General features: G+C 42.0%; 4 protein-coding genes and 5 non-coding genes across 9 annotated transcripts; 3 read left to right on the top strand and 6 right to left on the bottom strand.

The window, feature by feature from the left end:
- Positions 1 to 27,832: 27,832 nt before the first annotated feature.
- LOC133956031 (U4 spliceosomal RNA) lies at positions 27,833 to 27,973 on the bottom strand. The gene has a single exon (XR_009921068.1). It is a non-coding gene; the product is annotated as a U4 spliceosomal RNA (small nuclear RNA).
- A 476-nt stretch (positions 27,974 to 28,449) lies between these two features.
- Positions 28,450 to 28,590, bottom strand: LOC133955877 (U4 spliceosomal RNA). The gene has a single exon (XR_009920925.1). It is a non-coding gene; the product is annotated as a U4 spliceosomal RNA (small nuclear RNA).
- A 650-nt stretch (positions 28,591 to 29,240) lies between these two features.
- On the bottom strand, positions 29,241 to 29,381 carry LOC133955978 (U4 spliceosomal RNA). Its single transcript, XR_009921020.1, has one exon. It is a non-coding gene; the product is annotated as a U4 spliceosomal RNA (small nuclear RNA).
- A 476-nt stretch (positions 29,382 to 29,857) lies between these two features.
- Positions 29,858 to 29,998, bottom strand: LOC133955889 (U4 spliceosomal RNA). The gene has a single exon (XR_009920937.1). It is a non-coding gene; the product is annotated as a U4 spliceosomal RNA (small nuclear RNA).
- A 479-nt stretch (positions 29,999 to 30,477) lies between these two features.
- LOC133956053 (U4 spliceosomal RNA) lies at positions 30,478 to 30,618 on the bottom strand. Its single transcript, XR_009921090.1, has one exon. It is a non-coding gene; the product is annotated as a U4 spliceosomal RNA (small nuclear RNA).
- Positions 30,619 to 40,048: 9,430 nt separating this feature from the next.
- plxnb2b (plexin b2b) lies at positions 40,049 to 167,157 on the top strand. The gene is made up of 37 exons (XM_062390111.1): positions 40,049 to 40,549; positions 66,651 to 66,837; positions 122,155 to 123,278; positions 123,672 to 123,860; positions 123,962 to 124,087; positions 126,525 to 126,625; positions 127,981 to 128,107; positions 128,604 to 128,763; positions 129,601 to 129,712; positions 130,843 to 130,954; positions 131,300 to 131,401; positions 132,107 to 132,202; positions 132,781 to 132,868; positions 133,805 to 133,986; positions 134,951 to 135,099; positions 137,768 to 137,879; positions 139,300 to 139,436; positions 139,882 to 140,064; positions 141,638 to 141,731; positions 143,905 to 144,102; positions 146,083 to 146,262; positions 148,606 to 148,742; positions 149,907 to 150,007; positions 150,280 to 150,509; positions 152,445 to 152,626; positions 154,562 to 154,628; positions 155,541 to 155,687; positions 156,745 to 156,901; positions 157,625 to 157,725; positions 158,705 to 158,789; positions 159,211 to 159,362; positions 159,590 to 159,750; positions 162,052 to 162,199; positions 162,336 to 162,400; positions 162,601 to 162,676; positions 163,415 to 163,489; positions 164,008 to 167,157. The coding sequence occupies exons 3-37, from the start codon at positions 122,157 to 122,159 to the stop codon at positions 164,110 to 164,112; spliced, it is 5,559 nt and encodes a 1,852-aa protein (XP_062246095.1). The 5' UTR covers positions 40,049 to 40,549; positions 66,651 to 66,837; positions 122,155 to 122,156; the 3' UTR covers positions 164,113 to 167,157.
- A 4,131-nt stretch (positions 167,158 to 171,288) lies between these two features.
- Positions 171,289 to 200,362, top strand: tubgcp6 (tubulin gamma complex component 6). The gene is made up of 25 exons (XM_062389666.1): positions 171,289 to 171,571; positions 172,040 to 172,845; positions 173,011 to 173,174; positions 173,597 to 173,804; positions 174,754 to 174,912; positions 175,738 to 175,859; positions 176,003 to 176,066; positions 176,168 to 176,277; positions 176,465 to 176,556; positions 179,232 to 179,371; positions 182,945 to 183,094; positions 184,726 to 184,807; positions 185,364 to 185,452; positions 186,009 to 186,124; positions 187,246 to 187,384; positions 187,478 to 187,570; positions 187,685 to 189,989; positions 190,671 to 190,832; positions 192,149 to 192,317; positions 193,302 to 193,443; positions 195,253 to 195,447; positions 195,949 to 196,081; positions 197,350 to 197,563; positions 198,874 to 199,067; positions 199,779 to 200,362. Exons 2-25 carry the CDS (start codon positions 172,060 to 172,062, stop codon positions 199,868 to 199,870), a joined length of 6,120 nt encoding a protein of 2,039 aa, XP_062245650.1. The 5' UTR covers positions 171,289 to 171,571; positions 172,040 to 172,059; the 3' UTR covers positions 199,871 to 200,362.
- A 1,041-nt stretch (positions 200,363 to 201,403) lies between these two features.
- Positions 201,404 to 226,986, bottom strand: appl2 (adaptor protein, phosphotyrosine interaction, PH domain and leucine zipper containing 2). The gene is made up of 21 exons (XM_062389665.1): positions 226,828 to 226,986; positions 224,913 to 225,011; positions 213,267 to 213,326; positions 212,116 to 212,187; positions 211,116 to 211,203; positions 210,788 to 210,829; positions 210,631 to 210,689; positions 209,827 to 209,973; positions 209,237 to 209,319; positions 208,895 to 209,047; positions 207,422 to 207,610; positions 207,274 to 207,316; positions 206,949 to 207,005; positions 206,077 to 206,171; positions 204,794 to 204,949; positions 204,548 to 204,600; positions 204,207 to 204,381; positions 203,359 to 203,395; positions 203,059 to 203,214; positions 202,927 to 202,974; positions 201,404 to 202,445 (listed from the first exon to the last, which is right to left on the bottom strand). Exons 1-21 carry the CDS (start codon positions 226,882 to 226,884, stop codon positions 202,314 to 202,316), a joined length of 2,001 nt encoding a protein of 666 aa, XP_062245649.1. The 5' UTR covers positions 226,885 to 226,986; the 3' UTR covers positions 201,404 to 202,313.
- Positions 226,987 to 229,613: 2,627 nt separating this feature from the next.
- LOC133955628 (overexpressed in colon carcinoma 1 protein homolog) lies at positions 229,614 to 241,299 on the top strand. The gene is made up of 5 exons (XM_062390556.1): positions 229,614 to 229,921; positions 233,696 to 233,720; positions 235,289 to 235,324; positions 236,114 to 236,193; positions 237,311 to 241,299. Exons 1-5 carry the CDS (start codon positions 229,879 to 229,881, stop codon positions 237,313 to 237,315), a joined length of 189 nt encoding a protein of 62 aa, XP_062246540.1. The 5' UTR covers positions 229,614 to 229,878; the 3' UTR covers positions 237,316 to 241,299.
- Positions 241,300 to 274,222: the final 32,923 nt, after the last annotated feature.

Genomic DNA, 274,222 nt, shown 5'->3' with positions numbered 1-274,222 from the left:
TATTGCCTCTTCTGCGTGGGGGACGAATAAACAAAGAGTCAGGAAGGATGGCAGTGTAAATGAGAAACTCTGAATATCAAGCTTTTCCACAAATTTGGAACCTACTACAAATTATTATCACTGACCTAAACAGAAGCAAAACAAAACCCTATTAACAGAACTGATTATTTTTAAATTAATGGATTCTAGTTAATCAAAGTTAAAAATATCTTGCTAGCAGAAAAGATAAATATCTAAATCACAGAGACACTCTCCTCAAGTTTCAGAGAAACCTAACACCAACAGGATCCCTCAAATCAGACAGCGTTGTCATCTCATACCTTCCGTCGAAGTCTGCCTTCTCTTGAGGAGGGGTGGAGGGTTGTGGTGAGGGGCTGGACTGCAGCGCTGAGAAGCATTTGAGGCCTGCAGAGATGAAACGTTAAAAGATAGAAAAGTGAAAAATAACGATTGTGGGTGATCAGAATCAAGGTCCAGTCATTAAGAGGAAGATGCTTCACCTGACTCCGTGTACAGGATATGCTGTAAGTTACTGTTCTATATCAGGGTTTCATCAAGTTAAATTTAAAACCTTTTTAAGAACATAATGAAGGAAGTTCTGGTAAAATGTAAAAGATATGAAAGACTATCAGACTCCCAGATTTCTAACAAGCTTCATATCTTAGATGAATCAGTGACAACTACAGCTAAACAGAGCGGAGCAGCCGAAACATTGTGAAGTGAGTGACACCCTTTCAGGTTTGAAAGTCATGTGGTGTGACCTCACCTGAGTCACCGGCCTTGGCTCCTCCACCACTGCCCTTCACCAATGTGACCTGAGCCCAGGGGCCCTGCTGGATCTTCTCGTCCATTTGAGGCTGCACTTTTCTCAGCTCCTCCTTCTCTTTAATCTTTGCCTCCCTGTGGACAATGGTGATCGGACCCTGTTCGGGTCCTCTGGACACCCAGTTGTTCTGAAAAAAAAAAAAAAATGTACAGATCCACATAATCACTCCTTAACAACAGCAGTGTAGATATTCATTGAACAGAATATGAACAGAATATGTAGTATTACATTACTGGTCATCAGACAGATCGGGTGAAGTAAATCTCTGTGGTAAAAATCCATCTTACTTTGAAGAATTTGAATGCTGGACTCTTTACAATTGTGCAAATGAAAGAAAAATCGCAAAGACCAACTCACCAATCTCAGGTCTATGATATCCTGCAACATGACCCGTATCCGAGTCGCCAACTTCCCCTCTCGGACGATTTTTTTAATCTGTTTAAAATACTGATCCATCCAAGGCTGTTGAGACAGAGAGGGAGAGAGATGGTTAATTTGAGACATGAAGCTCATGTTCAGCCTGTCTCCATTCAATCTACCAGACAGCAGGTTGCAGATATTATTATTCTACAGAGTTGACCAATTGTCCAGTTTATCACTTGGAACAGTCCCGACCACCTGAGATTAACTTTTCTCTTTTATGTCTTGGAAACTGTGTGAATTGTAAATCAGAATCAGCTCTTAAATCACATATTGGACACTTTCAGAAGAAAACATCTTGGTGGGATGAAAGCAGAGACATGAACTGATCTTCGGCTGCACTAATGTCAAAAACACTGCTATCGACATGTCCACATCACATCTTCATCCCTGCAAACAACACATTTCTCTTAATATTTAGTTTTAGAAAGGGAAACCAGACGCATATTATCCTCTAGATTATATTCGAAGCTTTCAATCTGTAGCCCTTCAGACCTTTTCTAAGACCGTAATAAAAGAAATTTAAGATTTATGTCAAATGTACTACTTCCAGCTCACCTTGGCCTCCTCTAAGTAAAGGACCTTGGCCATGGTGGTGAGCAGGCTGCACAGACACTCTGTAGACTCTTCGTCTTGGTGGTTCAGCAGCCTGACCACGCAGTCATGCATGATGGCCGCGGTTTGCATCTTGAGCTTGAAGATTTTGTCGATGAACTTTATGTTTCCAACGAAATGCCGCCGGATAATGTCCTCGGCCTTCTGCAGATTAATCAAAAGTCGGTGACGATCCGTGTAATGGGACCAAGGAATCAAACCTATGGACAGAGTTGAAACCAAAACAAAAAGACGTTTCGGGAATGATCCGGCGTCACACTTAAGTCAGGTAAATCAGGCTTGAAACAATCATTGAAACATTTAGTGTAACCAATGACACTGACACGATATGCAGATCTAGTTGCTTTCAGACATGTACATGAGAACTGAAACGTCCAGTAAGGTAAGAGAGGAAAGATGACAACTAAAGGTTAAGAACTTCAAAGCACATTATAGGACCGGAGCATCACTCATTTTGATTAAAGGCATTAAATCTGCCTTGAAACCATTGCGCAACATCCTGGAAAACCTGCAGTCCACTGGATGGCCACTAGTGGTTGGCTCCATGTTAAAAAGCCTGAATTAATATTCAAGGTGAAAATCTCCCACAGGGCTGTTGATAACAGGCCACATCATGTCTCTCCACTTTTCTGTGAAAACATAATTATACAATGAATAATAATAATAATAAATACACCTATGCATTGATTTTTGTGAAGAACGGTCAATGTGAACACGTTCCGGGGTCTCGGGGGGCACCATGGAGACATTTTTTGACGCCCATTGAAAATTCCTCCAGAATACGTACATTTTCACCACAGAAGTAATGCTACTTTAAACAGCTGCTCTTAAAATGCAGATGTGACTTTAAATACTCACGTTTGAGTTGATCACAGTAAATCTGTTTCTGCAGAATAATAATCTGTGTAACGTAGTCAATTCGAAGGGTTTGGCGAGTGAAACCACTTTACATACCATCAGATATCTTATGTGGTGGAGCTTATCCTCCAAACACACTCAACTCTAAGGCTTTCCCCCGCTGGGTTGACCGGATCATGTTGGTTCATGTCGGGTCAATAACTTGTTACGGTCCCGTTAGCATCGCCTGCAGGCTAGCGGAGCTAAACTAACAAGCCATGTACAGGTACCTGCTCATCACTACTAACACATAAATACAATACTAAACTGGACTTACCACAGAAACGGGAGCGCAGACGTCTTTAGCTTCTCTGTCAGGAGAACAAACCGAAGATCAAACTGTATTATTCGTCCGATATGTGAGTGAAACCTGTCCAAAGACTCAGGTCGTGTTAGTCTGTTAGCCTGTTAGCTCAGGTGGAGCCGAGCAGGCAACAGGCTCGGAGCTGGAGTCGCGATTGGCATTATTCGAGTCGAGTTGATAGGCAGATTCCGTGGGGCACATCTGAAAGTGCCCCCCCCCCACCCAATGTTAACTTCAGCCTGTGTGGTTCACGATCATTGGTGTTTCCATGGCAACAGTCTTAAGCTTGGGCCGTTGCCCCCAGAGCAGAGACGGACGGCAAGGGAGACACTGTATCCAACTAGTGCTAATTCAGCTGACCTCTGGGAAATAGGTTGTACTTACTTGGTGCCAAAATATGGATAAATGCAAGTACAATTCAAGTTACTGAAGGATTTATTAAAGGATTCTTCTATAAAGCTGTTGATAAAAATAGAAAGACCTTCTGTGCAGGCACGCAAACGATTAAAGAATAAGGAAGGAGCTGCATATATTGTGTAAGCTACAGACAGAAAAAAACAAGTTTCTCACAATGAGAAATGCTGTTTGCCTTCAAATAATGAAATGCTTGCAAGAAATGATAGCAAAAGGATATTTTAATACTTGTATATATTTTCCCATACATAGCTGAAAATATAAGGAAACTAGAGATCAACATCAGATTTCATTTTTTGTTTCCCTAAACAAATTCCTGTATTGATCAGTTTATTGGTATACGTATGTAATGTCCACACTGTATTTACAAGGGCTATCACCAATACCACCCGTCCTCGGGGGCTTGACTCTCCAGCAGCTCCTTCGAACTGGTTCCCCTGGTCAACCGATGAGGCTGAGAAAAAGCAGGCGCATTGTGCAGCAGATTGTAGAGGCGATTCCTGCGATTCCTGTTCTTATTGCCTCTTCTGCGTGGGGGACGAATAAACAAAGAGTCAGGAAGGATGGCAGTGTAAATGAGAAACCCTGAATATGAAGCTTTTCCACCAATTTGGAACCTACTACAAATTAATATCACTGACCTAAACAGAAGCAAAACAAAACCCTATTAACAGAACTGATTATTTTTAAATTAATGGATTCTAGTTAATCAAAGTTAAAAATATCTTGCTAGCAGAAAAGATAAATATCTAAATCACAGAGACACTCTCCTCAAGTTTCAGAGAAACCTAACACCAACAGGATCCCTCAAATCAGACAGCGTTGTCATCTCATACCTTCCGTCGAAGTCTGCCTTCTCTTGAGGAGGGGTGGAGGGTTGTGGTGAGGGGCTGGACTGCAGCGCTGAGAAGCAGTTGAGGCCTGCAGAGATGAAACGTTAAAAGATAGAAAAGTGAAAAATAACGATTGTGGGTGATCAGAATCAAGGTCCAGTCATTAAGAGGAAGATGCTTCACATGACTCCGTGTACAGGATATGCTGTAAGTAACTGTTTTATATCAGGGTTTCTTCAAGTTAAATTTAAAACCTTTTTAAGAACATAATGAAGGAAGTTCTGGTAAAATGTAAAAGATATGAAAGACTATCAGACTCCCAGATTTCTAACAAGCTTCATATCTTAGATGAATCAGTGACAACTACAGCTAAACAGAGCGGAGCAGCCGAAACATTGTGAAATGAGTGACAGCCTTTCAGGTTTGAAAGTCATGTGGTGTGACCTCACCTGAGTCACCGGCCTTGGCTCCTCCACCACTGCCCTTCACCAATGTGACCTGAGCCCAGGGGCCCTGCTGGATCTTCTCGTCCATTTGAGGCTGCATTTTTCTCAGCTCCTCCTTCTCTTTAATCTTTGCCTCCTTGTGGACAATGGTGATCGGACCCTGTTCGGGTCCTCTGGACACCCAGTTGTTCTGAAAAAAAAAAAAAAATGTACAGAACCACATAATCACTCCTTAACAACAGCAGTGTAGATATTCATTGAACAGAATATGAACAGAATATGTAGTATTATATTCCTGGTCATCAGACAACTCGGGTGAAATAAATCTCTGTGGTAAAAATCCATCTTACTTTGAAGAATTTGAATGCTGGACTCTTTACAATTGTGCAAATGAAAGAAAAATCGCAAAGACCAACTCACCAATCTCAGGTCTATGATATCCTGCAACATGACCCGTATCCGAGTCGCCAACTTCCCCTCTCGGACGATTTTTTTAATCTGTTTAAAATACTGATCCATCCAAGGCTGGTGAGACAGAGAGGGAGAGAGATGGTTAATTTGAGACATGAAGCTCATGTTCAGCCTGTCTCCATTCAATCTACCAGACAGCAGGTTGCAGATATTATTATTCTACAGAGTTGACAAATGGTCCAGTTTATCGCTTGGAACAGTCCCGACCGCCCGAGATGAACTTTTCTCTTTTATGTCTTGGAAACTGTGTCCATGTAAATCAGAATCAGCTCTTAAATCACATATTGGACACTTTCAGAAGAATACATCTTGGTGGGATGAAAGCGGCGACATGAACTGATCTTCGGCTGCACTAATGTCAAAAACACTGCTATTGAAATGTCCACATCACATCTTCATCACTGCAAACAACGCATTTCTCTTAATATTTAGTTTTACAAAGGGAAACCAGACGCATATTATCCTCTAGATTATATTCGAAGCTTTCGATCTGTAGCCCTTCAGACCTTTTCTAAGACCGTAATAAAAGAAATTTAAGATTTATGTCAAATGTACTACTTCCAGCTCACCTTGGCCTCCTCTAAGTCAAGGACCTTGGCCATGGTGGTGAGCAGGCTGCACAGACACTCTGTAGACTCTTCGTCTTGGTGGTTCAGCAGCCTGACCACGCAGTCATGCATGATGGCCGCGGTTTGCATCTTGAGCTTGAAGATTTTGTCGATGAACTTTATGTTTCCAACGAAATGCCGCCGGATAATGTCCTCGGCCTTCTGCAGATTAATCAAAAGTCGGTGACGATCCGTGTAATGGGACCAAGGAATCAAACCTATGGACAGAGTTGAAACCAAAACTAAAAGACGTTTCGGGAATGATCCGGCGTCACACTTAAGTCAGGTAAATCAGGCTTGAAACAATCATTGAAACATTTAGTGTAACCAATGACACTGACACGATATGCAGATCTAGTTGCTTTCAGACATGTACATGAGAACTGAAACGTCCAGTAAGGTAAGAGAGGAGGGATGACAACTAAAGGTCAAGAACTTCAAAGCACATTATAGGACCGGAGCATCACTCACTTTGATTAAAGGCATTAAATCTGCCTTGAAACCATTGCGCAACATCCTGGAAAACCTGCAGTCCACTGGATGGCCACTAGTGGTCGGCTCCACGTTAAAAAGCCTGAATTAATATTCAAGGTGAAAATCTCCCACAGGGCTGTTGATAACAGTCCACATCATGTCTCTCCACTTTTCTGTGAAAACATAATTATACAATGAATAATAATAATAATAAATACACCTGTGCATTGATTTTTGTGAAGAACGGTCAATGTGAACACGTTCCGGGGTCTCGGGGGGCACCATTGAGACATTTTTTGACACCCATTGAAAATTCCTCCAGAATACGTACATTTTCACCACAGACGTAATGCTACTTTAAACAGCTGCTCTTAAAATGCAGATGTGACTTTAAATACTCACGTTTGAGTTGATCACAGTAAATCTGTTTCTGCAGAATAATAATCTGTGTAACGTAGTCAAGTCGAAGGGTTTGGCGAGTGAAACCACTTTACATACCATCAGATATCTTACGTGGTGGAGCTTATCCTCCAAACACACTCAACTCTAAGGCTTTCCCCCGCTGGGTTGACCGGATCATGTTGGTTCATTTCGGGTCAATAACTTGTTACGGTCCCGTTAGCATCGCCTGCAGGCTAGCGGAGCTAAACTAACAAGCCATGTACAGGTACCTGCTCATCACTACTAACACATAAATACAATACTAAACTGGACTTACCACAGAAACGGGAGCGCAGACGTCTTTAGCTTCTCTGTCAGGAGAACAAACCGAAGATCAAACTGTATTATTCGTCCGATATGTGAGTGAAACCTGTCCACAGACTCAGGTCGTGTTAGTCTGTTAGCCTGTTAGCTCAGGTGGAGCCGAGCAGGCAACAGGCTCGGAGCTGGAGTCGCGATTCGCATTATTCGAGTCGAGTTGATAGGCAGATTCCGTGGGGCACATCTGAAAGTGCCCCCCCCCCCCCCCCCCCACCCACCCAATGTTAACTTCGGCCTGTGTGGTTCACGCTCATTGGTGTTTCCATGGCAACAGTCTTAAGCTTGGGCCGTTGCCCCCAGAGCAGAGACGGACGGCAAGAGAGACACTGTATCCAATAGTGCTAATTCAGCTGACCTCTGGGAAATAGGTTGTACTTACTTGGTGCCAAAATATGGATAAATGCAAGTACAATTCAAGTTACTGAAGGATTTATTAAAGGATTCTTCTATAAAGCTGTTGATAAAAATAGAAAGACCTTCTGTGCAGGCACGCAAACGATTAAAGAATGAGGAAGGAGCTGCATATATTGTGTAAGCTACAGACAGAAAAAAACTAGTTTCTCACAATGAGAAATGCTGTTTGCCTTCAAATAATGAAATGCTTGCATCAAATGATAGCAAAAGGATATTTTAATACTTGTATATATTTTCCCATACATAGCTGAAAATATAAGGAAACTAGAGATCAACATCAGATTTCATTTTTTGTTTCCCTAAACAAATTCCTGTATTGATCAGTTTATTGGTATACGTGTGTAATGTCCACACTGTATTTACAAGGGCTATCACCAATACCACCCGTCCTCGGGGGCTTGACTCTCCAGCAGCTCCTTCGAACTGGTTCCCCTGGTCAACGGATCAGGCTGAGAAAAAGCAGGCGCATTGTGCAGCAGATTGTAGAGGCGATTCCTGCGATTCCTGTTCTTATTGCCTCTTCTGCGTGGGGGACGAATAAACAAAGAGTCAGGAAGGATGGCAGTGTAAATGAGAAACTCTGAATATCAAGCTTTTCCACCAATTTGGAACCTACTACAAATTATTATCACTGACCTAAACAGAAGCAAAACAAAACCCTATTAACAGAACTGATTATTTTTAAATTAATGGATTCTAGTTAATCAAAGTTAAAAATATCTTGCTAGCAGAAAAGATAAATATCTAAATCACAGAGACACTCTCCTCAAGTTTCAGAGAAACCTAACACCAACAGGATCCCTCAAATCAGACAGTGTTGTCATCTCATACCTTCCGTCGAAGTCTGCCTTCTCTTGAGGAGGGGTGGAGGGTTGTGGTGAGGGGCTGGACTGCAGCGCTGAGAAGCAGTTGAGGCCTGCAGAGATGAAACGTTAATAGATAGAAAAGTGAAAAATAACAATTGTGGGTGATCAGAATCAAGGTCCAGTCATTAAGAGGAAGATGCTTCACCTGACTCCGTGTACAGGATATGCTGTAAGTTACTGTTTTATATCAGGGTTTCTTCAAGTTAAATTTAAAACCTTTTTAAGAACATAATGAAGGAAGTTCTGGTAAAATGTAAAAGATATGAAAGACTATCAGACTCCCAGATTTCTAACAAGCTTCATATCTTAGATGAATAAGTGACAACTACAGCTAAACAGAGCGGAGCAGCCGAAACATTGTGAAATAAGTGACAGCCTTTCAGGTTTGAAAGTCATGTGGTGTGACCTCACCTGAGTCACCGGCCTTGGCTCCTCCACCACTGCCCTTCACCAATGTGACCTGAGCCCAGGGGCCCTGCTGGATCTTCTCGTCCATTTGAGGCTGTACTTTTCTCGGCTCCTCCTTCTCTTTAATCTTTGCCTCCTTGTGGACAATGGTGATCGGACCCTGTTCGGGTCCTCTGGACACCCAGTTGTTCTGAAAAAAAAAAAAAAATGTACAGAACCACATAATCACTCCTTAACAACAGCAGTGTAGATATTCATTGAACAGAATATGAACAGAATATGTAGTATTATATTCCTGGTCATCAGACAGATCGGGTGAAATAAATCTCTGTGGTAAAAATCCATCTTACTTTGAAGAATTTGAATGCTGGACTCTTTACAATTGTGCAAATGAAAGAAAAATCGCAAAGACCAACTCACCAATCTCAGGTCTATGATATCCTGCAACATGACCCGTATCCGAGTCGCCAACTTCCCCTCTCGGACGATTTTTTTAATCTGTTTAAAATACTGATCCATCCAAGGCTGGTGAGACAGAGAGGGAGAGAGATGGTTAATTTGAGACATGAAGCTCATGTTCAGCCTGTCTCCATTCAATCTACCAGACAGCAGGTTGCAGATATTATTATTCTACAGAGTTGACAAATTGTCCAGTTTATCGCTTGGAACAGTCCCGACCGCCCGAGATGAACTTTTCTCTTTTATGTCTTGGAAACTGTGTCCATGTAAATCAGAATCAGCTCTTAAATCACATATTGGACACTTTCAGAAGAATACATCTTGGTGGGATGAAAGCGGCGACATGAACTGATCTTCGGCTGCACTAATGTCAAAAACACTGCTATTGAAATGTCCACATCACATCTTCATCACTGCAAACAACGCATTTCTCTTAATATTTAGTTTTACAAAGGGAAACCAGACGCATATTATCCTCTAGATTATATTCGAAGCTTTCAATCTGTAGCCCTTCAGACCTTTTCTAAGACCGTAATAAAAGAAATTTAAGATTTATGTCAAATGTACTACTTCCAGCTCACCTTGGCCTCCTCTAAGTCAAGGACCTTGGCCATGGTGGTGAGCAGGCTGCACAGACACTCTGTAGACTCTTCGTCTTGGTGGTTCAGCAGCCTGACCACGCAGTCATGCATGATGGCCGCGGTTTGCATCTTGAGCTTGAAGATTTTGTCGATGAACTTTATGTTTCCAACGAAATGCCGCCGGATAATGTCCTCGGCCTTCTGCAGATTAATCAAAAGTCGGTGACGATCCGTGTAATGGGACCAAGGAATCAAACCTATGGACAGAGTTGAAACCAAAACTAAAAGACGTTTCGGGAATGATCCGGCGTCACACTTAAGTCAGGTAAATCAGGCTTGAAACAATCATTGAAACATTTAGTGTAACCAATGACACTGACACGATATGCAGATCTAGTTGCTTTCAGACATGTACATGAGAACTGAAACGTCCAGTAAGGTAAGAGAGGAGGGATGACAACTAAAGGTCAAGAACTTCAAAGCACATTATAGGACCGGAGCATCACTCACTTTGATTAAAGGCATTAAATCTGCCTTGAAACCATTGCGCAACATCCTGGAAAACCTGCAGTCCACTGGATGGCCACTAGTGGTCGGCTCCACGTTAAAAAGCCTGAATTAATATTCAAGGTGAAAATCTCCCACAGGGCTGTTGATAACAGTCCACATCATGTCTCTCCACTTTTCTGTGAAAACATAATTATACAATGAATAATAATAATAATAAATACACCTGTGCATTGATTTTTGTGAAGAACGGTCAATGTGAACACGTTCCGGGGTCTCGGGGGGCACCATTGAGACATTTTTTGACACCCATTGAAAATTCCTCCAGAATACGTACATTTTCACCACAGACGTAATGCTACTTTAAACAGCTGCTCTTAAAATGCAGATGTGACTTTAAATACTCACGTTTGAGTTGATCACAGTAAATCTGTTTCTGCAGAATAATAATCTGTGTAACGTAGTCAAGTCGAAGGGTTTGGCGAGTGAAACCACTTTACATACCATCAGATATCTTACGTGGTGGAGCTTATCCTCCAAACACACTCAACTCTAAGGCTTTCCCCCGCTGGGTTGACCGGATCATGTTGGTTCATTTCGGGTCAATAACTTGTTACGGTCCCGTTAGCATCGCCTGCAGGCTAGCGGAGCTAAACTAACAAGCCATGTACAGGTACCTGCTCATCATTACTAACACATAAATACAATACTAAACTGGACTTACCACAGAAACGGGAGCGCAGACGTCTTTAGCTTCTCTGTCAGGAGAACAAACCGAAGATCAAACTGTATTATTCGTCCGATATGTGAGTGAAACCTGTCCACAGACTCAGGTCGTGTTAGTCTGTTAGCCTGTTAGCTCAGGTGGAGCCGAGCAGGCAACAGGCTCGGAGCTGGAGTCGCGATTCGCATTATTCGAGTCGAGTTGATAGGCAGATTCCGTGGGGCACATCTGAAAGTGCCCCCCCCCCCCCCCCCCCACCCACCCAATGTTAACTTCGGCCTGTGTGGTTCACGCTCATTGGTGTTTCCATGGCAACAGTCTTAAGCTTGGGCCGTTGCCCCCAGAGTAGAGACGGACGGCAAGAGAGACACTGTATCCAATAGTGCTAATTTAGCTGACCTCAGGGAAATAGGTTGTACTTACTTGGTGCCAAAATATGGATAAATGCAAGTACAATTCAAGTTACTGAAGGATTTATTAAAGGATTTTTCTATAAAGCTGTTGATAAAAATAGAAAGACCTTCTGTGCAGGCACGCAAACGATTAAAGAATAAGGAAGGAGCTGCATATATTGTGTAAGCTACAGACAGAAAAAAACAAGTTTCTCACAATGAGAAATGCTGTTTGCCTTCAAATAATGAAATGCTTGCATCAAATGATAGCAAAAGGATATTTTAATACTTGTATATATTTTCCCATACATAGCTGAAAATATAAGGAAACTAGAGATCAACATCAGATTTAATTTTTTGTTTCCCTAAACAAATTCCTGTATTGATCAGTTTATTGGTATACGTGTGTAATGTCCACACTGTATTTACAAGGGCTATCACCAATACCACCGGTCCTCGGGGGCTTGACTCTCCAGCAGCTCCCTCGAACTGGTTCCCCTGGTCAACGGATCAGGCTGAGAAAAAGCAGGCGCATTGTGTAGCAGATTGTAGAGGCGATTCCTGCGATTCCTGTTCTTATTGCCTCTTCTGCGTGGGGGACGAATAAACAAAGAGTCAGGAAGGATGGCAGTGTAAATGAGAAACTCTGAATATCAAGCTTTTCCACCAATTTGGAACCTACTACAAATTATTATCACTGACCTAAACAGAAGCAAAACAAAACCCTATTAACAGAACTGATTATTTTTAAATTAATGGATTCTAGTTAATCAAAGTTAAAAATATCTTGCTAGCAGAAAAGATAAATATCTAAATCACAGAGACACTCTCCTCAAGTTTCAGAGAAACCTAACACCAACAGGATCCCTCAAATCAGACAGTGTTGTCATCTCATACCTTCCGTCGAAGTCTGCCTTCTCTTGAGGAGGGGTGGAGGGTTGTGGTGAGGGGCTGGACTGCAGCGCTGAGAAGCAGTTGAGGCCTGCAGAGATGAAACGTTAATAGATAGAAAAGTGAAAAATAACAATTGTGGGTGATCAGAATCAAGATCCAGTCATTAAGAGGAAGATGCTTCACCTGACTCCGTGTACAGGATATGCTGTAAGTTACTGTTTTATATCAGGGTTTCTTCAAGTTAAATTTAAAACCTTTTTAAGAACATAATGAAGGAAGTTCTGGTAAAATGTAAAAGATATGAAAGACTATCAGACTCCCAGATTTCTAACAAGCTTCATATCTTAGATGAATAAGTGACAACTACAGCTAAACAGAGCGGAGCAGCCGAAACATTGTGAAATGAGTGACAGCCTTTCAGGTTTGAAAGTCATGTGGTGTGACCTCACCTGAGTCACCGGCCTTGGCTCCTCCACCACTGCCCTTCACCAATGTGACCTGAGCCCAGGGGCCCTGCTGGATCTTCTCGTCCATTTGAGGCTGCACTTTTCTCGGCTCCTCCTTCTCTTTAATCTTTGCCTCCTTGTGGACAATGGTGATCGGACCCTGTTCGGGTCATCTGGACACCCAGTTGTTCTGAAAAAAAAAAAAAAATGTACAGAACCACATAATCAGTCCTTAACAACAGCAGTGTAGATATTCATTGAACAGAATATGAACAGAATATGTAGTATTATATTCCTGGTCATCAGACAGATCGGGTGAAATAAATCTCTGTGGTAAAAATCCATCTTACTTTGAAGAATTTGAATGCTGGACTCTTTACAATTGTGCAAATGAAAGAAAAATCGCAAAGACCAACTCACCAATCTCAGGTCTATGATATCCTGCAACATGACCCGTATCCGAGTCGCCAACTTCCCCTCTCGGACGATTTTTTTAATCTGTTTAAAATACTGATCCATCCAAGGCTGGTGAGACAGAGAGGGAGAGAGATGGTTAATTTGAGACATGAAGCTCATGTTCAGCCTGTCTCCATTCAATCTACCAGACAGCAGGTTGCAGATATTATTATTCTACAGAGTTGACAAATTGTCCAGTTTATCGCTTGGAACAGTCCCGACCGCCCGAGATGAACTTTTCTCTTTTATGTCTTGGAAACTGTGTCCATGTAAATCAGAATCAGCTCTTAAATCACATATTGGACACTTTCAGAAGAATACATCTTGGTGGGATGAAAGCGGCGACATGAACTGATCTTCGGCTGCACTAATGTCAAAAACACTGCTATTGAAATGTCCACATCACATCTTCATCACTGCAAACAACGCATTTCTCTTAATATTTAGTTTTACAAAGGGAAACCAGACGCATATTATCCTCTAGATTATATTCGAAGCTTTCAATCTGTAGCCCTTCAGACCTTTTCTAAGACCGTAATAAAAGAAATTTAAGATTTATGTCAAATGTACTACTTCCAGCTCACCTTGGCCTCCTCTAAGTCAAGGACCTTGGCCATGGTGGTGAGCAGGCTGCACAGACACTCTGTAGACTCTTCGTCTTGGTGGTTCAGCAGCCTGACCACGCAGTCATGCATGATGGCCGCGGTTTGCATCTTGAGCTTGAAGATTTTGTCGATGAACTTTATGTTTCCAACGAAATGCCGCCGGATAATGTCCTCGGCCTTCTGCAGATTAATCAAAAGTCGGTGACGATCCGTGTAATGGGACCAAGGAATCAAACCTATGGACAGAGTTGAAACCAAAACTAAAAGACGTTTCGGGAATGATCCGGCGTCACACTTAAGTCAGGTAAATCAGGCTTGAAACAATCATTGAAACATTTAGTGTAACCAATGACACTGACACGATATGCAGATCTAGTTGCTTTCAGACATGTACATGAGAACTGAAACGTCCAGTAAGGTAAGAGAGGAGGGATGACAACTAAAGGTCAAGAACTTCAAAGCACATTATAGGACCGGAGCATCACTCACTTTGATTAAAGGCATTAAATCTGCCTTGAAACCATTGCGCAACATCCTGGAAAACCTGCAGTCCACTGGATGGCCACTAGTGGTCGGCTCCATGTTAAAAAGCCTGAATTAATATTCAAGGTGAAAATCTCCCACAGGGCTGTTGATAACAGTCCACATCATGTCTCTCCACTTTTCTGTGAAAACATAATTATACAATGAATAATAATAATAATAAATACACCTGTGCATTGATTTTTGTGAAGAACGGTCAATGTGAACACGTTCCGGGGTCTCGGGGGGCACCATTGAGACATTTTTTGACACCCATTGAAAATTCCTCCAGAATACGTACATTTTCACCACAGACGTAATGCTACTTTAAACAGCTGCTCTTAAAATGCAGATGTGACTTTAAATACTCACGTTTGAGTTGATCACAGTAAATCTGTTTCTGCAGAATAATAATCTGTGTAACGTAGTCAAGTCGAAGGGTTTGGCGAGTGAAACCACTTTACATACCATCAGATATCTTACGTGGTGGAGCTTATCCTCCAAACACACTCAACTCTAAGGCTTTCCCCCGCTGGGTTGACCGGATCATGTTGGTTCATTTCGGGTCAATAACTTGTTACGGTCCCGTTAGCATCGCCTGCTGGCTAGCGGAGCTAAACTAACAAGCCATGTACAGGTACCTGCTCATCACTACTAACACATAAATACAATACTAAACTGGACTTACCACAGAAACGGGAGCGCAGACGTCTTTAGCTTCTCTGTCAGGAGAACAAACCGAAGATCAAACTGTATTATTCGTCCGATATGTGAGTGAAACCTGTCCACAGACTCAGGTCGTGTTAGTCTGTTAGCCTGTTAGCTCAGGTGGAGCCGAGCAGGCAACAGGCTCGGAGCTGGAGTCGCGATTCGCATTATTCGAGTCGAGTTGATAGGCAGATTCCGTGGGGCACATCTGAAAGTGCCCCCCCCCCCCCCCCACCCACCCAATGTTAACTTCGGCCTGTGTGGTTCACGCTCATTGGTGTTTCCATGGCAACAGTCTTAAGCTTGGGCCGTTGCCCCCAGAGCAGAGACGGACGGCAAGAGAGACACTGTATCCAATAGTGCTAATTCAGCTGACCTCTGGGAAATAGGTTGTACTTACTTGGTGCCAAAATATGGATAAATGCAAGTACAATTCAAGTTACTGAAGGATTTATTAAAGGATTTTTCTATAAAGCTGTTGATAAAAATAGAAAGACCTTCTGTGCAGGCACGCAAACGATTAAAGAATAAGGAAGGAGCTGCATATATTGTGTAAGCTACAGACAGAAAAAAACAAGTTTCTCACAATGAGAAATGCTGTTTGCCTTCAAATAATGAAATGCTTGCATCAAATGATAGCAAAAGGATATTTTAATACTTGTATATATTTTCCCATACATAGCTGAAAATATAAGGAAACTAGAGATCAACATCAGATTTAATTTTTTGTTTCCCTAAACAAATTCCTGTATTGATCAGTTTATTGGTATACGTGTGTAATGTCCACACTGTATTTACAAGGGCTATCACCAATACCACCCGTCCTCGGGGGCTTGACTCTCCAGCAGCTCCTTCGAACTGGTTCCCCTGGTCAACGGATCAGGCTGAGAAAAAGCAGGCGCATTGTGCAGCAGATTGTAGAGGCGATTCCTGCGATTCCTGTTCTTATTGCCTCTTCTGCGTGGGGGACGAATAAACAAAGAGTCAGGAAGGATGGCAGTGTAAATGAGAAACTCTGAATATCAAGCTTTTCCACCAATTTGGAACCTACTACAAATTATTATCACTGACCTAAACAGAAGCAAAACAAAACCCTATTAACAGAACTGATTATTTTTAAATTAATGGATTCTAGTTAATCAAAGTTAAAAATATCTTGCTAGCAGAAAAGATAAATATCTAAATCACAGAGACACTCTCCTCAAGTTTCAGAGAAACCTAACACCAACAGGATCCCTCAAATCAGACAGCGTTGTCATCTCATACCTTCCGTCGAAGTCTGCCTTCTCTTGAGGAGGGGTGGAGGGTTGTGGTGAGGGGCTGGACTGCAGCGCTGAGAAGCAGTTGAGGCCTGCAGAGATGAAACGTTAAAAGATAGAAAAGTGAAAAATAACGATTGTGGGTGATCAGAATCAAGGTCCAGTCATTAAGAGGAAGATGCTTCACCTGACTCCGTGTACAGGATATGCTGTAAGTTACTGTTTTATATCAGGGTTTCATCAAGTTAAATTTAAAACCTTTTTAAGAACATAATGAAGGAAGTTCTGGTAAAATGTAAAAGATATGAAAGACTATCAGACTCCCAGATTTCTAACAAGTTTCATATCTTAGATGAATCAGTGACAACTACAGCTAAACAGAGCGGAGCAGCCGAATCATTGTGAAGTGAGTGACACCCTTTCAGGTTTGAAAGTCATGTGGTGTGACCTCACCTGAGTCACCGGCCTTGGCTCCTCCACCACTGCCCTTCACCAATGTGACCTGAGCCCAGGGGCCCTGCTGGATCTTCTCGTCCATTTGAGGCTGCACTTTTCTCGGCTCCTCCTTCTCTTTAATCTTTGCCTCCTTGTGGACAATGGTGATCGGACCCTGTTCGGGTCCTCTGGACACCCAGTTGTTCTGAAAAAAAAAAAAAAATGTACAGAACCATATAATCACTCCTTAACAACAGCAGTGTAGATATTCATTGAACAGAATATGAACAGAATATGTAGTATTATATTCCTGGTCATCAGACAGATCGGGTGAAATAAATCTCTGTGGTAAAAATCCATCTTACTTTGAAGAATTTGAATGCTGGACTCTTTACAATTGTGCAAATGAAAGAAAAATCGCAAAGACCAACTCACCAATCTCAGGACTATGATATCCTGCAACATGACCCGTATCCGAGTCGCCAACTTCCCCTCTCGGACGATTTTTTTAATCTGTTTAAAATACTGATCCATCCAAGGCTGGTGAGACAGAGAGGGAGAGAGATGGTTAATTTGAGACATGAAGCTCATTATCAGCCTGTCTCCATTCCATCTACCAGACAGCAGGTTGCAGATATTATTATTCTACAGAGTTGACCAATTGTCCAGTTTATCGCTTGGAACAGTTCCGACCGCCCGAGATGAACTTTTCTCTTTTATGTCTTGGAAACTGTGTCCATGTAAATCAGAAACAGCTCTTAAATCACATATTGGACACTTTCAGAAGAATACATCTTGGTGGGATGAAAGCGGCGACATGAACTGATCTTCGGCTGCACTAATGTCAAAAACACTGCTATTGAAATGTCCACATCACATCTTCATCCCTGCAAACAACGCATTTCTCTTAATATTTAGTTTTACAAAGGGAAACCAGACGCATATTATCCTCTAGATTATATTCGAAGCTTTCAATCTGTAGCCCTTCAGACCTTTTCTAAGACCGTAATAAAAGAAATTTAAGATTTATGTCAAATGTACTACTTCCAGCTCACCTTGGCCTCCTCTAAGTCAAGGACCTTGGCCATGGTGGTGAGCAGGCTGCACAGACACTCTGTAGACTCTTCGTCTTGGTGGTTCAGCAGCCTGACCACGCAGTCATGCATGATGGCCGCGGTTTGCATCTTGAGCTTGAAGATTTTGTCGATGAACTTGATGTTTCCAACGAAATGCCGCCGGATAATGTCCTCGGCCTTCTGCAGATTAATCAAAAGTGGGTGATGATCCGTGTAATGGGACCAAGGAATCAAACCTATAGACAGAATTGAAACCAAAACTAAAAGACGTTTCGGGAATGATCCGGCGTCACACTTAAGTCAGATAAATCAGGCTTGAAACAATCATTGAAACATTTAGTGTAACCAATGACACTGACACGATATGCAGATCTAGTTGCTTTCAGACATGTACATGAGAACTGAAACGTCCAGTAAGGTAAGAGAGGAGGGATGACAACTAAAGGTCAAGAACTTCAAAGCACATTATAGGACCGGAGCATCACTCACTTTGATTAAAGGCATTAAATCTGCCTTGAAACCATTGCGCAACATCCTGGAAAACCTGCAGTCCACTGGATGGCCACTAGTGGTCGGCTCCATGTTAAAAAGCCTGAATTAATATTCAATGTGAAAATCTCCCACAGGGCTGTTGATAACAGTCCACATCATGTCTCTCCACTTTTCTGTGAAAACATAATTATACAATGAATAATAATAATAATAAATACACCTGTGCATTGATTTTTGTGAAGAACGGTCAATGTGAACACGTTCCGGGGTCTCGGGGGGCACCATTGAGACATTTTTTGACACCCATTGAAAATTCCTCCAGAATACGTACATTTTCACCACAGACGTAATGCTACTTTAAACAGCTGCTCTTAAAATGCAGATGTGACTTTAAATACTCACGTTTGAGTTGATCACAGTAAATCTGTTTCTGCAGAATAATAATCTGTGTAACGTAGTCAAGTCGAAGGGTTTGGCGAGTGAAACCACTTTACATACCATCAGATATCTTACGTGGTGGAGCTTATCCTCCAAACACACTCAACTCTAAGGCTTTCCCCCGCTGGGTTGACCGGATCATGTTGGTTCATGTCGGGTCAATAACTTGTTACGGTCCCGTTAGCATCGCCTGCAGGCTAGCGGAGCTAAACTAACAAGCCATGTACAGGTACCTGCTCATCACTACTAACACATAAATACAATACTAAACTGGACTTACCACAGAAACGGGAGCGCAGACGTCTTTAGCTTCTCTGTCAGGAGAACAAACCGAAGATCAAACTGTATTATTCGTCCGATATGTGAGTGAAACCTGTCCACAGACTCAGGTCGTGTTAGTCTGTTAGCCTGTTAGCTCAGGTGGAGCCGAGCAGGCAACAGGTTCGGAGCTGGAGTCGCGATTCGCATTATTCGAGTCGAGTTGATAGGCAGATTCCGTGGGGCACATCTGAAAGTGCCCCCCCCCCACCCACCCAATGTTAACTTCGGCCTGTGTGGTTCACGCTCATTGGTGTTTCCATGGCAACAGTCTTAAGCTTGGGCCGTTGCCCCCAGAGCAGAGACGGACGGCAAGAGAGACACTGTATCCAATAGTGCTAATTCAGCTGACCTCTGGGAAATAGGTTGTACTTACTTGGTGCCAAAATATGGATAAATGCAAGTACAATTCAAGTTACTGAAGGATTTATTAAAGGATTTTTCTATAAAGCTGTTGATAAAAATAGAAAGACCTTCTGTGCAGGCACGCAAACGATTAAAGAATAAGGAAGGAGCTGCATATATTGTGTAAGCTACAGACAGAAAAAAACAAGTTTCTCACAATGAGAAATGCTGTTTGCCTTCAAATAATGAAATGCTTGCATCAAATGATATCAAAAGGATATTTTAATACTTGTATATATTTTCCCATACATAGCTGAAAATATAAGGAAACTAGAGATCAACATCAGATTTCATTTTTTGTTTCCCTAAACAAATTCCTGTATTGATCAGTTTATTGGTATACGTGTGTAATGTCCACACTGTATTTACAAGGGCTATCACCAATACCACCCGTCCTCGGGGGCTTGACTCTCCAGCAGCTCCTTCGAACTGGTTCCCCTGGTCAACGGATCAGGCTGAGAAAAAGCAGGCGCATTGTGCAGCAGATTGTAGAGGCGATTCCTGCGATTCCTGTTCTTATTGCCTCTTCTGCGTGGGGGACGAATAAACAAAGAGTCAGGAAGGATGGCAGTGTAAATGAGAAACTCTGAATATCAAGCTTTTCCACCAATTTGGAACCTACTACAAATTATTATCACTGACCTAAACAGAAGCAAAACAAAACCCTATTAACAGAATTGATTCTTTTTAAATTAATGGATTCTAGTTAATCAAAGTTAAAAAAATATCTTGCTAGCAGAAAAGATAAATATCTAAATCACAGAGACACTCTCCTCAAGTTTCAGAGAAACCTAACACCAACAGGATCCCTCAAATCAGACAGCGTTGTCATCTCATACCTTCCGTCGAAGTCTGCCTTCTCTTGAGGAGGGGTGGAGGGTTGTGGTGAGGGGCTGGACTGCAGCGCTGAGAAGCAGTTGTGGCCTGCAGAGATGAAACGTTAAAAGATAGAAAAGTGAAAAATAACGATTGTGGGTGATCAGAATCAAGGTCCAGTCATTAAGAGGAAGATGCTTCACCTGACTCCGTGTACAGGATATGCTGTAAGTTACTGTTTTATATCAGGGTTTCATCAAGTTAAATTTAAAACCTTTTTAAGAACATAATGAAGGAAGTTCTGGTAAAATGTAAAAGATATGAAAGACTATCAGACTCCCAGATTTCTAACAAGCTTCATATCTTAGATGAATCAGTGACAACTACAGCTAAACAGAGCGGAGCAGCCGAAACATTGTGAAGTGAGTGACACCCTTTCAGGTTTGAAAGTCATGTGGTGTGACCTCACCTGAGTCACCGGCCTTGGCTCCTCCACCACTGCCCTTCACCAATGTGACCTGAGCCCAGGGGCCCTGCTGGATCTTCTCGTCCATTTGAGGCTGCACTTTTCTCGGCTCCTCCTTCTCTTTAATCTTTGCCTCCTTGTGGACAATGGTGATCGGACCCTGTTCGGGTCCTCTTGACACCCAGTTGTTCTGAAAAAAAAAAAAAAATGTACAGAACCACATAATCACTCCTTAACAACAGCAGTGTAGATATTCATTGAACAGAATATGAACAGAATATGTAGTATTATATTCCTGGTCATCAGACAGATCGGGTGAAATAAATCTCTGTGGTAAAAATCCATCTTACTTTGAAGAATTTGAATGCTGGACTCTTTACAATTGTGCAAATGAAAGAAAAATCGCAAAGACCAACTCACCAATCTCAGGTCTATGATATCCTGCAACATGACCCGTATCCGAGTCGCCAACTTCCCCTCTCGGACGATTTTTTTAATCTGTTTAAAATACTGATCCATCCAAGGCTGGTGAGACAGAGAGGGAGAGAGATGGTTAATTTGAGACATGAAGCTCATTATCAGCCTGTCTCCATTCAATCTACCAGACAGCAGGTTGCAGATATTATTATTCTACAGAGTTGACCAATTGTCCAGTTTATCGCTTGGAACAGTCCCGACCGCCCGAGATGAACTTTTCTCTTTTATGTCTTGGAAACTGTGTCCATGTAAATCAGAATCAGCTCTTAAATCACATATTGGACACTTTCAGAAGAATACATCTTGGTGGGATGAAAGCGGCGACATGAACTGATCTTCGGCTGCACTAATGTCAAAAACACTGCTATCGAAATGTCCACATCACATCTTCATCCCTGCAAACAACGCATTTCTCTTAATATTTAGTTTTAGAAAGGGAAACCAGACGCATATTATCCTCTAGATTATATTCGAAGCTTTCAATCTGTAGCCCTTCAGACCTTTTCTAAGACCGTAATAAAAGGAATTTAAGATTTATGTCAAATGTACTACTTCCAGCTCACCTTGGCCTCCTCTAAGTCAAGGACTTTGGCCATGGTGGTGAGCAGGCTGCACAGACACTCTGTAGACTCTTCGTCTTGGTGGTTCAGAAGCCTGACCACGCAGTCATGCATGATGGCCGCGGTTTGCATCTTGAGCTTGAAGATTTTGTCGATGAACTTGATGTTTCCAACGAAATGCCGCCGGATAATGTCCTCGGCCTTCTGCAGATTAATCAAAAGTCGGTGACGATCCGTGTAATGGGACCAAGGAATCAAACCAGAGTTGAAACCAAAACTAAAAGACGTTTCGGGAATGATCCGGCGTCACACTTAAGTCAGGTAAATCAGGCTTGAAACAATCATTGAAACATTTAGTGTAACCAATGACACTGACACGATATGCAGATCTAGTTGCTTTCAGACATGTACATGAGAACTGAAACGTCCAGTAAGGTAAGAGAGGAGGGATGACAACTAAAGGTCAAGAACTTCAAAGCACATTATAGGACCGGAGCATCACTCATTTTGATTAAAGGCATTAAATCTGCCTTGAAACCAATGCGCAACATCCTGGAAAACCTGCAGTCCACTGGATGGCCACTAGTGGTCGGCTCCATGTTAAAAAGCCTGAATTAATATTCAAGGTGAAAATCTCCCACAGGGCTGTTGATAACAGTCCACATCATGTCTCTCCACTTTTCTGTGAAAACATAATTATACAATGAATAATAATAATAATAAATGCACCTGTGCATTGATTTTTGTGAAGAACGGTCAATGTGAACACGTTCCGGGGTCTCGGGGGGCACCATTGAGACATTTTTTGACACCCATTGAAAATTCCTCCAGAATACGTACATTTTCACCACAGACGTAATGCTACTTTAAACAGCTGCTCTTAAAATGCAGATGTGACTTTAAATACTCATGTTTGAGTTGATCACAGTAAATCTGTTTCTGCAGAATAATAATCTGTGTAACGTAGTCAAGTCGAAGGGTTTGGCGAGTGAAACCACTTTACATACCATCAGATATCTTACGTGGTGGAGATTATCCTCCAAACACACTCAACTCTAACGCTTTCCCCCGCTGGGTGGACCGGATCATGTTGGTTCATGTCGGGTCAATAACTTGTTACGGTCCCGTTAGCATCGCCTGCAGGCTAGCGGAGCTAAACTAACAAGCCATGTACAGGTACCTGCTCAGGGCCGGCCCTAGCACATTTGGCGCTCTAGGCAAGCTTCACTCCTGGCGCCCCCCCCCCCCCCCCACACACGAAAACTTATTATAAAATCATTTCTTTCTTCGTCGAAGTTGCTTGGACACACACACTCTAACCATAAGCCTCAATGTGCTAGCATGTTCTGACAACACCAAGGAGGATCGTACCTCAATTTTTGCCTCATTTTACCCTGATGTTAGATTAATATTTTTAATGTCAAAGTATTGGTTGGAGATATATGTTATGGGTCCCAAAATTGATACGACAGCAACAAAGTATATCTGTAGAATACAGTAATGACACGGAGCTTCAGTTCCTCATCCAGACTGTATCTTATTCAAATTAAACACAATTTCAAGTACAAGCATTTCTTTGAGTGTAACTGCATTTTTAAGTGCATAAAACATACATTCAATTATTATGGTGTCTCTTTCCTCCAAACATCTTAATATACATTATCACTCATAAAGAAATATAAACATTTACAATATAGACCTATTGAAGTTTAGCTTATAACTGGTCTTTATAAGGGACAATAACAATACATGAATTACAGATACTGTGTGTGTCGGAGCTGAACTACACACTGTAAAGTAAACAATATACTATCGCGACCCGCCTGCAAGACGACGTGCGGGTAAAACAAACACCTATACAGGCGAATGTAGCCCCGCCCACCTAGTGCGCGAGCGTCTCCCCTCACTGCCCTGCAGAGTTTCTAAGTTTTACCAGTCAACACACTTGTGGTGATCAAGCAAAGCTTTAGGAGCTAACGTAGGTGACTCTCACCCACTACTACCCTGTAGAATACAGGATGGAAGCAGCGGCAGGAACAACACGGAGCATTCACTTCCTCATCCAGACTGCACCTGACAGTACGGGGTGCAACTGGTCCCGTGCCAAACGTTCCACCTGAGTGCTGCTGTCATTCACTGATTTCTCTAATGAAACTACTTAAATTACTGTTAAAGTAATTTAATACAATATTTTTGGCCATACCACATATAGAAGGGGGCGCAAAAAACTCTGCCTAGCAAAAAGTAAATAAAAAACTTTTTTAATTTTTTTTGCTCTGCGCAGTTTTTGGCGCCCCCCTCTGAGTGGCGCCCTAGGCAACCGCCTGTGTCGCCTGTAGGAAAGACCGGCCCTGGTGCTGAGTGTAAAATGGCGATATGTGTGATGGAAGAGTGTTGAAAGCAGGAATTGGTTTTTTACGTTTGTATGAGAAATATTCAGGCTGTATGTGTCAGTGTGTAATCAAAGTAGCGTGTGGATGAGTCAGTGTAGTAATTTATGTCCAGAAAATGTGTTTCAGTCTTGTTAAAAATTGTATTTATTTTTTAGGTTAATAGAATTGAGATGAATGATGTGTGAGATTTGTAAGTTGTGATGTAATTGACACATTCAATCTGAGGTCCTGCTGAACAAGACGTGTCTAACAGGTGTTTTCTTAAATCCACAGATTTGTATGTCTATCGGTTACACAGTGCTCTCTAGCCTGTGAAACCTGTGCTGCTGGCCCAGATTCACCTAGATCTGATGCCAGTAACATAATCAAAATTTGACGCCGCGCCACGGTCACATCGTGTGACCCCCTCAAAAAGCCAATTCATTTGCCTGAATAATAATAATAATTACAATTTCAATAGGGCCTCCCACTGTCAGTGCTCGGGCCCTAATAATCATCACAATTTCAATATGGCATCCCACTGTCAGTGCTCGGGCCCTAAAAATATATCAGGTTCTAGAACACCTTACATTTTCACAATATCTTGTCAGCTGTAATCTGTATCAGCTGAAAAAAATCCATATCGTGCAGTACTTAAAATGTTACAATCGATCTGTATTGCCTCTTATTTCAGATGAAACGGAATCGGGGATTGAGAAAGCTGCAACTCCCTCATTGTCTCCAAAATCATTTCTGCAGTGGATAACAGGGTAAGGTCATGTTCCTGTCCTGCAAGAACACAAGGCATTTCAAATTGAATGTAAAGTTCAATCATCACTGACAGTCAGATTTGGGGGAACACAGGATATGCTATACATCTGTTGCATGAATACCTTCCCTGTTCAACCTATGAGATCATATGAAGACTTCAAGGTAATTCTGGTAGAGGCATTCCAACTGCGACAAGAATTATCAAGGATATAGATTAATAAATTGTTCATACAACTGTTGTGGGTGGTTTGGTAGGGAATGTAAATGTACAACCTTGTTTATTGGTCAATTTGTTCTCATTTCTGTAGTTCAAGTTTAATGAAATGTCATTTTCAATTGTCATTCACTTTATGACAATTAGTTGTAAAGGCTTTAAGGAGAAACACTGCCAGAGATGGAAAAACATTGACATTGTATATTTACATGTGAAATTGATCAAGAGGTGTAGTAGACCCTGGACTGGTCACCAGCGTATCACAGGGTCAACATGCAAACACATTCAGACTAATTATATTAAATATTAACCACAAAAACAATGGGTGTCTTATTACTCAATGATATAAGATAGTGTTAAGTATTTCAACTTTTGACCAGTGACTATGATTCGGGCAGCACTGGAAGGTAATTTAGCTCATGTGATTTAGTATTGTACTAGTAGGAGATTCACGTGTTGTAATACTGCAATACTGCAATACTGTAATACAAGCGCACATTGAAGAAAGTCAACCTCTGAGGGCTGCCATCAGTCCAAATGATCTTCAGGATTACAGGAGTCCTCATCATCAAAGTTGCTTACTCTGCACGGACAAAATAAAATGGGTAAATGTCAGACAATCATGAATTTGAAGTTGAATTTTAAATATCGATACTACAAATACTCTGTACTCTTTGTGAGGATTGATTCTGGCAACAATAGAATCGATAAAAATGGAATCTGTTTCTATCTTCTGTACCCACACAGAGTGGAAAAGAGCTGTCTTAACACATTACCTTTTCATGAGTGCATATATACCTACTCTTACCTCCTCTCCATTACTGTGTTTGCTAATGTCATGAGTTGTGCAGTCATGCAGACAACTCACACTTTGGCTACCCACAGCTCACCACGGTGCACACCCTGAGCAGCCATTTGGAGCTATTTCAAAGCTGTAAATGACAAGTTATGCTGTTCACTATTGTGGCAACACCACAAATTTGTTCAAGCACATAAAAAAACACAAGAAAGACCTCTGAGCTGCAGCCGAAATGGAGGGAGGGAGGAGGGGCAAGAATGTATTCACCCCACCGACAAAAAGTATCAAAGTTGCCAGAAAAGTGTATAGTAAAGATACAGATGTGTTTGTTAAAAACAACTCCAGTAAAAGTACTGATTCACACCCATGCATTACATATGCTGGATGATCATTGCAGATTTTTTTCCCCACTTCAGCTTGCTATCTGGTTAAATCCATGCTTATACTGTGCTGTGATAAGAATCAATATTGTATTGTATTTCGTGCTTCCAACCTTCTTTCTTCTATGTAGAATCATTCTTTGCAATCAAAGGGAGACTAACTTTTTCATATGTGCCAGTGGATAGTCTGTGAATATTCTCTGCATGTTTAATACAGTAAAATAAAAAATGGGTCGCAATTTGAAGACGAGTCGGAAAGTAGCTCCTAATCATCATATATGCCCTTGACAATGCTCTGACACTGAACCACCAGCAGGGGGAAGTACAGTCGAGGACATACTCTTCCACTTTCCCCATATAGGTAATTTCATTTGAATTGGTTGATTCAATTTATGTTTGTACTTGCTCGCGATTCCTACACAGATAAGCCAATAAATATCTATTTTTTTGTTGATGAGAGTGTTGATTGTGATTGTTTTTTAATCGAAATATCTTGTTAAATGTTGAAAATATATGTAAAAACAATAGGCAGCGATTGTCATTTATACTTTAAATCACTAAGAATCTTGAAAAGTAGCTCCTGCTCATCGCCATGGCTCCCTCAACAATGCTATGAGACTGTTCCACCACCAGATAGCAGTATGCACACGGACGTGTGCACATAAATATAAAAGTAACTGAATATACAAGGGATGGGATTTAAGTTTTTCCTCGAGTGCAATAAGGAAAAGAGTGCAATAATATTGTTTATGATGTAATATTTAGTGATGAGTTGGCAACAACTACATTTGCTGTAAATGTTGCCAGGCAAGTTTACAATGCCCAATCCAACATTAAAAGGAGATTAAACTACTCACCTGCTCCTTGACAAGTCTTTTGAAGAAGTTAAACAAGGGGAAATAATCCTTGTTGTTCAAAGTGTTGCGTTGTATTATACATTTAACATGGAACTGGAGGATAATTAAATACTTATAAAATGGCTGTTATTTTCTTGTTTCAACTAAAATAAGTTTTGCATTTAAAACAATCCAAACCAATATTAACAGCTTTAACACTGCTTTTCTCTCCATTCCCACTTTTTTTTGTTTACTGAGAAAAGTAAACTCGACCATGTGCTGCCAGGATTTACTACCGTAAAGACGAAAAAGCTGCACAGATTAAAATGAGCCTACCGTAAATACGAGAAAGGTTGCGCGGGTTAAAATAGAAACGCTCGGTCAATATCGAAAAAGTGACCTGTTTGGTGACCTGTGCTAGATGATCGAGTGCGGTTAGGTTTTCACTTCAATTCGCTCTACGAGTGAATCTGTGCTTTGACTGCGCTCAGCCACCGTCCATACGAAGAAACTGTATTAAACAATTCGAGAATATAATATAAGTATTCATTGGGACGAGTGATCTAGCGACAGTCTGCCTTTGAAAGTAAGTTCGACTCCACACGTAATTATTGATATAGGAATCTGAATTGTTAATAAATTATTGTTTTCATACAATTTAATGAGTCTCCTTAGAGACCGACAAAAATTGCCGTCGCCGACTATATTTCAAGTCGTCTAGGCGGGGTATTGGGTAAAGTTTTCAACTAGCAATAATCACGCCTCGGATAAACCTCATAGGCTACGATACTGCCACTGCGCAAAGCTGATGATACATTACGTTCAACACGCACTGACTCCACTCCGCACGCCTCTCTGTTATGGTTTTAATCACATCTGGTTTCATGTAACAGCGACGTGTGAAGTCCTCAACAGACGATCAGACCAAGTAACTCACGTAACTTTAGATAAATAAAGAACTAAACTATAAGCGTTAGCCACTGTAGATGACGTCAAGCCCTGTACGTCTTTGTTTAGAGTTCTCTAAAGAGTGGTAGAATAAAAAACAGTTTTGACTCGAGCGTGTCATCAGTGACTTTATAACCAAAAGTCAGTCGCTTGTTTAGTACAGAACTGGTCGTGTTTAAAAAGCTAAATTAAGGATTCATATTTGTTAATCCTGATACATACCGTTAGTGAACATAACTAAATCATATATATATGAAGATGTAAGAATGTAATATGTGGTCATATGTATCCTCTATCCATATCTATTAATGTTTACGTTATAACAGATTTATGAGTCTCCTGAGAGACCGACAAAAATTGCCGTCGCCGACTATATTCCAAGTCGTCTAGGCGGGGTATTGGGTAAAGTTTTCAACTAGCAATAATCACGCCTCGGATAAACCTCATAGGCTACGATACTGCCACTGCGCAAAGCTGACGATATAAGTCGCTCAGCACAAACTGTCTCTGCTCCACACACCTCTCTGTTATGGTTTTAAGCACATATGGTTTCATGTGAACAACTTAAAAAATCATTATGTTGAAATATGAACTATAGATACAAAGATAAAACCCATATAATGAGCAATAGGGACTTAATAATATACATATATTATTTTACAGGTTATATAACGAGGAGGAGCTGAGTAATGGAAAGCTCTGAAGTGCCCTAAACGGCTCTAAACCCATTCAACCTTTACAAACATATTTTTGATTTACGTCGGTGGTAGAATCGTGTAGTGATATGTGATGAGTGACGTCTTCAACAAACGATCAAACCAAGAAACAAACATGTATCTTAAGATAAATAAAAAACTAAAGCGAAAGACGTTGCCACTGGAAACGACGTCACGTCCGGTACGTCTTTTATTAGGGCTCCCAAAACTCAGCCGGACTAAAATAACACAGTCGTTTTCACCCTTTCATCAAAGCATCGACCGTGTTTAGAAAGCAAAAGCTTTAGGCAGTGTTATTATTTGTTTATCCAGGGATAAATGTTGCGAGTACATTAATATCATCATTGAGACAATAGGGTGACACTTTAGCGCAGGGTTAAGCGATGTTTATATAGTCACAGAAATATGAGTCTCCTTAGAGACCGACAAAAATTGCCGTCGCCGACTATATTTCAAGTCGTCTAGGCGGGGTATTGGGTAAAGTTTTCAACTAGCAATAATCACGCCTCGGATAAACCTCATAGGCTACGATACTGCCACTGCGCAAAGCTGATGATACATTACGTTCAACACGCACTGACTCCACTCCGCACGCCTCTCTGTTATGGTTTTAATCACATCTGGTTTCATGTAACAGCGACGTGTGAAGTCCTCAACAGACGATCAGACCAAGAAACTCACGTAACTTTAGATAAATAAAGAACTAAACTATAAGCGTTAGCCACTGTAGATGACGTCAAGCCCTGTACGTCTTTGTTTAGAGTTCTCTAAAGAGTGGTAGAATAAAAAACAGTTTTGACTCGAGCGTGTCATCAGTGACTTTATAACCAAAAGTCAGTCGCTTGTTTAGTACAGAACTGGTCGTGTTTAAAAAGCTAAATTAAGGATTCATATTTGTTAATCCTGATACATACCGTTAGTGAACATAACTAAATCATATATATATGAAGATGTAAGAATGTAATATGTGGTCATATGTATCCTCTATCCATATCTATTAATGTTTACGTTATAACAGATTTATGAGTCTCCTGAGAGACCGACAAAAATTGCCGTCGCCGACTATATTTCAAGTCGTCTAGGCGGGGTATTGGGTAAAGTTTTCAACTAGCAATAATCACGCCTCGGATAAACCTCATGGGCTACGATACTGCCACTGCGCAAAGCTGACGACACGTTACGTTCAACACCATCTGCCTCCGCTCCGCACACCTCTCTGTTATGGTTTTACGCACAAGTGGTTTCATGTAACAGTGACGTCTAAAGTCTTCAACAGAGGATCAGACCCAGAAACACACATGTAACTTTCGATAACTATTTTTCCTCCCTTAAAGACGTTACCACTGTAAATTACGTCACGCCCGGTACTTCTTTGTTCACTGTTCTCTAAACTCAGGCGGAGTAAAATACAGACTGGACCCTGTCATTAGTGACATTATAACCACATATCAGTCGCTTGCATAGTAAAGAACAGGTCGTGTTTGAGAAATCTAAATAAACAATCGATCCATATTTGTTAAACCTGATACATGTCGTTAGTGAACAGAAATGAGACATATATTTGAATATTGAAGTTATAAGACATATGTGGTCATTTCACTGTTTCCAGAGTATTTAATAGTATTTACGTTTCAACAGATATATGAGTCTCCTGAGAGACCGACAAAAATTGCCGTCGCCGACTATATTTCAAGTCGTCTAGGCGGGGTATTGGGTAAAGTTTTCAACTAGCAATAATCACGCCTCGGATAAACCTCATAGGCTACGATACTGCCACTGCGCAAAGCTGAAGAAGGCAGTGCGGCGTCAGGTACTGATTCTGATACACACATAGTTTACTTATGGTCTATGGGTCTTTTCGGTGGCATCACAGGCTTCTTTGCGCACAACCGACCGCATTAACCTCACCGGTACCATTGCTCGCTGTATTTTTGCTCTGTTCGTTAGTTTTAACCTTACATTTATCACAAAGACCACAAAGGCGCAATGCATCACGGGATTGGAGCTCCCTGTCCCCGTTGTGACGTCACTCAATACTTTATTTCCTCTAGTTCAGGTAAAGCGAGTTTTTTCGAAAGCACAGGGATTACGCGGTAGGTCGGTAACGTAAATAAGTACACATGTTTATATCGAATGAATGCAATTGTCGAGGGTTATTCCTTTATATTTTTTTGAATCGCAAATTCCTGTTTAGGGCGGTAAACAAAGAAACACCAGGCTTTGCAACACAATTCAGTGTTTGTGCAATATATACACACAAAAAGCTTACATGCTCAAAACGCAAATCCAGAAATATTCATGGAGGAAACGCGTTTTTAAAGAAATGACAAGTAGCTCCTGCTCATCATGGCTCCCTCTACAATGCTATGACACTAAACCACAACCAGGGGGTAGCATCGAGGAGGACACTTCCTCCCAGAGGGAAAGTAACCAGATGAATTATGAATGGAATTAAATCAATCACCAACTGTATGGACCATAGAGCAGACAAGCAAAGCGCTGACAATTTTTTTGTATATAATAATGTGGGGAGAGTTTAATTCATGATCGGATGTTCTTGTTAAGGAGAGTTTACATACAAGCGCTTGGTTTGAAAGGTCAGAAACAAGAACTTGTCTATGTGTTACAACATCAGACAACGATTGTCCTTTGAACACACAAAAAATGGGTTTGGAAGAAAAATGGAAGACGAGTTGGAAAAGTAGCTCCTGATCACCTGTGCCCTGGACAATGCTTTGACACTTAACCACCAGCAGGGGGCAGTACAGTGGTGGACATCCTGCTCCATTTTCCCGATGAAAGAAAGTTAATTTAAAGTTTTTTATTGAATAAAAGTTTGTATTTTCGCTCGATTCATACAAAGATAAGCCCATAAATATGTGTATTGTTTTGTTGTTGAGAGTGTCGGCCTGATTGTTTTGTTAATCGAAACATCTTGATCATCTTGGGAGGGTTTACATTAAAAAAAACGGGGGTTAAATGGTGAAAATAGGTGTAACAACAATAGGCAGCGATTGTCTTTCACACTTAAAATCACTAAGAGTCCTGAAAAGTAGCTCCTGCTCATCACCATTGGCTCCCTCATCAATGCTATGACACTGAACCACCACCAGATGGCAGGATACACATGGACAACCCTTCTCTACTTCCCCCATGAGGGAAAACGTATTTGAAAAGTAACCGAATATACAAGGGATGGGATTGAATTTAATTAAGTTTTTACTAGAGTGCCAATATTAAGCTGATTAAAAAACAAAATACGAATATTGTATGTGATATCATATTAAATCATGAGACACAATGACAGAGCTAAAAGGACATTTGCTGTAAATGTTGTCAGGTAACTTTACAACAACCCATCCAACACACAGGAGATTGAACCACTCACCTGCTCCTTAACAAGTCTTTTGAAGAAGTTAGACAATGGAAAATAGTCCTCGTTGTTCAAAGTGTTGTGTCCTAAATAACAGGGAAATTAATCCATCAAAAGCGTCCAGGGTGAGAAGTGGTCCATCTGGTCGGGACCTGTCAGGGCAACGCCTCAACAGTGGCCCCCATTGATCCGTTTCGAGAAAGAAAATGGCTGCCGGCGCAGAAGTTACGAAGCTAGTGTTTTCCCTTCGTTTACACGATGTTGCAACTAGCGCCCTAGCGGTTGGGATAAGAAACATGCCGGACTTCCAATTAAGTAAAGGCTGGTAAAGGCGGGTAACTACAGGCTCTCGACTCTAAGGTGCTATATTTACTATTAGCCTGTTTAGTTCTTCCTAATACCACCATTGTTCGGTCATTTGTACCACTGAGGTAGCTTAAAGTTACAGCCTGCCGTTTGTTACTTTATTTAGATTTATTAAGTAAATGGTTTCACTTTATTTCTTTTGTTAATTAACCGTTTAAATTTTGCTATTGAAAAACCAACAGCAAGTTAGGTTACATAAATATTAGCCAGCTACCATAAGGCTGCAGCCAGCAAATATCTTCAATATCAATATGTCTGACAAATATATCCATTTAGAGTTAATGGTTGAGTCTTTAAAATGTCATAAACAGTGAGAAATGTTCACCATTCTCTGATTCTGGTGTCTGACACTTACAAACCGAAGATGCTGCTTTTATTATGCTGTAATAACAGGACTTTGAAGATTTGATATTCCTGAGAAAGTATGAGCTGCAATGTTGTTTGCAATGGTGACTCACGTTTTTTTTTCCATGATCACCTGTTATAAAGAATAATATTTCTATAGATTTAATGGAGATACTTGAAGAGTATGTGTTAAAGCGAGGGATGTAGTAACCTGGTTACAATAACTGTGCATAGACTATTAGCTCATTAAAAGATAATTAGCCTGAGGAGAGAAGATGTTAAAATGAGGGGTGTCTGATACTGTATGTGTAATTTGACCTGGTCTTAAGCCCCTAGTAACGGTATACACTTTGCACTCTGTGTTTGTGTTGTGTGACACAAACTGTAATTTCACTGTGTTGATATTAGAAGCCCCTTCACTTGTTGGGAAGCTGCGCTGGGATAATGCAGGTGCTTTTGGGTCCTCAGCAGATAAGCGATGCCGTGCCAGGTGTTAAGGCTGCCTGGGCTGACACATTAGACAGGGATTTGCTCCTGCCAGAATGTCAAGCCAATGAGGCTCATAGAGGTAGGCTTGGATCAATGTCAGGGACAGGTAAGTACGCAGATAAGGGGATTACACCATGTTTGCGCCGAGTAATCTCAAATGAATCCTGCCAGCCTCTGTTTCATCCTCACCTGAAAAGCCCAAATTTTCTCTCTTCTCAACCCAAGAAACACGCGACATGGACAGAGTTCATTTCACAAGATGATCCTTTTAACTTGGCTTAAAAGCATTTGAGTACACGTTGGGTTATGGTCATTTAACAACTGTGACAGTAATAATCACCTCTAATTCTCTGAGGCTCCTTGTTATTTTAGTATTTGCCCTTTATCCCCAGCTCTGCCCACTCAAGCGATGTGTGCAGATTTGTAGTTGGGTGTGGTTTGGTGGCTTATACCTGACCTGTTGGCAAAAAAGAGGTTTATGTGAGAGCAGTGGATGTCCCTTTGGGCTTTGGCTCTCCCCGCTGATAGGCAGAGGGATACAAATAGAGTGTAACAGATGGCATAGCTGTTTCTACCATCCAGCACAGGCTGCTGGGTAGCCAGTATATTACCGGGCCTTCCAAAAGGGTCTCAATGGGAAGTGTATAGTCTTCAACATGCTGAGAGCTATTTCCCCCCTGAGCCATCGATCACACGGCTCGGAAAACAGACACAGAAAAATCAAATCTTAGCCTCATATTAACCAATGTAATACCATGCGGAGCAGCTCATATAGCAATGAAGACTGTTTTGGGCTGGGGAAATGTAAGCTTGTCTGCTAAGTCTGTAGACTGTGTACGTGCCAACTATAGGCTGATCCAGCTTAGACCACACGGTGCAGCTTTTCCCCCATAATCACACTTTTACAGACCTTGTCAAGGACACGCAACCTCTTTGAGTTACTGATCAGTGATTCAATTGGGGATGGATGTGCTGCACATTTTGTGCACACATGCGCGCATGCAAACAGGGTGTGAGTTGTATATTTGTCTTTCCACTCGAAAGTGTAGCAGGATGTGCACAGACCATTATGTAATCTGGGCAGCATCACATCAGCCTGGTTAAGGGCATTTATAGATGCTGAGAGTCCCTCTGCTCCCTCAAAGAGTAGGGCCACCTGGACAATACAGGATGAGCTGGGCAGACTGTGATTAGATTGTGTGATGAGCAGGGAGAGGAAAACGATGACATTTTTCTTGGGCAAAGTGACAGCTGAACCAGGGCAAGAGGACATCTGATAAGAGAAGACAAATGTAACGCATGGTGCCTTTTAGTCTCCTTTTGAAACTTCAAAGTCAAAGACACTGTGATTTCTCTTAATTTGATTATTTGGTGCCAAACTGCCATATTTGTGTATAAGATAAAGTATATCTATGCACATATCTGTCACTAGTGCACACTCAACTAGCATCTCTGAATATCAAACCTCAGATTTAAATATTCTCTCTCTGACCTAAACTAGCAGACAGACAGACATGCTTGCAGACTGTTCACACCCACCCACACACTGCTGCCACCCTGCTATTCCCAGTTTGTGGTTATTCCCAGACTGAGTCCGAGTGGCACCATAAGCCTGCCTGTTCATTTCATACTAAACCTGATGTCTCCTTGTCACACACACCATGGCCAATCTGAGCTCCCCATCCAGTAGCCATATAGATCAGTTGTTCACACATCTCTCTCTTACGTCATATTGCCAGCTAGAGGCACACAAACATCATGGATCAGGGAGCCAGACATCATGTTTATGGTTTACGTAACCTCCCTGTGGAATCTTTACTCACACCTCCATCCTTTACCCTCCTGACAGTGTCCTGTGTCCATGAACTGCATCATTAGGTATTTCTGCATGTTTAGATTTCCTGCAACAGAATCTGGCAACTTTCACTAATGACAGAAAAAATTAAAAAGCGGCTAAACGATTAAAACACACTTGCAAGGCAAAAGCGCAAGAAAATGTAGAATAATTATCCTGAGAGAGTGGGAGATTTAAATTTCCAGTCTTGACACCTGCATTGAAAAAATGAATGCAGTGTTGGTACAATTATTTATTTTTGAATTATAGCCAAGATTTACTGCTGCCACTAGTTCTTATACTTTATGTAATAGCTATATATGCCGTCTTTTGCAGTTATTGCAGTGGAGATGCTCATATATTTGTGCCCTTAACAAGCATTTGCTTATCCTACATACAATTCCTTATTGTATTGGAGGATATGTTCACAACTAATTAAAAACTGCATCTGTGAAAAGCCGCCAAGAGCCCCCCCGCCCCCCCCCCCCTGTATATTGTCTTCGAGGTACATACAGTAAACACCCTGTAGTCGATAATCAAATGTATAGTTCACAGTTGATCCTGTTGTCAACACCTCACTATAAGTCACCCAATTTAGCGTTTATAAGCACTAAACAAAATTTAAATAGATGGTTTATAACTTACTGTAAATGTGTTGTAAGCAGATTGAAATTAATTCATTAATATATTTGACAACAACTATAACTCCCCCCTGTGGGATCCCATTAGTGGAGGGCAGTGAATAAACAGTAATTAAATTTAGCAAAGTTAGCAAAGAACTGACCTTATAAATGCTTACAGGCACTTTATAATGTGTTCGAAACTATTTGTTACATAATACATATATGCTCTACTTTTAAATGCTGAATATTGACAATTCAGAGTGAAGTGTTACCTTTCTTTTATTAACGAGGTTGAGTTTATGAAACAATATAATGTGCCACCTACAGAGGGCAGTGTAACCACATGACATTAGACTGACCTCTGAACCTTGAATCTGATATGACCACTACATCAATTACAGACAACCGAAATGCTGTATCACGAGTTAGGTTGTATTATGTGTTGATAGTCAAAACTCTTAGTGCCAGGACCAGCTGAGGGACACTATATGATGAATGGTACCGTTTGACACCAGCATGATAACAGATCATCACTATTCAAGCAACATAAAGACGAGCTTCGGGAAGGTATGGGGATGCATTGATCAAAGTGTCATCACACTCAGCCTATCTGGTGGAGGACAAAGTGAGCTTCTATTCCACTTTAGTGTGTTTGGAGAGCTTGACTTGGCCTTTCCTGGGTACCGAGATCCCCTGGGCCAGCATGTCCCTAGAATCAGCAGCCTCATTACTCTTTAGACAAACAGCCTTGGACACATTGAACTCAGACCCAAAACAACCTGGCTCTACCCGCACCACTTTCCTCTCCCCCAGCTCTATCTGTGATAGGGGAGTGTTTGTCTCTCTCACTCTATCTCTGAGTGTCTGTTTGCCTGACACTTGTCTGGCTTGGCCTACTTTCTCCTTGATCTCATCAGTCAATGGGAGGACCTGTGAAGGCCACCTCCTCATCTTACTCAGTGAATCCTTGCCAGCTCTGAGCCTGTGTCAGCAGTTAGGGATTGACTCACACACAAACACCACCTCCAGTCCTTGCTCCGGAGGCCTACCGGGTAACGGCAGCACATCTTTCCAAACAGACAGCCTCATATGCATAACCATAAATCACTAACAAAACTGACACCCCTGCCACACAACAATACACTACACAGAGTCATAAACTAAGGCTGCCAAATTGCAGTGGTATCTGATATGAGGCTCTGAGGAAAAAAACATTAGCTTTCCATACCACCTCTCGCATGATGATGAAGCTAATCAAGCTTGAGTTGTACCTGCACACATATGGAACATATTGGAAATCAGAGACACTCTCAGCCTCTGTCTGCATAAAATAGTGAAGAAAAAAAATCTTAAAAAAGGAACACCTCACAAATGGCTTGATTCAAATGTTGTAACATTTACACGCAGTGAATTTTTGTTACACCATTTTAAACTTAGCTAGATTTAAGAGCTGCAGAATTATACTTCTTGTGATTAATGATTCAGCAGCCAGAGTACAATGAGCGCACCAACAATTTGTGTTATTATGACTACTAATAGAGCTCTTGTAAGGACAATGTCAAATGGGGGCTCAGTGAAATATAAATGAATAAGGGGCAGTTGCTTATGAAAATATTCTAATGTCCCCAATTCCCCTTTCCCTTTTACACAAATCTGTGTTCATTTGCATAAAGTACAAACAGATTATTTATGTTTTATGTAGTTGTTTAATCGGCAGGAAAAATGCAATTACATTCAGTAGCTTAAAATATAACAAATGTGTTATAGTTAGATAATTTGCAGTTATTTTTTCTTGTTAGACTTTCAGATGAATTACAATTGTCTTTCATCATAACATACCAACAATAAAACAATGTTAAAAATGACAAAGTGGACTCAGTGATAATGCTATTAGTTTACATAATCAGCTTTAAGGTCTTAAGTCAGCAAAGACAAACTTAACAGTGAACTCAACTGCCACCCCAGTATCGCGTTTATGGATGGAAACTCTGGTGGTCTACTCAAAAGATCCAGAAATGACATAAATAAAAAAAAAAAAAAAAAGTCAACAGCAATGTGTCTTAGTCTGGATAACTGACACACTGCCCTGTCAGCCGATTTCACTGTGCATCCTCTCAAAGGCATATGCTGTAACCTGTCCACAGTGACGGCTGTTGATTATCCTCAGTTAACACAGGATTGTTTTCAGGGTAGACATGCTCTGGGCTATTTTCAAATCCCATTATTTTTTCAAAATTTCTTGTGGGCACCTGCACTGAAATGGCTGTAGCTGCTTGGACGGTGATGTCATGTCCTCTGCATTGTTTGTGGGAAGGTGTGGTTACAGACCTGAGGAGGAATTCACACTATACAATTACACACAAGTGACACGTGAATAAAACTTATGTGGTCAAACTCTGATAGATTTGTAGTTGCACTACACTGTTTTTATACTCACATGTCAAAATAAAATAGGGCATATTTTTGGTGCCTGGCATGTCATTGTGGTAGAAATTATTTAGATTAACGACCACAGTGTTTCTATGGCCCTGTGCCTCAGCAGGTCTTTCTCACGGAGGACTTTTTTACATGTTAAAGCTGGAAAAGCACTGTCGTACATTATTAAAGTTATAATGGCTGGATCCCATTCAGTTCCTTTGGATTCTTGGTGCTTGTTTTATGGATGTTGGCTTGCTGCCATGCTGTCTTGACTTGGAAGGACTCGTGAATACAACAGAGCCATTGTTGGTGTTATTTTTAACACTAGTGCTTTTCATACTGTGAAATGTCAAAATGTCTGGGGTGAGATAATCCTTATTGGGTTATTTGGGAGTTCAACAGCATGTAGGTGGGGTATTTCTAGCTTAATGTAACATAAATGTACAGTCAAATGTAATACAATAGTGTCACTGAAATTGGTACTAGTCAGAATATCTGTTTTGACTTGTATTCACCCATTTGTTAGTTGTAGTGCAGTTCTGTCAGATTATATTGACTATATTTAAAGATATATTGGGGCCTTTATGTCTTTGTTGTGAAGACAGTGCAAGTGTGGAATGAAGAGAGAGGGAGAATGGGGGAGGACTAGCATCAAAAGGCTGAGTCGGAGGCATTGTTGTTGTTGTTTTTAACACTTGTGATTTACATACTGTAATGAGTCAAAATGTCGCGGGTGAGATAAGTCATATTTGGTGATGAAGAAAAATGTTCTGCGTGGATGTCTGATGAAGATGGGTGGATTTCTAGTCAGTTGTTCACAATGATGAATAACTCATCCTGCCTCAGTTGTCCTTACTTGAATGTCTTACAGTGTAAGCAAAAAGCTTGAAGCACGACTGAAGCATGTCGTTACTACCAATCACTGGAAGTCCTGACAAAATGTCCATCCCCCTCATGAGACTCTCAAGGTTCATCTTATCAGAAGAGACAGGATGGCAATTCCTAACACAAAACAAAAAATATCCACTCCAAAGCATTCCTGCAGAGGCCTTCAGTCCTCTCAGGTCAGCTATCTGACATGCCTGATGTTATTTTAGATCAGGCATAATATAATTCACGCAATTTTAAAAGTATAAGAAAATGTGTAAGTTCCCTGATATGGGCGGTTTTGGAGTTCAACGCAACAGAGCAGAGCAGGTTAATATTCCTAAACTGTCTACATGTAAAATCGTTTCCTACATAGAATCGTTAAATATTACTTTAGAATGAAGTGCCCTTTTTAAGTTTACCCATCTTATACTAACCTTGGTCCAACAAGTTAGCAGAGTTGTTATTTCAGGATTTGTATCACATGGCATTGTGGGTTTCTTTTTCCTGAAACAGAGTCAACTCCACTTCTTTGTTATGGTGTAACATGACAGACTTCTGCAACAGCGTGTATCGCTACCAGCGGAGGGGCGGGAACGTGGTTGAAATCTAAGCGGCTCATGACTGTTCTTTATTTTTTCTAAGTTTGCCCGGAGCGACCCAGGAACTGAGGCGAGTCTGGTGTTGGATCCGGACCACACTTCGTGCGCCACGGCGCGGGGCTGAGGAAGGGCTGCACGCCGCTCCCTCCGCCCGCGGACTTTACATTGTGCGTCGACGAGGAGGAGACACATCCCTCCATCTTTCCCCCCCTTACTCCCTCCCTGCTACTATACCCGCCGCTTGTTGTCTCCACACAGCGGGGCTTTAGCCCGGCAGAGAGAGCGTGAAGTGGGCGGGGAGTATATCCATGTAGCCGTCGGATCTCCTCCAGTGCACGCCTCGCTCGATCCCTCCTCCTCCGCCTCCTCCTCCTCCTGCCTAGGCACAGCCTCCTGCTTTTTCCTTACATGACAGTCAGAGCCTGAATCGGATCCCACAGGTGTGTCCATGCAAACTGAGACATACACACACACACACACACACACACCTGGAGATGACCATGTGACTTGGCACCTGGGCGTGGAGAAAGTCCCTGATACGTGAACCAGAGTCCCTTTTGTTGAGGACTTGTCCGCGTCGCGTTTCAACAGGGACTGGACAATTTGCTTCAACCCGGAGTAGCGTGTGGCTCCTCCGGTATAGTGCCTTTTTTCCGACTCCCTCACAGGACGTGTTGAGGAGAGTAAAATGTGAACTTGCTCTCGGACTTGTATTTTTTTTTTAATCACTTCTCCGGGGGGACGTGTTTCTTAAGCGGCTGGACTCAACTAACTCCTCTCTTCGCTCCCGTTTTCCTCCAAGGTGAGTTTCAGGAGAAAAGCTGGTGCATCCCGATGAAGTGAAACCGGGACTATTTTCCACTCGCGTTTAACCGTGCCATCAATTTCAAACCCCGGTAAATACGAGCATCAAGTTTTGATAGCCTATTTTACGCCCCGCCGACATAGCACGGGAGCGGAAACCCTTCACAGGAACGCCGTTACTTACCCTGCGAATAACACCGCTTATATGCCACTGGTTTATTCATCTGTGTACCAGTCCGAAGTATTGCAGCGGTTTCCCCACACGTGTCCTGGAAGTGAACTACGAACCAAGATCATTAAATGTTCCCGTGAACAGATTTGATCCATCTAGGACGTGTGACACAACTCAATCTACAGCGATGTCACTGTGCAGAAAGGATGAAATGCATGTCTGAAACTCCTCATAGTTGTAGTCATGTGCCTGAGTGCTGGCGAACTTGCTGTAAACTCCGCCGTCATGCTCTTCCCCAAACCAAGCATTTCACCCGAGCAGCGCTGCAGCCACAGCATCTGCCCCACAAGGTGCAGCCTGCCCGCCCCCCTCTCCTCAGAGCCAATTTCAGTGAGGAATGGGCACGTGAACTGTGTTCCTCACCTCTGGACAGTAGATTGTACATCAACAGCTGAGAAGACGGGAGTAGTAGCAGGCTTTGCTTCCTGTTTGTTTGTCCACCCCCACTTCTCTTCCCTCTCTCTGTCTTGTCTCTCTTGTGGAGAACAAGGAGACAGAAGCACTATTCATGCCCCTGTTGAATCTCCTGTGCAGTTCTGTCAGTGAGTATCTCTCAGTCCCTGGCCCTCAACAGGCCACTGTACTGCCTTGTTATCCCGCTGAATCGTCCTTTTATTTGCAGTCTGCTGCCATCTTCCGCCCCCCTCGTGCTCAGGCCTACTGTACTTAGGATGCTCCATCTCCTAGGGATTATGCTCATTGAATAACATTATACAAACAGAACCGGGGTGGGAATGGATTAGTGCGGGCAGGGGGGCGAGTTGAGGCAGGAAAGGCAACTGCTGGAGGTATTGGTGGTGGCTGGAAGGGGGTTAAGAGCAGGGGTTCAGCTTCCAGTCTTCTGCCTGTGCAGGGATGGTTTCCCAGCAGATGCCATCTGCTCACATTGACACACACACACACACACAAGCAACTTGAAAACCTATCTGCTTCCTTGCCCTCTTTCTACCATCTCTCTTTCTCTTTTTCTTCTCTCCTGCTCCCTCTGCCCCACAATGCTTCATTCAGGGTTTATCTATTCCACTTGAATAAATAGACACCTTATCTGCGTGCAGGAGAGCGGTGATAGATGTTTTCCCCTGTTCCCTGCAAGGGTGAAAAGACAAGCGTTCCCCACTTCTTCATCATAGATGCTTTTTTCTGGGCAAGCGAATCTGAGACATTTCTTATTCAGGTCATGTAAAGGAAGAATTCAGAAAAACAATCTCAAAAAAGCAAAATTAAAGCTCATACCCTACAATACAGAGAACATGGAAAAATAACAAACAAAGTAAGCATTTCCACAATCCCACTTTTTTCCCTTCTTTTTTTAGTAATGGGCAACTGCATCTGCAAATGAAACTTTGTGGTGAGAGTATTTTTGGAACCAGTAAAACAACCTCTTACTGACTGAGAAACGGTGGTAGCAAATTATTGGCCAGTGAGTTCTCTCTTGACTGTTGAGCTCCTACATGTTTTGGTAAAGCCAGAGTTCATCCCGTCCTTTTCCGTCTAACATGGTTTCCTCAGACAGTTTAAACCGTGTCGTCTCCTGGAAGCGTGCACCGCATTTCATAGAGTATTGAGGTCAGATAAATTTGAACCCATCCCCAGTCTCTTTTGTTTCCTTTGCATTGGATTACTGACTTCTGTCATTTTCATTTTTGAAAATAAAACCATAATCCCCATAAGCAACAAGCAATTCCCCAGCCTCCTGTCTGTAGCGTCCAAAGAGAAAATGGCTCTAAACTAACTGACGCATTCATTGTGTGTTTGCTGTTGGTTAGTCCCTCAAATGACATATTAGTCTTCTTTGTTCCTGTTCCTTTTAAAAACAGGATCCAATTAAAAGCCTGATGTACATGCTGTCACTTTATTAAGCTGAGTCGTTGACACTCATTGGCTAAAATGTTTTCCTTTTTTGGAATGGAATTTGAAAAGTTATTGGTCAAAAAGAGGTGTATATATGGAGGAGAAAGATCCAAATGCATTACCTTGTTCCTCTTCTTATCTAAGGTACACAAACGTGTCAGGGAAATGTGGGCTTATGCGTGAAGGGCGTGTCAGCTTGGCATTAGACAGCTGAAGAATCTGGGGAAAAGAGATTTCCTCCAGATTGGAGATAGGCTTGTCTTTTCATGTCTGCGGATTATACTATGATGAAGGGAAGTCATGCAGAGGTGGATTGCTGATCTTATCTCTGCTGTGTTTTTAGCTGCCACCTGTGCCCTTGGACTTCATGGCCTTGTCCTGAACTATCCCTTCAACAGCTTACCTTTCTTGGCCACACCCTCTTGCTCCAATGTGATGTTTGAACTCCACACACTAAACCCTGTACACTCGCCCCCCTCCTCTCTTTTGCGCTCGAGATAGGAGATGGCCATGCTGATGTATAAACGACCCAGGAGGTGTTATCATGCTAATTCTGATGCTTACTCCCCCAGCAGCAGGATGTGAGATGGGCTCTGTGGCAAAAGATAGCAGCTTGGCAATGCTTCCCTCCTGCCACCAACCCACCACCTCATGCAGCTTTCAGTTCAGTGCAATCCGGGGTTTTATCTTGGTCTGTCTGCAGGCTTCCAAGCAAAGCACTTCAGCGCCAGACATTATGGTCAAGCTCAGCTCAGCAGGGTGTACTTTTACCTCTAAAACAACCTTGACACTTTCTCAACCCACAACGTCTTTCAACCCATGTCCATGACCAACACCACAGTGCTCTCAACCCATCACGGCTTAGTTTCTCTTACACCCTCATCTCTACCTTTAACCACTTTACTCTTCCCCACACTCTGTGCTTGTAGAATGAGTAAGAGGAACATGATGAATATTGTAAACATGCTCACTCTCCTGAAAGAGATAAATGATTCACATGGGGAGGCAGCTGCCTTAATTGCTCGGTTGATAGGTTTGGGCAGGGTTTCCTGCACAAGAACAGAGTCATCGGATTCCTCACATTAATATAGTAGAGAGGGAGACTGTTGATGTTACACAAGGTCTACAGAGGTAGGCGGTTGTGTTTGGGGAAAAAGTGGTATCCCAGAGGAAAACATGATCTTCATCGCTGTACAAAAGGCATTTTGGGAACAACAGTGGTGTTGGCTGTCAGCAGCCTTGAGGTTGCAAAGCTGAGGACTGAACACCAGTGATGGATACACAATACAGACATCAGCCCCAGTCTGCCTCCTCTCACTCACTTCCCTGTGGCAGCTGAACTGACAGGCTGACACAGACACACAGTATTGCAGAGGCTTTTGATACTTTCTGCTCACTTTCAACAAGCCCACATACTCAGACCATTGGCAAAAGTCCACACCCAGCCAGGCTTTTCAACCTATCACCAAAGATGCAGGTGTCTGGAATCATATCAGCAGTGATGAGAGTGAGGGGGTCACCTAAATTCCCATCCTGGGAAATCTATGTTAGATGTTTTCCCCTCTTCAGGCTAGGTATTGCCAAGAGAAAAGAGAACAGGAATCAATTATATTTTTTACTTTGGTAATTGAGTCTGGCACATAGCTTTCAAAATGCTATCCATTTAAACACTTAGGGAAGTTGGTCATGCCTGCGTTAATCAGTGCAATGTAACGGGCGATGTTTAGTCCAGCTCCCTTGCTTAATGATGAAAAGATGCCTTGCAGATCTCTCGGACTTTCATATATTGAAGATGAGGCAATGTTTCATTTCTGTGCAAATTAAGGGTGCCTGTGCCGGACTTGGCAGCTTGCTGATATATCTTCTACAGAGAGATTTGGGTTTGAAATGGACTTAGGTTTACTATAGTTGAAGGAAAAATGGAAACCTTGTGTAGAGCCACATATTACATCTGCCAGTGTGGTTGTTTTTTTGCCTTGTTGGTTAGTTTATTTTAAGCAGGATTACGCAAAAACTGCTGAACCGATATGCACCAATCTTAGTGGAGGGAAGGGAAGAAGCCAATTAAATTTTTATACAGATTCACAGGGGTGGATTTGGGCTTCTTTCATAGCTTACCTGAAAGTATGCATTTTTTACAAGTTTCTAGTGTTTTGCTTGAAGTTTTGATATTGGTGGTTTTTGAGTGTAGTTTTGCAACTCGTCATGCAGGCTTTTCTCTGAAGCTTTAGCTATATCAGTTTGGTCACCTAGTCCCAAGTTGGCTCAGAGCCTCCAATTCTGGGTGTTGCAGTGCCAGGCTAACCATAGTGAATGGTTCCCTGCTTACTATTGTAGCTTTGTTAATCTCACCAGAAAAATGGAAATGGTGATGGTTGGTCAGTATTCAGATGAGCCAAACCAATGTCAACAAATATCCTTGGGGCTTTGTTCCAGTGCAAACCCCTGAATCATGTGGCTGCATTAGGGTGATTGCTGCAGCACCCAGTCCAATAGAGGAGTGGTGCAGCCCACTACCCCTGCCGCCAGCTGACTGTCATCTCCCTGACCCCCCAGGGGAACCAGAACAGGGCCAGTATGCATTGAGACCAGTGAGGGGAGTGTCCTTGACTCCAGAATCTTATACCATCGGAAACATTAGGGAGGTGTGTGACTGGGCAAAAGGGTCAGCAACAGTGGCAAGTGGATTACAACAAGAAGTTGAAGTTCACCTTTTCTTTTGCCCCCATGCAGTGTTCAGTCTTGAATGGGATTGATAAGAACTGCAAACGAGAGTTGCACTAAAATTAACACTAGTGCATTGATGGAACGTCAACCGGGGGTAGTGTGACGGCAGCATAAAATATGCTTTGCCTAGGCAGCAGCTACAGAGACAAAGCCATGAGCAGCTTATCCTTTTTCTGGAGCTCCGACTCCAGGCAGTGAATATTGTCACTTAACAGTGAGTAAGCAAGTATACGGTCCATATACACAGACATAACAAGAGCTGGTATTCAGTTCAAGTGTAAGTCATAAAGCAACATTATTGATTAAACAGAAAACCATAAACAACAGCATCCAACTGTCAGTAGATGAATCCTGTGAAGAAGAGAAGACTAATAAAAGTCCTTTACACAGACGGAATAAAAATGAAATAGATTTCAGGTTAAAACTTGTAGAAACCATAATCGGCACGGTTCGATGGTGGATCCATCTGGTGCATACTCGGTGGTATAGTTAGGGTGGTAACTGTTTTGTTGTGACATCACAAAGCTACATTTACAGAAGTCCTGGCGGCACATTTTAAGCTACTAGTTCTACTTGTGGGGTTTATGCATATCTCTTTGCATTGAGGATTTTGATACCTGCTTTATAACCGGATAAGGAAATTTCACACCATGTCTACAACATTAGACTTCAGCCTTTTGAGATGCCAATTTTTTGCATCATATTTGGGAATATATGGATCATGATGTAGAAATTTGTGCAAAGACATATTTATACGTTTCTGATCTTCACTTGTGTAAATTTGAGTGCAGATTTACAAACTACCTCTTCCCAGTTTCTACAGTTGTGGAGCATTTGTAGGATTGTTTGGCCTTTGAGGTATGGACTCTATTAAATGCTAATCTAGTTCCACCTGTATGTATTTATTGTCACCTCACTTTTTGCTCTTGAGTGAGAGTTGCTCTATTTTGAGTGCCATTTAATCCTAGCCAGGGAACCAGAGGGTTCGAGTCATTTCACAGTTAATCCTCAAGATGACCAATTTACTCCTGCCAAGATCATTCTTAATTATCACCTCTGCTTTACAGTTAGTTTGATGCCCACTTGATTTATGTAAATTTTGTAGGTGCCATTGAGTATTGGGCCTCTTCTTTTCTTTTTTTTGCATGCACACAAGGCGATTAATTATGAAGTACTGAATGTGAGCCTCAGCCAGGACTGGTGGGCGACAGATGCATGAAGGGTCAGTGCACTGGCAACAGCTGGAGATGAAGGTCACACCAACCTGAGAAAGCTAAGGGGGAGATAAAGAGGCGAACCAAGGAAGAAGGATCGTCTTTGCAAGTGCACCTCTATGGAAGAGATGAATGATCCTTGTGGATCTAGGAAGTAACTTTATTGCAAAGTGAAAGTCTGAACAACATTATAACCAGTCAATGCTTCTTAAAAAATACAAATATACACATACTCCCTTTGTTTGCCTGAATGACTAATAGAAAAAATATGAAATGTTACTGCTATAAAATCCGTATTGCTAGAGACACCTGTTTATGTATTTACACAGGGAAATATTTCTTGATTGCCTACCACAGATGTGTTTGTGTTAAATTGCGGCGTTTTGCAATTTTAACTAGTATTCTTAGATTATAATAAAAGTATGATATAATATTAGGTATGTTTCATTTAAACATTGTTAATTAGACTTTGTAAATTTTTTGGGGGGATAAAATTAAGATTTGTTTTACTTTGAAGTGTCTTGAAAATCATCATAATTATGTTTTAATAACATTTTAAATCAGCGTTTTAAATTTGGTTGACAGAATGTGGTCTAAAATAGCAATAACAGTATTAGATCTGGAAGAAACACATGTTGTCCTTATTATCGCTGGCATCTGCTGAATTCTACTGGCAGCTGGAAGCGGACATGGGGGTGGCAGCCCTGCTAGAGGTTGCAGTGTCTGTCTCTTGGTTGTCTGTTTCAATCAAAATTCTAAATCAAGGCAAATTCTCATGGTGGAACAATGTGCTTGTCCGTAAAAACCTCACTTGTTGCTGGTGATGATGTATTTCAAATTAAATGTAATGTTAAGTGAGGGAAATTAAATTGTGAAGTAGAGTTCACATGCGACCGACCTTCAGGAGCATGTTAAACTAACACAGTTTATTCACCTCTTCCACTGTGCCCAGATCATGCTGTGATAAGGCAGTATAAAGGCTGGGTTGTGTTCCTGTATTATATTTCCCCAAGAAATCATATTATAAAAATGTAATAATTTAGTCAGTGTCATGTTCTTGTGTCTGGTAAATGAGATGGGTATCGTGGCCTTTCGGTGGCCTATGATCCAAGAGGGACCTATTAAAATCTGCTCATACAGGAATTGTTAAAGTTACTGAGAATCTAGTTAAATGCCACAGACTGTTGCCTCTCATCTGTACACTGACTGACTGTTTAACTGGGGCAGTAGTCTCGGTAGCAGTAATAACGCTGCCAGAGATATGGCCTTAACCTTAGTGGCTGACATTTTGACCGCTGGTCTCTAAAATTTAAGGTTGCTAAAGCACAAGGTTGGGTTTTCTAAGGTAACTGTAATGTTTTTAAGATAAGTTAAAGTTCTTTATTGATACGCAAGGGAGAAGTGGCCGCACAGAAAACTCAGTGGAGATAAAAGTGCAGTAGAGAAATGGCACAAAAACTAATAAAACCTACGATAAAGACGGCAAGTGTAGATGGCAAAAATGCAATAACACAGTGAAAATAATTTAGTCTGGTATTGAGTTTTGTCATGGTTTGTTTTGTTCTTTTTTGGAAAGCAGACTCATGCAGGTTTTTGTATGACTCAGGACTTTACATTTGCATCGACCTTGGGGTATTGTGGTGGGCTTGAGGCAGACCTGTAGGAGTCTATCAACAATGACTTTGTTTTGATCTACAGGTATGTGCGCTATGTCTTATCAGCTCACCATGACCTTAGTACCAGAACTGAGTGGAATTGCCCACTGCTAGCATCCTGTTTATGTTAACTCTTCTGAACATACCTGTTAGTTCCCTTTATCAGCAAAACAGAGCCTGTCTTTATCCGTACTCATGTGCTCCTAAACTTTTTTTGTTGAATCGTTTTTTTCCGCTCTCTTCTTTGTCTTTTCCTAGTCGCCGTGTCTGTAGTCTATGTGGATATTAATCCCGGTGCTTCAAACTGGCCTCAGGCTCAGAACTGTCTTCTGAAATGCAGATCTGTGGAGGTGTCATCATAGCTCTATGTCTTAGGTGCCTGCGCTAGCCCCCCAGCCTCACTCTCCTATTCACACTGCAGTGATGACATGCATTATTCCTCACTGACTCATCTGTGCGGCCTTAAAGCTGCCAAGATTAAGTTTCCTCTCTAAACTTTTTTTGCGTACAGAAGATTTGTTAGATATTTTTATGCTGGTGTCTGCAAATCAGAATGAGAATGTATATATTGCCAAGTAGGTTTACACCTACGAGGAATTTTCTCTGGTTATTGGTGCATCCAATGAACATAGAACATGAAAACATACAAACACAATAAATACAACACACATAAGAAAAGCAATAAAAAGAAACTATATATTTACTCACTATTTACTTCTTATTTACTCCCCTTTTCTAATATTTATACAAAGTAACATTTATTTAGACATAAACATATCTAAATAAAATATATATAATAGATAAAAGATATAAAAAAAGTGAAGTAAAAAGTGAAATCCGAGACAGTGAACAGTGTCAGATTGCAATCTGCAATGTAGTGCAGTATAATGTAATATGATATAATGTGTTAATTTAACACATCCTTGAGGTGTGGGGGTGGAATAAAAGTCACAGTCAGGTGGGGGTCCCGGGCCTTGTTGATAAATCATATAGATGTTGTGTCTACATTTTTCGACACCCTCCCTTCTCATTCCTAATCTGTGTACGGCCATGTGATGGTCATGTAGACAATGTACTCTCTTTGCACAATTTATTTCTGTCCGGTGACACACTGTGTCCCAGTATTCCTCTTTTTCACAGATCTGTGTTTACAGTTACTTCACACTGGGGTTTCCAGCCTCTAACTAAAGCAAATGACAGGCCTGGGAGAATATGACATCAGAGTCGCAGCCACATGCCCTGTAAGAATGCCTAAATATTTACAAGCCCCCATAACACATGCTCTAGCCTCCCGTTTGTTCAGGTTGTATGTTTTTTAACTCGGCCCTGTGGTTGCCTCTTTCAACTGTAGCTACGTCTATTCTACGTCTGAGCAGATCCCACGCCATTGATTCCTCGGTGGTCTCTAATTACAGTCATTAGGTGGAGTAGATCTGCTGCTTGGGTTAGAGAACTTTATTAGCAAGACCATGTCTCTTTGCCTACAACATAGCGAACAAGCTAATGCCGCTTGCCAGTGTGCGTTCTCTGACAACAAGCTGCAGCTACAATGTTTACCCTCTAGTTTTATCCCATTTCAATTGGATGTGGAGAAGTCTGCAGCATTCCAATAACGGATTGAAGCAAAGTGGGGTGTAAGAGGCCGTGTCAGCGTGGCGTCACTTGTTTCCTGGTGGACTGGTGCTGACTGGCAGCATGACCAAGCCGGAGAAGCCATCTATCCACCACTCCTGAACTCCATTAAGATTTCTCTGCAACCTTCCCTGTTGAGATCGACAATTCACCTCCAGTGACATGTCTCTCCTCCTCCTCCTCCTCTCTTAGATGGTGTCTTTATTTTGAACCAGTTTTTGATCTCTTTCACTTCCAGTCCCTGTGTTTGTCTGTTGTCAAGATGTCATCATGCAGTCCTCCGTGTCGGTTGTTTAATTAGTCATATGGAGTTGGTCTTTGGGTAATGGAAACATTAGCTCACATCTTGGTCCCACTAGGTTCTTAAGTGTCTCTACACCTTCTGACTTGACATCAAAACATGATCCCCTTTGAGCAGCCTGCTAAAACCTGGCATCTGTTCTGCACATTGAGTAATAATAAAACAACCTATAATCAACCCCTCAAAAAACAGCAAGACAATTCAATATGTTGTAATTCAAAGTAGAAAGATAAAAAAAAAAAAATGTTAGTCAGGGAAAGTTGCTTAGACTGGATTTAAGTGATTTGTTGTTTCATTAATGTTCTCAGAGTTGTGATCCTCAGGATCAGTGTTACGCCTTCAACAATCCCTGCTCATTGTGTGCATCACATGACAATGTTTGTTTTGTGAACTGTTCTTCCTGTTTTGATTTTTTGGTGAACAGGTCAGTCACGGAGTTGCGTGACCTCTAGACTGAGTTTTGTGAAGAACCAGGTTAAGCCTTGGTGATGTGGTCAAAAAATATTATTTCATGCCATCCAGTTCCTTATTCTAAGGAAGTGGCGAAAGGTTCTGTGGTTGAAATGGGCTTTCAGGTGCCACAGCCTCGTGACAGAATACAGTCATACCTTTGTCTATCAGCACGCACCTCCTGTTGGCAGGTGTTGATGTTAGCAAGGGTAACCTAAGCTAAGCGAGGCCCTGCATTTCAGTGCATTATTAGCTGCAGCGGACCACCCGTGGAGCTCAGACAAATAAAAATCCCATTTCCTCTCGTTCCGTCTGTGGTATTAAGAGCTGGGGATTGTGCTGTTGTCTGATTGCCAGTAAATAAGCCACTCAATGTGCGACTAGTTAAAGCCCTCTCAGCACAGAGAGGGTGAGGCCTTCCCTCTGTATGCTTCACCTCAGCCAGCTCGATCGTTTCACTGCTTGGCCCACCAAAAATAATTAAAACATCGACCTGGGCAACCTGCTTCCCCTCAGCTTCGCTTCCTCACAGACACATCCACAAACGGAAACAGTACACACGAATGTATAAATGTACAGTGAGTCCACACACACCCACAGTCTGTCTCTCACCCTAAGGGAGCTGGACAACCCAGGCATGCATCCATGAATTCCTCATAACACAATCTGTTGGCTGATCAATAATTCAATTCTATCTGTACGCAAGCATGTCTGGATGTAATCTCACCTGCACCTCCCTCAGTCTTCTCTTAACAAGGTGGGTGTCGAGTCCTTGAGCTGGGCTCAGCTTACGTCTGTGTGTGTCGATAAGTTGGCTTCAGTTAGTTCTCAAGCAGTACTTGTTCTGGTCCATGGTTGTGTATTCACTTTATCTGTGCATGTGTGCGCACACATGAAAGCCCTTGCCCGTTGTGGATTACAGTGTTCATTATTTGAGCTGTGTACATCTCCCGTGTCTTTGTGTCCACAGTGGTGTGTGAATGTGTCCATCTACAGCAAAGACGTGTGCGTGTGCGTGCGTGTGTGCGCGTGTGTGTGTGTGAGCTTAATATGCATGATCTGTCTCCCTGCAGGCAGCGAGATGAATCAAAGGCATGGATCTCATTAAAAGGTATACAGCCTGTAGAGAGGTCAGTGGCTAAGTTCTCTGATTAGTGGGCTCCAGCGGACTGCTTGGGTGCTGTGCTTGCCGGCTGTGGAGACGTGGGGAGTCCCCTCATCCACATGCCTCTCATCCCTCTCCAGCCACCGCCTGGAGGGTGCCAACACTTTCTCACCTCAAGCTTCAGCTCCATCTGCAGGAGTCAAGGAGACCACACCGGGGCACAGTTTTAACCCCATTCATCGTTGTCTAGCCCCCTCTATCTACTACGACTATCTATCACGGCATAACGGGCTGTCCACATCCAGTTTTGATTTTATTCCTATTTGAGTGGCACAGGCCACATTCAGTTTCCATACCAATGACAGCTTCTCTCTGGATATCAAGCTGCAACAATAGCCCGTCAACCAGCTTTCTGGGTTGTTAGTATCTCGTTCCAGGGCCCGGACTCCTATCAAAGCCAGCGACCATGAACCTGCGATGACTTTCAGCCAAGGGCAAAGTGTGTGTGTGACTGAGTTAGAGAGACAGGACACTTCTGAAGCCTGGCTTTGGAAAGTTTCTCCTTTTTGTCTGAATGCTCTTTTTCTTTACCCTCACCATCTCATCCCCTCTCAGTTTAATGCCCTTACAGATAAAACATAGCCTGTAAACTTCCTCTTTGTTTCTCCCTATCCTTCTCTTGCTGATAACCATGGTATCTTGAAGTTGGCCTTGGCAGCATTCCCTGTCTACTAACCCACTCCAACCCGTCTCCTCCCTTTCCTCTCTCCTACTGTGGTAGTGCATTGTATGTAATCAGTAGATGGGGGAAATGGTGTTTCAGTTATTTATTTATATTTTCTATTTTCCCTTTCTCTTCTGGAGCCCATCGGAGGAGAAGGGTGGCAGGAGCGATTGCAGTTGGCGAGGACTGGCGCGTATCTGCTGACTGTCACTTCCATTAAGTGTACTGTCTTCAGACGCCTTCCCTATATACCCAGACCTGGCTCTTAAGAATCCAAGGTCCCCTTTTGTGCAATGTCCACCCTTTTTAATCTTTCATCCCACAGACGTTTTAGTAGTTACAGCGCAGTTTTTTCCCCTTAAAGATGACCTGGTTAAATTTGTAGGTGCATTGTATATTTACACACAGCCACTAAAAAAAAAATAAAGATGCATTCATTAGCCCCTAACACATGCACAGACACACTCAGGCAGGTAGGGAAATTTAACCTCTGCTTTTAACCCATCTGGTGCAGGACACACAGAGCAGTGAGCGGCCATGTACGGCGCCCGGGGAGCAGATGTTGGGGGAGTAAGGTGCCTTGCTCAGGGGCACTAGGCAGGGTAGGGACATTTCTCTTGGATTTTTGGACAGATCAATCCAGGTTCGTCTTTTTGTTGTTTCTCCGTGGAGTCGAACCAGAGACAACCAGAAACCTTTTCTGCCCATAGTCCAAGTTTCTGCCGCTAGACCACCGCCTCTCATCACTTCCATTGATACATTTTTTATTGAAAATTATGATGTTCAAATCCACTGAATAGCCTTAAATGGTAGATTGCCCAAGTGGGAAAAAAACGTATATAGGTCACCAAAACCTGAAAAGGCATGTCAATTATTTTTCAGATATTAAGAGTTAGGTGAATTTCCATCTTTCCTGCAGTGCCAGAAGTTGATGCAAACAACTCCCACAGGAGCTCCAAAGTTTGCTGATGACTTAAAAAACCTCTGTCTGTACAAAAGCAGCATTGGAAAAAATTGTTGCTGCCGTCTCTAATGGATTATTACTGCATTACTGTGCTGCAGGAAGTGGTATTGTAGATTGCTCATCGGAATGGTTAGTACAGAGATGGTGTTAGACTTCCTCTCTTGCGTCATCATTTTGACAAACAAGAATGTAAATATTTCTAATCATTATCGACCCTTTTAAACGCTAAGTTGAAATCAGTCAATACACAGTTAATATATGAACAAACCACACATTTAGAAAACTTCTAATTGAACTTAATGATTTGCTCTAGCCTATCTGAGCTGAAACCTTCCTCCTGGTCTGATTGATGTAAACCGGACTCTAACTTCAACCAAATCAAGGCAGATTTTTCTGAGAGGCGAATGTCATTTTTGTTCCTTATACTGGGACAGATGACTTGTGTCCATTTTATTCTGAAGCCCATGTTCTCGTATTGCGTGTGAATTACTTACCTATTGCCCTTTGTTCTCTAATCTGTCAAAATGATGAAACGGCCTTCAGATTTTTCTGTTATTGTTAAAAAGAAAAAAATCACGAACGGTGGAAAATATTCAGTTGAGGCAACCAAAAGAAAAATGAAAGTTACTACTGACTACACCAATGTGACAAACTTTCGAAGAGAGAGAGAAAAATAAGTGATTTGGCTTCTGAGTTTTGGGCATCTCTGTCCTCTGTCCTCTAAGAGCAGAGAAGGATGAAATCACTGCAGTCCACACACCACCTTGCTGCTCCCACTGCCTCTCTACTCTTCCAGTCTATCCCTCTCAGGTTTGGTCAATTAATAAAGCTTGACATTTATTGGAAAAAACAATTAAATGCGCTTGGTTTAAGGATTTTCTCGTATACAAATCACTCTGCCAGTGTTTTTTTACACATCACTGGGCGTCCTGATTCACGCACAACAGTGCGCTGCCAAAACATAGGCCTCAAAGGAATTCAGTGTAATGCTCTGCAAGAGCCTTTTCCAAAGGGCAGTGCAGCACCACTTGTTGTCATACTCTGTTTAGCAGAATAATCAGCGCTTTAATAAACAAAAGTTAGTTCAGAATATCAATTATACTTTTTCTTTATCTGCAGTCATGGCACACCAAGAGACAATTATGAGTGATTATGGGTTTTGTGCTGTCTCTCACTGGTGATGATTAGTCCAGATTTGCTTATAAATCACACTTTTTCCATAAATAACTTCTCTCCCTGCCCTCTGCTCTCATTTTAAATTTCTTCTTAATAATAATGAATGGCTGTACGCTACGATTTCTTTTATATCATAAGTATGGAAGTCAGTCGTTGAGTGTGTTCTATTGAGGCAGCGCAGTGTGTTTTTTGTTTAGGCAGCCTCAGGGGCCCACTAACATTTTCCTTCAGTCTCATCCCAGTCCAGACACGCTCCTCGCTCTGGTATGACAAACATCTCCACAGCGCTCGCTCAAACTAAAGTCGACTCTTGATGGCACACAGTCATCTCCATGTACTTAATTCTTTCACACTTGCATACAGATCCACAGTCTCTTGTCCCTTGCTCTCTGTTTATCTTTGTCTCATTGTCAAAACACCCTAACACTAACACTCTCTGGAGTCTCCCGTGAGTCTCCGAACACCGGGCTCTGGGGTTTCTCTTTTTTCCGATGCGGGCTGGGGTAATGACATGGTTGTCGCCCTCACTGCGGTCGCTGTGAAACATCGGATCCGCTTCACAACCGCACATTTCTGTCTGTTTGTGTAGGGTGATGAAGTGTGCGTTTTTATCTGGAGTTGTGCCATCAGCCCAGAGTCACAGCATCATAGCCCTCGATGGAAAGGAAACCATGTTTTGTTTCACCTCACCTCTTACTTTTTCCATCACTACTTTTTTCTTATTTTATTGAAACAGTCCTTGCATCTTCACTTCTTCCCCAATGTTAGGAATAATGTGTAAGGCTTGATTTTGACTGAGACATGACCAGATTTTGGGTCTCTTCCAGCTGCTGCAGAGTTTTTGCATTTTACCAGAGCAGGTAAAGGTTGCAGTGGAACCAATTATAGCAATGGGTTTTGTGCGCAGAAAGAGTAACATGGTGGTAGTGGGTGTGATGGTTTTTAATGGGACTGAGCCACACAGATGTAAAGAATTGTTGTTTTTGGTGATTGCAATGGTCAGTATGTGATAGCTTGGCCGGCAGAGCAAAATCCACTTGAATCCGTGACTGATTGTTTAGATCAAGTACCACTCGCAGGCTCGGCCACATGTTTTCCCACTACTTTTTGATATTGCTTTTGTGTTGCATACATTTATAATTGAAATGAGAGTAGAATTGAGTTTCTTCTTTTTGCAAATTAAACTATCTAAAGGACTAAATTAAAGGCCTGTGCTGTTGGGGTTAAGTGCATGTGCTTCCATCTGTTACTCACATTGCTCATAAGCATTGTTTTGTAGTTTTATCCAAGCACTAAGTAGAAAAAGGGAATTAAATAACCCTGAGTTTTCATTTCCGACACTCATAATTGATGTGCTGGTTGTTTGCTTATTCACAGTGGGGATTAAAAGCAAAGACTTATTCCTTAGATAGTATTCTTAGGATGTTATCTCTTAAGTAATGAAAGTGTCCCTTCTTCCCCATCTTTGGAGGCAGTGTGTGATCCTACGTCTGGCCAGGGGCTGTACGTTAAATGATATGGCTGGGGCCATTAGCTAGATCTTTGTCTGTTCATACTTCTGGCTCTTCGTGATAGCTAAAGTGTTTTCTGCTTAATAACCATACTGTCATATGCTCTTTTGTAAGGATGCACATTAATCTAAATGCACGCCAGCACGCTAAGAAATGTATAAGAGAATGCCAGTTCACACGTTTTTGCTTAGCTCAGTGTAGGCTATTGAATAAGTGATTTGTATTTTTGCCCTCACTCTTGTTTGCAGTAGCCAATCTGGACAGGGGGTTGTTATCAGAAGGCCTGAATGAAACAGCTGCTAAGCACTCTTCACCACAGCTCCGTTCAAGTCCATTCTACGCCTTAGAAAATGTTGTGTTCTGCCCGTTGTGTCCGACACGCTGCTCGCTAATGGCGCCTGGCTCTGATCCAACCTTATCCCAACCCAGAACCTGGATTTGGCTGCTGCATCAGGCCCCTCTCACAGCTCTGAGACTTACCTGGATCACGCCATCCAGCGTTTGCCCTGGAGACAGTTTTCCACAGTGGTTGTGGTATTTGCAGGTTAAGCCCTACCCCATGGACTACTCTGAGAGGGGGAGGCTAGCACCTGCCACTGCTAACACGCTAATATTTTGCGACGAGAGGTTTTCAGCAAAGCCCTGCAGGTGAGGCACACCGTGTCTCACCAGCCGAGTCACATTGAGATGGGTTTTGCTACAATTTGGCTCTGCCCTCTCCCTGTCCTTGACTCAGGGAACTGCTATTGAAATCAAGTGCACGTACAGGCTTGTCAGCTCTATGTAGCTGCTAGCCTTAGAACATCACCCTTATCTGTGATGTCACTTGCTTCCTCCCGTGTCCATGCTTGTCTGAGCCATGTTGGGAGCCCCACCCCCTCAGCCCCAGACCTGTCTGTTTGGCTGTAATGCAGCTTAAGCCTTTTGTTGAGAGGGGCATTAGCCTATTTTTGTGGGCATGCACCCTTTGTTATCCGGACCTGGGAATGGCTGCTCCAGATGGGTGATTAGTCACCACTGTGTGTATGTGTCTTTGAGAGACAGTGAGAGCGGGGCTGGTATGTGACCGTAGATCGCTGTGATTACAAGGGCATGAGGCCGACAGCCTAAAACACGCGTGCTTGCATTGGCTCATGTCATGTGTCTCTGTACGTGTGTGTGGGTTCAGATTTTCTGCATGTTTATCATCTTATAGCAGAACCCCCCCCCCCCACACACACACACACACAAACACACACACACACACATACAGGAGCCCACCACACCAACCCCAACCCTCCTCAGTAGTCACAGACAGCTCTCATGCTTTTTGGCTGTTGTAATAATAGCTATTGAAAAAACAGCCCAGCTGTTGGCTCACAAAATATCAGAATGAAAAATGGAGGGGAGGAAGAGCAGGAAGAAGAAGACTAGGATGAAAGTGTCATTAGCCCTCCATTGTACAGCTGCAGTCTTGTACAGTTTCACAGAGCAGACCAAACAATAGCAAGAACATGCACGTGCACCATGAAAGATTAATTGGTTGCTGTTAGCTGTAACTCTCATCATCACCTGCAGCATAGAAGGTTGGCAATACAGAAACAAAACATGTTGCCTGGTACTTGCGAGGATAATAAGGCACCAGGGGGAAAGGGGTTTTTCTTCCTCGTCTGGCCGCTGGCTGACCAAAAGTTTCCAGAGTCGAACACCAAACCAAAGTTAGAAATTGATTCTGAGATGCTGTTGCTTTGTGTTCACCTGGTGTAGTTAGCGTGGCGACAGCTCATCAGCCGGCGCTGATTGCACTGTGGACATGGATAACACCCCATTTAGAGGTTGTGTGGGTGTGTGAGGAAGAATTAGTGTAAGCGTGCATGCAAGTGAACAAGTGTGTGTGTGTGTGGCACACTCCTGTCCAGACACATCTGCCTGGCTTTAATTAGTTTTGCCTGGCACAGGGACCGACTAGTCTCTCTGGTGTTTAATAACAGCCAAGACAGCAGGCATTTATCATGGTCTGAATACATCTGAAGGATTGTGCATTAATTTGGCCAAAATCACTTTAAAGTGATTATGCTCTTTCTATTTTCTGTTTTCATTTTCTCTTTCTCTCCCGTTTGTCTCCTTTCACTTCCTGTTTCGTCAGTTATTGTATCAATGTGTCATGTGTCTGACCCAAATTTCCAGGTCCCTGAGGGCTTCCAGGGCTCTTCCTGTGCCGCGTCCCCCCTGCTCTGTTTGATCAGAGTCATCGTAGTGAGAAGTGTCCCAGTCAGAGTGTTTTGTTGTCTCCTCAATCAGAATCCTTGGGAGCAAACAGACCCCCTCTAAATGCCTCCCCTCTCAGTGTCTGTGCCTTTCACTTTCCTCTCTCCTGACTGCAATCACGGCAGGAGACTTTCGCTGATGAACCAACATGAGCTGACACACAAGCTCTCCTCCCTTAACCTATCTTCTCCCTCTTTTCCCCCTCCATCCCTTCACATCTGTGAATGTTACCTGACAAGTCACATTTGTCAACCCCCTCCCCAATCCTTCTTTTTCAGTCCACTTGCCACAGCCACCTGATCCTTCCCCCCTGTTGTTCAGCCAGTGCCAACAGAGCTGAGGAAGCGTGCATGTGTGTGTGTGTGTGTGTGTGTGTGTGGGGACAGGGAGTCTGAGAAGACAGAAACTAAACTGAGGAGAGCCGAGGTGCACACAGGTGCAGCTCCTCAAGCCGCCCAAGGGATAGCTGTCATATACTCTTTCTAATTTTGGCCCTATTTCTTCATGTCATTCCCACTGCAGCCTTTGTATATCTCACTCTTGTCTTACCAAGGACTCGCTAAGCACCCTGTCAGGACAGGGTGGCCCCAAGAGGGGCAGTGCCCACAGGGAGTGTCCCTCCGGCTGTTGCTCCAGCTGTTGCTCTTCACCAGTCTTCATCGCTTTTGTATTGTATGAATATTGTTTTTGTTATTATCGCTGACTTAGTACAAGGGCAATTTCCCCTTAAGGGATAATAAAAATTTCGTCTACTACTGTAATATATTGCAAGCCAGAAGGGCTGAAAAATATGGTGAAGAATTCAAAAGCGGCAGGAGCAGCAGCTAACATTGCCCCCAAGCTCCTCTTGAAAGCTGAGTGAATGCAAATGGACTTTTTTAAATAAAGCAGAGTTCCCCAGTCGTAATCGTCTGCATGCCTAGCACAATGCTGCACAGCCCCATATCCCCTCATTCAATTCCACAGAAACGTCCTTTTTGGTTGGGATTGGCTGTTTGATTCCTTCCACTGTCAGCTCACTGGAGGAGATTGCTTTGATTTTGGAGCGGACTTGACCAGATTAAATTGAGTCGGCCCGGGCCGTGTGGACGGGTGGCACCCAGCCATCATCTCATTTGTGTGTCACATTGTCGCAGCTCCCCTCCATTTTTGTTCCCTTCCCTTTGTTTGCCTCATGCTTCTGCCCAGTATCTGGCCAACGATTGATAAGACCCAATCCCGACAATGCTTGGCAAGCTGCACAGGATCAGTGGCGATGGCGCTCATGCATTGTGATGAGCGTGTGTCTGCTCAGGCTTTTGGAAGGGGATGGGAATGTGGCTCATGTCATTGTTTATCTACCTTTCTACTTCCAGATGGCGCTCAGCAGAAAGAATGTGCTTCTTGACACACTCTTTCTCTACGTCTCCCTTTCCCCATTCCCTCCCTTTCTCCACTTCTCCTGTGGCTCAGTCTGGTGTATAGGCATGAATTCAGGTCCAGAACTTCACAACATGAGGTGAGGGGGAAGGTGGGGAAAGAGCCAATAAGGCAGCTTGTGACTTGAGAGGGAGCCCTGCAAAGTCAGGTGGTAGACTCTGAATGTAGCTGTGTGTGTTAAAACTTAAGAGTGAAAACATATGCGCCAGTTATCGTATCTCTGAGACTGTAGCACTTTCCTGTCTCGTCATGAGTGTTTGTGAATCTGAATCATTGTGCATGAGTGTGCCACATTCGAAACACTTGACACGTTTTATCATTTTTTTCGAGGTCATTGAATCATAAAAATCTTGTCCCAGGCAACAACTGAGGCGGCCGGCCCCGGCCCTCTTGGCTGTCTGGATTGATGGACGGTCAATTCCAGCTGCGGGAGATAATCACAGTGTGTCAGCCTCCTCCGATCCAAACTCTTATCTGTGTCTGCCCATTGCCAGCATGCCACAAATAACCACAGGGACGCGCATTTCTCTTTATTGTTCCAGAGCCCTGAGGGAGGGAACAGGGTTGTATGTTCTGAACTTGGCTTTGCAGGTTTTTGCGAGTGTATCCTCTGCTGGATGGATGGATGCGTTATGAGCTGCGTACAGCACTGTGTCTGTTGATAAGCCTTTTTTTTTCCAAGTCCTTACTCAGAAACCTTGATAATGGTATCAGTTTGGATTCTGGCATTGTCCTGGACACAATTAAGGCTTTTCTTAAATCTTCTTAATTTGTGTTATCAAATAAAGATTACTTCACCAGAGTGTATAGTGCAACAACAGACTTTGGTGAAAGTATTCTTTACCCAGAGTGATATGTGCTAATTGTGGCCTAATGACAAGCTGTTAAAGCTTAGAGTGGCAAAAAGCAGTCGATTGGTGAGGCTTTCTGCCTTTCCTGTGCTGGCTGATTACGCTGTCTAGTTAATGCACCCTCCTCAGATACAAATAGAGAGTGGTTATTGCATCAGGAGAGACAGTCAGCATGTCAAAATCACCCTCTCCAACAGACAAGAGAGGGAGATAAAGAGAGTTGGAAAAGAGTGAGAGAGAATATATTCTGGAGTGAATTTCACTGAGGGGATGGACGCGTGGTGGTGCAATTATGAAATATAGCTTTCTGTTTCGATAATGGCCTTTTCTCTACAGGCTATATATAGGCCAGTGTAAATGACTTTGAGAATGGTCCACAGTGTCATATAGATGATGGCCCATAGATTCTAACGGAGAGCAAAGAAAGTTTCCGGTGAGAAATTGTTTTAAGATGGCACTCTTTTGAGCACAAATGTTGGAAGTGACACCTGGGGACACTGTCACAAGTCAGTGTACAGCGCTCCCAACACGACGCCTCTCTCAAGACTTTGTCCTTTTGCCACTCTTCGTCTCCTTTAGGGATGGGCGTTCGATTAAATAGTCTTCATTGATCGTCGGGAGAATTAATGACGAATTTTCGATTAATGCGGAGCCGACAGCTAGAGGCCGGTGCTACCAAACACATTACCCAAAATAATATAATAATAATAATAATAATATAAAAAACATCATGTTAAACAACAACTTAACCAAATCTATATAATACTTAGGTCTGACAGGTTTTGCCAGTTTTGCCAGAACTCAAAACTATCAAACAAGGCACAGAGTTGAGAAAGCTTCATAAAAATAACCAGTAACTTGCATACAACCTCAGCACCAGCCTACGGGTTTGTGTTGAGAAATATGAGCATGTTAACATTCCCCGAGGTCAGACGCGAACGCAGCCTGGTGACGTTCAGTCCAGCCGCTGAAAAAACTCGCTCTGAGGGGACTGATGTCCCCGTGATACACAGGTAGCTCCGTGCTAACTTCGCTAGCCTGGCCGCGGCTCCGGTGTTCGCGCTCCCCTCGTCTGTGTCAGACCTCGTCTCCCCAGTCTCGGCGATAGCTTCGCAGTATTGGCAGTGATTTTTTAACTCAAAATGGTCCCACGCTACACTTCGCCATGACCTCTTAATGTTTACTTTGGAAATGGAAATACACGGTAACTTGCAGCCAGTCGCAGGTAACCGAGTAGGCCTGTGGCGTTTTTTTCAAACACTGCCCCACGTGGTCTAATGTGTAATTAGTGAATTTCTCGATGAGAAAATAATTTCCTCGACGAAATTCTTAATGATCAATTAATCGATCGTCGATTAATTATGCCCATCCCTAGTCTCCTCCACTTCCCATTCTTCTTATGTACATTATGTGTGGGAGTGCACTTCTATGTGAACCTGCTCAAATTCTTCAAAATGAAAAAGAGTACTCTCACATGGGCTGTTTTTCCTTCACCATTATTAATCACCAGAGGATCACATGATTGTTTCAGCCGTAGGTCCATATTCATGAAAAACATCTTTCTCAGCACAACCATTTGCTGCAAGTCACACATGAAAGATCAAAGAAACATGGTTGCATCACGGCTCCCATTTGTGCCATACACCCACACTGGCTGCAGCACAGCTTACTATGCATCTGTCTGGATAGATACTCAGAGGTGGTACAAGCCAACCCCTATTCCAGCAGATGAGCCACAGTTGAGGAAAAAAATGGGGTACCATAGAACTCCTTTCTACCTCTCTGACCATGCTTACTCATCTGTTTCTAAGATACAGCAAGATGCTGACCAGGGTTGATGCCATTGTAATCTCGAAGCCCATCGGCTATTGTGTGATAATGAATTTGCCTCTCGGAGCAACAGACAATATAATATATATATATATACACTTAATAAAATGTATAACCTCGGCCAAGACTCAATCTTCCGTTCACCAAATACTGACGAGATTCTTTTATCACACAAGTTGACCTTCTCCACACAAAACACAAACAGCGCTACTTTTTGTAGGCTTTTCAGGTCCAGACGACATTTTGGCTGATGTCTTTTATCACCTTTCAGCAAATGAATGCAGATAAACATATAAGCCAATGCCTAATACCTTTTTTAAATCCATTTGTTCTATTGCTCTCCACACAGACTGTTAACCTGCAGGCAACCATGGCTATTATTAGTCAAATTAGTAATGGAAACCAAAGAGCGTCCAGCCACGAAATCTGCTGCACATTCAATATCTGTTTATTATTGCGTCATTGTGTCATTGCAAATCAAATCTATCAAACATCAGACAATTATTGGATCACCAGTAACATGATGATCTGCCCCATTTACCTGTGAAAACTATGAGGTTAATGTTTGGGTTGGCTTCTGTTTTTGTGTCAATCGTTGTTGTAACTCCTCTCAGTTTAGCTAGTTTGGCTTCAGGCAAGTAAAAAAAAAAAGCTAATCGAGTAAAGTAAATGAAATCGGTTCCATTTCCACTCACATAAGCATCCCGCATCACACACATAGGCACAACCAAAACAATCGGCGAGGGGAAGCCCCCTTGTGGTGCCGGTGCACAGCCGTGCCTGACTCCACACTTTTATTATTATGATTGCCTGCAAAAGGTGGTGGGCCGCTGAGTCCATTCACTCTGCCAGACAGCTTCATAAAGCGACTGCCGGTGGTTCCCAGTGGGGCCCTCATCAGTGGCAAAGAGCACTGAAGCGCCTCTGGACTTTGCTCTCTGAAGTGACAATAGTTCTCCTGCCGACAGAGGCAGAAAAGAGAGAGGGGAGGGTAGAAAAAAACAAGATGGCCGCCAAGCAAAAAGGTATCTGTTGGAGGACTCACAAGGAGGTCATCCAGGAAGTAATGAGGTGAAACATCGCTGAAGAGCAGTAACTGTCAATCATTTTGGACATTGTTGGTTTATAATGAGTGCCTGTTGTGAGTGGTAAGCAACCGCATAACTAGACAGCTTGGCTAAATGTAGACCACCTGTACTCTCCTCCTCCGTCTGCCCCCCTTCTGGTAAAGTGCTCCATTCGTCATTCTTTTTTCCTCCCTCAATGAAAACCGGGCAAGTAATACTACCCATGGGCCATTTCCCCGAGAATAAGGCGACGTCTATCTTGCACACATCTCCTGCTTTGGCATTAAAACCTTGACTTTCCCGATCCCTCCCTCCTCCCCCTCTTCTTCTATCTTCTCTCTATCTTCCACCCCCTTTCTGGTAGCCGTCACAGCCGCTGAACGATTTCCTCTCACTGGGAGGCCCCTCCGAGTCACTGTGGCAGTGTCAAACGAGGCTCCTATTTAAGCTCATTAAATGTTTCCAAGAGAATAGGAAATCAATGGTGCATACCGGTGCGCAAGAACTTTTCTCTTAATTTAATTTCCCCTCCCCCTATCTGTTTGCAAATCTCTCTTTCTTTTTCTCCTATCACTCTTTGCCTGTACTCTCCGGCGTGTCGTTCTCCTTTAAGCGGGGAGAAGGTTGTAGTGATGGGTGAGGTGGGATACTTGGGATGGTGTGGGAGGGAGAATCTGTTGCCTTCAGAAACCGTTTGGAACTTAAATCTGTGACCAGCACCATGGTGCAAGGCTGTCCAGGCTTCTCAGTGTTGTTTAGTACTCGTCATGGTCGACCTGAACGTTTTGTGCAAACTGACCTCAGCCGTGGAGCTTTAGTTTAGTTTTTTCTTTTAGGCCATGCTGTTAAGGGAACAGATTCGGCCCAGAACAGAATGCTGCGTTAAAAAGAAGTGGGAGTTTATTATGTTCCTGTGTTGGTTTGGGATCACCTCAGTTTGAAAAAAATCCAGACTTGTGGTTACTTCTTCTGTCATTTTGACTTTCACTCATCGTCTTCTCCTGTTTTGTCCTTCTCTGTCCTTTGCTTCTCAGATGTTTGTGTTGCATTAATTGTGTGTGTGTGTGTGTGTGTGTGTGTGTGTGTGTGTGTGTGTGTGTGTGTGTGTGTGTGTGTGTGTGTGTGTGTGTGTGTGTGTGTGTGTGTGTGTGTGTGTGTGTGTGTGTGTGTGTGTGTGTGTGTGTGTGTGTGTGTGTGTGTGTGTGTGTGTGTGTGTGTGTGTGTGTGTGTGTGTTCGTTCTATAGTTCTATCTGGCAGTGCTTTGTGCTGTTTGAAACCATGCCTGGGGGCTGGGCCCACACCTTCTCTGGTGCTCCTGTAATTGCTCTTCTGGGGCCTTGTCTCTGGCTCTGAGCCCGTCTCCATCACTCTCACTCTGTCTTTCTCCCTCACTCTTTGGCCTCCTCCCTTCTTTTTTGCCCTCACTCCGACCCCCCCCCCCTCCCCCTCTTCTCTCCCTGCGTGCCTCATTATGGCTGATCCCCACCTGCTCGATCTGGGAATACTCTTTATACACACACACATACAGAGGTTTTCAGCAGTGCCTGTCACTCGAATGGTTTGTGTGCTATCGGTCATAATACAGGTTTGCTTATACTGTTTGAGCGAGAAGTTGAAACAGTGGTGTCGTCACATGGTGCAAACTGGCAGATTTCTCTGTTCTGGGTGTGACAGCACCATTTTTCATAAAATCCCAGCCTCATCAACCCCTTTACCAGCCTTTGTGTACATTAGCATCAGCCACAGGTTTCCCTAACCACAGGCCTGCACTTTTCCTTTTCCATTCCAGCCCTCCCTCCAACCTTTCACCCTGCAGTACCACCATGCCTGTTCCCGGGCTAGGGAGCTCACATTGAAGGATAATGGATGTGGCCAGTTGCAGCTGCTCAGGAGCAGAGTACTATCATAGGAGTTATCTAGGCCTGTGATGAATGGTTGGGAGCTGTGTGTCTCCACCGATCAATAAGCCACTAGCACCCAGATGAGCCTGATGCCCCCTCGCTTGCGCTCCCCCTATCCACACATATATCTCCCTCTCATAATCTCCCAGTATGTTTGTGAACTTCTTCCCTCCAATTCATGGCCTGAATTGGACCATTGATCTGTTATCGTGGCTTGTTTTAAAATAAAGGGCCAGTATCTCCTCTCCACCCAAGCCAGCAAGTTTTCTGACAGCAGTTATTGCTACACTGGCAGCAAGGCGCACAAACATTACTTAAGCCTGATCGAAGGCCCCGTAATCGGAGAGGGAGAGGAGGGAAAATGAGTGAGACAATGAAGCTCCTACCCCCACTCGGGAGTGCCACTGAGGTTTCCAATAGCAAGGCTGATGCAAGCAGAGGTCCCATGTGGATATATACACACACTTGTAATGCAGGCGTACACACGTGCATACACATTCTCTTTGTCAGGGCTCATTGAGCACAACCCGTCCCATAGCACCTCCAAAAGCCCCACCCAATCTTAGCTGAAATGACATGTCTGTTTACCCTCATCTTTGTCTGACTGTTTTGCACATGCATCATGTATGTGAGGTCTCGCCAGACCACCAAAGCATGTAAACGTGTATTTCTACCGCAGAACAACAGGTGTATCACAGCCTGTATGTTGGTTTTTGATGGTTTTTTTTTCTTCCCTATGCCTCTGCTCTGTTGGCAAGGGATTTGCGATGAAAAGAGCAGACTGCAAATCTCTCTCCCCATCTTTCTTTCTTCCCTCCAGGGACTTTCTGTAGCCTGTATCCTCCTCTCCTCTCCCCTCCTCTCCGATCTTCCCTCTGATCTTGTGTTGTCTCTGTCACAAAGAGCAGATTCTCGGCCTGGTAATTGCATGTCTGCTGGCCACCACACCTGTTGCTGTCAGTGCAGTGGTGTGGGAGAGAGGGGGAGAGGCTTTGCCCTCTAACCCACCACCACCTCCTTTGCGGGTGTAGACCCACAGGGAGGCGGAAGTGTGATTGGGCGAGTGTATAAATGTGCGTTGCATAGGGTGCTCTCAAAGTTGATTGTGTTTATCTATAACCTTGAGTTTCACCTCTAGCATGTGTGTCCGTGCAGATGCATGAGTGTTTCTTCTTAAACCTGGCCCATGCTGATGGCTCACCCTCTCTCCCCCTAATCCTCTCCTCTCTCCCCTTATCCAGAGCCTAGGCCCTTAATGAAGCTGGGGGTCAGCGGCAGTGTGCGGCTAATTGGCCAAGTTTGCCCGGGGCTCCGGCTACCTGTGATTGAAGTGTCCACAGAGGGCCCACTGTGCAGGCGCCTCTGCACCCTGCTCCGTTCCACTCCAACAGCCAAGACGCTCGCTGCACCCTTCTCTGCCTCTCCCTAGTGAGTAGCACCCAAGGTCATTCTATTTTCACTTACACTCCCAATACTTTGTCCAGTTTCATTTCTTATATTGTTTTCACGCAACGAAGAGTCCTCAGGGTCAGACTATCTGATTCACCTGCAATGATTCAGGACGTGCTGTATTTCCTCTTATAAACATTTATCTTTTCTGCCAGTATTTTTTCAAGCTCCTCTTACTCCTCTTTGTGTCTAATATTTCTGCTCGACTTTTATTCCCACACTTGGTCCCAGCATTTTCTCAATTCTGTTGGCTTATGCCACCCTCACACTCTCTGTCTCCTCACTTGCCACAGTCGGATTCGGGCAATTACCATGGTCCCCCATTGGCCAGCAGCCAGGGGAGAAAAAGAGAGAAAAAAAAAACTTCCAGCTTATTTTTCTCACGATGGGTCCCTGGCCAAGCTGTATCGCACTGCTCTGAGTTAACAGGAGGAGTTGGAGGCGATGGTGTGGGGGTGTCTCTAATTAGTTTAGCCCTCAGTTTTACTTGTTAAAGAAGTCCTGGCTACCCATTGTTTGGCCGTCAGTACAAGAGTAGTGGTAGCAGGGCAAGAGTGAGCTCGGGGAAAGGATTGAGCAGATAGTGGGAGGCAGCAGCTCTGCTACCCAGGCTACAGTTGACGTTCTCACCTGGGAGATACACTGGCAAGGGTCAGCCCCCATGTGCCACAGTAGACTAATGAAAACACTTTTTTTGTTTCTGGGCTCATAGAAGTGGAACATTGCTGGCTAGTAAATGGTCAACTCTGTGTTAGTGTGTCAGGAAACAATAGTCCAATTATGAGTCAAGTCTTAGCTTACAAGTTGTTATAAGTTATATAATGTCAGAACTTTATTTTCACACCAGTAGGTTCCTAGACTTGTTTATTAAAGGCTGCAAGTTATTAAATTTGCACTGATGCTCATTAAACAAAGATCAACTGGGGACGGCTGCTATTATGGGTTTATATAGACAGCTGTAAAATCCTCTTCTTCTCACTCTTCACCCAAGAGTAGAAGAACTACAGTCACCCTGACTCACTGAGGCTACATCCAAATTACTGACTTTCTTTTATTTTTGAAAACACTGCGTTTGAGTCAGGAATGGCAGAAACAAAGATGTTCTGAGATGATGTACACACTCATAACTGCCTGTGGATTGGGTCTTTTCAGTCATGACATAGCCTTTGTTGATTCACCAGGCTCCTATAACATGACCCCCTTCCAGAAGAAAACCAGCCAGTATTAGCCTCAGCTACCAGAGTAGAACGCAACATAATAGATAATCAATTATAAGTACCGCTGGCCCTGTTGACTTTGCTAACAGCTGTTTTGTGCAGATAAATCCTGCATTTTACAATGATACAACTGCTTAGGAGATACGCTTTTATTCGGGTGATCTTTGACGTTTTCTGTGTACACCAGCACTCTCGTGCCCAGTGTACATGAGTGGTCACGTGATGTGTTAGGATAAAACTGATGCAGTGCCAAAACCCTCTTTGAAATGGAAACGTAGTTGTATTGATGTAGCATACAAGTCCATGAGATTAAATAAAAAATTAAAAAAATCTGTAATTGCATGTGATAAATTTGCATGTAGCAGCTGTTCTTTACCTTCTGTAAAGTTTCCGTGGTGTACTTCAAAACCCAAAGCCTCCACAAAGCCTTGGGAGTAGCTGGTTTCTGCATGTGCTACGGTCGTCCATCTGCAGAGGGCTTAGCTTGACATACAACTTCTTCCCTCACTCATCTCCTTCATAATCAGCTGATTGCTTAGGTCACAACTCTTACCGCTCCACTTTCCCATCCCATATTCCTCCAGTCCTGTGTGCCTGCATGCCTGCAAGCCTGCCTGCCGGGGTTCAAGATAAACAAAATATGGCTCGTTTGAAATTAAGGCCACCCCAGGTGGTTGTTTTGGCCTGTGCTGAATTAATGGAACTTGGGTCAGGGGGATGCTTTGCTCAAGCTACACTTAAACATTGCACTTAAAAAAATCCACACCTTAATTTTTTTTGTTTGGTCCACTGTTTTCATCCCTTTGTTGTTTCAATGCGTTGTCTTAAGAAGTAACGACATGAGGAGGATGAGTCAGTCATTTTTTGAAAGGTACTTTGAGATGAATAGATTATATTGCTTAGTGGTAAACACACAGTTTTCCTCTCCCTTTTGCAACATTGGCCTTTGTATCTGCTACGTTCATTTTCAGTCATTTGAACTTAAATCAGTGCAGCATAACTACACAGCAACATATTTCTGCATTTTTATATTGTGTGAGATACCCTTTTAAATGTTTTTGTTTCAAGGATAAACTAAAAACGGGTAAATAAGACATTTTAATGGAAAGTAATACCTTTGACACAATATTTCAAAGAGGAGGCTCATAGGAAATATTATTTTAAGAAAGGCTCAGCGTTTGTTTCGCTGATGGCGATATCCTAACCGGCACTTTTGAAGTTGGTTCAGGTTAATCAACTGAGGAGAGAGCTGTCCAACATCAAAAGTCCTCACTATGATATTCAGAATGACTCAGAATTTAACTATGCATCCACAGATATGAGAGTGAAAAATTCATTTGTCACAGCAAATCAAAGCGATCGTCCTTACTTTAACGCCTGAGATCTATGATTTTTGTCAAATGACAATCAGTCACATAATCTAAAAGCCAAAGCTATTGTCAGGTCATAGGGGAAAGAAAAAGCATTAAAAAAATGGCATGATATCTTTGTGTCTCTGCTTTTTCTCCCAGAATGACCATTTTCCTTTTCTTACTCTGCAGCAAAAAAAGTATAATTTAATTCCAGCCCTAAAAAATGCATCAACACCAAAACATGGTATTGCAGTGCCAGCATTACCTAAAACCTTCAGGATGTGTCAGAGAAGTAAGAATTGCTATCCGGCCCCTCTAGACGTACCCACGAGATGATAAACATCATCACTGCAGGTCAACTCTGACATGAAGCTCTCATCGCTATAGCCTATGTTTGGTTTTCTCATCAAACACGGTAAATGCCATGTCCTTGCGGTACCAAAATAATATAATGCACCTTGTTTCTGACTCATCAGCCCTTCTCCGCCTCTTCTAAGCTCCCCCAACTCCAACACGGTGCTGGAGCCCTCCATTTTTCCATCACCCCCTGTGAATATCCAAGCTGTCGTGGCTGACTAGGCTGAGCGTTCCTTGCCAGGGCACAGTTGGAACAGATCCGGCCTCGGAGCCACATATACTGCTCCACTCTAGCCCCTGCAAATAAGGCCTGCCCCGTGTAACTGTCATCTAAATGCTAAGCGCTTTGGATCGCAACAGTAGATTCCTATTTGTGCATATTTAATTGTGTTTTAGAGACTGCTCGTCCTTTTGGAATGTGATTGCCTTACATGCTTTATAGCTCGTTGGGCAGGAGCTGCTGTTTGAATTTGCACTGAATCATTAGAATTCTATCAATCAACACGGTGTATGATTGAAGGAATGTGTATGTGGTGCACATGTTTTTTGAATGGTTTTCACTATTTGAGGATTACGTGCTTTACTTAGAGACATACCTTTCTACACTGTAAGACCGAGATAATCACCCATCTGCACCCACGGGACTGAGAAATGTGACCGTCAGGCTTTACAGGGAACATGAGCTAAACATTCAGGTCCACTAAGGGCAGGCACGTTGAGAGACAGACTCCAGACGAGCCTTTCAAATGGTTTCATGTCAAATCCACAGACATACAAATCTCCACAATGATTTGCCAAGTTGCTGCAGAATTCACTGGAGCAGGAATAGCAGAATTTCACAACCCCGCCCCTGCTCCCCTGCTCCTCTCCTCTCAGCCATCACTGGACGCCACTTGGCAGCAGAAGGTGATGGCAAACATCTGCGAAAGCCAGTGTGTGCGGATGGTCGAATACACATGCCAGAAAAATAACAGTGTTTCTGTCTTGTTTTTCGAGGCAATTTCTTTTACATGGAAGCATATTAGTCTATTATTCTAACATGGAGCTTGCAGTGCAATAAATGAAGTTTGAATGTAGATACAATATGCAAAGGTTCTAGTATTTACAAGGCTCCAGGGCTGATGTTTCAGAATTGATTCTGCATCATTGTTGGCAGATAAATGAGCAGGAGCAAGTGGGAACACAAACAATGATAATGGACTTCCTTAGCAGTTAAATTACTTCCTGTGGCTGGCAAAATAGGCCGTAAAGTAAGCCCAGTTTGATTTTTTTTTCTGTTTTTACAAAGTTTCTGCATGATGACCAGTATATTGTAAGGAAAAAACTATGAGCAAATAATTCAGCAGGTCCTGTGGATGCTCCCAAGCAGCTGCCAGAGATGTGACTGCTCGGAATCACTGAAGTCTTTTTTTATTTGGGTGTGCTGAGCAATATAAATAATGAAATGGAGCCAGTAATTGGTGGTTCTTGGTAATTAGGACCAAGCTGTCAGCGAGGGAAGTTGCCTCACTCTGATGCCGCTGCAGCAAGGATAGTAATTACTATTATCTATGGGGGTTGTTGACACATCAATAATCCCATTCTTAACCAGGATAGTGGGGCTTATGTTTCCCGTCCCCAATTTTAACAGGTTTAGCCACAATAATGCCAAAGACATGAATCTTAATTTCTGTTAATGTCCATCATGTAGCTGAAAGCAAAACACTCCCGTAAACAAGTGGGTCTCTGTCCTTGTTTAAAGTAATGGCCTTGAATCTTCTGCTCGGTGGCCACGTGAAGAGCTTGTCCATATTTTCATTAGTCTAACAGTTTGACTTTTTCTCCACAGGCGCTGTGACGCCCTACCATAAACAGCATTATCAACAATCTCAGCAGGTTTTCTAATACCCCTGTAATCCTGTCATTTCATTCATGGATACCGCCGGGGTTATTCTGGGCCTGGAGCATATCTGCCCGCCTGTCTCTGCTCCTCTGTGTGAGAGATTGGATTCCCCAACTCCCCTTCTGCTCCTTTCTACCACACACACACACATGCACACGCACGCGCACACTGGTACACATGTTCATGCCCCAATGTTCGCTTATCTCTTGTCAGATCCTCACGCTGTAAATGGGCTGGTCAGACCAGATGATGTATACCCTGTGTAGAGGATGATTCGCAGTAGCGGATAATAACTTGCCCTCGTCGAACTGAAATTCTGTTCATCTGGCTCAAGACTTACAAGCGCAGCATTTGCCCTGTGAGATCGAGAAAGTGAATGGCCTCAAAAGCAGAGTACCCAGGTGACATTTCCTCCTCCCGCTATCATGCAAAGTAATGAACCTGCCGGTGACTCCCATAACTTTATGCAAGATAGTGTGGAGTGTGATTATTGGGTGAGGGGAATGGGGCAGCTCGAGGACCTGAGGGTGAGCGAAGGGAGGACGAGTTGCTTGTTTTCACCTATACAGTAGTACGTGACAGGCAAATTGCATCGGCCCTGAATTAAACATGTGGCATCTTGTTGCTTGAGGCGTGATGGACATTCAGACATATTGCAAGGAAGAGAAAATGGCTTTTTAAGTAGGCTATTTATGGTGAAGATATTGTATTCATTTGATTATAATAAAACATCCATTACCCTGTGAGTGAACGGCATGGGGAGGTGAGGCCGGGAGAGTGCAGCTCAATGTAATAACAACTGTGCGTCTGCTCTAAATGAGCCAAAGGAAAGAGCAGGTTCCTGTAGATATTAGTTTCCTTTGCAGGGGTGCTGCTATCTGGCGATATGTTTCGTGAGGAGTAATAAAGAAATATATCTGTTTTTATTGTGCCTTGGCGACAGAGTTATGTTTAGAGCCAGTATAAAGACCTGGAACATGGCGTAAAATGATATTATGGCCCATTAGGTGGGGGCCCGAGCTAAGCGTCGCTAGCGGTAACCGAGGACTGGGGGTAATGGGGCCGCGGCGTATTGTCTTTGATCTGCTCTTTCACTTCTCACTGATTGAATCGTCTACATCCCAGACACTCCATCTCCTGGGGAACCGGAGGAGACGAGGTGATTTTGGCTGAAGACATCACTCTGTCAGACCTGGAGAGATAAGAGAATAGGATGAGAGAATTGGAAGAGGAGGTTCGGTGTTCTGAAATGTTAAGGAAAGGTGATGTTCATGAATTATCGTTTGAATGGCGTGGAGAGAAAGCTGATCCCAAGGTGTAAAGATATTTCTGTTTGGAATTATAGCTCCTGCAACAAAACAACAATAAACATAATTTATTTTCTGCTACGTTTCAAACCGTGAACAGACTAAAATATAACTATTCCCTAGCTGCCCTCGCTTCTGCGGTAGCACAGCCTTAACCGGTGCACTCAAGGTTTTCAGTCTCCTGACCTTGTATCTCTGTCTCTGGTTTGGATCTCCACAGAGCTGGCCCTCTGCTGCCATGGCCATCCCCAGTGGATATCTAAGGGAAGGGTTACGATCGCATTAAGGTGCTGCTCCAACCTTTACTGTGCACACCCCCTGAAGTGCCGCTCCCGCTCGACACAGTGTGCGGAAAGGTCTGCAACAAGGGAGAAGCATTAAATTAGCATACTGGGATGCTCAACAGTCTTCCTGCTTAAGAATCGCCTACACTGAGGCTCCGGCCTGTAAACTCAGCTTCACCTCTATCCAGGCCAATCTGCACCCTTCCAGTTGCGTGCTGAATAGGCCAGGCATTGTATAGAGCGGGTAGTTTATCTGCTGTCTTGCACAGCCAGCATGGGGGCGCAGGAAGTAATCTGAACCAAGCAGGCGAAGAATTCCAGGCATCCTGAATGGAACCAGATGTGTGTTTTTCTTCATTCTGTCTCTCAACGTGTGCTCATGCCGAATTTTACTGGCACATAACATTCTTAGACGTTATGTCAAGAGAAGTGTGCTTCTTGGTGCATATGCTCACACACATAAATATAATCACAAAACGCTTGCTGGTCAATAACAAAACTAGATGATATGATAAGAAATGGGTTTGGCCAGAAGTGACCACAGTAGACTTGTTTATGTTTACATAAAGGGCAAACTCTCTCTTCTCCCATAGAATACCACTCAGAGAGTGGCACCCACTCTTCTCCTCCCTCCCACAGTTTTCCTGATTTTTTTCTTTTGCAAACTTGAGGGATTATTTTGTTTCAACAGGTTTTCTGCATTTTCTGTTATTCTCGGAGGGAAAATTGTACAAAATGTGCAGCACAAAGTACAACCAGCAGCCGGATAACGATTAGAGAAGCTGGAAGAACACCATCAATCAAAAACCACCCAACAGCTGTGAATCAAAAATTATCCACTTATTCAGTCATTCATTCATCCTTTATCATCAGTGTCAGTGTAAATTGTAGAAGACACTACTGGATAAGTCAATCCCAACACTTTCTCTGTAATGTATCTAGGGGAAACTGAAGAGATTCTACAAAAAGGGATCTGACACTCCTGAATACCTAACATATTTTTTTATAACTAGAGAAAAGGAAGTAAGAAAACTCTGTAGAAATAAGAGTGTCAACATCATCATCTGGTTTCTGCCATTACATCCACATTGGGTAAGCTTGACCCCCTGGCCACTGATCAAACACTTAGACGATTCTGCCAGCTGCACACAAAGGCTTTTCAAATATACTCTGCGACCAAACACTTGTTTTTCCTTCTTCTTCCCTCTGGTATACCATCAAAGCAAGTGGTGGTCATTGGACGGGGCATGTCCTGTCTGGAATGTGTGACTAAGTGTGTGCGTGCTTGTTGCCTGAACATGTAGGCCCAGTATCAGCCATCACCACAGGAAATGACCAACCATTTGCTTTGAAGTCCCAGCAGAGTTTTCGTTATTTCCCACTATCTCCGAAGACACAAGGCGGCAGGCCCGTCCCCCTTTTATATTACTGATGGTCTGTGCTCACCCTCTGCTGCTCCGCACTTGGAGCTGTGTCACAGAATGCCTGTTAGAATGCAGAACAAGCATCTATTAGCATAGAGCATGCAAGTGCTTACTGCCACAGGGCACAAACCCCACCACTACCCCCTCACTTCTACTCACCACACTTGCCTGAAAAGGCTGAGAGGGCACGTGTAATTGCATTTTCTTCTCCCTCTGCAGAAACTATAATGCAAGATATGGGAAATTCTAAGATTCCCCAACCTTGGCTCATCCTTCCACTTCCACTTTCTCAGTTATTCCCTCTTGCCTCAGCGCCCACCTCCACCCCTTTCAAACCTCTGCTTCCTCTCCTTACGCTCCTAGCATGTCGAAATGTGTGGCGTGCGATGAAATTAATTGGATCGCAGGGGTAGAAGTGTTCAGCCCCCTGTGGCGTGCTGCTGTGTGAGGTTGGGATTGGCACGTGCCTGCAGAACTTGCTGCAAACCAAGTTTGCCAGTCTTTGCCAATCTGGAGCCTTATACACTTCCTACACACTCTGACATGTAGTCAATTTTTTTCACACACACACACTACTCTCCCCCATACATACACAAACAAGTGCTTCATCGTACAATATATATGTTTAACTTTGAGAGGAGGGAGGCAGATGTGTTGTTTATATGCCACTAGGGCGCATGCCAAGACAACATGCCTCGCCTGGGTGTGGCTGAAATCTGGGTTAGGAAATCCCATGATGAGGCTATTACATGCAGTAATGCTAATGAAGCTTTTGCTCCAGTAACGCTTTCCATTACCAAATGGTTACAATAGCCCACATATTTTAATCGAGGATCACAATTTACAACGACAAAATCCTTATGACTTAATGTGTCATTTACTAGAACTAGGGCAATCTGGATCATGCATTTGTTTATGCAGGACTTTATGAGACACAAAAGGGGGGATATAAAGCTACAAGCTGCTTGTGTAGTAGCTTGACTAAAACAAATTTTATTCTGACCTATGGGTGGTGTATTGGTTTAAACCAGAGAATCAGTGCTGATACCACAGCTTAGTGAGAATAAACCTGCTTAGAAACATCCTTATTCATTTAACATTAGGTTCCCAATTTCTCAATGCAGTGTTTTCTGCTTTATAAGCACAGCCAAACAGGTTTAAGGCACTGACCATGAACCGCAACATCTCCTGTTCAGGTCCAGCTGGGGTTTCTTGCTGCATGTTTTTCACCATCTCTTTACTGTAATTTTCCATCACCTATCTGCAGTCAATCAAATAATGAAGGCAAATAATGTAGATCCACTAGATGGCGGTAATGCAACTCATTGTTAGTTGCCACCCGCCAATAAACCGAACAAAGAAGAAGAAAAGTTAAACGTTTTAACACCATTTTAAAAGTAATGGCAGAAGAAGTAAAATTTGATCAAATAAATGTTTGTGTTCTCTGAGCAAAATAAGCAGATATCGTATAAAAGAACTAATAAACAAGATTTAATAATGACCAAGCATTCTACTGGACACATTATAGTCAGAACTCAATAAGCATCAAGGTTCGATAACCAGCCTGAGTGTGACCAGCTCTTCCATTATATGGTACGTGTGGAGGCTGCCTTGTATTGTTTTTTAATGTTTTGTCTGTTCAGAGGTTGCTGTTTGCCCGCCCCTTGTTGTCTGAACATTGCCATGCGGCTGTGGCTTTTTGACTTCTCTGTTTGGCCTTCTCGCTCTGCCCTGCCGTCTGCCTTTGTCTGATTTATGACAGTCTTGGGCTAATGGTACAGAACCCGGATTCATGTCTGTGGTGTTGTGACTGGACTGGTGCCGGCTCATTGGCCTCCTCTCTTCTCTCTCTATCTCTCTCCCACTCCTTCACTTGCTCCTTCTTGATTAGGTGAGCGACAGAGTGAGCTGGCCGGTAAGCGCCTCGGCTGTTGATCAGCATCCCCACGCTCTGACTCATTCATCTTCATCCCCCCCCTCTTTCCGCCAGAGGAGCCAGGCTGTGGGGATGGCGGGGGAGCCGACTCACCTTCAGACAAGGCCACCAGACCTTGCCTCACCTTTCATCCCTCATACTCCCTCCTCTGGCCCTTCCTCACACACACTCACATATACTCAATTTCTCCTCAAGATCCGTTCCTCTGTGTTGCCACTGAAGACTGGGGCCAGGCTGGGAGAGAGGCAGGGGGCCTTGTATGTAGGACTGTGTTAATTAACACAGGAGTCTGGAGACCAAAGGCACGTTATCTACCGCCACAACCCCCCTCCTCCAGACCCCTCATCTCTCTCTCCTCCTTCCTCTCTCCCTCTCTCCATGTCTCTGTAGGTTGCCTCCATCATACCGCTTGAGTCGCCAGGTTTGTGAAGGATGTCACTGCCAGCTGTCTTTTTCATGGACGACTGCCAAACTCTCCCTGTATCTTCCGTCCGTTGTCATTTCCTCATTTATTCCCATCTCTCAGTTTTTTCCCAACCCCCGCCATTTATCTGTTAATGAACTTTGTGCCTGGAGCCGGTCTCTGTTTTCCCGCCTTGTCTCAATGTTTTTAAGGCGAGGACAGGGTGTTACGGAGCCCTTAGCCATATTGGCACAACTGTACCAAGGTCGGGCAGGGTGGAGAGCACCCAGGTTGGCAGAGTGTCTGTGTCCACCGCACCATGCCAGCTCTGCAATCTGTGAGCAGTGTGTTAAGTGCAAAACAGACACTCCATTTCCCTCTTGGCCTTGCAGCGTTTGCCTTCTTCAGCGGCCTGATAAAGGTCAGAAGAGCATAGTCAGACAAAGAGAGTCTTCTATCCCATTTAAACAGTGACACTCGCAATTGATTGGCAGCTTCTTGCTCGATCTTTCTTTCGTTCCAGCAGTACAAGCAGCATATTTTCTGTGTGGGGGCAGTTCTGCCATAGCGCCTTCAACCCTGATTGAGTGCTTTGCACTGTGGGTGAATCGAAGCACATACCGTTTGTGAGTTTTAGAGAGAGAGAGAGAAAGACAGAAGCAGGGCTCGACGCAGAGTCCATTATTGTACATGTGTCCCGTTCATTTAAAGGAGGCGGTGGAAATCATAGCTGACGTAGCCCACACACAATGCCTGCACTAGTCATGCAGACGTTGTATTTGTCTCTTGGTGTGCGTGAAAGTAAATCAGTTTGTGTCTGTGGTTTTGTTGCTGAGAAGCCCTGCCTCCTGTGTGGTGTGTTAAGCTCTGTGGCACTTCATTTGACCCTGGCCTCCCGTGAGGTGTCATAATGAGCCAAGTGTAAAGGTGATGTATGCCAAATAAAGAGAAAAGAATTGCCTTCTCTTGAGGAGACACTACCGCCTTCACAAGCACTTGCACAAACACATCCACCCCCACACATGTACACTTACACATTAGGGCTGTCCCTTTGTCCAAAAATCAAGTTTGAAAGAATTTGACACGCAATTTGTATGATATCCCCTTCTCCGCAGTCAGACAAATTTGGACACTTGAAGTTGCTCTGCTTGTCCGTGGTGCATCCTTTGGTGCATCCTTTGCTGCCTCACTTGGGTGAAAATCTAACACTTGATTTGTCATTGAATAGTAAGCAAGCTTCTTTGTACAAAGTCAAAGATAAATGGCCTTAACTATGTATGTTACTTTTCCATTCACATTATAGAACCCAAAACACTTCATCATGCTGCTTGTCAGATGCATTGGTGTCATGATTTGCTTGCTAACATTCTCCATTTTCGTGGTATGACAACACAACAATAGTTCCCAGTTTACATTATGCATTCCTTTGCTGTTTACCTTACCTTAACCACTTCAGCTAAATGCTAATGAGGCATATGTTATGTTATCAGACTCAAAGCAAAAACCCAGAATAACAATTTGAGCCTCTTATTGGTGGAAAAAGCACTTTTAGTGGACATTTCATTGAATGTTGCAGTTGCCCCATAAGATTTTTATTGTAGCCGCTGCTGTTGCTGCCTGCAGCGGCAATCTACTGAATCCTTCTACCGGATTCTATCTGAATCTTTTTAAGTTCCCTGCATTCACACAACCAAATTTATACAAAGGGCACAGTTTGAAAAATACCATAACACCCCTTTTAACCTTAATCAGATCTAAGATGTAACCCTAAAACCAAATCTTGAAACTGCTTTGAAAAAGCAGCCTCTTCCCATGAGAAATTCAATTTCTGTCCCCATGGTGACACAAATCCCCACTCAGTCATTTATTTAGTTCACACCTTATTACTTTTGCTTCTGAGTGTTCTGACTTCATAGTTTGAGCCAATTTGTCATTTAATTGTATCAGTTAATCTGCACTGGCAATGCTTTATGGAGGACACACTGGGAAAGGCTGATTCTGCCTTTAAACCAGTTTCATACAATACTTCCCATTTCACTAGTCGCGTTATTACAAATGTGTGAAGGGCTTTCCTGCTCTGTTTCTCCAAAACTGTTGCTGTGCTGCTTTTTGTTCTGTGTTGTTTAGCTGCTTGTTTTCTTGTTATGTGCCACCATTTATCATTCTACACCCCAATAACCCATGACACTCAGGGCTTTGTGAGAGTTGGGAGTTTTAAATATCCTCTCCTTGATGAACCACTTTGATACCCTTGTTAGAGTGAGCTGATTCCACCATTGGGGGAATTAAGGCTGCTTTTGTAAGCCGAGGCTCCTCTGTGCCAGGCAGAGCTGTGATAGTGCCTTCTCTCTGAGTAATAGAGGAACGGGGACAGAGAGGGAGAGAGGGATGGAGCATCTCTCTGATCTTCTGCCTCTCTCAGAACCATCTGTCTGGGGCTGGCCCAACAGTCTGTGCCGCTTAGTATTAGCACTTACAAATATATACATTTCTCACATCAAGCGTTTGAGTGCAGTCGTACCCCTCGCTGAGTGATGCTCGCCAGGAGATGGGAAGCGCGAGCAGATTGGAGCCGGGCAGAGTTGTGGGAGCGATGCCTGCCTTTGCTTCATTGACAGGCGGGGAAGCAGAGAGGGAGAGTGGGGGTACACACGATTGGATGGATAATGGAATCAGGGCTGTGGATTGGATGTGTGATCAGGGTTTCTAATATATCCCACACCGGCTAATGGAATATGTTTGCTCCCAGCAGCTTGATATCACAGCAAGCAGCATTAACTCTGAATACTGGCTTGTGTATGTACACATCCATCATTCTTACTCTGATAAAATGCTTCCCTTAAGCACACATTACAGCAACAGGTTTCACAGGGCAGCATTGTTGAAGTTCTACATTGTGTGATGAAAACCGAACTCAAAGCTGTTGTTAGTCACATAAGGATTCATGTTAGGTTTTATTTACTCCTAATCACTGCTGTTGTTAAAGATGCTGTTGCTCTGTTTGTCAAGATAGAGGTTTTAAGAAGTTTGGGGGCATAAGCAAAGTGATATTCACAAATGCTAATAAGCCACATCCAGTCTAGCACTCTTCCTGTCAGTTGTCAGTGTTAGGTAAGCTCCTGAGTTGCACAGCAGGATGATTTGGTGTTAAGTCTGTCTGCTCCTTTTTTTTTAAAGCGATATCTTGGGGTGAGCAGCTTTTATCCAAGGCTTCCATTTCTCTTTAAAAGCTGGTGACTGACTCTGCCGCCCCTCCTCCTCGCTTCCTCGCCGCTGTGAAATGGAACTGCTTTCTCGTTCGTTAAAGATTTTCTTGTCGCTGCTTCGCTCGTACTACTCACAGGAGTGAGATCACGCGAAAAACAGCTGAAAGTTCTTAAAAATAGCACTGGAGATTTATGTTGCGGCACCGGTGGTGTGGGGGGCGGGATGGAGGGTTGAAAGGTGGGGCAACATAAATAAAGAAAAATCTTTTGTTTTCTTAAAATCTATTTGAGGGACTTTACAACACACAAATTAATTCTGGCAAGTTGTCGCTTTACATTAAAGCATCAACTGCCTGCTGCCATGAGGGAAAGCAATCCCTCCTCTGGTTGCCATGGAAGCAGATGCATTGTAGCATTAGGTACCAGTCATGTTGGTTCTGCCAAAACCGCTGCCCACCTACATCCTATAGGCTTCTCTTGTAGAAAGTGAATGGTTTCCCTTTCAGACCTTCTAGTCTAAGAACATTTTGCCCATTTCTGAATTGCACTGGTATTTTTAAAACACCGTTCCAATGAGTGGTTTACTGCAATCCTTTCATGTGATCTCCGGCTCTCTTTAAGTATCAAACAGCAGAGGATAATCTGCATGTGTTCAGAATAATTTCACTCTTTTAAATGCTTGTCCCTCAAAACAGTTGTGTGCAGCGTGTAAGCTAATTGAACTTTTCTCCCATGGCTTCTTCCATCCATCTCTTTCTTTTCTCCTCCACTTGCTCCTTCCTTCCATCTGCCCCAGAACATCAGCAAACTGTTCCTCGCGTCTCAGGCCTGTGCCCCGTCACCCACAGTGCTGGTGTACCATTGCAGCTCTGCTCGTGCAGTGTGCAGCGCCAATCTTAATCACATTGGGTGAGCACACCTGTGAAAACAGATGTCCACCGGGGCTGGCATGCTGTTTCTCTTTAGGGTGGAGCGTCTGTGTTTTGGCTTTCCGCCACCCCCTCCTTTTGTATTTCCTCTCCTCTGCACACTGTTAGTCGGGTCCCCCAGCAAGCGGCCTGGCCTCAGCACCCAGACAGGAAGGGCCCACAGCGGCATGAGGCAGGGGGCAGGAAGCTCCAGTCCCCAGGCTTTACCCCCTGCTCTGTTTATTTTAATATTAGCCCTGCTTACAGATGATAATGAGAAAGCGTTATCAAAGACTCCTCCTCCCAAGTGAACAGACATAAATATATATTGATATATTATGAAGCACAAAATAATTTGGGAGGGAATCTGAAGCTGCCATGATCCTAAATCAATGTTTAGCCCTTTTTTATGAGAGAATTTGATAAACACCAGGTGTTGACCTTTTAAAGACGAACCTCCCAGATTATGAATGGATCTCATTCATAAGAATTGGCTTACAGCGATATTGGCTCTATACAAAGGCATTAGTCCAGGCATGGTAACGCCTCCATACGATTAAGTGCTTTATGATGGCATTACTCAACACAATGTTGTGTTTTGTGTGATTACGTTCGTATCTGATAGAAGGCATCTCTTAAAGCAAATGCCACGTAGCTGTACTTTAGCCTAGAGGCATTTGGAATAATGCACACCATTAAAGTGGTTCCTCAGATAAGTACTGGTGTTAATGAGTTAACCAGACAGAATGATCTGTATTAGTGAATTTTAAAAAGGCAATGAAGGCATCACAAGCCTCAGTAGAAAAGGATTATGTGATTTCTATCCAGCTGTGATCTTCCATTTACTTCTATGAAGAATCATTCAGTTAGTTCACACTGTCATGTCCTCCTCCTCCTCGCTGCCCAGTTTCATAAAGGTGCTTCTCTTGAGTCCCCACCTACATGGGAACTCGCTCGTATGAGCTCATGTTTTAAAGCTCAGTTCTCCCACAGTATATTTAAAACAACAGATTTTGTGGTTTCTAGACATTCAGATATTTTGGTTTAATGTTCCAGGGTTTTGAGGTTTCTCTGCTTACCCTAAATCGGTGGAGATGAAGGGAATTAAGTTTGTGATGCTCCAAGTTGGCTGCTTTGTTATAGAAAATACCATGAATGAGAAACAACGATGGCATTGACTAATTCAGTTCTGTGTTTACAACATTTTACCTTCACTGGTGGAGGTGAGGGTCAAATAACCAGCTCATGTAAAATGTCAGGGCCTGAAGCTCCTATCATATGAGGGTAAAATAAATCCTGTCAAAATAGAGCTAATGTAACATTTTTGTGTCACAAGGACAATCACCTCCGTCTCATTTTAGTGGATATGAGATCATAAGCATTGCTTGAAAAATCAAGAGCAGAGACTGTAAATGAAGATGGATGACATGACAGCTCCCAAAAGTATATCAATTGAGCTTTGGCGGATGGCCGCAGCATAGGTCCCAAACCCTGCCTCCTCCATGTTAATTTATTTCATGTTATAATACTGGGTGAAACATCATATTTGCAGTTGATTGAGCACTTGTATCAGCTGCACTTGGCAACCTGGGCTCCACACCATGATCACTACTGCGCAGACCCTAAATGCAAAAGTTGGCAGTGTTCGTATTTGGTATATTTCGCTTTTGGATAGTCAATAAGCGGATATGTGTAATCCATCATTGTATACAATCTATGCACCAGTGTCAAATGAGAAAAAACATATATTTTTTTGTTTTGTGATTTGGGTGCAACAACCCTTTAACAATATTGCATTGAGCCCCGGGCCCCCACCTTTCATCCTTTTTCCAGCCTCTGCCGGCAGCTCCGTCCTCTCATCCGTCCAGCATTGATCCAGGCTCTTATCTCCACTCTGATCCCCATGTTATTTCGGGAGCATAGGGATTGCCTAATGATTTATTGACATGATTTATTGATCCGTACAGTCAACCACAATGGACCATCTACTAAAGAGGAGCCTGTAGGGCACGCACTCCTCTCTTGGCGTACTCCCACTCATCTCGTGCCCTCCAACCTCCTCTGCAACCAGTCGCAATGCTCTTTGGTTCCCTTTGTAACCCCACTGAGATTTGGTCCTAATGTACTCTAACCATCTGGCTTGTAAAGTGGAGAGTGTATTTTTTTTTTGCGATTTTTAACAGTGCTGTTTCTAAGTCTAATGCTGATGAAATGGCTCAGCTAAATCCTCTGTGTTTCATTTAGTTTAATGTTGGGATGCATATGAGCTGCTGACAATGATTTGTTTAGCCACTCATGTCTGGTTTGTTTGAAGCGAGAGCCTCGTTTGAACTGTGACTTTTATGTTCTCTGCAAACAGCGTACTCCCTGATTGAATTAAAAACGCAATTTGATATGTAGCCGTGCAATATCATGTCTGTAGTTTGTCTATGAGTTCCGGTAAAACTAAAGAAATGCGCAGTGCTTCCTGACAAAGTGATGGAATCCTATTTACACCCTGTTCTCTATACATCTCTACGGCATTGTCTCACAAACACCTAAATAACACATGGGATCGCATTTTGTCCCACGTCTTGTTTGCACTGTGGCACCTTCAAGCGCAAGTGCAGTTGTTGTGACACGTCGAGCCTGTCACGGGTGAGATCCTCTGGGATTTGCCAGACACCAATAAATAACTCTGCCGTGATGAATACGTTCAGAGGGGTTTTTGTTGGTTCTTCGTGATTGTTTTTGTCATGTATGCAGCGCGGCTTAAAGACGGCATGCCTGGTTGGTCAGTGTGCGCCTGACCGCCTGCCCATGACAGCTTCTGGACAGATTTCCATGAAAATGGGTATGGATTTTCACAGACTGAAGAGAATGTTTTATTGTCATATATGCTAACCTTTCATCTTGTCTCCCCATCAAATCTCTCCCATATCCCGACATTTGAGGTTATGACATGAGATATATATATATATATAAAAAACATTTTTGTTATCTTTATTATATTTTCATATATTATATAGAATGGTAAAAAGTCCTGAAATTGAAATTGTATATCCTTATATCAAAGAAACATATGAGGCTTTCATATATTACATTTAACCATACATTTTATCATGAATAACTATCAATTATAAAGAAAAAAACATAAATACAATCACATATTTATCAGTTGAAAATAACATATAAAGACACATGTTGTCTTAGATAAAATGAAAACATAAATGATCATACTTTCTGAAGGTTTTCATATCCGTGCGTATCAGCAAACACCAATACTGATGTGTCTGTGAAAGGCGATATTATCGGATAACTGATATTTCTCTCGGCCTCTACTGTTACCAATGGCGACACAAGGAGAAAGGTTACGTAAGTGTCACGTATGCATTTAGGTTTTTTTCGTTGCTACATCAAATTTTCCATCACATTTGTACTCTTTTAGGTCGCGTTGCTGCAGGTGCACCAATGACACTGTGTGATGTGAGGAAACTTGTCTGCCGCAGGGCAATTTAAACGTGCTGTTTGGGTTAAACACTCTTACTGTTCTGTTCATTTGTGTCAATGAACTATTGATACGCATCGTTTATTAATTTGTCTACTGATTTTAAAAGCATAAATTATCTCCTGCTTCAATTACGTGCTCGTGTTCAGACAACCTCAGCTGCTCTCTCAGGGTGAGCCCCTGGTGGCATAACAGATTTGAAGTGAGGTCACACGCTCATCCAAGTGGGAAATGTCTTTTTAAATGGACGATGGAAACTAGCAGTGAAAAACAATAATCACTTAAACAGTAAAATAATGTTTTTTGTGATAGGTTTACTACTTTGAAGTGTAAAGCTGTTTTCAGGCATGAACTCTGCAAAATGTCAGGAACATTGGGTCTGATATTTATAATAGCAACATGAATATAATTTTCTGGAACTTTCAGGCGAGGGGTGGCATCTGGGTACACATCAGCACTGGTGTCGGACCTCATCACCAAAAGCTCTTAAATGTCGATGGTTTTCCAAGTTGACATGTTCCTCAGAGCCTCATGCATGGTACCACTTTATCCAAATATGCCATATCAACACGCTCACTATCTCGCTATTAATTTTTGCTGATATTTTCCATATGCTCACATGGGCTCACTTGGACGTTTTACCAGGGGGCTGGCAGTAAAAGTTCCAGAAAATGCCGGCAGGAACTGCCTTGTACATTTGCGTTCTCAAATACAGCCCCTCCGGAAATTATCAGACTTCAGTTCCCGTCTGAAAGCTCTTCTTTTTCACACTGTAGCTGCTGTGGTTTAGTAGCAGAGCTGTAGACTCTTGTTTCATTACAAACATTAGCTTTCTCATGTTTTATTCATGTATCCAAGCGTTTAACTCATTAAAACCATGAACAGTTAAATAAAGGTATTGACACCTTTTGCACAGGGCCTTGTTAATCATGGCTGAAAGGTCATTTGGCATAATTTGTTTTAAAATTATTAAATGCTTCAAATATATGAATAACCTGCAACTGTATAAATTAAAGGTGCAGTATATTTCATAAGAAACCATCATGCACCTCTGACATTAGAGGTTACATTCATGCATCGGATCACAGTCACATTCATTGGAGGTTGCGAGCAGTAGCAAGACCGGGCACACAGATCCTGTGATGTGATTGTGATGGTGACACGCTGTATGTGGCGTTATGAAATTAATGTGGCTGCGATCTATATCGGACGACTTTCAAGCAGCTCAATTTTACACTTGCTGCAGGGAACAGATGGTACTCACTGATAATGTTGCTGGAAATGGATCCATGGTGGAGAGGATACAGAGAGAGAGTCAAGACAAGATCCTCGGGTGCAACCCGAGAATGGAGAAAAGAGGTTAAGGAACTGTGTAATACTTATTCACACTACCTGCATGGATGAATTATTCCCTAATCTGATTTGTTTAATGAATAGTTAATTGCACATCAGCTCTGAACTGTCTATATACACAACACGTTACCCCTCCCAGGTTCAGGATTCATTCACACACAAACAGCAGCGATGTTATGTGGAATGATCTCTGTACTCATGTGCTCTATCATTAACATCAATGCATTATGTAGCTGGAGGGCGTAAATTTGTGTTCGCACTGTGCTTGAAGGAAAAACATTCTAGTTGCAATCAAATATTAAAATGCACTCACAGGCATCTTAATGCCTCGGCAGCAGTGTGTTTGTTGAATTGTATTTCTGCTTTCTAGGGCTCAGAGAATACCTGTTGAGGAAATTTCTGGGTGCAGAAAACTTGTCTAGTCTATAATTGATAGGCCTCTGCATTACATTAATAGGACAGAGTTTCCATGTGAAAATAGGCCTCTATATCTACACCTCGTAAATCTCTCAGTCATGTCAGGTTGAATCTTCTCAAACTACATGTCCTGAGGGACTGGGTGAATGAGACAAGCGCCCAGTGTTGAAAAGCTTGTTATTGGAGCCCATTCCTGTTCTAGGATTCCTTCTGGGCCCCCTGTGATTACATTGCCTCAACTGGTCTGTGTTTTGTGTGCATGCCTGTCACAGGAGCGTGTGTATTTCCGTCTGTATGCGAGAATACGTGCCGCTCCAAGTTTGGTTTTGTACGCTGTTACCCGCTAACAGCTGAACGGGGGACTGAGTGAGGAATCAGAATTTAAAAGAAAGAAAAAAAAAACAGTCTGGGCACATCTGGATGTGATTGGCAGGAGAAAAAAAGGGTCCTTGTGTTCTGGGAACTGGCAGCAAAAAACTGACCCAACCCAACCCAGCCCGGTACAGTTCAGAGCAAGCCAACATGGGGGGAAAAAACCTAGCACTAACAGCAGGACTGCTCCCCTTCACTCCGCCCTATGCTTGGCCAATTCTCATAATCCCACAGCAAAGCCCCCGGCAGCTTTTTTTTTATAAACACTGTTCAGAGCTCTCCCATTCCTTCCATTTCAATATAAGAAAGTAGTGGCTACCATGAGCCAGGAAGACTCAAAGCTCCATTACTTTTGGCAGCAACTCTCATGTCTGGGATAATGATGCCCCGGGGGGTGAGAGTGCACCTGAATGTCTGTTTGCTCATCTTGCCATCTTAGTGGAAGTAGGAGGAGGGGAAATTGCTATGGGCAGGCGGTATATTGAAAGGCCTTTCACGGCAGGCACTAAAATAGGTTATTCTTCCATCTGTTTGATTTTCAAGTTAAAGGTGGGGAGGTCTCGTCGTACTTGGTGTGTGAAGGATGGTACGGTGCAGATTGAGCGTGACAGACGAGACCACTCCTCCTCCCCTTTCAACCAACCGTAACTGAGAACAGTGGCAATTAAAAAAAGTGACGCCAGTGTTTACAGCGCCTGCCTAGAGCCATTGTTTGCCCTGCCTACTCCAATCGCACTCATCATTTGGAGCGGCGTGTTACCTGTGGCATGTCAAAGTGACGCTGGTTCACGAGATATAGCCTGGCTGGTGTCTCCCACACTGCCGCGGCTGGAAACGAGCCCTGACACCTCCGCGAATCCAGCTCTAATTCAAATGGAGCATGTTCGTTTAGCCTTCTGAACCTCTCCTGGAGCACAGAGATGTTAAAATACAGCTCCGACTACAGAGAGAATATCATCACCTCAGTTATTGTGCCTTTAGTGCTGCGGGGACTATTTACAGTCCTTATTAAGCAGGCTGACTGGTGACTGGGCAACAAGCCTGGCTGTGATGGTATTCTCTCTGTACGCGACACTGCTCGGTTTGGATTTGCATCTGTGTGTGTGTGTGTTTGTGTGTGTGTGTGAAGACAGACAGACAGGCAGGCAGGCAGGACGCCTGAGGCGAAGCAATGAAGCCAGAGCACTACTGGTGTTTCCACACATGCCACATAGCCAGTGACCCTCACCAGCATAATGACTGTCGGGTTAATTCCCCGGGAGTGGGCCGGCTCTCAGAGGGGAGAGATGAGAAGAAGTGTGTTGGGGAGGGTGATACAGCAGTACACAGCTACACACTGTTTCTCTTCCATGTAACCCACAGTGATCCGTTTCTGCCCCACCCTTTCTGATAGGATTTTACAAACTGCCAATAATCTGAGGGCTTTGCAAGGAGCATCTCTCTCTCCCTCCCTCCCCCCAAGCATATGAGAAATCATCTGCTGTATGACATTTTCTCTCAAGTTAGAGACAAAGTGCTGTTAACATTTATCTTTTCCATTGTTGGTGACGTGATTCTCATAAATTAATCCACAGTTACAGTGTAAATAGGAAAGTCACCCAATGACACCTCCCTGCAGGCCTGTTTGCCCTGCCTGTAGCTTAGTGTATTTACTTTCCATAGCTGTAAATCATTAGTGCTGCATGGCCGTGCAAGCCCTGGCCATTAGCATTCAAAGTGAACCATTATGAGATAGGAAAAAAAAGTAGAAATTGTGACGCAGTGTGAAAACTCCTTGTTGGCTATGGACGTTTTAGATTTGCATCAACTCTTTCTAAATCCCAACTCCTATCTATCCGCTGGCTGCAGTTTGTGTTTTGTGTGCATTTGTGTTGTAAATAGATGAGAAAGCGGCCAGATCGACTGTTATCTGGTGGAAGAAAGTGTGTGTGTGTGTGTGTGTGTGTGTGTGTGTGTGTGTGTGTGTGTGTGTGTGTGTGTGTGTGTGTGTGTGTGTGTGTGTGTGTGTGTGTGTGTGTGTGTGTGTGTGTGTGTGTGTGTGTGTGTGTGTGTGTGTGTGTGTGTGTGTGTGTGTGTGTGTGTGTGTGTGTGGCAATGGCTGCTCTCCCCATTGTTACATAATGATGAGATATTGAGTGTGTGACCTGTACCACTTTATCTCGCCCTGTACAGATTGCATTCCATAATCTAATGAGACAGATATTCTTTAATGGAAATCCTGGACAGGGTCATGATTGCTATGATAAAACTTAAGGTCACGCTTCACATTATACAAGGCTGGCTCGCAATACATGAGTAATAATTAAGATTGTTATTGCCATGGAGAACTTATTGTAATCGTATGTCACATCTTATTATTTGTTTGCTTATTAAAGACGCTGAAATTGTTGGTACTGACAGTCGAGCTGTGCTGTTAACATTTATCTTTTCCATTGTTGGTGACGTGATTCTCATAAATTAATCCACAGTTACAGTGTAAATAGGAAAGTCACCCAATGACACCTCCCTGCAGGCCTGTTTGCCCTGCCTGTAGCTTAGTGTACAGCAAATCAAATGTTTCTCACTCTCTTATATAATATGATGTTTTTCAGTTGCTTTTATTGTTAGCAAGGAAAACCATCATGGTGAAATGAGTCAGTGATGACCCTGCTTCTATTACCAGTTGAAAATGATTGATTTCCGTGGTCATGACTCTAGAAAGACAAAGATAGTATATCGCTGGAAAAAGACTTTCTGCAGCAACTGACCCGACTAAATCCAAGAGACATATTTTTACTTCATTTTGTTTCCAAAATTATGTAAGTGCTGTTCCTTTCTTCCACAGACCAGTCTTGTATGGTTGGGTTCTGAAAAAATAAATTGCTCACATGAATGGGATCAACAAACTTTCTGGCAGGTCTTAGAGTTACCTCTTGAAATTTGGGCTTCAAGAATTACAGACATCACATGGACATTAAAAGCAAAGCTGTGTTTGCGCATTGTGCAGAACACGGATGCACAGAAACAACCGTATGGAAAATCTCAGCAGACTCTGGAGTTTGCTGCCGCAGCTGGAAGATTAAAGGCCTTGTTACCATAAATGTCTATTTGGACATTTGCCCCCGGCCTCTGCTTGCTTTGGCACCATATGAGATTTTTCCACTCCCACAAAAATTAAGATTAAGAACAGATTAAGTTAACGTGTTTTTTTGCCTGGTATTAATTCCTAAAAAAGACAACCTGTTAATACCAAAAGCATGTGTGGGAAACCTTCTTTCAATTAATCTTTTATGCTTAGTGCATTGTTTTGGAGAGCCTCGCAGCAATTTTTTAAGGAGGGTGTGTTGACAACACAATAAAAGTGTTGATGGTGAAACAGAGATGAACGTGGTTGGAGAGGGGAGGCAAACAACACCATCATAAGTAAAGTTAATGTCAACACAAGTTGTGCATCAGTTTTTAGTCTAAATTCCTCCGACGGATCAAAGGTGAGACAGAAACGCTGCGACAACAACACCATCAGGCGAAAAAGTCTTCCCACCAGACAGCGAATCATCTTAAGTGATGATCAACATAAACAGTGGGCCTTAATTTTGCCTGAATGAAAATAGATGCAGACAAACTGTTGGAGCCAACATGGGCGATCGCAGAGGGAGAATTATCATGGAGAGTTGCCTTGCCCAGCACTTTCGCCATCTGAGGGCTGCTTTTGGTTTTAGTTCAACGTGGTTGGCACTGAGGGCAAGAGAAAGTTGTTTTGGTGTTTTGAGTCGGAGGCCACAAATTTCCCCCTGACTAGCTCCCTGTCTGTGTTCCCTCTGTGTTTCTCTCCTTGTTTCTGCCTCGCATGCCTCGACTTGCTAGAGGGTTTCTATGCTTCATGCCATCGAGGGAACCCAGCTGCACAGATGTGCTGCCTGGCTTGCAGTTCTTAGCGTTTGCCTGGAGCAGCAGCCACCCCTCCACGACCACCAGCCCTGATGAAGAGCTGCAGAGTCTCCATTTGGCAGCTTCACATTCGACATGGGGCTTCTGTCCCCAGACATCTTCTCTCCCCCTCCTACCAGCTCTCTCATCTTGAGTGCTCCTTTGAAACAAGGAGAGCTGCCATGAGGGGGAATCCATCATTGCCTTTGCCCAGGGCGCTACGGTTAACGTTGGCCCCCAAATGGGAAAACGTGCGCGGCACCACAAGAGCGGGGTGATGCAGGGACCTTTTCTTTCCTCTGCCGTCCATTGAAACTAGGAGAGGAGCACTCAGCCCACCCTTTGTTCTGATTATCCATCACCCTGGAGCTTGTTGAAAAATCATTTACTGTACGCGAAGGTGATTGACGACACAAAAAGGGAGTCTGCATGGCTTTTTCAACAGTCCACCCCCACAGACATAATACTGTGCCTCAGAGGACGAACGTGCACACACTCGCACACAAACACACTCCTGACACAATCTCAAATTGTTTCTAGAGATGTGACACTTAAAGTTCAGAAGAGGCTGGAGGGCTGCTGTAGGCAAAGAACACCACACTTCTCAATAGTTAACACCCCTGGAGAAATGTTTCTCTTGTCACTCTTACTCTGACTGTCTCCGAAATCCTCACCTAACACAGTGGAAAAAGTTGACCTGCTTGGTTCTGTGCCGCAGCATCCATCACAGGAAAAGGGAATGACACCAGGGCCAAAGATAAATGATTGCTTTTTTTCAATTTTTTTTTTGAGGTGAAAGCTATACCGATCACTGATGTGGACCTAATACTGTTGTTATTTAGTCCAAGGCGAGAGAAGAACAAAACAGCTATTCCTGTCGGCTGAAGTGGGGGAATGTGGAGCATGTAGTCTAATCTGACCTTGGGAGTTGGCTTGAGTCTCCTGTAACGTTTGCTGGTTGGGTTTATAAAATGTTACGCGGATTAAGTGGAAACTCTGGAGAATCCTTTCTAATCCACCGTTTCTTCTGATCAAAGGGAGTGAGATAGCACTTAGTTGAACTTACTTTTCCTCCGCGCCGTTTCCCTTTTCCATCACAGCCACACTGTAGATTCTTTCAAATATGCACTTTCCCTCAGCCTTGTCTGATGGCTTGAATGTATTGTTCTGAAAAAGTGGGGGGTAAGATAGGGCGCAGGAAATTGGACTGAGAATATCTTTTGTGGGTGGGCCCTTTCCCTGCAAGTGTAATTGGTTGGAATGATGAATTGAAAGAACGCATGGTCGGTCATGTGTGTGGGTAAGAAATGTGCAGGGTCAGTTACCTTCAAGCCTTTATATATCTGTTAGCTCACTGCGATGATGTCTCCTAAACCATCCAGAACTATTGTTTTCCTCCTCTCATTAAGCAAACACTCTTTATTTGCTATAATTTGCAAGAATTATAAAATTACATTTAAAATAAATTATTTTACACCATCTTGTTCTAATCACTAATGACTCATAGAAGTCGTCTCTGCTTCTTTATTTAGACTTTTGGTCAAACATGTTTATAGCATGTGGCTGTAGATTAAGTACTGTACACTTGTACATATATTAGGTATTTGAGGATTAAAATGTGTTGCACCTTTAACTCCATTACATTAATTTGATACCTACAGCTACTTGTTACTGCTCATTTTTAGATTTTAGATCTAAAAACATGAGTTAAAAGATAAAGTGCGTTAATGTGGTTCCCAAAATGTTGGCATAAGACCCTGTAAAAAAAATAAAGGAGCATCTAGTTTGGCACTGACTGTAAATAAAGATGGATGACACATCTCCATGTCCTCCCACTATCCAGAAATGAAGAAATATCCCAAATAAGAACACAAATCACGCCATCGAAGCTGTGGTATTGAGCTCCAGCCAAAACACACCATCGACCATTTGTCAGCTGCAGCGTTTAATGTTTCACCCTATTTTTATATCGTCAAATTACGAATTATAATCAAACATATTGGAGAGTGAGGACTTGGACAAAAATAAATGTGATAAGAACTACCTGAAACATCTTTCATCATATACTTTGACTTTTTAGTTTTCATCATGCCCCATCCATTAACATGGAGGAGGAGGGATCTTTGGCCTATGCTGCAGCCAGGCACCAGGGGGCAAGTGAGATGCTTTCTGTCATGGCTGTCATGTCGTCCATCTTTATATACAGTCTATAGTTTAGTCCCTTCTTGTGTTTCAAATGGCAATGAGTTATTATTTCTACCTGAGAGTTCACTTCTAAACTTCTCTCATGCTTTAACCTCTTTAACACTGAGGCGAAATTGTTTAATATAAAAAAAAGTAGAGCTGTGAAAAATAGCGCGTTAATGCGTTATGATTAAATTATAGGATTAATTTGTTTTTTTTTCAAATGCATGCGCGGAAGGACCTTCCAATATACCCACAATTCCGCCCACTCTGCACTTGTCGCCGCTCTAATGAAGTCAGACGGCAGCTGCCATTCAAACAAACAAACAACATGGATAATTCTGATGAACCTGAGGACCTTCTGGATGGGAAGATCGTACTCAAAAAAAACTAAGATTGAACATTCAATAAAACCAAGGTGATATGTACACTCTGTGGGAAGACGTTATGGTTTCTCAGTAGTAATACCAGCTTAAGTACCACCGCAACACAAAGCATGCGTTGGTCGGCGAGGGGCGTTCAAGTGCAATACGCCAAACCAGCTTCACTCGCAGGACACATTGGGCAAAAGAAGCGGTCAGCTTTACTGTCACAGAATGTGGACAAGGTAGTTTGTCTCACCAACTGGCTAAAGAACGACTAGCTAAGAGGACCTTTAGAGGCATTAGATTGTGTCATGGTGTGATTAATGGTTGTTTGACAAAAAATATAAAAAATGTCAACCATCCTATAAAAAGAATGGCTAAGAAGCTAAAATAAATTATGTTTGATTCAAAAAGAAAATAAAAAAGTTTTATTCAACCATACAATGGCTAAGAAGCCCGAATTCTGTTTAGGATGAAGATTATATTAATGTTCTATATGGAATAGCAAAGAGAACTGATAAAGAACTGCTGAGTTGCAGAACCATTGTTTTGTTTATTTATGAATATAAAAAGAAAACATGTTAAATGTATATATCCAACTTTTGTCTTAACATTTTTGTTTTCAAAAAAATATACCGAGAAAAATCAGTAATGTGATTAATCATGATTAATCCATAGAAACCTTTGATTAATTTGATTAAAAATGTTAATATTTTCACAGCCCTAAAAAAAAGCAAAAACATTAAATACAACTAAAAGAAACACAATCTGTTTCAGAACTTAGTTTTTCTTCTCTTTTACCACATGAATCACCAACAATTTTCTTGTGACCCTTTGGATAGCTCTTCCAACACGATTTAAGATTAGTTATGCAGTCTAAAAGAGGAGGTCCATTTTCGGCTTAATTTTCCGAATTCAAAAACAAACCAAACAGTAAACAGGATCTGAGAGAAATACAACAAAACCAGCCTTTTGAAGTGTGGTACGTTTGGAGCAGACCAACCATCTGTGCGAGTTGATAAAAAAACTGTGACATGAACATTTTCACTGTGATGTTTTAGTTAGAAGCCTTTGTCTCGGCGGATTGCGTAAACAGAAGGCGCTGCGTGGCAATCGGCATCCTCAGACAGCTCAGGCTTGCTTGATGCGAACTTGGAATGCTCCGCTCGGTCTCTGCCAGCGGGAAGGGAAAAACAACAAGAGCGGAATCTGTGGAGGATGAGGGAGACCCTGCAGCCCACTCATTGTGATATGCTATCTTAGATGTGATACGAGAGACGCATGGCGAGCTTTATTGAGTCTTTGTGGATCTTCTTCAGAAAAGAGAGACACAAGTCAGTCCTGTGTACGAAAGACTGGGAGGATGAGAAACGAGAACTCTGGGAAATGAAGATGTTTGATTGTTCTTGTTTTCAACACTGGCGCCTGAGGGGATATTGAAAGCGAGTGTGACCGCGAGTGTGACCTCTTAAAATATAAGTACTCAATTCTCTGCTCCACACAAACTATCTTCAGTTGCCCTAGAACAGCCCTTAATGCATTTTTTATGATGTAGACTTACTGGCTGATGTATTACTTTAAAACAATAGTTTTTTTATAATTTTTTTAACATCCTCACACATTACATCTGTACACCTTCATGATACACAAATACTCCCTTGACCCTCCCAAGGTCAGGCACATAGATAAAGGGCCAACTAGCAGTACTTTGTTGTATCTACGGTCATGGAATTTAATTCCGCTGCCCCAGACAGAGAGAAACCAAATTATTTTGTGTATTACACCAGTGGCAAGATGTAAGGACACAATGTGATTTAGGAATGCATACTTCCGTCTTAACTTTCCAATAGGATAGTTTAAATTACATGTAAATTAGCCTTTCTTGGCAATGGGTGATGCCAGTGGAGGGATATATTGGGATGCCGTGTGACTTGGGGGTGACAGTTGCTCATGTTACTCTGTTGGCATATTGTTCCACCTTCTGGTCTCCTTGATGCATCAAGTCTACATTCAAATCTTCTGCATAAAACATCAGCTGCTGCCTGAATTGTCCTTTCACCAGCTTCCAGAAAACTTCCATCACAAATGCTCCCTTTTTTTTACGAGTAGCATGAGATGAGGAGTAATTGATATGGATTTTAATTTCCCGGTCCCGTCCCATCCTCTTCACATGCATTAAAAGTGCTGGAGTGGAATGGCCCATGGAAGCTGTCATTGCCCTTTTCACAGCGATGACAGTGTGTTTAGCTCCGCTGGACAATTTATTTACCCTTTAATAGAATTCCTCTGTCTCTATCTGCACCAGCAGCTCGACCTCCACCATGTGAAACAACAGGGAAGTACAGACCGCTGTGGAAAAAACCTGGTGAGTTTCTTATAAGCCGGAAGGCTCTGAATAACAAGACATTTTAAAACCTAAGTGTTGTTTGAAAACCACCTCTAAACCTGAGGGGTGTCTGAAGAGTTGACCGAATCACCAATGCATCTAAGCCTCTGAAGAAGATGAAACATGAAATAAACTCTTAAACTTTTGGCTTTCATTTTAAATCAGTTTCACTAAACTTACTGCATATTAAAAAACAACAAAGCCAGCAAACTTGCAGAGATCCCTCCCTTCTTCTTCATCCTCCTCAAACACGTGTCTTACCGACTGAGTCTTGGTCAATAGGCATATATTGGTCATAATCCTTTCTGTTGTAATTTGATATTTTGGTTTTCGTCAATGAAGCACTTTAGTGACTCATGATGCATTTCATCAGTCCCATGTCTTGAAAACAATGCTATTGTGGAAGATAAGCACATGTCTCATCCTATTCGAAAGGGAGGATCACGCAAAGGTTGCATCCAGTCGTAAAGGTATTTGCATATGTCGCACCTGGTCTTGAGGTTATATACACACAGAGGTATGCACACGCATGACTAATCTTGTCTAAAAGGCATATGCACTCATATGTTGCATTCGGTCTTATTGTCCGCTGTGATCGGTTTGGAAGAGAAAACCGAGCGATGAGGATCTGCTCTTCTGTTAAACCCTCTCGATTTCCAACAACGTTCTCGCCCTTGAGTTGTTCTTACGAGAACAGAGCCAATCAATTCAATCTCAGTCTTGCCTGCAATCTTCCAGTTTGTGATCTGAGATTTGTTTTTCAGGTCCCCTGTAGAGGACATTTCACTATCTTAGCTTTTGGTCTGTGAATAACATGCGTTGGCCCCTGTACTTAAGCCGTTTGGGACCCTAACAAAACACAACATCCAGTAAGAACTCCACTCTCTGATTATTCTATCCACTAAGGCCCACTGACATTGATTACTCCGCAGTTTTATTTATGTTCTATCTAAGTGGAAGTCAAGTAAACTTCTCTCCAGTTGTTTCTCTGTTTCAATTGAAAAACAGGGAAGTAAACTTGTCTGCTTGTGCTATCTCAGCACTTTTAAAACAGAAGCTCTCCCCGGCAGCCAGGACAGGATATTGATGGGCCTCTCTCTTCTTTTCAGTCACTTCCATCTCCCCATTTTGCTAAAGTATCTTCATTCAACCCCTAACCCGTTCCTTTCCCCATCTACCCCTATCCAAGGCAGCACTGCCATCCCTCTCAGCAGGACAAAGAGTTCAAACCCCTGGTGGAGAGGAGCTGTCAACTGTCAACTGTCCCACCCGCGAGACTGCAGAGTTCAGACGTGATTGAAAATAAAACCAAACTCAAACACACTCGGATACTGCTCCTGTCCGTGTTCGGGCTGTTAACATAAGCGAGTGGCTGTCATGCATTTTGTTTGCATCAACACTTTTTCTTTGGGCAGCGCAGCGTAGAGGGGATTGCTTATCCCAGGGAAGGAGATAGTTGTCAGGGCTGTGTTGTTTCCCCCGAGGATGGAGACTTGCAGGAGCCTCCTCTGCCTCTATGAAGCAGAGAGGCAGGGCAAGAGTATGTGGGGGGTGGATGGATGGGGTCAGCCTCTGAAGATCCTGCAGATCTGGGCGGCGAAGTGGAAAAAAAGGCACTTCTGTATGAAAGCTTCACTTCAGACAGCACTTGGTGACTAGTCATTGTTTTTACAGAGGACCCCGTGGCCCGGGCGAGGGAAAGTGGCCACATCAATGGACAGGGGGCAGCGGAGTTAACGGTAAAGGAGCAGTGCAGTCCATCAGGGCTTGAGAAAAAAGGTATTTTTTAGCAGGTGCAGCTATGTGGGACTCCCATTCTGTTTGACTAATGTGAAATATGTGCCTTAATCACTTGATACAGAGAGGAAATCAGCAACATAGGGACCCATGGACCAGAAAATAATTAATCCTCTCTCTTCCTCTGGTTCTTAAAGAATAATTTAACACTAAATCCACTTATGGAATTCATAATTACATGTTGAGTCACTTTGTCACACTCTTAATAAAGGGTAACCGTCGCTGGTGGGATTGTGCACCACAACATGGATTGTGCACCACAACATGGATTGCCTGGATTATAACAAACATAGCATTATATTTTCTTCAAATGCTCTTCAAACAGAGTTTGGCTCTGGTCACTTTTTTCTGTCCAAACTCGTCCAAACCTGAGCGACAACTAACTGAGCCCAACCCGAACCCGAATAGTTGGCTTTTCAGTGCTTTTTGTCCAAACCCGATGCAGTTGATGCAGCTACACTGATTTGTATTGCTTGTTATGGCTTGTTTTCCCCTATTACAGGGTTAAAAATCAGTCCGGCAAACATGACAGAACACAACCAGTACCCCAAAATCAGTGGAGAAAAAAAAAGGGTTCTGAGATTTTGTAGATATCACGAAATAGGACATGCTTCTCCCAAAACGTGAAAATAAATACTGTTACCTTTCAAAAAGGTAAAAAAACCATGATATTAATTGTAGGTCATATCGCTCGCTCTGCTGTTGAATCACCCTGTTTATTACAGCAACAGTTATTTTCCCCTTTCCTGAGAATACCCACTAATTCTGTTCTCTAGACCCCCTGAAACTCCCCCTCATTGCCTGCAACTCTCTCCACATTCAGAAATCAACTGTCATCTGCGCGGACACATGAAAGAGTGAGAGTGACAGATTGAGAGCATGCATCTGCTACCAGTTCTAACTATAATCTGGTGGTTTACAGTGTTGATTAGTGCTTTAGTGTTAATAGCTGCTCCCAACAGCCGCAATTGAAGGCAGCGTGAAAAGCCCGTCGTTGCAGGGGGCGGGCTGAGGCGTGATAATCGTTTCAATCAGCGCAAGCTTTTAGACGACATTTCCTTAAAAATATTTACCACCGCTTACTTCCTCGCCACCATGTACCTCGTGAATCACTGCTGATGTGTCCTGCTTGTCGGATTTTTGTTTATTCAAGTTAAAAAAACACAGTTGCCCCCGTTCCCAAGGTCACAAAGGTGTGGGAGGAGGAGTGTTTCCAGACGCTGTTGAGCCGTCTCCATCTGAAGCGTACTAACGCCTTTTAATCTCCTTTAACCTCTATTCCCAGTTTCCTATAATTCTCTCATCTGTCCTTCTTAAAATTTACATATTTTTGTCCCCCCACCACCCACCCACCCCTATCCCGTCTTCATCCCCTGCGTTTGCTCTGATGCTCCTCCCCATATTTTTTTTATCTCTTTTCCCTGCCTCATTCCCTCGGGCCCCATCTGTCTGAACTCTGTCCATTTCCACTGCTGACCTCATAAAGACGAAAGTAAGAGGATTCCACTCTACGGTGTCAAACAAAATCATGCTGTAGCCCTATATAGGATAAAGAGCTTAGATATTAAACATATTACAGCTTTGCGTGAAAAAAAAGACACTGTTTGTGATGTCCACTCTGTGTTCATAAGCTTTTTCTTGGTTTATTCTTTCCTTCCGTGGCGTCAATGTGACTCATCTAGAAAATACAAATGCTCACGCTACTTTGCCACGATGGAGTCGGTCAGATCATTTATTTATTCATGAGAAAAGGCTGCATTTTAGACAGAATAGAAAAAAAAAACTCCTTGTGATAGATGTGGGTCCTGCAGACGTATGTGTGACAAGAGGCTGATTGGAAAGTTTTTGTTTTGTTTTCCGATACAGCAGTTTAATGAAAAACTCAGAAGACCACACCGGTAATCCCTGACAGCCATGCAGTCCCCGATTTGTGATGTTGAGCATTCTACATTGTAAACAAATCCAGACGGCGTACCAAGGCAGCAAACACAGAAAAGATCTATGATGCTCTACAAGGTCATTACCCTTGAGAATGCTGCCGTTATTCTCCCCCACTCGGCAAGAATAGCTGTCCATTTAAAATCAAATGATATAAATGGAGCGGTTGCTTTTTTTTCAGTAAAGATACATTTAACTTAAGAACTGAGCACACTAACAGGTGAATATCCCCCTCCCCCTATTGTATAAACATAAGTTAACCGTACGTCTCATTTGTACGAAACAAGAGCATAATTCTGGTACATTCTCTGCCGGCCAGAAATTATTGCAGCAGCTCGGGATTGGATTTAGCTGACAACAATTCGTCTCTGCCAGCGTGACCCTTGCCTGAACTGCTTCAGCGCAGAAAACAGTTCTTCACCCAAAGTGCGGCGAGCAGATTCTTTTTCGCGGTGGAGGTGTCATTAGGGGTTTGGCTTGATTTGTTTTGTAAATGTTCCCCTCAGCCGAGGGACCATGAACTGTCGGCCAGTTTCTCCCTGCGTGTTAAAATACTCTGTGTTTGAGTGCATGTGTCCCGCCAGAGAGATCAGTGTGTCTGTTAGCGGTCTGACACTAACACACAGAGAATTTGAGACTCCTAAAGGAATAACTGTGGTTCCCCCTGTCTCATTTCCTGCTGCTCTCTCTCTCTCTCTCTCTCTCTCTCTGTCACACACACACACACACACACACACACACACACACACACAATCTCTCATATTGGCACTCAACTCCCTACCCATCTTCCTTAATTCATCTCCAGCGCTCTTGTCATACGTCAGCCCCCATCGTCTTTTGCACTTTAATTTGAACAGCCTTCCCTCAGCATTCAGCATTAGTAATCAATGTTATTTATTGTGATAGAGATTAACTTGGCCTAATCGACACAACCCACCCACCCATAGAGAATCTCTAAACATGCCTGTCTCTATTAAGTGCCTCCTAATGAAAATTCACTGTGTAAAGTAGATGAGCGGCGTGACTCAGTGGGCATAGCAAAGGAAAATGATGATGAGTTTTTTAAGGTTGGCTGGCATCGATTCGATCCTGGATGCACGGTTGCATAACAAAGAGTCTCTGTTGGGGTAGCCACCGGATATTGATCAGTAAAAAAATAAAACATAGGCAATGTTGGGTTATTGTGTGGCAGAATAACAAGCTGTTTTTTCTTTTCTCAACGTAGATGATCGCTTGTTTGAATCCTGCTCACTTATAAATGTTTTTTTTTTCTTTCTGCTTAACGTTAGAACACACACGGGACCGGTGAGAGAAGATTGTCACTCATGAAAAAGCTGGTAGGTAGGATTTTAGGATTTTGCTGCCAGTTGGAAGCTTAGGCCAGATGAGTTTCCCAGGAAGATTGGAACACACTCACAAACACACACTCACACACAGATACTCGCCCATAGATACACATGTGCACGCACGCACACATCACTTGAGCTGCTGGCTGACAGTGATTATAAACCTTGGGAATATCTCCCACGTGTGGCCTCACGCAGCCATCAAGAGCTGCACGCCATGCAATCTAACCTCCTGATCCTTGGGTCTACCATCGCCATGGTAACAATCAGCAGTTACACCCCCCTCTCCACCACCTCTTACCTCCCTCCCTCCCTCTGTCTCCCACCACTCAGATATGACTTGTCAGGAACTGTTCTTGATGTGGATTGCCAGACCGTGAGCCCGTCGTGTCTCCTGCTGAGGTAGAATAGAACCAATCAAGGAAATGGACCAGCTCCACCAGGTGCCACTTAATGTCAGCATTCATCTGCACTCCCACTATGGATCCGCACGGCAGCCTATCCATTTATAATTTATTTGTACCTCTCCATGAGACTCTATACTTCATCTTGCTTCAATAAAGGAGCAAAGGAGTTCTCTCTCTTTCCGTCTGAGTCTAAGTATATTTGTAAACCTCGCCAGCTAGGTTGTTTTTTGGCTGCAATCAGGTTTGCAGAGAAAACATAACAGGACTCTTAAACCGCAGTTAAATCTGCAATGCACTTGCGTTGCTCCCCATTGACTAATGTGAGTGATTGTAAAATACAGTAGGCCCTCACGGTTGTTAAGAGCTAATAAGGGAACACGCAGAGATGAAACGCTACATGCTCTTAGATTAGCCGTCTCACACTGAATCTGCTGTAGCACTGCCCCATGACACCATTATGTGCTCTCTGGAACACACTACCTTTACACAATGGAGAAGGAAACCTGTGATAGATGTGAAAGCTTGTGGGATTGCCCGCTATCATTTGGGATGAAGTGGTTCTTTTGGGGGATGAGCAGGAGGCTTTGATGTAGTTGTTGTTTCCAAAGTGGTGAATCTGCTGTTGTAGAATCAGACTTTTCTGTTTTTGCCCGTGTTGATCGTGGTGTCATTAGGGAAATCATTTGTAGATGTTCTTGAATAATTTTCGCTCCGAGCTCCTGTGTCAGATGTTTCTTGCAAGGCCACGTCTTCTCTCCCCTGAGGGCCTGTTTAACAATTAGTTAACATGCAAGTGCAGCACCCACAGCACTCACATTATCACTGAATATCATCCAGTGTGCGACATCCACACCGCTATGTTTCACTTCTAAAAACCGTGTCACTGTAGCTAGGGTAACAGCTGACGTCCGAACTTCTGAAAATGAGTGTTCAAAACTGAGTCGTTTAGAAACGCTGCTGGCCCCTTTTTAGTTTGAAAACTACAGGGTTGTGTTGTAGTTTGGACAAGCAAAAGCCAACAAAGAAGACAAAACCTAAAACTCCTTTTCCACTGGCCAAAAACCCACTAATACTCACTACCATCTGGCTTTGGTCTGCAATGGAAATTGATACTCAGCATTCACTCTCGGGTCAAATGACCCTGCAGTAAACACAGGTTTTTATCGCCTTCAATTTGCAGTGATGGGAACATGCACCCAGGTGAACGCTCTAGATGCTGTTGTTGCACCATTTCTAGCGTAATATTAGGACATGCATCAAATTCCTGAGTGTTGGTGTATAGATCACTTTTAACGAGTGTGTACATATTGGTATTTTTACATCTGTGGAACAACGCACAACAGAGATCTTTTTTTTTATATTGTGAAAGATGCAACACCGGAATTACAGCGAGGTGAGAATGCTGCTCCGTTTCTGGAATGTAAGTGACGTCGAACAAAAGCGACCAGGGGGGAAAAAACTGAAAGAGGAACCTCTCTACTGTCAATGTGAAAGAAGTTGAATGGCTTTTCTTTAAGTTGGATTACTGGTGTTAAAATAACTTGTGTATACCTACAAACGTTGGACTAAAAGAGGTTTTGATTTCACCATTGTCATATCTCGTTTGTAAAATGATGTAATTAAGCAAGTAACTGCAGAGTAGAGAATCGGCTTCCTGTCTACATCGGTACGCACATGTCCGGTGTAAGTGAATGGTCACATGATGTATGTTTGCAGGTGTGTTATTATGGACGGTGATAAAATGTATGGACGGAGATCGTTTTAGTTTTACAATCCTGTTTTAAAACGAAGAGGTATCAGTATGGATGTAGCCCAAGCTGTGTCACCACTGCACTTCCCAGTCAAACCCCCCCTTTATTCTTTATGGGAAGCAGCTGGTGGCTGTGACTCTGAAGACTTTATACCCTGTCAGTGAACAACTGTCACTATATTTGAGCTGTGTTGTTTTTAGACTTAATCATCGGCCAAATTATTTTTCCACTTTGGCGATTATCATTAGTGGGACGAGGCAAAGAGATGGAGACCCTGACAAGTGAGGCAGCAACCCGCTTGAGCGCCCAGACGGAAAAGTGGATTTAATTAGTTTAAAGATAGCAGGGGTGATCTTAACATCAGCAACTCTTGAAGTTAAGAATTGTCTTTACTTTCCTCTGTTATTTGATGAATACTATGCAAAGAACAAAGAGTCTGAGAGCGCCATCCTTATGAGTCGGGTCTAATTGGGTGCACGTTAGCCTCTGGTACAACAGATACAACTAATTAGGCTCTTGTGCGTGTAATTAAAACGATGTAACATGGCCAAGCTTCCAGCAGTGTATGTGTTTAACAAAAGCAATTAAGAAATTTATCACCTGGAAAGATCCTATATCCGTCTCTATCTCAACATCAGGCCCATCTTTGTTTGTGTTCCACGACAAAGCCAAGTTTGTCCTTTGCCAATGTCTTCTGCCTCAGATACTGACGCCGCGGTAAAGTCGGAGCTGGGGAGAATTAGCTGTGACCCTGGGAGCCTGACACTTATCAGGAGCGTTGTGATACTGGGGGCTCTGTAGCCTCCTCAGAGATTCCTCTCCCTTTTCTCTCACTCTTTATATCCTCCACTATTCCCTACTTCCCTCCCTCACCATTTAGCCCGGTATTAAAGATTCATATTGCACCTACAGTGTATTTGGAGTACGCTACACCCCTCCTGCTGCTCTCCTCTCCCTCTTGATCATCCTGGCCTCTACCATCTCCCTTCACCTTTTTTAACAACACAGCCCCCAATATCAGTGAACTCCCTCTAATAAGGATACTTAGAGTAAATCCCCCCAACTCCCTTTTTCACAGCGGATTAGCGTTCTCACTCTCAGCAAGGAGAACAATCGGTTGAGAGGGGCAAAACAAAAGGCTTCCTTGTTTGTGATTTGCTGTTTTTGGATCCTGGAGCTTGTTTTCTGTCTCCTACACTCACTCTTTCTTTTCCTTCCTCTGGCAGAGACAGACGGTTGCTCATCCTTTCCGTCTCCCTTACCCCTCAGGCTGCTCGTCTCTCCCCATGCGTGCACGACTTCTCCCTGCCTTGAGCTCTTCTATCTCATTACCAGATAGGCCATCCATGCACATATTACCCCTCTGACCACTTATGGATTTGTTTCCATTAATAAATTCCAAAGTCTGAGTGAAGCTAATGCCATCCTTCAGACCAAACTCAATCTAACAACTGATACTAGTAATCTTTGCCGAAGCAAATACAAGTTCCCCGGGGACAAAGTATCTTTCCCGATCACTTCCCTCATGCATTTCCCCCTCACTAAAACCAATAGAGGAGACAACAAAGTTCATATAAATGATAAATAGAGTTGATGCAGGCATTTACCCCTCCCTGTCTTAACTCACTCTATCACATGTAGAATTGAGGCAGCGCACACTAGCCCCACCGGAGTCTTCTAGCAATTAGGCAAGTGCCAGGAAAAACACATTAATCTAGCTATTATATCTAGCCTTGTTAATTTATAGTTGGGTTGGAGAAGCTCACTCATTAATTTGCTGTGTTGGATGACACACAGCGAAATTACATTTGCATAGATCATTTTTAAATTGCCACCTAACATCCAGCAGGGAGCAATGCTGAGAATAAACCCTTTGGTTTTAAGTGTTTTGCTTATTTGACAGCAGTTTAGCGCTGAGAGAGGGAGCAGGCACGGGGAGAAAATGTCTGGGAGACTTCTGCAGGAGCCGGTGGGGCGTATTGTGCCGCGTAGTAGGTAGCCATCTCGCCCACGTCTCCATACGAGCAGGGAAATTGGCTGCACTCAGCAGAGCAGGTCAGAGATAGTGAGTGGCAGGGGGCAAAAGGGGGAGGGGGTGGAAGAGCGGGCACCTAAGCAATAGGACAGGTGAGGACATGAGGAGGAGGGGCGTGGTGTCAATCCTAAAAGGACTCCAAAAATTAAGTCATCAATTCCCCTTCAGCCAATCAAATCGTAGAGATTGGGAGTGAATGAGTATTAAGGCGCTGGATGTCCTGGAAATAGAGGTCAGCCCCTGAAGAATGAAACTCAATGGCAAGAGCAGGGTTCGGCCGAGAGGAGAGAGGACTGGATAAGTGGTGGAGGAGAAAGTAAGGTGGACTGGAATCAAAAGTGAAATTGAACACAGGGCCTGACCTTGGTGTGCTCCGTTTTTTTGCGATTGGTCAGGAGGATAATTCCTCCAGCTCGAGATGTGCAGACTGGCAGCTTTGGTGCTACGGAGTCTGAGAGAGGGGACGACTGTAATAATCGTCACAGGGCTCAGGAGATAAAGAGACCGAACTGTAGGTTTCACTGACACATCAGCACTATCTCCCATTCAAACGTAACACTTGTCACTGACCGCCTCTCATGCATGTGTGCTTGATGGTATTACGTCTGTATTATACCCCCCCCCCATGAAGTGTGGATATGACAGCCTGTCAGCGCGCTCACCTAACGTGAAAGACACAGCGGCGCCTTTAGAGACGAGGTGCAGATGCTATCGTTTGACACGCCTCAGCTACGCCACACGACCGGCCCGTAGTGCCCCCCTGCTGCTTATCAGGCCATCTGCATCCTGATTAAAACAGCTTATTTTTAGGTGGTGGGGGGCTAATTCTCCCTGACCTCTGTGTGTCTGCATTTGATTAGAAACGGTGATCACAGGAAGGACTGAGAAGTTAATCAGAAAGTGAATTGAAAATTGTAATCATAGTCATTCGCCATGTGAGGAATCCATGTGTTGTTGTTCCTCACCAGTAATCCAGGAGGTATCCACATCAGTTATAACCTAACAACTATAGATCACTCTTTCATATTTAAAGGTAACGCTTAATGTTTCCGGAAAGTCTCGAGGGGCTGTATGTGGGAATGCAAATTTCCCAGTCATTTACTTTAGACAGAGATTTTCCTGACAGCTCCCTTGTAAAATGTCCAGGAAATGTCAGAGTGACGCCATGTGAGAATACAGCAGGAACATGGGTATAAAATTCACAGTGAGCAAGTGGACGTGTGCTTAGGAAACATGCGACAGATGTAAAACTGAAAAAAAGAAGAATTTACTCAGTTACGTCCCACCTCTGTGGCTCACATGGAACCTCTCAACATAAAGGTTTTGAGGCTGAGCCGGGGTAATAAGATACTTTCGCCTCTTGAGCAGCAAACAGGTAGCTTTAATGTATGTGTATGTTACCGTTTGACATAACTTCTCCCTTTCAAGCATCTCACTAATACGTAATGTCAATTTCCCCAGGATTACAGATGGTGTGCGTGCGTGTGTGTGTCCTCTACGTGATTCTCATGCCAATAGCCAACCATCAACAATCACTGCAGGTTCAGCTTCTTACAGAAGCCTCCTGGGGCACAGAGCAATCATGGCAGTGAAAACGCTGCAGTCTGGATAGTCTGCTTAGGATATGGGGACTCTTTCTAGTTGTTTTTTGTGACCCTGTTTATTCTGTCCAGAGTATTGTGCAGCACTGTGTGACTAAATATTGCTTATCTTGCTGAAACAATAAGTCAGTTACTCTGTAACTATTTCATTAGTTTTGCTAGCAAACAATAAACGATCTCGCTCTGTCAAGTGACTCAATCATGAGGATTTTCTGCTTTTCTCTGTTCTGTTTCATTTTAAATTGGGGTTTTAACTGTTGGTCAGACAAAAAAAAGATTTTGGGGCTGCACCTAACTTACCTAAGTATTTATATTTTCAGTTAATTGCTCTTTCTACGCTAAATAATACATTTTGAAGTCATTCTATTTGCAAAATCAGAAATTAGGAATTTTCCTGAAAGGGCCTTACAATTCTTACATCTCAAGACTTCCTTTATCCTAAAATCCTTGAATCCCATCAATAATGCTTTCCTACTAATTAAAAGCAAAACATATATTAAAAAAAATGTAATTGATATATTGACTGATCCTTTGTGCTCTAACCCAACCATGTAACTTTATTTTTTACAGAAAATCCTCTTTTCCTCAGAGACGTTTCCCTTACTGTTAGACAGACTGAACACTGTGCTAGTAGCCGTTGAGTGGTGGTTGGGAGAGGTGGGTGGGGGGGCAGTGTGAGTGGCAGCACCACTGATCATTTCCACGATTGCAAACTTAATTAACCTGCACGTCGCGCCACACGTCCTGTGGCCTGTCAGCGGTGAGGTTCGGTTTGGTATCAACTCTGAGATCTCCGGTGATGACGGGAGGAAGCGACACCTTCCTCAACAGCGGCAGATAACCGAACCAGCTTTTAAAAGATGATTCCTATTTGTCACACCTTATGTCTTATTTTTATAGTTTAGGTTTGACGATCATTTCCATGTATTGTACCGGGATGATGGATCTTCCCTTCTTACATATGGGGCAAAAGAATGAGCAGTCAGGAAATCAAATAGGTCTTAAACAGGCCAACAGTTTATTTAGAGGTAAAAGTGCACATGGATAAAGTTGAAGTGTTCATAAAAATCCCTGAACGCACAAGAGAGCCTTGTGATCAGCTGTGGTAGTTCAAGCTGAGCCAGTAAATCTGTCTTTGAACCGTGATTGAAGTTTACAGGAGGAACGGCTTCACCGTACTACTTGTGTATTTAAACTCCTTTTTTCAAAGAGTGTCTTTACAGTGATGTTTAGTGCAGCAGGTAATGATCATGTTCCTTCTTTGATTAATCTGCCAATTATTTACCTGCTTACTTGATTAATAGTTAGGACTGTAAACCTCCCAAAGACCAAAGCGATGTCCTCAAAATGCTCGGTTTGTACAACTAACACTTCAAAATCCAAAAATATTCCTTTTCATGTATTATTTTTACTAGAGGAGGGATGGAAGAGGGAACCAGGAAACCTTCACATTTGAGAAGCTGAAAATAATTGAGTTTTAGCATTTCTGCCCCATTTTTTTTTAAAATGGCAAAATAGATGCCAAAAGATTTTCTCTTGATCGACAGTCCTTTTTATAACTGCAGGATGTTAAAGAATTAAAACTAAGTAACGGTGCAGTAAAATTCTTTGAGTTAGAAGTGGAACCCAAACAGTCTTTATACATGTGTCTACTCATCCACATTTTCCTGCTAACTTACCGGACCCTCAGCAGTTAGTAGTGCAACATCATACCCGCAAGCAAAACCTCAGTTGCCCCCTGTTCACCCGCTCCCCAGAGGCCTGACTCAGTCCGTCTGCCTTTCAGTCTGGGCTCAGAGAACACCGAAGTGCAGACTCAACCCTCTCACCAGTCGGAGAGGGAGGTTTGTGTACCCACAAGGGCCGCCGCCGCAACTCCCACATCTACCAAGGAATTTAAAAATAACCCGGCTCTGCTGTTTCTCATGCAAAGAGAGAGAAGAGAGACAGGAGATTGATCAGTGACACTGCTTTCCCTCTCCCTCTGTCTTTTCGTTGAACTTCCATTCTTTGGCTGTTTCTGTCACAAATCCCCTTTCTTTGTCGTGTTTCACCTCCTTCCCCTCTTTTCCCCTCCTCCCCTGTTTGCCTTCACCATCTAATTTAAATCGGTGGCATTTGATGTGAAGTGGCACGGGCCTGAGAGCTTACAGCCACTGACTCATAAAAACACACATGCGCACGGAGGACTTGATGTGGAGGAAAAGGTCAGGCCTCTTCTCTAAGGGCCTAATCACCCACTCTCATTGAGTGGCTTGCTCGCTCAGTTACACTTGATTGAGAAAGTGTGTGTGTTTGTGTGCGTGCGCGTGCATGTGTGCGCGTGTGTGTATGTTATCGACTGGGTGTTTGTGTGAGAGGGATAGATTTCGCCTTGAGCATGGTGATTGGTTTGTTTATCAGAAAATGTGCATTCCTGACTTGTGAACGTCCGATTAGCAGATGACCGCTCTGGGTCAGGTGACACACACGCGTCAGAGTGTGCATAGAAACACACAAACAATCCTCTTGCCTGAACATGTGGTGTAATCAGCGGCCTTGTCAGGGGAACTGTGGGGCTGTAACAGGCTCATTAACTTCTCCATGAGCCTTTTTTTAGAGAGGGAATTGGCCCCGACGAGTGGGCTACGCTTCTCTCTACCCTCTCTTAATAAAATCTATTCTCTGCTTAGTTTTTTTTGCGATAAGTGATTGTACTAATGTAATGCACGTGCGTGTGCATGGATGCGTGTCGTTCCTCGTTGCCTCCAACGTCCCTCCCGCTCTCTCATGTTTCTGTGCTTATTCCATCATTAGTGGACATTCAGTGCCGCCCCATTCTGTCGGGACAGTTCAAATTGCTTGTTTTATTTTAGCAGGGGCAGCGGGGATTAAGTATTAAAGAGCCTCAGCTGCTCTGGGGCTCCTGGAGCTCAACGTTCGGCCACCGAGGCCTGATAATGGTGTTTGTTTAGCCATTAGTCAGGCCCTGCTTAGAAGCTCTCTCCCTTCTGGCTGCAGCAGCACTGATAGATGATGGATGAAGATTGTGGGGGTCGGCGGATAGAGGGATGATTGTTGTGAAGTGGTTTTGATAGCATCAAGAACATTTAGTGGAAGTATGTGACACTAAGGATAAGTGCTAGAACTACTCCAGGTCAATACGATTCTAAATTCATATTTCAGAGGGAGCGAGATGCGTAGAGGGTGCTCTTGTGTTTTAGATTTTCTGTCGAGGCACAAACATGTTTTATCACAGTCCAACCTGTGATTAGTTCTTGTCATCCAACTAATTAAAAAGGGGCCTAGGATATTTCCATCTGCTTGACCGGCGGGAAGCACTCCTTCTCGCTGAAAGCTATTTAATTATATGAGGTATTTTTTGCAGCTAATTTAGCTATTAGCTTTTAAGCTCCAAATGTGACCTTTTCCCCAAATGCTGAAGAGCAGGATAATCTTTAGGCCATTACCTGATAGCAGTTAGTCATTACCTTGAGCTGGAATCTTTCAGGGCCGCAGCCAATGCTCCTATCCACGCCGTCACAATGCTCGGTCACCATTCAAACTGTGACTCCTCTTTACGGGTGACAGGCACCTGCCAGCTCGCACAAAGAAGTACCTTGCGTGTGATTGCCCTCCCACCGCTTCCATCTTTCTGTTCCTCGATCATCTCTTATCCACCCTTCCACCTTCTCTACTCCACTCACAGTTTGTCACAGGTTGCGCCCGACTCATACACCACCCCACTTGGGATTTAAAGGGGGAGCTCCCTACTGGTAATATGCCAATGTTCTTTTTTTCCAAGAGTTACAGCGCTGACTTCTTTTATGGGTCATAAGGTTTTTAATTGGTCTTTTTTAAGTACACATGTGAAGGTCAAACGGCTGCAGACAGGGAAATTAACAGTAGGCAGGAGGACTCGAAAGATCATAGCAGGTAGTGATTGTAAGTTATTTCATCCAAAGTCTATTACAACAAACACGAAGCATAAAGAGCTGGAAATGTTGGTCACGTTTAAGTTGGTTTCAATGCCCATCCTTGGACCCTGTTCATACTGACATCTATCTGGGATCTGATCACAAGTGACCAGCACTAAGTTCAGGTCTGAACGCACCCAAAAGTTTGAATGTATATAATTCCATCTGAATGGACCGTACATTCTTATTGCACAGAGAACATATTGTTTATGAAAATACGATATTACTGTGATTTTTGTTTGATTTGTTAAACTGTTAATATGTTTTGTTGGGTTGGGAGGAAGTTACAAGTAGGATTAGATAATTAATTTATTAGATAATTAAGAATTGAAAAAGGTGGAGAACAACGGATGCGGAGGGCCCCATGCCTTTGTTAGCCTTGGGCCCCCAAATTGCTAAATCTGCCACTGCTTCTCAGTGACCCTAAGGTGATTTGTTTGTGGTCACCATCACAATATGAAAAGTGATCGGCCCATAATGATTGCAGTTTTTTCTTTGATAGGGTAAAATCTTTCCTCACAGCAGATGTTTGCACAGCTCATTGATTCATTCAGCCCCTCCTGACTTTGCTCACTCTCATTCTCTCTCTCTCGTTCAAGCCACCACACAGCCACTCAAACATTGCCATTAGACACATCTGTAAAAAAAACAATAATTTCATCTTCACGAGCAAAAATGACATGATTTTTTACATACAGAGCAGGAAGCGAGCTCTGATCTCAAGTTGTCACAGGAAACATACTCAGGACGCAATTAAAAGCCAAGTGTGAACACATGAACTTAACACTTCCCACTTGTGATCAGTTCACTCAGGATGGATTTTAACATCAGGTCTGAACTTGTCTGCTTTTGTGTCATGAGGAGAATCTGAGCTCGGTCTGTGTGTCCTCTCACTGTGTCGTCACTCTGCTTCATCATCTATCACTTCAGTGAGATTAGGTGAGAAATGCTTTGTAGTTGGAGAGAAATGTGAGCACTGTCCTTCTGCATGTGTAAGGTAAGCAGGTTAGAGCAGTGCGTGTACGTGCATGTGTTCTCAGATTACTGAGTAAACTGATTTCTCTGAGTAACCTGGTTTCTTGAGTGCATAAACATACTGAGAAAGGTTCACAACAGAAAGAGCAGATTTATGTGCATTTTGCATGTAGGTGCCAGGCCTTTGAGAAAGAACTGTTTATGACAAAAGCAACTAAATTAAAGATTTTTTTTTATTTGTATTTCTTGTTGTTAGGTTTCTGCTGATATAGCATAATAATATGTCCACTTACAAGCTATATTAACCAAGTGTTTAAGGCTTTGATGACCACAATGAAATTTTGACTTGGTTCCTGTAACCAATGCAGACTGTTTGCGAGGTCCTGTCAGGAAGAAGTGACTAAATGTATTGATGCATTGGTGTTTCGGGTCTCACTCTGAGTGACAGTAATTGTGACACCAAAAGACTCACTAGTCAGATCTCAGTTTAGTAATTTGCTAAGCACTACTTTGAAATAATTGACTACATACCTCCACCACTTATGAAACCTCCTTTATATTCACTAGATCCAGACAGGATTATAGATATTAGTTCTCTCAACATTTTTTCTCAGTGAACTATTACTATCATCCCTGACCCGTGCTGCGACTTTCCACCAAGTGTCGTGGTGTTCCATGTTGTCGTTTTTTGCGTTATCCTGCAAACTAACAGACACTTATGAAAACATAGCCTTCTTGGCCGAGGTAAAGAAAAAAGTTTAAAATCCCTTTTGTCCCTCAGGCGTCTTAGACGAGATCCCTGTTCTTCCTGAACCCATTTTAAATTTTCTCTGGGACAACAGAATGCTGTTAGACTCCATCCCCTGTAGAAGTACGGAAAAGATGATGGATACATCGTTAACAAATCTGAATTTGGATTAGCAGATCGTCTTAGTTTTTCATTCATGGTTGTGTTCTGATTACGTAAATAACATACAGTGATATTTACTAAACTTTGAACATCTTGATGGTCTTGTTGTTTAACATTTGACAGATGGAGGATTGTGGCTCACACATGAGATTGGAATTGCTCTTCTTAGGTCAGTTTTTGAAAGAAAGCTAATAGGCCCACTTCCATAAATGTTGACCTATTCCTTCAAGGCCAAAGCTTCTACTTTAAACACACACTGGTTTCTTCTCTTTGTCTACTGTTCAAGTGAATTCCTATAAGAGAGCAGGCGGGCCATTAGTCACCATGAGATCAGTATTCCCCTTGAAACCAAACGAAAGCTGGGGTAGTGAGACTAAACCACATTACAAGATACCTTCATGGCTCATTGGCGTTTATGCTGGTGAAGTGAAATCATTATAACCAATAAGGTGTGTAATGGATTCCTTCCTAGCAGTCAGTCTGGCTGCCTGACTTCTTAATTGTGGCTGCATGTGTGTTGAAATGTGAGTGTATGCTGTATGTAAGTAGAGGGGGATTGTCGGGAGCAGGGGATTGCTTCAGGGTGGGTTAGAGAAGCTGCCCTCCAACCAGAGGAAGCGGGGATATATAAGTCTCTTGCTGTGTGTGTGTGCGTGCTTTCGTGCGTGGATTTGTGCATGCATGCATGTCAGAGAAAGCACAACATCTGCTGAAGTTCCCCTGAGCAAGACACTGAATCATTACATATTCTTAAAAAAGAGCAGCAAAAAAGGAATTCCCTGCAGCAGTCAAGTCATTTGTCATAAAGAAATTAAGGTTTTAGGCTGTATAGAAAAGATAAGTAAATTAAAACAAAATGTTTTCGATCTCAATCAATGAATTGATGGACTTGAACAGCTAAAAATGCCCTTTTTGCTATAACAAGTCCCTCACTCAGAGGCAGACGGCCCAGTCGGGAGCACTTGAACGTTTTCTGGTTGCCTAAGGGTCGTTTTTAGCCCTGGCCATAAACATCAGGAATGAGCAATGGACCTCTTGCATCAGTAGACTCTAACATCACCAGTAGATGATGACTACCTCACCGATCTGCTGTGGCTCGCAGGCATGTGGCACTGCTACGACCATCCCTTCCTTTATAGGCTGATGACCATCAATGATAATATTTATCATATATTATTGATGTCTGATCTTCAGAGTGAGGAGTAAGAACCAGTGAGCTGTCATGTTCTTAGTTTTTCCTCTTTTAGAGCAAAGGAGGGAGAGTGTGAGAGCCCACTGGAAAGTACCCGCCTTTACCTAATGCTCAGGGTGTACCCCACCTCTCCCAAGAGTCCCTTGAAAGGATAAGCTGTATAGATGATGGATGAATTTGATTATGACGTACATTTGGTTTCTGTTACAACTATATCATACATCAAGCCTCCACATTCTCCTGTAAGAACAACACATTTCTAAAATGATTGAGAAATTGATGTATCGATTGCAGGTTTTCCAGAATTACCAACCAAGCTTTAATTTATAGGTTCAATCTACAAAGCAGTCTGATGGTTTGCGTTAGGGTCGGCTAAGATGGAGTTGAATTTCCGTCCTGAATTATTGTTCATGTGAATTTCTCAAAACTTTATCGAGTAAAGATACCTTTTTGCTTCTGTAGTTGTGCTAGAAGCAACTGTTTTCATACGCAGCCTCAGTGTTGGATCTCGGATGCATAACTGTGAGTGGAGTTGATTAGTGAGCTGGTGAATACACTTCTCTCCCTATGACTCTCTGTGTATTAGCAGCCGTCTGGATGGGGCGGCAGTGTTGGAGGAGCCATTGGCACCTGAAAATGGCTCTTCTCCGCCAGGCCAGGCCGTTTAATCAGGGTCCCTACATCCGCCAGCTGTGACCACACAGCAAACAACCCTCTCTGTCCTGCTGGAGAGCGGCAGATTCCAGCTGGGGGGGGGGGGGGGCAGTTAGCAATGGGAGATTAGCTGCTGCTGCTGCCCAGACAGAGAAAAGGTTGAATTTGTGTGTTTGTTATTCGACACTAACGGAGATCGAAAGATTACAAGAGACAGTGAAGTCGGCTGCGGAGATAGGTGTAAGGCAGCAGAGTCTAGTAGTCTGTGTGTGCGTGTGTCTGTGTGTGTGTGTGTGTGTGTGTGTGCGTGTGAATCTGTGCACCAAATTTTTAGTGTTTGCTCTGCTCAAGTAGTTTGTGTGTAGCAGTGTATGTTTGTGTGTGTGTGTTTGCGCTCTCGCTGCTCAAGTGTCCAGCTGGCAGAGGGGAGATAGCAGGAGCCTTGAAAATGGTGACGGAGCGGTAAACAGACACACAAACCACCATCAGACCTAATGAGGAAAAGTGCTGTGCCTAAAAGGACGGTGTGTGTACGTGCGTGTGTGTGTGCATGTATGTGTCGGGTTATGCATGCACCCCCTGACTAGTGGTAATAGATCACCACGCTCAAACACAAGAGGCCAGTGACAGGTAGACACACAAGGGAAACACATGCATACTGGCGTGAGAATTGGGTGACACACATTCACACATAAAAGCGTAATACACACACAGTCTAATGGGACAGTCCTCGGGTCACAGGCCAACTTTAAAGATGTTAGCGTATTTAGGCCAGAGCAGCTGGATCCCAGTGAAGTGGACGAGGCCCATCAATCCGCTGCATGTGCCGGGTGCCCTGAATACAATGGCTGGGCTGGCTGCTTTGGAGTCCAAGTCAGTCAAATTGAAATAAATGAACTGCCAGCCCTGACGGCAGGGTAATTGTTCATATGGAAATTGGATTGTCGTCGTCACACCCACCTCCCATTGCGAGTCATGAAACAATTTCACTGTAAGGATGGGACAGGAGTGTTTGCACGTCAAAAATAAAGAAGCGAGATGGCAGACGAGTAGAGGAATAAAAAGAGAGTCCTACACACTCTCCCACTTCTCGTTTAACGTTAAACAATGCCGCCTGTTCTGTCTATCCTCCCTTTCGGATGCGGCAGGAGGAAATAAATGTACGGGGGATCCGCCCCGTCGTATGGCTCCTAACCCTCGTTGTCATGTTGCCTATTATACTCTTTTATCAGGCCTTTTCAGCATCGCTGCTAGAGACATGGGAACAATTCCTTCGGAGCATTAACCCCTCACTTACCTCTCCCTTCCCCCGGTCTCCACCCAGCCCCGAGGCCTCTGGGGACATGCAAGTAATTTAATAACTGTTCAATTTTATCAGAGTGTAACACTGAAAGCGGCTTCAGTGTAAGGACACACATCAGTGTCAGACCCTGGCATCTGTCAAAGCCGGCACTGCGATGAAGAAAGTCCTGAATATGAATGTTCTAGGTATGGGGTGATATCCTATTATGTTTCCAGGGTTGGGTGTCTGCTTCCTTTTTATTTACTATATCAGTCTCCTTTCGGTATCTGTATTAATGACTGGGCACTCATGCTGCTTCAAAACTTACCAGGTCAGCACTTGTTCGAATGTTTGTGTGTGTGATCTAATCATTAGACACACATTCCACTCCCCTATCGTTCCCTCCCTACCTGGCTTCTCTCTTGATCCCTCGTGCGGACTTACCCGCACACCTCCTCCTGGTGGGTTTCGTCCTAGAAAAGAGGGGAGGCGCGTGGCGAGAGGATCGGCTGAGCAGCTTGCAGACTGCCATGCTGGGTGTTAGAGCCCCTGTGTCAAAGAAACACACAGCGTGGCAGTTTGAAGAGAAGAGTGTGTCTCTGTGTGGTCGGAGTGGGATTACCTTGTCAGCACTTCAAACTGTGCCGGTGCACGTATTAATGCGTGCACATGTGTCTCTGAAGCCCATGAATCTGTGTCGTGTGTTTGTGTGCACACCTGCCATTTTTCAATTATCTTTCCTTTTCTTCTGCTGAGAGCTGCTTTTCCTGTCCAGACATGTCCTAACTTGTGGAGGGTGGTACTGTAGCTGTCAACAAAAGGTGCATGCGTGTGTGTGTGTGTGTGCGTGTGCGTGTGTGTGCGTGCGCGTGCGTGTGTGTGTGTGCGCTAGGCACATGTGTGTGTAATGACTAGTGAGTCAACACAGGGATACACCTTCAAGTGCTACTTTCAGGTCTGTGCATGCAGAATCCCACAGATTTTCTGTAATGTTTATCTTCACCCCCCCAAGGGATCAAATAAACTGGAGGTGAAAATTACGATTCACTGAGTCGTATTGTGACTGTGCAGTTTCTTTACTGTTCTCCAGTTGCCACTGATAATGCCACCGATTCGGACTGATTCGTTCAGAAGTTACCTGTCGACTGCTATGTAAGGAAGCCGGTTACTCTTCGGTTTTGAGCAGGTTTCAAATGTCTTCCCAGAGCAAACTGAAGGATTTCACGGGTCTGTATTAAGCAAAGAAGGTCATGACTTAGCTGGGAGGTAATTGAGGGGATGAGACGTTGCGCAAACACTAGACGAGAGAACATGGTGAGGTGATAATGTTCCTCTGACCTGCAGAAACACCCTGAGGCTGAGTTTTTCTAAATAGCGATCTGTAAGCTTATATGACCAAGCTGCAGGAAGTTTTGAGCAGAAGGACAGTGTTTGTTTTCAATACCCAGACCAATATTCTCAAGTTCTGCTCTGGAAATCACACGTGTTTGTTCGTAGCACATCGACGCAGGCATCTGTTGTCGTCACTGAAAGCTCTGAAAACTTGTCTTTCCAAGTTTATATCTTCTTCTGTGTAATCGGTGCATATGGCACCTCCTTGTCTCCTAGTTTTTATTTTCCTGCTGTATTCTCACCAGGGCTCACTCTGACATTCTCCGGACATTTTTCTATGCGGGTTGGGGAGCTGAGCAACCAACTCGGAAGTTTGCATTCTTGCATGCAGCCCCTCTGTGTTATTTCAGGAGAATGTCCTGAACTGGTCAAATCAGATTTGACCAGTTAGTTTAGGTTAGTAGCTCAAGAGCAGCACACTTTGTTGTCGCACTCATTTCTGTTGCTATCATTGTATCTTCATAAGTTTATAACAAGGAAGTAACATGGTGTTCATCACGGCTGAGCTGACAACAGTGCTCTGATTCCCCTGTGAGGGGAGCTCCTCTGCTACAAGCCTCTGGTTCAGTCAGGAACAGTGATATCAGGTTACACTCTTCAGTCTGTAGATCCCATATCAAACTAAAATATTTTTATTATCACAATAAGGTCAAATGTGGAGTGAGAATTAAGTAGATTTCTCTTCGACTGTCGAGCTGTTTTATTTTAGAGATTATCTTTCACAGAATCACATTTTTCAGATGTGCCATTAGCACAATGTGTGTTTCATCATTATTTATACCACAGGCCTTTGGGTTAGGGTTAGGCTTCATTAGCTGCAGGCTGATGCCGCGTGCAGCCTCTAAATGTAACAGCTTTCTTTTATTTATTCAGAATAGCCACGTGTTGGATGGTATGCCCAGTTACCATGTTCTCTGACAGGGTCTCAGAGACATGTTGGGCAAAGAGAGGTGGGCTGACCTGGAGGGGCTGGGATGGGCCTCATTCCACCTGTGTCGCTTCCACCAGACGTCTGCCTCTCCTCGGCTCTTTGAAGGCTCTTTAATTCCAGCGTTCAGGATTAAACCCATGAAAAAGGATGAGAAGTGATAGAGTGACAGAAGGACATATCCTAGGAGAAAAACAGGCTCCTTTGAAATATGTTAAGAATTCCGTTTGCACTGACCTACAATGCAGCATCTGAGGGAGAAATGTGTGCCACTTTTTTGTGGTCGGGGGCTGGCTATAGGATTAGCATGAATAGGAAAGTGTCTCTTTGTAGTCATGGATGCGAGTGGAACCGGAGTTTTCTGAGACCTAAATCAGCGCCCGGGACGATTGTCCCTGTGTTGTAAATTACGGAAGAAGAAAGTTGCTTCGTCACAGGTATCATGTGCTTTTCTGACATAATCCACCTTTCATGTGGTCTGAGTGAATCGGAAGGAAAATGAATATTTCAGTTCTGAGTGGACAGCACACAATTGAAGTGCATTCAATGAGGAAGTCATGCTTCAGTTGCTGTCCATATTCACGGTCACACTATATATTTAGACTTATTTAGATGAAACATATGGTGACGTGGGGAACATATGATTATAGCACGTGCCACATGACCACAACACCCATGCGGTGAGGATGCACACACCTCACTGGCTGCTGATGAAGTCACTGTCACATGTTTACACTTAGAACAAAAATGCATATTAAAAGTCATGTGGTATGTCAGGCCTAAAATTGTCAAACAAAGGGTTTTGGGGACATGCATAGTTTGCGATGTCTTTCTGTGTTGTAGTTCCTTCTCAATGATACAGATATTAACTTAAATTAAAACTACAAACAAGACTAACATCTGACGACTGAGTCAAACATTCAGATCAGAAATTAGCCCAGTACTCGACTTGGCTGTAAACACCATGGACACCTACTGTCTCTATTGCTTGTGACGTAATGTGGTGTTTCAATGGTTTTTCTCTACTCAACTACTTCACCTTATCTTCAATTCACACTTCGTCACACTATGATCAAGTGACCCTAGAAATACTAGCACATTTCAGTAATAGAAATTGTCACATAAAGCTGGGGTTGGTAACCCTGGAAAAGCAAGAGTCGGCTACTCTTGCAAATGCAACCAATACATGGTCAAAACACATGAACTTGCTCTGACAAACAACTGCTAGAAGCAGACAATTTTTTTGTGACTCCCTCGCTAACTTCTGGATATCGTCTCTGCTTCAGTGGCCTGTTCAGCTCAAGACTCCGGTCATATGCAGTGAGGGCAGGGTGCTCGCAGGTCAGTTAGTTACAGACGCGTATGTGTTTACATGCGAGCGGCCACAGGCTTTTTTTTCAAACAACTTTATTTATTGATGGCTATCAGGTACGTGAAGAGGATTTCAACAAATAAGGGGGAAAAAAAGGTTTCAGAAACAACTTAACAACCCTACCCGAAATCAAAGAATAAAAATAAGTAAACGTAGATGATGGAAACTTTATAAGTAAACAGCAAAACACCGGTTCATCGCAAAGAAAATAACACGTCTGTTATCACAAGCTGTGCATTCATGCAGTCAGTTTATTTGGGCTTAAATAGATTTTTTTTTTCTGGCTAAGCAGAAAATCATGTGTTCTTGCTCCAACGTCTCTCAAGTTGTTGCCAAGATTCAGCCCTGCCCTAAATAAATACCCAGCGTAGAAGGCTTTGTGGTGCTCGCTTTTTACAGAGAAAACTTAACTACGGCGTTTTCATTTTTTTTTTTAATCATTCCTCAGTCTCCCTGTGAACACTTTTTGCAGTTTGCCACCACCCTTTGTGAGAAGGGCATCACTGTGTTTCGCTCATGCCGTCAACATTTGGAGGCAGCGAAAGCGTTTTGCAGCTCGAGCAGTTTTCGTGATGCTTCCTTGAAAAGTCAAACATTAAAAGCGAGGGACTGCGGCGCCTCTTAAAGCTGACACATGCTTGTAATTGTCATGCAACGTTAACAGTGGAAATATCTTTGTAACTGAAGTTTTGTTACTTTGGAGCCGACTTTTTTGCTCGCAAGACGTTCCTGTTATTTCTATTCCTCTTAGTTATAACTCAGCACACGGTTGTCTGCCCCTCCCTCCTAATTAAAGCTTTTAAAAACCCACCACACACATTTCTGTCCTGGATAAACGCAGGCAGGGGGTTTTATCGCATCATTTCTATTTTAGTGAACATTTTTTAAGACTGTGACTTGAAAAGGTCACAATGCTTTTATGCTCTGAAATGGTGTGGGAGGGGTTTGGAGGACTGAAGTAGTAAATGGGGAAGAAAATAAACTATCCACCGGAGTATCGGGAATGGGGGCGCAGGTTAACAAAAGACAAAATGCAATTAGGTGTTATTTGACATGTTCAAGGTGAAATGAGAAGGAGGTTTCTATTGAAAGCGTTTGAGCTCGATACAGCGTGCAAATGCAGACAACACATTTGCTGTGTGGGCAAAAGCTCCGTGAAAGCCACCTGCAGTTCCATATTTACCACCGCCTGGGCAAACAGCAGTGAGCGAGGACACCACAGACACCTGCTGTTACATGATGCCGTCTGTGTTTCTACTGGGATATTATCAGATCTTGTTACCTGAAACAAAACGGTGTACTTCCTCAGCTGGGATGTCGGTGAAGAAGAGAAGCAGAGAGCAAATGAAGCTGGAACTGATCCAAGCTTTTTAAATAGGCTTTTATTGTGTTATGCTTTGAGATCAAGGTCTCAGCCTTTCCTTAACCCCATTCACGGCACTTTTAATTTTCACCAGCGATCGTTTCTGATGTTAAGTCAATTAAATCCAAAATTATATGCTCTTTGTAGAAGTGTAGCAGAGAGCTGTGTCACACAAACTGTACTATAAAGTAATACTATTCAAGTGCATGATTTTTGTTTTTGTTTTAATACCTTAAACCAACATCTTGACTTAAACTGTCAGTATTACTTTTGATGGGTTAATTCTCTAGCTTATAAAGAAAAAAACACGTTGTTTCATCTACTCCTTTCAATTTTTAGCAAGCTTCTAGTTTGGATGAATTTTATTTGGATCGATATGTCATTGAGATTCCTGCTGGCACCTTAAAAATAACGCAGATGATTTGAATTTGAGAAAATTAAGCTCTGTTTATTTTCAGAATCACTGCCATTTATGTTATTTTAAAGATTTGCTTTGAACAAAGAACACTTTGCACCGTGAGGTCTGTTTGTTATTCTGATCGACTGCAGTGCTTTATCTGGAAGGAGATGTTGATTTCACAGTTTTACACTTTGCAAACAAAATTAAATTGACCTAATAAGGATTTGAGTGTCTGTAGGACAGATATCTTAAACCCTTACCAAATCATATTGGAATTGATTTGCATAGTTCGATGGAACAAGAGGTATTAATGCTGTAAAATCAGTGAATCAGTTTTTGGGTAAACTCTTTTTCTCACATTACAATTTAATGGGAAAATCTATATCATTCTCATATCTGTGCATTGAAGACTGAGCCATCGGATAGTTTAAATGGTAAAGTCTCTATTTATGTATAGTTTTCTAGTCTTTGCACTGAACAGTTTTACCAATCGCTCATTCACACATATACATACAGTACAGGACTTATTGATATGATTTTCAGATTTGTAATGCTCTCACGCAGAACATTGTGCTCTCACTCAAATATACCCTGCTTGTGCTCACAGTTTCTCCTCTGTATTTGGATTTAAGTTTTGTGTAAATTCAACAGAGTTTCAGTTATCGGGTGGATAAGTGAAATTGTCCTGTAGGTGTATTACAAAATCTGACCGTGAAATCAATAAGGCTCTTGAATAAAGATGGGTGAAAAAAAACAACAACATACTTTTGGGTTTTACTGTCTTGCCGATGGAAACTTTGGGACGCAGAATGGACGAGCTGGGGATCAAACCACCGACCTTCTTGTTTCTCTACCTTCTCAGCCTCGGCTGCCCCCTTATTTAAAAGGGTAAAATATGTGCAGACAGTTAGCCTGGCTCTGTTGAAGGCAGTAAAATCCACCAACCAGCACCTCTCAAGCTCACTGACATTGTATCTCTGTTTAATCCGTACAAAAAAACACTAAACTAAGCCAATAGTCTCCTGACTCGAGCTACAGTGTTATCGTGCAGACATGACAGTGGTATCAATCCTTTAATCTCACTCTCTGCAAGAAAGGGAACAACTGCTTTTCACAGGCTGGCAAATTGTGGCATTAAACCTTGTGATTGCATCGTGAACATATGAATGCAGACATGTTCTACAATGAGCATTTATTCCTTGCATTTACTTGACTGATAATAAAACACCTCTCCCTCTCTGTTCCCTCCAGAGATGGCAAGCTGGGTCTCCCTCCTCCTCCTCTTCCTCTGCCAGTTGATCTCACAAGCTCAGGAGGAGAGTGGCAGCGTCCCCGCCCTGGACTTCACCTCTGAGACCCCCATCAACAATGTGGTCCAGGACCCCCTGACTGGCCGCATCTACCTGGGAGCGGTCAACACCATCTTCCAGCTGGGGCAATCGCTGCAACTGGAGGCCCGTGCCGAGACCGGCCCCAAAGAGGATGCGCGGATGTGTACTCCTCCCGCTTCGGCCTGCCAGGACACGAAGCTCATGCCCAATCTCAACAAGCTCCTGCTGGTCCACCCGTCCAATGGCTCGCTTATAGTCTGTGGCAGCCGCTATCGTGGCATCTGCTCGCTCCTCAACCTGACCAACGTGGAGCAGCAGCTGTACTACAGTGATAGTAAAGGAGAGAGGACTTACGTGACGAGCATAGAGGATAACGTGAACGTGGTTGGCGTCATGTCCTTCTTCAAAAAAGAAGGAGACAGATTTAGCGTGTTTCTTGTTGGGAAAGGCTATGGAAGCCTGGACAGCACAAAACTCATCAGCACGCGGATCCTTAAGGACTACCGGGAGTGGGTGGTGTTTGAGAGCATCGTTGAGGCATCTGCGGTACAGACTACGCCATTCGTCCCCAAGTACCTGCACGACTTCCGCCATGCCTTCAAAGAGGACGGGTTTGTTTATTTCCTATTTTCACGGACACTTGACGGTACAGACAATAAAAACTTGACCTTTGTGTCTCGTCTTTGCGAAGACGACCCTCACTATTACTCCCACACAGAGCTCCAGTTAAACTGTGGCTCAAATAACCGCTACAACAAAGTCCAAGCTGCGTATGTGGCCTCTCCCGGCAAAGAGCTGGCACGCGTCATGACTGGTACGTATGGGAACGTCCACTCCTTGAACAAAGTCCTGTTCGTGGTGGCGAGTGTGGACGACAACGAAAATGACTCTGCCCTCTGCATGTACCCGCTCAACTTCATCAATGAGCGGCTCGTGGATATTATTAGCGCCTGCTACAGTGATTCAGGGAAAATTTCTGGGTTCCCCGCTGTGGACATCCCCTACTCATCTAAAACTGATGAATTCTGCACGTCAAAAATTGCAGTAAGCGTTTCTCTTGTGGTATCTGAAATGGAACAAATGTGAGAGTGGAATAAGAATTCCCTTAGCTTCAATCAATAACACACAGATGTGTCACTGTTTGTTTTAATGTCTCAGTGTTTACTCTGTACGATCCTTTGTATTGCTCTGTCTAAATATTCTGCCTCACACATTTCCCTCCCTCCATGGCTCTTTTCCCAATTCCCTCAACTCATCTAGGATAACACTATATAGGAATGGTAGGAAAGTAGTAGCCCAAGGGCCAAATCTGTCCCTCTAGAGAATCTGGCCCTCAGCCAAAAACCAGACCAATCAGCGAGCTCATATGTATTCCATGGATGGGTCTGGTGCTCCCAGTGTGCCATCAATCTAATACTCTTTGCTTTCTCTTTGCAGAAAGACACGTTGAAAGACTTCAAGTGCGGGGCTGACTTTCTGCCTTCCCCTCTGGCCAGCAAGCCCAAATATGCCTTGACGGTTGACCCAGTGTTGACCCAGTCAAGCCTTCTGACCGCTGTGGCCGTCGCTGTGGAGAATGATCATACCATCGCCTTCCTGGGGAACAACCAGGGAGAGGTCTTCAAGGTGGAGTTGTCTTCTGATCCGCTGCTCTCCTCTACTTTTTCCTTTAAACTTTCACCTTGGAGGTAGGAGGATAAATATCTGACATTTTGTTTTTTGTCCAGGCACACCTGTCCGCGGCGTCACGTGTGTACAGCAAGACTTCCGGCAACACCATGGGAGAGAAGGTCAACCAAAACCTTTTCTTTGACCTCAGTCAAAGCCACCTCTACATTACGACTGAGAAAAAGGTATACAGATATCGTACATAATGTAACACATTTCCACACGGGGGGCATTCAGACTCACTACTACTGTAATCACCTCTGTTTTATGCAGCACTAAGAGCCCAATGCACATACAACAAATGTATTTATATACATACATACACTTTTGATCAAAATGTTAAGACCAGTTAAAAAATTGCATGAATTTGCATTTTGCACTGTTGGATCTTAGGAAGGTTCTAAGTAGAGCTTCAAAATGCAAAAAGAAGAAATGGGAACAAGAGACCAAAAGTTGTGAGCAGGCAATATATTGAAAACAACAATTTAACTCAAATGACTGTTCATCAGCTGATCAAAAGTTTAAGACCACAGCCTTTAAAAGCCAAAATCTGTGCAAAAATTTGGATTCCATGTCATTTCCTGTCAAGTAATCACACTGTGAAGATCTCTTGATGGCAAAGGCAAAAAAGCTCACCGTCTTTGAACGTGGTAGGATTGTTGAACTGCATAAACAAGGCCTCTCACAACGTGCCATCGCTGCTGAGGTTGGACCCAGTAAGACAGTTATTTTGCATTTCTTAAAAGATCCTCAGGGTTATGGAATAAAAAAATCAAGTGGTAGACCCAAAAAAATCTCACCGGCGCTGAGCCGGAGGATCCGAATGGCTGTCCGTCAAGACACGGGACGATCCTCGTCCCAAATTAAGGCCATTACTGGTGCTGACTGCAGCCCAATAACCATCAGACGGCATCTGCGAAGGAATGGCTTCAAAAACAAGAAACATCTTCAAAGGCCACGTCTCCTTCAACGCCACAAAATTGCCTGTTTAGACTCTGCAAGGGAGCACCAAACATGGGACATTCAAAGGTGGAAGAAAGTTTAATTCTCTGACGAGAACAAATTTAACCTTGATGGTCCTGATGGCTTCCAACGTTACTGGCATGACAAGGAGATGCCACCTGAGATGTTTTCTACGCAGCACAGTGGCGGGGGCGCCATCATGATCTGGGGTGCTTTTTCCTTCAATGGAACAATGGAGCTCCAGGTTGTGCAGGGGCATCAAACAGCAGCTGGCTATGTGGAGATGTTGCAGCGGGCATCCCTCATGACTGAGGGCCCTCGTCTGTGTAGTAACGACTGGGTTTTTCAGCAGGACAACGCTCCAATTCACAATGCCGGTCTGACCAAGACTTTTTCCAGGAGAATAACATCACCCTTTTGGACCATCCTGCGTGTTCCCCTGATCTTAATCCAATTGAGAACATTTGGGGATGGATGGCAAGGGAAGTTTACAAAAATGGACTTCAGTTCCAGACAGTGGATGCCCTTCGTGAAGCCATCTTCACCACTTGGCGCAACATGCACACTAGCCTTTTGGAAACACTTGCATCAAGCATGCCAAAACGAATTTTTGAAGTGATCAACAATAATGGTGGAGCTACTCATTACTGAGTCAGTTTTTGAGACTTTAATTTCTGTTTTAGGGGAGGTTTTTTTTTTTTTAGCTGTGGTCTTAAACTTTTGATCAGCTGATGAACAGCCTACTTCAGTTAAATTGTTGTTTTCAATAAATTGCCTGCTCACAACTTTTGGGCTCTTGTTCCCATTTCTTCTTTTTGCATTTTGAAACTCTACTTAGAACCTTCCTAAGATTCAACAGTGCAAAATGCTAATTCATGCATTTTTTGAACTGGTCTTAAGATTTTGATCAGGAGTGTACATACATACATACATACATTTAGGTCTAAAGAATGCTTTGGTTTACATTAAGTGTCAGTTAAATGATTTTAATAGAAGCTCATCTCTTCCATTAGATATATATTCAGACATAAAATGGTCCTCTTTGTTTATTTAGAGTTTTATGTCAATGACTCATGCTGTTAAATTAGTTTTCCCCACAAAGGAGTTGATAATACTTCCTCCTGTTTTACAATCAACAGTTAAATGTTTTTTTACAGAAAACTAACAAAGCCAGAAGGACGCTCTGGATCTGCACCAATTTCACTCTCATAAATAGCAGTCCCCGAAACATGTCTGATTTTTTTCATCAAGATCCGTGAATTATGCTCTGAGAAAAGAATGAATATGTTGAAAAATGCCCTATCTGGTAATGTAAAAGAGAGTAAAGATCTATTGGAGTCTTTCTTGACACAACCACATCCTCAGTGATAATCTGTCCCGTAGTTTTTTTTTCATTTAGCTACCTAACAAAACCAAAAGTGGAATCCTGCCTACACTCACCTCCAGCACACTTTGCCAATCGCGGCACTATAGGTTGGTGTGGCTGTCAGATCGTCTGTTTTTGGAAAGTCGGACACCACCTACGCTGGATGGACGGAATTGTTTTAATAGTTTAACGTGGGTAGCAGACGTGCCTCGTCTGCTCATTTCCATTGCAAATGCTTTGTGTTGTGTTTTTTCATAAGTGCACTGTTCATCAGATCATATTTCATGTTGTAGATCACCAAGGTGCCTGTGCAGACGTGCCTCCAAAAGAAAGACTGCCAATCATGTGTGGAAATGATGGACCCTTACTGTGGCTGGTGTGTCCTGGAGGGCCGGTACGGTTCACACACGGCGCACGCCCACATGCACGCACGCACACACACGCACACACTTCTGTACTTCTATCTTAGTGAGGACATTGGCATAATGCATTTGCCGACCCCTTACCCTAACCTTGACCATCGCAGCTAAATGCCTTACCCTAAAAGCAGGTCACCAGCCTCTGAAAAACTGGGGACTGGTCAAAATGTCCTCACTCAGTAAGGTCTATGCTCAAAATGGTCCTCACAAATATCTAAATACAAGTACACACACACACACACACACACACACACACACACACACACACACAAACTGCATCTTCTTACAAATATACGGACAGAGCATCAGACTAACACAAACACCCACACATCCAATTCCATCTGTAAAACACAGCGGGGTATTTGTTCAGTATTTTATTGCATTCACTTTTAGTACCCCCTAGTGTTTATATTCCATCTCCTGTTGTTCCTGCAGCCGTAAGGAATTAAAGCTGTTTGTCAGCCTCATGCAGTGAAGGCACTCTGTGCAATTTACTCTCATCAGGCTATATTTATCAAAGTCTGGAGGGAAGGAGGGGAGGCGTGTGTCAAGCTTTTGACTGGGATGTGAACCGCAACAGGAAAAAAGCAGAAAACCAGTTGTGTAACTCTAAAGGTTATTGATAGTCTGCACATTCAAACGAAATGATGCTGCATCCAGCTCAGGAATGTAATTTAGAATTCTATGGGTTTCCTAAGAAGGTATAACAACAACCTGAAGTAAAAACAATTGTGGGGTTAGTATATGATGTTGACGACAGTGTAATCAGACAGAGAATGTAAAAATAATGTATAATAAATAGATCAATATAATACAAACAGATATTAGGATATTGCCTTTAACAAATGTATTAATCTCTCACTCTAGCAATGATTATTATTATCAAATTATATGAATCCTAAGGGAAAGGTTAGTTGATGCTGATGGAATCAAGTTGCCTGTTTTCCTCTGATAAACTTTTCAAAACCCCCAAAAATATTATTACAGTTGAGAAGCAGCAATGAGGGTTAGGGTTAGGGGGTGTTTTACATTTGTGCTTAATAATGAGACAAATAACGAATTTTGAATTAAGTGTTTTTTTATTGTAATAATGTGACGCATAACCTTCTGCCAATGTGGCTGTTTACTATTTGAGATATCTATACAAAACTTTGCTTTGAAAATCTGCATCAGCCTTGCTTGGATCAGGGGCTTGTTACTCACAACAGCACATTGAAAATCTGTTGGAGTCCATGGGCTTTGTTTGTTTTTGTGGTTTGAGACCTTGTGGAAGCGTTTTGGGGGCTGTGGAGTGGAGGCTGATGGGAGTTTATTCATCGTTTGTCTGAAGGTGTACCAGGAGGTCTGAGTGCCGGCGGGCTGAGGAGAAGAATGGCTGGCTGTGGAGCCCTAGGCAGCAGTGTGTCAAGATTGTCTCCTTCTATCCCCCGAACCTCTCCTGCAAAAAGACTCAGAAGGTACAAAGCTGCTTCTCTTCTCACTCATTTCTGCCTCTATTCTTGCCACCTGTCGTGGTCCCCCTTGCGCTGCGGTACATAAACCCACTTTCCTTCATGTCGCACAAACATGCACTGTGAAAAAAACAGTTTTCATTGTGAATCAGGGATCCTGGCTCTTGCTCTTCCTACTTGGTATTGATCCACCTAAAAAACTCCATCCTGGCTTATTATAACTGACCTGGTTGATTGTGCTCCCAGCCTGAAGATGGAGAGCCTCTCTTATGTGTTTCGTGACTACTTCTCTGTCCCCCCCTCTGTGACTCACTCTGCATTTCCGCCAGCCTCTCACACTTTTCTCATTCTCAATCAATCACGGAAACGGTTTCTACGCCGAAGGTTTCAATTACACACTAAGCAGAGAAATTATTTTAAAATCCACTAATATTATGCTGCAAAATGGCTCTATAATGTTCTCAGCAGTTCACGCAGCTCTGTATATCATATTTCTGTTCAGGTGAGGATAAACATCCCCTCCCTGCCGACCATCGGACTCTCAGATCGTCTGCACTGCACCATTGAGTCTTTCAAGAGTGAAGGAAGCATGTCGGAAACTGGTCAGGTGTCCTGCGATCTGCCTCAACCCTCACTTATACCACAAACACCCGAGGGCCAAGGTATTTCCTTTACAATGAACCCGTCCTCCTTTTTTTATTTCATCCTCTTTCAAAGCAAACTGTTGTTCTCTGTTTTGACTTGTGTTGAGCCCAAAAAGCCTCCTGTTTTGCTCCCATGTCAATTGGTTCAGGTAATTTGAGAAATTGCAGATTTAGTTTTTTTGCACCACAAAATATCAACAGAGGTGGATCTTGCTTCTTTTTCTGTTAATTTATCATCCGCATCAGGAGAAGAGATTTGTCTGTTGCGTCTTTTCCACAGCCTATTCAAGTCCGAAATGTTGTACCATTATCCTGCGTCTTGATTCTGTGAAAAAGAAATGAGCAGATCCTGTTTTTCCGCAGCAGTGCCAGATTGAGGTCTGTGTAAAAGGCAGAGCCGGAATGACTGGATAGACACTGACGCTGCTGTGTTACACATCACACCTCTGATTCCAGAATGCTGGCAGTGCTATCCGAAATCACACTCCGGGGCAGCATGATGCCCGCCTTTGTTTGGTTCAGTGTGAACATGCAACATAATGCAAGCTCGTTTTCTCTGTTTAAAAGAGGCAATGTTAAAGTAGGTCAATACTAAGCAATTCAAAAGCACTGGTGGTTCTTTTTGATGCTGAAAGAATAACCTCTCTCAGGATAATTCAGTGATTTAAAAAATGTTTGGCCATATTGAATTACTTAGAAGTCATGTCATATGAGTCGGAGCTTATCCTTCCTGTGCTGTTCTATCTTCAGATGCATAAATTACAGATCTTATAATGAACTGGATTCCTCTGATATTAAGACTCCTTGGTTGTAAATGTAAATACATATCAAACCCTCTCTTTGCTGTTCCCCCAGACTTTGTTGCTGTGGCCATTACGGTGTTCGTCAATGAGACTGTGGAGCTTTCTACACGGGAGTTCAAGTTCTACAGCTGTGCCGCCACAGGGAGAAAATCAGAAAACACACCGTGAGTCAGACCCTTTATCTTTTTAGAATTATTTTCTTATAAATAATTATAACATTTTATACTGGTTTTATCTTTGGTACATGTCAGTACTTTGTATAATTTTGCTTGTCTCAGCCAGAGAAGAAAAATGATAGTTTTCTTTTCCTGGTGATCTTTTCTTCGTTGCTGCTCCAAAACATCAGTTGCACTTTACTGCCACTGGCAACTACTGTTTTTAGAGCAGCGAACAAGAAGTGATTTACGATAGAGTAGCATTAGCCACAGAAAGCTAAAAGTTCAGCCATTGGTAATATTTCACTCTGTAAAGTCCAGGATGAGTAGCATACAGCAGTTAAAATATGTTGTATATGTTGTCATTTTTTAAATGTAATGGTTTTCGGATCAGTACTTGATCAGAAACCAGCATTCATTCCACAGGTTAGTTGCAAAACTGTTACCTAAGCATTGTTTTTCTTCTTCATCCTCTTAAAATTCACTCATCTGAAGGTGTTTGCCCATTATTCCAATAGGATTCTGTAGACTTGGGGGTTTTCCCGTGTCTTAGTATTGTTCTGTCAGTCACTGAGATGCAGGCCGTGATTACAGAAGGTTCCAATGAGTCAGCCTCTTCATCCATCAGTTCTGCTCGGTCACTCACTGAAAATACAGTGACACTGAACACAGTATCCACTGACAACCTTGATGCAAACGCATCACCGCGCCCAAACAGATGAGAGATCAAGGCTCTGTTTGTAAATTGTGATGCATGGTAGTTTTGAATGCACCTCTTGCATTTTTCTCTCCTGCTTTTATTACCGAGCCGAGGAAATTGCCTCCGTTTCCTTTTCATTAATCAAAAAATGAAAGTCGATCTTGCTATTTTTTCCTCTCCCCCTTCCTGATGTTTTTTCCCCCTTCATTTCTTTCATGCCGAGGAATGTGTGATGAACGAGTTTTTCTTATGTGAAGTTGCAGAGATCTATTTGGTTGTCAGTAGCATGGATTTTTATGCCGGACACTCTTTGATGAGTTTGCATGTTTTAGAATTTTGTTTGTCTGTGTTTTTTTTAATGTGTGTGTTTGTGCTCCTGCAAAATTGTGTGCGTAAAAGCACTTTCTTATCTTGGCTGCTTATCTCTGTGTATTTTCAGATGCATGTCATGCGTGGCAAGTCAGTGGGGCTGCCAGTGGAACGTAGAGGACCACACCTGCAGCGACATGGACGACAGCGTGGTGGGCCCCAACATCATCAAGTACCGCCAGGTTGGTTACACGAAGGTCAAATGTCAGGGATGATAATTGTGGCAAAGTGCAGCCGAAAAGTTTAGTAAGACGCATCTAATCACCACACAGGATGATGCTGCAGCAGCGATCCAAAGTCCCCCTGAAAATTAATAAAAAACTAAAATCCTGCTATCAGCTTCCCATATCTTGCGTGACAAATGTTTGAAGGGTGGAGGATTTCAATTCACAAGTCAGCAGATGTTGCGGCGATACACTTGTCTGTTGCTGCAGATGAGAGGGTGTCCGCTAAGTGCTTGGCATATTAAAATGTATATGACTGAAGGTGGAGGAAGAGTATCTGATATGTGTTTGACGCCTTCTCAGGGAGCGAAGTGTCCTCAGTTTGAGAATCCGGATCCTGTGCTGGTTCCCGTCGGCTACAAGACGAAGATCAGCTTCGAGGGGATCAATCTGAAGCTCTACGAGGTAAAGTGGCACAGGCATGGAATTTCATATTAGGACCATACTGAACCGATTGGTCGCAGCTTTTTAAAAGGTGATTTAATAGATAATCCCAACTCGTACAAAACTATTCACACACTGACAAAATAAACTTTTCTGATGCAAAATATAATCCATTATTTTATCATAATCTATACACGGTCGCCGAACTGATGTCAGTGTAGCTCAGACGTAAAGAGGCTTTCAGTCAAACCGCCCTATGGATTTTTCTAGTGTTCTCACATCGAGAATCAATTGACTTTCTGATCTATGCCTGTTTTTATTCACCTCTACATGCTTAAGTAGTCTCCTGGATGGCACAGAATTTAAATGTCTTACCACTGAAAACATGTTTACCAACACTACCACACCTTCCGTTGTGACAAGGAAAGATAATCCAATCTACATTTCTCCAGGTAGGAACAGATGGCACGGATATCTACACGCACAAGAATAGTCTTTTACATTTCTTGTCTGTGATGAGGAAAAAAGAAGATCACAGAACAGTATTTCAATTTGTTTTGTATTGTTCTTATTTTGTATTTATGTTATATTGTTTTTTCTTATGTGTAGTTCTTATTGTGTTTTTATGTTTTATGTTCATCATATGCATCTTCAACCAAAGCAAATTCCAGGTAGGTGTTAACGTACTTGGCAATAAATACATTCTTATTCTGATTCTTATTCCAGGGTCGTGCATTCACCATCGGCACGGAGCTCATGAGGAATGTGGAGGAAGAGGTCAACCTTGAGGAGGGGCTGTTCTATACCTTCAGCGGCTTCAATGTGAGTACGACCGTTTCATGCTGAACTGCTGATTTTGTCCATAACTGAGCTTTTTTCAGATGGCTTGTGGGAAATTTACCCTCCACTCACTGCATTTCCTTGAACTATGGCTGATTAGTGGACCTGATTATCAAAGTCTAATTTGAAGCAGCTATGAAATAATGGAATATACTAAAGAGCACAACTTGATCTCAGATTTTCTGAGCTGAAAAATGTAATATGCACACATCAGTGTTCCAAACATAAAAATCAAATCACTGGTTTCCACAGTGCCTCTGATACTCTATAGCTCCCTCTAACGGTCAGACCCCCCTCCCTGTTATTTCCGGTCCTCCTCCACATAGTGAAATCTGTGATTGGGAGGCTCAAACAGTGCCAAGCCCCCAGCTATGTTTTTTTTCCGACATTGATTTCTTCAGCTGAAAACCTGCCAGACTGGGTATAATTTTTTCCATCCTATTTTCCCCCATTGGCATGAGGGGGAGCAGCAGCCCACATTGTTTGCTGATTAGAGCTTAAGTGCCATTAATCACCTCATTCTGTATTAATAATTAATTTTCTTCATTTTCATTTCTTAGTTTTCCTACAATAAGTCACCGGAGACCAATGTTCTTTTCTACGTGAAGGACAAGGAGTCAGGCAAGAAGATGGACAGCACGCTGAACGGTACGCTCGCACATTTTAATGTGGAGATCTTATTTATAATGCCCTGTGTGTGCACCGCTAGTCCCAGTGCAGGGGCTCTGCTAGACTCGAGGAGGGCACCTTAGAAAGACAATAGATGATTAAACAGAAAGTGAATTGTTATAAGTTTATCATGATGGGTGTTTCTACAGGATATGAAGGATTCAGATGAGCTCACCACAAGTAGTTTGAGTAGGATGGTTTTCATGTCATGCAATTCTAAACAAAGTTATTGGATCAGATCACAGACATCTATTCAAAATTCAGAATACGAGCTTTTCACAGCAGATGGTTTCAGAAGTGGGCTACAGGGTTTAGGAGGGGTTTTACAATAGAGAAGAAAATATATAAACATATAAAGTATTCATACTTTTCATGATAATGGTATTATAACAAAAGATGTGGGTTAAACATCAGTGTTATTAATTCACTAACACCAGTTAAAATAATATTTGCTTCCGCCTGCCTGTTAATTATGCAAAAACGACAGGACAGATTACCACCAGGTAATGGAGGGATCAGTGTGGGTCAGGAACCCATTAAGGTTTGGTGCGGATCCAGGATTACATTTTTTTGCTTTCTTAAACATTACGAGATAGGGAATAATAGATGAATCTTGCTTAGGGTGATGATATAAATGTGCAATTTGGTGCTGATCCAATTAGAAATTCAGATCCTGTGAATTAAAATGTGGTTTCATTAGGTTTGGCCTTGGTGGAGGTATGAACTCTACTGAGGGACATTCTAGACACCAATATTTTATATAAAGTTGTGTTTGCATTTTATCTGTGCGATGTCGGCTTATCTTTGATTCTAGCATCTTTTTTAGAAAAACACTCACTATAATAAAAGCAATAGAGTTGTGTGATAATGGACAATTAATCAGCTTGTTTCTCCCTCTCAATACTTCTCATTTAGTCACCCTTTACAACTGCTCTATGGGGAGGGAGGACTGCAGCCTCTGTAAGAACGCAGACCCAAAGTACAGTTGCGTGTGGTGCGCCAAGCAGAAGGCGTGTGTGTACAATAGGCTGTGCAGTGCACAACAAGGCTCTGCGGAACCCCACCACATGGAATGCCCCGACCCCCAGATCACTGATGTGAGTATTTACTGTGTTGTTATCTCTCTGTGTCAATGCCTGAACTGGAAACTGTAGTTATTTTAAAGACTGGTGTTTGGCGGTGAAAAAGCATCGTCTTTGGCGCTCACATTGAAGCACTTTGTCAGCCACATGTCTTTTTGTCCTCCTCGCTGACAGGTAGGTTGAAAAGCTGTTTCTCCTTGAAGGCACTTTGAGCTGATCGGCACGTTTAGATTGGATCAATTCTTTCTTTGCTCACTTAATTGTAGGTGTCTCATTGTCATTGACAAAAATCAGTAATGGTATTGATGCAACAGAACTTATGACCATACACACTCCTATTCAACCTGTTCAGTAAATATACACCACCACATACAGCCACAAGGATAAAAGTTGTTTCCTGTTTTGATATTTTGGAATATCAAAACAGGAATATACGTATATTCCCTGATGGAAGCAGCCTCTTTCAGCAGGATAATGCATCTTGCCACACTGCAAAACATAGCTTGAGGAACATGACAAAGAGTTCAAGGCCTTGGCCTCTAAATACCCCAGATCTCAATCCAATCAGGCATCTGTGGGGTATGTTGGAATATCTATATATCCTGACGGATGACAAATTAAAGATTGAAGCCAAGTATCTTGGCTTCGATTCTGCAAGTTGCTGCGACTCTACCGGAGGCAAAGACACCATTCTTCTAAAAATAACTTTCACCATTTGGTGTCTTGCCCAAGTCAGTCAGAAATCTCCGGTAGATGCAAAGTTCGGTTGAGATCTGGTAAAACAGAAAGTGACTAGAATAATACAGAAACAAGGGAAGTATCGTTTCATCTCAGTTTGACATCTAGTATATGTATTGGGATCCAAAACAGGGGAGTGCATTTTGAATCACATCTTCTTTCACAAATCAGAATTAGACATCTAATCCTGTCTTGCTATAAACGCCCACCTCACCTCCACACTGTGTATCTCCCCATCCAGATCATCCCTCGTTTCGGACCCCTGCTGGGTGGCATCTCAATCACCATCCGGGGCACTAACCTTGGTATCCACAGGGAAGACATTAAAAAAATCACTGTGGTCGGACAGCCCTGCATCCATCAGAAGGAGAAGTACTCTGTCTCCACGAGGTAATAATCATAAACCTTGATAAAAAGTATTTATGCAAATATGTCTGTAGAATGTCTTTTTATTGTATGCTGACGGGTTTTATCCAAGGCTAAGTATTGAGAGTGCTTTGGTTTTCCTCAAGGTAATGGTTGTATATTGGGTGGAATAATTTAACTGGCTGATTATACCAGTGTATTGATCTGAAAGTCTCCAGATGCAGGTTGATTCAGAAACAGAATGACTCTATTTAAAAGGGGACAACGTTGGAGGAAACTGAGACTGAGAGCGTCCTTTATTGAAAATCTGAGTCAAGAAAAAAGCACAGAGCAAACGGACAAATACTACTTTCACACTGGACTCTAAAACAACAGTTTTTTTTTTTCTTCGTCTCTTGGCCTCAATCTGTTATTTAAGTGTAAAGGCTAAAGGGAGGAAGTTTCACGAGCCCTTGATGTCTTCCACATAAGAATTGAATATTCTAATTGAGGAGGATACGGTTTAGCAATACAAGTTAACACTGTGTTAGAAATGCTGAAGGTTATAGTCCTTGAAGGTTGTATTAAAAGGTATATATATACTGCAGCTGTCAGATAAATGTATTTGAGTAAAAAGTGCAATGTGTACTTACATTTTAGTGGTGAAAAATCATGCAATCAAACTACTTGGACAAAGTACAAGTATAAGGGTATTCAAGTGCAGTGCCTGACTAAAAGGACCTTATTGCTTTTTACTGCAGGGGAATGACGTCTCCCAGCCTTTAAAGGTGGTTTTTAAATAGATTCTCTGACCACTTAGTCAGTTATATGTGACTGCTGATGGACAGGACGTTCTCTTTGGCTTCACAGCAACATGACTTCTTGGAGATATGTGTTCACCAAAGCACTAAATACACGCCACATGGATTTGCAGCAGATTTTGAGAGGTGTTTTCATGCTGCAGACATCCTGTTCCACCTCATCTCAAAAAAGCTTTAATGGGCTGAGTATTGGCAAAAAAAACTGGAATACTCTGGCAAATTCACTCTAGGGGTGTTAGAAATAAGTGTTCCTTTTATAAAAAATTATCCATTCAAGGGATCCACATCGTCGGCCCACAGCCACTAGCTAGACCTGTTGACACGAGCAGGATGGATTTGCATTTACGGAGAACTCTTGCTCTGCCATCCGCATGGCGAGGCACACACCGGGATTTATAAGACCAGCTGGAATGTTTTTCTCCCTCAATACATCTACATTTGGAGCTCATGTGTCGACTGTATCCTTCATTTTGTTTTTACATGTGCTGCGTAAACGCTTGAGTTTTTTATAGCGGCGGGCTCAGGAGGGCACTGGCCCCCATGGGAAATCTGACTGGCTCCTGAAGTGCCCCTGTACTGTCTGTAGATAAATTCAATGACGGGGTGGTTTTTATTTGTTTTTGCTTAATGCTATAGAGATAACGGTAAACAATGAATTACTTAAATGTGCATCTTACTGTTTCAGGAATTGTGCATGGATGTTGCACATATATTCGGCCCCTTTATGGCTCCTAATTTATAGAAATTCTAGATCCGCCTCTGATAATGTTGCTGACTTGCTCGTCATTATATCATTATATCACTATTATCTCAGTATATCATTCCTTCACATTACAGTTTTACTGTTTATCGAATGAGGGCTGCCATGTAAATGGACCTCAGTAGCACATTTTCCACTGAGGGCTGCAGCAGACTGAGACGTGTTCAGGGTTTCCACTAACTACAGATGCTGCCACGTGGGGAAATTCCCAGAGGTTTCAGTTTTTGAGCTCCGCGAGTCAGTTGGTCAATCTGGCATTAGAATTCAGATAATGGCTGCTGGAGTCAACAACATTACTGAAACATCAGCTTTAACCAGTTCACACACTTTTTTAACCAAAGTCTTTGAGTTCTCTTTATAGAGTGACTTTCATAGATAAAAAAAAAACTGTTAAGTTTAATAATAGTGTCGCGTAACTTATTAAAGATATTAGAAGTCACGTGAACACTTCACATGTCTTCCCCTAGAAGTAGCTAACTCTAATGGATGCATCTGGACAAACCTTGCATAAGGTTATTTGTTCTGTTTCAAGGCTGCGAGTCAGACTCACAAAGATGAGTGTTTTTATTTGCATTAACTTTTCAGGTTCAGAGACATTAATCAAATCTCCAAGCTTTAACAAATCAGAGGCATTTGAATATTTCGAAGGAATACATTTTCATTTTTATTTGAAAGAAAAGTGTCAAACCATGATCCAAAGCTTCTTAAATGTGAGCGATTAAAAGGCATTACTTTGCCTTAGTTGACATCTCTTTGTAAATGTTTCCATCAAAAATAATAAATCAAGGAAAATTATCAGTAGGTAAATTGGTAATGAAAACTGGAATTAGCTCTTAGTACATTGCATTACACTGTCAAGACCAAAGAAAATGTTATGTCAGAAATGTTAATGAAAGTGATACAAAAAGCAGATCCACACCAACATTTTGAAGGCTCTTCTTTAGCCAGTGACCCATCCCTCCACCGAGTCTGGTACAAATCGGCCAGGTGCTGTTTTTCCAGAATCCTGTGGACACACAAACAAACAAACAGACGGGGTTGAAAACACAACCTCCTTGCTGGTGGTTTGTTATTTGCAGCCATGGTCTTAAATGTTTTCTTATCTTCCCTGTTTTCCTGTTGACCTGTCCAGCGTGGTGTGTGAGATTGGCCCTGTTGACCAAGTGAAAAAACACTGGGGCCAGGTGGAGGTGGAGGTGGAGGGGGGGAAGAAAGGAACGTCCTCCATGGTCTTCACCTACAGGGTAAATACTCTTCTTACACACACATGCAAGCACGCACGCACACAGACATGTGTCTCCATGTCTTCCGTGGACATAACATTGACTTATGTTGATGTCCTGGAGACTTACACTCACCTTAATCATAGATACATGATTTACATTATGGGGATTACATTTTTGTTGTCCCCAGAGCAAACACAGACACGCACACTTTCTTGACACCTTACATTAACGACATGACATATTCACCTGCCCCTAAACTTAAACATGATGTGCACACACACACACACACACACACACACACACACACACACACACACACACACACACACACATATCTTACATTCCAAGTCTCAACCCCTAAACAGTCCTTTGATGATGTGGAGACCAGCTAAATGAACTCGAAATTAATGTCTCAAACCAAAATTGGTTTGCACACACACTTAAACACACACCATCTTACATTCATTGTGAGGACATAATGTGTTCGCTAGCCCCTATCCTCAGCAATCACAGATTAATGCTTAACTCTGTAAATGAAATAATTCACAGCTGAGTCCTTAACCACAAAACACGTATGCACCAATCAAAATATCCTCACAGTGATGGAAATTTGTCCACAAAACATAGAAAAACACACACCACTTATACAAGCACCACATCTGCCTCAATTTGCTGAGTAAACAGTTAGGCATAGCACTCCCCTGTGGGGAAGCTTTAGCGGAGCCACAGATATGAAAAGCCAGTTAAATAGCACCGCTGCAGTCTGTTAAAGTATTAGAAAAGGGGGACTACTGCACAGCGTCCGGTTAAAGAGGATTTGTGCACATTCTTACAATACTTTAACATTGCATTGTAACTGAAAGTGGATGATTCATTTACCAATACATTAGATGGTGTATTTGAACATGGAAAATGAAATGCCCTTGCTATGTACTGATAATGGATTCTCTGTAGGTGGGAAATAAAATAACATAATGCGTGTAAGAGTGTTCCTCTACTATATATACTTTGTGAGGACCATTTTAAGCATAAACCCTACAGAGTGAGGACCTTTTTGGAAAGTGAGGACATTTTGACCAGTCCTCACTTTTTCATTGGGCTGTTTGAGGATTAAGATTTGGTTTAAGGGTTAGGGTTAGTTATTTATTTGGATGGTCAGGGTAAGGGGCTAGGGAATGCATTATGTCAACGAGTGTCCCCACTACGATAGAAGTACAAACGTGTGCATGCATGCATGTGTGAGTGAGTAAACATTTCTGATAAAAGGGGCGGATCAAGGACGGTGAGAGGAAATGTGTGTGTGTGTGTGTGTTTAACGACATTGTACTCTATCTGTGTTTACCTGTGTGTGTGTGAGCTTGTTAGTGATTGTAAATCCTTGTAGAGAAAAGATGAGTATGTGCTCATGCTGTATCTTGTGACACCTCCCTCCCACCAGGACCCGATTCCAGAGACGGTGACGCCCACCAGAGGTCTTAAGGCGGGCGGCACCCTCATTGCGATTAATGGCCACTTTCTTGACACTGGCAGTAAGGATGACGTCCGGGTTACCATTGGAGGGGTGGACTGCGCTGTGTAAGGATTTATTTTTCTCAATAATTGTCACGCAAAGACCAATTCTCTTTCAATTCACTCTCTTAAGTTGATAAGTGCTACTTGTTATTCAGACATTGTATTCTATTGAAGTTCTACAGTATGCACACTTTGAAGCCCGTAAATGGATTTTTTTTTCATTCCTGAAGGGAAAATGGAATTGACCTTAACTTTTGAATCATAAGCAGGTCTTTTTTTTTACTTTACCATTTGCCTTTGCTGTTGTGACCATGAGTGTTCTGTCAAAACCAGCCCACAGTGAAATTTTAGCCAGAGGTAACTGAAAAATAACGAGCTAGAGAAGCAGCAAAGCCAGGATTTAACAAGCTGTCAGGCTCCTACTATGTCGGCTTCCACTACACGGTGACCTTGTGTGGCCCCCACTCTTCGAGCCAGCCAGTACTGAGGTGTGTCCTTGTCTTGACAGGGAGCATTTCGGAGAAAAGATCACCTGCAGGACAGGAGAATATCGAGCAGATAAGGTGCCCTCCGACCCTCTCTCCATCATAGTGAAGTATGGAAAGACTACCACAGCTTCCATTCCAAATGCCTTCCAGTTCTTGGAAAATCCCATCGTGCTTGACCATCAACCCAAAGGAAGCTTCGTCTGGTCAGTTTCATGTAGAAGCCTGCATTTCTCCTACCTCTTATCAAAGTGCTTTTGATATTCATTGGTTCCTTTTAGCATCTTATGATTAACATATATTTTGTTTTTTTCTGCTTTTATTTACCTGAAGGTATATAGGACTGGATTGATGGTTCAGTGAAATCATGCTATTATGCTTTCAAGGATGCTTTAATATCTGCTATATGGCTTTAGGGAACATTGGTCCATTTCAATAACATAGTATATGGATTACCATGACATTTTTGTAATGGGTTCATAGTCCCCAGAGGAAAAGCTAAATCTTTTGTGATCCTCTTGTGTCAACATGAGGTAAATAATTTGGGGTTTTGGTTGAAATGTCATTACAACTATTTGACATATTGCTACAAAATCTGTTATGCATATTCATGTCCAGCTGATGGACATGATTGCTTAAAATGTCCCCTTGTCCAATACTGTTTGCTTCAGTCTATGCTGAGCTTGTATCGCTAATAAGCATATGTTAGCACCTAAGATGGTGTATGTGGTGAGCATTACACCTGATTAACATCAAAATGTTATCATAAAGAAGTCACTGTTTCCCAATTATCTACAGCAGAATGAGAAAAGTGTTATTTTGACTGAGCGTCATCATAACAGTCAATATAGGACAATAAGACCAAGGTTGACGAACAAATAAATTTCCCTTTGAATGCTTGATGCTCTGCTTTTGTTTTTTTAAGTAGAGAATCCCCCCCAAAAAACTGCTCAGTTGGCTTCGATGACAAGGTTGAACCGAAAGTAGTCTATTTGGAAAACTGAACACTATGAGAGCCCCCTGCCTTGTTCTCTGCCATCTCTCTGGCCCAAAACCTTGATAAAGGTTATAAATGCCACGAACCCTACGAGATTTGCCGTGTGTGCAGAAGATTTCTCAGTCTCCTGTTTAGGTAAAGGGAATACAGATGCTACCATTTGATGTAACAAACTCTGTGAGGATCCCTGAAAATGAATGCATTAGACCAGGGGTATTCATTTACATTCAGAGAGGTTCAGACAGAGAACATTTCTTCGACGGATCATCATAATGACTAATTAGCTTTAAGATTCAGTGAAAATTATTTTTGAAATATTGGATGTATCAACCTATCTGTGTAGTCAACAACTGATTGTCAAATCAAAGAAAGTATAATGCGATAATATTTTAACAATATTTTTTGGAGAGATTATAAAGTACTCTAATAGAGAAAGAAATGCTCTTTTCTCATGCCAAGTAAAAAACAAAATACAAAACAAAAAGCTTTTTTTAAATGTGCATCTTTGCTTGATTTTAGAAAGCTATTTAATGATAAATTATTAAAAGTTTAGAAGATAATTGCCCTTATTTTCACTGAATAGTCTCAACCAATTTTCTAAAATTTTTAACACATCTTTACAACTGAACCAATTTACTTTTCTCTAACTCACAATTCTTGGTGAAAATACCCCAGATGCAATTGTAGAAATGTGTTTGTCTTATTATAAATCTTCCTGTGAGCTCATCTTATTGTGGGACGATATATCTATGCTCTTAAATGTGTTGTTTTGTGTGTTTCAGTGGAGGCAGGAACATTGTGGTGACCGGCTCTGGTTTTGACCTGATCCAGACTGCTGTGCTGATGGTCACTGGAGACACCTCAACAGCTTTGGAGGTTTCCTTTTATTTATTTATTAATGTATTTATTCTGTCACTATGCATCTCTAAAGCCGTTTTCAGACATGACCTGCCGGTAAAATCTGGAAAAATTGGTTCTGGAGTTTACCCGCAGGTTGCCTCTCAAACATGAACAATGCAGCATGAGGTTTACAACAGCAACAAATCCTCTGCATTATTCAGGCGAGAGGTGGAGCAGCCGGTTGCAGCAGGCAGAGGCAGGAAGTGATGTATAAACTCCGCTGGGAGATCCCATGATTTTCTTGAAAACACACAGGCACCATTTTTATTTTTGCGTATGCTGAGCTTTCAAAGCCCCATCAATCCCCCCCACTTGCTCTCTTTGAATCCAGTGGGGGATCCCCTGCTGGGTTCACACATCGGATTCTCCTGGATTTTTACGGACATATACTAGGAAGCCATGGGGAGAAAGTCTGCAGAGAATGCACGACATTTGCGTTGACACATGCACCTCCTCCGGAGGAAATACAGAAGATAGGCAGAGTTTAGTGCACGTCTGAAATCGGCTTCATGGGATATTTACATTGCTCCCAACGCTTTCTGTCTCTTCCCTATGATTCTTTTTTTTGAGAACTACAGTTGATTCATTTAAACTCTGTGAAGCATTTGATGTTTGAGATTGCACGCACGCACATATGAATCTTCTCTTTGCTTCCCCTGATCAGTGGGATTTCAAAAGCCTGTATTACTTCATCTTCACTTGCACCACTTCACTTCTCAGACCATAAATCCTTAAAACCTGTAGGATTGCAGATAGCAGCACCACTGTTTCACCCTCCCACAAAATCGAACTAAGTTCCTCAGCCAGCTTAATTAAGTCGAGCGGAGTCTGCCAGGGAACCTGAAGGAGTGGCACACAGCAGCTTGCTGGCACCTGCCCTCCAGTGAACTGCGCTGTGTTAAGCAGCAGCAATTTTGCTCATTTCATTTAAAGGGCTAAATTTAATGCCGGCATTAAGGTTGCAGAAGATTATGCGACCGTGCTGGTCTTTACCACTTTACTCCCGGCCAAGTCCTTGCTGCCCAGGGACAGGAGTGATTTGAAAAGACTTCTGGCAGCTGCAAACTAACAGCAGATGTAGTGTGTTATCTCAAAGGCTGGTCAACTTCATTAAGCTTCTCTTGGTTTAAGTCCATCCACTGAAGTACACCCAAATATCTGAAGTCATTATGGCTGCTGGCTTGTGGTAGTAACATGTTGATGCCAGATGTTGTTGTTGTTGTTTAGCAAACTGAACCAACTGACAAAACTACGGTAGTTTAACATGACATGTTTGGCCTAAGGAGGATTAAAGGTAACATGGCATATCACATTCTTTGAGATATGCCCTGTTATGGCCTGTTATGGTTCACATCTCTCGCTCAGTCAGACTGACTAAAACAACATCATTAAGTAATTGCAAACTGAAATGACATGCAAGTGTATTTGCATATAGAGCAGGACAGAGATCTTAACTCGAGTGGTCACTGGAGACGCTTCTGCTAATGCCAGGTGTGAACAGACACACTTAAAGCTCTCCACTTGTGATCGATTCACTCCCGATGCTCATTAACACAAGGTCTGAGCAGATATTTATTTAATACTGCAAATTATTTTAGTAAATAACTATTTTATTGCTGTGAACCTAGACTGAGTCTAGATATAGATTAACAAATAGTTGGCAGATCACAATCCTCTGTGTGGTTTAATAACAAAAGACATTCGACTGGTACGACTCACACATCTTACAAGTATTTCTCCTTGACTTTTTTAAAGCCTGTGCTTTTCACTGTGTCCTCCTGAAAAGCACAATTGTTTTGGTGTAGGACTGCAGGGTATAGCTGTCACACACTGTTGTCAGCCCCATGTGGAAACAATCAGAGAGTGACAGAAATATCACCATCGGTCCAGTTGCTCAAACACAAACAAACTGAGCCAGAGGAGGAATGGCTCAACGTGCACGCAGATTTAACAGAGGCTGCTATTCTATGACTGGAGATTAGGATTTTAATAGAATGACTCAAAAGTGACACGTAATTGTACCTTCCCCATTTTACTAAACCAGCCCCCCCCCCCCCACACACACACACACACAAACACAAACACACACATCCCTCCCATCTTGTCATTTTTGAGTCATGACACTTAACTGTCCCTCTGACACTTTCAGAACGCCCGCGAAAAGAACGACACAGTGATCCAGTTTCAATCTCCAACGGTGAACGCCTCCCTGAACCAGCACTTTAAAACCTCCATTAAACTGGACAACTGGGAGAGGGAGCTGAAGCCCTTCGACTACCACCCCGACCCCTCCTTCAATGAACTGACGAAGAAGGTCATCACCGAAGCCAGCATCATCATCGTCACTGTGAGTGCAGGCCGGGCAGCCTATGAGACGGCGCTGTGTTTCCGAGGAAACAGCCTAATTAGCGTGAAGGAATTAAGACAAATGGTTTTATTATCAGACTTGAGGATTATACGGGAGAAGATGCTGAGCTGCAGTTACTGTGACACATTTTCACTCTTTAGCTGCTATGGTTGAGTTTCATTGTGTTTATAAATTATCTAACATTTATTCTTTTAGCTCAGTGGTGTGATCAAATGTATTGAGACTAATGTAAATTAGAAGTGGCAAATAGCCAACGTGAGTTCAACTCTAATAGAAGGATGAGAGAATTGCTCTTATTGTAAAGACCCATTTCTGTTAAATAGTCTGGGCACAAGGTCATTAACACAGTGGACGAATGAGGAAGACATATTTCTTTTTCTCTTTCTAATTTTTTTTTTTTTTATATTATAATTATAAGACCACTTATATTGAGTAAGTAATGGAACAAGAGAATTGGCGATTGAAAACAAAAATCATGAAAGTTTTAATTTATTTTATCAGCTGATTTGATGTTCAGGAAGAGTTGTTTTTTTCTTACTGTAATTTTCCCACATTTATTATGGTTGAATAAATTGTAGATCATTTGTATTATTTATATTAAATTTCAGAAAGTAGAGATAATTATCCGTTTTAACACTGAATCAAAACACTATAGACAAGCAGAGAATCAGGAAAGTGAGAAGCTGAATTTGTAAATAAGATTCCTTCTGATAGAATTTTTTTTTATTTTTTTTATTTTCATTCTTTATTATTAAGCATTTTGAGGATCATTCTCTCATCTTCTTAGAACTCAATAGATTGCTCAGTCCAATAACAAACAATCCTCTTTTTGGTTTAAAATGTGAAACTGGTGTTGAGGTTTAGTAAGAAAATACAGTGTCATTATACAATCAGTTTTGGAGCAGCTGCTCTATATATTTAATATATACGTTATATATAATTTAGTAAGTTAAAATACATTATACTGTATTGTTAGTAAAGTCTTGTCTTTCTGACAACTTGATTAGAAGTTGAGTAGGATTTTCATGTCATGTGTCTATAATGGGTTCAGTTCTTAAGTACTGTATATGTTAAGGCCAGTTATGTGGAGAACAAAAATAGAACAAAACATATGGCAAGAAAAGAAAAAAGAGGACACTTCATTTATTCTATCGGCTGTTTTTTTTCTTATTGTTACTCGCTGCCATTGTATTTGTTATTTTGTCAATTTGGTTGTATATAATTTCAGTAAACACTGAGAAATGCCCTTCATACTTTCCTAGATGTTTTTAGTTTGTCTGACAGTCTCTTCAAATCCAAAACATATTCACTTTACTGTCACATGCGACAACGACAAGCAGAAAATCCTCCCCAGTGAGAAGCTGAACCAATAACCAATTAATCAGAATGGCTCAGATTCCTCCTGATTGCCTGCTTTACGTCAGCTTCAGGGCTCCACAGTATTTTCTCTCCAAGTGTATTTCAGTAAACAGACTTCAGGTAAATTAGACTGGAAAGGCATCTGCTAAAAAGGCTCTGAGGCTTTTTCCAATTACTCTTCTGCGGTTTACTCGGGATAGTTTCACCTTTCTTATATTGCAGACTGCATTAAAATAATTGAAGGCATGTCTGTGTAGATACAGAAGTGAGCTGTAGAATCTCAAAGTGAGCGGTGCCGTGCCAGAGCTGTGGGATTGACTGGAGCTTTGCCTACAGTGATTTAAGAAATAAATTACTTATGTGCTTACAATGACTATAATCTTAATCTTTCTAATTAGTTTTGGCGCTCATTGTGGAAGAGCTGTTGTAAACTTTCCACCCATTACAAATGAAAACGTTTACAATAATGTCTTTTAATACTCACACATATGATGCAGCTTCTTGATTGTTTAGAAAGGCAGTAATTAATTCTCCCCCTCCCCCCCAATTGTTTTTTTAAATCACAACTCTTTGAGAATTACTGTTGCTCTTCCCCTGCAGGGTCGCGGATTCTCCAAGGCTATGACGGCCAAAGAGGCTCAGGCGTTTGTTGGTGACGTTTCCTGTCTGGTCAACACACTTCAGGACGATAAGCTGTTCTTGGACCCGCCCTCCTCCCAGCCCCGAGCTCGCTCCAGACGCCAGCGCAGAGACACCCGACCAGAGCTGCTGGATCTAGCGGTCAGTTATGACACAGACACAAATGTTTTAGATCCTTTACGTCAGTACCACAAATACCGCACTGCATAATAACTCTGCTGCATTTGAGAGTTATGCCCTGATATTGTTATTTTTATTTCCTGTGACAGGAAAGTGTCCTTAAATTGTTAAAAGTAAGAGTGTGTAAGTATTATTACACATGCATCAGTGTGTCTGTAGCTTCTTCTTGTTGAAGATGATTAAATCATTTACAGATTGATTGTTTGCTTCATGACAATTAAGAACATTGTAATGATTGGGAATTTCTCCTTCACCAGGTTTGTTTTGTTCATCAAATTATCCAAACCTCCAAATAAAGTTATTAACTAGATAAGTATCTAAATGAGTTTCGAAAATGTCACATTTCCAAATTGGGCTTAACCTCTTAAATATATGCTAAAATCAGTTATGTAAAGAAAAAAATAGAGCAAGAAAATTAGAGAGTAAAATTGTAATCAATCATTTAAGTTCTAATCTATTTCATCAGCTATTTTAAGATACAGGATAATGTCTTTCTTCTTAATTTAATTCTTTGAAATTGTCAGAAATGCAGTATATACTTATATTTGAGCATTTTAAATCATATATGTCAACTTAAACAGTTATCAAAGTAGTTTCCAATCGTCTTTCAAGAGTCAAGTCAGTTCCATTTTATTATTATAGTACCAAAACCATGACAGAAGTTATATCAGGGCACATTTTCATATAGAGCAGGTCTCTTTTTATTATTTACATACACTGAATATTGTGACAAAAGCAACCTATTGAAAAATAAATAAAGACATCTTAATGTAGGAGACAGAAAGAGGGAGAAAGCTTGGGCAGAACTGGGCAAAGCGGGTCAGGGCATAATGCAAGTTCCACATACAGATGTATAGTAATTGTAATATGAATACGTACAGATGGAGAGAGGAGGTTGTTGCATCATGCGAAGCAGCATAACTAGGGGATGGGTAGAGGGAAGCCTGAGCCAGCACTAACTCTAACCTTTATCGAAGAGGAACGTTTGAAGCCTGCTCGTAAACATGGAGCAGCTGTTGGCCTTCCTGAGGCTCCCCCTCACATTCCACTCTTAGGCTGCTTTCAGACATCTGTTGAACTCTGGACCTTTTCCTGATTTTTTATTTTTCCAGAGGGTAAATGAGAACATAAATGTCTGAGTCAGTGGCTACCGGAATTTTACATAACTTTTCCTGCCAGCCCCCTCATTAAACATCTGAGCGAGACCGTGTGAGAATACATCAGGGATATAGCCAGAAAATTCACAAGGAGCGGATGGTCGCGGTGATGACATGTCTAACACATGACGGATGCAAAAAAACGAAAAAGATTAGAAATACCTCAGGATGAAAAAGAAGGGACTATTCTCGTAGTAAGCTCATGAAGATGTCAACTTGGAAAGACAATGTGATTCGAGAAGTTTCAGCGATAACGGTTTTCTTGCTTTGAACGAAGAACACATAAACTCTACGGCGGAATGTATACATTATGTCCCCCCCACTTGTCTGAATGTTCCGGAAACCCTCCTGTTGTTGGGAAATAGGGGTCCTATGAACTCTAAGATATTATTGTATCATGCATAATGTTTGGCAGTTAAATCTATATTGACGTATCTTATTTTTTAATTTCATGTGTGTGCCAAAAATGACATTTGTAAAATAACTGACATAAGTGCAGTAAAAGTATAAATGTCATGAAAAGAAAACACTCGAATAAAGTACAAGTACCTGAAATAAAATACTTATACTGGAGTCAGTTCCCCTCCACCAAGGCAGACATGCACAGACTTGTAGATGAGTTGCTGCCTGGAGCATGAATCTTTATTTCTCTCGGCGTGTCCTCTGTACTATCTGAGACCCCATTTTTTCACTGGTTGAACAATTTTCATGTAGCTACAGGCCCTTATAATCACATTTAATTACTGCCGTCTGTGATGAATACTGTAACCCCGTCTCATTTCTTCTAAGTGAGCTATTGTTTTAAGTCTGTGCTTTGTATAAAGAATTGACACCGCGGCACTATCAATAGTAGAACCTATAGCTGCATGGAAGAAACTTGATTATAAAGTGTCGAGCTCGATACACCTATGCATTTGTTCAGTTAATGTGGGCGACCCACTTGAGCGTCGCCGCAGCACTTCCAGAGGACCCTGAAAGGTCCCTCAGCTGTTTTAGCAGAGCTTTCGGCAATTATGTAGATTCTCCTCTGTCCCCATCTTCCTTTCTAAGGTTGTTCTGTTGAATCTTTACCATCGACACCAGCCTGAATATATCTGCGGCTAAAACGGTGCAGATAATAACGTTTCCTGTCTGTGTTTATCCGCAGATCAAGTTTGGGAAGGGAGAGTGGGTGGTTGGCTCGGTACGGTACGAGAATAAGAATGAGTCGTCGCTCTACATCATCATCCCTGCTGTCATTGTGCCCATGCTGATGATCATCGCCATCTCTCTCTACTGCTACAGGTGAGCAGCTCAACTTCACACTCACTTTATTTATAATGAAGAAAGCGAAAATCTTCTAATGGCAGACTGAGATTGGTGGAATTTGTTGACGCTAAAGTTAAATGTCACTCTATAATCTCTATTAGTGCTGTTTAAGATTTGTTTACTGTTACTATTTTACCCTTGCTTTTGCAGGAGGGACTATTTCTTTGGGTTGCTATGCAAATAATCAGAATATTCCTCAAGATTGACCAAACAATTGCTGAAGTATTTCAAGCTATTTGCTTGTGTGTACGGCCTGATTAGCTGGTGACCCGTAACTCTTCTTTAATTGTTTTGGTTTTCCTGAATGTGGAAAATGAATTGCAAAGAAATTTATTATTTAGTTTTAAATGGTTTTTTTTCCTCAAGTTTTATCAGACTCTAAAAGCAGTAATCCAAGTACAGTGGATTCATTTGGGATTTTGGAGGGACACTGCTGCACAGATTGTCCCGTTTTAAAAGTTATTTGTCTCTTAGCCCCAGACAACAGAATGACTGCATCATGTTTTCTGTAGCAGTTTGAGAAAATGCTCATCAGCAAATAAATAAAATTGACAAAACTCATAAAGCGCTAAGCAGATACAACAATGTTTTAGAGAGGTTAGAGAAGGCATGGTTTATCCAGGGCTTGGAAAGAAAATATAATTAAAATACCACAGTCCCACAGTAAAGTAATTAAAAAAAGTACATTATTCAACTAGACAATTAGTTTATTTAATTTAGCATGTTTGTTTACCTTATTGATAGTTAATAAATATATGAATAATGCTGTAAGCAGTTAGTTTATTTCTTTTCACTCCATGGATCTAGTTTTATTATATGTATCCATGAATCTAGACCTGTGCATCTAAGGTGTATTTGTATAGTTATTTAAATCTGCAGTATTAAAGATGTTTTCACTCTGCTTTGATCCACAGCAGCACTCGAAAAAATTACTATTATATACCTCAGTTTTTTGTCTCTTTTGAGATTAACTGAAATACTTTGTCAAACTTTACTCTGAGGAATAATAGCTGCAGTAGTCATAATTTTTGTGAGAACCAAAGAGAAAAAGTGTCATCAAGTTCTCAAGAAATTAGAAATGAAGTTAAAGTACGGCCAAGATTTGCTTTAATGACACCTGTATTGTGTTTTTGTGTTCAGGAGAAAGAGTCAGCAGGCAGAGAGGGAGTACGAGAAGGTGAAACACCAGCTCGAGAATCTGGAGGAGAGTGTACGTGACCGCTGCAAGAAGGAATTCACAGGTAAGACAAGCTTGACAGGATCGTTAAAGCTCCTCAATGGATCCATGTCTCTGAGAAGCTATAAAGTAATGAAGTGCATCAAAGCTCTGATTACATTCCTCTGATGCATTGCACTGCAGTGAATGATATAAATTCCCCACTTTAACCTGATATTATCATCACCATGACAAGTAGTTTGCAGGAACCATTTATAAAACAATCTTTCATTGCTGACATTATGTTCCAGGCAGACAAAAATGACAATGAACCGGGTTTTTATTTCTGTCTCGCAGACTTGATGATCGAGATGGAGGACCACACCAACGACCTGAGTGAGGGACGGATACCCTTCCTGGACTACAAGACCTACACAGAACGTGTGTTCTTCCTGCCTTCCAAAGATGGGGCCAATGATGTGATGATCACAGGGAAGCTCGACATCCCACAGGCTCGAAGGGCCACGGTGACCCAGGCACTCAACCAGTTTTCCAACCTTCTGAACTCCAAGACCTTCCTCATTAATGTAATTATTCTGCACACAGTAGATGTTTACTACCAAGCGGTGATCATGGGGTCTGATAATGTCGGTATACGCGTATTTTACAATTGTGTTGTTGACCAATGCAAGATGCTTTAAAAGCACATCAAGATTTCCCTTGTTTTCTTTTTAGCCACATCAGGAGCAGGGCTTGATGATGCCAGGGCCATTTCATTGCTTTGCTTTGCACTGATCTAATGAATAATTTGTATAGTGACCTTAGTGGTTTTCAGATGATGTTTGTATTGTACCTTTTGAGAGAAGTATCAAGTGTTGGATAAACTCTCCACTTCCTCTTGTCGTGCAAAAACAAAAAATATCTGGAGCAGCCAGTTGTGTAACACACTTGATCAGTACATTTTGACATTTTTGACGTTTTTATATTATCTAATAACAAAATTAACACAAACATTAGTGTGATAAGAACGACCTAAAATTACAGAAACCCTCTTTGAGAACAATATATATGATGAGTTCCTTGACTTTTTACTTTGGCCCATCTGCTAACATTGAGCAGGCTCAACGCACTTCAAATTAAGAAAACGCAAATAGAAAAAACACAAATTAAGAATCGAACTGGATCGCTGCCAGAAGTTACATCACATGCAAATACAGAAATGTGCTGCAAAGAGGTTAAAAAAATATTATCAAAATATCAATAGGTGCACAAAGACAAATGAAGCATGGTTGTGTCATTCCTACTGAAATCAGGGTTTAATTGCAATATTTGTTAAAATAATTACAAACGTTTTGCTCCTATACATAGTTTGTATTTTTAATTAAATTGTTTCACAGATTCAAGGATTTAAAGCTCAGACTGAGTCAATGTGTTAGTGGAGTTATTACCCAACTAAACAAACGTTGTTGTCGTAATGAAGGAGTCACTTTCATGTATGACCTGGAGCCATAAGACTATAGTTACACGTACAGGTGCTAATCCTAATAAGCAGCAGGATAAATTCACTGTTGGTTTACGTTTTTTTACATTACATTTCATTTAGCCAATGCTTTTATCCAAAGGGACTTATAATAAGTGCATTCCACCATGAGGGTACAAACCATGAACAACTAGAGTCAAGGGAGTACAATTTCTTCAAAAAAGCAAAAAAACAAAAGTAATATAAGTGCCATTTAAGGGCCACTAAATCGTTAGTTTAAAATGTTATTCAAGGTATAGTCGGAAGAGGTGTGTTTTTAGTGTGCGGAGGAAAATGTGTAAACTTTCTGCTGTCCGGATGTCCATGGGGAGTTCATTCCACCATTAAGGAGTCAGGACAGCAAACAGTCTGGATTTTTCAGGCAGTTCTCTGATAGTAGCAAAAGGGTATAACATCACGGCCGCCCTATCCTTTGTTACTTAGATAAGCTTTTATTTCAGAGCCACAGGTGTGAAGTTACCTGCCACAACGGCGATGGTGCTCACACCCCTACATCTCTGTGAGCTTTCAGAATCTGTCATAAGCCCAGGAAATAATTCGGTAAAGTCCTTTTATATCTATTTTAGATTCAGGCTGTCCCCCCTTGAATTGAGGAGTGTGTAATGTTTTAGTTAGTGGAGTACAGTGTTAGCAGTGAGAAGCAGAAGACATACCAGGGGACATGGGAGACGTGTGAAATTTCCTTATAATACTTTATTACTGGCACAGACACGGCCTCTGAGGTGTGAACTCTATATGTGTGGGTGATTCTTCTTCTACTAATTGGCGTCTTTTCAAAGCCACAATATTTTACAAGGCTGAACTAAACTTACCTTGATAATTATTGTCTTCCCCAGCATTGGTCTCTTGATTATTTAAGAGCATATTATGCGGGATGTGCTTGTGTGGGTGAGATCTTCATTGGGATGATTAATTTCGCTTGTCATTTCGCTTATTGTTTGTCCCGCTCTCTCTGTGTGTGTGTTTGTGTGTGGCATTGTAGTTCATCCGCACCCTGGAGCGCAGTCATGACTTCAACGCCAGGGCCAAGGTTTACTTTGCCTCCCTGCTGACAGTGGCTCTGCATGGCAAACTGGAATACTACACCGACATCATGAGGACTCTGCTGCTGGAGCTGATGGAGGAATACGTCCACAGCAAGAACCCCAAACTCATGCTGCGCAGGTGAGTGGCGACCAATTCAGACTGTGCTGGTGCTGTCACAATTAAAATGTCTGTACTAATTGTATAGCTACGAAGTTTGGTATCATAGCAACTGCATTTGTTCCACAGTAATGGTAATATAGGCCTAGCGTGTCAGTTTTTACTCGTGAAAAATCCCGTCTTCTGCAAGATATAATGGTACAAAATACATGCTCATTTACTCCCCCCAACGGATCCTGCACTGTATTGTTGAGTACATGTTGTATTTATCAAACCTAAACTTTTGTTTTCGAAATGATGTTTTTCAATTACAACGTTGGCTTCTTCCCCATTCGTTTAGTCACTCTTACCCTGAGATGGAGAGATGTCCTTGCGTCTCAGCTCTATAATCAGAATCACAGCATGTCTAAATGCTGGCACCGGTACGATCAGTTGAGGAGAACTGGGATTTAATTCAAGATGTGCTGGGTTATTTATTTCTGTTGCCATGTTGTCTGTTGGATTTTTTCACTGAATACTGTAGTCCACAGTCCAGAGCCAGATGACTGCTTGATCTATTCCAGTCTTCCTCCTTCTGTTTGTCCTTCTGTTTTTTCCCCACTTTTGAGTCAAAACTGGTTGGATAGTTTCTCATTTGCTGTCCCCATCATCATTCCATTTATTTTTATCATCCTGTAACTTTTTAACCAATGGCTAAAAAATTATGTTTTATGATTGGCCTGAATACACAAATCAATTTATACTGGTTTCTTTTGAGCTGTGTAAGAGCACAGGAGGGTGATTTTCAGAACAACTCTCATGAACAAAACTATCACCTGCCACACTTGAGCAGGTGAATAGAATCTGAAAACATTCAACATGTTTCAGATTCTATTTATAATAATGGCCCCTTTCACTTAGAGGAGAGATCAATTATCAGAGAAGACACTGAGCAAGATGTAGAATTGGAAATACAACAAGAACTTTTGAGTTATGGGTGCAAACTGTGTCGATGTGCTGTACACAAATACGCCTGTTCTCCACGGGAGTATTAATGTATTACTTCCTGCCTCCTGCCCCCCCCTTCACCTTCACCTGTATGCTACTGATACTATGTTGTTGTGAGCGCGTCTGAATGGAGATTCTCCTGCTGCATTGTCTATGTATGAAGGCAGACTCTGGAGGATGTCTGGACCGAATTGTGTGGAAATTATCTCTATAAAATATCGCTAAGCATTCATCTGTCTAATATGACTCATTAGGAAAGAATGTCTAGAAGGTTTTAGTTCTCTTTTGTCTTTATTGGACTGTCTTCACTGTAATGATCTTGTCAAGGTCAGATCATCGGTTGACGGCTGCCTCACCCCCCTCAGCAGGACCCACTTGTGCAACACTACAGTCACTCATCACTTGCCGGGGGGGGTTATGTCATCTGAACTGTCGGCTATGCCGGGGCACACTGTGACTGGCTGTTCTGAAAGTACACGTCTTAATTATCCCCCAATGGAGAGGCTCATTATGCTGATTAGGCCATTGTGCCAACAGAGGCCCCCTTATATACAAGGCGTCTAATTAGGCATGCTAACAGCTAACAGTAAACGCCACCAGTGGATATCTGACATTAGGATGGGCAATCTGTCAAGTTCCCACTGACATGAGTGGTGAAATAAAATACCATGACATTGACAAGCTGTGCAGAAATTACTGGTTTATGTTGTTGGAAGCAGCACTGTCACCAGAAAGTAGCGTGTCAATCTCCTAAGAGGATGGAATGACGAGTGTTACCTACACTGGTACATTTCTTGGCTTTTATATTGAGTGGCATTGTGTAACAATAACAATTAAACTTGTCACTGTATTTTCTTGGATTTACTAATTAAATGCTCTGCACTACTTCTTAAATGCAGAATTATTGCACGGAAATGATTTTGCTTGAAGACTGACAATGACAAATACTGCTCATTGTGTGTTTTCCAGGTCAGAGACGGTGGTGGAAAGGATGCTGTGTAACTGGATGTCCATCTGCCTTTACCAGTTCTTGAAGGTAACATGGAGTTTTTGGTCACTAATATCTTTTATTACACAAAAATTATGTCTTTACGCAGGATTTTAAACATGGGTTAGCCTGTGACAAAAAGGCAATTATATCTTTTCTCAGCAGGGGACTCAGCTTCTGTGTTATTTCCCCAGGTGTGTCATGTTTGACGTCATGAGCCAACTGACTCTCACCTAGTTGCTTTGGCAAATTAGCATGATCATCCTGGAGTCATGTTTGCATCACTGCCGGTCGGAGCTGGAGCCGATAAGAACCTGTGTATAGTTATGTGACCCGGCAGTAAAAGACAATTGTATTCATTCCCATTGCAGACAAGCCAGGCGTTAGTGGGTTTTTTGCAAAAGGGGCTTTACAGTAAAAAAAATAATTTCATATATAATGAGTTTCAAAGATTATTTAATCAATGAGAAATAATTAATTGTTTATTTCTTAACCTCAGTTGTAAAGTCATTTTTCTAGCAAAATACCAAAAGTTTGATGGTCCTAGCTCCTCAACTGTGAGGTTTGTTTTTGTGTCCTTTATTTTAATCAATGGAATATTTTTGATTTGTACAAGATATTTGGTGTCAACATATTGGGCTCTAGGACACTGTGATGAACACTTTGTCTATTTTCTGCTGTTTCATAGAATAATCTATTAGCCAATGATGATGTTGTAGTCATAACTATAACAGATGTTGAACTTTATTATTAATACAAGAAATGCAAATAATGACAAGCTAGAGCTCTAAACCATGGGCTCAGTTTATGGATTTGACCATTCCTGTCATCTGTGCTCCTATTGATAATTTATCTCTGTTCTAAACTGCTAATCACAACAATTAGTTTCTTGACAACATCGGTGGCACCTTCTAAATGGCTTTGTGTAACTCTCAATGCGTGTGTGTGTGTCTGTACCAGGACTCTGCAGGCGAACCTTTGTACAAACTGTTCCGAGCCATCAAGCACCAGATCGAGAAAGGCCCTGTGGACGCTAGAGTGAAGAAAGCCAAGTACACCCTCAACGACACGGGCCTGTTGGGCGACGATGTCGAGTACTCCGTCCTGGTGAGACAGACACACACACACGCACACACACTTGCGCATAAAAAACAGAGACAGAGAAATTGCACACACTGCTTTGTGATTGCATGGTGTTTTGTGCATGGTGAGCAACACAAACATACAAACACACACACACACTACAGTTGCTATGGTAACCACCCCCAAAAAAATGAAACCGGCCCCAGGCGACTGCCCGCTTTTGTGTGACATCCATTTTCAGTGTCAGTGTTCTCGGCACGAAAACGACACCGGCAACACATTCCAACATAGCTGTGAAATTCATGGCTTAGGTTGAAAGTATTACAAGTCGCTACAAGTAAAGAGGACAAGCCACCAGCTCAATGCTTCCTCAACCCTTCCTGACCCGCGCCTGCTCTGTATCCGTCAGGGCACCTTTCAGGAGCCAGATGAAAGACTGCGGCTCGCTTTGGTATTGTGTTTCAATAATGGGAGCTAATCCGAACACAGCTGTTTTCTGTTATAGTCAGCACAAATAAAAAGACCCAGGGGTAATGGCGATGTCGAGCACAATTATCAAATTAGCCCGAATTACACGTCTCCCGTCGTGATGGATCGCCTTCTGTGATTGAATTACAGAGGGAGAAAAAACGCGAGGAGCTACCTTTCACAGGCGGCGTTTCCTATTGGCTTTAATTCACAGCGTGCCTCTCTCATTCATGCTGTAGCGATCGGCCCGCCCGCTCCCCCTCTTTGAATCTGTCGAGCAGTCAGTTAGTTATTTCTGACAGAGTGAGTGAGTGTGGGAGGTGAGTTGGGTCACAGAGTTCTCCCACTGAGCCTTGGTCATTAGTTGGCCAAGGTGACAGAAGTCCCCCCCCCCAGGTGCCACTGTAGCGTATGTGTGTGTGTGTGCGCGCTCACAGAAACCCGGTTACCATGGTGACAACATCCCGATGGAGCCTGGTGTATATGTGCGTGTGCGGGTGGGTGGCTGGGTGCTCTGGCCATGTTTAAATATCTCTGCATAGTTGTCGTGTGCTTAGGTGCATCTGAACTGCACATGTTGACACACTGTGTTTTTTGTGTGGCATTTCTCTAGACGTTGCAAGTCCTGGTGCACGGGGAGGGTCCGGACGTGACGCCCGTCAAGGTGCTGAGCTGTGACACCATCTCACAGGTGAAAGAGAAGATCATAGAGCAGGTGTACAGGAACCTGCCGTATTCCCAGCGGCCCAAGGTCGACAGTGTCACACTGGGTGAGTAAATGAAAGGACGATGAATCGAAGCGGAAACCATCCAACAATATGATGTTTACAGGGCAACAATCTCAAATTGGAAGCTTGGAATGCCCTTAGAATTAAATAAGTTCATGTAATTGTCTAAATTAATTAATGATTATTGCACAGATTTTTTTGAAAGATCTCCCACTCTGTCTCTGTTTGTGGAATTGAAAAATGCCTTTTTTAGTTTGAGACGTTGTTCAGTGTCAGCAGCATGAAAAAAACCTTCATCCCAAAACAAAGTTTCTCTCACTACTGTAGTCAGAAACCTTGGGGACTGACTTGAAAGGCTAAAGCTCTATAGACATTTTTCAACTTCAAAGCAATTTGTATTCCCACGCACGCTGTAGATCTCATTCCTTTATACATTTTAGATAAGCAGAGATCTGTTTGCTTTCATGCAAATCCCAGAGATAACCCCCTTTTCACACTGTATGTCGCAGATGGTGTTGAGCTCCGGTCTGCTGTGGTGTAATTTTTCGAAAATAGAAAAAATGGCGGGTGGCAAATCACAGTTTAGAATTAGATCCTAAATTATTCACAAAACACTCATTCGTCGGTTCTTCACCTGATATCAGCTCAAGTGTGTCACTAAATCTCAAGAGAGAGTCAGAAATCTAAACCCATATTATTATTGGATAACCTCAGGGTAATGGTGATATATACATGTTTGATTTCTTTGATTGACTTTCACCACAGAGTGGCGCCCCGGTTCAACAGGGCAGATACTGTCCGACCTGGACTTGACTTCCCAAAAAGAGGGCAGGTGGAAACGCTTCAACACTCTGGCACACTACAACGTGAGTATCCGTGGAATTTAGTGTCTTGAAGCAACATGTATTGAAAAAGGAAAACTGAAAATAGCAGAGGATGTGACTAAGGATAGGGGGAAATGAATAAGTGTATGTGGGCGTGTGGATGTGATCGTCTATTTTTCACTTCATATCAGTCTTGTGTCCCAGTGTTTCTGCACACCACATGACTTTTCTTCTACTTATTCCCATAATGTTTTTGGGCAATTCTTATTAAATTATCAATCTTGACACAGTTAACAGTTCCAGGAGTCAAATCAATGTTCACACAGACACGTGTATTGTATGTATGTGCAAGTATGTGAAAACGTGTGCCTCCTGTGTAATGTGTGCAAGATGCAGCATTTACAAAACAATCTTTCATTCAAAGGTAAACCTGCTCATGCTCACAAATCAAATCCCTCTGAAAACCACTTTTCCTTCACTTTTCGCCTCAGCAGATCAGCAACACGCTTAAAATTTTAATTTCTCACGAGCAGGCAGTTGAAGGTGCCTGGTCTTGGTTTGATCTTGTCAGCTCTCTATGGCGACAGAACTCCACTAAATCTCGGTGGCACAGTATTGATCCTCGGAAAATCAAGGTCACTCTCAAATATCCTCTTCTTGTCCTGCCTTTCGGCCACTTAAATCCCCCTCTCTCAGAGGCACCGGGCTTTCTTTCATCCTGCCCGATGATGGCTTGTGGTTGTTCTTTAGAGCCGTGCTGCTGTAGATTCACTGGCTGTGTCAGGGGAGTGCTAATCACAGTATTTGTGGGGTCAATAATGGGTTGACGCCAAAAGAAAATGGCCTCTAAATACCCCCATAAAGACCCAGTGTTGCTGTCCACTCGATGGAATTGATTATGAATTAGTTCTGGGGCACTGGCAAAGGCGGCTGACCTCAGCCACGCTTTCCATTGAATTCAGTGTGTGTGAAGTGTTTATTGTCTCGTGTATCCAACAAAAGACTGTAATGTGCATTCCAGGTGAGAGATAACGCCACATTAGTCCTGTCCAAAGTGCTGCACACTCAGCAGAACTATGACCAGAACCAGGAGAACCACGAAGAGCGTGAGTGTGTCTTCACACACACATGCTGCACATAAACACACTTGTTGAACCCAAAATAGCACAGATCAGATGTGTACTTGAGAATATACTTCTTGCCTTTGTCTCCTTTCTCCAGGGCATTTGTCAACATCCCCACTCTCATTTAAGATGCTAATACATGCCGTTTTATGTAGCACACTTTGAGATCTTCTGCTGGAATGAAACGCACTTTTATCTCCAGCCTTTGTATATGCATTTCAGAGCAGATAATTGTTTAGAACGTGTACGTGCATATTATCTCTGCATTCAAATTCAGTTGACAAACATCCTCTGGTCTTTTTTCATCATCGGAATATTTTGTGTAAGGACGTGCATGAATAAATAAGGAGCAGTGTTATTAGAAGGAAAGTTTCAAAAGTGTTGTTTTTCTTCCTCCCTGCAGGAAATGCTCTGCTGGAAGATGACAAGGTGTTTCATTTGGTGAGGCCGGCGTACGAGCTGGACGAGATCAAATCTAAACGAGGAAGCATAAAGGACAAGTCGATGACCAAAGCTATTACAGAGATCTATCTTACGCGGCTCCTTTCTGTCAAGGTACAAAAACAGAGTGTTATTTTCAATCTGAATAAATTAGTTTTGGCCTGTTCAAGGGAAGGGGCTTTCAGTTAAAAAGACACATTTAATTGATGGCTTCTCAGTAAGGACAGTTATTGATAGGCAGAAAATGCTCCCGATATCTTCCCTCAAGCTTGGTGTAAATAGCTATGTACTGTCTCAGGGCTTCAACATTTCTGGCTCACCGTCTTTGTGGCCTCTTTCAGGGAACGCTGCAGCAGTTTGTGGACGACTTCTTCCGCAGCGTGCTATGCTCCGGGGCAGTGGTGCCACCGGCTGTCAAATATTTCTTTGACTTCCTGGACGAGCAGGCGCTGAAACATAACAATGTGGATGAGGAGACCATCCACATCTGGAAGACTAATAGGTAACAGTACAGCATGTCTGCATAAGCGTTAGACGACATGCTCACATCCTTTTACTTGAGTAAATGTTTTACGCAACAAAGTAAATGTACAAATGCATTTTCAGCAAAAAGTTAAGTAAATACACTCCCCCTGTGATTTATATTATTACATATTCAAATATTTGATCAATGCACAAGTACCATCTTATTGTTGTAGCTGAGGAAGATGGAGCTAGTTTTATTAATCATATCCAATTCGGTGGATTAGTTGAATCTTTCAGGCCACTTGTGAGATGAATAAATTTGTATAAATTATTGGGACTTTTCTCTAAGCTTCGCTTTGGATAATATTCCTTAAGCCCCCCATGGCTTTACTTCTTTAAAAGTCACACTCAGCTAATGTACCAACAAGGTGGGTATTCAATTCGTCATCACTACACCTGGCATTCAAATTGTTTGGGAATTTGACAGATTTCTACTAAAGAACAAAAAAACTCAGAGAGCAGATGTTTCATGAACACAGAGGAGCAGCGTGAGAGTGAGGAGAGGAGCTGAAGCTGGAGCGCAGGAGTGCAAATCTAAGTACAGTGTACAAGCAGGAGCTAATGGTGCGAGAGTGCAGGGTTTTGAGTGCAAGCATTTAAAAAAATCTGAACATTAAATGTATAGGTCCTGCTCTCTAACTGAACACCACACTCCTGGAGGAAGATAGGAAAAACACCACCATATATTTGGAGCTTCAGTATGAAGCTGTCTTATCCAGGTCCTGACGATAGATGATCTAGACCATTCATGAGTCAGTGTCAGCTGTCAATCATGATGTTTCACCCAGTTTTCAATCATTAAAATAAAAACTTGCAGGAAAGACACTTTGGTTTCCATTTTTGAGAGCAGTCAGGTCGTCTGACATGCCACTGGCTTGATCTTTAACACTGGTGTATTTTAATAAACCGTCTGAAATGTGGCCAGGAGCTAAATACAGTGGAGGTAAAAGAGAACCATGTTCGCCTGTGAAATGTGGTGGTGTAGAAAAAAGCCTCAGTTTCAAGTAACAGTATCTCAAATTTGTACTCGAATACAGTACTTGAGTCAATGTACTCCTATTACCCACACATATACCATCATGTGCAGCTGTCTGATTCTGAACTACCTGCAAATCCCACTTCTGCAGATACTGTAACTTTCCAAGAAATAAAACTTACTTATCCAAGAAAGAGCTGAATACAAATGCACAATTTCAGCTCACTTAGTTTGCATTTGCAATCCCCCTGCTCCCATGTGACATTTAAGTGCATAAATTTGTGTCACGTCGGCTGAGGCTCAAGAATACAAGACGGTGTGTTGCATGTAGATGCCAGTGATTGACGTTAGGCCTGCAAGAGAGCACCCACACAAGGACAGGAGTTGAACGATTTAATTACTCACTGCACTCCATGCCACATTCTGCATCCACCCGTTCTGTTTATCAAATCAAGTGAGGGCCATGTATTAAATATGAGTGTGTGTGCATAAGGCATAACAACAAACAAACATGGTAATTATGTCCCTAGCTAATTTAATTCTGTGATTATAGAAACATTGCTATTTTTATGCTTCTATTGTATCCCCTCTGCAGCCTTCCCCCAGAGATATTACCAATCCAAGTATGAATTTTACACGGTGTGCGCTTCACGTCTCAGACGACGAGGCATTGGCACTGATCAGGGGGGAGTTTTTCTGGGGAAACTGTTGTATTTGGGGCGGGGTTTTTTTTATTCTCGAGTTGACGCCAGGTTGCAAAGAGAAAGCTTGTGTTTTCCTCTTCTGAAGGGGAAAATGGAGCAAGTGCATAAGCGTTACGTTATGTCCTCGGTGCTTTAGGTTGTCAGGCTGCACAGGAACACAAAAGGTCGAGGTTCAGCTGTTACTGTAGAGTTTCTAACCACTGTTCGTTGAGCTCGACAGTTGCTCGCTGCAAATCCTTTCTGTTAGTGAGAGGAACATGTTCTGAGGTTATTCTCTTCCATTTCCATTGAACTGCAATAATTCTCACGGAGGTCAGTATTATATGAAATGTTAATATAAACTGACAAGAGTTTTGTTCTGTATAAACTGACATCCACAAGAAAAGGCTTTCTTCCTTCTCTGTTATTATCTTGAACTGAACTAACATGCACCTCAGGCAAGTGCCATCACACATCAAAATACCTCCCGACTCCTATGAATATCCAGTTGTAATGCGGCTGATGAGATTCTATCCCATTCCGAAGCAATAATAATAATAATAATAATAATAATGATGATGACAGCCACGCTGATGGACTGATTCCTCCCTCTGTACAGCCTTCCTCTGCGTTTCTGGGTGAACATCCTCAAGAATCCCCATTTCATCTTCGACGTCCACGTGACTGAGGTGGTGGACGCCTCTCTCTCCGTCGTCGCCCAGACCTTCATGGACGCCTGCACCAAGAGCGAACACAAACTCAGCCGGGTGAGTGGAAGAGCTAGATGCTCTGAAGACAGCAGAAAAGATGAAGATGAGGACAACGTGGATTGCATGAGAAGTAAAAAAGAATTAGAAGAGGATGATCTAAAGTGCTATCGTCTTCTCTCCTGTTTGTCTGCAGGACTCTCCAAGTAACAAACTACTCTATGCAAAGGAGATCTCCACCTACAAGAAGATGGTGGACGAGTAAGTCCTGACACCACTTTTAACCTCCTTTCGCTTGTCAGTTTCAAATGGCTCTTTTTAAAAGATTTGTCATTGACATTTACATAATCACCACCTCTCTCTCTCTCTCTCTCTCTCTCTCTCTCTCTCTCTCTCTCTCTCTCTCTCTCTCTCTCTCTCTCTCTCTCTCTCTCTCTCTCTCTCTCTCTGTGTGTGTGTAGTTATTATAAGGGCATTAGGCAGATGATACCCGTCAGTGACCAGGACATGAACACTCATCTGGCTGAGGTGTCACGGGTGAGAAACACCATTTCACTTTTGCCCTGCTATTAAAGTTACATACTCAAGATTTCACTGCTGGTTGCTTTGACCACAGTATTTTTTTAATGGAATAAAAACACTTTGTTTAATTTAGGCTGCAGATTGTGCCGTCAGTCCCTACCAACATCATATTTGCTTACTCCCAGTGAACATGCAACATAACAGAACTTAACATAACTAAAGAGCTATTCCTTTGAATCCCTCAGTTACCTGAAAGGCAATTGGAATTAAAACCAGGATTGGCAAACTCCGCCATTAACATTTCAATTTAAGATATATAGAGAGGCGATGATTGAACATAAATCCATCATGTTGTATATATAATGATGAACACATTTCTTCTTTTGTAACCAGGCTGTTGTACTCCTAAAATACTAGAGACAGACGGAATCAGGAGACAGAGTTGTTAAACAGGGTTGTTTGAAGTCTGAGTTTGGTTCAGACCAACACACCTGAAGTGGGACTACTGAAGCTGAAACGTGACATGTGTAGAAGTGTATATTTTAAAAGGTTGAATAGCTTCTGCTCTAACCATAAACCAAAAAATCTAACCATAAACAGTGTGTGATTTCATGTTTTCAGTATTTTTTTTATTATGTGCTCCCTTTACAAGCAGCTTTATTTTAAGCCAAATGCTCATTCAACTCAATGCTGTTTAACGTTTTAGTTACATATTGTCTCTAACCTTTAAACTGTCGTTTTATGTTTTTGCAGTCTCACACGGACAAACTGAACACACAGGTGGCTCTCCATCAGCTTTACCAGTACGCCAGCAAATACTATGACGGGGTAAGAGGACTTTCTCTTTCCTATCGCACCCAAAGGAGCCTATTCCACTGAATGCACTACTGCCCACTATATTATTGCGTTTTCCTTTCCCACCCCCGCTCCTCTCTCTTCACTCTTGATATGCCAGAAGAGTGATTGTATGAAATTTTAATTGAAAGCATTTCTGTGGGATGTGAATTGGAAAATTGCTCGGGAATTGATTTTTCAGCGTCCATTGTGCACTGCCACTTGAGGTCACAAAAAGGGGATAAACAAAACCTAATGAACAAGTTGGATAAACAAATGGGTCTGTCAGTCTCCCCTAAGTGGGGTTCACCAACAATAACAGCTCATATGACGCGAGTGTTGATGTCGAATAACGCCGTCCTCTCCACCCCTTTCTTTTCTTCTCTTTTTCCTGTGCTACTTCTCTGTCCGTCCTCCACAAATTCCTCCTCTCTGTCCTCCCGCTGCGACTTCCAACCTCTCCCCCTCATTGCCCTCCATGTCTGTCCTTCTCGCCTTCCTCCCGCTTTCAGATCATCGCATCTCTCGAAGAGGATCCATCTGCCCAGAGTAAACAGCTGACCCTGCGGTTCCAGCAGATAGCGGCCGCCCTGGAAAACAAAGTGACTGATCTCTAACCCCCCCACTCAAGTGGAGGGAAGGAGGGCGGGAAGGGGAATAGTAGAATACTGCCAGTGACTACAGGGGCTTATTTCTTCTTTTTTTTAAAACATTGAAATAAGGAAAGGTGAGAAGGGACTCGTGTACTGTAGGTGTGTACATCGTACAACTTGTCCCTGGGACAACTTTCTGTACTGCAGAGTAACAGGGACTAATGAAAAGGCGATAAAGGGGAAGAAAATGATGGGTTACACTGTTATAGGTACGCCTTAAAGCTAACTTGCCAAACCTTAAAGGTCTGTGCGCTCATCCATGCTTCACTGAATATTGCTCCCATAATGCAGTGCGGGAGACCTCTCTCTCTGAGAAGTAAGCCCCTTCGTGGAGCACTGGCACAGGAGATAATCAGATGTTCAATTTCTTTCTGTGTAGAAAAATAGGTTTTAAGAATTGTATTATATATTTTTTTTAATCGTGCAGTCTTTATGCGGAAAGCTTTATAAGGAAAAAAATTATCTTTTTAAATGGATCACATTGTGGTGCGGATATGTTTTTATTAGCCTGTGTGCGTGTGCGTAGATGTCTGCGTGGAGTGCAACGTGTGAAGAAGAGACTGGGTTGCTGAAAGTGAGTGTGTTCACATGGATTTTAAGTGTGTAAGTGTGTGGGAATGCGTGTGCACACACAGGATGCCTACTGTCAGGCGTGAGGGTGAAGGGACGCCTGCTTTCTGTCATATTAATCCCCCGTACCCAGTGACACACTGGGGCCTGTGCTCTGACCTCTCTGTGCTTTTTTGACAGAGACCAAAGGGTCCTCATAAGGACACGGCACATGCCTAGATTCAACAATGACAGAGTCCTTATGAGGACACTGGCTTTCATATTAGCGTGCACATGAACTACATGAACCAGTGCTCTAATAAGGACACTGGTTCATCCAGGAATGTACACTCTCATAGGAAAGCCAGGTCACCAGTGGTTCCAGAAACATTCAAGTTAAACTCTTTGCTTTAGCTCAGATTGAGCTTCAAACTGGACTCGCCAATTTGTGCTTATGGAAATCAATAACAGCACAGTCTGTCTCCCTTTATGTACAGTGCCATGATACATTCCACTTCAACTAAAGCACACAGGGGAAGTTTTTTATAGACATTTTGTTCTAACGACCGTTTTCTTTGCTGTCAAACTCATTTTTTGAAGTGTCAGCAAGAAGCAACTCGCGTCACTCATATTAGTCCGGCAATAATGTCAGAAAAGATTCAACTGTTGAATTAGCTTACTTAATGTATTCACATACAGTGGTGATTTTAGCAATATGTTACGTGATTTTTCAAACTGATTCCTGCATTTGTTAGTGTTCACAATTTTAGTGCCATTTGTTTTTTTGTACTGTTACCCTGGTAAAGCTCCAAATAGTCATCAAGCATTCTGCCTCTGAAGCTACAAAAGAGCCTGTTGCATATAATATTAATAATCCACCATCTGAGATGCAGTTGGTACTTAAATGGAAAGTTTTTGAACAAATCACGCTGGTTTTAGCCTTTGTACGATGTTGTCAGGGGGGGTGGGGGGGTGGGGGGTCTAGGTTCAATCATGTACATAATTGTAGTAATAATGGAAATATTCATATGTCAGTGCCAGAGCTGAGGTGTCGACAGGGTAGGGACAAGGGTTTGGTATTTCTTGGGACATTAAATGCGCCACCGCAATTTAACCCTTAATTGTGATGTCTTTTGTATTGTTTTTTTCCCCTTGACTGATTATTTAATTGTGCTCCCTGTATCTGATCATGGATGTGTGTAGCCAACGGAGCGTGACACGCTCTAGAGACCCTAGAATGTTAATGATTCCTGCCTTGGCTAGGTCTGCACAGACCTCGAGCCTGCCTGCCTGCCCGCCCGCCTACAGTCTCAGCATGGCATCCTGACCAACAGCACTCTGCACTGCCCACACGGCCCAGTGCAGAGTGGCACTCTGTGTCATGGAATCAGCAGGGGAGGCTTTTGATCTTAATTGCATGCCGACTGCAGTCTCCATCCCTGTCGCCAACTGTGTTTACTGCTGACTCCTCGCTCACTGACAGAGTTGATGCAAGACGCTTCTTTGCAAGCATTTCTTTAACCAAAAACGTGCCTTACTGAATAGGATGATACATATAAGTATATATATTGTTTCTAAATTAAACTAGGTGATTATGATGACGATAGTGCTATAGACACAGCAATGTATTTGGACTTGTGATATTATATGTGCTGTCTAAAATGCTAGATGCCCTGCTGCAGCCATTTGCGTGCCAATAGGCTGAAGACATTTCAGTATGATTTCTTTTCTGGTTGCAGTTTTGACGTATGCATTTCATTTGGGTGTCTGTGGTGTGTGCTTAGTAGGACTTTGGTGGCAAAAAAAAGCCAAAATGAATAAATGTATTACAGTGGCCAATGTGAGTTTGGTTTCCCTTGAAAATGTCTGGCATTCCCAAATTAGTCTGGAGTCAAAAGGGTATACTTATGTAGATTGAATATAGCGCAAAATTGTTCCAACTGTGCTCGTTGTTTTTGCCCAGTGTTTCTAAGCTATTCCACGGTGTGTACGAAAAATTACTATCTATACTCGACAAATGATCTTTCTTACTGCTGTGCAGTTATTATTTTTATTTCTTGTTTGCTATACCATATAAATCTTTGTAAAACATGTTCAAATACTGTATTCTGACTGTATAATCCTATGCATTTTGAGTCCTGGGACAAATGAAAAGACAAAACAATACAAAAATAACCTGTATGTGCAGTTGTCGAGACTTACTTTCCATTTTGAAAATTGTGAATGTGCTGTAATGATAAAAGAAACCGGGACACTCCATTTGTCAGTACAGGACCATGAATGGAAGCCAACAATTTCCTCCCCATCCAAGGCAGCTCAGAAGATCCTCGATCGTGTACCTGATCTGGTTGTACTGGCTGAACTTTAATTTCACAAAGGTTGTGTGTGTGGACGGAGCAGTTACCCACAAGTTTCATCATACACTTCTCTGTGAATAAACTCAGAGACATACGCCCTCCATATCTGCTGTGTTTTTTTTCACTTTTAGAATATTGATTTGCTTCAACTGAGCCCTGACCTTTCATGCATATTGCATGAGTTAAAATCACCTTGGGTGATTGAGTAACACTTGCCACAGGTAGCCAATTTCTTGTTGAAGTGAACTGAATATTTGCTGTAAGACTTTGGTATTTATACAGCTCATTACTGGACCCTAGATTCATTGAAAAGCTTATGCACACACAAGAGTAATAGGTGGATTTATGAAAATGATCTCCCATTCAAACCAATCAATCACTTCACGAGAGAGGGCTTGAACTTCACAGTTTCTTTTTTTTCTAATCACAGACACTCTTGCATAGTATGACCCTAAATGACTTTCTCGATGGCATCAGTCTTCTCATGCAGCGAGGCCCCATGATGGTCGACGCTTTTTCTCCAAATGCCACATCAGGTGCCTCCGGGGCTCAGAATACAAACGAGAAGCCAAGGTCTGGCTTCCCAGGACGAGCAGATAATGTAAATAGCTGCGCGGCATCTCTTGTCACTGCTGGTGAAGGTTGAGAAATTGCTGCGAAAACATTAATTAAGTGCTGACAGCTAAGAATGAAATGTGAAATAAAGGAAGATGAAAGACAAAATTGCCTCATCTGACTGTTAAACAAACCCTCGCCGGCGCAGGGGGGGATCGAAGACAGACCAGGGGCCGGCTCGTGCCATCTTCTGACTGAGCAGATCATTGAACCATCAAAAGGAAGACTTGATTATCACAAGCACTGCATCGTGATCACTGGGAGGAAATCAAAGGCAGTACTGTACTTGAGATATCTATTAAGTCATCCAGCTTACATCATTTTAGCATAGTCAATATTATTTTATTATTATGTGCATTGCACTTGTGCTGTGATATCTTAATAGCCATGCCCTTCGAAACTCTGGAAATCAGTGATACTGCACTTACTAAGAGCAATCGTTTTAACTTCATTCACTATGCAGGGCTCCATCACAATAAAAATGTGGGTTAAAATCTTCATGTGCATGAAGTGGAAGTCAATCTGAGAAGCTAAACTTGAAGGAGGACATCCAGAGGGGGACAGAGAGACAGCCCACCTTCAAAGTAAAAGTTCAGGAGGCCGGAGGTTTGATTTGATTAATGAGTAATGAGTGACCCTTACTCCTTTTGCTAGCTGATGGGAACAATGTGTCATTTATTTGATCACGGAATATAAACTAGACGGTTTTGCATCAATTTTCAGAATTATATTATATTAAATGTGTCCCACACTGTGATTCTTGTAAGGTGTCAGAAGCCAAGGCTGGAAACTACTAGTTTATTCTCTAACAATAGATTTTTAAATCATCCAGTATCTAAAATCCAAAAATATAAAAGTAACTTTTAAAAATGCTGACAAATATATGTAGTAAAGTAGAATATACAATGGTATTCTCTGAAATTTATATCAAAAGCAGCATAGAATGACACAGACACACACACAATAATTTGTCCATCTTCTTCCTGTGCTTAGTTTCTCATGGGGATGAACAGGTAATCCAATCCTAAATGTGAATATAGGATTGGCCATGGGGGTAGAGTGGATGTTCTTCAACAAGAAGGTTGATGGTAAATTCAATTACATTAAATGAATCCTGCGCAGTCCAATTGTGTGCAGGAGGTAAAAAAATTAATTAAAAAATAAATAATTTAAAGTAAATTTTCACCACTTTCTAATTTTCAGCACATTTTTGGTAAGAATTTTGAACATGTTAAAGCCCTTAAAAAGTAAATTAATTTGCATTAAAAATAATAATAATAATCCTTACAATTTCAATAGGGCCTCACTGTTTGTTGGTGCCTGTCAGTGCTTGGGCCCTTAATATTGAAAGGATAGAAGATATTTTGCACAAGAATTAACAGTGTAAATACAGAAATACGTAAGTTATTTGCACTATAAATCCACATTAAGGATAATAATTGCTTCTGCAGAGGATGTTATGTTTTTGTCTGTGTTTGTGTATTAGTCATTAGGATTCTGGGAAGATGCAGTTGGGTCAGGAAAAAACCTTTCACATTTTGGGGCGGATCCAGATTAGGGGGCAGATTCAAGTGTAGATTGTTATACTTTTTTCATTTGGAGTTTGGGGGTTTGAGTTCAGAGTAATTAATGGATCTTGTTGAAAATAATCAAGCATTTCTAGAGGACTGGTATTCATGAGTGTGTTTAATTTGGTGCAGATCCAAATAAAAATGTAGATAAGGTGAATTTCAAAGTGTTTTCATGAGGGGACTGTCGAGTCTTGGCAGAGTTATGTTGTCTACCACCATCCTAGTTTCAAGAGGTTTTCAAAAAGTTTTATGCTTCGTGTTTATCAATGCTAGATGTAAGAAATGTTATATTTTTATTTGACACATCTTATTTCTCATTCTCAAGGATAACAGAGTCCCACTATTTGAGGCTTTGAGGCTATTTCCAAGCTCAGGTGGAAAGCTTAAATGTCCAATTTGATATATGTGTACCTCGTTGAAAGGTGTCATCTGTTTCAGAAGCATAAAGAGGCCCTGAGGCTCTGGAATGATCTGCCTGAGGAAACCAGGTCAGCTGACTCAAAGATTGCTTTAAGCCTTTAAAGTCATTTTGTTAAATCATCCTTTTTTCTGAGAGCCTTCTAGGGTGTTATTTGAGTTGTAACTTTCTTTGAAGCCTCTTCCTCTCTCTCTTCATGCACTTTCCCTCATTGAATTCTTTTAATGTAATTTCGCTGAATTGTTTTTCTTGACCAAGTTATTTTTAACCCAAATAATTCATGACTTGTCTGTTTTATGTAACTGCCTTGCAAATAAGGAGTAGGCTTTTATGAAAATTAGGTTGTGTCTTTTTTCACTACCAGTCATATATGACCATACTCTACACTCTCTACACTATACCCTGCAGCATCCCCAGGGTGAACAGAATTTTAGATAATAGATCAATAATATGTCTCCAATTTCATATGACGTTATCATGTGACAGAACAGCAGAATGCATGTGCTGCATACTTGGTAAGATCCCGGCACTGTAGGATGATAGTATGTAATGTAGGATAGGTTCACAGTTTTTCATATCTGTCTCATTCTCATGTATAGAGTTCTTAATCTCCATCTGGAGAGATTCCTCCTTAATTAAAGGGGTGTGTGTGTGGCGGGATATTACTCACTATTTTTCACCTCAGTTTAACCTGATAAAACTCGAACTTCCTTTTAATATAATGAACCAAACCAGAGCATAATCACGCAAAGTGCATTGCTGGACAGGGAATGGAGGTGCAGTAAGTAAGACAAGTTTATTTGTTATAAACACCTTTCTCAGAGCAAAGCCACTGAATGCTTCATGTGAATTAAACAACTCTAGGAAATAGTAATACACAGTATGTCATATAATGTGATGATACAGTGATGATCAGCTTCTATTCAGCGGATCAAAACAAGAAGCTGTGAGTATTAACTAAAAGTCCACGCCCTGTCTCTTGTTTGTGCTCATTGTAGATTCATGAGTATCGAGTTTCAAAATCCCGCGTTTCTTGATACCTAGATGATACATTAGCTGTCCATGGGAGCAACGAAGTAAAAAGTGTTAAAAGCAATTGAAAGCGACTGAGCTGCTGAGTTCTGTAAATTCTGTCAATTTTTTGTTTTGCTTACTCACAACGAAAGTATACGCTTTTAGATAGTGGTATATTTAATTTTGTATTCAAAAATAGGCTTAAAGTTGAAGTGTCAACCCAAAAATTACAATCCCCGCCGGTAGTGCTGTTGTATATGTACTCAAATAAAAATTTAGAAAGGATGAAAGCCACATTTTGTAATTGATTTGCTTAATTAGACCAAACCAAGTACAACAAATAATCATATATCGTCTGCAAGTATGCTATAATCGAAGTAAATTGTACGAAGCTCATATTTACACATTTTCCATTTCACCTGAACGCAGCAATGCGTGTGATGAATAACAGGTTTACCCTCGTGTGATTGACAAACAACAAGGACCAATCACTTTAGCCGCTGCTAAGTTCTGAACCAATTGCTGCAGTCCGAATATTCTACTCTCCAATCATATTCAAGGGGGCGGTTTCCAAATGTTGTAGCGCCGCGATAGACACTGACAGATGAATGAAGCTAACAGCTCGCTTCTCGCTAGCTACAGTTACATCAATGTGTATAAACTGGCCGTAAAGCCCTGAAACAAGAAACCACTGGATGATACAGACCCTGTGGGAGCTGCTCAGAGTCTTCACCCACAGAGCTTCATGTGCTCCACAGCTAAACTCAACACGGAAACGTATTGGTAGAGATGAAGCTGGCTCATAACAAACGGTAGCATGCATGGGAAGCAGTCGCCTGTGGAGGATACAAGCCTGAAGCTGTCCCCTGAATCCACTGATAGCAAACCAAACCAAGAAGGTAAATCGTGTCAAAGAGGATTTTAGCGTGTTACTAGTTTGATAATCAAGCACGCAGTTTGATGTTTTAAACGTTAGCTTGAGTTAGCATAGCTAAACTGTGTGTCTTAGCTGTGTCTGGTGCCCCATGTATATGTAAACTAATCACACAAGGTAAAACCTTGTCCTGGATGTGCCGGACCGTTCTGATAATGTCTAAGGTCTGGGTAAACATTTACTGGGACGTTGTATTGACAACTGTGGCATGAGTGATGTGTGATGGATAAAGTGCTGCACATATATGCACTGACAGAATGTGTGTGTGAATGGATGAAGGGCAAAACTGTACTGTAAAGAGCTTGGAGTGGTCATCAAGAGAAGAAAATCTCTCTATAAATGCAGACCATTTACCTTTCATCCTAGTGCTGAGCTTCTTCTGACAGGGAAACAGAACTGTACCCACTAACATCCTTTTATTTCCCTACTACAGGCTGAGGCAACAGTGGCACCATGTACTCAAGCCCAAATCAACCCATGAAGCCCAGTTGTAACAGCAGCAGCATCACTGAGCTGCTGGGTACCCTGTGTGACTGCAGCCTGTCTGGAGTGTCATGGAAGCGTCGAGCCCTGGGTGGAGTCTCAAAGGAAGGATTCCGTAGGGCTCTCAAGAGGCGTGCTTACGATGCCCTGCTCTCCAAACTGTTTCTGGATGGCAGCAAAGTTTCATCCTCAGGACCGAGTGCCACCGCTCATGCGCCGCCCAGAAACAGAGTCCTGATGATATGCTTTGACTTGCGGGTGGCAGGGTGCAGAGAGGAAGCAGAGAGGTTGGAGGACCAGCTCGGGAGGCTGCCGGAGGAAGCGTCCTCTGGCCTGAAGGAAATAGACGCAGTTCTTGAGCTCCTTGTGCACCTGGCTGGTTCTGCACCTCCACCCTCTACCTCTTTTAACAGGGACTACATGAGACGAGAGCGGCCCGTGCTGCGGAGGCCTCAACCCTGGGGCTACCAGAGCGAAGAGCTTCAGCGGCTAGAGGCCAGGGCTTGGGGGCTAGTGTGCGGGGAGGAATGGGGGACTTTGGAGAGTTTCTGTGAAACTCAGGGGTTGATGGATGCCCCTCCAGGTACAGGGCTGCTAGCTCTGAGGACCAAATCGGAAGTGGAAGAAAAATTTGAAAAGGACACCAGGATGACACTGTTTGGAGCACTGCAGCACACTCGCACTTCAGACATAGATATAAGACTGGACCTGCCTCCTGTTCCCAGTAATATTGATGTGACTGGGCTGGCTATCAGGGTAGGACACTATGGCTTAAGATAGTATTTTAGCTGCACATTGTTTATTTTGTGACCTTTTTAGATATACCTTGTTCAGCCTGCGGTCGGGTTTATAGCTGTGACCTTGTTTGATTTAAGTGTTAAGCACCGAGGTGATAGTCAGTCTTATTATCTCTCTGCGCAGGTCCCCCCCTGTTTAGATCAGTCTGAGGATGAGGGCTTCCAGTCGTCGTCCAACCTGACCCCAGACTCTCAGTCAGAGCCCAGCCCCGTTCCAGACATTGATATATGGGAAGCTGCCCGCACTTTTGAGCCCGGAAGACGCCGCTGTTGGGAGTCTGTGGGACGGTTAGTGCCATGTCTCTGTAGGAACTTTTAAAGCACCTTAATCATTGTCATTGTCAAATTACTCTCCAGTGAAGATTTTAATGTCATGTAATTCATTATTAATTTGCTAATAATGTCCTTGCTTTTCTCACTGGTCAACCTATTGATTATTGGGGATATGGTGATTAATCATTAATGAATTAGATTAATAAATTCAATGATTTATCAATAATCACAATATCAAAAAGTTATCCATAGGTTTTCTGTTGATCGAGTGTTAAATGCAACAACGTAACACAAAGTCCAATTAAACAAAGAATAGGATGCGATTGAGCAAGCAACATAAGCCCTTTTCAGACATGACATGAGGGTAAAATAAAAAAAAAGCTACATAGTTAACCCACCGTTTGACCGTTCGAATGCCACTCTGTTTCTCTCACCAGCCCACCAGGGAAAAGTGAGTCTCTCTACCTAACAGAGGGAGGCAGGGAGGCCTTCGACCAGCTCTATCGTCTTTGGGAGGGGGAGATGAGGGTGGTGAGCACTGGGACCCTCTCCCCTGTCCTCCCGCTGGACTCTCAGACACAACTGGTTTCCAACCTCCTCAATGTCCTGATCGGAGTGGCGTCCACAACCTTCCCTCTTAACCAGGTGCATTTAATGATTATCATTTCAGAGTCTATAATATGCAATAAAAATAAAATGATTGTTATTTTAGGGCTCTGTCACACCGAAGAGATAAACGTGAGGGAAGTTATAAAAGCACTACAACAGCACATAATTACTAAATCCCACTAGAGAAAAGGGAATCAGGCAATGAGATTTAGCAGACACCTCATACATCTGTGATAAGCAAGGACACCCTGTTGATTTATAACTGCATATTTACTCTGTTAAAATAAAACAAGACAAAATGTGACAGTGTCAAGCATACTCTTGAGTCACGAGACATTAAATGATGAAGATATTAATTTAAATATTCTCAATGCTAAAACAACAGTAACCACCAGAGAGATTTTCTCTTGCTTTATTGTTTCCCATTAAGTTTTTATATTTCCAGAAGACAACATAAAACGAATCACAATTCCCTTGATTACTCTCTTACCCTTTACGTCGTTTCTCTAGCAGTAATGTATCATTAACATGGAGGCTAGAACAAAATATGGACACAATATCTTGAAAATATAACTTAATAAAATGTTCATGCATCAAATGCTACATGTGAGATACTTGTTCAGACGGTCAGAGAAGTGTTTACTTAACTCAAAAGTAATCTTGGAAGCTGTGGTGTGTGATGGTGCATAATACTGTCTGTGTTGTTTTCGTCATCCCGGAAGGAATTCTTTTCCATCTCTAATAAAAGAACGAGAAGGACAAAATAACAAATGTCTGAGTATGTAATTCAGTCAGATATAAATGCACCACCATACCTTCTGAAATCACCATGGAGGTGACTCTGACAACCTCCACAAAAATTCAATAACATGAGCTTAAGTAAGACCGTCTTTGCTGCAGGGCTATTTTATTGGATGTTATTAGACCGTACACTTATTCTCTCACTGTTCGGCCACCATCTGTAAACATCTTATCTGCTTCCCAGAGTATTCAGTTTGACGTCAGGCCTGGAGTGTGCATCTCGGGAGCCTCTCCAGAGAGCGTGTCTCGTCTCCTGAGGGAGGTGGCCCAGTATGGCACCAACTACTTGAGGCTGAGTAACTTTACTCTGAAGAGTGCCGACAAGAAGGGCCTAGTCTTCCAGGTATGTGTGTATAATCCTAATTAATACCACTGAGACTGCACATCTTACGCCTACTTTTCTCTACATGTATTTTGTTGGGAGCAGATGCTACAAGTTGTAATTCATTGCATTTCCAAATAATTTGTGTACACATATACAAATCATAAAATGTTTTATTTCAAATTTAAATTATACATTTATAATTATGCTACTTAAAGAAATAATGAAATACACAAATGTAAGTGGTATTGATAAATCCTTAGCTCATCAATGATATCCAACACCATGGAGATATATTAATAATCATAATCGGAGAGAGATGAGTTTTTCTCAGCACATTGTTATATTTATTAATTCTACTCTACCAACTTAAACTAACCATGGTGGAGTGTAATCACAATGGGAGCAATTTTTGAAAAATTTTACTCATTACCAATATTGGATTATCGCGACAGCCCTATTTCGGCTCAAACTGGCCATCAAAAGATTTATTTTAACTGTGATTTCTTGTGAATTTGGATCAAATGTTTATATAAGCTTTCAGCAATCTGTGTTAGATGTAGGGGATATCTGTTCGCATTTATGTGACAGTTTCCCTCATTTGTGAATCTTTTTGAGCAGAGGATGACTGAACTATCTTCCACATTATTTCAAACCAAACTCAGACTGAATACATTTTAAGGTGAAATTAGGACTGTCCCCCATATGAAATCAAATGTGTAAACCTATCATTCAAGTACAAAATGCTAAATATGTTATAAGAAAGGTGCATTTATCAATCTATGCACAAGTTCAACTGAGCTGTTCAGTGGTTTTACATCTGCAAATAACCTGTTTCTCTCAAAGGCTTTTACAGGAGGTCTCAGGAAGTATCTGCATTACTACAGAGCTTGTGTTCTCAGCACTTCACCCACACTCAGCCTGTTGACCATCAGCTTCCTCTTTCGTAAAGTTGGCCGCCAACTCAGGTGAGGTCAAGTCCTTTTCTTTTGTTGGTGTTTAGCGTGCATGTCACACTTTTAAACCTCACCCGGTCATCCTTACAGTCGTGTCCAGACAGTGAGGACATTGATGCAAATATCATCTGATCTCTGCTTTCTTTTAATCTAAGGTACCTGTCAGAGCTGTGCTGTGTTGACGGGCCTTTGGGTGTGGGCCAGGCTACCTTCCCTGCAGTGAGTGCTCTTTTATCTGCAAACTGCAATATGTCATCCATCATGGCTGTGTTTAGCCTATCAGATGGGGTGTCAGCTCTGTGCCATGTGGCTCTCCTCAGGGTGTTAAACTGCTGTCCTACCTGTACAATGAAGCACAGCATAACTGCGGCAACGAGAACTATCCGGTCCTGCTGTCGCTGCTGAAGAGCTGCTGTGAACCCTACACAAGGTCGGTCACTGAGCTCCTCTTACAAACGTGTCCTTAAATCCAAATATATGACCCATAATGACCTTGCCCCCTATTATAACCCAAGAACATGACTTTACTTCACTGATTAGTGGAACTTGCTGTATTGATCTGTTTTCTACAGACTTGTCAGGATGGTGTGTGACTGTTTTTACTGTGCTTCACTCAGGTTTGTGTATGACTGGGTGTATAGTGGCGTGTTCCGGGATGTTCATGGCGAATTCATGATCCAGGTCAACGAGGAGTACCTCAGCTCCAGAGGTGAGTTGACACACACGCTGTCCCATAAACACTCTGGCTTCAGTCAGCAGGTTCTGAAAATGAGAGGCCTCACAGACAGATTGTCTAGCAGAAAAAAAAAATAGATTTCATTACAGACTTTATTGCCTAGTTGGATTTATCCTTGTGTCTATAAAGGACGTCATGAAGTTATTGGATGATAATCAGTGGGAAACAGAATCAGCGACCACAGCTGTGGGGACCAGAGCCATCTCCGCCCAGTTAGCCACAGGGACAAACACAAATGAATGCTCTTCCTTTATTCTCTTCAGTTGGCACACCCAGCTGGGTAAAACAAAACGTTTTACAACATAAATTAGTTTTTTCTCTCGTTCTTACATCTTCTCTCTTGTAATTGCCCTTGACAAATCTAATCTGGCTGAATATATTTTTAGTCCAATTAATGACTCGACTCCTTAAGGAGCGCAGGAGAGTGAAGTGGAGACAGGAGGTGATGAGGCTTACAGGCAGATAAAGACACACCCATCTGCACTCTGCAGGAACTGAACTGCTTCTGTTGCCTTGGTCACGCTGCTCTACAATGCCATGTCCCGTTACATGTCTTCAATCGCTTTCATTACCAAGACTGGATTTTAATATTAACTGTTTTATATGAAGACGCATTCAAACTTTATTGAGTGTTACAATTAGGACTGCAACTAACCATTATTTATATTGCCAGTTAAATTGCTGATTTTTATTTCTTATTTTTACAGATTTATAATTTGATTAAAAAAAACATCATATAAAAACTCAACCCCAAATCTCATGTTTTGTCTATCTAATGGTCCGAAACTAATAAAACGCATAATCTAGCCATTTTTAGATGTGACATGCGAGTATAATTCTGAGAATTGGCCACTGAGTTAAACCACAGTTGGCCCTTACACATGCACAACGCAGCGGGAGGTTCTCTGCACAGACACGTTCACAACAGCAACAAATACCCCACGTTATTCAGGTGAGAGGTGGAGCAGCCGGGTGCAGCCAGGGGCAGCAGACCGGGGCAGGAAGTGACATATTATTTCCATTTTTGCGTCTGTCGTGCATTAAAAATGCCATCAGCTGCCCCCAAACGTTCATGGTGAAACCAGCGGGGATCCCCTCCTGTATTCACACATCGAATTCTGTTCCACTAAGACATTTGCGTTCGCACATGCACCTCGTCTGGAGAAAATCCAGAGGATCTGGAGTTAAGTGCATGTCTGAAAGCAGCCTATATAACTTAGGCTGTTAGAGGTCTATTAATCAAAATAATAACAAAAGACAATGACATTGTGAAGCATATGGTATAATGGGAGTCGTTCTCTTCACTATTTCTTGTCCTATTATCTTCTTGGGGACGCTTTGTTCCACATTTGCCCTTTACTGGAAGAGCTTCGGCGACAGAATGCACAGCAATGGGCAATGAGGAACAGTGATCTATTAAGAGGGACAAATATTTGTGGAAGAGAAAAAACAGATGACAGGCTAACTGGGTAGCAGTTTGTTTTCCCTTCAGTTAACATTGTTTGCCCCAGAAGTTATAGTAGAGACGGAAAAAGCCACTGGCAAAATGGATATGACCCGATTTAAAAGGATATCAAAATGTAACGTTTTGAATTAAACTGGAGATTTCTCGGGCTCTGGACATTGTTTGAAACATTTTGGATAATGTAACATCACAAGTCAACAAGATTAATAATATAGGTTTAGTTATTATTTACACATTTAACTCATCAAGATAGTTGCTGATATGATTTTTTCCTTTTTAATTGACTTTTTATTGCATTAACCGACAACAATTTGACACAAAACTAATACTTTAACTAAATATTATTATTCATATCATAATATAGTCTAAAATGAATATCCATTTTATTTATTTATTTTTGAATATCCAACACATTTACAGTGTTGGACCGACAAACCAATACTGATGACAAAACAATGCATAGAGGAAGTAAATGTCAGATTAATTGATGATGAAAATAAATTTGAGCTGCAGCCTCATGTTAGTGAATTTTTTACGAGTATTAACTTATTTTGTTTAAACTGTGTTCCCCAAACAAGTACACACAGTGATTGCGTCATTTTGACAGTAGTCAATAAATATGGTTTTATATGAATCAGTATAGCCTGTCCAAATACTGTATGTCATGCAACACCCCATTGAAGGTCAGACCGTCACCTCGGCTGCGTCTGGCTAAGAGGTTCATTTGCTCATCGGTTACACCTCATCAACTCCTGCAGTGAACCTCTGCACTTCTCGCGCCTGCTTTTTGGAGGACACACAAATGTCATTGTTCTGCTCGAAGTCCGTCGGCCAGGGAGGCAATCAGCAGCTAAGCTTTCTTGGCAAGCCGCAGGCTTTCTGTAAAGAGCTCAGGAAGCTCAGTGCATTCATGTTCTCTTATGCTTTTTGCTTAGGATCACTGAGCTAAGCACTAACAATTTCCAAGTGTTAATTCAAGCAGCCAGAGTTTTGCCATGGCCTGTAAGTCATACTAATAAGGGAAAGTTTTTTGGGCCCAGCGCAAGCTCCTGGCTATTTCGCCACCGCTATTACTCTCTGTACCTCAGTTGTGTGAGAGTTGTACTGTTATCAGAGGCGATACGGGCCAGCAAAAAGCTTTGGTCTAGAACATCGTGTAACAGGCCTCTTTACAATTCTGCAGACAAACACTTCTGGATCCAAGGCTACACTCTGATCTCTAAGGATGTGGAGGATTGTGTTCCCATCTTCCTCAAACACATCGCCAATGATGTGTACGTCTGCGGAAAAACCATCAACCTCCTGAAGATCTGCTGCCCACAGGTTGGTTGTGAACAGTTATACAGAAAGATAAGGCAAATGTATCCTTAATTATAATTTGTATATATTCACTTTAAATTAGTTGTGTTTTTTTTACCTTTATCAGTATTTAATATTAGACTTTGCAAAGATTTGCTGTGACAAAGCAGATCCACAACTACTCCTCAAATTATCAACCTACCACAACAATAATTTGACCTATTTTGAAATCCAGAGTGCCTGCAAGGGTTGAGACAAATTATCAATACTGTCACATGGGTGGAAAGTGCAAAACATTATCCATGTACGATGTACCTTCATGAGTATTGGGATTCAATTGCTTTTTGTATTGATGTAGAGGTTTTTCCATTATTCACTGCAGACATTTGAACTCTGTTCTGCTTTCTGTCAATGTGGACCTTTGTTGTTCATTTGAAGATGGCCTTTAAAAACATAGGACCACCGTTTATTATTTTATTAGGGAGGTCCCTAATAGCTATTGCAATTTAGAATTTTTATTTTTTAGACTAATTGAATAAGAATTTGATCAAGAAAATAACTTCTACATTGACTCAAAATTGCAATGAGTCATTCTTTCAGTTCAGGATATTTCATTGTACAACACCCTCAGCCACAGCCACCCCAACTAAATAAAACATCTTGGTGTTGGATCATGAATCTGGATCGTTGCTGTGCATGCAAACTGACTTCAAAGAAAGATGTTTGTCTCATAAACTGATTAAGTAAACTTCAGGACTGTTCAGGGCCCAATAAGTTGTGGTTATTGTTAAAGTGTAAACTGAGTGCAGGTCAGCTGGGTTGTGGAGGGAGCTCATGCTTCTTCTGCTCTGATCCTGAAGCAGTGGCACTATTCGTTTTGTGTTGGGGGGCAGTCGTGGAAACACTGTATTCAAACTTTTTGTCACCACTGTTTGACATTTACCACCTTGTTCACCGCCTCTTATCTCTTCTCTCTGCTTCGCTGTCTCTGTGTGTGAGTGAGTGAATGGGGGCGTGGCCAGCCCGAGGCCTGTGGGGTCCGACATGACTCTGTAAATTACACAGAGACAGAGGAGTTATATGTTTGGCACACCAAGGCAACCAAGGAACATTTTATGTTGCCCTTCACAGATTTCTGGTCGCATGTGCCAATTGGGTCACTCTTTGGAGCTATGAAATTATCCAAAAGTTGATTTGGTTTTTTCGGCCAGTTTACAAATTGATTACTGGACTTATCAGTTGCATTGATCAGAATTGTCTGAATGATTAGGATACTTAATATTGAGTTTCAGTATGAGTCACCCTGTCATTCAAAAAAAGTAGTTAAATGTAGTATAGTTAAAAAAGAGTTATGAGTGTTAAAGTTACAATTGTATAGAGATGGACCCTCACTTGGCACAATGGCAGTAAACTTAACCATTGAAAAGCTTCAGTGAAGCGTTGACGTTTTTATGTAATTTAATTGTGTTCAATTTTCTTACTTCACTGTGTATTACCTGCTGATTCACCAGCACATAATGTTCTCTATGATCTGACCTACCTGACCCGAGCAGCAGGGCCTGTGCTCCTATCCATTTGCCATTCTGTAATTACTTCTTTCTCTCTATGCCAATTTCCATGATTGCTGGGGTCTGTCATTCTGAGAGAAACTGCAGGATAGCTGCATTTAAGATTATGGAATGAAATATGTGAATTGAGGAGGTGGCCACTAATGTGCTTTCTATTGTATAATAAAACCGCTTCCTTTGACTACTGATATTTTATACATATCTATTCAGCTAAAATTGAATATTTAATCCACATGCAAAACAACTCATGAATACAGAGCACTTAAGTAATCTAGTAAAGATCAAAATTATATAAATAGTCTTAATAAAAAGAATAATATATTTCATTCAAGGGTATTTAACTTTTTTATAACCCAATAAAACATAATTAAATGATACACAGGGTTACAGTGATTCATGTGGATATTATTTTTTCTCACACAATCAGCGAAAAAGGTTTCCTCATATTGAAAAAGCTTTTACTCTTGTTTCTCAACCCATCTAGTTGACTGTAATTACTCATCACTGTGATCTGAGCTGCAGGATTGTCGGATTTTCCATTTTATTTGTATGCATGTTATGCAACCATTTATAAGATCTTGTAGGCTTAACAGTTTAGTATTATGGTATTATTTACCATTCATTTTAATCACTTCAAAAACTGTTACCAATTGTAACAGTTATCATATGTGTGGAAATTCTTGCCAGAATTCTTAAATCCAAGCCTGAATTGGTTAAATGCACGTTACTACCATAAATTCCTTTCTTTCTAAATTTGCAGAAGCTTCAACTCGTTATTTTTCCATCTTGTTTACACCCAAACCAAGGACCTGTGTCATCAAGCAGTTGGTAACTGCTGTATGCCGTTGTAGCAAAATGCTGTGAAAAATGCTGTGAAAACTCCAATGGAACGTCTTAACATAATTATGTAAACATGTCTCTAGATTAATCCACCTGTCTTAAATTGATCTGACTATGACTTTACTCAGGTTAAGGTAATAAGAAAAAGCAGTTTACATGGCTGCGTTATTCAGATAAAAAATGTGTCTTCTGATATCCAAACACTCGGACCACATCTTTTTATAGTCTCTGCATAAATCTCAGTCCTGGCCCAATTGAAGGTCCAATCACTTGACATTCTCTGCATAAGAGGAAGTTTTTACTCAATTGCCCTCTCAAATCATGTCAGCTTGCTTTTTCCACTCTGAAATTTTGATACATAAAGCTCATATAATTTCAGTGTACACTGGTTTAGATCAAAAGGGGAATTTGAGTTTTGCGTTACCGTTATTTACATCAAGATGTGTTTAAGACCTTTGGACAGGTCACCTTTTATATCAGACCTCTACAGATGTGCAAAAGTAAAGGCACAGAAAGTCAAAGATGTTTACTTCAGTACACCACTTGTTTCTTACATTTTTGAAGGACTTTCCAAATCATTGTATTTACTATGTCCAATGTTTGTGAATGGCTCTGACTGATAACAACACAGTCACTACAGGTGAAACTCAAGGATAAATTCAAGAGTAGACCTTCAGACCTACAGTATTTGATGTTTAAAGTTAGTCTAAAGTGCGCGGCCTGAGCAACAAAAACATCTAAACATTTAATCAAATTTCCTACAGAAAGAGTTCAAGCAAAGAGAATCCCCCTGTTGCAAAGGCCCAGACCATGAACTAGTAGAGATGCTGTAGAGGTGTTCACACCAGACAATTACAATTACTGAAAAGAAACTGTTCTGTTGGAAGAATGTTTAACAATTCCTTCAGAACTGATGTGAAGCAACCAGGAGCACAATTTAGAAGTTAAAAGAACTTTGACCACTAATTGAATTGAAGGATCTCCTTACTCTTTCCACCAGTACTATGAATATTTAATGTTTTTTTTTACTTTTTGCCACCATAGGTTTATAATTGTTTGCTTGTTATTAACGAAAACACACAGTGTTTGTCTATACTTTATGAACATTTTACAACTCAAAATAAGGTAATTACAAAGTGTTAACATACTACAATCGCTTTTTTATACTTTATACCACCTTGTTTCACAGCACTACATCTGCTGGTCGGAGCTGCCGGTGCCTCGCATTGCTGTCACCTTCTCCCTTCAGGAGGTGGAGGAGATCGAGAAGGACTGCGCTGTGTACCGCGGACGCATGGAAAGGATTGCCAAGCATAGCGCCATCAGCAGGGAGGAGCAGGTACTAAGACACACATTCTTCTATGCAAGCTGGTATTTCTGTCATGTATTTAATTTTTTTCATCTGTGCATGATAAACATATGTTAATATTGTTGCTTGTTTGAAAAGGCTTTTGATGAAATTAACAAAAGACAAATGCATACAAAATTCACTTGGTGTCAAGGAATAACTCACTTGATATTTGTGGCCAAAGGTCACGGTGGCCTCACAAAGTATTTTTATGTTTTTCTTTAAAGTGATTTCTTAAGATAAGCTTGAAGGAATGTCATCATATTTTGCTTTGACTCAAAGACGCTTACATTTTGGTGGTCAAAGGTCGAAAGGTGATTGAGTTGTTTTGAACACAGTATATCAGGAAAGCCCAAAGGGAATTTGATCACTTCTGGTAGAAACATTCACTTGGACTCAGGGAAAATCTGAATAGAATTTGGTGGTCAAAGGTCAAGGTCCCTGTTACAGCACAAAGCATATTTTTTGCCTTGTAAATGAAATATCTCCAAAGCACCATGAGGGAATTCTTTCACATTTGGCACAAAATTCACTTGAGCTTGGATTTCATCTGAGTAGCTGAAGGTCAAAGTTCAGGTTGGCCTCATAAAGTATGTTTATGTTTTTCTTAGCCTTGATATCTTCAGATCAGCAAGAGGGAATGTCTCCAAATCGGGTACAAAATTTCACTTGGACCCAAATATGAACTGATAAGATTTTGGGACCTGGAGGTCAAAGTTCAACATCACAGTGACCTCATGTTACTATGAATGTTACATATAAGAACTGCCTGTATGGAATTTCATTACATCTAGAACAATTCACTTGAACTCAATGATGAACTGATTAGATTTCAGTGGTCAAAGTTCAAGGTCACCGTGACTTAAGAAAGCTTGTTTTTGGCCTCTAAAAATGTGATATCCCAAGACTGCTGAAAGGAATTCCTTAAACTTGTGATGAGTTGTCACCATACATAAAAGTATGTAAAAATATTTTAACAGGAACTGGACTGGATGGCGGAGGTCTACAAAAGCTGTGCGGTAATTCTAGTTGGTCACTGCAGTTGTTCTCTTTGACCATGTCAGATCCTTGCTGATGCAGACCCCAGATATTTATAGCACTGAACTGCCTCCGCTCTCTCTCCATTGATGTTGATAGGTTAATGGCTGTTTTGTCTTAATCTCCTGAAGTCCAGTATCAGCTCTTTAGTTTTGTTAGGGTTAAGAATAAGGGTGTTGTTGTGGCTAAATAAATAGATGCCACTATGTATCTGGTAGCTGACTTATTAGATTTCTGAAAATCAAGGGACCTCTGGGAAGAAAGGCAGACCTGCAGTAAGACAAGTCTTACACAAGTATTATTGACGATAGAGAGAGAGAAAGGAGTTCATTTTTTTACATAACATGATTCATGATTGTGACATTACCCCTAAAGCACCGAAGATTTCAGCAGCAAGTCATTAAAATGATTCAGCTGAAGTCTGGGGCTTGCACGCTGCATGATTTAGTGTAACAGTCTGGTTTGTATGGCCTGTATAGTGAGTGTTGCTCGCTGTGCGGACTGGCAGAGGTAGAATAGAAGAGGTGAGCCACAGGGCAGGTGGATGTATCTTTGTTAAAGATTTCTTCTCTGTCTATTATAAGGCCCTGCGTACAGAGCAGGCACGCCAAGAGCTGATCAATCAGGTCAGAGCGTCAACTGCCAAAACTCTGGAAAGCATCCGTGGTTAGTTTTGCACACACACACACACACACATACAAACACACACACTTTTATATAATTTTTTTGCCATACATCATGCACACACCCACCCCGCTGAGGATACCTTTCACAAATGGAGCATGAATCCAATTCGCTTGTTGACTCCTGACCACAAGCTTTCTTCAACTTCATTCAATCCTCTTAGGAAATCAGTTGAGATGCACCGAAGCAACTGAAGTGAGGAAAGCTTTGAGCGCCTTCCAATTCTACAGAACCTAATCAGTGCTCACACAATTTAGCAAACTACTCACATCATCAGAAGCACTTGAGAAGTGTTCATACATTCAAGATTATTTTTAATTGTTGTTTGAGACCCTCTATAAATCCTGCTAGCTCTTATTATTTGATATTTTGAGTAGACTTTTTTTCTTAGTGTAATCATCCTTGATCCACGTCTCAAATGATGACGTCTTTGAGGGAAATGAGTGAGGATAGTCCTTGAAAGGTTTATACAAAGCGTGTTTAGGTGGGTGGATGTGGGGGTTAAGATGCCCACTGTCTTCTTTCTTTCCTCATGTAGGACGTCAGGTGTCACAACGTCTGGCTGAAGAGGCCAAGAAGAGGGAGCGTTTTGAGGAGTGTAAGCAGCATCTGGAGCAAGAGCAAGAGGTAGTAAAGCTTGTTTTACAAGTCTGGGCTGTGTATGTGTTTTCTAGAGATCATCCGATATGTCAATACACATTGAGGGGTGAATATTATTGAAAAACTGGCAATGTCAAAGTCTTGACCAAAGCCTCATGACACAAATACAACCAAATGTATAGAGCTTGAATTAAAAAAAATGTTTTTTCGTAAAATGTCAACATAAATAGACATATTTTCTGTAAAATAAAACAAATGCAAAATACAAACTGATGACAACAATCTGAGGGAGAACTTAACACAGAACAACAAATCACGGGTAATCAATATTAATAGATAAAGACAATAATGACCCTAACCCTGGAAGGGATTTAAAGTATTTAACTACCTATAAGTACTAATAGATCCTTCTTGCTGTTTACTAAGAGAACTACATGAGAATGTAAGATGGTGAAAAAATATATCTAGAGAAGTAAACAACATGAAAAAAAATTGGGAATGATATTTTGCAGCTGCAGCATTTGTGGCCTTGTTTTCAGAAGCTTGAAGGAGTTTTGATTTGTTTGTTTGTGTCTGGCACCAGTGGCGGAGTGCAGCCAAGAAGAAGCAGGAGGAGGATGATTTCAGCTTTGCCAGAGAGCTGAGGGACAGAGAGAAGAGACTACAAGCCCTGGAGGAGCAACTGGAGCAGACAGCCAGGTCTTTTACAACCTCAACTAGAGGGATGTTAATGCATTATGGATGATTGATTAATCTCTATTAAGATTGGATTTTATCTAGAGTATATTAACTAGCACGATGAGAAAGAATTTCTATCTTTGTGGGATGTTTCTTTGGCTGGAACTGTTCCAAATTGCCGCACTGTCGGGATAACTATGGCGCTGTAGAACGAGCGAATTTTATCAAGGCTTGTTATGCGTCCACCATGTGTGGGGCTTTCCATTCAGTGGCTATAAGCTGCTGTTTAGGTTCACTGAGATCAGAGTTTAGCAAGGCTGAAGCAAAGATCTGTATATGTTTTCATCTTTTTGTCCAGCCAGTTACCACAACTCTATAAATAAAGACTCAAAATATAAAGCTTTTGTCAAGGAAATAAGTACATTTCATAGTTGAAAGGCCTTTACTGGTTAATTATATATAGGGAAATGCTCAAAGCAGAATTCAGAGCATCACAGACCCTGAGAGCACATATTCACACAGCGACATATGGCAGGCCAGCATAGTTAAATCAAGTAGGAAACACACGGGTTACTCCAATTTGTATACTTCAATTTTGTTTCATTAAAGACATATCAGCAGAGAGAATAAGGTAAACAAAAACATACCAAGTACATCTCCCTCCATCCCTTTCCAATCCATACATAGTACAGGACAGAAACAAATGCAATGGAAAAATGAAAAGGGAAATAAAATGAAAGTGAATGTTACTCCTTGAGTGTCTGCTATGCAAACATTTTTTAAGGTTCTCTTAGATTAACATTGAATTATTCACTCTTTTCAAATAATAGATTCGATTTATGGGATATTGTGGAATATCACACTTGTTGGCAAAAATTGAATACATAATATGAAATAGGATCATCTGTGTTCTCTAACAAGAGCAAAGCTACCTCATGACTGAATGGCCTAGCAGGGAGAACAAGGAGGACAATCCCATTTATGAATAACTGCTAATTTGATGCTATATAGCCATTTGTCCCATCTCCAATGTGTATAACACTTTCATAGACATGCATAAGCGGTGAGTTGCTTTGATTAAGTGCCAAATTATAAAAATGCACTTGTATTTGTGTGTTTCTTGTGTCTCTGTCAAATCACAGGAAGGAACTGATTGCTCAGTACAGCCATCTGTCAGAGGAAGCTGCCCGCAGAGAGAGACGAGCCTTGTGGAGGGTGCAGCGAATGAGACTAGACGAAGCACGAGCTCAGTTCTTTATTCACGACAGAGAGCACACTGAGGTTTGTGATAAATTATCATAAGAGAACACACACAGAGGAAAATGACTGAAGAGTAAGTGAGGTGGTTTTAACCAGAGCTCTTGTACCTTCCAGGCATTAGTCGAGAAATATCCTTTAGGACAGGAGGGACCTCCTGTGGAAGTTCTGCCTCCTGTTTACTCAACAGAACAGTCTGAACAACAACAGGTATAACAACACATTGTCTCTTGAACATTGACTCCTAGTTGTCCTCTTTTCCCAAGTATTTACTATTCACATCCTCAAGTGTATATCATTTCTTAACTGTTATCTTCCTGTCAGGAGCTGTCAGAGCAGCAGCGTGTTGAGATGCAAGAATCTGACGCTGTACCTTCACCCCCACCCGACCCATCATCATCACCCATCATCCACCTCACAGCAGACCCTGCCTTCATCTCTGAAGCAATCGATATCAAGGATTTCCTCCCCAAATCACCTAATCCTGACAGTCAACAAGTGGACGTGGCCCTACAGGAGATCGGTTCTGACCTATCTGAAGTGTGCCCAACAGCACAACTAGTTGACTATGACTTCAGTGCCCCCTTTAGTCCACTCGAGGGTATCGCTGGCCAAGCCTCAGTTCTGCCCCGGCCTCACTGGGGACCCGCAGTCCAGCCTGACTTGATCCAAAACCACCCGTCTTTCTCTCACATCCCCATCGGTGAGAATATGTCCCAAGTCATGGAGAATGTCCCCAAAGTCAGCCTCTTCGGTCAAGCTTCCAAATCTAGCTTTCCTCTTGGCCGGTATACCCCGTTGGAGCCTCGAACTACATCTAAAGCCAGTGTTTATGATTATTTCTCTCAAGCCACAGCAGAGCAAATAGACAGGACTGGTACAGCCACAGATGACAAGCAGGATGAATTTGTCCTCACGGCAGAACAGGACACTAAAATGGAGATTTTAGAAATGAAAGTAGATGAAAAAGAAGATGAACAAAAAACTACTGAGCTGGCTGCAGATGTTGTTCCCCCCCAACCATCATCCAGCACCCATGGACACTCCTCTGACGCTAACATAAAGGTCGGGCAGTTTGTATCCGAGGTTCCTGCTCCTCTATCGTTTCCCAACATCCACGGCCATGCCTCAGACTCCCACATTCAGATTCAAGGACATGTTTCAGGTGTCAATGCTCCCCTACCTTTCCCCAGTGTCCATGGTCACTCTTCTGATTCTCATTTTAAAGCTGGGGAAAATGTCTCAGACATTGTCGCTGTTTTTCCTTCTTCCAATGTCCACGGTCATGCCTCGGATGCCCACTTCAACGTTGGGGAGATGGTTTCTAACATAGATGCGCCTCTGCCCAACCCTAATGTTCATGGTGACAAGCAGGATGAAATTGTCATTACGGCACAACAGGACACTAAAATGGAGATTTTAGAGATGAAAGTAGATGAAAAAGAAGATGAACAAAAAACTACTGAGCCTTCGAAAGAAGATGGTGTGACAGTTACTGCCCCCTTCACCCAACCAGAGCAAGGCAATGGTGACCACAAAGTTTTGACAAGTGTTTCTGACTTGAGTCGGGGGAAATCCCTTGAGAAAAACACTCAAGACCAAATCTCAGATGCTCAAAACAAAGGCGATAGAAATGTTTCTTTGACAAATGTTCACACTCATGTCTCCAGAGAGCTGGCTGCAGATGCTGTTCCCCCCCAACCATCATCCAGCACCCATGGACACTCCTCTGACGCTAACATAAAGGTTGGGCAGTTTGTATCCGAGGTTCCTGCTCCTCTATCGTTTCCCAGCATCCACGGCCATGCCTCAGACTCCCACATTCAGATCCAAGGACATGTTTCAGGTGTCAATGCTCCTCTAGCTTCCCCCAGCGTTCATGGTCACTCTTCTGATTCTCACTTTAAAGCTGGGGAAAATGTCTCAGACTTTGTCGCTGTTTTTCCTTCTTCCAATGTCCACGGTCATGCCTCGGATACCCACTTCAACGTTGGGGAGATGGTTTCTAACATAGTTGCGCCTCTGCCCACCCCTAATGTTCATGGTCACAGCTCAGATGCGCATATCAAAGTTGGGGAGAATGTTTCTGAAATTGTTGCACTGATCCCTACTGCAAATATCCACGGTCACTCTTCTGATGCAAATATGAAAGTGGGCGAGATGGTCTCCAACGTATCTGAAGCAATACCTCGTTTCAGTCAACACGGGCATGTCTCGGACTGCACACTCCAGCCAGGCTGTCATGTGTCAGGGGACAAACCTACCTTGTCCACTTTACCCGGCAGTTCTTATGGTCACTCCTCAGACTCGACGTTAGGTGTAGGATGTGTAGTTTCGGGAGAAGAACCAAAATGTCCTCCAATGCCTGGCAGTGCCCACGGTCATTCCTCAGACTCCAATCTAGGTGTCGGATGTGTTGTGTCCAAAGCTGGACCCCTTCCATCGCCCCTGCCTGGCAGCACTTACGGCCACTCCTCTGATTCGTCGCTGGGTATAGGTTGTACGGTGCTGGGGACTCAGCTGCAACCATCCTCACTACCAGGCAGTGTTTATGGCCACTCATCAGATTCTTCACTTGGTGTTGGATGTGTGGTGAAGAGCAATCAGCAGAAACCAGAGGACAATGAAGGTAATAAAGGTATTATATCGTGAAAATAAAGAAAGTAAAAAAAAAAGACATATTGCACATTATGCACTCGCACTGAAGTTATGCTTAGTAAAACCACGATCATATAAGATGTTACCTCTTAATGCTAATTTACTCCATGTCCATAAACTGAGCATTATTCTTCATGGGACTAATTATATATATTTGTCATAGAAATGTATATTTATATACTTATTTACATTGTCTATAAATCTGATGATTATTACCTGATTAATCAATAAATCATTATAATTGAAAACGTCAAAAGGTAAAGAATGACAGTTAAAGTTTAAATTAAAAAACTAACAGATATATTTTGTTTATAATGATGTAAAATCATCACGTTTATAGAAGCTTATATCACATAATTTTAATGATTCTGCCTCATGACTTCATTGACTACCGAAATAATCACCAATTACTTTTCCATTCATGGTCTAATTGATCTATCAGCTAATTGTCCCAGCTCTAGATATTTGCATGTAATCAGTAGTTGCACCGCTGAAATTTGTTTCAACTGCCTCTGCTTTAAATGTTCTGAAAAACCAAACGACTTGGGAAAGACAAATATGGTAACTTTCTGCTGTGACCCTTTGGTGTTAAGAATAATGCCTGATAATTAAGACGTCACTGAAAACTGTCTCTGTCTCTCGCTCTCTTTAGGTCCTGAGTCGGAGAGTCATGGTGAGCAGCTGGTGGAGGGCATGGGGTCCTGGGCAGCAGGCTCTGGTTTGTCCCCAAGAGAACAGTCTGAGCGGGAATACCTGTTAGCTCTGTCTGCTCAGTACCAGGTGGACCTCTATGACGACTGCTACAACCTAATGGGTGAGTTGAATCATATGTGTGGCTGGAGCTTATGTCAGTTTTAATAAAAAAGTAGAGCCCTGATCCTATTAAAGAATTCTTTGAAAAATATCTGTGATCAGGCTGAAATAATTCGATGAGAAATAATATTCTGCAAAACAGCAAAACATGAGGTCATATTAAAGGAATCAAAATGATTCACCTCCACCGCAGTGAAGCTCATTTACATGTTCAGGCCTGATGCCTTTCTAGAGGCGTGTAAACATTGACTTCATCAACAGACACCGAGGACGGCTGAAAAGCAGCAATATTTCATAAAGGTATTAAGTCTGGCTTATGTTTGAATGCATCATGGTTGGTTGAAGTGATCTTCTGTCTTTTTCTCTTGTTTGTAGTTCAGTCATGCAGCTATTATTCATGCTGAGGTCTCTGTGAATTCAATCAGTATCAACTTAGCAAAACACACCTTCCACACCACTGATCAAAGTCGGAGCTCTAATTATTGAGGGAGTCTTACTTTAAATATTAAGAGGTTTGGCAAAATAACTGTAACAACTTGCGTATAAACTAATGCTATTAGATTAAATATGCATGCATTAAATATTATCCATTTTACATTTTTTTTATTTCGTATTGTATTTTTTCTGCATTCATATCTCAGGACAGAACTTATATTTATGGTTGTAACTTACACATTTTACATGAATTGGTTGATTGTTTTTGATTAATTACTAATCTACAGAAAATACTTTTTAACATTCCTATTTTATCTGAAGTCTTTACCCCTGTAAGGGCTTTGAATATTGTGTGAAATGTCACAGACGACTAAGAAAACAGATATCAACATTTGAGAAAATGCAACTTTTGGGCATATTATCTTAAAAAAATGTTTTTAATAAGTTATCAAACTATTTATCAATTCATGTTTGCAGCTTTATGAATTCAATTCAGTTCAATTCAAATACTTAATTCATCCCCTAAGGGGGAATCCAAGGTAAGGGGAGAGCAATTCATCCTCACACATAAAAGACGAGACTAAATACTGAAAGGTTTAAAAATAAAAATCGAAGATAATTCTAACAATTGCAAATATGTCACATTAGAAAATGGCTAACCAAGGATGGATAAGATTTCAGTTTAGTTAAGTCTTCTAATAAATGTTGCAAACATCTGTTTTTTTCATCATTGCTTCTGGCGAAAATATTTCTTAAATTCTTCTTTTTTTATTTGACATTGCTTACTCGTTTTTTATTTGTTGTACTTAAACCATCAGAGTTTTTGCAGTTGTGAGGGTGATATTTATTCAGCAACATACCTGTCATCTCGCTCTCACACAGCTTCTTCACCTGAATGTCAGCTGCTGAAGCAGGTAACCCGGGGCCCCTGGGGCCTTCCTACGGAGCCCACTCTCCGCAGAGCGACAGACACCACTGCAGTCCAGCTCAGCGAGATGGTGTCCCTGCCGGTTCTGATAAAACACTCTGTCACCACCCCACTCATCACACAGTGAGTGTCTGACTGAAAGCCAGCTGCAGGAGATGCTCTGTTGGGTGTCAGGGACATTAAGGACTAATCATTTAAAAGTTTTTAGCCCCTTTTACACCAATATTCCTGTTCGAAATACCCTCATTATGCCAGTTTTACCTATTTACTCTGAATAAGAGCCAGCATCCTACTGCCCTAGTGTTTGAGTTTATTTTATAGATAGCGTGTCGCCATTCTGGAGTCAGAGGCAAGGGCTGTAACACAACAGCGTCAGCATCTGTCCGGCAAAACTGGCTCTCCTTTTTACACAGAATCATTTGTCTCTGTGGCTGCTTCCACTGCAGGATTGATGGAGGTGCCCCCCTCCCCCCATCCACCCTCATTTTATAGATTTTATACATAACTTATCTAACACTGTAGCTTAGTGCACATTCTTTACTGCAGGAATAATTCAAATTCTTATTTCATCCCATCACTGTAGGATTCTTTTTCTGTTTGAAATTCCATCAGAACACCAGACAAGCTTGTCAGTCCTTCCCCATAATGTTTCTGCACACTGTGCAGTTTAGCCTTTTGTGTGCTAAAAAAAAAAAGAAGCCTTTCTCATTCCGTTCTGCACACAGAGAGCGTGCAGTATATTTAGCATTGGAAATCATAACTCTAAATTTGTATTAATACATTTTTATCCTATGCTTAGATGACACAGGGGAGACTTGCATTTGATTTTTAACTCTATTTTGTATCTCTTCCTGGCTGACTGCTCAGTGAAAGGGAACATTCCCTAAATCCCACTCTTATAGAAATGTAAATTGCTCAGGAATAATTTAAAGTAATGGGAAAGAGGAGGTCATCCTTAAAGGTAGAAACACACACACACCATTATATTCCCCGAGCTTCCTACAGAGCTGATGTCTATCTTTCTCCACGACCTGTATCAAATGTGCAAGTCAGCACGGTTTTCGTCTCCTTATCTTTGCTGTTCTCTCCTCCACCTTCCATCTCCAGTGTGTCTTTGGTGAACAAGGCGGTGGTGGACTACTTCTTTGTGGAGTTGGGAGTTGAAAGACACTTTGAAGCACTGCGCCATTTCCTGCTGATGGAGGACGGCGAGTTTGCCCAGTCCCTCAGTGATCTGCTCTTTGAAAAGGTGATGCTCTTTCAGATTTGTCATTGTTGCATATTCAGAATAGGGTGACGTGTGGTATTTCTCCTATTCATTTCCTGTCCTCTCCTGCATTTACAGGAGAGGACAGGAAATGTCAAATGTCCTTGTCTCCTCTTGAATACACATTTTGTCTTTGAGCGATCAGCACAGTGTGTATTTAATGTTATCTTCTTTTAGCCTGTGAAACACAGCTGAGGACGTACACACAACAAAAACAAACAGTTCTCAAAAGGAAGTCACAACCAGAGTCATTTCCTGGATCCTAGAGCCCATGAGTATTGTGATTATAGTGGAATTACCTCTTCAAAAAAGGCCGTCCTTGGAGCTGCTCTAACCAGTATATTCATGTTAATGATGACTAATAATGACGGAGAAGTGTCACTGACGAATCCACAGTTATCTCCCCCGACTCCGCAGTTCTCCTCAGCACGAAGAAACATTTCAGTTAATTGCATTCTGTCTCATGGTTTTTCGTTTTGCCACCTGCAACTTTACAGTTTTAGTTCCGTCTCTCTGCTGGTGTTAGTGGTTCTTTCCCGCTGCAGCTGGTTCGTGGAGAAAAGCTCTCAAAACCAACGATATGTCTCAGTGCAAACAGCTTTGAGCAGGAGCTAAACAAATTTGCACATGAGCAGGGGCAATGTGAGAGCACGGGAAGGGTTGTGTGGAATAGGATTACAATACCTGAACTTGAAATGAAGAACTAGTTTTCTCAAAATGAAATACCACACTCTTGAAGAAAGATTGGAAAGAAACACCGTACATATATTTGGCCAGCGCTTCGGCAACCTAACTTCAAGCCAAGATCATTGGGATATCATGAGGGATATTCACCTTATTGTCCTATGTTCTAAAATAATTAAGGTAGAGTTACATTACAAGGGGTTGTTAGTGGAAACCAAAACAGAGCAAAAAGGAGAGTGAATGCTGGACATACTATTTGTTGGGTGGATGTAAATAAATTAACTCAAATAGATATTTTGACCAGTATCTACTCTTTGTATAAATAAGACATTAAGCATATAAACCTTATGATGTAAAAAAGGGTTTGTTATGCTGCTGTAGTGGCTGGAAACAGGCATGCAGGTTTAAGCCTTAGTGAAGCCGAAACTTATTAATAGTTATTGTATTTTAGAATTTTCTATTCTTTTCGTGTGTGTGGACAGAACAAAGAAGTGTGAAAAGGACCTTTATTGCAGTAATGCTGATTAGCGACACAACCACAGTTTTATTTAGATGAACCAATTATTCCTTCTCATATGGAATAAACAATGTCATACATTATATTACAACATAGAAAAGGTACCAATGCCTGACTGGTGTAAACACAATGTGCACCTGTGTGTCTCTGAAGCTTTTCATCTGTCGGATTTCTGTTTCTCTGTTTTGCGGCACACGGTGGGTCGCTGCCAGATTTCTAGACTACATGTCAAGGCCAAGCTTCCTGGCATGAAATAACAAGTGCAGTTTTCTCTGCACCTTGGTGCCGGTCTGCGGAAACATTCCTGTATGTGTGTCTCTGGAGGCCCAGGAAACAGAAGGCTTTTCCTCCCAGCCAAAGACTTCAGCTGATTCCACTGATTAGTACACCATCAGTCAGAAAAAGGGAACTAATCATGGCATTCAGCAACCTGTGGTGTTTGTTTGCAATGACAACCTGCCAACTCTAATGCACTGGTGGCACATTTTGAAACGACAGGTGTGCAGGTACAGGTTATCCTCGTGCGAGTGAATGTGCTTATCTGACTGACAAATCTCTCTCTCTCTCTCTCTCTCCCCCCCACCCCTCAGCTGGGCAATCGGCAGACTCCCGGCGAGCTGCTGACCCCCTTGGTCCTGAACTCCATCCTCAGTAAGGCCCTGCAGTACAGCTTGCACGGGGACACGCCCTTGGCCGGCAACTTCACCTTCGCCCTTCGCTTCTTCCCGGAGACCTTTCACCCGCACGCCCCTGACTCCCTCAACTGCCTGGAGCTGCGCTACAAGGTGAGGCCGTGTGTTTAACAGTGAGTCAGAGTGTGCGCATGCTTGAATATGTCAACCTGACGTCTTCTGACTAAATGCCCTGGGTACAGAAAATGAGCTTATCAAGCTCTTAAATGGTTGGACCTTGCAGATCGATTAGAGTGGCTAATGCTGCACATATTGTCCTTGTTCCCGCCTGTGTTGGTCACCCTCCCCTCGCTCACTGTTCTTTACCCACTGCATCTCCATCTTCTCTTCTTTTCCCCCAATTCCTCTTCGCTTTCACCCCCATCTCACCACTCCGTCTCCCCTTCACAATCCTCTCACCTCCTACATCATCGTCTCCGCTTTCACACCTCCCATCGTCTCATCCGTCACTCTGCCATTACCTGCTCCCCCCCCTGTTGTTTCTCTTTCCCTTCTTTCACACTCAATCGCTTTCACACCTTCACTAACTTTTTTCTCTCTCTTGCTTTGGCGGCGGCGTCGTCTCTCTCTCTTTCCCTTTGTGCTGTCTCCCAGGTGGACTGGCCGTTGAACATCATCATCACGGACAGCTGCATGAACAAATACAACCGCCTGTTCTCGTTCCTGCTGCAGCTCAAACACATGGTGTGGAGCCTCCGTGATGTCTGGTTCCACCTGAAGAGAACAGGTGAGGGGATGGGAGCAGTTGATCCAGGCTCAGCTCCGACTCTGGACCACTGAGGATGAAGAGTTTAGATTCCTCCTGTCGCGCTTCAGCCGCTTATGAAATATTCATAAAAGGGGAATGGTGCAATTCCTTTAAGTTTTATTTATACAAGGCACATCTCATAGCTGTGGGATTGTTATACAACCGTGCGCTTCAGTGAGTTACAGAGTATTGATCAGCAAAAGCCTGTGTACAGACTCCACAAAACATTTCCTCATCGGGAAAAAAACAACTGTTAGAAGGATGGAAACGTCAGTGATTATAACATCAGCTTTCATGATCACATGGAGCCAATGTGGCTGATACTTAATACATGATGGAAAAGGCCTTAATAACCGGGACTATCATGACAGGCTCCATGACAAATGAAATAAGCTTTGTCCATTTGTACAGCCCATACTCACAATCACAATTTGTCTCATAGGGCTTAACGTGCCGTGACATCCTCTGCTCTGAACCCTCAAGAAAAAGGAGCAAAAAGTACCAGGAATAGACAAATGTAGAAAAACCTCAGAGAGAGTCTCAAGTGAGGGATCCCTCTCCCAGGACGGAGAGAGCAATAGATGTCGTGTGTAACGGAGCACTTTAATTTTATTTACAATAGGAAAAGACAGTGTCGAACCTAGATGGAGCGGAGTATCAAAGTATTTTCTATAAAAGAACATGTCTGACAGCTATGAAATGTTTAATAAAAGGCCAACTATCGCTTTCAGTACTAACTCATTTGTATTTATCTTTAGCCTAAAAGTAAAAAAACATAGATTATAACTTTATTAATGTTGCCCTTTTCAAAACAGCATTACAAAATAGTTCATATAGAAGGACAAATAAAAGACAACAGGTAAATATAAAGAAACTAAATTACAGTCAGCAATTAGAATAATATATAGAGCAATTTGAAGAAATGATAAAATAGCAAGAGTTATACATTTGCGTAACAGATAAAGTAAGTTATGCATTAAATAATCACACCAAAGTACTATAATACTAAGTAATGAGTGGTGATGTAAAACTGTGAATTTTCTAGTAAATACTAAATGCCGGTTAAAAGAGCACAAATTGTCTTTTGAGTGTAATAATAGATGTCAGACATACTGTATTTGCAGTTGGATGATACAGGAAAAAGAAAATGAATGATTGCACTTCAAATTCAGAAAGCAGCATATGTTGGTTATCCTCTGTCCTCTGAGAGCCGCTCCTGACTGGCTCTCCGTCCTTGCTCCTGTCAGCGCTGGTGAAAGGTGCGGGCCGCTCGGTGCAGTTTCGTCAGCTGCAGCTCTACAGACATGAGATGCAGCACTTCGTCAAGGTGATTCAGGGATACATCGCCAACCAGATCCTGCAGGTGTCGTGGAGCGAGTTCACAGCCAAGCTGGCCACTGCCAGCGACCTGGACGCCATCCACCGCACACACGCAGACTACCTTAACAGGGCCATCTTCAGGTGAGAGCTGGGACTGCGCGTGTCCATATTACAGTATGTAGTGCAGTATAACGCCTGCTGTCATGTCTTGGCCCATATGATTTATTGCTCTGTAGAAGAGGACAATTTGGGAACAAAACTAAATGTCCTTGTCTTGCCTGGTATTCAATACATTTTAAACTGCATCGTTATGAATGATTACACATTCAAGTATTTATCAGCAATTATACTGTGCACCCCATGAGCGAGTAAACAACACACAACAAGTACACACTGTTCACAACAAAACTCATCACCTGTCGATGATTTAAACAGCGCTGGCCTCAGTAAGGAACTCTCATCACACTCTTGACTTCTTTCTAGTTTTTATTTTTGGATCCTCTTGAGACAATTTCTGTCACGTTGCTCCCCGATTACAGTTTTGTGATTTATTTAGCTGCATACAATGAGGTTAATTATCAAAGTATTTTATATAAACATTTGATAAAGGATAATACATCAAATGCTTCTAAAGGTCTGTTTTGTCCGATCAACTGTCTAAAACTTGAAACATTTTCAAATATAAATACAGAAAAATCGCATTCACTTTATAACCATACAATTTCCTTTTTAATTTGACCTGTTTACTGTTTTGACAAATTATACTGACGTAGATATTGAAATGACATCACGGATTATGGATATATAGTAAGGAAATTTAAGGCACAAATTGTGGAAACCATAAAAGCGGTTGCCATAGCATTTTGCACTCCTACATACTGTGACATGAAACCCACTTGACATACAGCTCAAATGAATCACTTCAGAATACATTTACATTTAATCAATTTTTTTTATAGTTCTTTAATGAAAAGTGTGGTTTACTACAGTTTTATTACACATAACACTATTAATAACCATAATGAAGAAGATTAAAAGCTTCCTTCTAGGCAGATATTCAAATTCATGTCTCAGAATCGGATCAGAACAGAACAAAGTGGATCCTTAAATCTATAGAACATTTCCAATGACACTTTTTAGGCTTTTATGCTGCAGCACAAAATGCTGAAAGATGCAGGGGAGTGAAATAATTTCTTCTGGCTCCGCACAGGAACAGCAAGTGGAAGCTGTGCACTCTGCAGCCATCATTTCATGTAAAATTGATTCCATCTCCTCTTAACAAGTTCATTAAAATTCCAGTGGGACTTTTGATCCCCCGCTGCATGATTTCATCTCATTAGGTGAGCTTGTCACTATCACACTCCCCTGTGTGTAATTTCAGGACGTCTTGAAAAGCCCTATCAAAGTTCCTGGTCCCGTTTCCTAAACTTTGCACTCTCTCTCCTCCCCAGGGGTTTGCTGACAGAGAAAGCTGCTCCAGTCATGAACATCATCCACAGCATCTTCAGCCTGATCCTCAAGTTCCGGGCCCAGCTGATCGCACAGCCGTGGGACAGCCAGCACGGCGAGGCGGTGCACCCCAGCTTCATCGCCATGCAGCAGTCGTACAACACCTTCAAGTATTACTCGCACTTCCTTTTCAAAGGTGAGGACACGGAATATCATTTCCCATCTGATTTAATGAAAATTACTGTCACTTCATTTGCATTCAACCACATTCAAATTCTGCACTTCTGATCCCTTCGGCTCAAATCTATTTTCTTTAGGCAGCTTTAATAATAATAGATTAAACCTCATAACTTGGGAAAGTATATTAAAAATATGCTAAACAAAAAAAAAGACTACGGTTTTAAGTAGTTTTTAAAAACAGTGTTGTTTGAACTTGTCTCTGTAGCTGCTGTCCGACATGAACTCTGTATAATGTCCTGAAATGATCCAGAGCGACTCTATGAGAGAAACAAACCTTCTCTGGGGTTTCTCCTGCCAGTTCCCCTTGTAAAGACTCTGGAACATGTCTGAGTGAGCCCATGTGAAAACACAGCAAACGATTCACGTGAAGCGAGTGGGCATGTTGATCATCATTCAAACAAGCAACTGACACAAAATAATAACAAAAACACAAATATCTCAGGATGATGAGACGTCGATGTGCTGTAAACAAAACAGCTGATAACTAAGCGTTGATGACAACGGCTCATGTTTTTAGCCCTTCCTCTTTGTTGTGTTCATTTATATTACTACTATATTGTATTAAATTATATTATTATCAGATTAGTTTTACACTGGTTCAGAATAAGTTGAATTTGAAAATGTTTTGTGGTAATTTAACAAAAGTCTCTTTTCCTCTTTTCCTCAGTGGTGACCAAGCTGGTTAACCGAGGCTACCAGCCTCATCTTGAGGATTTCCTCCTTCGCATCAACTTCAACAACTACTACAAAGACTCATGAGCTGTGTGCCGGGTTGTTTCTAAGTTTTACATGAGCTTGAAGTTTCACAGACATGTTTGTTAGATACCTAACCAATGCAGCAGTGTACTCTGCAATGTACTTGTTTATATTTTTTGTATCTTATCTCAGATCAGATCATTTGACGTATATTTTAAACAAAGTTATTCTGGCGTCCACGTCAGTGCACAGAATTCATTAAAACCCCACCTGGACTTAACTCTGAGAAAGGGTTTGACATTGAAACCACATTAGGCAATCACCTCACATCAACGTGCAGGATGGGAACTACATGCCTGCTGCTTGATTAATTAGTCTGCTTCTGAAATGTGTATGCTGCCAAAGTTTGTAATTGTGATGAAGCTAATGCCTGTAATGAAATGTAATGCCTCCCGTGCTCAGGTGAAACTCCAGCTGTGTAGAACTTGAATGGAAATGATATGTAAATACTTAAGGAAAACGCTTAGTTCAATAAATGCTCTATTGTTTCCTCTTGACCTTTAGACTCTGTTACAAAGAACAGACAACCCGTACTTGAGTAAAACAACACAGAATCATGCCAGAAAACATAAGGTGCATGGCCTTATGGGTAATAGATATCAACTTCTGCTCATAAAAACAATACAGAAAAGGGAGAAAAGTAATTGCTAGATATATTGTTGAACGTGTTTTGTGTACAATGAGCCACAGATTATTCCTGACTCTGCATAACATAACAACTTAGACACAGAGAGAGCTCATCTCTCCTCCAAGGCTTTACAGTGCTCTTATGAAACTTCACAAAAACTCACCAGGACAAGATTTTAATTTGGATTTGAGCTGGAGAAAAGTTTCCTGAACCGACATCAGCCAAAGGAACTACACAGCACACGACACTCCAGCTTGTGTTAAGGATGGAGCAACGTGCTGTTAATGGTGTGATTTAAGGAAGTAAGTTTCGTGTTTGAATTGTTTTTTACACTTCAGTTAACATCGACATTAATCACTCTGTTTGAGACCGGAAAAATCATATTTACCCAAATGTCAAAACTATTGCTTCAATTCCTTCAATTACATGTAATCCAACATGATCGTCACTTATTTCAGGAGTGGAACAGATGCCTCTATGTTCTTCTAATTCTACATTTTGCACTGATCAACACAGTCACCTTCACCATCGACGTCAAGTTTGTGACTGACCTCGTCTAAATGATATGGTGCAAAACAAGCCGTGTTCTCCCCAGAGCATCATGGGCCTTCACCGTCCATCGGGATCAGTATCACGGCTCAAACGAGTTGGAAAAGGAACTAAACGGCAGTGGGAAGGATGAATTTCACAGATGAGCTCCATTCCTGTGTGCCCTCTGTTGTCATTAGTATTCATCTGCAGCAACAGAGAGCGAATTACTTTCCAGCGAGGACGTGATAACCCGCTGTGGTTTGCCTTCATGTTTTACTGTAACAGTTCACTGGATTTTTCTTCTTCTCCTTGTTAGTATTACAGCCCCATGTTGGTTTTAATCTTCTGCAAAGGAGACGAGAGAGAGAAACACTCAATATAATCAGTCCAATGTACATGGACTCGGAAAGCTTTTAATGCAGCCGACTGGTTAAACATCACACAGACGCTCAGACAGATCATATTTACACAGGCTCTCGGGGAATGGAGTGCAAAGAAGTTTTTAATTGTACAAAAAAAAGAGGGCTAGGGCTGCTTGGGGAGGACGTGACACGCGGAGCAGCTCAACACCTGATCGCACGGGGATGAGATCGTTCCTGTCAATTCAATCGTAAGACGGGTCAGTGTGTCAGGTGTGAGCAACCTCACTCATGCCGAGTGCTTCAAGACAAACCCTCACACAGTTACAATAATTACTAAATTAACTGACATGATGATAAACCCTCTTTGTCTTATATCGTTCAATTGGCTCAGTTAGTGCTTTCTGAAGCCGTTAAGTGTCAGTATTAAGAAGTGCAATTAGTCTTTTTGGATGGGACTAATGAAAAGTAGTTGCATGACAGTCTCTTACATCAACCTTAACACAAGAGTCAAAGTAAAGAAATAAACTCTACAGTCTTCAAACTGTGTAAACCTAAAAGTACATGTAAACCTAAACTAAAGGGGATGGTCCGCCACCTTGTGTTCGATGGCAGTAGAATTAGAAGAGGAAACACAACCAGTACCTATATTAAGTCCCTTTTCGATGTAACAGCCACAGTGGTGTATAGACAAGAAAACCCAAAGCCAGACACCCATGCTACAGTTTGACCGTAGAAAAGCAGATGGAACAGGGCCCCACCCTGTCTCCTCCTCCTGTTATCCCAGCAAATAGCTGGAGGTGAACTACACTTTTAATATGGGGGTTACAGTAGCTGTTAGGGGGGCGGGGTAATGATGAAATGTTCATCCAGGGAAAGTCTTCTCTCTCCTGGGCTCAAATAAGCCTGTGAGGCCCCTTTCCTCTGACTAGGCCTCGGACTCCAGGTCTTCTTGTCCGGCTCCGTTGGCTATGTCGTCCGTCTCGGGCTCCAGCAGAAGGAACTTGCCATCGTTGGTCAGCGGCATGTTCTTCATCAGCTGAGCCAGAGCCTCGGGGTCCTGGGGGGAAATAAGAACTGAATGGCGGCGTGATAAAATTTTACATGTGAGTGTTTGAATTCCTCAACCTGCTCCAATATATTTAAATGTATCTACTTTCTGTATTAGGTGAGAATGTGTTGACTGCTGCCCTCTAGTGGTTGTGTTCCTAATTACCTTTCTGGTTTCACTTTGTCACTTTAGAAAAAACACTATAACACAGCATATTTTGTACAAAACTACACATTAAGAAAATAAGGAACAATTACTACTGTGGTGAATATATACATACTCAATTGTAGAAAAGTTATTTTAAGTGAAAGCAAGTTTGAAAAGTTTAAGTTTATTTTAAAGTTAGAAAAATTGAATTGACAAAAACACTGCTTTAAAGTTTGGCAAATGGGATGTAAGAAACAGGTCCGACAGATTTATTAAGATCTCTAAGTTCGAACCAAACTTAAATGCATCAGCTGTTTTAAATGTCACCATATGATGGCGTTACCTTCTTGGCTTCTGTAATGTCCTTGGCCAAGCTGATGGTGTAACATATCTGTGAATGAAGACAAAAAGATTAACACCTGTAACACATTTGTGCAACACATTTCCCCTCTTTCACAGTGTGTGGTGCATCAACCTTCTCGCCCTCTGTGTTGCTCTCAAACACGAAGGCGCTGAACGAAGGCTCTCCCTCCTCATCTCCGTCACTCCAGTCTCTGCCCTCGACCACAAATCCCATCAGCCTCCCGTTCTCCTGGTGGGCCGCAAACTGGCACACCTCTTCGAGCTGGAACTGAGAAATGAGTGAGAGGAGAACGGTGATACAGATTTAACTAAACATTGAGTTACAGTGAACATGATTGAACCTTTTAAATTCTATAGAACAAGAAAATTCGATTATTTAGTTAATGTAGACTTGTTCTTTTGTGATACTTACACTTATTCTTGTAACTTGAGTCTGAGGGTCAATCAACCTGGTGTGAAGACAAAATAGAGACTCAGAGGAATATTGAAATATTACAGAGATACTTATTCTTTGCTCTTGTCAATTTTGTACTGTCTTTGACCAAGAGCAGATTTGTGGGTCAATCTCAACAACGTAACTTTAGTATCTAATTTAATGCTTCTCACTGGTTATACAACAACTCAACATCATGTTATTGTTGAATAACCCGAGTGGCGCTAAGTGTTCTTCGTCACAGATGTTTACGCTTCGATGAGGCTTCTGGTTTTTTTTGCTCCATGAGCTCTCCTCAGTGTCGTCTTCATAATCTATATTTAGCATCAGCTGGATGGAGCTAACTCACCTTGAGACAGTACAACAGACATGTTGGATTTTATAGGTCAGGCTTTCACACTATCATTCCATCTATATACACTGTAATGCTGTTCTTTAGCTGTAAACTACTGATCAGGTCTAACACACTGAATGGTTTGGAAGACTCCAGGATTCCAGCAGTGAACAAGGTCCAAAATGACAAAGTTATAATGTAATAAATGTAATAGTAAAGACAGGTTTAATCAATGAATTAAATAAAACAACATTGCAAGGTTATGATAATATTTTAAGATAACGTGAATGAAGTATATTTTTATGCTTATCAGTGACCTTAATTCATAGTAGAGCTAAAAACATAATATTCTCTTCGAACACAATTTTCATTGGTATTGATTCACATATAAAGTAGGGAAGTGAGATCTGATCACAAGTGGTCACAGGAAACACATCATGTCCACTTGTGATGGTTTTCATACAACACTTCATCCCTGAGTGATGGACTTTACCGGAGGCTGCTGCTGGTGACCATGAGGTGCGACTCTGTGGTCCTGAAGATGTTGTGTATGGCTCGGGCGGCCAGCACCTGCCTCATGGCCTCATAGATCACCTCCTGGTTGTCACCACAACGAACCGCCATGGAGCCAAGGAAGCGCACAGCAAACACCTGTTGCAGGAGGGAGTCTGCGGAAACATGCAAACATCAGACACAGGCATAAACACGTGAGCAGCAAGAACACACAAGGACAGCAAATGAAGATACATGAGCACTCAGGTAGGAGAGTAAACTCACAAACACAACAGAGATTATCCTGAACCATTACTGGCTCGGAATTAGGCAAATGCTTACCGTCACTTTCTGTTGAACAGTCATCATCCGTTTCTCCAAACGGATTTGTGCGTCTGTCAGGAAGGGAGCAGAAACACCGGAAACAACAATTAGAGTCATTACGAATAATTCAGCTTCCTGGAAACAACCTAATCACCACTATGAGGCCAAATTTCAGGAAATTTGCGCAATCACCCACCAGTGGTTTGTCCCAGTTACTCACTTACCCACAGCCACACTAACTTCCCGCCCTAGTTGCTTACTCACCTCCCTCCGGCTCTGTTCTGGTCTTGAAACTCAGAGGCCGGGAGCATGATATCAAACTGAATGGGTGTACCAGGGGCGATTAGGTCCTCTGGTTCAGGAGCAGCTCCCGTTTTCAGAGAACCACTGCTGCCAGCGTTTACACCGCCGGGCTTCGCTCTGCAGGACAGAGGCACATTAGGGTTCAAGGTTTAAACCCCATTTACCTACTCATTACTCATTTCAACCACTTGATGGATCCCTATGAAATTTGATAGAGACAGTGCCTCCCTCACTGTCATTGATGCAAACAATGATAATAAACCTCCACAGAAATAACAATTTAAACTAGTGCTAATACCTAAAGGCTCAGAACAGATGAGGCCTGGATTTCTCACATCGCTTTTCACCTAGTGTCAGTTTCTGAACACGGTGTTAAAATCTCACAAGTGTTTCGCCATGTTGGCTTTCACTTTTTTTTTTACACTGCCACGCAGCCGCTCTTAACGCGTTTATGAGAACAACGTGTTAGCGTGAGCCTTCCTGGTGCAACTTCCTTAAGACCTTTTACTCTGACACCCCCCGCCGGCCAATAACTACCCAGCAATCTAGCAATGTTTGTTTGTATAGCACCTTTAACAGACACTACACACAAAGGGCTTCACAGTCAATACACAAGGAATCAGATAAAAAAATGCAAGAAAGGGCAGATATGAGATGTAACACATAAGAAACTGTGTGTTATCTAATGCCAGACGGAACAGATGGATCTTTCGCTGCTTTTTAAAGGAGTCAAAACATATTGGAACAAGTGGGTCTGAGGTAATTACATTGAACTGTCTTCAACTGATCATTTTAACCTGCAATACTGTTTCACCTCTTTTCTCTTCTATCTATTTATAATCTTATTACTCGTGATGAAAAAAAGTCTCGATTGGAAGACCTAAAAAGCCAAAATTGAGGTCTGGGGACGCATGACTCCTGTATCTTTCAATAGTGATGAGCTCTGGGAAATCAACATGTTTTCATAACAACTTAATGAATCCTGATCATCTTTTCAGTGAAATGATGAGCACCCTCAGTGATCTCAGGCTTCTCCCTCATTCCTTCCAGGAACAAACTGACATCATGTCATCAAATGACATCAGAGACTGAATGGAGTGGATGTGTGGATGAAAATACTGTATCTTGTTCAAAGTGTTGCTGAGGTGTTATCAAAATCTCATATTTTACAACAATACTCACAGAGCCAGAAACAAGCACGACTGGCCACTACTTAAGAAAATGTGTACAGTGTCATGTCTGACCTGTCAGGGTTAGGAGAGCCTTCTTGTCTCTTCTCAAAGCTGGTGATGGGCGTGACTGCCTGGATGGCACTTTGGTTCAGTCGAATGGCCACAGCCTGACAACAAAGAAACAGGGACACGGTAGCATCTCTATATCGGCAGGTGAGACATTTATAAAAATGTGTATTTGAAGAGTGACTTCAAACATCTCCCCGGTTGAACATTACCTGTAAACAGTTCTTCAAAGCACTTAAACCTGCGCGGTAGCATATCTATGTCCGGTAGCGGACATTTCGGCGAAAAACACTGTTTCGAGTCAAATTTGAATGACGCAGGAGCAGTGTGGAGGCAAATTATTTATTATTTATGATGTTTTTTACGTTTGAAGAATCTGTTCCCCGGTTAATTCAATAGTAGTAATAGTATAATTGAATTTGGCTGCAACACTGTTTACCCCTTACATTCCAAAGTGATTTGAGGACTCAAACACATTCACCACTAGGGGGCCCTCCATCGGTAGAGAGGTGAGTGGATAATGAGCTAAATTAAATTTTTCTGTGAACGATCCCTTTATGCTCATCGCTGGCTTAGCTCTATTGAATGGCAACATTGAGTTCTGGATGTGGCTAATCCACTTTATTGCCAGCAATGTCAGACGAGAGAAACACGAAACATTAAACAAGTGCTTTACTTTGACCGGTGTCGTTATGTCCCAGTTATTAAGGAGTACTCCAGATAGTAAAGTTGGGTTTATCAAAACCTGGATAAGTGCCTATCCAGGATGCTGAAATCGGACGTTTACATGCTTAAACACAGCACCTCAAACACAGTCAATGAAAAGTTAAGCATTTAACATTTGGTTCCTCCATGTCTGCTGAAGTGAAACACTCTACCTCTGGGTTTTCAGTCAGGTAGATCTGTCTGGAGATGTTGTTCACGGTGCAAATCCACTGAGAGGGAAAACACATGAGATCCACGTTAGTTTCCTATAGACCTCAGACACAATCAGCCTGAAATCACTTGACTGACAGTGGGTGTGACAGGCCAGTCCGATGAGTCAAAGCACAAAACCAAACATAAAAACCACACAAATGAGTCTGGACAGATGCTCCCTGTGACAGATGCTCCCTGTGACAGATGCTCGTCGCCGGAGAGACGTTTCTGGCACGAGGATGTAAAATAATAAAGAAGATTAAACGCAGCCTCTATCACACTTACCTCTTCATACTCCTTTTTGCTCTCCGCTTGCAAAATCATCGACCTGAAGGCATCAGTAACAAGATAGAAGATTTAATATAAAACAACCAATACTGGATCTCACATATTTGTGTATTGCTTATCGCTGGATATGTTAAAGTGTAAATACGTTTTGCCAGAGGGGGAGGTGATCTGAAAGCAGTAGCGTCTGTCCTCGCACTCAACAGCCATGACAGAGCTGTTGTCCAGGTCCAGCACCATGCCCCCGGCCACCGCCCCCCGCGGCTGGCACATGAGGTTCCCTCCCTGGGTGAAGAAGAATAGTCGATCCCAGGCTGTGGTCACCAGGCCGGTTTTACTGGAGCACGGAGAGTGAGACAGAGCAAAGAGGATGGGTGAAGGTCAGTGGTGAGGGATGTGACGTTACCAAAACTGTGACAAGGGAGGGGGGGGGGAGTGTTGAGGATTTAAAGTTGGATGTGATTGAAATTCCTCTCATATCTGCAGTACATATTATTTTAGAAAAAATGAAGATGTACAATAAGTATCTTCAGAAACCTTCTCCCCTCACAAGCTGTGCAAGGTTAATAGTGGTACTGTTGCTTGTGAATTTATATTTTACACCTTGTTGAAAACAGGGTCAAAGTAACTTACTGAACATGCTAATGAATAGATCCTCCTGTTCTCCCTGTTTTGCATATCTATAAAATAAACTTATTTTAAAACTTTATTGTGAAACTTGTTTGTTTGAATATGCTTAAGCTGTGTTCTATTTTAGTTGTGATTAGATTTTTTTAGCTATCCTTGCAAAGATGCTTTGGTTTGGAATTTGTCCCGGCTAATATTTCATGGGTTATGTAAATAAATCATTATTAAGAAAATATAATAAATAAATGCTGAGTCACTCTAGAGTCTAAGTACAAAGCTTCATGTGAATGACTCAGTATAATTCACACACATGCAGAACACTATCAATGTGGATGGCTTGTCTGTGAGCCTTTGCTTCATATGTACTGTTCAGATAAATATCAAAGTGCGGCAACATGTGACTCAGAATCTTCATATTTCAAAACCCTTGGACATAGCAGATGCTCTGTGGACTCAGCTCGGTGTGACAGGCGTCGGCGGCTGCTAGCACCGTGTCATTAAACTGAATGGCATTCTGCGGAAACCTTTTCTCTGGTATCGCAGACATTTGTCACAGACTATAGACGTATGTGAGCGAGAGACCGAGTTTGACAGCTCTGACATTTCACTGAATCACATCGCAGGCTATGCTACACTTCTACTCCTGCAGCCATTAAGGAAGTTTCCCTTCTCATATATCCAGTCTGCAATAAGCTGACAGCGCACACTGTCTACACACAATACCTGACACACCTCATCTGCTGAGACACATTGTGGACTTTGTTCATGTGGATATTGAGAAACAGCAATACTCTCCTAATATTTGCTCATAGACATTTAAAATGTACTGTAGCGTTTGCACAATCTACTGCACCAGACTGGATTCTCGAAACAAAGCCAAAGCCATACGTGAAGGAAGCACCCCCCTCGACACGCTGACTGGCTCGGAAAGCTACAGGATTAGGAAATGTCCTTGGATTTTAGATAAGGCCATAATGAGTGTAATTAATCTTACTTCCTTATGTTTAGGTAGCCGGCCTTCTGGATAAGTGTGCGATTGACAGGCTCAGTGTCCTTATCTGGCATGTAGACAGTGTCCTCCACTGAGAGGAGCTCCCTCTGGGACGCACGCATGGCCTCCGCCTCTGTGTCCAGCTGGGCCTGGATACTAGATGGGAGAAAAGGTTGCAGATTGCCGAGTCCAAAATTGACTTTTAAAAATTACTTACTAAAAGCGTAAACTTTTGTCTGTCCATGATCATTCACAGAAAGGCGCAAAACTTAAGACTGTCCATAACAAAGCTCACGTTCATATGTTGATGTGAGGAAACAAAGATTACTGACATAAGGTTTTTACCTTTGTGTCATGGTGGACACAGAAGAAAGGAAGTTGTCCATCTTCTTCGAAACCAGCTCGATACCTTTCTTGAAGAAGCTGATCTGAGATTTAAGAGACAGAACTGGGTTATTCATTTGATATTTTATCACATCTTCACAGTTGCATTTTTCATGTAATATACATTACTAGAAGCCATAACAATTACTTTGATGCAAGTAGGACTGCAACTAAAGATTATTTACTTTATCATTTAATCTTTCCTTTATTCTCCCAATTCATTGTTTTGCCTGTAAAATGTTAGAAATATTTTTGTCATCCACAGCCCAACATTCCATCACAGAACATCAAACCATCACATTTGCACATGCTCAGCTTTACCTGCTTGAAATATGATTCAAAGATTCAAAATAAAACATGCTGATTGATATCCTGTCAAGAGACAAACTATTTACTAGACAAATAATTATAAATTAGATATGATATTACAGTGCACATCTGTATCTGTTCCTGTGAATCCACGGCTTCTTTTCTTTTGACAATGAACTGATGCTAATGACTGGATCAGATGCATGAATGGATCAGTAAGTGAACCAACAGCTGCTCAGTACCTGTGCTTGTGTGTAGCCTAACATGGGCTCCAGCATAGCAACTCTCTTGCGATACTGCAGGGCGTTGAGGGCGCAGTAATACTGCAGTGAGGCCTGGTGCTGCTTCCTTCTAGTGTAAGCCACATCCTTCACCAAGTCTGTCTTAAGCTGCACGGACAGAAGTGGCCTGGTTAAACATGCACATACACACACATACACACACCTAGACACAAATGCACTAACAGGTCTAAGCATCACTTGGGCTTAAAAGGTGCAATGATTGAGCTTTTGGCCACTTGGTGCAGCAAAACTTCCCCTAAACACTATTTCGATGTATTAACAAGTTGATAAGGTTGATGTCTAATTTACACATCAAGCATATACTGCTCAACATTTATATTTATTATATTATGTCCACCCAATAAGAGCAAGTACTATATTTACTCTCCTTTTTTCTGTTTTGGTTTCCAGCTACAAAGTGTCTTGCTTTAACTCTTCTTAAACACTTACACAATGCTAACCAACTATTTGCTGAATGTGCATAAGCAGAAAGACTCCTGTTCTCACAAACACACAGAAGCATTATCTTGAACGGGTAACGAGACATGCAATAGTGGCAAATGGCATTGTGTCAGCACAGTCTTAATACAACAGTGAGCTCTAGCAGTGATCAACATTTAATTCCACCTCTTTGTGTTTCAAATGGTTAGAAAAAACACTCCCGCATTAGCAAAGCATTACTGCAGTGAAAGGCCATTAACAGCCTTAGATGGATGGAAGAAAAGCTCCATTAGTGAAGCTGAGAGTGTTTCCCCGTCTCACTACCTTTTCATTCTCCTTCTTCTTGGGCAGTCGGCTGTACTTCACCATAGTTGCCTCATGCTCTGCAGAGGATGAGAGAAAGGACATGAGGCTCAGATAGTAACTACAAGCTTTAGCTGTTTTCTGAATCTGGAGGAAGGAAAACAAAGTATAGACTCACCATCAGTGGCGATGCCAAATATTTCCTTCAGTGTGCTTATCTCTGCAAAATTCAGTGTATAGTGAGTTGTGTTGCTATATCTGCAACAGATTAACATCTTAAAAATACATTATTGCTTTATAGTAGCAGATAACTCAAAGTGTATGGTTGTGCAAAATTAATCTAATATTCTAGAACCATTAAATGATGAATTACCAATGCAGCTACTTTCTTTTTCTACTAATACATTTTACTTTTTTTTTTATTCAATACAAAGATCATTTATCATATTGTATTATTATTATAATGAGTTTTGTGCACGTGTGTTTGTGTGCATGTGTGGTCCTACCTGTGAGGTCCTTCTCTCGGAACTGGATCAAGGGGAAGACCATGCTGTCAGCCATCTGGTTGGCTAGCGTTGAGTGGAGCGAGTTCAGCTGGATGAGACAAAAAACACATTATACAAAAATATCAAGTGCCGCACAAGGACACAAACAGAGGATGTACTATTGCCAAACATCTTGAGGGGGGGCTGCAATTCATTTTTTGGTATTTACAGTGACATTTGCTGGCAGTTATTTTTTGGGGAAGATGGAAAATAACATTTCCAGTGAAATGGGCCCAGACAATGCCTCCCCTCCATAAAGAAGCTCCACGTTACGTAACAGTGCATTTCGTGAAGAGAATGATAAAACCTCATGTTTTCCCCAATATTGGAAACAGGACAAACAAGCAAATCCTGCTGTTATTCTTCATGCTGATATACAAGCTACACAAACGACATTTGAACAAGCTGACACACCCTATAAATTGCATTATTTTGCAAGTGCTAAAGTTCACAGGATTAGGTTTCAGCAGTTGGCTTAATTATCACTGCGAAATGAGCTCTCCTCTGTACATGGCGAGGTAAAACAAGGTCAAACAAACAATCAACCTGTGTCCTCTGAGTGTTCTGTATATATGTGTGTTCTGAATCTGGAGTGTTGACTAGGCAGGCTTGTGAACTCCCATGGCTGAATGTGACAGGCCCATCTGTTATGACTATGTACCTAAACCTGCACAGCTCTCCTCCATCTATCCATCCGTCCACCTACCGCTGCCTCCCTCCATCAATCCATCCGGCGCCATTGGCAACATTCCCACCTCTTAGCATCAGTATAAAATCAGTTTGCTCACACAGGGAGGATACGGCCTTTTCCAATTGAGGTCATTTTTGAACGGCATGGAAACAGAATGCAGGTGCAACGTCCTTTCGTAACGGGATTAAGAATCATCCGTCTCTTCTGCTGTGCGTTCACCGTGCACACACACATGAGTACACACAAATAATAAACAAACACAGGCCTCACCTCCACTACAGTTTTGGCGAAGCTCTGCAGCGTGGTGATTACCTCCTCATCACCTTTTCCAAGGGCAAAATTCTAGACGGAAGAGAGGCCAGACAAGTTTAATCATGAAACTGCATAATGTGGCATGGAGAGCTTCCCTAAACTGGGAGCTTAAATGTAAAAACCTTCTTCTGCCAAGATTTCTGGCACATTACTTTCATGGAACAAGTCCAGGGATGCTAAAACACCCCATGCTAAGAGGCTGAGTGAAAGCCTTGTTTAAAACTACTAAAAAGTGCATCAGTTACAGGTCATTGCAGATTTTTTTTTCCAATCCACTTTGCAGACAGGAATGCGGTCCAACACTCTAATGATCCACGCGTTTCTTTTTCAGCATGATTTAATAGATCTGCTGTGTTGAATCAACACCGAAACCATTTTAGTTTCTAGTTGGCTACATAAAATGAGGCTGCGTGATGGATTACTGACTCAGAGGCACCTCTACTTCATCTGTCTTTCATGCACAGAGGTTTAACCGACAGGCAGAGATAAGGTGTGGCAGACACACACAAACTCACGCAAGGATTAAAGGTCAGATTGAAATGATAAAACTAATGTGGGTATCTTGATAAGAAGTGCAGGCATTGACCAAAATGAAGGTTTCCCTTTCTGTTTTTTTCAGCATATCAACATTAGGTTAAATCAGGGAAAGATTAGGTTCAGCAGTAAACATATAGGTATCTATGACAGATATATTTCCTGATAGAATTTTCAGCAAAATACTGCATAAGATGTGAATAGTATCTGAAAAAAACATTGGGTCTCATTGACCAACCGAAGAAATGTCTTCTTAAAACACACACGTAGACAGTTTTTAATGAAGATTCTGGTATTCACCAATGTTTTCTTCTCTGGGATTTGTTCTTTTGTAAGAACAGAATCTACGCACACTGAAGAGCACTCTTACACACGCACTGACAAAAAAAGACTTGTGTCACTGCATTCCGTGCATCATTTTTAGATGTTGAACCAACCTACGCTCTTAAGGAAAAACTGACACATGCTTTAAATTTACGAACATGACATTCATCAAAACAAGAACACAGATGAGAAACTGAATACATCAAAACTAAGAAGGGTGTTACACAAGTGATCATGGTTCCTATACTTACTTTCTTCTCATATTCCAGCAGCTGCTTTGAGAGCTGCTCTGTGGCCAGACCCATTTCACTCTGTAGGGGAGCCGATTGGCAGAAAATGTTTAATTAGAAGGCTGAATTTCTCAGGATTTGACCCAAGCTTCTAAAGCTGTCATTATTATCTTGTGGGACTTGTGTATACAATGCGGGAACAATTAAAGGTGAACTGAAAACAGGTGAATCAGCCTTCATATGAGAAAAACAACAACATGTTGATGAGTCACATAAATGCCAGATCTACCATTGACCTATTATGGGTTCAGAAACAGTCTGAAGGCATGTTACATAAACCAAACAAAAACAAAACATGGAACATGTAGTTTAGTGATACATCAGCTACACGAGGTCAAACCCACCACTACCTACAGCACACCATAGTAACTGAGCAAATTGAACAGATCATTATTTTAAGGCAAACAATGGCATTAATTAAAGGAAAGGTTTTATAGTTTACTCAGTGGAGCCTTGAACCAGTATTATGGTCAACACACACTTTCCAAAGGTCAATAATAAACTCCAATGCTTAAAGGTTCCTCGGCTGCTTCTATGAACCCTCAGTGCATTATGTTTAATTATTAGGGCCCGAGCACCGAATGGTGAGAGGCCCTATTGAATCTGTAAGGATTTTTATTATTATTATTATTATTATTATTATTATTATTAGGGCCCGAGCACCGAATGGTGAGAGGCCCTATTGAATCTGTAAGGATTTTTATTATTATTATTATTATTATTATTATTTCCCTTTGGGGGGCTTTTTCAGGGTCTAGACATGCTCAAAAAGTTATGAAACTTTGCAGGAAATTCAAGGTCTGCGGATATTTTAGTATTCTGGAGTAATTGGAATTGGGCGTGGCAAAATGGCTCTACAGCGCCCCCTGGAACCAGCCCCTAGGTTTCCACATAACGGATTTTCATCAAAATCTGGATATAGGTGTATCGTGACCAGTCATGAAAAAAAGTCTCATGGAGCATTATGAAAAACGCAACAGGAAGTCCGCCATTTTGCTTTTAGTGGCCATTTTGGCAATATCCCACATTTTTACTTTTACGTACTTGTCCCAGGGCTTTCATCAGATCAACTTCAAATTCAGATGAGTGTCATCACAACAAGATGGAGATAAAAAATGATTGAGGGATTTTTTTTTTATCACACCGTGTGACCGTGGCATGGCGTTAAAAATTGGTTACACGCCATCAAAACACGGGCATCTGTATCTCGGACATACATGTTCCAATCAAGTCCAAACTAGACATGTAAGACAATAGTCCCCGCCTGATGACATCTATGCATAAATGATGACTTAAAACCGCAGCGCCCCCTGGTGGCAACAGGAAATGTCTTGTTTTTTGCTTGTCTTACACTTGGATGAATTTCTCCTCATCCACTGACCTCAACCATGTCAAACTGTATCAAATGGGTCCCAAGACATTGACAATGAAGACATAAGATTACCGTGACTTTTCGTCAAACGCCATATGAATGGCGTGGCATTAAAGTTCATCAACTCGCCGTGAAACACGAAATTGCTGTAACTTCAGTGTTCATGATTCTATCTCTCTCAAACTACATGTGTGTAACAACAGCCCCCCCCTGAAGATATTCATATGGTTTTAAGAAATGGGCGTGGCAAAAAAACTGACCAGCGCCCCCTATAGGGCAACCCCGGCACTACGCTGGCCGACATTTATACAAATCTATCGGGACATGTGTCGTTTCATAACAAACAAAAAAATATCTTGGATAGGTATGCTTGACCAAACAGGGAGGCCGCCATTTTGGATTAAGTGGCCATTTTTTTTCCATATTCCACATTTTTACTTGATGCACTTGTCCCAGGGCTTTCATCAGATTAACTTCAAATTAAGATCAGTGCCATCACAACAAGATGGAGATAAAAAGTGATTAAGAGATTGACCTTTCGTCACACCGTGTGACCGTGGCGTGGCGTCTTGAGTTTGATTAAACGCCATCAAAACACGAGGTTCTGTATCTCGGACATACATTGTCCAATCGAGTCCAAACTAGACATGTAAGACAAGGGTGCCATCCTGATGACATCTACACAGAAATTATGACTTGAAATTACAGCGCCCCCTGGTGGCTACAGGAAGTGACATGTTTTATACTTTGATGAACTGCTCCTGTGTGATTTACAATATACAGCTCAAATCAGATCAGTCAAGTCATTAGATCATGGTCAGAATTGTGACGTTTCCTCAAACCGTGTAAACATTGATGTGCGGCGAAGGATTTTCCTTCGCCAAAGGACACAATGTTATCATAACTCCACTGTGCATTGTCCTATCACTACAAAACTTCTGTCACATGGTCAGAGTCCAAGCCTGAACAGCTCTATGTGTCAATATTTCCTCAGTGTCATAGCGCCACCTTCTGATTCGCCAGGAAACAGGAAGTAATTTGTAAATCCACTCTGCATTATCCAACCGGCTCCAAACTACTGACCTATGATCACAATACTGATCTGAACAGCTCCACATATAAATATTAGTTCAGGGTCATAGCGCCACCTACTGATCAGTGTGAAAATTAAGTTGCGGAAACATTGTCCAATTGACACAAAATTTCTCACGCTACATCAGAGCGCCTACTTGAACAGATCTATATGTCTGTGCGTAATAATAGTGATGGCGCCACCTACTGGCAAACCTACTGCCGCAGAGCGCAAAACGCATGCAACGTGGAGAAGTGCATGCTCGATCGATGATGTGCGCTTGGTCATCGATCGCTCTCTCCACCGACCGCAACAGGCTTCAACGTGCGGGTGCTCGGGCCCGCAAGTGCTACAACGTAGCCCTAGTTAGGGCCCGAGCACCGAATGGTGAGAGGCCCTATTGAATCTGTAAGGATTTTTATTATTATTATTATTATTATTATTATTATTATTATTATTATTATTATTATTATTATTTCCCTTTGGGGGGCTTTTTCAGGGTCTAGACATGCTCAAAAAGTTATGAAACTTTGCAGGAAATTCAAGGTCTGCGGATATTTTAGTATTCTGGAGTAATTGGAATTGGGCGTGGCAAAATGGCTCTACAGCGCCCCCTGGAACCAGCCCCTAGGTTTCCACATAACGGATTTTCATCAAAATCTGGATATAGGTGTATCGTGACCAGTCATGAAAAAAAGTCTCATGGAGCATTATGAAAAACGCAACAGGAAGTCCGCCATTTTGCTTTTAGTGGCCATTTTGGCAATATCCCACATTTTTACTTTTACGTACTTGTCCCAGGGCTTTCATCAGATCAACTTCAAATTCAGATGAGTGTCATCACAACAAGATGGAGATAAAAAATGATTGAGGGATTTTTTTTTTATCACACCGTGTGACCGTGGCATGGCGTTAAAAATTGGTTACACGCCATCAAAACACGGGCATCTGTATCTCGGACATACATGTTCCAATCAAGTCCAAACTAGATATGTAAGACAATAGTCCCTGCCTGATGACATCTATGCATAAATGATGACTTAAAACCGCAGCGCCCCCTGGTGGCAACAGGAAATGTCTTGTTTTTTGCTTGTCTTACACTTGGATGAATTTCTCCTCATCCACTGACCTCAACCATGTCAAACTGTATCAAATGGGTCCCAAGACATTGACAATGAAGACATAAGATTACCGTGACTTTTCGTCAAACGCCATATGAATGGCGTGGCATTAAAGTTCATCAACTCGCCGTGAAACACGAAATTGCTGTAACTTCAGTGTTCATGATTCTATCTCTCTCAAACTACATGTGTGTAACAACAGCCCCCCCCTGAAGATATTCATATGGTTTTAAGAAATGGGCGTGGCAAAAAAACTGACCAGCGCCCCCTATAGGGCAACCCCGGCACTACGATGGCCGACATTTATACAAATCTATCGGGACATGTGTCGTTTCATAACAAACAAAAAAATATCTTGGATAGGTATGCTTGACCAAACAGGGAGGCCGCCATTTTGGATTAAGTGGCCATTTTTTTTCCATATTCCACATTTTTACTTGATGCACTTGTCCCAGGGCTTTCATCAGATTAACTTCAAATTAAGATCAGTGCCATCACAACAAGATGGAGATAAAAAGTGATTAAGAGATTGACCTTTCGTCACACCGTGTGACCGTGGCGTGGCGTCTTGAGTTTGATTAAACGCCATCAAAACACGAGGTTCTGTATCTCGGACATACATTGTCCAATCGAGTCCAAACTAGACATGTACGACAAGGGTGCCATCCTGATGACATCTACACAGAAATTATGACTTGAAATTACAGCGCCCCCTGGTGGCTACAGGAAGTGACATGTTTTATACTTTGATGAACTGCTCCTGGCTGATTTACAATATACAGCTCAAATCAGATCAGTCAAGTCATTAGATCATGGTCAGAATTGTGACGTTTCCTCAAACCGTGTAAACATTGATGTTTGGCGAAGGATCATCCTTCGCCAAAGGACACAATGTTATCATAACTCCACTGTGCATTGTCCTATCACTACAAAACTTCTGTCACATGGTCAAAGTCCAATCCTGAACAGCTCTATGTGTCAATATTTCCTCAGTGTCATAGCGCCACCTACTGATTCGCCAGGAAACAGGAAGTGCTTTGTTAATCCACTCTGCATTATCCAACCGGCTCCAAACTATTGACCTATGATCACAATCCTGAATAGAACAGCTCCATATATGAATATTAGTTCAGGATCATAGCGCCACCTATTGATCAGTGTGAAAATTAAGTTGCGGAAACATTGTCCAATTGACACAAAATTTCTCACGCTACATCAGAGCGCCTACTTGAACAGATCTATATGTCTGTGCGTAATAATAGTGATGGCGCCACCTACTGGCAAACCTACTGCCGCAGAGCGCAAAACGCATGCAACGTGGAGAAGTGCATGCTCGATCGATGATGTGTGCTTGGTCATCGATCGCTCTCTCCACCGACCGCAACAGGCTTCAACGTGCGGGTGCTCGGGCCCGCAAGTGCTACAACGTAGCCCTAGTTATTATTATTAGGGCCCGAGCACCGAATGGTGAGAGGCCCTATTGAATCTGTAAGGATTTTTATTATTATTATTATTATTATTTCCCTTTGGGGGGCTTTTTCAGGGTCTAGACATGCTCAAAAAGTTATGAAACTTTGCAGGAAATTCAAGGTCTGCGGATATTTTAGTATTCTGGAGTAATTGGAATTGGGCGTGGCAAAATGGCTATACAGCGCCCCCTGGAACCAGCCCCTAGGTTTCCACATAACGGATTTTCATCAAAATCTGGATATAGGTGTATCGTGACCAGTCATGAAAAAAAGTCTCATGGAGCATAATGAAAAACGCAACAGGAAGTCCGCCATTTTGCTTTGAGTGGCCATTTTGGCAATATCCCACATTTTTACTTTTACGTACTTGTCACAGGGCTTTCATCAGATCAACTTCAAATTCAGATGAGTGTCATCACAACAAGATGGAGATAAAAAATGATTGAGGGATTTTTTTTTTATCACACCGTGTGACCGTGGCATGGCGTTAAAAATTGGTTACACGCCATCAAAACACGGGCATCTGTATCTCGGACATACATGTTCCAATCAAGTCCAAACTAGACATGTAAGAAAATAGTCCCCGCCTGATGACATCTATGCATAAATGATGACTTAAAACCGCAGCGCCCCCTGGTGGCAACAGGAAATGTCTTGTTTTTTGCTTGTCTTACACTTGGATGAATTTCTCCTCATCCACTGACCTCAACCATGTCAAACTGTATCAAATGGGTCCCAAGACATTGACAATGAAGACATAAGATTACAGTGACTTTTCGTCAAACGCCATATGAATGGCGTGGCATTAAAGTTCATCAACTCGCCGTGAAACACGAAATTGCTGTAACTTCAGTGTTCATGATTCTATCTCTCTCAAACTACATGTTTGTAACAACAGCCCCCCCCTGAAGATATTCATATGGTTTTAAGAAATGGGCGTGGCAAAAAAACTGACCAGCGCCCCCTATAGGGCAACCCCGGCACTACGATGGCCGACATTTATACAAATCTATCGGGACATGTGTCGTTTCATAACAAACAAAAAAATATCTTGGATAGGTATGCTTGACCAAACAGGGAGGCCGCCATTTTGGATTAAGTGGCCATTTTTTTTCCATATTCCACATTTTTACTTGATGCACTTGTCCCAGGGCTTTCATCAGATTAACTTCAAATTAAGATCAGTGCCATCACAACAAGATGGAGATAAAAAGTGATTAAGAGATTGACCTTTCGTCACACCGTGTGACCGTGGCGTGGCGTCTTGAGTTTGATTAAACGCCATCAAAACACGAGGTTCTGTATCTCGGACATACATTGTCCAATCGAGTCCAAACTAGACATGTAAGACAAGGGTGCCATCCTGATGACATCTACACAGAAATTATGACTTGAAATTACAGCGCCCCCTGGTGGCTACAGGAAGTGACATGTTTTATACTTTGATGAACTGCTCCTGGCTGATTTACAATATACAGCTCAAATCAGATCAGTCAAGTCATTAGATCATGGTCAGAATTGTGACGTTTCCTCAAACCGTGTAAACATTGATGTGCGGCGAAGGATTTTCCTTCGCCAAAGGACACGATGTTATCATAACTCCACTGTGCATTGTCCTATCACTACAAAACTTCTGTCACATGGTCAGAGTCCAAGCCTGAACAGCTCTATGTGTCAATATTTCCTCAGTGTCATAGCGCCACCTACTGATTCGCCAGGAAACAGGAAGTACTTTGTTAATCCACTCTGCATTATCCAACCGGCTCCAAACTACTGACCTATGATCACAATACTGATCTGAACAGCTCCACATATAAATATTAGTTCAGGGTCATAGCGCCACCTACTGATCAGTGTGAAAATTAAGTTGTGTTAACATTGTCCAATTGACACAAAATTGCTCACGCTACATCAGAGCGCCTACATGAACAGATATATATGTCTGTGCGTAATAATAGTGATGGCGCCACCTACTGGCAAACCTACTGCCGCAGAGCGCAAAACGCATGCAACGTGGAGAAGTGCATGCTCGATCGATGATGTGCGCTTGGTCATCGATCGCTCTCTCCACCGACCGCAACAGGCTTCAACGTGCGGGTGCTCGGGCCCGCAAGTGCTACAACGTAGCCCTAGTTAGGGCCCGAGCACCGAATGGTGAGAGGCCCTATTGAATCTGTAAGGATTTTTATTATTATTTATTATTATTATTATTATTATTATTATTATTATTATTTCCCTTTGGGGGGCTTTTTCAGGGTCTAGACATGCTCAAAAAGTTATGAAACTTTGCAGGAAATTCAAGGTCTGCGGATATTTTAGTATTCTGGAGTAATTGGAATTGGGCGTGGCAAAATGGCTCTACAGCGCCCCCTGGAACCAGCCCCTAGGTTTCCACATAACGGATTTTCATCAAAATCTGGATATAGGTGTATCGTGACCAGTCATGAAAAAAAGTCTCATGGAGCATTATGAAAAACGCAACAGGAAGTCCGCCATTTTGCTTTTAGTGGCCATTTTGGCAATATCCCACATTTTTACTTTTACGTACTTGTCCCAGGGCTTTCATCAGATCAACTTCAAATTCAGATGAGTGTCATCACAACAAGATGGAGATAAAAAATGATTGAGGGATTTTTTTTTTATCACACCGTGTGACCGTGGCATGGCGTTAAAAATTGGTTACACGCCATCAAAACACGGGCATCTGTATCTCGGACATACATGTTCCAATCAAGTCCAAACTAGACATGTAAGACAATAGTCCCCGCCTGATGACATCTATGCATAAATGATGACTTAAAACCGCAGCGCCCCCTGGTGGCAACAGGAAATGTCTTGTTTTTTGCTTGTCTTACACTTGGATGAATTTCTCCTCATCCACTGACCTCAACCATGTCAAACTGTATCAAATGGGTCCCAAGACATTGACAAAGAAGACATAAGAAAACCGTGACTTTTCGTCAAACGCCATATGAATGGCGTGGCATTAAAGTTCATCAACTCGCCGTGAAACACGAAATTGCTGTAACTTCAGTGTTCATGATTCTATCTCTCTCAAACTACATGTGTGTAACAACAGCCCCCCCCTGAAGATATTCATATGGTTTTAAGAAATGGGCGTGGCCAAAAAACTGACCAGCGCCCCCTATAGGGCAACCCCGGCACTACGATGGCCAACATTTATACAAGTCTATCGGGACATGTGTCGTTTCATAACAAACAAAAAAATATCTTGGATAGGTATGCTTGACCAAACAGGGAGGCCGCCATTTTGGATTAAGTGGCCATTTTTTTTCCATATTCCACATTTTTACTTGATGCACTTGTCCCAGGGCTTTCATCAGATTAACTTCAAATTAAGATCAGTGCCATCACAACTAGATGGAGATAAAAAGTGATTAAGAGATTGACCTTTCGTCACACCGTGTGACCGTGGCGTGGCGTCTTGAGTTTGATTAAACGCCATCAAAACACAAGGTTCTGTATCTCTGACATACATTGTCCAATCGAGTCCAAACTAGACATGTAAGACAAGGGTGCCATCCTGATGACATCTACACAGAAATTATGACTTGAAATTACAGCGCCCCCTGGTGGCTACAGGAAGTGACATGTTTTATACTTTGATGAACTGCTCCTGGCTGATTACAATATACAGCTCAAATCAGATCAGTCAAGTCATTAGAGCATGGTCAGAATTGTGACGTTTCCTCAAACCGTATAAACATTGATGTGCGGCGAAGGATTTTCCTTCGCCAAAGGACACGATGTTATCATAACTCCACTGTGCATTGTCCTATCACTACAAAACTTCTGTCACATGGTCAGAGTCCAAGCCTGAACAGCTCTATGTGTCAATATTTCCTCAGTGTCATAGCGCCACCTACTGATTCGCCAGGGAACAGGAAGTACTTTGTTAATCCACTCTGCATTATCCAACCGGCTCCAAACTACTGACCTATGATCACAATACTGATCTGAACAGCTCCATATATGAATATTAGTTCAGGATCATAGCGCCACCTACTGATCAGTGTGAAAATTAAGTTGCGGAAACATTGTCCAATTGACACAAAATTTCTCACGCTACATCAGAGCGCCTACTTGAACAGATATATATGTCTGTGCGTAATAATAGTGATGGCGCCACCTACTGGCAAACCTACTGCCGAAGAGCGCAAAACGCATGCAACGTGGAGAAGTGCATGCTCGATCGATGATGTGCGCTTGGTCATCGATCGCTCTCTCCACCGACCGCAACAGGCTTCAACGTGCGGGTGCTCGGGCCCGCAAGTGCTACAACGTAGCCCTAGTTATTATTATTATTTCCCTTTGGGGGGCTTTTTCAGGGTCTAGACATGCTCAAAAAGTTATGAAACTTTGCAGGAAATTCAAGGTCTGCGGATATTTTAGTATTCTGGAGTAATTGGAATTGGGCGTGGCAAAATGGCTCTACAGCGCCCCCTGGAACCAGCCCCTAGGTTTCCACATAACGGATTTTCATCAAAATCTGGATATAGGTGTATCGTGACCAGTCATGAAAAAAAGTCTCATGGAGCATTATGAAAAACGCAACAGGAAGTCCGCCATTTTGCTTTTAGTGGCCATTTTGGCAATATCCCACATTTTTACTTTTACGTACTTGTCCCAGGGCTTTCATCAGATCAACTTCAAATTCAGATGAGTGTCATCACAACAAGATGGAGATAAAAAGTGATTGAGGGATTTTTTTTTTATCACACCGTGTGACCGTGGCATGGCGTTAAAAATTGGTTACACGCCATCAAAACACGGGCATCTGTATCTCGGACATACATGTTCCAATCAAGTCCAAACTAGACATGTAAGACAATAGTCCCCGCCTGATGACATCTATGCATAAATGATGACTTAAAACCGCAGCGCCCCCTGGTGGCAACAGGAAATGTCTTGTTTTTTGCTTGTCTTACACTTGGATGAATTTCTCCTCATCCACTGACCTCAACCATGTCAAACTGTATCAAATGGGTCCCAAGACATTGACAATGAAGACATAAGATTACCGTGACTTTTCGTCAAACGCCATATGAATGGCGTGGCATTAAAGTTCATCAACTCGCCGTGAAACACGAAATTGCTGTAACTTCAGTGTTCATGATTCTATCTCTCTCAAACTACATGTGTGTAACAACAGCCCCCCCCTGAAGATATTCATATGGTTTTAAGAAATGGGCGTGGCAAAAAAACTGACCAGCGCCCCCTATAGGGCAACCCCGGCACTACGATGGCCGACATTTATACAAATCTATCGGGACATGTGTCGTTTCATAACAAACAAAAAAATATCTTGGATAGGTATGCTTGACCAAACAGGGAGGCCGCCATTTTGGATTAAGTGGCCATTTTTTTTCCATATTCCACATTTTTACTTGATGCACTTGTCCCAGGGCTTTCATCAGATTAACTTCAAATTGAGATCATTGCCATCACAACAAGATGGAGATAAAAAGTGATTAAGAGATTGACCTTTCGTCACACCGTGTGACCGTGGCGTGGCGTCTTGAGTTTGATTAAACGCCATCAAAACACGAGGTTCTGTATCTCGGACATACATTGTCCAATCGAGTCCAAACTAGACATTTAAGACAAGGGTGCCATCCTGATGACATATACACAGAAATTATGACTTGAAATTACAGCGCCCCCTGGTGGCTACAGGAAGTGACATGTTTTATACTTTGATGAACTGCTCCTGGCTGATTTACAATATACAGCTCAAATCAGATCAGTCAAGTCATTAGATCATGGTCAGAATTGTGACGTTTCCTCAAACCGTGTAAACATTGATGTGCGGCGAAGGATTTTCCTTCGCCAAAGGACACGATGTTATCATAACTCCACTGTGCATTGTCCTATCACTACAAAACTTCTGTCACATGGTCAGAGTCCAAGCCTGAACAGCTCTATGTGTCAATATTTCCTCAGTGTCATAGCGCCACCTACTGATTCGCCAGGAAACAGGAAGTACTTTGTTAATCCACTCTGCATTATCCAACCGGCTCCAAACTACTGACCTATGATCACAATACTGATCTGAACAGCTCCACATATAAATATTAGTTCAGGGTCATAGCGCCACCTACTGATCAGTGTGAAAATTAAGTTGTGTTAACATTGTCCAATTGACACAAAATTGCTCACGCTACATCAGAGCGCCTACATGAACAGATATATATGTCTGTGCGTAATAATAGTGATGGCGCCACCTACTGGCAAACCTACTGCCGCAGAGCGCAAAACGCATGCAACGTGGAGAAGTGCATGCTCGATCGATGATGTGCGCTTGGTCATCGATCGCTCTCTCCACCGACCGCAACAGGCTTCAACGTGCGGGTGCTCGGGCCCGCAAGTGCTACAACGTAGCCCTAGTTCAGTTTGCATTAGTGAGGCCATAAAATCAGTGTTTAATATCCTAGTTTGATATTTGTCCAGTCAAAACCTCCAGCGAGACAAGAACATCCTCTTTTGTTCAGTGCAAATCTAAACCAAAACAATAGTAAATTTCAATAATGCAAATGTTCCACTTTAACTTACCTGAGCTCCAAAGACCCGCTGCATGGACTGCAGCAGCTGGTTGGTGTAGTCTGTGAGCATCCCGGCATCTTCCTCAAACACACTGAGCAGAGAGCGAGTCTGTGGGACAAAAAGTTTTTCAATTAAAAAGATTCATGTTTGTTCAGATGACACAATAGACACAAGCTGGAAATACAGCTGGAACTATAAGTATAAATCTCACACAGTCTCTTAACCGGAAATTCATAAAGGAGTATTGTTACCTCTGCCAAGAAGATTATCAGTTCATCACTGTTTCTTTGTTTGTTAGTAAATAAGCACAATTACGTAAAAACTACAGAATGAATCCATTTATTTCTCCCTTTTCTTTAACAATGCAAGATGGTGTTTTGATCTTTTTGTTTTATCCTAGAATAATTCACAGATCTTGATTTTAAAAAATCACCAAAATGATAGGGGACTGATAATTGCATAAATTTGGTGCAGAAAAATCAAGTGAATGTGTTTTCATAAGGGGACTGTTGTTGCTGTGCTGGAGGTATGTGGTCTACGTAGTGCCTGGGTAGTCAATAGGAGCATTGGCAGTAGTGGAGAGCAGACATTAGACACAGGGAGAGAAACGAGGAGATCTGCGGTACTGAAGTGATACTGGAGGCCTAGTGATTTTACTGCAGGCTGGCTGTATGCAAACTGAGGAAATCATGTCATGGGGACAGGTGCAGCAAGGCGAGGCAGCTACAGACACAGCAGAGAGGAACACACCCACTGGCTAAAGTCTGTTTACAGTTCACTCCTGTGAAAAGGGAAACTGTGATGGTCGTTTCACATTGAAAGGAGATCACCTTGAATAACACTTTAAAACGTTGCTTATAAAAGGTGCTGTAAAAATAAAGTTATAAAATTATCATTATCGTTAATCTTATTGTTAATGTTATTTTTATTAATTTACTGAATGAGAGTAGCAGGCCTATTTCTTATGATAAGAGCCTAAAATGAGAGGGACAATAAGCCTCCAGCTTCAGCACTTAAGCAGAACAATCAAGGATGTCAGCAGCGTTAACAGAGTGATGTGACACAGAATACAGGCTTCATAAATGTCCTATAATCAAATGTAAATGACCCCAAACGTTGCTGGCTTTTTAATCAAGTTTAAATATTATTTGAATTCCCTTAAATATATAAATTTATCATTCAAACCCACTAAAACCCCTTTTAGCAGGGGAAAAACATTAAGAAACAACAGAGAGAGCCGCAAGTCATAGTCATAACAAACGGTGTCCTGTATATTTCCCTTGACCATCACTTTAAATCCATGCACGAGGCCCAGTGAACAACTTCCACAGTTCATGTCAGAGCTGCGGTCATCACACAGCATGTGGTGCTCACAAACAGACACCAGCCCTGTAGCAGGCTATTGACTAATTCCTGGTGCTAATGGAAAACCCTGTCAAATGCACACTATCAGGCCCAGATTGAGTCTAAACACCAGAACAACTCACGTCAGAGGACTCTGCGGAATAAAATGTCTGCAGGTGTGTTTGTGTTGTATGTGTTCGTGACATCGTCCATAATGAGTTGGGAAGTTAAACAGGGAGTATCTCCTCCAGCAGACAGACAGACAGACAGAGAGACAGGCAGACAGAGAGATAGGCAGACAGAGAGACAGGCAGACAGGCGACGAGCGGCGGTTCCGTAGACAAACAACCAAACGCTCATGTTAAAGTCAAGATGTATAAACAACAGCAGTGTTCAGGGCCCTGAAGAGGATTTCACATCCACATAACAACGTGTCAACACAGAGCTGTCACCGAGCCGAGGGAGCGGACTACAACCGGGACCAGGATACTCTCTGGGCTTCAGTAAGGTAGCTTCTCCCCCTCCGCAGTGACAGAGAGCCGGGCCCTCTCCCCGGGATGAGCCGCTCTCTCTCTCCTACCTGTGGACTGTCCTGCAGCGCTTCCTCCAGCAGCAGCTTGTGATGAACGGCCGGCATCTTGTTAGCGTCGCAGTACAAGGGAATGAGGGAGGCTTGAATGATTCACAGCGTGGACTCGGTTTCCCAGAGGCCACCGCGTGGCCGAGGACGCGCTGGAGGCGGGCCCAGTGTGACGTCATCCAGAACCGACGGAACAAACATGGGGAAGAATACAGAAATAAATAAACAATACAACTATATGTATTTTTGTATTACACCACAGGAACAGATTCACACACAATATATATCTATTTCTATACTTTATGTATAGATATATACAAATTACTACACAGTGTATATATATATTACCACTCATGTGATTTTTTCTAAAGACAATAGATGGACAGTTGGGACAAACCAAGTACAACCATTTTACTGTAAACAGCGACACCATGTGGTAACAGAAATTATTTCTTCAGTTCTTCACACAAAACATAAATAACTTCCTTTACTTTAATAATGTTTGTATGTTTTTCTTCTGTTCTATCTTTGGGCTTCAAAACTCTGATATAAATTGCAGATGTACTTGATACATGTATTATTCATTATTGTTTGAGACACCGAAATCTTTGCATCATGTCCAATGGTCCATGTTGTGTGTAAGAAGTAATCTGATAAGTAAATAGCAAACAAAGAATAAAATAAAATATGATTTCACATACCCAGACAAAATGTTTCAAGGTTGAGATATCTTGGGTTCCTGCTGAACAAAGGTTAATCAGAGGTAGACAATCAATGTTTAGCATTTGAAAAAATATTGTGAAGAGACAAAGGAGAAATTAATTAATCAGCTTGATCGTTTTAGTGCTAAATGTGCTAAATGTGCTAAATGTGTGATGTGCAGTGTTAAATACAGCTGATTGGCCCAATACCATTGCCATTTGATTAAAAACCCTTGTAGGTAATCATCATCCAGCTCCTATTTTGTTTTGCTCAGACACAAATGTCAAATTACAGGCAGTTCGTGAGATGTACTTAAAATTGTTCGAGCTGCTGGTTCTGAAATTACTGCTCCCTTTTTCCAGAAGCTGCTTTCATATGGAAGAAACAATCCCTTCTGTCACTGATTCCATCTTAGCATTTGAAATGTCAGATACTGAGACATGAAGTGAGCGCATGCCCAAACTGAACAAGAATATGGACTTGTTTGTTCTATTCTTAGTCAGATCCAATTTACAATGTATGATAATGACTTTACTGAAATTATAAGGGTTTAAGGGCTCGAATATTATGTAATTAAAAACAATTAGATTATTTTTTCATTTCTAGGTTGGCCTACATATTAAGCAGTAAAATAGCAGTTAATATTTCCACTTATTTTTCACTTCAGAGAATCGCTTATAGCTATTCCCAGTCATCAAAGATGATATATCGTCTCCACCTGTTAACCGAAATCTATTACAGGTGAAAGTGCAAGTGATGTATTGGCCTAATGACTGAGAGGTGGATAAAAATCATGAAACAACCTTGTACTTTAAAGAAGTATAAAATAAACTGACTTATAATGATTTGTTTCCAGCAGCTGTATCATTTTGTTACCAATATAACTTTACAATCACAAGATAACGTAACTTAAAGTGAGTGAAACACAAGATGTAAAACTCTGATTGTTTTTCTCTTTTTTTGACTTGCTCCAAGACATTTTAGGTCTCCATGATAGTTTAATTGACGAAAAATCAATGGTCATGCCTTGTTGTGTAGTGTCTAATGTAGGCAAGCCGTGACACGCAGCTGAGCCGGAGAACATTCTTTCCTCCCCGATGGACTTGGGTTTTTAATTGGTTAAGTTGTGGCTGTAAACCAGACAAGGCATTTCAGTACAGAGTTGGATCATTAACTGTTTTTGCTGGCTCGGCTTAGTCTGGCCTATAAAAAGAGATGCCTAATGTCAGTGGAACTAACCTGGATTAAACAAAGCAGCGATTCAGCTGACCAAGAAAACACACTCAGAGGAGAAAGTTTAAAGCTGTATCTGCTAAAATTGAAGGTGTTTGGTCACCAAAGTGATTATATCTGTACCAATTGTTGATTACTTGAACTAGAATGGTCCCTATTTTTACAGTAGGACAGACTGGATAAACTAAACACCTTTTGAGTTTTTATGACAACTGAAGACTACCACAGGTTCTCTTTCATGTTTTGAAGGGGAGGGTGAGGCGAGGGGTATTCAGCTACAACATGCACATTCACCACTACTATGTCAATATGTTCTACACACTAAACCTTAAACTCATAGAGTGATATAGACATTGCCCAAAAACATGAAACTATTCCTCTGAATTGTCTCTACTCTCAAATATCTGTGGAAAATCACTCATTGTACAATAACTTCTCATCCTGCACCTCTGTGTGTTTGTGTGTGTGTGTTTGTATATATGTGTGTGTGTGTTTGTGTGTGTCCCGCCAATCGAAAAAAAGCACAAATTAAGGTCCTCTATAGATAAGTTGGGTGTTTTTACAGGATGTCACGCACAGGCTGATAAACTGATGCCCCTTGAATGCATTTCCTTTTTTTCACCTTTATATGAAAAGAAATCTCCCTATTGGTTCAGTCTCAACACACCCTCCGCCTCCTTTTGCCCGGTTTCCCGGGCAACCAAGTCAGGGTGGAGGAAAAGAGCAAATCATGTGAGGGCATAGCATCTCTGTCTCTCTCTCTCTCTCTCTCTCTCTCTCTCTCTCTCTAGCTCTCTCTCTCTCTCTCTCAGTGTGTGTTTGTGTATGTGTGTGTGTGTGTGTGTGTTTGTGTATAAAGCGTCTCTCTACATGCTTTCAGTTCACTCTCAGTTCTCTATTGCATTGCAGAGACGACGGACTCAAGTCTGTGGAGAGGGGAGGGGGACATGACCACAGGAGATTCTTGAGAGACGATTCTGTGACCTTCCCTCTCTTCCTTCTTTCTTTTTTTCATTCTTCCTTTCACAATGTGTTTTGGCTCTCTTTCCTTATCTCCTCCTTCATCTTCTTAAGAATTGTTCTGCTCTGCTTGGACGGTGGCTTCATCGATGCAAAATGGGTTGTGGCAATTCCTCAGTTACTGGCGGCACAGGAGGGGGTGAGTTTCAAGTATCTGTAGAAATATAAAATACATATATGTTTGTGTGTGTTTGTGTGTGCAAGAGAAAGAAAGGGAGAGTGTGGTTATAGGTCAGAGTGTGTGGGAGAGCGTTGTCAATGTGTCTACATCAAGGGGAGACAGTGTTTTGAATGTAAATTATGTGTGTCAGGGTTCCCTGTGTTTGTGTGGGAGGGGGGGGGGGGGGTCCCAGTGTCTTGATTTCATTCATAAAGGAATAAACAGCATCATACCATCACATATGTTTATGCCTCCACATGTAAAATTATTGTGGCGTTTTGCAACATTCTGGCAGCCACTCTGCAGTGTGTTTGCTTGTGTGGCAGTTACTTGCTGTGGTCTCAGTCACCAATGCTGGGTTGAACCTGAAGGCTCTCCCATGTTCTGAGACATCAGAGCACAGGAATGTGTCGCTCTGGTAATGATGGGAACACTGATACTGTGTCGTCATCATTCCTCATTGATCTTTTCTTTTAACCTTCGTGCGTTTTTTCTTCCTCTTTGTGTGTTTGTGTCGGTTGCCACGGATTTTGAGGATGAAAGACAAACAGTTCCTCTGACATTCAACCTCTTTTACCCCCCCCCCTGACTGATACTGGTTGTGCCTGGGAGCAGTTGTCTTTGAAATACTCCCGATCAAATGGCCAGGTTTCATTCATAAAGCCTGGAGAACACATATGAGTGGAGGAAATACTTTATCTCATGCTTATACTAACACTAACTGTGACTTTTCATTTAATAACACATCACTGTGTTGATTTAGGTTGATACAACAGGCTTCCTGTTTTAAATTATGCAGAGCAAATCTCTGGACACTACAAAGCAGAAAGCCACTGACAAACTACTGAAACAGACCCGTTGTTGCCTTTCGGTTTAAATCTGCTCTTCGTGGACGTTAAACATCTTTGTTGTTGCGTTGTGAGTACGTCTTGTTTATGAAGGCCAGCAGCTGTGTTTATTTCAGTGCAGCAGGCCTTATCCATTTTCTGCTCCTTAGTAGAGATCAGCGTTCAGCACAATGTCAAGGACGCGTGACATCCTGTCACTTTGAAAAACATGGTCCAGGGGCTGCTCTCATTTGTCCGCGCAAGCTGACACAACGCTAAAGCCAGTGGACGCCCTCTCACCGATCTTGCTCATATTTATATTTTTTTAAACTAAGAAGATGAATTGTCTCTACACAATGTAGTTTTATGTCCATTTAGGAACAATTTTGGGGTGAATATAATTTGTAAAAAATAGGTATATATATATATATGTATTACAATTGCGTTTTCCAGTATTATCATTCAGTATTTGTGCAAACACCACCCCCGTTTAGAATTGATACTATAAATAGTATATGAATGTTAAATAATTGGTTTATAAAAGAGTTGTAGGCTGATTTAAAGGTGCAGGATGTAGAATTAAACTTAAACTAACAATTTAGTAGCACTTAAATGGCAGTAAATTATTGTACTTTGTAGTTTGGCTTTCTTGAGGAAAATAGTACTTTCTGGATTATTGATGTACTGGGTTTTACCCTCCTTGTTGAATGCAGCTATTGTAAGCTGCTTTAGATCAAAGCAACAGCTTAATGAAATGTAATGTAATATAATGTAATCTAGGGGTGAAAACGCATGTTGCAGCTGAATAGCCCTCACTTGACCCTCGCCTTCCAAACATGGAGGAGAACCTGTGGTAACCTTCACTTGTCATAAAAACTCAAAAGTTGTTCTGTTTGTCCAGTCCGGATTACCATAAAAAAAGGCCTCTATAGGAGGGACCCTCACCTGATGTAAATATTTATATATAAGTATTTAAATGTACAGGGCCCATTTAATTGACTTGCAGAAAAGAGAAGGAAGCTCTAGGTGTGTGTCCTTACATCCTGGCCTGAACATAGAGCAGCACAATGTAATTCTATAAACACTTCAAATGTCTAAAGTACAGTGTTTGTTGTAACACACACTAAATGTTTTGCAAATGTCCCGGAGGAAAGGTTAAAGGGAAATGTTTCTATTCATTTCAAAGTTCTCTGCTCCCAGGCATTGTCCAAATCCCAACCACAACCGAAGTCATTCAGTATTCAGCTTTCAAGTGGAGTCACACCAGAATGTTCCAATTTTAATCTATGGTCATAACCAAACTCTCGACGACTAACTTGATGCACCGTATATCACATCGCTCATCCCCAGTCTTATGCAGCCAGATGTGCTCCGCACAAAATGAATGAGCTTTTGTTTGTCTGCTGAATGGCCCCTGTGTCATGTCAGCAGACTCGAACCTTGACGTGAAAGAAAAAACACAACTCTCCATTTCTTTCACAAGGTCAGAATTTGCGGTTTTTCTGTCTACTGTAATTCTCTTAATTTCAAATGCTGCATGTCAGTGCGTATAAGGGGCGACACCAAGGGATGAACTTTTGAAATCCAGGCATTTTGTACTTTACATTTACAGGAGCATGTCCTCCGTCACCCTTCAGAGGCTGAGGAAACTAAAAAATAAAAGCCTACTGATTAGACTACAATTAGGGAACATACAAATGCAAATGTAATCATTCAAATTGACTTGAGTTATGCAAATGATCCCAAAGATTTTCCACTGAAGCATTACACCTAAATTATAATTTTAATATTTATTTAGTTTGACCATTGGTTTTATGTTGTGAAATTTTTATATAATGTATGTGTTAATATATTTCCTTGCTGATTTGCATATATGGTGGTCAGGATGGGTAATGGGGGAATATAAAGGGCTGAATTTTGGTCATGTGGGAGTGGGGTTTGCAATGCAGGTGTTGCATGTAATAAATGTTATTTTAGGCAACAAAAGCACTCTGATACAGTGGTAAATAATAAAGTAATGTGTCATGTCTAATATATTAACATGACATCTGTCTTGCTTTAAGCTACTGTCGACTCAAATATTAAAACCTCAAATATGATTCAGCTGATCACTCCTCGTTCAATTTGCTGTTGGAAGTTAAATCCAATGACTAAGAAACTATGCCGTACATTTTGTACATAACAAGCCTAAATACACACTTAATGAAATTCTATCTGAAATGTATTTATTGAGTGGCTGCTGATGAATGAACGTGTATGGTGGTTGATTTTAAAAACATTAAACTTCAGGAGCACTGTTAATGTCATTGTATATCCTGTACAACTACAATGAAGCTATTAAATATATATCTTCTATTCTAATATTTGCTACATCAGATGCATGACAATTTAGAGAACTCTCACTGTGCCTCCTTGGAATAGATGAATGAGTGAACGAATGGGATGTTTGCCGCTTTATTTCTCAATCTGTAAATGTGACCTGCAGTGATTGAGCAGCAGAAGAGGAAGACATGCTGCTGGTATCAGTCCACAGAACCAGTGCAGCCTCGTTTAACTAAAGAATCAATTGTCATTGATGAGTCCCAGCTGCCCAGCCTGTTCATTAAACGTATCACGTGTCTTAATAGCTCTTAATTCAACACCGCACGTCCCTAGACTCTAAACAATTCACGTGCTGTGTGTGGAGCCGGTAAGAAAACGGTTCCTGAGATACTGCTTCCACAAACAGAAAGAGATTTCTAGAATTTGTATGGATAATGTTCAGATTTGTACGTTTGTCCTAATTCGGAGGGGGGGGGGGGGGGGGGTATTGCAACTTGGAAGGAAACAAATGTCTGGGCCATGAAGTAAACACAAAAGGCTTCATTATTAGTGATGTAACAGATACACATTATAAATTAAATATTGTCTTTTCCTGTGTTTTCAGGGCCAGCAGAAGCCTCCAAAGAAGAGTAAGTACAACAGTCATTTTCTGATGATTTCTAGTGCACATGTGCCCCCCCCCCCCCCCCCCCCCCCCCTATGGCCTCCGGGCTTTGAGTCTCACTGTGTCTTTGGCCAACTTTGGTTATGTACAGAATGGGATGTTGGAGAGTAGCAGCTCTCTCTGTGGTTTCCTGCCATGGACACTAATGCTCTAACACAACAGTGCACGAACAGAGATGTTATCATACTCCAATGATTCCTTCAGGCCTTTCACTGGTTATCTCACTGATCACATCCACTTCTAGACAGAGAAGCTCCAGAACAACACTGTCTCCTTCGATGACTGTTTGCTGTCTATTACTGTGCCCTGATGAACATCGATTAAAATTCACTGGCTGCATTTCCAGCTTCTTAGAAATCTGCGCCTCTTGATAGTAAGTCCAGTAAGATCCAGTCTTTGTTAAATATTAGAAGGTGCTTCAGTGATCAGTAAATTGCAATTAGGTACCTTTCTCAAAGTGAGAGTAGCTCTGACCTAAAAACCTCTGGTTTCATTAGGGAAGGTTTGATTACTCCTGAATCCAAAAGGTTAATGTTCATGTCATCACACTGGGGGTTCACATAATTTCTCCAAAATTCAGGGTTCATTATGCTATGTTCTTCTTTTTTAGATTAAAAAGATTTGCTTTGATTTATATGATAATTTTGAATAGGCATGTAACACCTATATTTGACCTCAGGTAAATCTAGATACAGTGAGAATTATGATTTAATGTCGATTTTGTATAATTTTGTCGGTATAGCAACTATGAAAAATAACTTTTTAAAGATTTGGCTCTTTGTTTGCAGTTTTTGTAGCTTCACTTCAATGATGATGATTCATTTTCATCTCTCCTTCACAAATCAACAACACTAAACTTTATATATTCAGTGTCAGAAAGGAGATTCACTATAAAGGGATACATTGATATGAAAACATGGAAGTGTTGAACTGTCCTTTTGGTTAACACAAAAAAGTTGTTTCTTTTCATGCTTTTCTGTGTTAGCTTTAATCAAAGCTTTGGGAGGAGCAGCATCTCCAAAGCATTTCCTGGAATCAGTGTGTGTCTGTGTGTCTGTGTGTCTGTGTGTGTGTGCACTTCTTGATAACAATCTAAGCAGCCAGCACAGGACCCATGAGAGCTGACAGCAGTACACGACTGACTAACTGAGGTTAATCACTTCTTCTGAGGACTGTGGTGCACAGCAAAAAACACACAAACGCACACACACGCACACGTGCACACACAAACACACACACACTCACATACACACACACACACACACACACACACACACACAAACACACACATTGTGACTGGTTGTTCAGTCGTCTGGTTTAAACCTCAAATCAAATTTTGCATTTGAGATTTCCCAGAAGAGAATGAGCTGTTTTCCCTACAGGGCTAATGAAGCGTACCTCAAATATTTTGCAAACATGTGACCTTGCCCCTGCAGTTCATTGTTTACAATCTTTACAATCTGCGTCTCATGACTTTCTTTGTTTATGAAGTTTTATTGAGCTGACCTGACCTGTGGTTCTTCTCTTTATCAGGACAGAGGATCCTCCAGTAGACGATGAGAAAAGAAGGTACTTTATTACATGTCTCCAGTTAATTCTCTGCAATTATTATCTATTAATGATAAATAATAATCATTGAATTATTTACATTACATTTACGCCGATATGTCACACCAGGAAAAAAAAGAAAAGAAGGTATAACTAAAATAATAAATTAGAATTGAAAGATTTCAACTTGCTCTTGACTTATTTATGTTACTAGCAACACTTTTATTTTACCATACACATCTTAAGAGATGTAGTTATTCTACATTACAATTGTTTTCAAACTTGGTTTCAAAGAGGATGGATAGACTGTGAAATGATCTTATACCCATTCTTTATAAATAAGTGTATGGTGCTCACTGTCTTTATCCACAGATATTATATTAAATGCCCAACAGTCCCTTTGAAATTCACCAGATCCAGATTTTTATTTGTATCTGCACCTCAGATAGTTTTTCATAAAGATTCATGTACTATTCTCAGTTAAAGAATGTGAAAAAAAACATCCTGTGTCCGCCGCCAGATCAAGATCTGCACCAACCTTTTAATGACTGTTTCCTGACCAATTTCAAATGCATGCCCTGGTGATCTGTCCAGTTGTGTAATCCTGCTGAAAAACTGTTGAAAACACTGAAACACATAAGAAGTTCCTGACATCACAAAAACCTTATTATGATTAGAAATGTTTGATACATGTCAAGAACAGTGGAAAAGACAGAAATATAAATCAACATATATTATAATTTATCAACACATGAATCTATATTCAACTGAGAACGAACATTACATAATCATTAACTCCTCTCTTCTCAGGAACTATGGTGGCGTGTACGTGGGTATACCTGCAGACATGACCACTGTGGCTACTAGTCAGTCCAAGTCCACACATTCAGGTAACGTATCTCTGACACATTCGAATCCCATGTTCTGTCAACTGATAACTGAACACATCTTTGGCATGATAAAGTGTAGGCTATATTAGGATGGTACCTCTGACAGTGATGAGCATCTTGGAGTGAAGCACCTCGGGGGGTATGGAGAGGAATAATACCTGCTGGCCGAGGCAGCGCTCCATGAAACCACATGTCGCCTGCAGAGCCTTCAGTTTCCTCTGACCTTTGTATTTTGCTAAATCTTAATGAGGAGCATCCTCTTCATTATTAGCCTGAGTTCTGTGGAGATGAACATAGTTCCATTGACCTCATAAAAACCCAATAATATAATTTAATTTTCCTATTTTATTTATATTTGCTGTTCATGTCTTATTATTAGTTTAAAGTGTTTTGTGTTCAGTTATTTCCCCAGCAGTCTTCATAAATTTATTTTTGAACAAACACAGGGTACAGTGGACTTCATACTTTTACGTAACCGCCTTTCTAACAGAGAAATGTACAATGGCAGAGACGTCTCAATTAAGCGCACACAGAAGTAATAACATAACTGCTGTCATTTGTGTAAAATGGGATGCTTGTCTATTTGAGGTGTTGTGGTATAGGAAAAGGGAGAAGGCACATGTGCCCTAACACCTCCAATAACAAACAATAGCTTTTTTGACCGCAGCAAGAAAAAGTAACTGTCAGCAACTCTACACGTTTCATTGTCATCACTTGTTGTGGCTTACTTCCGTTGTGATTATGTTTCCGTTGTGTCACTTTTGCAGTTGCATTGGGACTTGCCTTCATATTTTCTGTCAATGCAATGATAAAGCGTGACATGTTGTAATGTGACCCCTGTTAGGAGTAAACAAGCTGTAGTATTTTGCCCTCCTGAAGGCCGTCCTCCTGGTATGTTGGTCCTTGTGCTCATCAGGGTTAACGCAATAATGAATTTATTGTCCTGGCCTCTGGCACAAGTATTGACTCACCTCTTTTTTCCATTGAGGTTTCCCAAAATTCACAATGCTTGGAAGAGTATGTGTGGGTGTTTTCAAGCACAATGTGGACATTGAAAAGATAAAGCAGAGGCTGAATTTGGGTACTGATTCTGTTTTTTTACTTCATCCTTTTGCAGACTAGCAGCGGCTAGAGGAAAGTCACCACGGGTACACGGCTTGCTCAGCTCTGCGTCATGTGATGCAAACGACTTCATCCTTTGTCTCAGCAGGATCCTGCATATTCATTCACCTAGAGTTACTGACGTTATAATGTAAGTGCTCTGAATCTCCACACACTGGCAAAAACTCTCAGGCTTTAACACTCTTCATTGAATGAGGACGTCGCCCCATGGAGTCATGTGACGCACAGTGGAGGTCTGCACATGGCATCCCTCATCATCACCCTTCACTTTGCAAAAAAAAGGAAAAAGATGAGCATCAGAGTAGAAAAAAGTGCCCACCCTAGGACTGGCAGCTGAGGGCGGTGGCAGCAGCGGGCATTGCGACGGCCATCTTGAAACGTTGTCTTTCTTTCTCAGGAGAAGACAGGGGGAACACAGCCAGCTCACTCACGTCATGAACTGCCAGGGACTTGCTCACATTCCCTGTTGCCCTCTGCAATAATAATCACTGCTCAGTTATTTCTCTGAAACACCATCAATGATTCATAGTGTGACGGAGACAGAGAGAATCCTCAGTTTCACAGACAGCAGACACTTCCCTGATAATGAGTCACAGAACCTTGCATTGCATAAATTACTGATATCCGTTGACACTGGGCTAAACTCTCATAACAGAAGTGAAATTAGTCTAAGGTGTTTTTATTAGACTCCCCTGCACCTAACTATCCTTTGTGTATCAGCCGGGTCATACCTGTTTGTGCCCCAGACTGATGATGTAACATCGGCATATGATTCATAGATGAGTTCTCTCTCTCTCTCTCTCTCTCTCTCGCTCTCTCTCTGCAGAATGTTTTTTTGTTGTTTTCTCCCCCAGAAGAACTCTCGGTAGATCTGTCTCAGAATATAAGGAAACACAGTTGGTTCATATCTCACAGAATAATCTGATTTTATACAGCAAAAAATCCTCACATGATCTTCAGCTCCAAAAAATATAATACATAGGACCCAGAGTATGAATGGAAGCAGACATTATACCCCTGCCCCCCTTGTCTTGGTTTATTGCATTGCTTTGTAACTCATGCACTGATTTTATTACTTTTTGTAAACATGATGTATATCAAACTTTTTTGTGAATGTTGTTTTACTGCGTGTATTTTTTTTAATGATGAGGCTGTTTTTATTCATTTTACTAATTGTCCACAAATCCTATAAGAAAAACAAAAATCCATCCAGTATCTATACATCTTATCCTTTTGAGGGTTACATGGGGAGCTAGAGCTAAATCCCAGCTGAGATGGGAGGAGAGGCAGGGTTAACACTGGCCAGCAAACAACTGGTCTTCAATTAATCTAATTCCATTCTGCATGTCTTTGGACTGTGGGAAAACCCCATGCACTCAAACTGGGAGCAATCTTGAGGTGAGGCCACAAGATCCTTTCTCTTTTCTTTTGAAGTTTGCTTTTCTGTCCGTAGCACTCAACGATCATTTTGGGTATTGGAGAGGTAAATAGATAGATAGATGGATACTTTGTTAATCCCGTGAAATCCTTGAATTGGTCACAAATAAGATAAAAACTAACAACTGCTTGAGAATCAGTAAAACGTGCATTTGTTTGGCTCTATTTTCAGCTGTGGAGAACTTACAGCAGGATGGTGTATGTGGGTCTGACAGTAAATGACAGTGCCCAGGAACATGTCATGCACAAGACTATCAGACTACATAATTTGATAGTACTCATACAACTATGGAGAAATTAGATACGTCATGCTTTTAACACGAAACTTGTTTGAAGGATCAATTCATTGTTAGTTTTGGATATTTAATGGAATTTGATGACAATATATGGAATGTATATAGAATTATACTAGCCCCAATCCTCTAATGGCATATTATAGTGTCACACACACACACACTCACACACACACACACACTTCATACATTCCTGGAAGGGTATTTAGGGCCAAGGTCATTCGTCAGCCAGGCTCTTGTCTGTTCTCTCCTCCAATGATTGTATCCTCTCCACTCACCAGGAGCCTGGAGGAGTGTGAAAATAAGCCGCCTTCCATCAATTGAGATTCAAGAGATGCTCAAAAAAATATGTGTAGCCTTGACTCCCTTGAAGGACCAGTACAAAGCTACTCTTGCCCTGGCACCCTGAGGAAAATGCAGTTAGGAGGTCGCCATGCCTGATCCATGAGCCATGTAAAGCATTTTCAAATATAAAATACTATTTAGCCTCTGGCTCGGCTCAATATTTGAATGTTATAATTTACTGAGAGACGTGAATCCATAAAACCATAGACTGTATTTAAGACAAACAACCCTGACTGAGATGCCAGATGATAATTGTTAAATTGTTTTAATGATAAGGAGTGCCATTAGGACCTTGTGTTGTCTGGACCGGTCCCCACAGACATTGCTGCTGGGAAGAGACGCAGCCCTGGAAGTGACTGACAAGCAAAACACAGACCGGAGCCCAGGAGATGTCGCCTACTGCCCCGCTTGGTTACTGAGACAGAGAGAGACGCACCATAGAGTTATTTGTTGACATCAAACTTATAGAGGAGAGGGCACACAATTATCTGATTGCATTTCGAGCAATTCACCCTTGTAGTGTATATTTATTTAATTTCTCTTTTTGTGACCAAGGATAATTCTGCTTCATCCTCTTATTGGCACCTGTTTTGACAGGAGGGGGCAGCAAGGTCCTTTCGTAACTTATTGGGTCCTACCCCACACCCCGTATAAGTCTATGTGGACTTCTGTGATTACTGTTTATGTGTGTTTTCACGAAGATGCAGCTCAGAATGGAAGACAACCATTTGCAGCCAAGCTTTCGGATTTCAGTGTCTTATCACTGTAAGCCATTTGCCATTATTGCTGCAGGGTTCACCTGTCAAGAGGTTAAATACACCACAGATACAAAGAGCTGTTTTATGTACTCTGTAACTTGTACTTTATATTTCTATACTCTATTTCTACCCTTTTCTTTGATTTCTACCTTTTCTTTCGCATCAGTCCCTTTACCAGAGGCTGCTGGCTTGTACACAGTGTCTTCCTGCCTGTCTCTCCCTCTTTTATCAGCCCCTCTTTATGGTTTTCCCTCCTGAATATGATGAATGTCGTTGCCTTTGCCTCATTCAATTAGTGTAACAGGTATAAGGGGGCAGGATGCTGATGAAAAACAGAGTCCAATGTTGTTTGGTTGTCGTAAAGATGGAGGATGTGTTTGAGAGGTTAGAGAAATAGTTGGACCACTCTCACATATCTACATTAAATATGAGGCCACTGCATGGTCAGATACATTGGCACGGCATGGAGTCTGGAAACAGATGCAATCAACTGGAATAACTCCTGCCAACACATTTAAATATAACTATCTATCAACATTTAACAGTTTAATTACCTTTCTCACAAACCAGATACATCATGCGCAGGCAGATGCTTTGTCTTTGGACTGAACCAGGCTAGCTATATCCAGTTCATGCCAAGCTATACTAACTGTCAGCTGATCATACCTGGATGTTAACTGTATCGATATAAACATCTTCTCATCTAACATCGAACTAAATCACAACTGAGCACATAATGTCTCTAAACTATGTCTCTAATGTCCACTGATGCGGAAATTAACGCAAACAACTTGTTGTCAATGCAGCTATGAATTGTTTTAGATGAATGCACTGAAGAGGATGTGTGTGTGTGTGTGTGTGTGTGTGTGTGTGTGTGTGATGTATAATGTGGTGAGCTGCTAGGGGAAGGCTTAGGAGACCCAGATGTGTTTCAGCAGACACAGTTTACTGATGCATCAAGGAGAGAAGAGACGGACGGCATGTGATGCCACCCTGTGAAGGGTCTCCTCTCCAGGGCATAATAACACCCAAAATATCCAGTCATCCCCGAATAGATGTTCAATCACCATATCCATCAATGATGCTGATATGTACAGCTTGTCTGTGGTCGTCTGATTCAATTATTTATGATTAAACACTTTTATATTGTCCATGCACAGCTGTGGTTATTGATTGTGGTTCTTTGCTGAAATGTATCTGCCTTTAGCGATCGATAACTTGACAGATTATCTGTGTTCTTAGTGAGTGTTAGAGGCCAAATGACAGAAATCAAGTGAGGCTGGCTGAGTAGAACATTTGTCATTATTGAACCCAAGGCCTCTGAGCAGGCCTCCTGCAGCACTATCAATCACAGCACCATCTCAGTAATAGACTGTGTTGGGAGTGCACGCTGGAAAGGGAGGGAAGGAGGAGAAGGTTCCACCTTCCTCTTCCTCATCACGCAGCAGCAGTCGGAGCCTCTCCGTTGATCCCACATCATATATGCAGTTGGTACATGTGATGACACTAAAAAATATAAGCTGCACATGTCAAAGTGAGTTTTTTTAATAATCCACCAAGGGACAGTAGGATAACAGCATATATGTGCCCACACAGTATAAAACACACTATAGAAACCTAATATTATTCTGTATTAAAAGTGAGATCATCTGAATTTTATATGTCATGTAAAATTAAAGAAAAAGCTGTAAGAAATTAGTTTGTGTTGTGTCAGTCGTTAGTCGGTTTGGTATTTGTTGTGAGCTTGATATTCACGTCGTAAGTAATACGAATTTATTATTATTATACATAATTTATATCTTCCTTGTATTCGTCATAGACTGTATATAAAAATGGATGACATGGCAGCTTCCCATAAGTGAAGCCAGGCCATCACCCCCTGGTGGCTGGCTGCAGTATATGTCATATTCCCCGCTTCCTCCATGTTAGTAGATGGAACATAAATCACACTGAAAAGTCAAAGCTCACATCAAATACTATTTCTGAAAGATGGTTTGGGTCATTTTATGTGGTTCTTGTCACACTGATGATGTCATTGAAACCTGACATTGAAAGTAATTGTGGAGCGGACTCTGCAGAAATCTGAGAAATCTTGCCAAATAAAAACCGAAACTAGTGGATGTGTAGATATCACCTGCGGTGAGAGAGATATAGTTATTGAGATATATTATTTCTGTGATGAAAGCATTACACAAACACTTTCAAAGTGGCAGTATTCTCTCTGTGGATGTTCCAGCTTCATTCACAAAAATGGTTCGATAAAAACTTTCCATTTGTATAACAACATGACTTGTTTTATAATCAATTATCACAGATTGTGACACAACACTTCACAGTATGTTCAATCAATGCTTGTCTTTGAAAAACAAACATGCACCTTCTGAGCTCAGGTGAACATGAGTGCTGTTCTTTGTGTTCTTTGCATCAGATGCAGATAGAAATCTCTCTGTGTGTGTGTGTGTGTGTGTGTGTGTGTGTGTGTGTGTGTGTGTGTGTGTGTGAAGTGTACAGTAGGAGCTACGTGATCGAGAACACATCCTTAATCAGATCATCTGAGCATCTGGACCATCAGCTCATCACAGCTGCTCTTTCTGCCCTTTCCCTGCAGTTTGATCTGCTCCTCTCTGCTGTCGTCTCTGCTTCACATCAAATCTCCAGTAAACATGTCAAGTAAAATGTATGCATGGGGCTTTGACTTCAGAACATTTTAGAAGGCAGAATTAAGTGAAGTTCCCGTGTCCAAACAGTATGATATAAAACATATTTTTTCACCGTAATGGAGGTGTGTGCACAGTTTTGTGAGTTTTCCGCGGTGGTAAAAGCTACATTAAAAGCACATTCAATGTTTTCTTCAGTATGCATATTGACAAAAAAACTGATAAAGGGTGAGTGATTTGTGTCTTCAGGCTTTAATTGGCAACAGTTATATTGTGTGGCGCTCAAAAGGACCAGACCAATTTCTTTATAGATTATTCAGGTGATGAATCAATAACTGTCTCACTCATCTATTTCTTCTTTCACTTATAAATATTCCATGCTCTTTCCCACTGGACAAGAAGCATAAAAAAACACTGAATTGTGCCTGAAAATTCCCCTCTCACCAGTAGATGTCATTGCAGTACAACCCACGCTTCAACCCTGGAGCCAGCAGCACAGATCCAGGACATGTTGTGGTGATATGTAGCCTACGTTCTGACTTGATTATGCATGAGATGAGAGAAGCATGTCCTTCTCCTGCCCCCACGGCCCGACAACGTCTCTAAGATCTACACAGTAATGACTAGGTTAGAGCCAGAGGCTCTTACAATCATCTCCAGTTGACTTGTGAAGCCAGGGGGTTGCACTAATCTTTGGCGCCAGTGTCATTAATCTAGACCAGTTACTGCAACAGGGTGCTAATCACTGTTGTGGTGGGCAAGGACAAAAAAAAACCTTGACAGCTTTTCCATGACAATCAGGGCACTTAGAGGCCCCTGTGAGCTTGGCCCTGATGAGTTTACAGCCAGTGTCGGGCTCAATCAACGACACCGCTTTATGCTTTTCATTATAATGAGGCTGAAACCTGAAAACAGGTATCATGCACGCCCAATATTCCTGGTAATGTCTTATCTGGCCTTTCAGCCTTGTACAGAGAAAAGGGCATTGCTGCCAAATGGATTAAAAAAACTAAAAACATCTACAGAAATACCCCTGACTGACTTCATTAATTGGTATTTCACAACAGCATGTGTCATGTCCTCATTTCATGTTCCAGTGGCCTGGTGTGTAGAAAACAGAAATGCCACTTCACCTCACTGATGACATTCAATGACGCTGCTTCCTGTGATGAGCTGCAGGAACCTCAGGGGAGTTTTTACATTGTAGGTGATGTGATAGATTAGTTCAAGGATTTACCATCAACTTTTTGAAAAATTATTTGTTACTATATATCTATGAAACCTGGGAAAATCTGTCGGCAGCTTCCGAAGGAATGTAACCTCTGAACCGAGACACATTTCAAATGTCAGGATCGCACACCCCTGTGGCTGGCTGTAGTATCCTCCATGTTAGCGGACGGGACATGGACCATACACATCAAATACAATGTTCTCACAGATATATGTCCAAGGGATACTTTTTCCAGTTGATATTGGTCTTAATTTAATTGGGTGAAACGTCAAGATTGACAGCTGAGACTGACTTGAGATTGGTCGGTGAGATCCTCAAAACCACCGCTCCAACCCCTTGATCTTGATCACTGTGCAGATAGAAGACTTCGTAGCTATGATACTGTGGCTACAATTCTGGAGAGTGGGAGGAAGAAGAGATGTGCTGTCCATCTTTATATACAGTCCAGTTCATGGTCCACACATATTTAAAGACACTGCTTGGAATGAAAAATTGTGTCTGATACATTTTTAATATTAACTTTCTCTCCCAAATAAAGTCAAAGTTTGAAGATGCAAACATTTATTATTTCAAAAGGTTGGATTCAGATGCTTTAAAATTCCCCCGAAAAATCTACAGGTCACTAGTTACCACATTTTTTGTTGTATATTGTTTCAAAACTCGTTCTCATGACAAGAAATCCTACTTGTAGATATACATCTCCATACACGTCGACAACCAAACTGAGATTGCAGGAGAACACAGAGAAACATTCTCCTCTGTCAGCAGATGAATGTGAGAACAGCCTCCTTTCATCGCACATACATCATTCACCTCAGCAAAGCGCTCAAATCCGAGAAAAGAAACAATAATCAAATCACATTTTTGAGGGGAGGAAGACCTTGAATTTGGTTCTCGCACATGCAGAAAGTATTCTGACGTTCATGCTGGGAAATATGGTAAATGTGGGAATAAATGTGATTCAACTTGATTTGTAATTGAAACCATTTTGAAAATCCAAACATTGAGGATCATTTTGAGACTTTATTTCTGGTGTCTGGCCATATTATTTTAAAGGAGGAGGAGGAGGATTTGGACCCGTAGCCTCATTATTTCTAAAAGTAAAAAAATAAAAATCCTGGCTGTGGCCTGACAGACAAACCTTGCATTACGTTGACTACAGTTTCTCTCCCTCTGGATATCATTGGCTGATTCCTCATATACATCACTGACAGACCTGTTGTATTAACGTTACTGATGAGGTTAATTAATACCATACGTGCTCCACTTATGCAATCTTGCTCAGGTGCAAAGCAGTGATGTAAGCGCTGATGATCCCTCTGCCCCCATGGCCTGTCTCGTCACAGACCGTGATGAATGAACGTTGCAGTGCTGCTTGTGTCAATGTCAAGGCCTTGTTCCTCAGCAGACTCTCGATTGCCACTCAGATTTCAGTCAGACGGCTCGAAAGCCTCAACCCACGATACAGTCGTCGCATTTAACTGAATTTGACATGTATCGCCAGGTCGTTTGGTTCATTAAATGCTCTCAGACCCTGCCCTGTGGCCTCCCACTTGGCCCCGACTAAAATGTGGCACCCCCGACCCAAAAGAGTGAAGGCAAGGTGGAGGGAGGGAGGGGTTGTCGGGTGCTTGTCAGTTGTGGCGGCTCAGTTTTACTCTCGGCTTCACTGTGCATGTGCTTCCAATTACAGACAAAGGAGAGGCGGTCCTGTGCAGCATGTGGTTCCATTTAGAGCAGGTGAAACAATGTAGGAAAATAGATCCGTCATCTGTCGCATTCCAGAGGCCAGTGAGAAACAGCGCTAAATCATAGCCAAGCTAATCCTGGGAGGAGCGGGTGGGGTAAAGGCGGTTGAGGGGTCCTGGCGGCGTCTTCAACGGGGGCCTGTGCAGTACTTCAAAGGATTACAGGGACCGAATTGAAACATCCCCCTTCACCCTTTTACCTGTAGTCTTAGCTTAGACTTTCATTGTTTTCACCCAGTCCCCTGATGTTTAGCCATGTGGCTCTGAATATTCTGAAATCTGAAATATGTCAACAAGTACGAGATAAAGCTACACATGTGTGTCCCAGAAGGTGAAGTCTAAACTTTGGAGTTGTCTAGAGTAGAATGAATCTACTACATTCATTTTGGACAGGCAGTCATGGTTCCCAGAGGATGTATCTTTATGACTTTGTGATGTTATTCAAACTTTAAGGTTTTGCTAAAGCTCTAAAATATGCCAACTTGTTGAAGTCTTTCCTTCATTGGTTTCAGAGCAAGCTCTTCTCTTAAGCCAACTAAGTGGCCACTACCAAGGGGCCCCCACAGCAATATTGTTAAATAAATAAATGATAAATTAGGGTTTCTAATGTAAAGGTTCCTACTGACAGTCCTCTTTGATAGAGCAAAGCGAGGATCGGTAAGTGTGTTTGATTGAAAAAGGACAATAATAACTAAAACAACAAATTTACCATGGCCATGTATGGTTTAATTATTATAATCATTATTATAAGACAATGTTTTAAACTTATAAACTTCAAACCAATTAAGGTTATAACTGTATTAAAAAGCTGGTCTAGCCACTATGAGGAGGGGCCATCAAACTGTTCCTGGCTTAGGGCCACAGGATGTATAGGAACAGTCCTGAAGGATTTTAATGTGAAATACCATCGATTTAACAAACACACTCATCCTAACCTGGGTGTATCGGACTGTACAAATACAGGCTGAACATGCAAACTCCAGAAATGTCGACAGGGCTGAACTGGAGTTCAAACTGAACTCCACACCTCAAACCTTCTTGCTGTGAAGCAATAGTGTTATCTGCTTGAAATGACTCCTAATTGTCACATAACAGTGGTAGATGGTAACATGCAATAAGTAGTATTGTCAAAAAATTCTGTATATGTTATATGAGTAACAAAATTCTAATGTTTCTCATCTTAATTTCCCTTGGGTCTCTACAAATGTCCAAATTAGCATTTGCATATGGTGTACTTGTAGCGTTCATTTCTGAGGAGGTGCACAAACTACGCAGGATACGCGAGGCAGCCATCATGTGCACAAGTACACGTAGTTAACTGCAAGTATATCTCTGGCTGTATGGAGAGAAGTTTTTGGATTTACATTCTTTTTTTATATTTCTGTCTTTTAGTGACCTTTAATAAATCCTAAAGTCTTAAAGATTCACAAAAAGCAAAGAGGCGAGTCCATGGAGGAATCGAGGGGCCACCTCGTATTCTAAGCATGTTAACAGTTCTATCGTTGTAAAATGCTGAATTTAACTGCACAGCAGCTGTTAGCAAAAACAACAGGGTGGGAAGCACTTGTAATAGATTATCCATGTGGTTTTCTTGTGGAAAGGGACATGTGCCGGGAGCCTCATCACAGCAAGAGGTTGTGAGTGTCTACGTCATCATTTCCAAACATCTTAGTTTCTGCACAGAATAAAATGTGGTCCTGGATCTTTCAAACTGAAAGAGGGCCTGCCTCAGGAGTAGTGTGGACTCTTGGCTTATAGCAGAGTTGATGCATTTTCAAACAAAAACATAGTAGTGTGGATGAAGCCTAGGTACTGTACAGCCTCTCAAAGCTGATGGCCTTGCAAACAGGCTCTTCGTCTTGTTCGTAATTTGGTCCAGAATATGTCTCCCCCCCTTGAATTTTGTTTATTTCAGGTTCCATGGTGCTTCTGCCTGTAACACCTGAGGAAATGTTTGATATGATATGAGGCCAGACAAGGCTGTGGAGCCAGTGTTATTCAGTTAAGGAAAGGAATGTTATTGACTGACCTATATACAGTATGCAAGAGCAGGTCAGCAGCTGATTTGATCACGGCACTATCTCAACCCTCCATCTGTCCTTCACGTGAGCTCTCGGTTGGGCCTGGAAGGTTCGCTGCTTTCTTTTCAGCATGTGCTTATAGTCAATCCATGCAGCCACCACTCTATTGGAAAGAATGTAGGTTAATATAGCAAGTGGGATCTGGAAATCGCGCACTCATTTGCCTTTTATAGCCCATAGGAGCAAAGACATAGCGTGTGCTCCAAGCTGTAAATCTGAGGATGTTTGGCGTCCCAACACTTTACATGAGGGTTGCTGTAGGCCTCAGTTAGACCGCAGACCAGCAGCACCCAGTAAAGCTCTCACATGTGGAATGAAAAGCAGAGAGAGATGAAAGAAAAATAAGGTATATTTTTAGCTTGCATAAAAAAAGTCCATGATGTCAGTGGGAGTCAGGGCTAACGAGGACGTGTTTGGGCGATTACTTCACTGCTCACCGGCTTTCAGAGGAATACCTTTTTCCTGTGTGCTTCCGCCAACACCCACATTACGGGAAATAATAAAAAAAAGGTACAGATTCCATGGCGGTGTTATGAAAACCAATCCAATCACTTTGTCAGAAATGTGGCTGCTGATTTTCCATCATGTGCATATTCAACTCCACCTCCCACTTGTAAGATTCCACAGTCAGGTCCAGACTGTTAATATGTTCAAAACCGACATTAAACCTAACAAATGTCTTCCATAGTCAATGCTGTGGTTACAGACCATGTGACGGATGGTTCTTTATCTGTCTCAGGAGACGGAGGGGCACTAGGACCCAGGCACAATTCTGGAAATCAGGGGGAGAGAACCTCATCGGTTAAGAGTCTGATTGAGCACAGGTGTGTCAGCCTTCATTCCAGCTCCTGTGGTCACGTGATCTGTCGGTGAGCCGAAACCAACCGTTTGTTTTAATTACAAATGTGGGATTGTTGTTATACTGTAGAGGTTGTGTTAGAGTTTTACTAAAGTGATTTAATTACAAAGTATATGTCCACCAACAAATTATCGTTTCTTTTGTAAAGGGTCACAACAGACCAGGAGTAGTGGCAGTGGCAAGTTGTGAAATGTATTTTTACTTTAAAACTGTGTTAGGGGGTTAAGCCTGAAACATGCTTCTGCGACTGCGTCTGCGTCTTTTCACGCCGCTGTGGCGCAAGACTCGTTTTCATTCATGCTTCCCCAACCGTTGCGCGTCTTACAAAGCAATTCCGCGCCAGAACACTAGGCGGAGTAATGCTTTTTGTCGAGACGACCTTAGAGACGCCTTCTTTCTTCTTCGTCGATTGTTTATTTACATAGCCACTGCGGCTCCTCGTAGCCTTTTTCTGGCGGACAAATCCGCCAGTCAGTGACAGGTTATACAAGTGATCATACTATCGGATATCTTCTGCCAAGTGCTCTTCTATTTGGTCCATATTCGTTCTTCTAAATCTTCCGTGATTTCTGCCGGTATTATGGGGCATGAAACCGGAAATGCAGCTCCAGAAGGGATGTAGCGCAGACCAATCACAGCCTTGCGGGCTGAGTGAGCTTGCGGAGCTTTGCCGTAAATTTTAGAAAAGGGGGTCGACACCCGTCAGCACGTAAGGAGGGATACATAAGCACGTAAGGGACCCGGAAGGGCTCTTGCGCTTACGGGCCCGTGAAAACGCAGAAGCATGTTTCAGGCTTTAGACTGAAATAACCATGTATTGTGTTCATTTGACAGGCCTAGCACTGTTTGCCGTTTATTTTACATTCTATTTACTGTATTTTAGTAAGTTAAGAATAGTGTAAATGTACCTTTTTTTTATTGATATTAGAGCTGCAGCTGTTGTTGGCCCCCAGTCACAGGAGCGGCTGGTGTTGATTTGTGGTTATTATCATTTGTGGTTCGCTGTGGCACTGGTAGTAGTTTTGGTGTTTTCTGTTGGGAAAAGGGTTTAACATGTGAATAGTTTTTGTACCTCACCGATGGCATGCTTCCAGTGCGCCAGGCTGCTGATTGGTATGCCACGCCACTGTAGCAAGACGCATCAACCTTTTAATGAACCAGCCTGTTATGGCACCTTGACCCCCACCAACTGTTGGCTTTATCATTGAAGTTCACCTGTACTTACATTTAACACAGATAGGAGTCACATATCTATTATTTTGACCTTAAGATTCATGTCAACAATGGTAAAGGTTCAAATAATAAGATTGCTTTTTTCTGAAATGTGTGCATGAACAACAGTGTAGGTTGATTGAGGATTACAGTTGATATAAGGAAACAGATAACTGCGATCCATTAGGTTTATTCCCTTGGACTGATTATACCAGCTCTGCTTACATCCTTTAGTTGATCCCGGTCGGTAACAGCTCTCCTGTTCCTCAGTTTGGATTATTTCCATGTTCTCTCCTTCTTTTTTTATGTTTAGGGCTTAGTTGTTAGAAATCACTTGTTTGTTTGATAGTTTTGATTTCATGGGCCCAGTTTTTAAGGCATTCGTCTTGGAAATTTCTTTGGCTACATCTCTAAAATGGAGTGTGCTAAATTAAATATCCAGCAGTGACACCTTTGCATATGCAGCATCATTGAATCTCTGGGATATTCACAGAACAGTTTTCATGGGAGAGATTTCTTCAGTTGAACATATTCCAATGTATCAACATGTTGCGTCCAATCATAGAAATTACATATTTAAGGTTTTTAGATAGATAGATAGATAGATAGATAGATAGATAGATAGATAGATAGATAGATAGATACTTTATTAATCCTGTCGGAAATTCAGAAACATGCAGAGGAGCAAGATTTATGTCCGGAAGTTTGCTCTAGAAGATTTATACCCTTTTTCTTCAAGACGGTGGGAGGAAGTCTGAGTACTTGGGGAAACCCATGCAGAAACCGAGAAACCATGGAAACTCCACGACCAAGTAGAACCAAGACCCTACTTACTGTCAAGCGAAATTGCTCCCCACTGCACCACCATCGTGTTACAAGATATTTCTGACAATATGAAAATGTTTTGTTATTTCAGATATTTCAATGCCAGCAAGTGAAGCGAATGACCCAAATTGCGCACCTATCACATTGCAGTATTTACGCCAGGCAATGGGAATGATCCATCTTTGCACTGACATTGTATGTAATCTCATTGTGTGAGAAATTTGCTTTGTGTTTGGTGTGAATGCACCATTATATTTTTGCCTCCAATCCAGTAGTGGTGGAGATTATATGAATTGAGTTGGGAGTGAAGCCTCAGGATCCAAGATCAGTTATGTTTGTATGTATCACTCTGTATTTGACGTGACTCTAAATAGTTTTCATTATTGTAAAAATATTGGAAACCATTATCGGCATTGCTTAAATATCTTATCCAGTCGAAATCAAGTTTGGAAGGTGACGGAAACTAATAATGGAACTGATCTTGAAAACATTTTCACTATAGTGATCAAAAAATGTAATAAAAATCATCGTAATCCTCCTTGACTTTCTGACAGTATCAATCTGTATACATGCAGAGGAGCGAGATTTATGTCCGGAAGTTTGCTCTAGAAGATTTATTCCCTTTTTTCTTCAAGACAAGCATTTGTTTTATGAGTGCATTTCCAAGATTTACCCACTGAGCACAATTTTTTGCTTTTGCTTTTTGTAAGATTAACCCAGTGTAAGGACATGTTTGTGATGTTAGAAGTCACATTGTATTTTGTAACCAAAATTATTTGCAAGGCTCAATGACATCAGGGCTGAATAAAAAAATATATTCTTGGGAAATGTGAGTTTACTGATAAGTTATACTTAATGCCACCAGGGAATGTCTGAATGTGTCTACATGTAATAATCTGTTCGGGTTTAATCCTAATTCAGATTTTATAAATGCAGTTTGAGATACCATTCATGGGACTGCAACCATTATTGCAGTCCAGGGTAATGTGTTCAGTTTGCTTGTTCTGTTTCCGTTACAAACTCATACATGTGATGACTATAATCATTTTTTATTTTTTTTATTTAAAGTAACCACTTTAAAAACTGGCCAGGGACAACAGATAGAAATGTGCCTGTTGGACTACCACCGGCTCATTACAGTAATTTTGCTGTAGATTAAAGAGCATTGTCTGCATTAAATAAAATAATAAATTAAATGATATGCATTCCTCACATTTGAAATATGAAACAAGTTTTAAGCATTTCTACTTAAAAATTAATTGATTTATTGGTTATTAAGAAATGCATGACTAGGCACAATCAACTAATCATTTAGCGGTTCTTTTAACTGAGGTCGTATACAGGTTTCTGAAACCAGGATATGGTGTTTACATGCACAATGAAGAACCAGATTATTCAGAAAACTTGATTCAAATCAACCCAGTCCAGTTTAACACACTCAACAGCCTTCAGGTCACAGTCATCAGAGGGCTGCCGTTCCTTTCCAAACAGCCAATGGACAGACGCTGTGCAGCTGGTCAGCACAGGAAGTCCTCCGCACAAATGACCTTTTAATTGCTGCAATAGAGCAGCCCACCATCTAAACCCTGGACTCTAACCTCTCTTTTCATGGTCCTAAATTGTCCATGCAGAGAGGGGGAGGGAGGCATGAGCCCCATTAGGAAGCTAATGAACTATACACTACAATCTAATAGCAGGTGATGCAGTGATCAGACCAGAGCTAGTGACCCGTGGTTACAATTACCTCTCACCCAGTAATTAACCCAGCAACAAATCATTCCACAGCTGCGCCATCACATGGGGTCCATCACCCTCTGCAACCTTTCGCTCCGAGATAGGGGTTGATGAGAGAGGGGATAGCGCCCAGAAGTTGGGGTTACAGATGGAGCGTTTGAAGTCGGAGATGTTATGCTTGGTGTAGGAGGGAAGGGGCCTCCTGGAGAGGCTGTTTAGGCTTTAGGATGAGAGACTTGAACGGTGTTTTAGATTACGCTTCTAATCCCTCTAATGAGGGCCAAATTTAGTGCTCCATTGTTGTGTAAACCGTTGCGCTTTTAATGCCCGTGCGGTAGTGACAGATCCAGCTCCTTGTCTTTCATCAGCAGAACTCTCGAACTCACCGCAGCGGCTAATCAAGTCAAGCTGGTGGTGAAGAATTGTGGTGTGTGTGAGTGTTAGTGAGTGTGAACGCGCACATGAAAGCAGGCAATTAGCGTGTGTGTGTGTGTGTTAAAGCGTATCTGCACACACAGACATGTGCAAGTGTGTGTACATGTACTTGTGAGCGTTTAATCAACTCTTTGTTAATAACTGATGGAGCACTACGTTTGGAAACAGTGTGATTTTGCTTTGGTTCAAAGGAGAACATGAGTTTACTCAGTGTTCACTTCACATTTCCTGCAGGCAGCCTGGATGTGTATTTACTTCTGTCCCACTGTCATCACTATCATCACTGTTAACATGTGATGATTAGACTGCTCCAGTCTGGTGTTTAATTAATGGACTCATTTCAATCAAGGCCCTGCTAATTTCTGTTTGAATTTGTTGATAAAATGTTTCCTGCATTTAGAGGGAGGGAAAATCTCAACATTAATTAGTCATCGATATCCTCACAAGACATTCATCCATTATCTGTAGCCTATCATTTTAAGGTTGAGAGGGTAGCTGGAGCCAATCCCAGCTGACATTGGGCAAGGGCACACCCTGGATAACTCACCAGCCCATCACATGGAGAAGAATTAGACATAAACAACCATTCACACTCACATTTAGAGCCACCAATTAACCTAACCCCAATCTGCATGTCTTTGGACTGTGGGAGGAAGCCTGAGTACTCTGGGAAACCCACGCAGAAACCGAGAAACCATGGAAACTCCACAACCAAGTAGAACCAAGACCCTACTTACTGTGAAGCGAAATTGCTCCCCACTGCACCACCATCTTGTCACAAGATATTTCTGACAAAATGAAAATTTGTAGTTATTTCAAATATTTCAATGCCAGCAAGTGAAGCGAATAACCCACATTTCGCTCCTATCACATTGCAGTATTTACGCCAGGCAATGGGAATGATGCATCTTTGCACTGACTTTGTATGTAATCTCATCGTGTGAGAAATTTGCTTTGTGTTTGGTGTGAATGCACCATTATATTTTTGCCTCCAACCCAGTAGTGGTGGAGATTATATGAATTGAGTTGGGAGTGAAGCCTCAGGATCCAAGATCAGTAATGTTTGTATGTATCAGTCTGTATTTGACGTGACTCTAAATAGTTTTCATTATTGTAAAAATATTGGAAACCATCATCGGCATTGCTTAAATATCTCATCCAGTCGAAATCAAGTTTGGAAGGTGATGGAAACTAATAATGGAACTGATCTTGAAAACATTTTCACTTTGTAGTGATACAAAAATTTAATAAACATCATCGTCATCCTCCTTGGCTTTCTGACAGTATCAATCTGTATATACACTCCTGATCAAAATCTTAAGACCAGTTAAAAAATTGCATGAATTTGCATTTTGCACTGTTGAATCTTAGGAAGGTTCTAAGTAGAGTTTCAAAATGCAAAAAGAAGAAATGGGAACAAGAGCCCAAAAGTTGTGAGCAGGCAATTTATTGACAACAACAATTTAACTGAAGTAGGCTGTTCATCAGCTGATCAAAAGTTTAAGACCACAGCTAAAAAAAAACCCCTCCTAAAACAGAAATTAAAGTGTCAAAAACTGACTCAGTAATGAGTAGCTCCACCATTATTGTTGATCACTTCAAAAATGTGTTTGGCATGCTTAATGCAAGTGTTTCCAAAAGGCTATGGCGAATGTTGCGCCAAGTGGTGAAGATGGCTTCACGAAGGGCATCCACTGCCTGGAACTGAAGTCCATTTTTGTAAACTTCCCTTGCCATCCATCCCCAAATGTTCTCAATTGGATTAAGTTCAGGGGAACACGCAGGATGGTCCAAAAGAGTGATGTTATTCTCCTGGAAAAAAGTCTTGGTCAGACGGGCATTGTGAATTGGAGCGTTGTCCTGCTGAAAAACCCAGTCGTTACTACACAGACGAGGGCCCTCAGTCATGAGGGATGCCCGCTGCAACATCTCCACATAGCCAGCTGCTGTTAGACGCCCCTGCACAACCTGGAGCTCCATTGTTCCATTGAAGTAAAAAGCACCCCAGATCATGATGGCGCCCCCACTGTGCCACATAGAAAACATCTCAGGTGGCATCTCCTTGTCATGCCAGTAACGTTGGAAGCCATCAGGACCATCAAGGTTAAATTTGTTCTCGTCTGAGAATAAAACTTTCTTCCACTTTTGAATGTCCCATGTTTGGTGCTCCCTTGCAGAGTCTAAACGGGCAATTTTGTGGCGTTGAAGGAGACGTGGGCTTTGAAGATGTTTCTCGTTTTTTAAGCCCTTCCTTCGCAGATGCCGTCTGATGGTTATTGGGCTGCAGTCAGCACCAGTAATAAAAAAAAAAAAAAAAAACACTTTAGTAGCACTGAAATGCCACTTACTTATAGCACTTTGTAGTTTTGCTTTATTTTGAAGAAATTGTACTTTCTTGATTCTTGTCGTCCTTGGTATGTACCCTCGGGTTTGATTGCACTTATTGTAAGTCGCTTTGGATAAAGCGTCAGCTAAATGTAATGTAATGTAATGTAATAACCCTGAGGATCTTTTAAGAAATGCAAAATGACTGTCTTACTGCGTCCAACCTCAGCAGCGATGGCACGTTGTGAGAGGCCTTGTTTATGCAGTTCAACAATCCTACCACGTTCAAAGACGGTGAGCTTTTTTGCCTTTACCATCAAGAGATCTTCACAGTGTGATTATTTTACAGGAAATGACATGGAATCCAAATTTTTGCACAGATTTGGGCTTTTAAAGGCTGTGGTCTTAAACTTTTGATCAGCTGATGAACAGCCTATTTGAGTTAAATTGTTGTTTTCAATAAATTGCCTGGTCACAACTTTTGGTCTCTTGTTCCCATTTCTTCATTTTGCATTTTGAAGCTCTACTTAGAACCTTCCTAAGATCCAACAGTGCAAAATGCAAATTCATGCAATTTTTTTAACTGGTCTTAAGATTTTGATCAGGAGTGTATATCTAAACAGGTCTAACTTCTTAAAATAAGATTTATGAATAATTATTTGGGGAAAGGGAGAACATGTCCCCAAATTTGAGATGTTACAGAAAGTGGGTTAAAAAATCCTACATCCGTCACATTTATTGAATTTAATGGGTTTCTTGGCCCATGTCTCAACTTTCCACCAAGATTTGTGGTGATCTGTTTAGTAGGTTTTGTGGAACGCTGCAAACCAACAGACCAACAAACAAACAAACAAACAAATGAAAACAGATGACAGCATAAGCTCCTTGGCGGAGGTAATTATAAGGTGACTATGCAGCTCCCCTCCGCTCTGCAGAGTTTTAGTGTATTTCAGGTGATTTGTTTTTGTTTTGCAGCCTGCAGCTTTCAGTCTTACTCATCTCATCAGTGCTATTTATAGACAAAACAGGAAATTAGTTCCAGCAAAGTAAAAGCCCATTCGACACTACCTGCTCAACACCAAACAAACAGACCAACAAAGGAGCAGAAATATTTATTGTCTCAGATGTTGAGTGCAAATCAGATCTTAAAGGAAAGTGAATATGTGGTTTACATTTATCAGATGGAATAATGCATTTGTTGACATCCTAGAGTAGATTCTGGGTGAGTGTGTTTCCTTACCTTGACCTGATAACCTCATCCTTAACTGTAACCAGTTGTCTTCTACGGTGCTCAACCTCACCTCAAAGTTATCTCGGCCTAATCTTGATTCCTGGAATCAAATGTTTTCCTAAAAGTAATGTTTGGCTGCGCAGCATGATTTGCAGTAACTGGCCTGTATGTGACACTCATAGTTTATTGGACATTCTCATGCATTTATTCAGAACACATATGCGTTGATAGAATCATCTCGTGTTTTATTAGTCACTGGCACATTCTCCTCACTTTTAAATATCCCCAGTGTCAGAAAACGTTTGCGTTAAGCAGTGTTACATAAATATACCTGGGTTGCTATACAGCTGCATCCCCCAGAGGAAGAGAAAAACAACACTGGTAGGTTACACGCACTCCGAGAAAGCGAGGCTTCTCTCTCTCTAATTATGCTATTCCAGGAGCTGTAATAATCACTCTCCCTCTTTCTCTCTCTATAAAAACCAGGGTAAAACAGGGATCTACAGCACGATGTTTTCCATCGTGCTGTATATCCATGTGCCAAGCCACTACTGTCCTTACCACATCCTCTCACCTCTGTCCTCCTCCTCTTACCACCCATAGCTTCCCCTGAGCGGAGCCCACAGTCTATACAAACACAATTGCCTGGCAACTGATTTCTCTTCTCCTTCTAGGCACCATAGGCCGTCAAGACTGCCGGCTCATACTTGGTATTGATGTAAAAAAGAGAAATTCTAAACAAATGAGTGTTACCCACCCTCCTGTACTGAGCTCTGCAGCAGAGCTGGTGACTCCAGAACTGAAGGAGGTTATGTAACATCAAAGCTACCAATCTGACATGAGTGGTGTTGTGGCACTGAGGCCTGCTGACGCCCTGTCAGTGTGGAGGGGAGTGGGGTGGGCAGCCCCCAGCTTGTCTGCTTCACACCTCCTCCACTTTCAGAGGGAGCTGTGGGTTGTTATGCTTTCAACTCATCCCTGTGTTACGTAAAGGAGCGTGTCAGTCATGTTGAGTGATAATGTAGTGTTATTGTTTATCGCTGCTCTGTGGAATCATGTGGTTTTGGTCTCGATGACTAAGTTTTTCCTTCATGACAATTGTACAAAGGGGTGGATTTTTTTCTAGTTTGCTTGTTTAGATAATAGAGGTTTGAAATTATGCATAATTATCACTTGATTGACGGGTCTGCTATAGCCACTGTGAGTGCATACCTTTGCCATAGTGAGATTCAAATGAGTTTTGTTTTATAGTTTGATCTCATGTGATCCTGTACAATCAATTGGAGTCCATTGCTTTCAACATCTCTGACATGACAAATCCACATACTACCTTTTATTCTGGACCTTGGAGGGACAATGTTCTTTTTTCAAATTGTTTTTAAGATAGGTTAATGGGAGATTGTGAGTGTAAAGGGTTGTTTGTCTGTGTACGTCGGTCCCGCTCGTGGCATGACCGATGGTGCACTTGCCTCTCACACAATGTCAGCTGGGATAGGCTCCAGCTCCCCTGCAGTGCTGAAAGGATAGCAGTGTTGATAATGGATAGTGGGAATGATCGATGTAAGGATGTTTCCAAGGACCAGAATTAACTTGCATGTCCATCAGTTTGATACTTCTGTAAGTGATTATGCCTACATTGGCCATATTGTGATATATATACTGATAATAGAACACCATTATTTTTTAGTATTACAATAATAATTTCAACCAAATCTCTATAACCTAATGTCTAAATTTATAAAGACACTGTGAAATGTGATAAAAATGTAATAGATTGTATAGTTGAAAGTATTTTTCTCTATTCCAGGAAGCCCTAGATTAGCTCCACCAAGGAGACTATGCAGTCATCAGTGATTGTTTTTTGCACAATTAAACAATTTCTCTGGAATTTTGTGATGAGGTGGGGCATGACTGTGGGAACAATCCAATAAAATTCTGGAGCGGATCTGGAATAGGGGGCAGACCCAAGATTTTTCTTAACTTAAAGTTAAAAAAGATGATATACATCTATTGTGATATATATATATATATATATACAGATTAGAAATCAAAGCTTTTAACAATGCAATGAAATCTATTGCTTGTTTACTTGGATAGACTTTGATATACAAACAGATAAAATTCCAAAATGCTATCTGCTTCTTTATGTTTTCATACAAATAATACTTTTAAACTTATGGTTAGAGGTGACGTTAAGGGATTGAATTTGACGTAAATGTGATAAACCATAAAAAACATTTGTAAACCTTTTTGTAACTCAGGCATTTTTCACATCTGCTTCGCGTGTCCATGTCCTATGGCCAACTCATTATGTCCTCAGGAAAGCTCCTATGTCAGGGGTCTTGAATAGTGTGGAGGCCCAGAAGGTTAGGCCTGGTGTGTGTTTACAGTCAGCAGGGTCAAAGAGGATGGTCACTGCGGTTTCACCTCCACGTTCAGAGCTCCATAAGCTCCCAGCTTCTCAGGGATGGAAGGCTATCCACTGCGCCGCTGTTGAATAAGCTCTGACAGGGCCTGTAATCACCAGCATATTTGAGATGTGTCTGAGACAAGCTGTTAGACAGTCGCTCCCTCGGATACGTCGCCAACTTCAACTTCAGGGTCACACAGACGTACACAAACTCACATGAGGCCTGGATCACTGGCTGTGACTGCGGTCTCACCGAGAAAGGACAAAGTTAAAAATAGCCTGTGGTGACACTGGTATCCCATAATGACATCCTGGCTAGACCAGAGGCCAGATCTGCTCTCTCACTGTTCGCTTCACTACACTTCTGACATCGCCATGGGGGGAAGCTTTGATGGGAAACAAACAGTACAGAGCAAGTTGGAAAGTATTCGGTGCTGGCACTAAGAGAGGGGTGGTTTCTGCGCACACCTTGTTTTCATTGTTTTCTGAAGCGGGGACACAATGTGCCAGCACTGAGGGAAAGCAGGGAGAGACAACAGCTGAACGTCCTCACATACCTGAAGTCCATGACAGATAACCCCCGCCTCAGATTAACAGCAGCCCAGGATAAGAGCACACAGGTGGCAAATGTTCATTTCATCTGTCAATCAAGCGAGCAGTTGACTTAGGCTGCTTTCGACTCATGTAGCTCCTCCCAAATCTCCAGCATCTATCCTCTGTTTGACACGACGTAAACACACATACACACACAGAATTGTGTCCCCGTGACTTCAGAGGAGTCTTATGTCAAATGTCTTATGGTACATTACACTGATTTCCTTTAGACTAGCTCTAACACTACACACACACTCAAAAAAGGTGTGAAGTCTTATTCAAGTACTGTTTGAAAAGGTAAAAAAAACAAAGGTACAACATGAACTGTGATGATTTTCCCCATCATCATTTCCCCAAGTCCCGTCTTTGTTCTGAGGAGGTAGATGACCTTTGAATTGACCCTATTGGCTGGAGGTCAACATGTTTGCAGATGGGTCCGGAGCTGCTTTTATTACCGTGCAGCTGCTGTTTATTTGCATTCGTAGCGATCAAGACGACAGCGGATGAAAGATCGGGGTTGCGGTGCGAAAATGTTGACGCCGAGAGGCATGAACGTGTGAGAGGATTGAGAAAGCAAAATGCCTGCTGTAATAAAATGGGGCTAAGATTGACTGTGTGCGTGCAAGTATTTGTGCTCCTGTGCGAGTGTGTGTGTGTTTGTGTGCAGCTCTCTTAGCAAACAGCACCCTGTCATTACCACCCTCCACTGCTGATTACCGGAGCCACATGGCCTGTGGAGGTGCACCTGGGACGCGGCTCACACCTGTCTCAGCCACGCTCAGGTCTTAAACTGATCTAAGGCCTCCTGATTCGCTCCCGTGCTCCACGCAGGGCTCGGTAGACTACTTATTTCCATGTTTTCTAATGTTTCAACACTTGTGAATCAGCTTGTAAGAATGTTTTAGTCTCGTCTGAAAACTCTTATGTAATGGCACAGTGACAGCGTCCAATAACTCACAGTGCACAGGATCTACACTTGTGTGGACATGTTGTTACACCGTGTGTCTGTCTGTGTGTGTGTGCCTGTGTGTAATTGCTGATAACCATCATCGCTTTACGGCTCAGAGAGTGGCGGCTGTGGTAGACGACGAGCAATTAGATGATCTATTGCTGACAGGTTATGAAATACATGTCCCCTTTCGATAATATATTACCAATGCATATACACATTTACTACGCGTATATAAAGGGTGAATATAAATCAGTAATTCAGAAGTTAATGCAAAGGTGACTAAATGCCAAAATCCATAATGTCATCATCAAATGACATCCTGAAAATAGTGTGGCAGCATGTAAGGTGTTGCTTTTCTTAATGAACATAAAGCTAAACATAAAGATGGACGACTTGATTCCTCCTCAAAAGGAAAGAGAGACCATCTCGATCACGCCCCCTGGTGTCTGGTTGCAGTATAGGTCATAAACTCTACCTCCTCCGTATTAGTGGATGGGACAAGGACCAAACTAAAAGGCCAAGTACACGTTAAAGGATGCTGTAGTTATGGGGTGAAAATGATTGACCACTTAGACTAACCCGGTCAAGTGTGTGTGATTCTTTTCTTTTTCTTTTGCACAAATATTATCAGGAATTTAATAAAATATGATATTACTAATTATCTCTAATGATTGGTCTTTTAGTGATTAGTCACCTTTTAAAGTGCAGCAACATGTTTGGACTGTACATAAAATTACATTTGACTGATTAAATAAGACAAATGAAATGTGCAAATTGGTATTAGATTTTTAAATCCTGTGATCTTTTGTGTAACTTTGGGAGCCTGGAGGCAGTATCCTCTTACATAAGTGGATGTGTGTTTGAGTCAAAGATATAACACTCTCCTGTGTTTCTGCTGACAGCTGGAAGAAGAACATGTCAGTTGTCTGACATACTAGTGAAGAAAAGGTTAAATGTCAGGAACACAAGATGAATCCCCTTTAACTTCTGCACCTTTGTGCGACATAACAGTTAATGATACCGGCTGCTCTTTGAAAAGTTGGACTTTCACACATTATCTTTCCAGAGGACTCCTCTCTCTGTGTTTCCCATCCTCAGAGCTGATTGGAGTTATAGGCCTGAGAGAGGAGCTGGATCATTTCCTTCTTCTCTGTCTCACTTAATCTTTGTCTCCGACACCCTCTCTTCCTGCCAGATTCTTGAGCTGAACATGAAGAAAAGATCCTGCCGCCACGCTCCCATACATACAGGGGTGGAAATGGGGGGATTGTGAATTGGCTCTCACTTTCAGAATGAATCTCTGTTTTTAACAACTGAACAAATCCCCCTCCTGCAGAACTTCTACCTCTCTCCTCACCTCACCTCTCCCGTTTCCTCCTTTATTTGGACGTTCTGGTGACTCTTGATTTCCGTGCTCGACCTTCTGTGCTGTTGATTTATGTCCTCTCTTGAGACAAAGGCTGCACAGAGCCCGAGAGGTGAAAGGCTACTCCATGTACATACACAGAGGTATGCAACGCTAAAGTTCCCTGCAGCCCCCACAGCCTGCTTAACCCTGTTCTCCAAAAAGGCCTGCGCCATATATCATCTGTGCACCACCTCGAAAGTAGGTCAATAAAAAGAAAGTTTGGACTGCAGTTCTCAGAAACTAAAGTGGGACGTCTTGGAGGTGAGCGTGGACTGGGCCAGTGAACATGACCTGGCCTAGTGCGGCATTAATGTTTCTAGGCCATGCTCTGAACGGAAGGAAACGTACTTCACTTGGAGATGTTTTTTTACAAAGTTTTTTTTTTTATTTCAGGCACTTGCAGGAACTAAACTTCTGTAGTTGCTGCCTCTTCTTTAGCATGCACACACTATCAAATAAAAGTCAAAGCTTCATGCTGACATCTATGGAGGACCATACATGACATAAGTAAAAATAAATAAATAAATAAATGTATAAATAAATACAGAAATAAATAAATAAATGAATAAATAAAAATGGAAATAAATAAATAAATACAGAAATAAATAAATAAATATGTTAATACCAAAAGAAATGTCAAAAGAAATGTCTTAAATATATTTTAACATTTATTTTTTCCCTGATACATTTCCTTTGCATTTGCAGTGTCCTTATGCTAATGAGAAAGGCGGGCCTAACCGCAGTCTCATGCAGGATTGGTCACAGGAGTGTAATGATCCAGCCCTACTACTTCTGCCTTTCAATGCTGGTGTCCAGTAGCTGTTTGGGACGTTGAGCCAGTTCACACTTAAAATGAACTAGTTCAAGTTCAGAGGGTTAGTTAAGGTTATTTTTTATTGGGATGATTTAGCTGTCAGTAGTCCTGACTGTGAGCGACACGTCTCGTGTTGTAATGAGCACAAGGAGCGAGCCGAGAGGAGGAGGAAACAGAAACTCCAGCTCGTTACAAACCACCTGCCGCCTCTGCTCTGAACATGAAGCCGCTGATCTCTGAGCAGATGTGACCAGAGAAGCTCTGTGTTTTCACTGTTTCCACTGTTCCAGAGTCACTAACTGCCTGCTTCACGGTGAAGAGATCAAGTCTCAGTCACTGCCCGTGTCTCTGAGCGAGTGTGTGGCGGAGCGCAGGGGCTGTGTGTGTGTAGCTCAGTTGACCAATCCTGCTCGAGACTGAGGTTAGGCCCGCCTTTCTCATTAGCATAAGGACACTGAAATCGAAAAATAAAAGTTGGAATAAATGTGGAAATAAATAAATAAATATGGAAATAAATGCAGAATTAAATAAATCAATGTCTTAAACTTATTTCCACATTTATTTATTTATTTCCACTTTTATTGCAACTTTTATTTATTTCCACATTTCAGTGTCCTTATGCTAATGAGAAAGGCGGGCCTAACCTCAGTCTCGAGCAGGATTGGTCAACTGAGCTACACACACACAGCCCCTGCGCTCCGCCACACACTCGCTCAGAGACACGGGCAGTGACTGAGATTGAGCTCTTCACCGTGAAGCAGGCAGTTAGTGACTCTGGAACAGTGGAAACAGTGAAAACACACAGCTTCTCTGGTCACATCTGCTCAGAGATCAGCGGCTTCATGTTCAGAGCAGAGGCGGCAGGTGGTTTGTAACGAGCTGGAGTTTCTGTTTACTCCTCCTCTCTGCTCGCTCCTTGTTCTCATTACAACACGAGACGTGTCGCTCACAGTCAGGACTACTGACAGCTAAATCATCCCAATAAAAAATAACCTTAACTAACCCTCTGAACTTGAACTAGTTCATTTTAAGTGTGAACTGGCTCAACGTCCCAAACAGCTACTGGACACCAGCATTGAAAGGCAGAAGTAGTAGGGCTGGATCATTACACTCCTGTGACCAATCCTGCATGAGACTGCGGTTAGGCCCGCCTTTCTCATTAGCATAAGGACACTGCAAATGCAAAGGAAATGTATCAGGGAAAAAATAAATGTTAAAATATATATAAGACATTTCTTTTGACATTTCTTTTGGTATTAACATATTTATTTATTTATTTCTGTATTTATTTATTTATTTCCATTTTTATTTATTCATTTATTTATTTATTTCTGTATTTATTTATACATTTATTTATTTATTTATTTTTACTTATGTCATGTATGGTCCTCCATAGACATCAAACGTTAATGTGTACAAAAATACAGCCGGTAAATCACAGAGCAAAGTGACAGGGACGTTGATTCAGGAGAGCAGTTTGATTTTCAGGAGTGGGTTTACTTTTGGACTCAAAAAATGAAGGCTACATCTCTGTTACACAAGTGTTCTGGCTCCGTATGAGTTAAATCCCTGTTCATACCAACATACATCACGTGATCACCACCATTGTGAAGAAGGAAGGCAAATGAGCATCCTAGTGGACATTGTCACAGATCGCTTAAAATAATAGCTTGGGTCCTACGCATATGAGTAGATAAAAGACTTTTACTACACAACCATTATCAAAGACAACAGAGTCAGTAGGCCCCGCCCTTTTCAAATGGAGCCAACAACTTTTCCAAATCTCTGTATTATTGGCTATAAAATTCCAGGTGTATATCCGTGGCAGAGTTGTCGGGATTTCAAACAAATGTGCAGTAGTATTGATCTAGCCTAGAAATTCTGAGATACATGGAGGAATATTTGACAGAAATTATCATTTTTAATACATGGGGGACCACCTCAGGCTGGTGAATAAGATGGCAACACTTTTGTTTTAAGGAGTTTGTTTTCCTATCTGGAGTTTTTTGAAGACAAAAAAATGCCCAACCCAGCCACGTAGTTCTAAACCAGGTCAGACTTCAGTCAACAAATGAGGATTTCAGACTTCACAGCTGTGAGCTTTGAAACACGTGAGACCTCACTCCCTGAAGACTACATGACTTCAGACTTGAAGACAAAAACATTTCATCTTGTAAATACAATACTAAAAATAAACTGTGGCTGCACAATTGTCCCTTTCCTCTGTTGGAGTCCTTCAACTTATTCTCAGGCTGCTTGTAAGGACCCGTTGATAAACACAGTCAAGCAATCATGAGTCAGTCTGATTCTCATTCATAACACTTCTCCCTGTATTTATAGCATCAAACACTAATAAAAACCAAAACACTGTTTTTTATTGTTATTGACTGTATTTATAATAGTCAATAAACAAATAAAGACAACGAAAGTGGTCATCATAGAGACTAATCTATGACTAGATGTGCGGCCTGTCACTCTACTGCTCTGGTTCCCTCTGGCAGATCTCATAGTGTCTGTTGTTAAGTTACTGGAGCATTCAGCTGCTAAAGAATAAAATATTTTCCGCTGGAGTTGGTAGAAACCAAAAACAAGACTAAAAGAGCCAAATGAATGATAATGTGGCTCCATAATAGCCGATTATTGAAATAACAGCCTGTTCTGCAGCTTTTACACACACACACACACCATAGACACCTATACAGCACAACTAGAGTGATCTCTTAATGCACAAGTGTAATTCGGGTACAATCAAGCCCAGATGAACTGAGTTTAGTTTGATGGCTCTCCAGCGTGGGCCGGAGTAATGCACCATCAGCTTTCAGGTGTCTGACGGTCCACAGGATCAGATGCCTGGAAGAGAGGAATTAAAACAAAAAAATTGAGGGATTAAAGAAAGGAGAGCATTGAAATGGCACAGGGAAGCTGACATGACACATGCAGATATTCTTCCACCTGTGCATTCCTCTTAAATAAAGACCAAGCAGGAGTGTTGGTCTCACCCAGGTAGAGCTGTCAATCTGTTGGTCATTGGTGGCCATTTAACAAAGCACAACTACAGGAGTCTGCCTTTATTGAAATAAAAATATGGAGATATAACTCCCTTGCTCGCTTCTGGCTGTGTACGGTGAGTCAGCCCTGACATAACATTCCATTTAACTGATTTAATAAAGAAACCAAAATGACATTAAGAGGAAGCTGCTTTGAAAATGCATGCAGTGGGAAAGGGCGTGCATGCCGATAGCAAAACTCACATTGCTGATTCTTTTACTAACCCCGCACATTAATTATGAGCATTATCTCAGCATTCCAGGTTTCCCATATATCTTTGCATCCCACTCCGAGTGGAGACAAGAAAAACAATGCTGTCGCAGGCACCGGCTGTTGTTTTAGGCTGAAACCTGATTGGAGGTCCTTCATGTGGTGTGGTTGAGCTGAGGAGAGGATGAAGAGAAGAAGGGGAGGGGGTTTCACAGATGCAGATCCCATTGGGCTCTGTTTTTGAAAACGCACATCATCTTCCATCTGGGCCTCATTGAACAGAGAAACCTGAGTATCATCCCAGTTATGCAACTCAGTTAAACCAGCTCAGACCTCCAAGCAGGAGAATCATCAAAAACATCTTTACATGAGGTGATCGTCCATATCCCCCTCCAGGAGGTCGCGTATCACAAGATCACCGCTAACTGTTTTCGGGGACGGCTCAAAGATTTAGTGTCCTGGTTAGCTTTGTGGGTGAGCTAAAGGTCAAAAGCAAGAAGTTCTTGGTCCTAACTCTTTGGACATGGGTGTTACATTCTGGGTCAAGGGATGATGTTTAGGGGTCGGGGAGGATGTTTAGTGTTTAGAGACCGAGTCCAAGCAAGTGTAGACTACAAGTTGGGCTCCCTCTCCACAGGCCTCAGGAAGCGACAGGAGAGGTAGTTGTGTTTTTTAAGGGGTCTGTATGAGTTCTTCCTTAGTGGCAGTAGGTTTATTGTTCTAGCGAAAGGGGAGAGGATTGATTCCTATAGGTAGCAGGGGAGAGAACCGTGTGCGGCCCGAGTGTCTGGAATGCATTACATATCCGTCTCCCAGTCGAAAAATACCTCACCTCACAACATCGCACTCCCCATGTGGTCCGGCTCGCTACACAGGCTTCATGTTACAGAGGGATCAAGGAATCGCACGCTAACAGGCCCTTGAACAGCAGGCGCTGGGGTTCTGATCTTTTAAGCGTTCAAATGGTAGGGAACATTTGTGATGCTCATGGAGGATTGTTTTCTATTGACCGGAAAGTTGTACCACTGATAAAAGCTATCTGTCATCAACAGAATCTGAACTCACTCAACAAATACTAAGTGCAGTGGAAAAAAATTGCGGGGAAGAAAATCAACACAATAGGTATTTGCATTATACAATCCACAGTCAGGCGTTCATCCAACTTTTTTTTATTTTGAAAACAGATCAGAGATATACTTTTCCATTTTCCATTAGCGGGAAATGGGCCACTTCCAGATATGTTGGCATCCTTCCTTGAATGTGTATGTGTGTATACAGTATGTGTAAATATACCTCTTCGTACATGTTTAACTTACAGTTGTGTGTAAATAATCTTTACACATAGATGCTCACCATGCAACTATTTCTTATCTAAGGTTGTCCTGGGGGGTGGTTTTGCTTGAGAATTTGGTGGATGTGTGTCTATCACAATATTAAGTGTCTTGATGTAATAAAAACAAAAAAATTTAACTCATTGTAAGATCCTTACCACATCCCAATTACACATATTTGTTTCTAACAGACCATCTCTTCCTTCAGGCCATGAAATGTGAACCGTGTCAGTTTTCATATTCTATGTCATGACACCGCACAAGATGGTTACACCAGCTGCCAGCATTCTCTCAATGAAAATGAACACTTTAGCTTTGAAAAAGAAAAGCTTCCTATCACTGCTGGTTCCTGTTATGTGCCGATCAAGGGTTCACAAAAAATATAAGATTTTTCCAATTGTGTCCACACCAAAATGGACGACGTATCTTCACTTTCTCCAGTGTATCAAACATATTCGTCATGCGGGTGCTACCATCTTGCCTAGTTACGTTATTTAAAGCCGGAGTCCGCCAGTAGTGACTTGTGTCCAATTTGATAAAATGGAGGGGCGGGGCTTTTTACTGAAGCCCGCCACCAGGGGGATATCACAATCATTTTGACTCACTTTTGGCAAACTGTTGAACAGATACACCCCTTCCTCATCCAGTGCTCCTTCAGAGGCCCCACCCCCACATGAATGGGTGCGTGTTTGCAATTTGGGAAAACTGACCAAAAGACAAATTGTGGCTAATTCCGCAGCCTCTTATATCAATGAAAGTGTGAAATCTAAGGGAAAGCAAAACTTTAAGTATGAAATGTCATGCAATAAATGACGTGCACTCAAAAAAAACATCATCCAAACACAGCAGAGTAAAGTAGAGTGAAAGCATAGATTGTTTTTAGAAAACCACAGAGGAGAGGACCATACACCACGTTCGTAGCTAAGCTAACAAGGAAGGTTATTTTACCTGGTATTGCATTTGACTGAGCTATTGTAGCTGTATTACTTGTTAACGCTGGACCAAGCTACGTATCTAATGGCTTATATTTAACTTCACAGGGTCAAAACTGCACTTCCTTCATTTGTCACAAAGGTTGCCCTGATACTGCACTGACCCAAGATGAGGCAATGGAAATGTGCTTAATTTAATCACTGTGAGCATGCAACAGAGAAATATGTTTACACATGGGCATATGCAGAACTCACCTTATGCGAACAATGTTTAAAAGTTTAGATATTTAGATTCTTATCCATCACACGATACCATCAGGAAGGAATCTCATTGGTCCCAAATTCATTCTGCCAGAACCAAGCACTTTCTTCAGCAACAGATGGTGTGGTCCCTACAGAGCCCTGATCTCAACGTCATGGAGTCAATCTGGGATTACGGACACTGAGGCAGCCGGGATTCACAGATGAACCGGTGCAAGTTCCCCAATTTACTTTGAGCAACCTACCTCCCCAAGTAACCTGAAAAGCAACAGGAGAAATGGTGCTGTTTAAAAGGAACCGGGTTGTCACACCGAATACGGATTTGATTTAGATTTCCTTACTGTTTATTCCATCTTGTATGAAACTGATGACACGTCCACTTTACTTTCAGTACCTCAAACCTTGCACAGTACTGTATATGACTCAAAACATAGCAATTCATATAATATGAATTGAAAGGGAGAGGCTGTAGTGTTAGGAAGTGCACCTTTTTGTCTGTTCCCTGCTCTCTGTGGTTTCCTCAATTCAGCCGCCTAAGGAGATGGCACTCGTCAGGGTGATGAAATGTATTTAAGATATAAGACATAAAATAAGCTTTAGATTTATCTCAACTATTATCTACAGAATTCCCCAACACATGCATTTTAAATCAGACCCTGTCTACGTACTGTTGCCAGTTGTTTGAGGGCCGTGCGGTGCAAAGAAGCAGCTGTGTGCCATCTGTGAATGGCTCCGTGATAGGAAGGAGGATGTTTTAGAGAGCTACCTGGCCGTGGGCAGTCTCCATCTCTCCTGACATTTCTGGAATCCCTTTGTACACAAGCACTTCATCTCAAGCCAGTGAAGTTGCTCTATTGCCTCCTTTAGCCTTGCTAAACCACTTTTATGGCAACTCATCTAAAGTTATCTGGGCAGGAAACTGCCTGCTACAAAAGTCTGTGATCACAGCCGCACTTTTAAACCGTTCATCACACAACGTTTGGACCTTATGATTCCACTGCTCAATGCTATATGCTTGGGTTTTATGATGCTTTACAGTACGAATCACCAAGACAGTGAGAAAATGGTGGCTGCCTTAAGATAATTTAAGACATGAACTGAACTCCAGGTAATCTCCTGAAATTATTCGAAGGGGGTTGTGGGTGAGAACGCAAATGGCCAAGTCAGTTTCTCCTGCCAGCCCCCAATTGAAAACCCGTGAGAATACAGAGGGGGATTCTCTGATTGTGGATGGTTAGGTTTCTGAAGTTTCTACCACGTGAGGAACGCAAAAACTTAAGAAAAAAACCAATATAAATATCAAAGGAGGAAAAAGATCTCAACCACAGAAGAACAAGATTTCAGAGCTCATGGTGATAAAGGCAGACGCTGGTGTCGTGTTGTTGTGAACCTGTTTGTCAGGAGAATCTCCTGCAGCTTTCTTCATGTGTTAACGGCAAACTCCTGACTCCACACACACACACACCGCGCACACATACACACACACCTATATATACACATACACTTAGGCAGAGCCCCATCTGTGTAATGTATAGGCTCATTCTAATCCAAACACCCTATCAGTGGCTCAATCAGCGCTCATATAGAGTGCCAATCTATTCTTCAAAACATGGGGCCCAACATGTTCCAAAGGCTATACCAGCTTCTTTTGATTTATTATTGTGAGAGATCAAGACTACACACGCACACGAAAAAAACACAGGCACACGATGACCACAATCCTGAACACAGCTGCACATGTGCCATGTCAGAGGAGGTCTCAAATGAATTGGTCAATTGTTGGTAATCATGAGATCTATATTTCCCCTTAAGCACCAACAATCTGGCTCACATTAAGCTGTCCAGGGACAGAGAGAGCTCTCAGGGAGATACCTTGGGAGTGAAATGGCTGCCCGTCCACATGTGGCCTGGAAGTCTGCGAGACAAAAGCCTCTTCTGTTGTCTTGTGAATCACAGCCCCGCTTCTGTATTGACCGTGCCATGTTAAGGGGAGGGGGAATCGGAGTTGCCAACCCTCCACTGTGGGCACTGAGTTATTATTACTTAGCTACGCTACCTTATTTAAGCTGCAGGCTTATTTGGGGCTTCAACAGAACATCATGTCTTTGCCACAACAAAGTGCGTGTGAGTGAGGGACTGCAGAGTGCATCAAAAGAACAATGGAGGCTGTATTTTTTTCCCAACCCTGCAGATTTAGAACCCACTAAAGGAGGGAGGAGACCAACAGGTGAAACACTTCAGGAGGAAGGTTACAATTGAATATATAAAACATTTTAAAAGTTCAAAAGTTTGAATCTGTCCAGTAGGCTCAAATCATTCATGTCAGTGGAGCTCAGTTTGAACACTGTGCAACATTGTCTCCCTGTGAGACCTGCATGATCGCATTGTGTCAGTGGCCTGGACGTCCTGTCTCCTGCATTCTTCTCCCGTGTCATGTTACAGGAGCCGTCTCAGCAGGGAGCCCATTGGGTTCCCTGACAGGCTTTTGATTAGTTAAATTGCTCCAGTGTTGCGGGTTAATGAGCTGTGCATTCAGTCGTGTTCTGCGCTCACAAGCAGAAAGATCTGGAACTTTATCAAATACATTTACATTGCAAAAGGTGCGGTCCAGAGAACTGTGCATACCGGAGCTCAAGCTGTGCAGGAATTTGTGAACCAGAGGTGTTCAACATTTACCGTTACTCAACACATGAAGCTATGATTAACAGTAAGTGGCAATTCAAAATTTGCAGGTAATCTGACATGAGGAATAAAAGGAAATGGTATTAAATCAATTATAGGACGTGGCGTAATCACCTGGCTGTGACACAATAAAAACTTTTCATGGTTTGGTAGCGAGACTTAGTTTTATGAAATAATTTGCCGACCACCAACCGAAGCTCAGTGAAACCGTGTGGTTCACGTTTACAGAAATGACTTACTTCAAATGTGGTAGAAATTGAACATTCACCATATTGATATTGCTGCTCTTACACAGAGACCTGTGACCTCATGCACTCAACACATGTCAATAATTTGACTTTGGACTAATACGTGCAACGCTAATGATATTCCCATCAGCCTCAGCTGTACTGTATTAACTAAGGGCTCATTTGAAAATACAAACATGGTAAGCAAACATGACAACTTAACATGCTCATGTTATATCACAGCTGCTAGCATTGCTTACTTACTTTAAGTTTTCCACTAACACAATTTTACCCCTCTCCTCTCCAGCCTTCACCAAACAGTGTGAGACTCTTTTGAGCTGCTCACTTCTCATATTAAACATGTCCACCCTGTGATAAGGTTTCATGAGTAAAGTTTTAAAGTTATCACAGGCCAAAAGGTTGTGAACTACCATTGTAGAAAATTGCTGTTGACATATGAACATTTCCTTCTTCGAAGTTTGATTGAAAGAACATTTTTGTTTCCTGTGTTTGAAAAGTATGTGTATTTTTTTTAGAACCATGCATCTGCTATCTGCCTTGGATCTGCAGGGCCTGTTTGGCCAATGCTATAACCAGCATATTGGAAAGGTTTCTAAACCCAAACAACTGTGGAGATATCATACCAACGTGACATCCAGGGTCGCCACCATGAACATGTACAATAACAATGTGACAGTGTGTTGGCAGTAATACAGTGCACCAATCCGCAACATTTGACAGAAATGTTTGATACACATTCGCTCAATGCAACATGGAGCAAAACCACTCAAGTCTTATTAAATCAATTTTGGAGCTTGTGGGAAAGTGTACGACTGAACCAACTCCACATTCCGCACCTTTCAGGGCAGAGCTGTCTATTCCTGAGTGAAAAATGGAGCACAACCTTGTTAATGTTGGTCTGACCACATAATGGAGCCAAGTCCTCACTCCGCTTAATCTTTCCCCACTTTTCACCCAGCACATCTCAATCACCCTAGACCTTTCTGTCCCAACCTTCTCATTCCCAGCAGCCTAGGTATCACTCAACACATCCAGGCTTTATCCCCCACCTTCAATTTGGCTTTATTGCCGTACTGGAATTCCCGGTATGTCCACAGGCACACCCATCCTCTCCATCCACACACACACAATAAACAATGCAAGCACATGCCTGTGCTTGTCCTAATGGTTTTCCACAGCAAAGTGAGTTCTCAGTGGCAGACCTGGCACCGGTACATGCAGACATGGTCAGATAGGGTTTAACCAAGCCTCTGTCCCGGCCCCAGCCCCGGGGCCTCATCTCTGTGTCTTTTCACTTGAGCAGGTGGTGCCTGGAAGCTGAGTTACAATCTGCGATTTCACCTCTGCTTGCTCCAACTCAAGTTCACCCAGAGACCTTTTCCTTTGTGTTGGATGGCACTGAGGAATCATGTTGCCGGTTTGAAATATTCATACCGCGCCAGTCTTGATGAAAAGACACATTCTTCTTGCTCCCACTTCTTTTATGCTTAGGAAGTGTGGAAGTGGGCTTCGCTATGGGGCAGAAACAGATCCAGCAACTCTAGGGGCTGAGAGTCCGATATCCCAAAGTGAATGCATACCTGCCTAAGCACACTTGAATGTAAAAAAGTGGTTGTTCTTTGCATACACATGTGCACGCATATTCATGTTTTCGCTCTGGAAATGATGGATGATGTGCATGAAATTCTCCTACACTTTACCTCCCCTGCATCACCTCTCAGTGGGAATAGGTGGAGGTTCTCTTACATTTTAGATGTCTCATGGGAAGCGTAAAAAAAAAAACATGTGGTTCACAGACGGGCTCAGCTCGGAAGTTTACTGTCCTAATAATATGGCTAAACAAATGGCATGTCAAACAATAGTACTCCGGTTCCCCCTCCTCCGGAGTACCCCTGTTTTGAAAGACAAAGAAATGGCGCACATTTTCTGTCATCTGTTGACTGATCTGTACGAAGGGTAAAGACTCAGATGTTCCATCTCAAGAATCATGGAGGGATCTAGTTGTTGCTTGTTCTTGTTCATAGTTAAATGTTTCAGTGAGATAAACAGTTCATTCTGGGACACTTGACTGAGACTCTACCAGAAAGAAATCAGGATGGAGAGGTCAACTGTTTTTGATCCGAAAGGTTTAAACTCAAGATAAATGTATCCAATAAGAGAAATCACATACTTTAGATGAAACAGAGTTAAACTGATGCCAAACTGAAAGTTAATACCTCTGCAGAGAGATATCAAAGAGAGATATCTGTCAGAAGATAAAAGCTGCAAACAAAAACCCGAGGCTTTGTGTTTTTCAGTCCACATCATCAGTCACCACTAAAATCTTCATAAGACAAGAGTGTTTGTTAATACACGTGTGCATTCTTGTGCCTGTACACAGTGTCCTCACAGCACCTCAGCTGCTTTGGGAGGTGCTTGCGAGGCTCTCTGTGCACCGTTGACTCTGAAAAGCGCCACTTCAGTGGAATAAGCCTAGCCTGTCATTAGCGAGCATGGCACGGGCATGCTGTTTAACCATCAGTGAGGAGTGGAGCAACGGCACCAGGCGCTTCCAAGAACAGCAAGGACTGCAATGCCCTCTGATTGTAAAAGACGTACACAGTACGTGGGTGAGGGCAGCAGAATTTAAACTCATTTGACTTTCATTTCAACGTTTGACGCTTGCACCACGAAAATCGGTCAAACTTTAATTCCTTTTTTCCCCATTACCATTCCACACTGTACCCTTTCTCCCCGTTTTCAAACCACATTATCCTCAATGATTGACGGCCCAATGGACCCTGGTCTCCTGAGCAGCCGTACAGCATGTTTCACGGGGTTGTGGGTGACATCGCGAGTATGGACGA

The sequence above is a fragment of the Platichthys flesus genome, chromosome 6 (assembly GCF_949316205.1).
Source record: "Platichthys flesus chromosome 6, fPlaFle2.1, whole genome shotgun sequence".
NCBI lineage: Eukaryota > Metazoa > Chordata > Actinopteri > Pleuronectiformes > Pleuronectidae > Platichthys > Platichthys flesus.
Note: the sequence above shows the minus strand (reverse complement) of the source record. Positions and strands in the feature narration are given on the sequence as shown.

Bases quoted from the DNA above. Each gene is read 5' to 3' on its own strand.
- plxnb2b (XM_062390111.1), top strand. From the start codon at position 122,157: ATGGCAAGCTGGGTCTCCCTCCTCCTCCTCTTCCTCTGCCAGTTGATC. The intron at 126,626-127,980 runs GTACGGTTCACA...GTTTGTCTGAAG, and splicing joins TGGTGTGTCCTGGAGGGCCG to GTGTACCAGGAGGTCTGAGT. The intron at 162,401-162,600 runs GTAAGTCCTGAC...GTGTGTGTGTAG, and splicing joins TACAAGAAGATGGTGGACGA to TTATTATAAGGGCATTAGGC.
- LOC133955628 (XM_062390556.1), top strand. From the start codon at position 229,879: ATGGGTTGTGGCAATTCCTCAGTTACTGGCGGCACAGGAGGGG. The intron at 233,721-235,288 runs GTAAGTACAACA...TCTCTTTATCAG, and splicing joins GCAGAAGCCTCCAAAGAAGA to GACAGAGGATCCTCCAGTAG. The intron at 235,325-236,113 runs GTACTTTATTAC...CTCTCTTCTCAG, and splicing joins GTAGACGATGAGAAAAGAAG to GAACTATGGTGGCGTGTACG.
- tubgcp6 (XM_062389666.1), top strand. From the start codon at position 172,060: ATGTACTCAAGCCCAAATCAACCCATGAAGCCCAGTTGTAACAGCAGC. The intron at 183,095-184,725 runs GTACTAAGACAC...GTCTATTATAAG, and splicing joins CCATCAGCAGGGAGGAGCAG to GCCCTGCGTACAGAGCAGGC. The intron at 199,068-199,778 runs GTGAGGACACGG...TCTTTTCCTCAG, and splicing joins CTCGCACTTCCTTTTCAAAG to TGGTGACCAAGCTGGTTAAC.
- appl2 (XM_062389665.1), bottom strand. From the start codon at position 226,884: ATGCCGGCCGTTCATCACAAGCTGCTGCTGGAGGAAGCGCTGCAGGAC. The intron at 207,611-208,894 runs GTAAGATTAATT...TCCGTGCTCCAG, and splicing joins GGCTACCTAAACATAAGGAA to TAAAACCGGCCTGGTGACCA. The intron at 202,446-202,926 runs GTAACGCCATCA...ATTTCCCCCCAG, and splicing joins ACATTACAGAAGCCAAGAAG to GACCCCGAGGCTCTGGCTCA.